The following is a 236,524-nucleotide window of genomic DNA, read 5'->3' as shown; positions in this document are numbered from 1 at the left end:
AAAGTGTTTCAATGGTAAAAGCCAAAGGAATAGAATTGGTTTCTTATCACAGAAGAAAATATACCATTGATTTATGAGCCTAGCCACCAGAAATGGTGTGGCAATTTAACCAGAGATGTAGGGCAATGCAAACATGAAGTAACCATCTTTTTTCCTCTAGGCTTTAATGAACCTTGTATTTTATTTCCATTTAAAAGAGTTGTCTTTACAGTCCATTTGTCCCCTCCTCTGCCTTCTCTCAGCTCATCCGCTTGATGAAGAGTTAGTGCCCTTACAGGACAAGGTTTCAGGTAATGTTTCAGTTTTATAGCCTCAACCTTACCATGAGCAAACATTCACAGCAACCTTTAGCCTCTCCTTTCCTGAGTTTTGCTGTTGTTAGTTTGTCACAAACAGAAGCGCACCTAGCACAGTGGAGGGGCAGGCAGAGGTGGAGGTGGGTAGGGGGATAGGGAAGTGCCTGAGAGAAGGATAATACAGCCTGTCTTTGAATCTACGGTCTGGAGATCTCTTTCATCCCATCCAGGAACAAAACCAATGTAGAGTATCTGAAAGGAAGAGGGTTGGAAGGGAAACAGAAAAGAGAGAGCACACACAATGGATCTAAACTGAACAGTAATGAAGAAACGGATGTTGGGTCTGGCCCTTGGGCCTTTGTTTTTCTCACTTCAGCTGCTGCAGCAAGTTTGTTCAAATGAATGTAGCAGTAATCATTACGTGATCAATGTAATGCTTATGAATTACTCGGACTTCCCATCAACTACTGATAATTTGAAATTAGCTGTGAAGCAAGCCTTGAAAAGGGTACAAAATGAAGTCCAGCTGAGAGGTAAGATGACAGGTGTTGGTTATTCTTCTCCTGCTGTGGTTCCTTGTGACACTTTGTGCCACAGCTTTCTACTCATCTGACCTCCAGCAAACTGCTCCTCCAGCAGGCTCTCTGCTTAACTGTTCAATTTATATAGATCTTACAGAAACAATGACCTCCCTCTGTAAAAACAGAAGTTTTGCCCACAAATGGGCAGAACCATATTTGCTTTCATGGTGTTTGGGCTGATTCTTCCTGCATGCTTTTCTGGAGATATTCACTTGGGATTTGAAATATGGGAATTGCTGAACTGGATCAGACAAGACCAGTGATCCATCTAGTGCGGAAACTGGGATGACCTTGCTTCCTCTCCTGACTGTATTAGCTTGTACTTTCTGAAAACAATTTTTGCCTTGACCCCATCTGTTTCCCACATTATGACTTGAAGTGGGAAGAATGTGCAGTCTCTCTGTTTTTTCTTCATTTAGGATCACTGCAGAAGATGCTTGTATTTATTTTTATATGTTACCTCTTCTTTCAATATCACCAATCTACTATCATTCTCTAGAATATCATGGGGAAAGGGGTTCCAGAAAAATGGTATCTATTCCCTTTCTGCCCTCTACTTGAAGACTTTGTCAATTTCATTGGAAAGTGGTCTCTCAGTTACTTCATACAGAGTCTTAAAAAATGTCTCTAATAATGGCTAACACTAAAAGTACTTTGTATTGAAAGTACTAAGGCTCAACAATAGAAGTCAACAGTCCACACTGCAAATTTTGGAGCAAATTTTACAGTTTCATCCTAAGCAGTGGGGGTTAGGTGGTACATGGACTTTCTCGCAGGTTTTTGGTGGGAGACAACCTAGAAGAAGACTGCTCAGACCTGTGTATTAGTAATTATCTGCAACTCATAATGCTGTTTACTTTTGTGTTTGCATTACAGAAGAAAATGTTACAGTCAGTGCCACTTTCCACAGCTTTACCTCATCACTCTATGTCTCACAAGGCTGTCGTACCAGCACCTGTGAAGGTGTGGAGCTCATCAAGCAAATTTATGTGAGTAGCAGGATTCTTTTAGTTGATTTCCTAAGAAGACAAGACTTGTTTCTTTCTGCATGAGTGCACGCATATGTGTCTGTGTCTTTCCTTGTTAGCTTTTGATCCTGTTGTTCAGTTTCAAACAAATTTGACAGAGAAGTGGAGTTTTCAGAGGAGGTGTTCCTGTAGGTTTTGTGGAGACAAGCAGGCAAATACTGGAGAGAGATTCTTGCTGGGGGCTGTCATTAGACATTTGGGGCAGTACCAGCAGCCTTCAGCTTCGGGACTCTTTTCCTATGCTTACTTTGTCCTCTTTTTTGCATCTGCACAGCTCTTCAAATGGCCACATAGTCAATAACAAAGCAAAACACAACCAAGAAAAAAAAACCAACAACAACCCCAAACCCTCAAACAGCCCAAGCAGAGCAGAAAAGGTCCATTTCCAACTGAATCAGACCCTGATCTGGTTCACCATTGGTTTACACAAATACACAAAGGAGATAGCTCTGTGAGGATGGGAACATGCCTGCAGAGAGATTAGGCTGGCACTGATAGCAAAGAAATGCATATGGAACTATGCCCAAAGGGCAAAGATGAAGTGCTCACTTCTCACTAGAAATCACAGAAGTCACGTGGAAGAAACTAGCTGAATGCCCTAGTGTGCAGAAAAGCTTCAGTTAGAACTGGTGCCTTACAAGAAGCTGTGTTTCAGTAGATTTTGTCATGTCTAATAACTGTTTCCTCTAAGTGAAGCTTTGTCAATCACAGTATCACAGTATCACAGTATGCTGGAGATTGGAAGGGACCTCAAAAGATCATCTAGTCCAATCCCCCTGCCAGAGCAGGAACACCTAGATAACGTTACACAGGAATGTGTCCAAATGTCTCAAATGTTCCAGTGTTCCGTCACTACTGCCTTCTCAAGTTTAAGTGGAGCCAGTTTGCACCCATTACCCCTTGTCCTATCATTGTTTGCCACTGAGTAGAGCCTGGCTCCATCCTCGTGAGTATTTATTTCCTCTTCTCTAAACTATAAAGAAGCTCCCTCAGTCTTTCCTCATAAGGGAGATGCTCCACTCCCTTAATCATCTTGGTTGCCCTGCGCTGGACTCTCTCCAGCTCCCTGTCCTTCTTGAACTGAGGGGCCCAGAACTAACACACAAGATGGGGTCTCACCAGGGCAGAGTAGAGGGGAAGGAGGACCTCTTTGACCTACTAACCACCGCCCTTCTAAGGATGCCATTGGCCTTCTTAGCCACAAGGGCACAGTGTTGGCTCATGGTCATCCTGTCGTCCACTAGGACCCCCAGGTCCCTCTCCCCTACACTGCTCTCTAGCAGGTCGTTCCCCAACCTATACTGGAACCTGGGGTTGTTCCTGCCCAGATGCAGGACTCTACACTTTCCCTTGTTATATTTCATCCCGTTATTCCCTGCCCAACTCTCCAGCCTGTCCAGGTCTCGCTGGATGGCAGCACAGCCTTCTGTTCCCAGCTTAGTGTCATCAGCAAACTTGCTGATAGTATCAATTCCCTCATCTAAATCATTGATGAATATATTAAATAATACTGGTCCCAGTACTGACCCTTGAACTGTTACAGGCCTCCAACTCTCAGCCCCATAGACTACAACTCTCTGGCTTCTCTCCTTCAGCCAGTTCGCAGTCCACCTCACTACCTGGTCATCCAGTCCACACTTCCTCAATTTAGCCGTGAATCCAATGTGAATCCAATGTGAATCCAATGTGAATCCAATGTGAATTCTCAAATCTAGCGATTTATGAGCACATGCAATAGTCTTTGATAAGAAGTCCCTCATAACACACAAAGCTACTGGTCAGGCCTCATTTGATGGTCATGGAAGGTTTTAATTTTTTTCATACAAACTTCATATGCACATAACTAATAATTTTTCTGTTACAGAGTATCCTATAATTCCAACCACTCTGTCTTCTGCAAATGCAAGCAATTCTGGTTTGTGTAATTTCATATGTGCAGTTGTAGCAATTGCAACATTTTAATCCTAACTTGCTGTCTCTCCCTTAATGAAGGTCCTATTTACAGGCACTATTCTGTCCTTTGCCTTTTCTTAGCTTTCTGTGATTCCTCCCTCTTTCACTCTAGGTTTGTTCTTTTAACCTTTCTGTAGCTCCTTTGCTACTCTGTTCTTGATTTTGCTGGCTCAATTCTTTGACTTCTCAGATCCTCAAGTTTTCTTTATTTTTCCATCCTCCTCTTTTGGCCAGTCCTCTGCTCTATCCCCACTACTGACCCTTTCTGATCCTTTGCAGAATAGTGGCACGCTTGGTTGTGTTGTCATAGGACCCGCTTGCACTTACGCCACGTATCAAATGGTCTCGTAAGTACCACCTCTTCCCCTAATATTGTGTTCTTAAAAATATCAGTTGCTGAACAAAATTGTTTTGTGTACAAAAAGCCAGCAAAGATGTTTGGGTTAGGATACATCAGACACCTCAAGGTATATAGTCAAGGCAATAAGATTTCTATGCGTAGCCAGTATGTTTGGTAGGGAGAAGAAAAACCCATTCCAAAGCACATTGATGAAATCCCATTGCTAGAAGGGAAACTTTTCTAATTGCTGACTGTAAGTTGATAAACAGCTTAAAAAACTCAACTCTTCAGCAACTGCAGCAGGAAAGAGATATTAGTTAGATGCATGTAAAAATCACAGCACTGCAGCTGTTGGGTCCTTCTGGGTGGATGTTCAGTCACTGAGAGGGGCCGGAGTTATATGTGTCAAGAGAAGATCACAAAACCCCAACCATCTTCAGTAAAGTGTGTTTAGATAGGAAGCAGTCAATTTAACCCCAGCTCCCCTGCCTGAGGAAGCATTCCTGAAGAATGAAATGTCTACTATTATATTATAAATCAACCTCTATGATTCTATTCTATACTATATTATACATTAATATGTTGATTCTCAGATACTAGGAAAAGTATAAGCTGAATCTGCAGACTTGTAGCATAAATCAGTTAAAAAAACTCATCAGTCATAACATACAAATCTGTATCATGTGAATCACCTCCCTTTTTAAACTTTGGTAACCTTTCAGTTTCACTGAGAGATACCGAGAAGATGAGGCACTTCTACCTCAAGCTTTATCTGTTTTTACCTCTATGCTTTTCTTTGAGTGGTATGACCAGAAATTAGTACAATGTTACTGGTGAATGCATGTGATTGATCTATATAAGAATAAAAAGAATAAATCTTATATATATAGGACTGTGGTAAAATACTATGCAATATGCCCTGTTTTATTCATTGTGCCTCCTAGCCTTATATTTGCTTTTCTATCTGCTGGATATGGAGCTGCCCAGAATGGTGCTGAAGTATTTTCCTCTGACTCTGACACAGATAAATCAGCATAAAATATGGGTAGGGGAAGTTTATGCAAAGCAATGAAGGACACTAACAAGCAGGCAGCTGGCTTTTGCCCATGGTGCAATACCTTCGTGAATCAGGACAAGTTCCTTACTTTACAGCACTTTAAGTGTGGGCAGGATGCTGTGGGGAGGGCACTTATGGGCAGTGGGCTGGGAGTGTGCAGAGCCTGCAGCAGCCTGGCTGCTGCCTGTGCTTGGCTGCCACTCTCTGTATTTCATCTTCGTATTTGGTTTGTCAGATGGATATTCAATGACACTGAGTGTTAACTGCAAGAGGTCCATATACACAACATGAGCTGGGATGTGACAGAGCAGCGGAAGTAACAAGCATTTAGAATTAGCCTGACTGTCTACCTCCAACTTGTTCATCATCTGTGATTCAGGGAATCACTGGGCAATTGTTAATGGGATGAAAGTTAACAAATCCAAATTCTGAAAATGTAATTCTTTCCAAATTTAACAATTCTGCACTTAGGACAGAGTAATGCCGGGCACAAGTATAAGCTGGGAGAGGAGTGGCTGGAAATCAGCCCTGCAGAACGGTGTGCTGGTCAACAGCGGGCTCAACAGGAGTCAGCAGTGGTCCCTTGCAGCCCAGAGGGCAAACTGCATCCTGGGGAGGACCAAAGATAGTATAACCAGCTGTTTAAAAGAGGTGATTATCCCGCTGTATTCAGTGTAGCTTCACCTTAAGCAGTTTGCACTTCTGGGCCCAACAATTTCAGAAGGATTTGAAGGTCCCTGAATGCATCCAGAGGAGGCCAACAAAGCTGGTGAAAGGGCGGGAAGGCATGTTCTGCGAGGAGTGGCTGAGGACTTTGGGTTTGTCTGGTTTGGAGAACAGGAGGCTGAGGGGCAACCTCATTGCTCTCTACAGCTTCCTGAGGAGGGGAGGTAGAGGGAGGTGCTGAGCTCTTGTTATTGGTATCCAGTGGTAGGAAGCATGGTAATGGTTCAAAGCTGTGCCAGGAGAGATTTAGATTGGACATTTGGAAGTGTTTCTCTACCAAGACGTTAGTCAAAACACTGGAACAAGCTTCCTAGAGAGATGGTTGATGCCCCAGGCCCATCAGTGTTTAAGAGACAACACAGTTTAGTTTTTGGTCAGCTCTGAATTAGTCAGGCAGTTGGTCTAGATGATGGTTGTAGATCCCTTCCAACTGAAACAGTCTATTCTTTTCTGTTCTAAGTTCAAACATAATAATGTCTTTTTCATTAGTGAAATACTCTCCCTGACATTACTTATTACGTCATCTGTGCCTGTTTCTGTTGCAACAAGCATAAACCCTGTAACTTGTAAGTGTACTTTACCTGGAAAATAAAGTTTTGTTACAATAATGCAAACAACTCTAATAGCCATGTCTTTTGCAGGCAAAATTGCCTGTCTTAAAGAAACACCATACAAGGCCTAAAATATTTTTAATCTAGCCTGATAAGAATGCAGCATCTAGGAAAATACTTTTATCCTTAAAAACTTATTGTCTCTGTGGATAAAAATTACCTTTTACAAATTTCCTGCCAGCAGAGGGTTGCCTTAGTTTTTCTTCCGGTTTGCTGCTGTTGTACAGCTCCTAAAATATGCCATAGTGAAACTAATAGAGTTTTCCTTTGAGTTATAGGGGTAAAGCTTTTTTGATGGCAAAAAGCTGTCACCCTTCAGCACTGCCCCAATAAAAAGATCAAATCCATCCCATGTTAATGGCAGCCAGGGAGCAGAATTGGATGTGTCCTCAAGTCTTTGGACTCCTGTCTCAGCCCTTGGGCTCAAATGGTGCATGGTACCCAAAAGGGCAGGAGAAACTGGGGGAAGTGAGAGAAGCTGCCTGGACCAGTTCAACAGGGCCTTATCGTGACCTCAAATCTTCTTGTGTTCTTGGGAAACCTTCTGTTTCAGGTTAAAATTGCTGTTAAACCAATGCAGGGCACAAGAGAAGAGGGAAATGAGGGTGCAAATCATATGTTAGCTGCTTTGGTGTGACAGGAATCTGTTCAAACTTATTCTCTTGTCTCTTCCTTCAGAGTTGAAACAGTACTGAGCCTGCCCCTGATCTCTGTAGGGAGTTTTGGACTGTCGTGTGACTACAAAGTAAACCTAACACGCCTTCTGACCCCAGCCAGGAAAGTGAATGACTTCTTCTATTATTTTTGGAAAGAATCTCAGCTACCATTCAAAACCATAACCTGGGAATCTGTTTACATTTACAAAAGGAATGAAAACTCGGAGCCATGCCTCTGGTAAGAACGGGATCTATCTCTGATGTGGCTGTTAATAAACTCCATCTCCATCCTTGGATATGGCTTTTACAAGCTGTCCTTTGAGTCCTACTCAAAGGTGCCTTACAGCTATAAGGAATGAGAGAAAGAAAACATGAATTATACCCTTTAGCTGCACTGTGTATCTGAATGTTTCATTTGGACTACTTTCCAGTACGCTCAAGCCTTGGCTTTTGCTGTGGACAGCATAGCCTGTTGTCCCTGCTGGAAATACCTGTTTATTGCATCCTTGATGTAAATAGTGTGACATGAGAGGCTCTCCATAGATGCCTTTTTAGGTCAGGTGTTATCAGTTTCTCGTTACTCTCATAGTTTCTCCACATTAAAGACTTCAATCTATGGACAGTACTGTTACTAAGAAACATTTTCAGAGTTCAAACTGTATCTTTCTTTGAACAAAATGATCTTCAGTGATTGCAGAGTTTAAGCTATGCTCTCACCAGTTTGGAGCAGAGGAGACAGTTTTCGCTTTGTGATCTGACATGTCAGCCTGTACTTGAGTCTCAAGAATGTTGGGTTTTCTGCTTGGCTAAAATCAAAGGCTGTTTTTAGTCAAACAGACTCTTTAATATACTGATATTTATCACTACTTTTCCATTATTGGCTTTTATTCAATTTTCAGCTTGGAGTGTTTCTATACTCTTTTGATTTTTTTTCTTAATTTTGGGACATGAAATACTGATTTAAGTAAAAAAACCCCAAACAAACTAGTTTCTTCTACTAATTCTACAAATGTAGCTCAAAGGCTGCCAAGAATTCATGGAAATAGCTATTATTTATCTTTCCAATTCATAACCTGAGGAACTTGCAGAATATTAAGTTAAATTTATGACTTTTCTTCAGAGTGAGGTAAGCATGTACCTACAGAATGTTTTGTATACAGAATTTGGGTGGTTTTTTTTTTGTTTCTGAATTAAGGGGAATAAAAAACAATTTCCAATTCACTGTTTGTAGATATTTTGGGTCTTTTATTGTTTGATCCTTCTTTTTTAGTCTAGATAGCAACTTAATCAGATAATGCTATGATTACCTCTCTTTGATGCTTTGAAACATCAGTGCACTTCACTTAACTCTTACTACACTTCCTATTTCTCCATGTTTGCAGCTGTAGTTGCTGAATACAGCTACACATACTTTAGCTAAATCCCTTTAATCCTGCAGGCTTCATATCTTTCAAGGAAGTCTATGCTTGTAAATTATTTACCAAGTGTTTCTTACTTGGTCTTCATTAATACTTCTGTTCAGGATCTTGGCTTCAGAATTGTTCACATTCCTTTTCTTTAATGTTGAATTAACAAAAAAATTTTAAATTTAAAATTAATTTTTTACCTCTGCCCATTTTTCATACTAATATAGTTGTAAAAATGCACCTCATTCTGCTTTAATAGAAACTGTCAGCCTGAAAGTTTATGAACTGTCTAATTTAAAAAATCAATTTTTGCTAAAGTACAAGTTATACTGCATGGGCTAATTTTCTTCCCTATATATGTATACGAATAAGTGAATAAGTGAATACCCACAGTGACAGCTAAATCAGGTTATGTCTCAACTATGGATATGTTCCTGTAAATTAATGGGAAGCAAAATATACGTAGTAGTTTATAGGACTGGGATCACAGCGATGCTAAATTAAAAGTTAAGCATTTTTAAAACAAAGGAATTTCTTTTGATTTTCTCTCTGCATTAACTTTATTTCAGACAGAATCTCTCTTCTCAGATACAAAGTGCTGAGCCAAGAATAGGATTTAGGAGTTGGCTGGTTTTGCTTAATCTTTTAGTTAGCTTTTACTTACTTGGTTGTGTTTTTTTGCTGTTCTCACTTTTCCTTTTCAGGGTTTAACTGACTAAGTACAGGGTTTTTTTGTTGCTACTTAACCTTCCTTCACTTCTCTCACAGTCATGGTACATGTGTGTTTTCTACCTCAGTTCTTTCTGCAGCTCCCTTTTACTCCTTTGAACCTTCACATGTGTCTTCTAAGATTACCACTAATGTCTTAAAACAGCAAACCTTCCTTGGTCTGCCTCACAGTCTCACTTACTGTAATTTCCCCATATCCCTGATTTCCTTTCTTAATTGTTAGTGTCTTATTACATCATTTGTACAGCCATGTTCATATACCTCTGGGTGACTTTGGTAACACTTCTAAGTCTTTCATGCCCTGTATTGATTTTCTCTCTTCTATTGCTGCAGAAAAAAAGTATTCCATACTGCCTTACAAACCCTCTTGTGTGCTGTAAACAGCCTATCTCACATTTTGGCTTATTTAGGAGAAAGTGAGGAATTAGCCATTTTCTGACGGTATCTGTGCTCCCTTGTGTCAGGTATATTAATGCACTAGATGCTGGAATCACACTCTTCTCCGAAAAACTGAAGTACAAAGAGATTTTAAGGACTCCAGAGCAGCTCCAAAAAACCGTGAAAGATCCAAACCGAAAAAGCAATGGTAAAAGAAGGGGGGAAGAGGAGACAGGGAGGGGTAGAGGGGGCTGAGGGTGCACTGTTGGTTTCCCAGGTTGATTTTTCCCAGGAAATCAAACGTGTCCCTTTATTACATTTCAGGTATAGGCTTTCCACAGAAATGATGAAGAAAACAGATACACCAATTCACAAGGATGTAAACAAAAAAAGGCACAAAGTTCCTAGATTCCTCTCTCCATCCCCATAAAATATGGGGGGAAATCCTGGTTCCAGAGAGCCTTTGGGGTGAATTATCCCATCTAGGCACAAGATTCAGAAATCCAGGAATCACAACTCCTCCAAAGAAAGGCCTTAGATACTACAAAAATGCTTAACTCCCTAACATTCCTGTGTTTGCAGCCCTGGTACATATATTGATATTGGCCTCAGTTGTGCCATCTAGGGACACTTCTTCTGGAAGTGACCCACCTAAACTAGAAAAATGGCTGAGTAAATACCTCATCTTCTCCCAGGATTAAGCACCTGGCATCAGCAGGCCAGCTGAGTGCAAGAGTAATAGGTAAGCCAATGAAACTATTACTCAAATGCCATTTAACTGAAAAAGGGTCATGTTCAGTAGCCCATATGGCATCAGAACTGCTAATGGTTATCTGAGTGGGAAAACGGTAGTGTTCTGGTGCAATCAGACAGAAAATGGTGCAGGTGTTGAGGCAACTTTTACTACTTTCCCTCAAATATCCCTGTCTTACAGCAGAGAAGCTGTAGCTCTGTGCCTGGGTCGTGGCACAGCACGGGTAATGTGCTCAGCATTGCTCTGCTGCCTTCCACTCAAGCATAGGGGAGCAGGCAAATGTCCTCTTCTTGTCTGTACTTTTCACCAATCTGTCTCCATTTTTGCCCAATCTATAGTGATCATCATGTGTGGCTCTCCAGTTGATGTCAGCACAGACCTAGGGATGGAGGAAGTGGATAAGGACATTGTTATCATCCTGATAGATCTCTTCAAGTAAAGTATCACCTTTGCTTTTCCTCTTCTCTGCAGTTTTCTGAAGGATAGAGATAATGGAAATAGAGTGGAACTGCTTGGTTGAAGTGCTCTCTCACAAAATGTTTTCCATTGCCGTCTTTCCTCATGTCTTGCTATTTATCTAAGCTGCTTAGTGTTCAATTCATGGCACATCCTCTACAACATCCCCTTTAGTGGACATAATATTTTTCTGAGGCAGTGACAGAACAGGTGGGGTTATAATGTCATCCTGTGGACTCATCAGTGCAGGAAGCCATGAGAGAACCAAAAAGTCAGAATGGTCATGAGCTGTTCATATGCGATAATGTATATTTTTCATACACTCTGCCCAACCAGACAATTATGTAAATGTGGCTTACAGTATATTTTTCTAGGCTTCATTCATTCCATTTTAAAATTATTTAAAAGAGTGGTACAACTGTGCCTTCCTCTGTATAACTTGCATTTTATAACTGTCTCTTGAACATCTTTATAACTACATAAATCTAACTTTTCAGAGGCATTTCTTAGTATACAACTGGACTTTTATGTTGTTCAATTTCATCCTTATATTACTAATTACAAAATCTTTATAGATAAAGACTGATGTAAACTGGCCTTATCAATGGTAGCCTCAAAATCTTTGACTGTATATGGGAACCAATCTAATTTCTGGCCCTAAGCCTAAGTGACACAGAACAGCTCACATCCATATGGCTAAGTTACGTGCCCAAGCTGCTTTTTGGGTATGGCTCCCATCACTGTAGCAAGTCACAGTCTGAGAGAAAGCTAGAACAAAACCATGCTCAGGATTATGCTGGCAGCTTAATAGTATGGATGATCACAAGGCAAATGTATGTGTCCATGTCTTGATCTTGCTTATTTCACTGTTGATATGGCAAAAGAACCCCTGAATTTCCAGCACCTGTGGGACTTCCCAGCCCTCTTGTCTAAAGCTGACCTTGACAGGGTAGGGCTGAGGAGCTTTGAATTAATGACTTCAGTCATTTAACCTTTGGATCCAAACTGGAGCCTGTGGTTCAAATTCTAACAGGATCTTCTTTGTCCTGTACATTTTCAACTTCACCATCCATATTTTTCAGAAATGCCTCTAAGAGCTTTAGACTTTCAGCACTTTATTCAGGTACTAGGAATACCCAGTTGCTTTTCCTGAGGCAACTGGACTCAATTCCTGTTTCTTTGCAAATGCACCATGGGGACTACATATGAAAGTGCTTTTACTTACTGATGTTGCCTGTATAATTGTTGCCTCACAGTAGGTGAGAGCAGCTAGGGGCTTCTTGGCTATGGTATGCATCCTTCTGATATACCCAGCTGCCTCAGCTCATTTTATATGCTGTCCTCCTTAAATTTGCTACATACCCCTGATTTTGCTGGGGTAACTCAAATCGTGTTCTTGTTCTTAAAACAGAAGCAAAATACAGACAATGTGTTACATGTAAACTCAAGCTGTAGAAGACAGCAGACAAGGTCACATGCTTCTGCAGGAGGCAAGTCCCTCAGACAAAGTGATGGATTTAAAGTTTCTTCAGCTCTGAGCCCTCTGGAAGCCAGAACACAAAGATAGTGTTTAAACCTCCCTCAGGGGAGGTGAGATGCTGTAGAATTATCCAGTCTGGTGGAATCTAATGAAGCTTCTTTTTCCCCTGACGAGTTCAGTCCAAGCCAGAATGAAGAGCATTTAGAAATTCTTCAGGGTGAAAAGTGCAATGTAAAAGTCAGAAGGTTCAGGGAAAGGTAGGGACAGGACTCTGGTGTCAGGATTCCACTGGCAGCCATGGATCAGAACCTGCGATGTCCAAAAATTCTGAATGAACAAATAAAAGCATGATCAAACATGAAAAATGAGAGAAGGCTCATACATTTATATATATATGTATATTTTTAATGAATCTGGCTATAGCAATGACAGATGCTGCCACTTGTCACTAGTATCTATTGCTAAATTGCTCTGTAACATATGAACCCAGTGGTGGCCAGTCTGCAAAATGCTTCCAGATGGCCTGTCAGGGTGATGAAACAAAAGATGCCTGGAAGCTAGAACCTTTTCTGCTTGTTTTAGCATAGTTTTCCTGGATTTTCCTAGCTTACTGAATTAAACAAATAAATCAATATGCTGCTTTCTGCACCTCTGATTGTTTCAGGCCCTCCCATTAAATGCTTTTAATGCAAATCCTGCTGTGATTTCTAGCAAGAAATACCAACATTAGAGGAACATGCACAGGAGTGCAGAAGAGGTCAGAAACATGTACAATAACATGAAGAAACTACAGGTTGCAGTACTGTGGATTCCAAGAAGAGATTCAGTTTTACTAAAGTCCTGCTTGAAAGAAGAGGAAATAAATAGGACAGAAACCAAACAGTTACAATAATAACAATAATTCACTGCAACCTTTGAGTTTCAAGTTGCCAGATCTTTATGATATTACCTTTTAATGTAGTTAAGCGCAAAAATCGGCATCCGGGCATGAACAACGTAGAGTTTTGTCCATGATGAAATTTAATTTTTAGAACTATTGTTTTAACCTGTTAAGTAACAGTGCTGCTGGGAACAGGAAAGTGATTCTGTCAAGGTTGCCATTGCCCCTGTGGCTGATTGTCTGTGGGGTTCTTGTGATTTGCTTTGCAGTAATATGTACTTCAGGAACAACATCTCAGCCCATTACATGCAGAATGTACTTGTCCTGACTCTGCCACCAGCTAATTACAGCTTGAATACCGTAACGACTGAAGATGCTGTTCTGGTAACTACACTATTTTATATCTGACTAATGCATTCATTTCATTCGTGTTCATGCACTAGGAAATAGAAACTAAAAATGCAGCTGTAATCATACCCCATCATGCTTCTATGCTGATATTTTCTTACATTATCACAGGATGACATTTTGTCCTGCTGTAATGACGTAAAAATGTAGTATCATAAGCAAATGTGCAGGCTCTCATATTCCTGCTTTGTGAAGTTCAACTCAAGCTTTTAATTTGGTCTGCACATGTCATGTTCACTAGGTGTAAGGGAGATCTATAGGTATATGGCCTTCTGACTCCAATTCAGAGTGACTGACAATCTTATATGTAGCTGCAAGGTATCACTGAAGGGAGATTTATAGGTGTAATCAAGATGTGCGCATGGAAAGTTCAGAACTAATAAATGTTGACTGATTTTTGTGTACAGATATGTATAAACAATGGCAACCATTGCTGTTTCTGCCCAAGGGCTTTCCAGTTAAACTTCAAATATAGGATTTGTTGTTGTTTTTCTGTAGGAAATGTGTCTTTTTTTAATTTCCTGGAAAGCAGAAACTGTGCAAATACTGTGTGTGCTTAGTGAAACTGATACCCCTGCCATCTGCCCAGAAACCAGACTCTACATGTAGAATTTCTCCCAGGGTTTGTGGCTTTGACTGCCAGCTCTGCAGTAGGCAGCCTGCACATTTTGGCTGGATTTACAGGGCTTTCAGATCCCCCAGCATGGGCTCAACACTTTCTGGGTGCCAGCTCTATGGCAGGCTGCTGGAAATTCTGGCACATCTCTTTGTCCCTGATCTGTGGCCATCTGGAAGCCCAGACTCGCTGGCGCCACACCAGATTATTTGCACAGAAAGTCCAATCCAAAGCCAGGGACTTTGGGTCCTGCTGAGCAAGCCTACTCACAATCTACAGTGTAGGATTTATTCAGTCCTTTACATGAGGATCAACATGCCACAGCTTTACATTGGCCTTTTACAAGTTTACACCACCTCCCTGTCTTCACACACCAAAAATATATTTGTTTACTTTTATTTTTCTAAGTGAGAACATTGATGTGGGTTTGCCCATCTACTTACTCAGTGTTCAGCAGATTCTGGTCTTCCGTGCTGAAGCTTTTGCCAAAAGAGACCACTACAGATATTGTAGTTTTAAGGTAGACACATGAATACTCAAATTACCATTTTTCTTTTTCTCGTGTTGTAGATGGAAGATGACTTTGTTGCTGGATATTTTAATGCAGTCTTGCTATTTGGACATATTCTGAAGAAATTTATCTCCTCCCAGAGACCAGTGTCATCTCTTAGTTTCATCAACGAATCCCGAAATATCACTTTTGAAGGTAAAAAAAAACAGTCCTGTGTAGGGTTCACTAAATTGATGAAAGGAAATAAATTTGGTTTTAAGCATTCTAACGATAATTCACTTCTACACTAAACAAGTCAAAGCCCTTCAATGAGTTTTATTCCAACCCTTTTTTCTTTTTCTATAATTTTTTTCCAAGGATGTTATCTTCAATATTAGCAGAAGCACTACATAGCAGTTGTGCAGAATCACCTCAGTGTACACAACACAGAAGAGATAGAAAGTCAAAATGACAATTATTTGAAACATTACAATTAGGAACAGACTGAGGACCAGGCTGATTTCTGGGCTTTCCTGATGCTTTGAAGTGCAAAACACATTTAAAGAATGTTGCTGCCTAATGAGGGGTAGGGGAAAGAGAGACAGAGCTTCCCAGCCAGCAGACGTGGAGGACAGGGACCAGGACCAGAAGCTGGCATCATTCTTTTGACAGAGCTGAATTCTCCATAGGGAGGCTATTTGGAGAATGAGAAGGGAGCTGGAAGAGTGAGGCACATAAGTAGGTTTTGGGGTCCATGCTTCCTCCAAAGGCAACCTGGCATTCAAGTTGTTAATTTGCAACAGTAGCATTCCTAAGCATTTCCTAAGGGTCTAGTCTTGACTTGAGGCCAGAACATATGAAATATGATTGAAGTTCAAAATGACATCCACTCAGCCTGCTTTAATGAAATAGTTTCAGCCTTTTCAAGCAGTTTACAAAGGCCTGGGTGCCTGCAGTGAGTGTAAGCCAGCTAGCAATAGGTTGGCTCTTAGTCAACGTTCTTGTTGTTCTCACAGGTTGTCTAGCACCAGTGGGCTTTTGTAGACCACAGGCTTAAAATAACAGAATTTGATTATTAGGAAAAGACAGAGGCAAGACTTAGATAAAGAAGGGACAACATTATGTCTCTGGAGGCAAGGTCCTAGCTGTAACTTCAATTCAGAGATCTGTACCAAAATGATGACTTCATGTTTATGTCCCACCTGCTTCCAGCAAGCACATTTATAGAATTTTCCCAAATTTTCCTAAAATGGCCCAACAGGTTTTAGACTTATCTTTGCTTTAACTATGGTATCCCAAACATATCAAAATACAGTTTACTAATTCCTCCTGGAGACAGCATCCTTTTTTGCTATCAGTAAACTCATCTGTTCAATTTCACTTCAAATTTGAAATGTAAGTTTTACAAACTTTTTTACTTATCCAAAATCAATCTCACACTGTAATGCCCCAGATTAGTTATAGGTTCAATTAAAAAAAAAAAAAAAGGTGTTGAACCTCCTTCATTCTTTCTTGTGCTGGAGGCTGTGAGAGCAGGGAGTCTATACAATAATTATTTTGATATTAAGAAAGTGGACCATAAAAAACTTAGCATCAGTTTTTGAGATGAGAAGGGAGAAGGGTAATTCCTGAACTAAAATAATGGTGCTGAACTTCAAGAAAAATTAAATAAGTCATCAGCAACAGCAGCAAAAAGCAATCTGAAGGTGATCAAAAAGACTCTTCTGACAGAAGAAGAGAAAAAATGAAAGCGAGACTTTCAGGAGTGGTAGGTATTGGCTAAGCTTGTGCGCTTGGTGAAATGACTGGCTCTATGAGAGCAAAATGAAGCCATGCTGAGGGACTTATGAAGTTCCACCTTAAAAATTATTTGGATGTGCTACATAGTCAATTTCTCAATCTGTATATTTGCTGACATACAGACGCAGGAAGTTAAAAGGAGAAAAAATGGTTAAAATAATATTATTAGAACCAAGCAGGTAGCTCTTAAAAGAGTAAGGGGAATGAAAAGTATATTTCCTTTCTTGCTGATAGATCCAAACTGTGCGTGGAAACAGGCAAAATGCCCCTATAAGTGAGGTTACTTGGACATTCTTGGTATGCTGAAGAAACCTGACAAATATATTTTTCTATAGCTAGAGGGACACTTTCCTCTTCAGTGCAGTCAGTTCAACACCTGTTATTGGATTTTGTAGAGAAAATGTAGTATGCTATTATGGCAGAAGAAGCGCTACTCTGAGCTGATATGTATTCTAGCATGTACATGAAGAAGATGAATACCCTGAGCATCAGAAATCCTTTTATTTATCCCATCCTTCTTGTTGCATACTTGTGTTTCTGAGAAAGCAGACCCTCTGACTAATTCCTTGTGTCTGCAGGTGTTCTGGGTCCTGTGACTCTAGATGAATTTGGAGACATTGATACAAATCTGACGCTGCTGTACACATCACAGACTGCAAATCATGTATGTATGTCCAGGGAGCAACTCTTTGACCTTATATGTGAAAGGAGAAACAAAATGCCCTGTACTATTGCATAAGAATGATGAAAATAACCACAACAGAAGCGGTGGCATGCCAAGGCATGCTGTACATGCCAGGAGGGGGTCATGAGGTGTGCTGGAGACTAACAGGGTTGATGTCGTCTGGTGTTTCAATAAGTGAAGTGCAGTTGGTGCTTTGTGGGAATGATACATTTCTTTGCAGAGAGAGGGGGTGAATGAGGAAGAATATGGCAGCTAAAAATATGGCTAAGCTGAGGAATGCACTACTGTAGCAGAAAGTGCAAGAATTATTTGAGTTTGGGCAATGCACTTATTAATGGTAGTTTGAATCAAGGGACAAAAGAAGGAGAGCACATCTGCTGACTGCATTTCTTCCCTCCCACACCCATAGTTCAAAACTCTTCTATATTTCAACACTCACAACAACGAGACACACATGGAGACTGCCAGTCCTGATTTTGTCTGGAAGAACCACAAGCTGCCCAGTGATACTCCAAGCACTGGTGAGATACCCATTAAACCTACCTCTTAGAAGACAACTCAAACAGTCCTGAGATCCACCTGCTGTGAACCCAGCACGCTACCTTCACACCTCCCCCAGCCAGTGATGGGAGGAGCTGAGGGCGGAACAGCATGTTTCCTATCCCTGCTCCAGACTCCCGTGTTCTCTGCATCCAGCTCAGTTCTAAATCTGCATTTCTGCTTAGGTGCTGCTACGAAGTCTCTTTGTAGACTCCGTACTGTACTAGTGATTGCGGGGAACACCATGGTGTGTTTTGGAAGACGTTACCCCTGAACATATTAACCTTAATTGGAAAATGGTGATGGTGTGAATTGCCTTAAAGACTGTTAAGGAAAGGCAGCAGAGTTAAGGTTATGATGAGTTATCTGATTCTGCATTGCAGCATGGTGGCTTCTGCTTGCCCCTTTATCCTTGTTGAGGAGAGTTCACAGCACTGTGCAGATTCAGGGTGCTTCTCTGGAGGGGTCTGTTAGAAGTGCTGGTGCTTTGCAAAAAGACAATGGGAAACTACACTCTGTCTACACTCAGACTTCAAATCTGAAATCCCAGAAATCACCACTTCTTCTTTTGAGTTTTTGGTGACTCCTGGATAGAATGGATGAACCCTCTAGTTATTCAGCACAACAGAGTACAACCTTGTCAGTCTGATCAGATTGAGATTATTTCCCCAATTAAACTGCTGCCACATAGTTATTGGCAGTGGAAAGGTATATGATTCAGGGTATGATCTGCAGGATAAAAATTACTGCAGTAATTTTTGCAAGGGCTAGTGCATGCTGGGTTAGCATTCACTTGAGTCATTCCCATCAGTGAAATGTCCAAAGATGCCACTGTTAAAGTTCTCTGCTAAAGGCCTCCATTAGTTTGCTGTATTGCTTACCTCTGTTAGGGAATAGGTAAAGCAATAACTGGAGAAATAAATACTCTCTGCTAAGAGTCCATTCACAGTAGGGTGGTACATGATTTCAAACATGTTTATTCCTCAGTAAAGTGAATCAGATGTCTTCAGATTAGGGTTTACCCCTCCTAAGAGAAGCAGGAGTTCATTGCCAGGGACACATGAGAAGCAGGTAGCAACACTGACAAGACTCTAGTTAGATAGCTCTGGAAAAGCAGAGGGAGTTCAGTGAAGCTTTTACTTTTCAAATCTGGTCAAATCTATAGTCTTCCTTGGTATGCCCAAGAGTTCTACTTGTGCAGAGACAGGAAATGCTGCAAAGGTCAAGGACAGGGTGTCCCTGCAGCTCCCCAGGCTATGTGTTGCCTGTTTGCACTCTTCTCAGTGTTGCTCCAGTACCCTCCTCACCCATCCCTTGGGCCCCACAACATGCCATGTTGTCAGTGGATCTTTGTATCTTTAAAACATCCCCTTGAGTGTGTCCTTGTTTGAAGCTGTTGTACAAGGGCAAAAGGAAAATGGGAATTGCCGAAAGCCAGTGTCTACAGACCATTAGCTTAACATTCTGCACTTAATGTAGGCCTGATTTTGTGGCCAAGCTATACTAAACCAAAGTAAAACCACCTCCCACAGGCACTTGATCATTTTGTTTTCACATTTTTGAAAATAAACCTTCATTTAGTGTGAGTTTAAATAAATACATTCCCCCAGAGGTCAACTTTTTACAGGCAAAGTTTAAGCAATCTCTATGCTTTGCCAAAGCCAGTCAAAACTTTCCAACCAGAAATATGCTTTTTCCTCCAGGGAGGTGAACAGACAGCAACCAGAGCCCTGCTTCTTCCTGTGTTGTAATTGAGAACAGCTGACCCAGTTCTGCTACCCTCCTTCCTCCTGGCACCCCATAAAGAAACGGTCTTCATCCACATTTTCTCATTACTTAGAAAATTTTAACCCTTGCTCTAAACATGGATAAGGTCAGCCATCATATTACACAAAGGTTTCTGGTTCCAGAGGACCCGAGAGTAGTTAATTTATGATGCACTCTCCCTTTGTATGCTGTAATACTAAAAGCCAGGTGGTGGTAGCAGAGCCTCAGGAATGGGAAATTGTGGTCCCACCACACCTCCAGGGGAAAATACAACCTGCTGATTGTTAAACAGAAAACCACGATCACACAACTTAAGTTTTAAAGAATTCGTATGAAATGCACATTCTCATACTTTGTACATTCTCATGTATCTGTCCTTTTTTTAGTGGTGACTTACTGTCATTTCTTGGTGGAGGGAAACATTCGTACTGACAGTTTCCAATGGAGCATCAGACTAATATTAAGTTGCTAAGAGACCCTCAGACTGATGCTGGGATGAACATACAGAACGAAGGTGGGGAGACATGATACACAAGACAAGAAAAATGAAAGCCAGAAAGCTGGGTCCAAATCGCAGAGGAGTTCTATAACTGAATTCTATGTCAGATGAAGACACATTGGTATACTGAAAATCCTTGCTCAGTCGCTGCCTGATTCTGAGGGCAGCTACTCTGTGTCATGTTGCTTTTTATGTATTTATCAATTTTTACACTTTATCATTTTTCTGTGTGCCTTTATTTCTGTTTCTAAGAACAGGCAGAAGTGCATTAGCCCCTAAGACCGAGTAGCTCCACACTTTTACTATCCATAACCTATATGGCAATCTGACAAAAACCAGATTTGCCTCTGTCTTCTTTCCCTGAGAGACTTGCTCAGTAGAGTAGGCACACTCTAGATGTGTGGCCACCAGATGAAGCTCTGCACTAATGGCCTGTTGCTCTTCAAAGGAACTTGCTGGCTGCTATTTTCCTTCCCAGTACAGCTGAGCTCCAAGAACTGACCCAAAACAGGCTTCAGGTTGCTTTTCCACATTTAGACAATCAAAATGACAACCTTAAATAGTCAGTTCCCAGCCTTGTCTGTCCTGCCTGCCTGCTCAGGATTAGGACACTCGTGCTCTGTGGTTTTGGGTCTAAGTCCTCAGATGCCTGAACAGCCTGATTTTCAAATTGTTTGGCACCTGGCAGCTTCCAAGGACTTTACTAGCTTTGTGCTGTCACCAGATTAATTTCCCTCTATAATGTATGAATTTTTTATTGAAGAGTACAGTCCACTCAGCAGCACTTGTCTTCCTTGTTCAGAAATTAATTCACAGTCTCCAAAGGTCTGCCTACAACTACTGTAGAATAACTTTAAACAACTGGCCCAATAAGGCCCAGTGAAATGTGGGAAATGTTAAAAGCTGTACCGTGCCAGTGACTCTGATTTCAAATGGCCAACTGCTTACCCCATCGACATCTGATTGCACAGAGAATTGTATCCAAGGTTTGCCTCCACCAGCCACTCTTATGAAGTTATTGCAAAGAGAATTTTGGCTGCTTCATTTTTTAAAATGTAGTTACTGAGAAAAGTAACCTTCTAGTTTGTTTTTAAAGAAAACACCTGGAAACTGCTGCTGGGTTGATGTGAGATTTAGTGCTGTTAAATTCACCTCCCATCTGGGTGTCCTTACAGAGAGCCCATGCCTTAGGCAGGGATTTAAGACTGCACTGCTCCAGGTTGTGCTTCATCCTGCACATGCCATCTTTAGGCAGTGCTGGAATTTACCAAAGCCTCTCAATTTGGATGTAACCAAAGAATATGCATCTCACGTACTGTGACTTGCACGTGTGTGGGTGAGCGTAATTTCTTAAGTATAATACTGGTTTTCAGCATCCTCTGTCAAGTTGTTTATTTTTCAATTTTCTTTTCGCAGGCCCACACATCTTGACTATTGCTGTTTTTACACTCACAGGAATTGTGATTCTGGTTCTGATCATCTCTTTGCTGATTCTAAGGTACCAATGCCTTTGGCCTGGAGTTTGTCCTTGAACGGTTTTCCTCCTAGGGCATTGCCTTTGATCTCTTCTGAAGAAACATTAATTAGCTTACCTGGTGGCTGCCCTCAGTGTGAACTCTTTAGTATATGCTAATCAGTGTTTGCATCCATAGTGTTGTTATGTCAGGTTAATAATCACCGGAGAAGATGCAGCAAGGATCAGAAGTTTTGCACCTGCTAAAAAGTTCTGATTCCTATACATGCACAAAAACATACAACTCAGTCCAGTCTTCAGAGTTTTTCCACTTTACTGCCCATCTTTAGCTTAGTTGGATTCATTTATGTTTCTTTAGTCTATTGGTCACATAAAAGTTCAATCTAGAAAGACGTATTTGTCTTGAGTCATTGTAGGAGTCAAAACACCATGATGTTTCGGTGGTTTCATTGCATGGATACATCCTGTCTTTCGGTTTCCTCTGACTCAGTTCAGCTCCTCTCACACCAACTTCATTAACAGCTAGAATTTAATGAGTATAACCCAATTCAGCATTATCATGATGGAAAAAGCAGAAATAGAAACCAGTGATGTGTCCTTTTGCTGGAAGAAATGCCACCCCCTTTCCAAAGCATATGGTTTTCTTTCATTCTTTAAAAAAAAACAGATCTTGCTGCAATTATTGGTCTTCTTTTTCTTATATATGTGTATGTTAAAATATATTGGAAAAGTGAAGATTTGGTTTATTAGTCAATACCACCCATGCTCCTGTTTAGAGCATTTCCCAGCAGTCATCACTGTGTTAGGATTCTCCTGCAGTCTCTCCAGTCAGTCTTGTGTTGGTTTTTTTACTAGAGGAAAGATTTGCACAAATAAGCAGAGAATTTGATGAGTACTCATTTTCCCTAAGAGAAGACAGTGTCTGCTCTGAAGTTCTGCAAAGGAGACAGCAGATTCTTTCTGCCTGTTCTGAGGGCTCTTCCCTCATTTCTGCAAAATGTGCAGAACACAGGCCACCCACAAAAAGGCAACTAATCTCAACGCTTTTGTTACCTCCTCTCCTGGCACGGTATTCACATCAGTTCTTACCATCTAGTGTTGATGGCAGGACTTTGTTTGTCTTGTGTTTGTTTGTGGGACCTCCCTTCAGAGTACATTCAATAACACGGAGGAAAAAGTACATAAAATCCAGACGGCCCTTTGTACTTTAAATTGGTCTGACATGCCTTAAGAGTCTGGCAGTTGCCTGGAAGTTTTCTGCTAAATCTGTTCCGTTATATCTATGCAATTGAATGAGTATTTAGGCTTTTCCAAAGCCAGGGGAATTAGAGCAGCCTTAAAATGGAAAACTGTAGAAAAGGCCATGGGGCTCGTGCTCAAGCTTTGCTACCCTGACACGCCATCCTTGTGTCACCCTGACACTAGAAGCTTCATGTCCTAATCTTCTGTTCTGGATAGGATATTCTGGAAGGTTATTCTGAACGAGTTTGCTCGTTTTGCAGGAAATACAGGAGAGACAATGAGCTCCGGTGGAAGAAATGGTCCCATATACCACCTGAGAAAATCTTGCCTCTGGAAACCAGTGAGACAAGTCACGTTAGTTTGAAGGTAGGAAAAGCACAATGCCCAAAGCTGGGTTGTGGTTTCTTTCTTCTAAAGACCATTGATGCTGGAGTGTTGGCATGCTCTGACTACAGTGCAGGCTATGGCTCTGGTTGAACTAGGATCTGTTAAATGTTTGGGGGTTTTAAAGTGTTTTTTTAACCCTCACTTGCTGTATTGAATTAAAAAAGGAGATTATTCCCCATCTATCACCCCCTAATACAATATATCTGTTCTGCAGCAGTAAAGTTCATTTTGTGATGGCAGAATGGGCTGGGTATGGATTTCCAGTCTCTTCCTGTTACAGATGATATCCCTGTGTGTTGTTACGCCTCTGTAACGCCCAAGAGCATGAAAGCAGCATGTGGAGGCCTAGCCAACTGTGGGAGTGGCAAGGATGTCCCATGCTTTTGTGTCATGTAGTGACCCTCCCAGAGAGGCTTATGCTTCCCTGTACAGCACACACTGACATTACTTACCTCTCAGGACCTGCCAAATGGGAAGTAGGTGATAATTGCAAGTTAATTATTCTTTATTCTCAGATCGATGACGATAAGAGACGTGACACCACCCAGAGACTGCGCCAAGGCAAATATGACAAGAAGGTAACCTGACTGCAGTGTCCACACTGTCTTCCTTGGCTTAAGAGGGCTCTTTCTGGGAAGTGGTTGTCCCTCTCCAGAAAAAATTCCACCTCCCCTGACCTTGCAAAATAGCTTGATCTTATGGAAGGAATGAGCTATTTGTTCCCTATCAGGTGCTTTGCATCTTGCTTACTGATGGGAGGCAAAATACTAGACTCCATGAACCCCTAGCCTAGTCCAGAAGGACAGAAGCAGAATGACCAGAAATCTGATGCATTTTGTTACTGAGGAGATTAACAGATTAATGGAGGACAGGCTATTTACATGGCAATTCTTGTACATCCAGTGAAGCTGTCAGCCTGAATCAGGTATACTCATATTAAGATAAAATCTGCATCATTGACAGGTCTAAATAGTTCCTGTCTGCCTGGTAAATCTTTTGAAGGGAATATAACTCAGTTACTTATTAGCTGATTAACCTGACTAACCAAAATTCCAACAGCAAAGCAGTAGGCAGGTGTTTCTGTAATATTTCTGTGTATGGACATATACTAGAAAAGAAGGATGAATTGCTGTTGTACTAAACCTATGGGTGTTTTTTTTTCCTGCTGGTATTTTTTCTTCAGGTGGTGATCTTAAAGGATCTCAAAAACAGTGATGGTAATTTCTCAGAGAAGCAAAAAATAGAACTGAACAAGGTAACTGTTGCACGTAGCAACTGGACACTGCAGGGTGGGATGGAGCCTATGAATGAAGTCATTGCTTTCCATTGTCAACAGCCATATGCGACAGCCATATGCTTTCTCATGTTTGAGGTGGATGGGTAATAAGTTCCTCAAAGGATATTGCTTGATGAACTTTCTCTTTGTGTGTGTGATCTCATCACCAGTGCAGAATCTGAATTGTATGCCAGTGAAGCTGAAGTAATTCATGCTCTGTCATATGGCCTTGCTAAATACATTTTTGCAGCTGATGCTAAAAGTCAGTGCACTCTTTTTGCTCATATCATGATGATTAGTAGTGGAATGCTGTAGTTAAATCTTATGACTGAATGCCAAGTGCAGCTCTTTAAATACAAGTAACTCTGCTAACTTGTGCATACAGACTCTTCCAACATGAGATACGAATTTGGCTGCATTACTGCATCTTTTTTTGAGAATTTTTCCTTTTTACACAACACAGCTATAGTCTGGATTCAATAAGCTCTAAAAATACCTCAAAGTAAAATAGAGTTGTCTATAAAAATGGACAAAGTGCATAATATCATGCAGTGTCATTAAATTTTTATTACTTGCTCATTTACTGACTGATTCACAATATTCTGTCACTCATAATAGCTATTGTGGTCAACTGGGAGGTTTGAGTAGGGAGCCAATAATGGAGAGAACAGTGGGCTCTGGAATTAACTTGCAGTATCCAAAAGCAGCCACTCTTATCTCCCTAATCCAGAAGGCTCTGGAATGACAGATGTCTTCAAGCACTTCACTCAGTGCCTTAGTATACACTAGTTTAAATGAAACTCATAAATCTTATCAGGCCTGTGATAAAAAGCCATGTCACAGAAGTATCATTGACCTGTGTTTCTGTACTAACAATGATTGCTTTTAAAAATAGATGCATTGTTTTTCCTCTAGCTCCTACAGATTGATTATTACAACCTGACGAAGTTCTATGGCACAGTGAAGATAGACACCATGATCTTTGGGGTGATTGAATACTGCGAAAGAGGTTCTCTGCGGGTAAAGGATTTTGCAGGTCTCCTTCCACCCCCAAATTACATAATTTCAAGTAAGGAAGAAAATCCCCATCTCCATGTCTCCGGCCCTCATGCAGCAGCCATGGACTGAGCAAATGGTGGCAGGTTTCTGACTCCAAGTTTCCTCTCCGTTGCTCAGTTCTCTCCAGCCTTCCTCAGGTGCTGCTCCTGCTGCTGTCAGTTTGATGGTTCTCAGCAGCCAAAGGATGAAGTGAGGTGCAAGCAAGAAATAGTGTAGGCAGAGCACTTCCCAAACAACAGCAACAGCCAGTATTTGTATTGTGTCCCCTAATGCAAGCATTTAGGATATTACCTTTTTTTTATTTTCCTAGCTGTAGCCATTGTCTCTGATGATGCCCTTGTGGACCCCACAGTGGCCCCAGGTGTGAAAGAATAGAGAAAAGAATATATTCCATAGTAATAAGGGTCAAAGAGTTTGAGGCTGGAATTTGGCAAATCCTGTCCATAGGGGACAACAACCCTTAATTTTTGTTTATTAAAAAAATGGTAAACTCATTACTGGCAAAAGTTATGGAAAGATTTATGGTTTATTACTACCAATATTATTTCAGTGTTAATCATTAAGTAATGGTGGCACTAGCTCTTCTGCAGGCACACATTGTTTCTACATCTGAGTTCATACAAAGACTCTCATCAGTAGCAATGGTCTCTGGAACAAACTCACAGTAAAGCAGCAGAACAACAGCTCTATCTCTAGTTCTTTTCTTGTAAACTGGCTTACTCATGGAGGTTTACTTTTAGCAATGGGAACCATAGTGGCTGGGAGAGCTGTAAATAACTGACACTTAAAGAAACAGTCTACTTAAAACTTATAAGGCCATAAGTAAATTGACAGGAAATGGACTGTGAGCACAAAGCACAGAAATTCTTCTGCCCTCCTCTTGCATTCCTTGCCCATTTCTGTCTCAGCTATTTTACTTTATTAAAGACTTGGCTTTAAGAGAAAATTCACAATTTACCTTTAATGATACAAAACACTCTTTTCTGGTTTCCCCACTTTTCTAGCTGTGCGTAAGCCTAAAATATATTTGATATCCTCTGTTTTGAGTCATCTCCTGCTGTAATGCATGTACTCCTTATAAAAAATGAAGGACTCTCTCTTTCAGTCACTGGTTGAAAGGCTGTGCAATTTAGGTACTCATATCTCATCTTGTGCTTTTTCCCTGATGTAGATTAGAACCATTCATTTCTTCTCTTGACAGGACGTTTTAAATGATAAAATCTCTTACCCTGATGGCACGTTCATGGACTGGGAATTTAAAATCTCTGTCATGTATGATATTGCCAAGGTAAGCGGGCTGCTGACAGTGCAATGTTGATCAACCTGTCCTGTCTTGCAAAACTGATCCTTTGGAGAAAGGCAGCACTCAAGGTCTTCTTTCCTCATTAGAGCTGTATGCCCTTCCACTCTTTCTTCCTCTGGGAACCGGTATAAGAGGCAGGAGGGGCCAGTGGCTCTCAAAGTGGAGGTACAAAGGGCTAAAGCTGGCTTTGGGTACTTATAAATAATCAAATAAAGTACGTCCCAAATAAATGTGACCCAAAGATCAGAGGGTTACAAGGTTACAACCTGTTTATCAGTGCCCCTGATTAGTAGGGCTTTTGCAGTCGCAAGACCTGCAAAACACACTGCTCTCTGGCTTCAGGGAAGGCATACAAAGGAAAACAGTTGTTTTTCAAATGATGGAATTATTCTGATTTGTATCTAGAAATGGGATCAACTTTTTCTAAACAGTTTATTTTACATCCTAATTTTCTCACTCACTAGAGTGAGAAATTCCAGTTTCTCACTAGAGCTATCAATTTCAGGCAGTTTAAAAGGGAAGAAATTAATCTTATACAGAAACCAAGATTGTTTTTCAGTAGCTTTCAGCACATCTTTGCATTTTATGCTTGGTAAAGGAAATTCTCTTCTACATTCAGTCTTGTATCTGTTTAGCTGGTAGGTAAGGATCCTTTATAATTCACAGGTATAATAATTAATTATACCTCTGCAGGTAATATAGAGGATTACCTCTGCTTTTTTGCTAGTGTTCAGCTGCTCTCCTCTTCCTATTGCTGGTTTGCAGTTGGACAGTCCTCTCATTTCCCTACATGCATCAGTTCAGATTTGGTCTCCACACTGAATGACTCCACTGTGTTTGCTCTAAAGAGATACTGAAAATCTTGCTCTTTATTAAAGCCCCCTTAATCCAAATTGTCACAGTTTGTTGGCCTTGTTAATGACTTTCAAGTTCAGTTAATGTTTAGCATTAAGTTTCATTTTAATAGTAGTGGTGGAGTTTCCCTTCCTTTTTAAAGCATATAAAACACCCAGAGTATTTTTAACCTTTTGCAGTTCACCTTCAGATGTTTCTATTCCTTGGTAAGTGGGTTAGACAGAGGGAAAGCCCTAAATCTGCTCTGTTTCCAATTTTCTCCTTGGTTTTGCAGTCTTTGTTCTCTTTAGGTCTTATGGCATCACGTAGCTACATGGATTTAGCTACATGTGACCAAAGAGCTCTGATGAAAGGTCTGCTAAGGATGAATTGCATAAATTGAGCCTTGCAGTTATTAGTGCATACACTGTTGTTGTGACACTATTAAATAAAGGGCTCTGCAGGATATTGTGCAAGGAATTGTAATATTTTTGCATTGTGTCAGGAAAAGGGTTCTCAGTCAGAACTAAAGCTTCAGAGCAGAGGTTACAAAAGTGTCTCAACGATTTAGAAGTACCACATTGAAAGTCATTATAGACTTTGAAAATCACATTGTTAATGATATTGATTCTTAATAAGCTCCGTGTTTTCAGGTGTGCAGGATAGTTGGAAGGAAAAAGGAAAATTTTATCAGGCACAGATATAAGACTTCTGCCTCCAGAAACTGTTAACAAGAAAGCACTGGTATAAGGAAATTGAAATCAGCTTTGCCTGCCATTTGATGCTGAAACTGATTGGGAATTCTGCTGTAGCAATCAATGTATTTCCTGGCTGATGAAAGCAGGAGCTGGAAGAAGGCACATCTGGAGGAAATAAGACCTAAGCAGGCAAAAACAGCAAAACATCCTGGATAGTGTCATCAGGGCTGCATAATAAAGCTGCTTAATCAAGAAATGTGTTCCTTTGATATAGCCTGTACACAGACTCTCTAAATTTTGGCATGGTTTAGATATGTCCAGGATAACCAATCCAACAGCATTCCCCAAAGATTGCATCTCTTGCAGGCTTCTTGTGTCTCAGACATACATCTACTGTGCCCAAACCTCTGCTGTTATCTTAGCGATCTCTTGCAGCATTTGCTGATCTGTTCCCAATTACGAGTACCCCATCTTTGGGGAGAAACCCAGCATGTCATACAGTGTATTCATGATCACGTGGGCTATGTATCCAGGATTAAAGTCTATCTAAAAGTTATCATATAAGAGGAGGAGCTATAAATGTAGGAGTCTAAGTGGAAGACAGTTCAGAGAAGAAACTAAACAGATATGACATACCTGTTCTGGCTTTCATAGAATATCGATTCTGCTTTGTATACTGAGTTAAAGGAGGAGTACTATAGGAAGAAAAACTACCAGCAGTAGACTTTAAGTAGGTGTGAACTTAGGTAGTTAAGAAGAGAGAGATGAAACAGAATAAATAGTAGCAAGAGGGTGCAAATTAGCATACCAGCTCCCATCAGTTTACACCCACTTGCTAATGTTCCTTTCCTGCTCTGCCTCAGTGCTGGCCCCTTCTCATGTATTGCACAATATCTGAGTGTCTTAGACTAAATGAGATAAATTCAGGGGTGATGAGTGAAAAGGAGCAAACTGCACACCTTTGTATGCCTGTGTGTGTAGTGAGTCAAGAGTCTGAATCTCAGGAAATATAGCTGAAAATGCATCAGCCAGTCCTCATGGTGCCCACTTCAGAGTTTAGCTCATGGATGGCTGATATATATTGACTAGTATAGGGAAAACCATAATCAGTCAGGTCAGAAGATTCTGATTGTGATTGTCTAATCTAATCTTCTGCCTTATACAGCCTTAGTGCATCATCTAACACCGCATTGACCTGTCCCTAGCTCTCTGCTTTGCAGAAGAGGATCTGCTGCAATGTTTCTGAATTAAACCTCTGGTGTATGGTAATCTTCAAAGATAATGCAGACATAAAGTGCAATTCCTCTCACACCTGTGGTTTTCACTGGATGAACATGGAGTTGGAAGCACTTTTCTTTGGTGTGATATTCTAACAAATCTGTACTAAATTTACCAAAAAAGTATTTATTGAAAAACTTCTGTGGGAGGAAATAATTTTTCCTAATTGCTTATTTGTGCTCTAATCTTACCAAAACCCAAGATGCCATGTCAGGCTTTTGTTCATTAAAAGGAAGGATTGTCTTGCATGGCATCATCCTTCTAATGATCATCCTCTCATTTTGGAAAGTATCTTAAGTAAAACAATATTTGTTTCCCTCCATGATGGGGAATTGTGATTTATGTGTATCCATTGCCATTGAAGGCCATTTAATTACTTGGACAGATATTACACTAGTACTTCACATTCTTGTTGAGTCTCCTAACAGCTGAGTGTCTCACATGTAGTCTTGCTTTCTTCCTCTTTTATCATCAATCACAGGGGATGTCTTACCTGCACTCGAGCAAAACTGAAGTCCATGGTAGACTCAAATCCACAAACTGTGTAGTAGACAATCGCATGGTAGTGAAGATCACTGATTTTGGCTGTAATTCTATTCTGCCTCCAAGAAAAGGTAAAAACAGTACCCAATTAGACTTTCTTTCATGATTTCCAACCCAGGGAATTTTCTTATATTAGAAGTCCTGTAGGGTCTAATTACATCTTGTACAGAGTAAAAAACATATATGATTTTGTTTCTTGTAGCAGCTGTCACACCAAGGCTATCTGAAAACACTGTCTTGTCTTAACACAATGAGAGAATTATTAGCAGGTAGAGAAAGAAATTAGGCAGTGTATGTGAGAAGGAAAGGAAAGATTAATTTTCAACTTATAGTTTAGAAAACAGAGAATTCACATGTGGCTGAGATACAAGAAACGTTTTCAGCATTCAAGGCCTTCATGCAAACAGCTCTCTTCAGCAGTAATGCTGAACTGGTGTGAAAAAAAAAAGAGTTAAGTGCCCCATGGCCTTGTCATTGATCAGATACATGTTACCACAGTGCTCTGTAATTTCATTTAAATATTAACACTCATGACTGATCATCCTTTAAAAAATCTGTAATGATATGCAGTAATAACCTTAATGTCTTTCATTCTTTAGGTTGGAATCTAGCAATATGTGCTTGATCAGACTGGAATAATTTTAACAACTTTTCTTTGCATTTTCTATTCATCTCATATTCGTTGGACATTTCTGTAAAATAGAGCACTCCTTCCTACTCATCTTTTCCTTCTTACTTGACCTTGAGTGAAAAGATGAGCCCATCTGAAATGACGTAATCTCAATCTGTATAGTAGACCTTGGGGTATAATGAGCACAGCATTATGCCACAACTGCTGTATATGACCTGAGAAGAAACTGTGGTTGCAACTAGGTTGAGAGAAATTTTCACATTCAGACATAAACATGCTCAGGAGTAGCAATGAGAACATAAAAAGGAGTAAGAAAAGTGCAGTGAATGTAAGTGCTCTATTCATTCTTTATTTTACAATTTTAATATTTAAATTTATATTTATTACATTGTGATGTATTTATCGTTTTTCATTGCTTGTAAGCATCCTCAAACTTTTGGGCTACTAGATTTCTTTTCCTGAAGAATTAATGTTTCACAAGAGATCTACAGATTCATCGTGGCTGGGTGTTTCAGGCTGATATCATAACATTGTATTCAGTGTCACTATGTTCAGGTCACTATTACATCACCAGCATGTCGTAACAAATTGTCATATCATGGCAGCATTCAGGTTTTGAGGTACAGTGGCAGTTGTTGCACTAGAAATACAGATTAATAATTTCTGTAGCAAGAAAGTGGTTATGAGGAGGAAATATTATGTCAGGCTCAAAAGCACTTGCAAGTTATTTCAACAGATTTATGTTATCAAGGCCGCTGGGAAATATTATAGTCTTCTCATCTGACATCTTGTATAACAAACTCTATGCATCTATACCAGTGGGCTCTGGGATTGACCTGGAAAGACTAAAAGGAAATACCACTGTAGCAAACGGATGCTCTGAGAAGGATCACTCTTTTTCAACTACTTATCTCACTTCCCTCTTTACCTTATCGCCCATTATCATCGGGATCTTCAGACCTGTGGACAGCTCCTGAGCATCTCCGTCATGCTGATGTATCTCAGAAGGGTGATGTGTACAGCTATGGGATCATTGCCCAAGAAATTATTCTACGCAGGGAGACCTTCTACACCAGACACTGCTGGGACAACAAAGGTAAATCCACAGATTTCTCCTTCATTGCAGGCTTCTGGGATGATGTAGCTGTAACTGGCCTGTTCTAAATGTTTTGTGAAAAGCACTGTCTCTGATAGCTGCTTGAACTGCTGCTTCTTTCACTATGTGGTAATTGAAGAGCTTGCTTGAAGGATCTCACTGTGGGGGCAAGCGTCCTTATTCTTCCTAGAAATCAAGTTTGCATTGAGTTTTCTTGCCCTTTCTCCTCCTTTCTCACCTTGGCTACAGCTTTACAAAAATTAACATTATAGAATGCTGTTCAGGCTTACTCTAACATTTAAAGGCCACAAAGGTTTTTCTGTTATAAACTGTGCACAACATATAATAATTCACTCATATTAGGCATTGTAAATCAGCAATGCCATCACAGAACAGCAAAAAGTCAGCAGCAGGAACAGTTGGCGTTTAAAAACCGGCAATTCAGACTTCCTTCAAAAAATTAACTTCAGTCATTTAACTTCTGTCAGAAAAAGCATCTCCTCCTGTACTGCATCCATTAAACCCCATTTTGTGAATTTTATGACAATGTTTTTGAGTGGTTAATGGCTTAGTCAATCCCAGTTCCCAGAATCCAGAACTAGGTATACTAGAACTGACATAAAAGCATGTGTGGGTTTGAGATTTTCCTGGTGACAGTTACCAACAACAAGTTTAGACATTGCCTTTACCTCTGAGTCATTCTGATAGATCCGCCTCACATTTGTTAAAACATCTAGAGCAGCAGCTGGACAGCCTAATAGCTCTTTTCCTGAATTATATTTAGGAATAACTTCTGAGGCACATTCATCATCCTGCATTATCACAACTTTGTGTTCATATTTGGAGAAACACAGTATTTCACATCACCAACTCTTTAATAGAAATGTAGACCTAAGAGATATTAGAAATGCCTGTCCCCCTTCAAGCAAACTCTTCAGGACTCCATGCTTAAGATAAAGCAGAGAAAATAAAAGTTTCTATTCCTTTTTCTTGGGAAGAGGTAGGCACAATCCTCATGAATGCAAGGACTTTACAAGTATCATAGATGGAGAAAGGAAAGAGCAATGCTCTTCCTTGCTCATTTTGACTTGCAAAGTCTTCTGATGGCTTGACTTCACGAACAAAGATTTGGGAAGGGCTTTACCCACGCTTTTGCAAGTGTGAGTAAACCCTTCAGGCCTGTGCAGTGGATTTTTTAGGTGAGGCACAGCGTGCGCGGAACTGGCCCCACCCTTTACACCTGAGGCTTATCTTCCAGGGCCTAGCGAGCTTGGATGGTGACAGCAAAGTCCTCAGATCGTGAGTTTGGTTAGAGTGTCATTCTCTTAGATGGATGGCCTTACAAGGCTAGACGAGCTCCATCTGCCCGGGTTTGAAGTTAGAGTTGTCCTTCTCCTAGGATGGTTGCCCGAAGGCTAGTGAGCCCATCCTACCCATGGACACACTTCGTCTGACCCTTCAGTTGAGACCTATCTGGCATGGGAGACCCTACCAGAGGCATATGCCACCACCAGCATAGCTTTCAACCTCACAAGGGCATGCAAGCTTTTTCCCCACAACAAGGGGGTGTCTGTGAAAGAGACTTGCAAAGTAAATTCATGACAAACTACATTCCATATTTGTTGAGCAGTTACAGTTTTCCTGTGTCACGTTAATGGTTATTAAATTAGTCTCAGACACAGTGTTTCTGGGCTCTTCTGAGATGTGGTGGCATCCTCGCTGCTCTGTGTTTGACCCTGGCTGTCACAGTCACAATCTGGTTCCTTGTTTAAACTTTGACCTGTTTCCTAACACTGCATTTTGTCATTTTAGAAAGACCATCCCTTTCAAATAGCATTAGGTTAATCCATCCAACTGAAAGAATTTTCAGCACCTCTAGATTCTTTGCTGGAGATGGTCACAGGTTATCGGTATGCTTAGTAAGACAGCAATAAACTTACTGGGCCCAAAGCCTGTTTGGTAAGTTTGGATGCAGTTAAATCTGCTTTGTAAACTTCAGTTGAAATATTAAGTTTTCCATTCAGTGAGGACATTGTTTTATCCTGAAAACTTTTTCCTTAAAAGCATTATATAAGATACATATTGCTGATCTAATAGCTTCTGGTATTATTCTTAATGTTTGATTATGCAATTTAAGTAAATGTGTTCAGCCTAGTTTCACCAGTTCATCAAATTTAATGTAACAGGAAGGAATGAGTGTTATTTTATGTTGCTGAAGTGCCTCCTCATTTAAATGTCTGGATTCATTCATTAACCAAGATAAGACGGCAAGAGGGTGGACCATACTTATTCTAACACCTTTGAATTTTTTTTGTGGAATCATCTAACTTTGGAAGACAGTAGGTCAAACTTGGCATGACTATTAATTTACAAATATCTAGGATAAAAAGAGAGAAAAGAATACCAAATTAGAATCAATAGTAATGGGCAAAGAAATGTTCATGTTGCATGTTAGATTAATTTGGTTTTTTAAGTGTCCTGCAGAAAGTCTTTCAATGACTAGACTATCAGAACTTAATCTCTGCAGGTTAGAAGACATGAAACTGGTATTTCAGGACAACTGATATAGCCAGTCCTCCAGGACTTCTTTGACAACAGCAAGGACTGTGTTCAGATTTTAAAAGAGTTGTTTTAAAAACGCTGTACCTAGATTCTGTACACCAACTTAGGCAAATTAAACTCAACATCCAGGTACTCAGCGAGATAATTTTCTCAACCAGCAAATACGTATCCACCAACTTAACATGCAATAATATTGCTATTAATGTGAGAAAAGAAGTCCCACTAACATGATGGGCATACAGAACTGGATTTCTAATGTATAGAAGTAACTAGGTCATAGTCCTCTTCACTGACTTCTCTGCAAGACAGCTGTTAGGCCAACTGGTTGCCCCACTCTTTTGCAGAAACACTTCATTCAGTGCTCAAGACTGAAATCTTGTCACATACCAGTGCTCAATTCAAGCTACCTCCTTGTTCCACTACTTTCTGCCACTGGCTAATTGCAGTGTTGCTAATAGCTGCTGTTACTTCTGCTCCCAGGTGCATGTGCAACATGGAAATTCAGCACATTCCTCTTGCATCCATGAGACTTACAAAGATTGTCTCATCTCAGCCCACAGAAGACTTTTTAGCACTCTCTCCACTCCACAGAATTTGTGAGACTCAAGCCTCATGCTCATTTTCTAGTCTGTAATTTCTCTCACACAAACCTGAAAACTACTGAATCTTTTAAAGTGGTCATGCATATTGGACATGCTTAGGCATCCCTAGCTGTTCTAGACTTGCATATACCATCATGATTACAAACCTTCCTCAAATCATTATATGCTTCCTTCAGTAAAAATGGCTCCCAAATATAATCAGATATTTTTAATAAATGTGTTTCATGCTTGTTCACAGATCTCTTTCAGTTTCTCTTCCTCAGAGGTAAAAAATTGCTTCTCTTTTTTAACTGACTCCCTCTGGAACTGTTGAGGTCTGGAGGAGAAGAACAAAGAGAGAGATTTTTGCTCTAGCTCTCACTGTGCCTAAATCGAGTTGTGCAAATGCAGTCTGCATTCTGACATGTTCAGAATCCAAATAACTTTCATAGAACAGGTTTCATGAATAAAAGTACAAATGAGCTAACAAATGCAATGTTTTTAAACCACATACATTGATAGCCTAGTTTCAAGGAAGCAGAGCATCTGTAGGACGATTTGAACTGCTCTGATGAGAGTTGTATGACTCTGCACTTTTGATCAAGTCACAATGGGCTTTTCACATTGTTTTTTACTATAGCTATACTTCATGCTGAGAGGCACACTAATAATGCCTAACGTTTATTTGGGAAGACGCCATAACCATGTCTACCGTGACCAATAAATACTCATGTACATTCCTATTCATTTTGCTTTCAGGTACCTTCAAGCCAGCCTGATTTGATCTTGTGCCATATATTTAGAAAAGCTCCAAAGTTGAAATTCACATCAAAATGAGGGAACTCTTTAAGGCTTCTATTTATACAGTGACTTGTAACACCATAGGACATTATCCACACGGAATGTCCTTCTTACATTTTTTGTTTAAAAGTTTTCCTCTTTTTCCTGTGTTAGAGAAACTTTACAGAGTGGAGAGTGGCAAAGGAGTGAAGCCTTTCCGACCAGACCTGTCATTGGAAACAGTGGGAGAAAGACAGATGGAAGTAAGCTAATAATTAACTGGGTGAAGGGCAGAAATCCTGGCCCAGCTAGAGCTCATGATCATGGGATGATGAAAGCTTTGCATATCTTATGCCAAATGCCCTAACCTCATGGGAAAAAATGGTATTCAATAGTTGTTACCAGTGAAATGAAATACAACTCGTGAGAATTATTTCACTGGAAAGAAATGGACGCTTATATGGTGCCACTCTGCTGACCCGTTTTAGATATCTTTAAGACGGGATGAATCACACCTCAAATATACCTCTCTCAACTGATTATATAGCCCCTAAGGCTTCCTGCTTGGGTGAAAATGTTTGTATGGCAGACATCATCATATTCATCAATGAACCTCATTCTTTTTGGCTGAATCATTTGTTTCAGAAAAATCCTGGACTCACGATATTGGAAATATAATTACCACATCATTTACCTCCATGTCAATAACTGTATCTGGCACTAGCTGCAAGACTGGATCCATTTACTTGCCTTTTATTGATGTACTGCAAATTCAAATTCAAGTTATGATCATGTCACTAGTCACCACAGAGTTAAATTTAAGATGCCTGCAATGAGTGTCCTAACCATTGATTCAAAGCAGTTAGTCACACATTTTAATATGTTGCCCGTCAAGAGTAACCAGAAATTCCCTAATGAACTATTGCTGTTTAGCACCATTAACCTTCTATATCCATTACTCAGATGGACTTTCCTTAAATTTTTGTTTTAAGGTGTATACACTAGTGAAGAGCTGCTGGGAAGAAGATCCAGAGAAAAGGCCAGACTTTAAGAAAATTGAGAATACTTTGGCTAAAATATTCAGGTGAGCAGCAGGAGCTCTGTTTCTTAAGATGCTCCAAACTCCTCCTAAGTAAGCTCATGTGATTATGATTCAGTGGAAAAACTGAGTGTCTTCACTTAGATCCTCTTTTATTCCTTGGCATTAAAGTAGGTGAGCACGTGCACATGTATACGTACATGGGTGTACATGAGCATCTATGCATATATTAACTGAGTGAGGGTAAGACTATCACCATACCTCAAATTGTTACATTGTGAAAGTAGCAAGCTGGATAATTAGAGATTTAAACCATTTAAGTAATTCACCCCCTGTCTCTAGTCAAGAGTTGGATAGTGACTCATGTTTTCTAAGTTTCAGGAAATGAGAGCACATAAATGTTTGGAGGATGATTAGAAAGTTTGAATGAGCTAGGTTGTGCCATACAGGAGCTTGGATGGTCCCAAATTAAGCTGACTAGAAGTGTTGGGTTGTAACTCACCAGAAATATTAATTACAGGGGTTTATTGGTATAAAGCTGTGGCATAGTAAGGGCCATAGCTGGACAAACAATGTGGAGTTATGCAGGCCTTTAACCTGGCCAATGCTGCATTGTTCCTACAGAGTTTGGTCTGAATTGATTATTTTGATGTCCAAACAATGGGCTTTTGATCGCTTCTCTGGGGATATTGCTTCCCATTTTTTTAAACTCTCCTCATCAACAAACCACAACAGTACTTGTATCATTTCACATTTTACATGGGCAGAAGGACAACTGTGCTATGCGTAACTGAGTATATCAGTTGAATAATCTTACTGCAGATGAACAGAAAGACCTGGTTCAGCTCCTAAGCCCCCATCTTACAAAAGCAGAGAGGTTGCCTCTTGCCACATGCAGTGTCTCATTCTCCCCATGGGGGAGTCTAAGATGGTGCATCCCTGACATAAAGATTTGTTTGAAATGAGAGTGGTTTTAAAGTCCAGTTGGGTACAATCTGACCCTAATCTGACTTTTCCAGTGAGCCTGGCCTCATCTACTTTCAGGCTGATCTGGCAAGTGCAGGCTGCCCAGACAAACAGAGGTTATGAGTGACTCATGTTACCATACCTTTGCTTCCAGGAGTTAGTAGGCTGGAGTCTGCAGGATCTTGTGAGTAAAACTAGCCCAGGAGCTGCTAATTGTTCCATTGAATTGCTCTGTCTTCCACACAGGCAGCCCAAAATTGTGTTAATGCTTCTGGCTGAAGTCTCCATCTAAATGTTTGACGCAATTTACTACCTACTATCTTTAGCTTCTTCTTAGCATTCAAGTTGACAGTTACTTTTTATAAACGAATGTTCACAGATTACCCAAGGTAACCTGGAGCTGACAATAATAGCAGAGATAGGTGGTTTAAGAGTTCCTTAAGAATTGCTAGCTTCAATCGAGAAACATGAATCACAGACTTTTGATTCATATATATGTATGTCCTCCAAGCAAGAAAAAGATGATGTATTTGAGGCACTGTGCATTCTAACTACATGGAAGTAAAACACTGGAGAAGTTTCCATTGCTCCTTTTTGGCCTCTTTTTTTGCCTCGCTCAACAATGTGCTTCTGTCAACCTTTCTTTTTGGCTCTTGTGTGTATCTTCGCAGTAACTACCATGGCCAGACCAATGAAAGCTACATGGATACCCTGATCCGGCGTCTACAGCTGTATTCCCGGAATCTGGAGCACCTGGTGGAGGAAAGGACAGAGCTATATAAAGCAGAGCGAGACAGAGCAGACAGGCTTAACTTCATGTTACTTCCAAGGTAACTGGCCAGGAGGATTTTGACTGTCATTTTTTTACATATATCACCTGATTCTTGGAGAGTGAGGGTTGGAATTAATATTAATCTTCCATTTCATTCCCCTCTCATCTGATCCTGGTAGGGAGGAAAGAAGAAGAAGCTGTTCTTGAAGTCTCCACAGTATAGTGGAGTTTCATGCCAAGATGGTACTGGGACCCATTACCTTCCCCAATCTCTCTTCATGCACAGGATCTCCCTTTCCAGTACAAACCTCTTTTCCACTGCCTTTCTGGGAACACATAGAGCTCTGCTCTGCTCCAGCAGAACAGACTGTAGTAGGAGTGTAGAAGGAGTGTCTCCAGTTGGAGAGCAGAAGTGCAGCCCAGTTTCAGTCTGGGGTTTAGTAATGCAGCAGAAGGGCTGAGGTGGGCTGGGCCATTCTGGGCCATACAGGGCTTCAGAGTATGATAGGACAAGTATTATTGACACAATAGTGAAACTATCCTGGTATGTCATTACTATATTTGAGGGTATTTAAGTAGTCAGGGTATTGATTTTATGACTAATCTTTTTTTTAAAAAAGTGGCTGTTCAATCCAGTTTTGGTGAAAATGGTGTGGCTGTGTAGACTATGTAATAAGAAATTTATGTTTCCTTCTACTCTTTTTATTTCCACCACTCTATTGTCTTATTGTAGATGGAACACAGCGTTGTGCAACACCTATAATTTTCTGGGACTCCTGCTATTATTCTCTTTCAATATGTCCACTAGGAACAGGTATTTTCCTGGATTTAGAAATGGAAGAAAATGAAGGTCCCTCTGAATAGATATTGACTGTCATGGAACTGAGTTTTTGTTCCATAAAATTATTATGGTATCTCATTTGAAATCAAGATGAGGTGATGTAATTATTCGGATGAAATTACTTCTCTACTGGAAAAACAGACAAATATGTCTGTTCTTACTTATTGTGTGGGTAGAATCTAGATCTACATGTCAGAATTTTCAGAATTTCAGTTTTAAATTTGACTCAATATTGCTATTCCTGACCTTACACAAGAAGCTCAGTTAACTGTGTCTCAGTTTCCTCATGGCTATTAATACACTTGAATTCTGTAAGGCTGTAGCACATTAATTAACATTTTAAGTGCTTTGAGGTTCCTGGCTGAAAGATTATGGGCATCTTAAACATACTTACAGTGGCAGTTTTCAGCAAACTGATGTTTCCTACATAGAAAGCAATTATCTGGTTGGGTTGCACGAAAAAATATCTTTAATATTAAACACTACTCATCTGTCTTCCTGCCTTCTCTGTTTACACAGGCCAGTAGTAAAGTCTTTGAAGGAAACTGGTCTGGTAGAACCAGAGCTATTTGAAGAAGTCACTATCTACTTCAGTGACATTGTTGGCTTCACCACACTCTGCAAATACAGCACCCCTATGGAGGTGGTAGATATGCTGAATGATATCTATAAGAACTTTGACCACATTCTTGACCATCATGATGTTTACAAGGTGATTAGCTCTGCACTTTTGCTCACTTAACAATCAGAGGATGCACAAATCAAATTGCATGATGTGGTAGACTTGGGAATCTCCCTTCTAAGCAAAGACGAAAGAAGCAATGTGCCTACTTATACTGAATTTTCTATACTAAGTGGTAATAGATTCACTAACTGGAATGCTGGGTACAGTTATAAACACTTATATACCAAGGAGGTTTCAGCTACTTTAAATTAATCAATCAATCTTGCTGTCCAGGGAAGAAATGTTTAATCATGAACAAGAAGATCTGATACAACCTTTCTGCTTTTAACTAAATATGTAATTTGCCATATCTGCAGGTAATGAGCTCCAATTTTGTTACCACAGGTGGAGACCATTGGTGATGCTTACATGGTGGTGAGTGGTTTACCTAACAGGAATGGCAACCGGCATGCAGTAGACATCTCCATGATGGCTCTGGACATCCTCAGCTTCATGGGATCTTTTGAACTGAGGCATCTGCCAGGTCTGCCTGTTTGGATTCGAATTGGAATTCACTCTGGTACGCAATAGTGCTAGATCAACAATGACAATGTTGTTGCCTTGGTTTACATCATACACAATTGCTTTCCTCACGAAGTGTCAGGTTGAAAACAATGTACCTGCAGGAAAAGCAACAGAAATAAATAAGCCATTGATTTGCCCCCCTGTAGTAAAATAGCCCATATCCATTCACTCATAGCTTAGTCAGTAGCTAGGAAGAGCAACTACCATTGTTCCTGGTATGATTAAGCCAGTTGTATCAAATAAGCCTTCACAGATCACTCCTCCCTGACCAAAGTGGGGAACAGTCATGGCCAGCTATGCATGTCTAGCCAAAAAATGCAAGCCTGTATTTTACACTTTTGGAAGCAAAAATTCTGTCAAGCCTACATGGGAATTAATGTTTTAATTTATCCCTATAAATACTTTTCATCAAAGGGGAATTGCAGATAGCTCAACAATCCGAAGTACTTTGGGAAATTTTATTTCCACTTGTTTCAACAACCACCTGAACACCAACTGCCAGGGGAGGAACGTATTGCTGAAAATTACTGAGGCACTGGGAAACAGCTTGAGGCATCACTATGGACCTCTCCATAATGAAGTTTATTCTTTTTTTCTCTTGCTTCAAAAACTGACAGCTAGTAACTGTGCTTTTTTTCTGCACTGAAATTGTGTTTAAATACAATTAACACTGTGCACCTGTGTACTTTTTATGCTTTTGTTGGATTATGTAAGACTAACAGAGCTGGTCTAGCTTTGGAGTAAAAGGGGAGACCACTAGACTCTTCAGAAAGTGAGGTACAGAGTATTGCTGTTGGTGAGGAATGCAGAGCTCCAGCAGGCACCGCACTGCTCTGCAACAGTGAGACACCTTCCAAACAATCTCTTGATCTACCTTTTAACATTCTCTGCATCCCATTTCTAGGTCCATGTGCAGCTGGTGTGGTTGGAATAAAAATGCCTCGTTACTGTTTGTTTGGAGATACGGTGAACACAGCTTCGCGGATGGAATCCACGGGTTTGCGTAAGTATTTCATTTTAGCTGTCAGTGTAACAGGACCAAAGGCTGTTGGTTAGTCTGTGACTGAACTGTCTGCTTTCAGCTGAAAACAATTTATTATCAGCTTGCAGAAGTTTTAAAGATGAAGAAGCTCTATTTGTTTTGATTATTAATTATTTCACTGTCGGAAGTGACAGCGGACACTTCACTAAGCATGTTCCTTGGTCATGCTTCAGTACTGGTGATGGGGAGTACATAGGCCGAATCACTGTCTGAGTTCTCCCAGAAAACATGATACTCATGTGTCTGGAATTCAGTTTTACTCTATGAAGTGTAGATTTTTAGTTTGACTGGAATTGTGTTACAACTTTGCTGTGAAAATATGAAAACTATATTTTAAATTGAAGCAATTATGTCTTCACCATTAAGGAACTGTGCCAAGAGTCAGTTTGTCTTTCTTCGACCAAATGTCTTCACACAACTATCTTTATTTAGGTAATTCCCAATAACTCTGTTCCCTTTTGGCATCTAAATACTACAGATACATTGGTCACCTGTATTTCAGAACAATAGCTGTACCAGCAATTCCTCCCTAAATACAGTGCTATATAGTGGAGTCAGAGTTTTTGTACAGCAATGTAACTGATTCTCATTTAATTTGACTCTCAGAATTTATGTTGATAATAGTTGAAGGAGTTTCTGCTATAGCACCAGTTATATACTTACACCCTATATACTTAATATGATTAGGTGGAATGTTTCCAGGTTGAGCTTTCATTGTCTCTTTAATTTTTAGCTTTAAGGATTCATGTAAGTGGTTCCACTATTAACATCCTGAAAAGAACAGACTGCCCATTCCAGTATGAAGTGAGAGGAGAAACGTACTTGAAGGTAATCTTTACCACGTCTAGTGTGAGGTGTCCCTGCTCATGGCAGGGGGGTGGAACTAGATGATCTTAGGGTCCTTTCCAACCCAAACTATTCTATGATTCTATGTAAATGCATGAACACTGAGAAAAAGGGTAGCATAAAAGCATCACATAGCTGAGACTACCCTGCAGCTTCATTAACAGCTGGGGAACAAGGTTGGGGGGATGGGGAACATCAACTGGCATCACAGTCTCTAGTGGTTGAAGACACTTCTATAAAGACAATGAAGGCAATGAAGAACTCCCTAAGTCATAAATTAAAGCAACATAAGGATGTGGAGAAGAAATGAAACATATCATGTGTAACAGAAAACTGTAGAGTGAATTAATCTGATGGAAGGGAAGCTAAATCTATTGCTAATTTCCTCATGCTCTGATAGCTGACTGTCTATCTAACAATCCATTTATTTCAGTCTGCTACACTTGGCAGATTCTGTACTTGGGAACTGGTGGCAGGCAGCACAGCTCACCTCTGTGCAGCTGCATCTCCCCCATTATTCTTCTTCTCACATCTGATTTTTATTCCTTTGCTGTAAGCATCAGTTACTGAAAACAAGCAAAGGCAAACACATCAATACGCAATACAGTATTAAGTGAATTAACAATGGGAAATTGTATTCTAATCCTGAAATGGTGCTTTCTCTTTGTCATACATTTTTAGGGCAGAGGAACAGAGATTACCTACTGGTTGACAGGTTCTGAGGACAAGAAATACAATCTCCCAACACCTCCCTCTGTGTAAGATGGTCTTTATATGTGAAAAGGGAAGAGAAATTCCCAGTTTTTGCACTTTAGCCTTCACTGTTCCTCCCTGGCATTTCTTGTTTTTTTTCATGTCACTCAACTTGCTTTCAACAGTTAGAGGCTTAACAGCGTATATGCATATAAACATGCAAACATTCTTGACGTGGGACTATGTGTGTACTGAAGGTTGGAACTAGATGATCTTAAGGTCCTTTCCAACCCTAAGTATTCTATGGTTCTATGACATATATATATATATAAGTGCTTAATGGGTTCATTTCCTTGGAAGGGAAATAACACAGGACAAGTTCTGATGTGGTAAGTGCAGAAAATACACATGGAAAGTACATGTCTCTGGGCTGCACAGGAAATACTGTGAACATCACTTCTATGGTGCATTGCATTTGTAAACTCAGAACTCTTTTTTTTTTTTTTTTAATCAATATGATCTGTTGAGATGATCAGAATTATAAAATTGCTAATTCTTCTGGAATTCAACTATTGAAAGTACCTATTAAGCTGTATCACTGTCGTCTGTGATAGTTTTGGTTTTGCTTCCTCATATAGGTTGTGACTGATAAAGTTGCCCCTTAAAATTGTCATATATGGGGTACTCCAGAAATTTATGAAGAAAATGTATGAAAAGTGGCAATTTAGTTACTGAAGGACACTTGAAGTTGAATAAGGAAAGGGCTGGTGCCAGTAATGGTGTTGAAAGCTACAATCTATTTGATTGGGAGTGAATCTAATTAATTCTTCCTTTTCATGCAAATGATCATGATTTTTTTTAAGGTCTATAATGACACTGTGCAGAGTCACGGATCTATACTATTTGGACAAATCACATGGAAATCCTGAATTCTGTTCACAAATCCAGAACCTGAATATGGTTCTGTGCACACTTTTTATCAGTAGCATGTGAATGTGATTAACATGGGATAGAGATGTTTTAAAAAACACTGGGGATCACTACAAACATGCAAATCACTGATTTTTGATTTTCCATCCTTCTGCTTCTAGGGAGAACCAGCAGCGGTTACAAGATGACCTAGCAGAGATGATAACCAATATTCTTCAGAAAAGGAAAAATGAAGGATCCAAGACACATAAGCTTTCACGGGTAGCTAGTTACCGATCAGGTACCCTGGAATACCTACAACTGGTCAGCACAGAGAATTATGACACATATATTTAAAACTGGATGTCTAGTATGACTCAAAAAGCTGCAGCAGCTCTCTGAAGGACTTCATATAAAGCCTGGAGGCTTATACTCTCAGCTAGAGGAGAAGGAAAATATCTTTTCAAGCATCCTTTCAACCAGCTGACCTGCTATCAGTAAATTAAACCTCTCTTCACTGTAATGTCGAAATTGTTGGATGACTTCAGTAAGACACATGCAACCTGATTGAGGTAAATGAAAATATCTGCATTTGAGTCTGGAAAATATTTGGTTTTGTTTGTCTTGGTTAGTTTTTTAAATGGTATAGCCTGTTCAATAATCCACTTCTGAAAATATTCATAGCAAAGCCTTAATTTGCCAAGATTTTTAGATGTTGTATTTAATTTGCAATTTCTATTTGAAGAAAGATTTGGTGTAATATATTTGAAAATATCATTAAACATGTAATACGTAAATCCTGGACATGTTGCCATTTTGCTTCTTCTGTTGGTTTCCCCTGTGTCTCACATGTTTTGTTTAATCAAGTTGACATTGTTCAAGAGACAACACTTCTGTTATTTACCTTGGGAGATTAGTCCAGAAGCTGTATGGTTTCTAAAGCTTATCTGAATCTCTTGAGCTTGCAAAATGAGACTGGAAATCTTGCAAAAACAGACACTTTCACATCTTTTCTCCATTTCTGCTTCTGCCCCCAAGCCAGAAGTGCAACAGAAATGAAGAAACCCAACTTACTGAACTTAAACCTCAGAAACTTTCAATTCAGCTTTTGGATAAAGTTTCACAACCAGGCAAAACTCAGGTTTTACTCAAGTGACTTGCTCATTAACTGACACCATGGCATTTATATTAATAAACAGCTGTAAAAAGCAACCAAAACAGGGGAGGCATGTAAAAGAAAATCAGCAATCACATGAAGAAATAACAACTAGTCACTGAAACTTTTGCAAAGGCCTTTTGGGCATTGGTGGCTTTCAAAGCAGAGCTACTTCTTTCACCACTGTCAAATATTGGTCGGTATTCAAACCATAGAACTTGGTGCAAAGTCATTCTTTTATTTTTTTGAACAGCATCTTTGTTCAAGTAAACAAAATATTTTAAAAAGATTTAAGCCAGTTGCCTTTGTTTTTTTTCTCTGTCAACATGTATTGGCTTTGTAGGAAAACACAAAAATAGAACAACCTAGGTGTAAACACACAGAAGTGCAAAAGTTCCTGGAAAAATTAAATCATGAGGTGCTGTAGGGCTTACACTTTTGCCTAATGAATGTAAATTCGTACACCGAGGAACATGATATAGACAGAAACAGCAGATAACATGTAACCAACAGCCACAGCTTTCAGATTATATGTAATCAGTTTTAAACTTGGACTGGCACTAATCATAGAACCTTAGAATCACAGACTGATTTGGGTTGGAAAGGACCTTAAGTTCCAACCCCAGACATCTCACATAGACCATGTCACCCAAAGCTATGTCCAGCCTGTCCTTTATCACTGCCAGGGATGGAGCATTCACAAGTTCCTTGGGCAACCTGCTCCAGTGCCTCACCACCCTCATAGTAAAGAACTTCCTTATATCTAACCTGAACTTCCACTGTTTCAGTTTGGATCCATCACCCCTTGTCCTACCACTACAGTCCCTAATGAAGAGTCCCTCTCCATCATCCTTATAGGCCCCCTTCAGATACTGGAAGGCTGCTATGAGGTCTCCAAGCAGCTTCTCTTCTCCAGGCTGAATAGCCCCAACTTTCTCAGCCTGTCTTCATATGAGAGGTGCTGCAGCTCCCTTATCATCCTTGTGGCTCTCCTCTGGACCTGCTCCAACAGCTCCATGTCCTTCTTACGTTGATGATACCAGAACAGCACACAATACTCCAAGTTGGGTTATAATACCATACCGTCTTCTGTCTGTATCCTAATGGAAACATTCATTGGGATGAAGATAGAGAAAAAAAAGAAGACTGGTATTCTAAAAATGGTATTAAACCTATTGACATAGGTTTAAGAATATCAGTACAGTATAGAAGTACAAAGTCTGCTATTTCCTACCTCGTTGTGCAAATCAACAGGCCTTGTCTCTATGCCTGCATTCTTGGGTGCAACTGCTGCACTACTTTGCATCAACTGGGCTGTCCTGGTTGCTGTAGCTGATACGCTCAGCAAGCATAGCTGTACGGCAGTGACAAGCGTCACTTGGACTCTTCTTGCCTGAAGAAGCCCACTACTACTATCTTAATCAGATCTGCTCTAATCTTTGAAGTGATGTAAGTAAGTCTATTCTTAAAGAGGAGCTTTACGGGTTCCATTCTTGACACCTCTGAGATACAAATTATTTTAAAGTAGATGTCTGTTGACGCTTATGGAGACAAACAGTATTTAGTTTTCAGTAGCCCTTCTCTTTCCTGCATTCTTCAGATCGTAAATTTCATACAATTCTTTGAAGATAAATAGTTTCCTTAGCAATGAGATTATGGATCTATCTTCTCGTAGGTTTGTTTTCTATGTGGTTTTGTTCCTGCACCTATCTGTCAATCATACATCACAATAAAATAATTTTTTACTATTGTCGTGGTTTAAACCCAGTCAGGTAACTTGTTCACTCACTCCCAGTGAGTGGTGCCGAGCTGACAACAATCGAGGTCCGTCCCCCCCCCTGCACCGGGGCTCTCCCCTTTCCCGCTCCCGGAGGAACGGGGAGGAGGATTGAAGAGTGCAACTCCTACGGGTTGAGACAAGAACAGTCCAGCAACCAATGTACAACACAAATCACCACCGCTACTATCAACTACAACAATGATAAGGGAAAATAACAAGGGAAGAGAATACGATACCACCGGCCAAGAAAACAAGTCCCACCCAGAAGACCATGTCCTTCCGGGTAACTCCCAGTTACCCCCCACCCCGGGCATGACGTGCTGTGGTATGGAATACCTCCCTGGCTAGGCCGGGTCAGGCGCCCCATCTCTGCTTCCTCACAGCTTCCCCTCCTCCCTGGCAGAGCATGAGCCTCACAAAGTCCTTGGTCAGGGTAAACATCACTTAGCAACAACCGAAAACATTGGCTTCACCAACACTGTCCCCAGGCTGGAAGTCAAAACACAGCACTGCACCAGCTAACACAAAGGAAAAACATGACTGCGACTGCTGAACTCAGGACAACTATTCTTTTAAAAAATTTGCTCCTGGTTTCTGTTTTGAATCTCTCTTGGACTCAATTTCTTACCATTGCATCTTGCTATCAAATATTAGATCAGAGCCCTCTACCATCAGAAATCTGTCAGAAATCATTCACCTCTCCTGTTTTGTTTTTTTTTTTTATTTTAACAGTGAAATGTTATATTAAAAACTTCATGTGAGTTCTCTGAGTGGAATGGATTTTCGTGGCACCATCACCATTCATTTCAATTTAACTCACACAAAAATAAAATTTCTGTGAATCTATAGCTTTGAAGCATGAGGTAGTGAAACTTTCCAAATACACATCAGAGCTTTGTAGTTTTGGTCATATTCAGACTCCCCCCATTTCTCCATCTCATTTTTGTCACGCACAGACTCATAGAATGGTTTGGGTTGGAAGGGATCTTAAGATCTTGTAGTTCCAAGCCCTCTCCCATGGGCAGGAACACCTATATGCCCTTGTAAAAAGTCCCTCTCCAGATTTCTTGTAGGCCCCTTTAGGCACTGGAAGCTGCTCTAAGGTCTCCCCAGATCCTTCCCTTCTCCAAGCTGAACAAACCCGACTCCCTCAGCTGGTCTTCATAGGAAAGGTGTTCTAGCCCCTGAATCATCTTCATGGGCCTCCTCTGGACTTGCTTGAGCAAGTGCTATGTTGGAGGCCTCAGAGCTGAATGCAGTACTCCAGATGGGGTCTTATGAAAGCAGAGGGGGAGAATCACCTCCCTGGACCTGCTGGCCATGCTTCTTTTAATGCAGCCTGGGATATGGTTAGCTTTACTGGGCTGCAAGTTCACATTGCTGGGTCAATTTTGAGCTTCTCATCAACTAACACCCCTTCAAGTCTGCCTTAGGGCTGCTCTCAATCCATTCTCTGCCCAGCCTGTAGTTGTGCTTGAGAATGCTCTAACCCAGGTGCAGCTGAATTTGCCTTGTTCAATTTAATGAGGTTCACACTGACCCACCTCTTGAGTCTGTCCAGGTCCCTCTGGATGGCATTCCTTCCTTCCTTCCTTCCAGTGTGTTGACTGCCCATGTTGCCAACAAAGATGTTAAGAAGTGCTGGTGCCAGTTCCAGCCCCTGAGGAACACTTGTCATTCATCCATACTCCACTCTCGTTTCCACATTGTATAGTTGTACTCTCTGCCCTGCATGTTACATGTGCCTCTAATTCCTGACCATATCCATCACTTGTACACAGAGAATCTTGTTTTAAATACTGTGGGTTGTTTTCCTGTGGTAATCCCCTAAAGAGAATTCTATGGAAAATAAAATTTTGTGTTTTACTTCACCAGCACAGTAAAACTGAGAGCAGCATGTGACAAGTGATTTTTTCATCTGGGAAAGCCTTTGGAGAATATCCTTCCAAAGCGAATACAGTATCCATTCCTGATTAGGCCTTTAAGAGTTATTTTTGACTGGGTAGGCAGTAGTGTTGTAGTGCTTTTTCCCTGGGCTTAAGGCCAAGACTTACTACTTGGCCTGAACTGGTTGGCTTGTGACCTTGCTATATGAGGATATTACAGGCACCGGCATCAAATCTGAACTATCTTTAACAATTACCGAAACACAATGGCCTAATGGTGGCTGGTTTAGTACAGTGGTAGAATATCCAACACTGGAGAGAGAAGAAAAGGCAGTATTGCACAATTGTCTGAACCAAAGGGGCAGGGGGAGACCCCAGGGAAGGTTGTCCCTATCTGTAAGCCTTTGGAAAAGGACTGTCCAGCAGCCTTTCTGCTGGGACATGTGCATTTTTTCTTCTCAAAAGCAAGCTGCTCTTCCTCTGATGCAAAATGTGCAGTTTGACAAGGCACCACCTAACTCCTCACTCCCTGTTGCTTTACAGGGGCTTTTCCTCATAAACCTTTGCCCCTTTATGGGCAATCACCCTCCACCAGCCCAGCAGCCGCCTCCTAACTGACCTGTGCCTCATGAAGATGTCCGGCACAATGGTGAGACCCAACCTCGGCCTGGAGTGAGCATCACGTCCCAGCCAGGCACTGGGGATTTTAAACAAGTGTCAGCGACAAAAAGATGTCGGAGCCCTGTGCTCGCCGTCCATCAAACGCCTCCTCCAGTGCCTTCTGCCACCATCACCGTGAGGCGACCGGGCGCAAGGGCAGCATGCAGGCCTTGCCGGCGGGGCTGCCACCGGCTACGAGATCAACGGCCGATCGGGGGCCGCCGCCACGACGCTTTGGGCGGGAAGCGCAGCGTGAAGGGCTGCCCGCGCTGCCGGCCGGTCCCGGGGCGCACCCCGGAGCCGTGAGGGAAGAAGACACAGCCCTTGACTTGGCGGGGCCACCCCCAGCACGGGGCGCCGTGGCTGGGGCGGGTGCCAGAAGAGGCGGAGGCAGCGGCGGGACCTGCCCTGAGCAAGGGAACTTGTTAAAGTCCCGCCGCCCGCGGTACTCAGAGGAGGTGCGCGGTAGCAGCAGCATGGTCCGGCTCGGTGGCGGCGTGTGCTGCTGCTGCTGGGGGCTTGTCCTGTTGTGGGCGGCGGCGGGGGGCCGAGCAGGTGAGACGGGCGGGGCGCGGGAGGGCAGTGTGGGGGGGTCTTGCCCCAAAGTCCCCTCATCGGGACGGCCGGATGGGAGGGAGACAGCGGAGTTGTCCCATGCTCCGGGGGTGCCAGGCGGCCGGGAGAGGCTGTCCCACCGGCTGAGCCTGGCCTGGGCCTCTTGCCGCGGCTCCCGAGGAGGTAGTGCAGCTCGCCCGGGCCCGCCCTGGAGGACCCGCCGGGCTCCGCGTCCCGCCTCGTCGCTGTGCCTCCTCCCCGCGGTGGATAGGGCCACCGTGCCGCCTTGCGAGGCGGCGAGGGGCCTCGTTCGTCGGCAGTGCCGGGGCCGTCAAGCTCCTCCACCCTTTGGGGAGGGCCCATGGGCTTGCTCCGAGAGCACCTCACGTCCCTCCGGCTGGGACAGGCTCGGCCGTGGTGCCTCGTGGGTGCTAAGTGCCGGTACTTTTTTTCTGCTTTCAAAACATCTTTCCGGTTCCCAGAATGGGCGAGGGAAGCCACACTAGGGATTCAACAGATGGGAGGCTGCCTTCAGCTCTCAGAGGTGCTGGTTTTTAATGTAACAGGCATGCACGGGAATCATTTAGGACGTATGCTTCGTTTTGGTGCTGTGGCCTGCAGGATGCTGTATCTTAACAGAGTTTTAATGCTAGCTTGTGGGTATAGGTTGTCATCTGTGTTTAAGAACTCATACGTATGCATGATCCAGTGTTTCCCGAGTAGATTAACTTGTGTTGAGAGTAACTAATTTACCAATATCTGGTTAGCTTTCAAAATCTAAAGGTGTTTTCTATGGTGCAAGCCCCACTTCATGCTAATTTTTTGCTCACGGCTGGGATTTTTTTTGTCATGCGTTTGCGTAATATAATAGTTTTTCATTCAAAGTTGTAAGGCTCAATTAGGATATTTCAATTCTTGTTGTAACTTAATAGTCAGATTTAGATGCAAACAAAATTTGGCAAATGGCATAACAGCGCATTTTGGTGAGCTTCGCAATTTTTGACAGAATCTCTTAAATATTAAAAATTCAGTTTCTGCTTGGTTTGTTTGAGACTTATTGCAGCTGTGGACATACCACTATGTGATAGAAAAAACATGCCAGTGAAGTCATGAACATAGAATTTTTTTTTTTTTTTTTTTTCATTTCAAAGTATGAAACAGGTTTGCCAGCAACTAGAAGGGTGGGGAAAGGAGGCACTAAAGGAGGGAATTTTTAGAGATGCTGAGCAAGTGTGGAGCATGTGAGAGTGAAGGGGCCTCTGGAAGACTGGTAAGGGTTAGTGACAGCAGCCATTGGAAGCAGAATGTCCATTAGAGAATTTCGAATACCATTTGTACCGATGGCAATAGTAGGGTTGTTGGGGACCAAATCTCATCAGGAGAATATCTTCCTCTTCTACTACTTTCAGTGAATTCTGAAGATCTTAAAGGCTGGATTCAGTGCTTATCTTTTAGGAAATTCCTAGTTCATACATTAATTGCCACAAAACAAGGAGAAATTCAGGTAACTGTTGTTTTAATGTGTCCAAAATGTTACAAGCATATAATTTTGCTGATGGTCCCACCTCATCTTGCAGATCTACTTTTCAAACTTTATCGGAGTTTGGCAAAAACTTTAGTGCTACGTTAGCAGGACTGAAGGAAGGGTCAACTGTGTATCATGCAGAAGAAATGAAAGGAAGTTTAGGTTTTAAAGTAGTTTTAGGTAATTTCTGATTCCTCACATCATAATTGCAGTACTGGTAGAAAACTACTAAGGAGCAAATAGAAATGCCTTTAGGTTATTTAGTGGAGTAAAGGTGGCCTTCAGCATTGTGAATTGTATAGATTTTTTTAATTATTATTATTTATTTGTTCATTGTTCTTCAGCATTTTGAATGCCTTGAATATTCTTCATCAGACAGTTAGGAAAGTGGTTTTAGAGAATGTTCTCTGGTAAAAATTACTTAAATTGAGAGACTGTATGATAAGCGAAGGTACTTGTGAAACTGTTATTTTTGTTTCCTTTGTGGATGATGTATAACTATTTTAGCTAATGCAGAAAACTTGCCAAGCTTTACTAGTCAAGTATCCTTGTGAGCTTGAAAACTGTACAATACTCAAACTCTTTATTTATAGTTCACATTTGAATATTGCTTCTCTCTCATGTAAGCACAAATCAGGAGATTAGGTTTCAAATAATGACCAGCCTGTTAGAGCCAAATTGGAAAATTACTTAGACCTGAAATGTCTGAGGAAATGGGATGAATTAAGGCCAATAGAATAGAAAACGCAAATAGCTTATATTCAAGCAGAACAAGAAAACTTTCACTCCTTTAATTGAACATTACTGGGTTTCATGTTAAGTTCTTGTGTGGTTTAAACTAATCTCTAAAGAAGTCCTGAAGTGCTTAACATTGGTGTTGTAATGGCTTCCAGTCATAACTGTACTTTGAAATCTTAGTTGTACTTTAGAGGTATAGAACCTTTTCTGAAGAACTGTTAAAAGAATGGTTCTAGAATTTTTAATGGGAAAACAGGACAAGCTCTATCAAATTACAAGGCTGAGCAGAAACATCATATAGTTCCTTACTCTGGTGGACCTGAAATATTTAAATGTTAAGCTGTGCATATATAATCTTTCTTGGTGAATGTTAGCGGCAGGAGAGGGTACACTGAAAACGGAAGTGCTAGGTTTTTGTGTTTTGAAGTTGCACACAACTAGTTTTTCAGTGAAAGGGTGGAGTGATAGCTTCCTTGTTTAGTGGAAAGATGGACGCTGTAAAATACATCCAAACATCTCTACAAAAAAGCTTCATACTTGAAAAGCAGATAAAAATAAGCATGTGAAATAGAGATAAAAACTAGTAGCTTAAGGAAGCCAGTATTTTTGCTATTAATAGGAAATGCTCAAATGGTTGTTTATTAGCTTATTACATGCAACCTACCCAGTGCTTCATTGCTTGTAAGTTGGCTTCTTTTTCAAACTACGGAAAAATAAGAATATTAATTCTCACTCCCAGACATTGTAGCTCTTTTGCCTGCAAGGCAAAGTGAGTTCTGTTAATTTCTGTAATTAGAAAGTCCAGTATTTTACTGTTAAGGCACATCAGGTGTTATTTTTGTAGCTACAATTTATTTAATAGATATTGGTGTCAATTATCAAGTAGTGTGTTTATTAGATAGTCTTGGGCCATCTCGGTGTATTGCTCTTTTTTTCTGCCTCATCTTCTCTGTCCATTCTGTTCTTTCATTGCAAATTACTGCTACTCACTCATGTACTCTTCATCTACTTTCCTCTTTGTTTCATCTTGCTCAGTCCTCTTACTTAGTATTTTACTTCTGCTTTTTCCATATTCTCACAAACTTGTATTTCCTCTCTCCTACTGCCACCAGATAAAAGACAAGCTCATTTTTAACATAACCTTGGAAATGCCTTTGCTAGGCCAAAAAGGCAGAAAACAGATTAGGCATTTCAGCCAAAAAAACAAGGGGACTACTACCACCTCCTAGCCGTAGCTGAAGTATCTTCATTTTTCCATTATTTAGGGTATAACCCTGGAAAAAAGCAGATACTTCTCAGTTCTTGAAGAAATCCCAGCACTCTCCCAACTGCAGTCCCTATGTTTGGATCTTTATTTGGCAGAAGCATTGATGTATCTCTAAAAACAGGCAATTTGAGGAAAGGTTCCTGTCAGTCCCTAGTGGCTGCAGAAAGGAGAAGGAACACTGGTTTAATTACCAGGCTTATTTTGTCATTGCACTTCTCCACTTCTGTCTCCCACCATACAGTGGGTATGGTGGAACTGTGTATCGCTGATGCTATGCAGTTCTTCTGGCTGGCTGGTTGCACAAAGGGGAATGGTGACTCCACTGACCTACCCTATCCCCAGGGATTTTGAGTCATTCATTGCAGTAAATAGCGTGTGCTTCAGCTTGTTATTTAGGTTATTCTAAGTGATGCTGTTTTGGAATAGCCACAGGTTATCACAGTCTTTTCTGTTCTTTAGAATCCTAATAGGCTGAAAAGCTTGGAAGCATTCTCAGCTACACATTGGGAAGTCTAACTTCAGTAATAAAAGGATGATTTAGAGATTCATGGAGACACTGTTTGATTCATACGCAAGGAGTTACCAATACAACTGCTGGGATAAGAGATGCTAGGGCGCCTGCCTCACCCGCCAAAAAAAAATGAATAAAAAATGCCAGCATTATTCAAAGGAAAGGTTCTTCGTATTGCAGGACACATACAGGATTGTTTGGAAATGTGCAGTTTTTTCTTCTGTATCTATATTTCATATCATACTTCAGTTCTGGATGGTTTTCTTGTCAACGATCGTGCAGCTACCTTAGATGAGCACAGATTAAAATTGTAACAGACTGGGTGATAACAAATGTTTTAATTACATTGTAGTGTAAGCGTGTTTTCACAGAATCATTAGGGTTGGAAGGGACCTCTGGAGATCATCTAGTTTAAGTGTACACAGATTGTAAGCTTGTAGTTTTAACTCCATCCTAGAGCATTTAACTCTATAGCAAGATAAAGATTTATCATCTAAATTTTAATAATTGCTATAAGACTATATATATGTTCTTTGAAATAAACATAGCAATTTAACTATTCAACTATTTAGAGGAGGGCAATTAGATCTGCAGAAACGGACATAAAAACTAATGGGGTGAAATAGGACAGCAAGTGAATGAGTTGGGGAAAAAAATAACAAATTAGTAATTGGAAATGGTCTTTTCCAGCATCATTGTTAAGCCACATCTATGGCAGGTATCTTGATGCTGTTCCTCGAGAGGCCTTGCTAGGTTTCTTGCAAATTATCATGTAATTTAATTATAATGTAATTTCCCCTTCTCTCCCATCCTGTTCTAGTCCTGGTTTTCTTCAGTTGATCTTGTAGTGAAATAGGGGCAGGGCAAACTCCATGGGTAATTTAAAAGTTTACTCTGACATTTGAAGATAGCTCTGCATATTCATGCTGGCAGAGCATAAACCAAAGAAACACAGCCTGCTGTGTTAGAACACCTGTGTCAGGTGGGTCTGTCTGGCATTGGGATCAACCTTCTTTTACAAAAGAAAGCACTTTTTTTTTGCTTTAGGCAGAAGAAAGTTTCTCTAACATACCTGTTTAGCCTGTGGGCACTAATAACAATACCCAGCTGTCTGGTTCCTCTTGACTACTTGCCACCTTTCCGCAGCCTAGTGAAAAGATGGGAAGAAAATAATGTTTTTTGTTTGTTCTTGTTCTTTTTACCCATTTCTCAGCTGTCTTTGTGCACTGGGCACATGATCTGTCTCTCCTCTGCCCTGCACCGGGATTTTTGCTTGGAATCAGCCTTCCCATTTACTGCTGGACAGGCTGGTTGTGTTCTGTGTTGACCCCTTGCACTGCTTCTTCTCTGGACCTCCCTTTCCTAACCTCTTTGCTTATGTAAGCTTTTAGCTTTGTAAGGTGGCCTTTGGCTCTCTTAAGAATTGACCCTTATCAGCCTGCTCTCTTTATAGATGTTTGGGTTTTTTTTCAGTCTGACTGATTCCCCTGTTTACCCTTCACTTAAAGTAGCAATTACTGTATGTATTACTAGAAACAGTTAAGGAGACAACAGAAAACTAAGATTAGAGCTGCTTGAAGAATTTTCTGTCACGTCTTAGTCCTTTAAATAGCCTTAGTACCTGGCAGATGAAAAATATGTTTTTAAACACTGTGTTCCAAGTCCCTGAAATGACTTAATCTCCAAATATATTCGTGTAAAAACTTCTATTCATAGAATGGGGAAAGAAATGCAGTTGCTTCACTACTAAAATTCTCTTCTTGCTAATGCTTTTCCTGTTCATGTGAGTAGTGTCTCTAGTACATCATGAAGATAGATATAGTGCATAGTGGTACAAAATCTAGATGGAGGCCAGTAAGAGGTGGTGTATGCCAGTGATTGGTACTGCTCAGCATCTTCCTTAGTGATCTGAGTGATGAGACAGAGTGTACCCTCTGCAGGTGTGCTGGTGATAACATCTAAGAACTGTGCTGCCATTCAGAGGGACCTCAACTGGCTGGAGAAATGGCTGACAGAACCTCATGCAGTTCAACAAAGAGAAATGCAGAGTCCTGGCCTAGGGAGGAGTAGCCTCACATATCAGTATATGTTGGGGCTGATTGATTGGAAAGCAGCTTTGCAGAAAAGGGCGTTGTGGACACCAAGCTGAATGTGAGCCAGCAATGTGCCATTATCCCAAAAAAAAAAAAGGCAACTGTCCCCTGAGCTGCATCAGGATGAGTATTGCCATCAGGTTCGGATAGATAATCCTTCTCTGCTCAGCAGTGGTAAGGCCATACCTGGAGTGCTGGGTCCAGTTCTGAGCTCCCCAATAGAAAAGACATCTAGTGGTACTGAAGAGATTGTGGCAAAGGGCTGTGATTAAGGTGATTAAGGGACTGGAGCATCTCTCACATGAGGAATGGCTGGGAGAGCTGGGACTGCTGTCTGGAGAAGAGAAGGTGCAAGGAGGAAAACTTATGAATGTCTACAGATATTTGAAGGGAGGGTGTAAAGAAAACGGAGCCAGGCTCTTTTCAGTGGTGCCCAGGGACAGGACTAGAGGGAATGGGCACAAACTGGAACTCAGAAGGTTCTCTCTGAACAGCAGGAGACACTTTTTAACTATGAGGGTGGGTGAGCGCTGGCATAGGTTGCTCAGAGTGGTTGTAAAATCTCCGTCCTCAGAAATACTTAAAAGTCATCCGGGATGAATTCTGGGCAGCTGGCTTTAGGTGATGGTCTTTGAGCAGGGGGGTTGGACAAGATGACCTCCAGAGGTCTCTTCCAACCTCAGCCATCCTCTGATACTCTGTAAGAAACAGTGTTTGCTGTTCTTGCTGGAATACTAGGAGAGAACACCTTTGTGGATGTTGAATGACACAGATTATTCAACAGTCTGGTAAAATGGATAAAAAATGCCTTAAAATAACTGGGTAACTGTTATGTCAAAAAGTGATTGGTGGAGAAAGTTTAGTTCTTGGAAAAAGTTTGGGTTTGCTTTTTGTATTCAAATGTGACATAGCTCTTCATAAAAATAGCTTCTTTATGTTATGTTTTATAGTAGTGAATAAAGTGGGGGCACTTAATTTGAAATCGAACTAGCTGCTTAATCACAAATATGTTACTTATAGCTTTTTAAAAGAGCATTAGGTATTGTGCTGCTATTACGTTGCTTTTCTTGCGGTTCCATTATCATAGCACGTGTACTAAGTATTTTGTGTAAGATCATCTAGAATTAGATCAAATTCTCTATTTTGCAGCTGTTGTGGTGTGATACACAAAATGAATCGTTGTGAGGAAGTAGTAACCAAATTGGAATTTCTTGCTATAAACTCACAGAACTAGTTGCTACACACACTGGAGAAGGGTCTGGGGAATAAAAATGTTGCAGGTTTCTCAGTAGTTTTAAGTGTTTACAAGTTTATCCCTTAAAACTTTTTAAGTAGTTCTGGGAACTTTGACTCATGATTTGTTGAATTATTTTCACTTGTAATACTGTAGTAGTGATTTGATCAGTATGAATAGAGATCTGATGTGATCAGGTCCCATTTTAGGGAAGGCTGAATTAGAGTTCTAGGGATCTGTTGTTTTTCTTTTTTATTGCTGTGTTTTTGTTGTTTTTTTTTTTTTTGTGGAAAGCATTTTGCTGTGCTCTTTCTTCTTCGGGACAGCAGGATTAAAACCCAGCTAATGAAGAATGCTTTTAACAGCAGTCCAAGAAGAACTCTTGAGCAGTCTAGTGCTCCTCCTTCCTGTTCATTTCACAGTTGAGATTGGTACTAATATGACTAGGTGATAGGGATTGTGTATCTTATAAAGGATTGCATACCTGTGGTGTTTTTGTCTTTAAACCTGTGATGCACTGAGTTTTAGTGCTCCTACTGTGTATTGCCACCTCCAGAATTAGTTGCCCAGAAAGACAGTTTAGAAAACTTTTTGTGGCCTTTTGAATCTTTAGGTGGAAAACAAAATCCACAGTAGCCCATAATCCTTTGCAGTTGCTAAGTCATGCTATCTTCTATAGTTACTTTCAATAAGATTTGTATAGATTTGCTTCTGAGCCAGGGTAAGGAAGTACTTTTCTGAATTTTCTGTCAAGACTCAGCTATGTTGGAACTCTACACTGAGAGAATTATAGATGATTTCTAAAAGAGTAACATGAGAATATTTAGCTGTAAGGTTTTGTCTTGGTAAAACTCCATTTAGTTCTCATGCCACTTTTCAGTATGTTAAAATTAGTGTTGCTCTCCACAGTAGAACTGAACTTGATGGAAAACTATCAAATTAAATTGTGACAATGTTGTCTTGATGTTTCAGTATTGTGTAGGAAATACTTACTCATGTTTGTTTGTTTCCTTTGCCTCCTTTCTTCTCCACCATAGAAATCCGCTATGCAACTGTGTACTGGAATAGAGCTGCAAAAACACTTCAGGTCAGGAATATGCTGGATAGGCATGGAGATGCTTATGGTTTCTACAACAACTCTATACAGACAACAGGTTGGGGAGTTCTGGAGATCAGAGCAGGCTATGGCGGTCAGACCTTAAGCAATGAAGATATCATGTATGCAGCTGGCTTTTTGGAAGGCTATCTCACAGCTCCGTAAGTACCTCAGGAAGCAACTTAACTTATGACACTTCCAGTGGATTTCTGTACTTGTGAGTTGTTTGTTGTTTTTCATTTCACTTAATTCCCATCCATTTAAACTAACCATACATTTTGCAGTTGTGTGCTACTCTTTTAATTAGTACCTAGTATGAAGTATAGCTTTTCATTTTGGCATCAGGATGTACCCTCTTCTCATACTGCAGGCTCTCCTAACACCTTGGTGAGATAGAGTACTGTATCAGTGTTACTGATTAAATAGCAATCACAGAATAGTGTATGTGTAAGAAAGTGCCTAAGCCCTATGTTGCTAGCAAAGGCTACAGGGCTTCCTTAAGGACCTTTTTCAGCAAACACTGTCAAGAAACTACTGGGAGCAGCTACTGAATCTTCATAGCATAAGGAATTTAGTCTCTTTTGGATAAATAAGAATAATTTAAAAAAAATACTGATAAGCCTGAAGGCAGGCTGATGTGTGTCTAGAAGGTTCACGTTATTACTGAAAGCCCTTTGGAGAGAATATGAGGAACTGAATCTCTCCCACACTGCAGATCTATGAAACTGACAGAATTTTGTACTTCTTATGAATCCAGAGCAGTTTTTTAAAGAACAAAAAAAAACCCCAAACCCCAAAACCACAACCAACCTACCAACCCATCCTTCCCCCCCTCCAAACTCTAAGCAACAACCAACCCCCAAAAATAACCCCAAACCCAAACCTTGTTTGTTCCTTGACAAAATAAGAAGACAGAATGGCTTCTTATATATTATGACATACTAACTGGTAGGATATAGATGGTGATACAGCTAAGAACATGATGCATGACTTGTTGAACAAGCTCCATCTTCTCCTCTGTCAACTTAGTCACAGGAAAAAAAATACTCCCAAATTCTGGTGCATGGCTGGGGAATAGTTGGAAGATGCTTGCTGTGGCTTCACCAGCTTTGCTTCCAGAACACTGAAATAAATACCTATAGGCTGTGTTGAACAGGTCAGCAGAGGAAGGTTTTCTGTTGAACAGTTGCTAGATATGGCTGCTGGATAAGATGATGTTAATTAGTAAGACATTTTAAGATCAGTTAAGGTTTATGGATAGCTCTGATCATATGATAATATGACTGTCTAGGAGACTTTGCTGAAGAGGAAGCTAGGTCTCTGGAGAGTGTAAAGGAACTTCACTAAAGTAATATTTGTCAATAACAAAACAGTTCTGGGAGAAAGAGTAAAGGAATGGTAAAGTTCAGAGTGTACAACCTGTACTACAGGAAGGAAAGGAAATTAAGTGCATGAGAGATCTGGATGCATGCTGTTGGATTATTTTGCAGGAGAGGTTACTGTTATGTGCTATTCAGTCAGTTTGTGTAAACTGCGTGTGGATTTTAGGGGTGCTAGGATTACATTTAGAATATTGTTAAAATTGGGTATCGGTCAGCAGACTTTTTCACAAGGTTTTACCTAGGTACTCATCTCTAAGTGGTTAAGCTTAAGCTTTGTCATACTACAAAGCACCCAATCTGTGCTAAGCCCAATTAGATAGCAGTTAATGTTCTAGTAGCAACAGCCCACACCCTGTTCCCCTTCTGCCTCCGAAGTAGATTTATAAGTCTTCCTGGCTTTAAAAAAAAACTTAAGTATATGCCCATTCCTTTAATCATGGCTTGAATGTGAAACAGTGTCTTCAGGGACTTTATCTGATCTCTTAGTTTATGCTTAGGTGTAGGGGGGGGAGATTTTCCCCTTTGTTTACTCCAGGGGTGTCAAGTGAAGATTCTCAAGTTATTCAGGTCAAGGCTTTTGCCTTCTCTAGGTGCTTACTGAGGTTGTTTCCTAGCCCTAGCTGTGTTACTGTAGGGCTACCAGCTCCAGCACTGACTAGTCCTTTCAAGAGAAGTGAATGTAACAGAAAAGGTAATGAACAGAGATTTTAAACTCTATGGATGTGAAGTTGAGGGTTTGTATCAATGTGGAAAAGTAGGCTTTGAGGCTTTTGACTTTTGAGCAAAGTGGGAAATTCAACTGTTTTAAAGGTGTTTAAGTGTGAGAGAGTTAAGATGCAAAACCAGAAGTAGCCAAAGCCTTTCTTTTCAGAGGAAACTTTTTTGAGAAAACCCACTGAGAAATCCTCTGACAGTGTGTCCTGGGTTCAGCAGTAGCAGTCATTTTTTCTCCTTCTTAGTAGCTGGTACAGTGCTATGTTTTTTGACTTTTGGCCTGGAAACAGCATTGATAACACTGATGCTTTTAGTTACTGCTCAAATGTTTAGTCTGACCAAGGACTTTCTGAGTCTCATGCCCTGCCAGGGAGGAGGGGAAGCCAGGAGGAAGCAGAGACAGGATACCTGACCCAAACTAGCCAAAGCGGTATTTCATACCACAGCACGTCATGCCCAGGATGTAAATGGGGAGTTACCTGGAAGGGCTAATTCTCTGCTCGGTCGGGCTGGGTATTATTGGTTGGTGGATGGTATTGTATGCTCTTCCCTTGTTATTTCCCTTATCATTTTGGTTCGGTTGATACACTGGAGGGAAGGGATGCCATCCAGAGGGACCTTGACACACTTGTGAGGTGGGCTGATGCCAACCTCATGAGGTTTAACCATGACAAGTGCAAGGTCCTACACCTGGGTCGGAGCAATCCCAGGCACAGCTACAGGTTGGGCAGAGAAGAGATTCAAAGCAGCCCTGCGGAGAAGGACTTGGGGGTGCTGGTTGATGAGAAAATGAACATGAGCTGCCTTCAGTGTGTGCTTGCAGCCCAGAAAGCCAACCGTATCCTGGGCTGCATCAAAAGGAGCGTGACCAGCAGGTCGAAGGAGGTGATCCTGCCCCTCTACTCTGCTCTTGCAAGACCTCGCCTGGAGTATTGTGTGCAGTTCTGGTGTCCTCAACATAAAAAGGACATGGAACTCTTGGAACAAGTCCAGAGAAGGGCCATGAGGATGATCAGGGGACTGGAGCACCTCCCGTATGAAGACAGGCTGAGGAAGTTGGAGCTGTTCAGCCTGGAGAAGAGAAGGCATAGCAGCCTTCCAGTATCTGAAGGGAGCCTATAGGGATGCTGGCGAGGGACTCTTTGTTGGGGACTGTAGTGACAGGACAAGGGGTAATGGGTTAAAACTTAAACAGGGGAAGTTTAGGTTGGATATAAGAAGGAAATTCTTTCCTGTTAGGGTGGTGAGGCACTGGAATAGGTTGCCCAGGGAAGTTGTGAATGCTCCATCCCTTGTGGTGTTCAAGGTCAGGTTGGACGAGGCCTTGGGTGATATGATTTAGCGTTAGGTGTCCCGGCCCACGGCAGGGGGTTTGGAACTAGATGATCTTAAGGTCCTTTCCAACTCTAACGATTCTATGATTCTATGATTATTATTATTGGTGGTAGCAGTAGTGGTTTCTATTATACCTCAGTTACTGGACTGTTCTTATCTCAGTCTGTGGGAGTTGCATTCTTTCGATTCTCTTCCCCATTCCTCCTGGAGTGGAGGGAGGAAAGGGGTAGGAGTGAGAGAGCGACTGCGTGATTTACGACTGAGCTTAAACCACGACACAGTGCAAACCTGAAAATGCTTACCTTCACAAAAATGACTATCAGATAATACGCATGCCATCTGAATTTGGTTTTTAGCTATGTCTTTGCCCTGTTATATATCTGTAACTGCAATGAAAGCATATTCCTCACTGGGAGTCATGAATATAAGCTTTTTCTGTCAGGTCTTGTAAAGCTATTTTGGCTAAAGATGGCTTCTCCTGAGGCTAAGAAAACATATCGAAAATGTTCCAGTTGAGGAACAGAGATTGGTTAGTGATGTACCAACCTGACCCTTGAGAAGAACCTATTACTTCAGGTTTTAACTGCAGGACCTTTGTCATTTTTTTTTATTCAGCAAACTGCAACTAATGAATCCTCTTACACAGTGTGTTTGCAATTTCCTGAACTGTGGGAGTAGTGAGAACACACTAAGTTTGCAGATGTTAAGATTGCTCTCGGAGCTCCAGTTCTCCTTTATCTTGCCTAGAGAGTCACGGAAACATAATTAACATGCAGGCAGATGTTCGTTCTTTGGGACAGTTATACAAGTCTTCTGAAGTAAAACTGAGAAACAGGGTTTCCCAATCCATAACTCTATTCCCAACAGACTGCCTGGCACATTCAGCCTGTCTTCAGGGAAGCTGTCTAGCATTTTTATCACAACTGCTCTTATGAGAAGTCTCTAAACACTCTCATTCTGCTTTTGCACACATCAGTGCCTGCAGTAGCTGCATACAGCTCAAGCTTCCTTTTTAAGGGCTGGGTAACAACAAAGAAGAGTGTAACAATGCTTTATTTGCATCAACAACCACTTAGCTACCAGAGTGAAAACTTGTGTCGCTTGCCTGTACAAGCACCAACCATCTCCAGTGGCTCAGGCAAAGCCTACCAGTGTGAAAATGTTGGGTATGCCTGATAATTAAAGTGCACTTTAGCACAGTGTTATCTGTAGCCTGAACAACTCCAGGATCTCCAGCTGTCTTGCATCTATTTGTGGTAATGACTCCATGAAGTAGAAATGACCCAGGGTGGCTCTTTGCAGAAACTGTGAAGTTGTCCTGGGAAGAGCTCTGATGTGAAGCATTAATGGGAAGGATACATTGCATGCCTCATTGCAGGCTGAAGTATAAGTTCCTGCAGAAGCTGTTTGGTGAGCAGTAGCTCCAGCTTGGCAGTGCCTGCAATTTGAAGACCTTCATGAATGCTCAGCTATCTCACTTCTTGCATTACACTTTAGACACAGCTAGGCGCCTTATCATGTAAGCAAAAGAGTGACAAAGTATCTAAGTGTACACTTTGTCCCTGGTAGGAACCAAAGCAGAATGTAAACCAAACAGATAAAAAATAGCAAAGTGTGAGACACGTGAGACTCTTTCACCTTGGATTCCTGGGGAAGGATTAATCTCAGCTCTAGCTGTATAAATCTGTGATAGAAAAAACAGTAGCTAAACTGGTCAGTCCTATTTACCAGTGACCATAGAAACACAAGCCTTTTCTAAAGTATGAGTCATCTTTCTAGTGTTAGTACCTGGTTAAGATAGTAGCTATTTGAAAACAGATAGTTAGGGGTTGGATAAATCTAATTCTAGTGTTTGTCCTGTCTGGAGATCCAGACGTTTGTTTAGCCCTATCATCCAACCGAAGATGATTGCTCTCTCTTTTTTGAGTATGAATTATCTTCTCCCATTGCAAATGGGGAAGTGTTAATGAGGCCTGATTTTACTCCGGCAATGGTAGAGCGTGTCCACATCTGTGACATTACTTTTAATCTCTTCCAGTTGGGGCATGCCAGGTGTCCAATAGCAGTATTTAAATTTGTAGCAAAGTTAATTTTCCTGTCTTCTGGCATAACCTCAGCTGACCTGAGTCTTGTCATCTTCCTCTCTAATTTGAAGAAGCAGTGCTCTGCTTTGCTGGTTTTAGACTTTGAAATCTTGTCTCAGCTTTGTAATTGCCTTGCATTTGGCTTTAGATACAGTTGCAAAGCCTTACCTTGCTATAATGACCCAATTTACTTCAGAGGAAAATAGCCTTACAAAACATGCAAGCCATGTGCACAGAAGCTTTGTTACAGCAAAAAAAATTAAACAGAGCAACTAGGGGAAAAATTCTCAATAACTTTAAGCATTTAAATAGAAAAATCAATTCCAGGAATCATCTGTCTTCTGTTAGCATATACAAGATGGAAAGCCATTAAAGAAGCCGTTTTCAGTCCACTGATTCTGGACTAACCCCATCTCCACATCCATCATCAGAGCTTAAAGATGCTACTAAAATCTACCTTGTGTTGCATAACCTTTGAGGGCAAAATGAGAGTAGAGCTGATGGTTGAGCCTGGAAGCCTGATCATCTGTCCTGGCCTAGGCAGTGATTAGAGTAGTATTCTGGGCAGTTTTTTTATCTTCCTCATCCAGTTCTCATCTCTAAAAGGCCATCTGCCAGATGGATTGTCTAGTGCTATTTGTTCCTCTTCTCTAGTACCATAAGAGCACTGACTTGTAGTATGGACTGTGTTAGGCTATAATTTCCTTCCTAAAATTACTTGGGATTTTTATTTGCTTATTATAGAGAATGTTGATCTGTCTCTTCAACTCTCTAGTCTTCAAGAAGTAGGTTGTGATCAAGAAGTAGGTTATGATCATGGCATTTTGTTCTGTGTTACATGGGAGGCAGAAAGCTCTAGAAGTAAAGTCGATACTGTAGCTGCAGTTTCAAGAAAAGTATAATGGTGTGAAGCTGCATAATGCTCCTCTCTTTTGACCCAGCACCTCCCTCCACAGACCCAATGAGCCCCAGCTTGTGCCTGCTACTGATGGTCTAGGCATCAGTTTGTCTACTAACACTGTCTTCTTGCACCAGCTCTGTTGCTTATCTGTCTACATAACCACCTAATTCAAACTGGAAACTGACAGAAGAAGAATTCACTTTTTTTTTTTTCAGGGTTAGTGTTTAGCCTGAATTTATGCAGACAGAGTTGGTTGTCAGAATGGTATCAGAGCTAAGAACCAGCAGGGTCATATGCAATCAAGTACTCAAAACACCAGCTGGGAATGGGGCAATGGACAGAAAGAGAGGGAGAAGGTGGTTAGAGAATCAGTAATTAATTTTCTAATCATCAGCAAACCATTCAGTCATCTGTGGCTGTATTCTCAAATTACAGCCTGAGGGAAACTGGGAAAAGCTTATTCTGCATCCTTCCTAGAGGAAGTTGTCTTCATGGGTTTTAATATGAGGAATTCTGTCCTCCTGGCATGTGCTTTCCTTGAGGCTGGTATCTGTTTTAGTTCTGTTTTCTTTCAGCATTTGGTAGGAGCTAATTTTACTAATGACTGATGTAGTTCTAGCAACTCCAGACCTCGGGGAAATAAATTTCTGCTGATTTCCACCTAGAATTAAGTAGTCCTCCTTTTTTGTTTGTTAAGCTTGACCCCCAGTAAGAAATGCTGGAGTTCTGTTTTGGCTTGAATCAAATGATTGCATTTCACCTAAATGGAAGGGTGATTTTAACTTCTGGGCTCCTGAGCCATTTTTGGCAGTTGGTTTCATCTTGAAATGTAAAATACTTCACTTCAACAAAATGAAGAAAAAGCCCCAACTAACCACAAAAAAAAAACAAACAAAACCCAAACAAACCTTTACAACTTTTGTTTCTATTAGTTAATAGGGGTGACATAGCTAACTGAATTCAACAACAGCAAAAGCCCCACAGAAATTTTGGTCTCCATAAGGCTGAATCTCTTTAGGGCTGGCGTGACTGGGAGTTTCTGTGGGAACATAAAAGATTAACTTATACACACTTTAAAATAGAGATATTTAGCTTAATCAGAAAGGAAGGAACATGGTTAATGGTAAGTAAAGCCTGCTAGATACCAGGCTGAAATTCTGTCTCAACTGAATGAGCAGATTATATTCTCATCACCTCTGTGTTTGGTTTGTTTTTTTGGGTTTGTTTTGGTTTTGGGGTAGTGTGGTGTTTGTGTGTTTTTTTTTGTTTTTTTTTTCCTGGTAGGATAGTTCTCCAGTAAACTATTTCTATTTCAAATCTTCTATTGCTTTGAAGATGCTTCTGTCCTACAAATACTTCCTGAATGGGAATTTAGCTATAAAGTAGTTCAATCTCATTCTTGCTTATCTTGCTATTAGCAAGGTTGTTTATTTTAAGTTAAACAATCCATTTGTGTTGCCTTTGCTGTTTTGTTGCTTTCAGCCATGCACTGAAGTAACTTCTGTGATCTGGAAAAGTTTACATTATGCACTGTGGCGTTTGTCTTTCAATGCTTATTGATCAGTGAGTTGGTAAGCAAAATGAAGGGAGATTCAAAAGAATAACTTCTGCTACTTTTATTCTTTCAGGCACATGTATGACCATGCTGCAAATATGTATCCACAGTTAATTAAGAATCCCGTCGTTCGAAGTGGAGTTCAGAATTTCATGGCGTATGTATTTAGTTATTAGAAAAGAAAATACTCAAAACTTGGGTTTGGAGTGTGACAGTTTTTAAAGGGTATTTAATCTCTTCCTTATGGGCCTAAGGAAATACATACTTCCTTTCCCTCTGCTTGAATGCTGTTAGTATAAGAAAAGGAAATATATGATGAAGGGCATAAATATCCATGCCTAATTCTGTTTCTTTCAAAGAAATGTTTAAAACCATTGCTACAGGGATGTGTAGATAATGCCAACGAATTCTGAAGGTCATGCTAATCAAAATGCTTTTTCTAAAAGCTGGTATTTTGAATGTTACACTGAACAGTGTGGTCTCCAGGTTCCTGAATCTTTTTAGCATTGTGTATCCTTTTCACCCTCCGTTAGGTTAGCATTTTGTTTATTCTACTGCTGATGTAAATTCTGTTCTAATCGCAAAGGTCCTGATTCCCTTTTCTCTTCAGCTCTGTAAACCAAAAGTAATTATTCTCAAATAATGCACTTACACTGGTGTGAAACTAGAAGTGGGAGGAGAGCTAGGTCAGGTACTGGGAAACTCAACTGTGATTACCAGTTATGTAAATCTCTTTGACTTAATGTTTTCTTCCATTACAAATACTTCTGTGAAACTTTGGTTGGTTCTGGGGACTATTTTTACCATCTTTCTCTTGTCTTGTGCTTTCCATGAGGGGTTATATATCTGACTAATTCTGTTATTGGTACACATATATAGAGTTGATTGGTTTTAGCTTATCCAAAAAGAAGAGGAAAAAAATCTTAGCAATCCGTTGCCATCGTTTTACAACTTTGTTGTCCTCCTCATGAAAGAAATGGAATAGCTACCATATCAATGTGTACAGGTTTTTTCCAGACTGACTCAGCGTGGTAGCTGTATCCCCCAAGATGCATTGTTGGATGGATAGGGGTAATACTAGGTGACCCTCTATATTTTTGGTATTGGTTATATCCTTGGCTCCTCTATCACTGGTTTACTTAATGGCAATTTTGCAATATGAGCTGGTGCGTTGTCCTTAAAGGTGTTAGCCCCGAATTCTCTGAGCATATCCATTTCCTCTGATGTACTTCCTGTGTCTTGTTACTTCTAGAAGGTTGAATCTGGCTGGTTTTATCACCCATATACTGCTGGAAGAGTCTGATTCCTTGCCAGGTTCATTCTTTCTTTTTTTACTGATGTGCATAATACTGGATGGATAAATATAGGAGGATGGAAGAGGCATGAATCTGTCCTGACTTTGTCTAACACCTGTGGTTCTTCTTTGGCCCTTTGCTCACAGCAAAGGAGAGAACTCTAGGAGATCCTTATAATGTGGGCTGCTCTTGCCCTAAGGTCTGTTCACCTCTTGTTGCCTTGTGCTCTAAATCTCGGTTATTTAGCTAGTAACCTCTTGATTGGATTTGGCACATGGGATGGTTGCGTTTGGTCTCCCACCTTTTCCTCAGAGGCATAGCAGTGGGTCTTAGGCAGTGTTTGAGCACCACCCGCCAAAAGCCTTCATAGCACTTGTACCTAGGGGAGAGAAATAGCCTCTTCAAAGGTCAGGCTCATTTTGTCTTTAAATAGGCATTTGAAAGGGAATACCTATCAAATGCTGGTTTCCCTTTGCTGACTATATGGGGATGTTAGATCTAATGTAGCAGAGCCACCCACAGAGGTGGAGTCCAACTCCTTGATACTAAAGTCTAGTAGATACACACTGCTGTAGAGTATGTTATATAGATCTGAACATTTACACCCAGAGGATATAACATATAATGTCTGCAGAGTTTCCAAAGCATGATTTGCCTCAAAACACTAGGAAGGTTGGATCATTTGTCCCTTCCCTGCATTATCAATTGTACCCTAAAACAAAAACAAGAAAACCCCAACCTGTTTGTTCCTCTGCAGGAGACAAGATCAATGGACAAGACAACAAATCAGAAATAATAAGGATGACCCATTTTGGAGGCATGCTGGCTATATTATTGCACAGCTGGATGGTCTGTACATGGGAGCCCTCGAGTGGGCTAAACTACACAAACAAACAGTAAGATTACTGCATCTCTCTTTCAGTAGTTGGGGATGGGATGTCAGAGGACAAAGATGGGAGAATGGAATTGGATATTAAAAAAAGGAGAATAATCAGAATAATTAGTAGCAAGTACCCATTCTGCATACCATTCTACAAAAACTTCCATGATTGTTCAGTTAGATAATGTGACTGAGCACTTGTCACCACAAAGTCATGACGCCACAGATCCTTTGCACTGGACTTGGAACCCGGGTGCTCATGTGCTGATTAGATTGGTGATGGCTTTTGTATCAGTGTGTGAATGTTGGAAGGACAGACAGAGTGGTTGTCATTTTAAAATTGTTATAAAGCAAATGGCCCTCTAGGTATAAAGTGTAGCTGCAACAGCATGAATCGGCATGTAGGGAGTGTGTTTCTTAAAATTCTTATTTCCAAGCATCACATTTCAAACCTTAAAAGCCTCTCTATTTTGGGGTATGTTTTACATTGTTAAATGTCTTCTCCTTTTTTGTCTTCTAAGTTTTGGTGGCTGTTGTGTGGTTTGTTTTTTTTTTTTGTGTGTGTGTGTGTGTGTGTGTTTGTTTGGTGGTGTTTGTTTGTTGTTTTTTTTTCTCCATTCAGTTAGAATTCTGTTCTGGATCATCAGCTTGTGTGTAAAAGCAGAGCTTCCTTAACTCGCATAGAGCTATAGTAATTACAATGCCGTCCTTAAGTCTAATGTCTGATAGATTTCTCAATGTGAGAGGGAGGGACTGAGTAATTGTAGTTGACCGGTTTTGTCTTGGTTAAACCATATCATTTGGAGAAGTTGGAAGTCCTAAATTGTAAACAATTGGGGTTTAGTAAAAAGCACATTTCTTTCTTCTGTAGAACTTGCTCTGGGGCTTCCCTAATGGCAGGGGGGGAAGTGTTCACAATAATGGAAAACTCCATCATGATGGGCCTGACTTAGGGAAGATAGTAAGAAACCTTGACTTTCTAGGAAAAAAAAAACAACTCATTAATTTTCTTTCACACCACCTGTATCTGAAGAGCCCTTCAAAGCTTATCAGTTTTTTTTGGCTTCTTCATAATCCTTTAACTTCAGATGGGGAAGCATAATTTGCTAGTTTGTGTCTGAGCTGTTTCTTTATAATAGGCATGCCTTACCTGCAACATGTATTCCCTGATGCTTATTTAATTGTGTATTTGATACTTAAAATCACTGACCTCTGAAGTGACTGGGTCATTTTTATTCTCTTGTGTCCTCTATTCTTGAATTATGTACAGTGGATATATTTGTTTCATTTCCCAAAAGTGCCTGGAGCAGGTGGTGGGATTTATTTTGACTCCTTATTCCGTTCATGGTTTCAGCTTTGGACATTATCACCTATGTTGAGATCCATATCTTACTCAAAGCAATAATGTCCCTTGTGTATATATTTCTGACTTGAGGTGGTGCTGCGGTTTCCTGTTTGCCAGGGCCGGAAAGTCAACACCAGTGTTTTACCTCTTGAGTAGAGTTTGAACAGCTGCTCTTGCACCTTGGTGGTTGGTTTTCCTTGGCATCAAAATGATACCCAACAGCTCTGCAAAAGAACATGCAGTTCACTTTGTTGGATACTATGCTGCTTTTCAAATACTTTGGAGACATTAGGCTACAGCAATGCTATTTGTGTACATATTTACTGCTGTTAGCATCCCCTTAGGGAAATAAACACCTTGAAGATTCTTCCTCTGAGCTTACAGGGACAATAAAATCAGGTGCAGATGCAATGTTGCTGACTAGTATTCTAGCTTTGATACACCCATTTATCTGCAAATCAACCCAGCTTCTGTAAACTGTTGGTACTTGAAAAAACTAAACGACCAACCAACACCCACCCCCCTTACCCTCTGAGAGAGGACCAACAGGATCTTCCTTATTCCTTGTGATTAAAGAACATCTACTCTCCAAAGAGGCTGTTTTCAACTTTGCCCTTGCAGTACATGTTAAAAAGGTTCTTTACTTTAATCCCTTAGATTGTTAGTAAGTGGAATGTTTGGCAAATGAATTCACTTCATAGATGATTTTTTTTTTCTTTATTTCTAAGCATTATAGTTTGGTTCAATTAATCCAGTGTTGTTCTGAACTTACATTGTGCAACAGCTGCAATAACAAGTATTTACTATTTCCATTACTCATTTCTCAACTTAAAAAAAAAAAAAAATCTCTTTACTGGAAGCTCCCACAACAAATTCTGCATGTCTTAAAAAACAAATTGCATTCCTATTACATTTTTTCCCTAGAGGTCTGAGAGTCGTGTCTTCCTTCTTTCCTTTGATGGATACTACTGTTGTTTCATGTAAAACAAAAAAAAAAATCCTTTCTGTATATGTATTGGTTTAGGACTATTATCGGTTTCTCTTTTGATCTCTATTGGTGCAGTAGTTTGGATTCATGGTGGTGATAAACATTAGAAATACTGATAATATCTCAAGTGTGGGTTGTGGTATTTTTATTTTTTTCATACACCTCCTCCCCACACAAAAAAAAAAACACAACACAAAACCCCAATCAAAACCAAACCTAAAACCAAGATGTGACAGGCTGTATTATTTTGTTGCCTGATGTTCTAACTGCTATTGGGAAAAACTGTGTGTACTTCTAAATTCAAGTGATCATCTTTTAAGTGCAGAGGGCAGTTTCTCCCAACTGCCCTAAGCTTCAAAGAAAATTAAACACTGCAGAAGAAAGGCTGAGGAGTCTTTTTCCTTAACTCCCAAAAGATCAGAGGCATGGGGAGGAAGAAGAGGGGTGAAGATAGATTTCTAAGTTCTTGCATTTCCCCACCTGCTCTACCCTCATGTTCATACATGGACAAAGTGTTCTGAACACTGAGAAGTTGTTGGTTGACAAGGGTAGACCCAAAATTGCTAAAGGGGATGGAGAAAAGGAGCTGTGTTTACAAAGCCTGGAGCGCTGGGCAAAGTTGAATAAAATTGTTTTGTTTTCAGGAGAACGGAAACAAGCTGTTTCAATAGTAAATCTGCCTTTAATTTTACACGTTGCATATGTCAGGGTTTCTTATTGGCACTATGCGTACCTTTTCAAACTTGCAAGTAGTTGGAGTTCTAAATTTAATGAATTAGTTGATACGCACTTATTTGAGGAAGACAAGTGATGAAAAGATCTGACTTTTCATTGTCTTATATGCATGGTAGTGTAAAGCTATGCCAAGTCCACAAAAAGATTCAGTGAAAGTTGGCTTATGTGCATGCAGGTCACTCTGTGAGGGTCAATTTTTTCTTTTCTCCCCTAAACTTCAGGTCTACTTCACTTGAACATTGTGGAACCATTCTGTCTGCCGCAAACTTTTTCTTTGTGCAAAGAAAATTTGGTTTTGACTCTGAACTGTTCTACAGTAGTAGTAGTAGTATATATTTTTATTTGTACATGTATGCAAATGTTTTATAGTGTACTTTTTCAAACTTTTAAAATTGCATAGAGTCTAGTTTCTTGCAGGGCTATTTTAGGTTGGTGCTTCCATTAAGACATTCATGAAGGCAATCTATGCTGTAAACTTCTGTATTTTGAATTTGATATTTACAGGTATCATTAAGAATGATGTCAAAATCTGAATAGATTTCCATGTTAAACTGTGACATTATTCCATCTGGTTTAGCAACATTTCATATCCAGTAAACAAACCCAACCCTTTTGTCAAGACAATTTCGGAAGGAGGGGCACTCAAAGAACATTAAGCCTTTTCATCTGCCTAATGCTCTACCAACGCTGTGATTAATCTTGGGCTTGTCTACACAGAGAAATTACCTTTGAATGAGGAGGTGTCAGAGTTTTAAATACTACAATGGTTTTAGGACAGCTCTGCATTTGTACTTCTTTATTTTGTATTGGGAATGCTTATGTATGGGGAAGGTACTGGAAAATACTTGTTACAGAATAACTTGTCTATTTTAATATCCTATGTAGACAAGCCTTTAGCAGGCAAGGTTTGTTCCCTCCTATCTGCTACCCTTACAGCTGATGTAACTCAAACTCAATCTGTTTTGTTTTTTTTTTTTTCTTTATGCTGTTCAGGATGGTACCCTAGAGGAGCCACACATTCTAGCAAAAGGACATTTTCCTTTTGTCATGACTATATTACCTCTCTGCTTGTCAATTTAGCTCATTCAGTCACTTTTCTTCAGGATGTAAGTTATGATGCCTACATTCCCCCCCCCCCCCAATAATTCTTGCTAGTGAGCCCTGATTAAGTCTTCATAGAAAAGATTTCTCCATGTATCCTGGAAATCAGCTGTAGTTATTTCCAAACTGGGGCTCTCAGCTTTGTGGCACATGCCTCAGGCCACTCCTGAAGTTCTCAGATTTGGCCTGCATTAGTGTCTTCCGTTTGAGTCCATAGTTTACTGAGACTCCAGAGAAGCTCTGTGCACTGTGCTTGTGTTATCTCACTGAGCATCAGACAAACACAAAACCAGGTTTATCCAAGCAAAGCAATGAATTCCTGGAAATAAACTGCAACAAAACTTGCTTGCTCCTCAAAAGGGAAGTGAAAACAGAACCCTGGTGTATGCTTAACAACCTATTTCCTCTTACTTCTGTGATACTTCTTTCTTCTGGCTGGCTTTGGGAGCTGGCAGCCCAGTCTCACCCAGTAGAGTCCTAGGAATTTGCATAGCTTTTTGCTTCTTTTTTTGAGTGGGTCTTTCCTCCAGCTCTCTGGCCACCTTTCTGTGCGTACAATTCTGATAGCTTCCTTGCTTGGCATGGAAGTTTGGCTTTAATCTAGGTTGAATGAATTTCCTAGTAGCTACTGAATTTTTTTACTTGCAGTGACTGTAAGACAGCACAGAAATGTGAAGCTTTTTAAAAATATGCAGGCAATTCCAAGTGATGCCAGAGCAATGTCGGTGTAACTACCAGTAGATGTTGCAATGAAGGCAGGTTTCACGGAGGAGAGTATGTAGTGGTAGCAAACGCATGTCACGTAGAATTTGAATGTTGCAAGGCTGGCTGAGCATTCTCGTGTGCAATCCTGTTTGCTCCTCTCCTGGTGGTACTGTACAGTAGTGCCTGTGTGAATTAGATGTTGGAAAACAGCTTCTCTTCATTGAGTGCAGCTGGATGGGGAAAAATTGTGATGAAACAGTGTTCAGGTCTCTCTCTATGGATTCCAGTGAGATAGCGGTTGTTGAGAATGGTTTGTAAATGATTTATACCACTGAGTTGCTTAAATTATGTAAAGATATATCTCTTGCTCTTTGTCAGTTGTGGCCTTTGCTGCTCCCAGTTTTGTTCCTGACAGCAAAAATATGATGAACTAAAGCAATGTAACATATATGAAAGTTGGGTTTGGATTTCTTTCTGAAACTACAGCTATTGTTAGGGCCTTCTGCAATGGACGATTTTTAGTTATGAGTGGCTTATTTCTCTCAGTTGTTTGGTAAGCATTGTGGGAAGGTTTAATTGCTTCTCTGGGAATATATGGTCTAGAGTATACATTATTTTTGTTTTTCCTATTATTCTGTCTTCTAAAACAGTAGATGGGTAACACAGAATTCAGCCTCCCATATAAAAAGTAAATGGATTTTGCGCTGTTTATTTTTTCCATTCCTTGTCTCTGCTTTGTTGGAGTTTGTAGAGAGGTCAGCTGTATGGTTTAATAATAGTGATTTATATTGCAAGCAATGTGTTTATTTACTATATGATTGTGTCCCATTCTAAAATTGCCATTTATAGCCTTAAAGTGATGTATGCTCTGACTTTTTTTCCTTAATCCTTACCTTAACTAAAGGCATGATGCAAGCAAGAACAGGAAATACTTAGAAAACAGTCTTTGAAAGTTGAGATTAGACCACACGTAAGCTCTTATTCTTGAAGAGGCAAACTAAAAGAAGGTTCTGAAGAGCATGTTGCACAACAAGCTGTGTGCAGTTAGCCCTGGCTAGTTGCAACCATAAGCGGTTTCGAAAGCATGTATTGGAGAGCCTTTTGACTGTCTTCTTTCTTTAGCTGATTTCATACTTTATTAATATTGTTAACATATCTTGCTTCTCTCCTTTGTTTTCTCCTCAGTTCTGAGGATGTCTTAAATTGCAGTCTTTATAAAAATCCAGAAACTCCCAAGAGTGCTTGTTAATGTAAGGCTCTCCAAAGGCATACATAAACACCCCCCCCCCCCCCCCCCCCCCCCCAAATCTTACTGCTTACTATTACCCCAGTATAACAGTAACAGCAGACTGATTGGTGTGCTGTTTGCAAAGACACACAGAACTTGCATAAGTTATAACTAGTGTCTCCTTTTTTTCCCCTCAGAAATGTTAGCATTGGTAATGTCACTACAAGGGCCAGACCCTTAAAGATACCTAGATGCCTAATACCACACTAATGCCCATGTGTATGTGGGCCTTGTGAGCAGGTATTTCCTAGACCATGTAAGAGCTTCCTTTGAGAGCAAAAGAAAAATTCTAACAGCTGAGACTGCCTTGATGCTTCTCTGTCTGAAAGTGCTTTTTGTGGTCTCTCTTTCCTCCCTTTCCTCAGCCACTGAGCATCTTTGATGTCCAGTTTCTGAATGCAGTTGGAGACCTGTTAGACCTCATTCCTGCATTATTTGAGTATTCTGCAAGGGGTGGACAATGCAATGTGGAGCCAGGAAGCCATGGGAAGTATCAGTGGGATATGGGTCACTGCTCTGCACTCATCAAGGTGAGCATCAAGAACTTCATCTCCAGTGACTATTGATTTACTGTGTCATGAGCCTGCATTTCTGGAGTCCTCATTGTTTCCGTTGCATGTGCATAAAGAGACTCCTGTCAAGGTGCTTTTATGCAGTTGTCACTTGTGCCTTTAACAGGATTTTGGGTCCAGTCTTGCTCATTTGTGTTCAAGGGCAGGCAAAAAATAAAACCAAACCAAACCCACAGAGATTGACAATGAAAAGCTACTAGAATTACTAGGGAATGGGGAAATACCGTGGAGAGGAGACTGGAAGAGACCAAGTTGTTCTATCTAGCCAAGTGAAGTCTGAAAGGGGGTATTGTGAATGCCTACAAATCCATTGAGCAAGTTAAGCAGGGAGGAAGAGAAGAGGATTCCTTAAACTAAAGATCAGTGCTAGCACAAGAATAAGTGGGTGCAATTGGCTGATATTTTCTGTTAACAGTGATATTCTGGAATGGCTTCCCAATGGGAGTAATGACAGAAAAAATACTTTTAAGATAAGTGTCTGATACATCTTAGTAGCAATTAAATTTTTCAATTAAAATCATCAAGGTTCTAGTCAGTATATGGAGACTCTATGTCTCCCAAAGCAACAATACTCAAATTAGGAAGCATTTGTTCAAGCATTTGCCTATCACAAGAGGTTTCTGAGCTAACAAGAAATCTTAGAAACGGGGAAATACTTTTAATAGAGCTATTATCGATAAGTATTTACCTTTTCAAATTAAATATGCTTGCATTTGCTTCTATACTTTAAAGTCACCCAGAGACATTTTCACAGATATAGCGTGTTTTAATTTAATGTTGGGTATGTTTGCAGAGGGCTGATCTGAATATATAAATACAAGTATTCAAGAGGAAACTGGGGAAACAAAGAATACCATGTGATGCAGGTGTCCCAAAACACCTTAAGCTGTTTTGTTTTGAAAAATAGCAACTAATTATTTGAAAACAACTCATGGGCAAGAATTATTTCCAGAAGTTTCAGAAATTCATTGTTAAGTACACAGTTAAAAGTGCAAGAATTTGCCCCTTCTTAAACAATACAATTAATCAAACTACTTAGAATCTGGGAAAACAACTTTTTTTATCAAGTACAAAACATGCAAAGCATAGTAGGGTCTGAAACTATTCCTCTTTCTGCTTCTTTTTCCAGGTTCTACCTGGATATGAGAATATATATTTTGCCCATTCCAGCTGGTTTACATATGCAGCCACACTGAGAATATACAAGCACTGGAACTTTAATATAGTTGATCCAGACACTAGGACTGGCCGTGTCTCATTCAGCAGTTACCCAGGTAAAGTCAAGAAAACTAAACCTATATCAATATCCAAGATATGGATATGGACCATCTTACTGTCTTGCAGATGTCTTGTCTATAAAATGGATGATACCTTAGCAAGCACTGGCTTCAATCTACCTTAAAACATTTAGCCATTGAGAGGAAGTTTATTGGCTTGAACGTGATATTGTTGTCATCGTCTTTTGTTGTTGATTAATCACCTTCAGTGCTTCGAATAATACTTGTTAAATATTCTTCCTCTGGCACAAACATGCTCCTTTGAATTCTGCTCATGTCTGCCCTCATCTCAACTGCTGAACTCCTCACCTTGCCTATAGCATTCTCATGTTTGGTAATAACAATTCTGAACACTTCTGTTTAGTGCTGTGGCATGATTCATGCTGTAATGGGATTATTAGAGAGTATCAAACAATAGCCATTTGAAATTGTATCGACTTCTTTGGTGTTGGGTTAGCAAATATTCAGTGTTGGGTTTTTTTTGTTTGGTTTCTCCCCCCACATCTGCCTCTTCCAGCTTCTCTATAAGCTGTTGCAGAGGAGTATTTTTTTAATGCTTATTTTATGTGTTATCAGTGTAGCCAGCCAGAATGTTTAAAATCTCCCTTGGGAAGATCAGGCAGCACATAATATTCTCAAGTTTCCTGGAAGAAGGTTAGAAATTGCCAGCAGTTAATGTTTCAGCGGTAAAATATTTACTCTTGCTAGGGTAGCACCAAGAAACGAATATGAAAACCCAAAACAAATCTAAGGCGGAGTTAACATTGTATAAGTTTTTGAAGGTGGAATTTCAAATTAAAAAAAAAATACCCAAACACCCAAGAATTTTCATAAACTTTTTATAGTGAAGTATGTGCTGTTGAAGACTGTCTCATTCTGATGAAATTTTATTGGCTGATAGTTTTAAAATGTGCTCTGTTGAATTACTGTGCCTGCCTTACTACAAAGGCAAGGATCCTTCATGGCAGAGAATTCTGGGACTGTGACTGAGAAATTGTTTTGAAAGGCAAAGTTGCTGTCATTTTATTTTGAAAGCAAGTATTTCTGTGGGGTTTGGACCCTCCTCAGTGACCTTCAGAAATGCAGCATGTTCTGACATCTGCAATTTTTGCTTTGAGGAAGGAGTAGAGGTATTCTGGTGAATTCCTTGAAGTGTACAGCCTCTCAAGAGCTTGGGTTATCTCCAGTTCCTTTGGAGGAGTTAAATTTACTCGTTGCAAGGAATTTTTACCAAGCCTACATAACCTGACAGAAAGGTTCCTGTCTGAGCTCTGTTCATCGCCTGAATGTACAGAAGGTTATTCTGGATCTTGTATCTTTTATCAGAAATACTGTTTATCAGAAATACTGTTGCTGTACTTCAGGAGGGCGTGTCTTGATTTAGCAACTGTTGCATGCTGCGTTGTGCTGCAGATTTAAAACTGGGTTTAACCATGAAGGGTGTTTTATTTCCTTGTTAGTGGGTGTTTGTGATGATGTCTGGGGGTTGTTCATTTTGTGGATTCTTTGTATAAGGTGAAATACAAGTCTTCTGTTTTAATGAGACTTATAAAGCACACTGTATGGGAGGATACCTGAAAATCAGCTACTACTAAGCTGAAATGGTTGGTTTCCATTTGCTATTGTACAAAATCCCAGTGGGCTTCCCTGAGTGTGAAGTCTGAAGAGATGGTTTACTTTAAAGCTTGCCTGTGCTGGGTAGGCTCTGACACAGCAATGTGGTATGGTGTACTTCTACCAAGAAAACTGAGTTAGAACTATTACGAAACATAGTTCCCATGGCTACAGTGAAGTCTGAGAGACCTGCGGTATGCAAAGCGAACTCACTGGCCACCTAATTACAAGGTACTATCACAAGCACTAGACAAGCATGACCCATTGACTACAGCAAATTGCACTAGCTGTGGGTGTAGTTCACAAGCTTGCAGTTTTCCAGAGGATGAGTAAGCTCTAAAGCACTGGCCTGGTAAGGATCTAGGGACATCAAGCATGAGGGAGGAAACTGCCAAATTCCTTTGCTCCATGTTGTGATGAGATGAAGCCTTATATTTTCACAGCATCTGCCCATAGAATATGGAGATCCTGGCCGTGATTCCACTTGATGACTGTAACTTCTCTGCATGCAGTTTCCCCCTGTTTTTCTCTCTCCTGATAGACATTAAGAGCCAGTAAGAAAGGCTAAGCTAGTAAGCTCTCATAAATAGAAACACTATCCTAATGTACATAAAGTATTGACTTTTGGAGAAAACAGACAGCATTTTTAAAAAAATGCCCTTCCAGTCCTTAGCTGACAAATGAGTAATTCAAAGATTCTTATCATTCAGTAGACTGGATATGAAATAAAACTCTTCTGTTGTACAAATGCTGTGTCAGAAAAGCTTCAAGGAGTCATTTGCCTTCTGAGAAGGAATGTGCCAACTACCTGATTTCTCCTGGGGTCACAGAGTAAAATTGTGCAGATTGTTTATTTACAGTATTTCAAATGACTGGCAACTACACTGCAAAAAATATTTGTTGTGACTCAGTGTAGAGGATCTAAGGCTATTCACTAACCATGATGCATGTCAGTACGTGCATTATGATACAACTACAGGGCCTTACACTTCCTTGCTTCTGCTGTGATTGAGCAGATAGCAGGAGAGGCAGGAATTGCAGAGCCCATCCAGGCTTCTGCAGCAGTTCCCCATGTTCCTGTCAGCATGCTGAAATGTCCACTGTTACAGCATGTCTTCTCTGATGCTTTCTCCCTGTCAGAGTAACAGTAGTGCTGCAGAAGTACAGTTAAGTGGAAATGAATAGGCGTCGTAATCTCTGCTGTTGCAGAATGATTTAGCTGCTTGCTGCTTATTTCCACACTAATCCTAATCCTCACTTGAACTCTGCTCATAGTTTTAGTTTCCTCTTCAGTTGAAAGCATCTGTGCAGAGCTGCAGGTAGGACAGCTATGTGAATCTCTGGAAAGAAAGTGTCTGAGCTGAATTCTTGGGCACCCCTGATTTCAGTGTCTCGTTTAAGCTCTGGACATAAGTACTTAATGTGGTTGGTGAATCTGTGCACAGCAGAGAGAATTTACATTGTACAGTTGCTCACAAATGTTGGGTGTCATTTGGGGAGTGTAAGAAATGTGATGACAGAGACTTCAGGTGCTGGGTTTTGCAGGACATACCTAGAAAAAGATCAGAGAGAAACCCTCCCCCCCTTCCCTCACCCCCTCCCGGAGTCACTGCTCTACACAGCTCTACTTCAAAAAAATGAGCCCAGTTAACTGATTAAATTTGCAGTTTTCCTTGGACAGCAGGGATGTTGCAGCTCCCAAGATTTACATCCATTTGGCTGCACCTCTTCTTGAACAATTAGTTGTGAACTCCAGTTAAGGAAGGGAATTTACCATTTGGACCCAAGCACTCTGGTTTGCGTAGTGACGTACTTCCTCTGGGCTGAATTGCAGTCTTGTTACTCTTGATTTCAGCTGTTAAAGGAAACAGTTGAGAAGAGCTTAATGACCACTTCTGTTTCTCTGGTCTGTTGCTTGGTTGAGACAGGTTATGGTTGAAACAGGCTATGACATGGGAACAAGATGGCACAAGTTGTCTTGATAAATTGGCTGTACATACTCTGCTAAGGCAGGAGACAGAAGTAACCTGTCCCTTGAGCTGAAGTAATGTGGTGTTAGTACAGAATCAGGAAGTGCAGTGTTATCCTTCCCCAAAGCCTGAGTAAGAGCTAGGAGGGGCAAAACATGGAAAGGGTAGTAGGCCTTTCATTCTGGGGATCAGTTTGCTCATGAGATATTGGTAGAACATTTCTTGCTTCTCTGCTTCCACCAACGTGTGTCTAAAACCTGGAGAGAAGCAGAGAAAAGTCTGGTGCGCTTTGGAAATGAGAGACCAGAGCTATAGTGTGGGATGTGTTATGTCTTAGTGCCTAGGAGAGGTCTGTAAGTGGAAGTAAGGCAGCTGGCAGGAGCACAGTATTGGCATGAGAAGCAGCTGTTCGTGAGACTAAGAAAACTAATCTAGAGAAGGGATCTTCTTTCCCATTCTCAAGTGTGTTTGCAGCCCAGAGCATTGATCCTCTCAGCTGGAGCTACTCTCATCCCTGTGAGGTGATTGGCAAAACCTCATGGCTCTGACTTCCAGCCTTGTTGTACTGACCCTTTCTGTACTTGAATGATCACAAGGGCCCCTTAAAACACCTAAAACCCTGATGTCATCTGGTTCAGAAACCAGCAGCATACCTTTTTAGGAACAGTAGCTGCCAGGAGTGTGTTACCCCGCACATACTCTTTAGTGTGCTGACTCTGGAGAACACTAACTCTGGAGAACACTGACTCAGATTTTAAAAAATATTTTGCTTTGCTTGGCTGATTAATATTGTCATGATGAATGAACCTGCGGACTCTGGAAAATTCAGTATTCCAATGGTGACTGGAAACAGAATCTAAATGGCTCAAACTCATTCTGAAGTGCTTTCAGAAGTCCTATTACTTCTGTTTATGTAGGAAGAGTCAGGTTCATTGGAGGAAGGTTGGGGGGAGGTGGAGGCGAAGAGGTTAAAAAAAAATCATTGGGAGTGGCTGATAAAAATGGGAGATGGGTTTACAGAAAAAAATAGGTGAACTGTACAGTGAGATAGCAGTTGACATATAAAAGGCATTTTCAATTACAACAGATTCTCATACATGCTTAAAAAGACAACAGTGCCACAAGAGAACATTAAATATGTGCTGATATCTCTAGGCTTCACCCAGGTGTTGTTTTCATGGATGTCTTTGTCCTGGGCAAACCTGTTGTAGGTGTTTTAACTTCCATTTGTTTAAGGAGTGCCTATGCCTTAAGTCAAAAAGGTATATGTTGGCTTGGAATAATTAGGCTAGTAATGGTGTATCATAGAGAGCACACTGTATTATAGAACATTGCAGGATAAAACTTGGTAACTACTAAGGCCCAGAAGGAAACCCTCTTGTTTTCAGCTTTGCTGAGTTTTGCAACTGAATTACAGAGTTCCAACTTAAGTTAATTCAGCATCGTTCCTTGTGTTTACACTTGCTTTGAATTGATTTTCCTCTTTTATCTCAGCTGATGATTGAAAAAGAAGAAAAAAATGTTTGACTTATTTTGAAGTAGGGCACTTGGCATTGGCACCCATGGGGGAATGGCATTCAATTCGGATCACAAGTGTTTAACGATTTAATTTCTTCCCTCTGGGTAAGCACTTGACTTTTTACACAATAGTTTATTGCTGCAGTATCCCATGTCTTTCTATAAGATAGACTGGCAGAGACAGGTTAAGAGTGTTTCTTGCCCTTACTGTTTGGAAGAACTCTGCTGTTTATGTACGTAATTTATTGACACTCTTTTTCTGTCTCCAAGAATAAAATACTAGGAACCACAAGCTGCCAGGGTACTCTGCCTGTTCCGTACTGACCTATTTTTAGAGAACAGGTGACCACAAAGCATATTTTCCTGGATCTGTTCTTATTTGAGAACTTGAGACTTAAAAGAAATCTTGCTGAAGCTGAGCCCTTAAACAGTACTTTTGCTTGAAGGAAATCTGTCTTTTGACGAAAGCCCATGAACTGGAGGCAGAGCTGAGTCATATTGCAGTCTGTCATATGTTGCTGACCTTACTTTGTTTGCAGAGTGCATTAATAAAGCTTGCTGTAGAACATTTAGTAATGGCACTCGACTACTACCCTGATGTGCAGCATTTTAGCATTTTGTACTCTTCAGACAGGGATACCATGAAAAACTCATTAGCAAGAGACCAGTTCTGGATGACTTCGTCATCAGGAGCTTAGTTAACAACAATTCTTCCCCAACCTGGCAGCCCTGTATCTGCTGGGGAATCTCAAAGTCAAGTTATTTCTGCTTTATAAATAGTCACCATGCTATCCATGGCATTACAGCTGACCTTTGCAGCTCTGTATACCACCTCTGGCTGCATGTCTGCAGCCAGATCTGCAACTGGGCCTAGGGCTTCTGTTGGCATGTAATGTGGAAGCGAATATTGCCCAGAAGATTCATCACTGTGTTGAGTCTGCAGGGCTGGTAGGCATAAAAAAAAAATCCCAATGACAGCATGTCAGAAAGAGTAGGTGAAACTCTCAAATACAGGATGTGGTTTTATGATTTAAGAGGTGCCCATTTCTTGGAGATGTTTTATGGTTAGACTGGAAAAGATTAAACTAGAAGGAAGACTTTTCTGCTTGTCTTGCTTTAATCCAGAAGGGATTAATTTAAAGGTGTATCTGTTGTCCTTGCCGAATAAAAATCTAAACCTGAAATTGGTTGATGAAAATTTCTCTGTGGAGTTGTCCTTTGATTTCCTCTGTTGTATTTTTAAAAGGAATTTCACTGTTGAAACAAACACTCACTAGGCATTTACAGTATGTAATCCTCAGCAGAAGACATAGCTTGACATATGATGGAGAAACTTCTGATGACACCAAGCTGTGTGGTTTGGTTGATATTCTGGAAGGAAGGAATGCCATCCAGAGGGACCTTGACACGCTTGTGAGATGGGCTGATGCCAATCTTATGAAGTTTAACCATGCCAAGTGCAAGGTCCTACACCTGGGTGGAAGCAATCCCAGGCACAGCTACAGGTTGGGCAGAGAAGAGATTCAAAGCAGCCCTGCGGAGAAGGACTTGGGGGTGTTGGTTGATGAGAAAATGAACATGAGCTGCTTGAAGTGTGCAGTCACAGCCCAGAAAGCCAACCATATCCTGGGCTGCACAAAAAGGAGCATGACCAGCAGGTTGAATAAGGAGGTGATCCTGCCCCTCTGCTCTGCTCTCGTGAGACCTCACTTGGAGTATTGTGTGCAGTTCTGGTGTCCTCAACATAAAAAGGACATGGAACTGTTGGAACAAGTCCAGAGAAGGGCCATGAGGATGATCAGGGGGCTGGAGCACCTCCCGTATGAAGACAGGCTGAGGAAGTTAGGTCTGTTCAGCCTGGAGAAGAGAAGGCTGCGTGGAGACCTCATAGCAGCCTTCCAGTATCTGAAGGGGGCCTGTAAAGATGCCGGGGAGGGACTCTTCATTAGGGACTGTAGTGATAGGACAAGGGGTAACAGGTTAAAACTTAAACAGGGGAAGTTTAGATTGGATATAAGAAGGAAGCTCTTTACTGTGAGGGTGGTGAGGCACTGGAATGGGTTGCCCAGGGAAGTTGTGAATGCTCCATCCCTTGTGGTGTTCAAGGCCAGGTTGGATGGAGACTTGGGCATGGTTTAGTGTGAGGTGTCCCTGCCCATGGCAGGGGGGTTGGAATTTGATGATCTTAAGGTCCTTTCCAACCCTAACTATTCTAAGTTTGGGATGAAAACATGAAGCAAATGTTCTTCACAAACAATTAGGCTGTGTTGAAAGCATGACAAATGAGAAACGGCTGACAGGTGGGCTTAAAGCACTTGCAGAAGTTGCCACCTCATCTTTAGTATTTGTACAGCTTGGTTTCAGACACACGCACATGCTGACTCATTCATACCCTCTTAGCTTGTCACTCTCTTTTTTTTCTATGAGTATATCAAAGGTTCACAAAAATAACAAATTTGTATTATTGCTGTTTAAGGCTTTTTGGTGTCCCTGGATGACTTTTACATACTAGGCAGTGGATTGGTAATGTTGCAGACTACCAACAGTGTGTTCAACCAAAGCCTCATTAAGCAAGTGGTGCCAGAATCCCTGTTAGCTTGGCAGAGGGTCCGCATTGCTAACATGATGGCAGATGATGGCAAATCTTGGGCAGAAACCTTCTCGAAGTGCAACTCAGGTGAGTACACTTTCACATGAGTCTTAGGAAACAGGACTTGTTCCCCCTTCCCTTTGTACTTTTTTCTTTCTGCAGGCAGGACAAATAATTCTCTCTTTGCTCTCATCCCTAGGGACCTACAACAATCAGTACATGGTGCTGGACCTGAAGAAGGTCAAGCTGCAGAAGAGCCTTGATGAAGGTGCATTGTACATTGTTGAGCAGATCCCAACCCTTGTGGAGTATTCTGATCAAACAAATATTCTCCGGAAAGGTAATAGTTCCTTACAGCGCTTACTGGCTTAGGAAAGCCATCTCTTTGTGTCAGCTGATGGAGAGTCATGCTTTGTAACTGGGAAGGGCTTACTGAGCACTAGCGCTGAGTTGCAAGACAGAAAGCTATGTAGCCAGGTCTATTATGTTGTATTCACTTTTTCATGCTGTGGCATAAATGTGGTGAGCATCTGTGTTTTTTAGAACCAGGGAAGTGAAATATAGGCTTTACCTTTCTTCTTTCTTTTCCTTGCCTTTTTTCCTGGTATTATTTTGCCCTGTCTTAGAGACCCATGAGGAAAAAGGTGAGGTCTCTTTGGAGTAGTACTAAATAACTGTGATGCTGTGGGCTACTTGCAATGTTTGGTGAGTGTGTCACCAGGCAAGGAGATGAGCTTTAAAATATGAGAGAAGTTCTACATTAGATTCAGCTTCTGAACTTTTCTAGAGCTCTGTTATATGATAAGTACTTGCTGTTTAAAAGGCTCCTTAGTATCAAGACTAGCAACAGCTTGTTGGAAAACAAACAAGCAGAAATCCAGGTGAAGCAAAATGCCGACTGTCAGGTTTCCTTCACAGATGTCTTATGCACGCTTTATGGCAGCATCCAAGAGCTTGAGCTCATTCCACAAATTTAAGTGCGTGTCTGGTGCTTTGTGCTCCTTCCTCTAATCACGTGCAGAGGAGGTGAATTGATGAATTGCTTTTCATCATCAAAATGGCTGGAAATACATTTATGTTAGCAGCTGTGGTTATTTTGCTCTGGAATTTTCCCCTGAGTCTGTCTCCTTGGAAAGTTCTGGCTTATTTCAGGCATTGCCACAATGCCTAAGGACACAGGAGTGTGCTGCAGTTCATGTTTCTTTATGATAAGTGAGTAGTACATTGATTTAAGCATCAGAAGTAACACATCAGAACCTGGGGTCTGAGTCTCTTCCACTGGATATGTAAATATTCCCATTGCTCTTGATATTGCCGAGATCTCTTGCTCTGATGGGCAGAGGAGGACGCAGTTTTGTTTCAGACAATTTTTGCTGTGTTCATGTAATCCTTCTCAGCCCCCTTCAGCTTTACACCATTTCTGACTTGTTTTTGTCACTGTTCACCCTGACAGGCCTAACTGGCAGGTTTCACTGGCTTATAGCAGCCCTTGGGTAAAGCCTGCCTTAGGTTGGGCGCTGCGCTGCCTGCATGGGATTTGCAGTCTTGCAGAGGCTGAGATGCAGAAGAGCTCGTGTTGGAGGAAAATTTGAATAGCTTCTTCTGTTTTTAGCGATTTAAAAAAGTTTTTCCAGGTGGGATAAGGGAGTCATCTGTATGCACTGCATTCATGTGAGACAATAGCAACCTTTTGAATTACAACTAAACCCTACTGGTATGGGAGCTGATGTATCTGTATCCGCTGGCCAGTGTGCTCATTCCTGGAGGATGCCTCTATTACGACACAGTTTGTGTACACAACCCTTTTCCTTTACATAGGTTCTAGGTCATGTAAGCAAATGACAGCAGACAGGGTGTTCCTGGCAGCTGCATGCTATGCAGGACACAGGCTGGTAAGGTCTCAGTTCAGGTGGTGTTCCAGTGTTTATGCTGCCTGTGTATCTGTCCTTCAGGGGGCTTGGTTTCTGTGTGTTTTGCTCACAGTGAGTCCCACTTGGTTTTTCTTAAGTATCTCACAGCCAGACTCCTCACGTGCTGGGCTGACATTAATACATGGAGTGCTGCATTTACCAGTATCCAGACAAATAAAGTAGTAAAACTCTAAGCCAAATCCTGGTGTGTGTCATTTGAGAAGCAACGTTTCCACTGACACCAGGAATGCTAGGAGTTTGGAGAGAATCTGAAAGTGTGCTGCTCTTGGGGCTAGCTTATGTTATGTGCTCTCTCCCTGAACACTCCTTGCTACCAGCCTTGCAAAAGAAACCCCAACAAATTAAATGTTAAGGTATAGGCATCTACTTTTTATCTCTTCCAGGACTTGCTGTACCCAGATCCTAAACTGGATGGTCTTCTGGCTCTTTATAAGCTCTTCTCCTTTCTATACTACTCTTGTTTCAGGCAGTTGTATGTCAGCTATCTAAAACTCTCTGGAGGTCTGGCTGTTAAACCTGCTCTTCAGAGTTAGCAAAACTGCAGGATTTGTACTTGCTCCTGGAAAGGTTAGGGCAGGGCTCTGCTCTGCCAATCAACCACTCTTTAACCCTCAAAGGCAGATACTGGCAAATGTGCATCTATCCCTCATCTTTCCTTATTGCAGTGTGCAACCACAACTTTCCAAACACGGATTTGTGTGTGGTCTGTGTGTGTTTGTGGGTTATCTGTCTGCCCCTGCTATGTCAGCACAGTGTATTACCCTGCTGTGGTGAGATGGGAGGCTTGGGAAAAAGCTGGGCAGTTTGGTGGAGGCGAATGATCTTTTGCTCCTCTGAGGTTGAGCAGGGAAACCTGTGCGGGAGGTTTCTCTGCGTATTCACTTCAAACTCCTGCAAGTTTCTCAGCTGTTTTGCACGATGAGTCTGCAGGGTGGAAGTCTGGGGGCAGGTTGCCTGGGTGCAGTCTCCAGTGGTGTTTATACTGGGAGTCAACCCTGGTCATCCCAGTGACTATTGCCTTATTTTCTTGTGTTCAAACCAGTTTGACGTGTTATTCCTCGACATGCTGTTAAGGCAACACAGCATGGAAAAATGGTTTATTTTTCTTTTTTGATATAAGCGAGAGCATTCAGCTTTTCTAAGTGATTAATAGCTTGGATTTTGTCTTTGGCAGGTTACTGGCCTTCATACAATATTCCTTTCCATGAAAAGATTTACAATCTTAGTGGGTATGCGGCGTATGTTGAGAAGTATGGCATGGATTTCTCTTACGAGCTTGCTCCAAGAGCAAAAATCTTCCGTCGAGACCACAGCAAGGTGACCAGTTTGGAAAGCATGAAGTACATCATGAGATACAACAGTAAGACACGTGTTTATGTACTGTGGAGCTGATTTTAATAAAGCAGTGTTACTTCTATTTCTTGGATCATAGTGGGAAGCTGCAGCCTCATGTACAGATCAGAGTTCTATTACCCTATGTGAAGAGTACACACAAAGAAAAAAGAGTAACACAGTGTCATTGTTGAGGTAGGAAACCAGGCTAAAATGACTCTTAATAGAAACAAGACTGAGTTCCTTCTAGAACAAGGGCCCTCAAGCTTGCTGTTTGACCTTTCCAGAGAGTTTCTGATAACTCCAAGAGACTCTGTGGGCTGCTGTTCCCTAATACATCTACAGCCTGTCAATCTTGAAAGCCTTAAATCCTAAGCAACAGTTAGGTCAAATCAGATGAAAATTTAGGGTAAAACTACAGGTCTTTTGGTTTTGGTGTGTGGTGTTTCATTTTTTGTTTTTGTTTGGTTTTGGTTCAGTTTATTTTTTCCTGTTCATGCAAATAATCTTTCGTAGTTAATGCTCTGCTCTGCTTTTTCCTGACAGGGGGGTTCTTAACTGCATTGCAACCATCTTAGTTAACTTCTGGCTAAGCCCATCTCTAAGTACAGATAGCTTTAGATGCTATATTTTTATTCCCAATTATAGGGAGCGTGCTGATTACTGGGCTTGGGGTTTGGGAGGCCTCTCCCAGGGTGGGGTATTGCCAATGTTTTGGCTGTGAGTAGCAGCATGTTCGTAGATGTTGAGGCTTGTCCACCTTCCCCTCTTAGTTTGCAGCTGCTACAGTGGGTGTCTGAAGGCTTTGCTTCACGCTACTTACTTTAGTCCACAACAGGAAAACAAAGGCTCTCACTGCTGCTCTTTTCCCTCCACATCTCGTCCCTGCTTTGCTTGCTCTTCTGCTTTTGTCTCTTGACAGTGTTCCCGCAAGGTTTCATCATGTGGAGTTGCAGATGTTTGTGGTTAGAGGTTGGCAGTGGTCCACTTGGGATGCAGAAACAGTTGTATGGACTTGGATTAGGAGCTTGTCTACTAATTGTCCTGTCTCCAGCACTGACTTCTAGCTGGTACCTGGGGAGAAGCATGAGAGCAATGTGATAGACCTGTGTTTCTACCAACTCACCCAGATTTTAGTGTCTTGGACACTTTGCATCAGCTTTTTGTGAGGGGACTAACTTATTTTATTTTCTTTCTTTCTTCCCTCCCCACCACATTTCTCTCCAGACTACCAGCGTGATCCTTATGCTGAGCATAATCCTTGCAACACCATTTGCTGTCGGGAAGACCTGAATCCTTCTTTTCCAGTGCCTGCAGGCTGCTACGACTCCAAGGTAGATTACCTCCGTTTTGATATCTGCTCTACATTTGCTGCAGCCTCTGTGCTCCCGTTAGACCTGTAGGATGTCTCCCTGCACTAGGACATACATGGCCAGGCCCATTGGTTTCCTCCTTTCATACTGTCCAGGTGGTCGGGCAGATCTTGAGGTCTGTGCAGAGTCCTGTCTCCTGTCCTTGACACCAGTCCTGGCACAGTGGCAGAGGACAGAGGAAACAGGGGGTGGTGTAGGAAAAGAATGATGGGAACTTGTGGTGCTTAGGAGTTAAAGCCCAAAGCCTTGCAGCAGGAGGAGCCTAAGAGAAAGCTGGAAGGAGTCATCACATCATTCCAGGAAGGTGAGTCCTCTGACTCCATTTCATGGGGGCTGTGTGGGTGCCTCCCCAGAGCCTACAGGAATGGTTTTTCAGTTGCACTTAGCTTTACCTTTACAAAAGCTTGGCTCTCTACTGAGTCACCCTGCTCCAGGGCTCCACCTCTCTGTGAAACTGTTTTGTGCACAATTTGGTAAAGATCACTTTGCTTTTGGGGGGGATGCAGGAAAATCCTCAGACCCACTGTCCTGCAGAAAGCAGCAGTTTTTCTAGGCAGCCTGTGTGGTATTTTCACTGTGAGGGGCAATACCTGAGTAAACAGCTATCCATGCCAGCCCTGTTGTGCTGGGAAGTTGTACGGTGTTGTGTCCTGTTGGTTCCAGCCTGCTGCAGTTTGGGATTATGAGTTGGTTGCTAGGATGGGCCCTGTGGAGGCTGTTTTGGCATCACCAGTGCTGTGTTTTGGCATTGCTTTATGTCCAGTCAGTTTACAGGAATGGGCTAGGGGAGGACAGGGACCCACTGAGAGAAGTAGCCCAGAGCAGAGGTAAAACCTGTCAGTTTCAAGCACTTGAGTGCAATTTTAGTGTCTCTGAGTTTGGGAAGATGGAGCAGGCTGGAGACCTCTTGGGTGGTAATAGAGGAATAGGGTGGAACCTGGGCAGCAGCATTAACTCCGTGCTGCTTTTGTCCTTTCCTGAATTACCCTGACTTGCTGCAGGGGACAGCCCAAGCACTTAACATGCAACAGAATTTATATCAGGCCATCTAGGCTGCCCACTGCACCTCCACCTCTTTTGGAGACGCAGACCCAAGAAGGATTGTCCCAAATGCAGATGTGCTGTCTCTCTCACACTGGGTAGCACGAGGGCAGGCGGGCTTGTACTTTGCTGCTGCTCTTCAGCTGGGTGCTCTCTGCCTGAAGATGCCTCTGTGCAGGTGAAGAATGCTGCCTGATCAATGCATTTCCCCTTGCTCACTTTCTTTACCTTGTTGTTATCAAGTCTCCTGGGCTATCCCTGCTCTGTGGGATGGCTGCATGTCCACCACCATTTTGCTCAAACTCCTGTCCTTTATTGCAGGTGTCAGACTTCCGCCTGGCTTCAGCGTTCACAGCCACCGCCATCAACGGCCCCCCGGTGCAGGGCGGTCTTCCTGTTTTCACCTGGAAAAGATTTAACCACACACGGCACCAGGGCCTGCCAGAATCATACAACTTCCATTTTGTCACCATGAGGCCTATCCTGTAAAACCAGCATCAATATTCCCAAGTAGTTTTGGGTTGTTTTTTTTTTTTTTAACAGAAATTTTCATTCCTGTGTGTAATAAATCAACCTGATGGCCACATCCCTGTGCCTTACGTGCCTTCCCCTGTCCTGCCTGCTAGGCACTTCATGTTGACATTGGCTGCCTTGGTGCAGCCCAACACATGTTCCGCTCTTCTGAGCTATTTGGATGGCCTGTCCTTTGACTAGGATTCATGGAGACTTTGGTGATCTGAGCCATCATCACAGCTGTTCCTAGAGCAGGAGAGAACTACAATTTGATCAGTTAAAGTGATCTATCTTTAGTAGCAACACAGGACCTGCTTCTAGGGCTGGGCCAAGCCAAGTGGCTGCTTTGGGCAGTGTTGGGCTTATCTCGGTGCTGGGTTGGTGTCTGCCTTTTGTCTGAGCAGTGCCTGTGAGATGTGCTGCAAATTCCTTCTCATTTCGAATGTCTCTAGCAGAGTCAAGGCTGTGTTCTCCATGGAAGATCAGAGTGCCTCTTGCCTACAGAGCATGGTGATCAGTGGCATTTGCAAGATTCCCTTTGTCTTGCCGAAGCAGCGTGCAAGGATCAGGCTGCAGAAGGCAGTGAAGGGATGTGCCTGGTGATTTCTGAAAGCAGACAGATCTTTTGGAAACAAGCACACACATATACACACACACACACACACACTCACTCTCCCCACCCCTGGCTGCAGCGTAGCAGCAGGGAAAGAACTATGTGTGTTGGTGGGATGGATCTCTCACTGATGGATCCAGGTGCTTGCTCAGTGACCTCTCTGTCTGCTTCATCAGCTGTGGAAGTGGAATAGTGGAATGTGATGCTGGCCCTAACAAATGGCCAGGGCTGTACATATTGCTCTTAACTACCTGTGTTTACACTGAGGAGTGTTTTGTGCTAGATGTCATATATGTAATTAAAACAAAATAAACAGCTCTTTCCTCATGGCCTAGATGGTCCAAGCTAAACTGGGCACAGCACTGCCCTGTGTTATGAAGGGGAAGAATAATCAGTGTGAGGTTTTGATCAAACCCCTGGAGTTTAGCTTGTGTGATGGGGGAGTGAGTTAGTTACTGCAGTACAGGTGAGGTTCTAGCCTGAATGGTTGGTTGTCACAGTAGGGCTAAGGGAAGAGGGAGACCAGAAGTTACAGCCGAAGCTTTTGCTGAGGATGAAAAATCCATGCAGGGACTGAAGTGATTTGCTTGCTGGAGCAGGAGATAAGTGTGAGAGGCTGGAGGGAACATCTGTGTCATGTGCAGGGGTAGGAGAGCACTGTGGGAAATGACCAATTGCTGAAGTACTCGCCATAGAGCTGCTTTTTCCTCTGCAGTACAGCTCTTTGTTGTGTAAAATTTGCTGAACAAAATTACTCAGTTGTGGTATGCAGACACACTGTATGCATATGCACTGGTGCATGGGCCACTTGCAGCTGTGCCTCTGCTAGGAGATGGATGAGGCTGGTTGCTTCGTGCCTCTTGTGAGCCACGAGAGGTGGCAGTGCTGCGCCGGTGCTTTCCGCTGGAGGTGACGGGGGAGGAGACAGCCCCAGACACACGATTTAAAATTCTGCGCTCACTTTGCTGCTACCCTGAGGTTCTCTATCAGTGACGGTGTCTCGCTTGCCCACCGCTGGGACCACAGCGACCTTCGCTTCTCTGTGAGCCCTTGCCCGTGTGGCTTGTTTTTGCCACAGGCTCTATGCACAGACCGCCTCCGTGTATTTTGCAATCCCAGCCACCCCACCCTGCCCTGTTCCAGTTGTGTGGAATGAAGGGCAGTGGAGCTCTGGGGTGAGTGGTGTCTCCCTGAGCATGAGCAGCAGCACTCAACCAAGCAGCCCCTACCTCTGTGTTAAGCTCTACGGGTTGTGTTATATGTCCCTTGTGGTGTTTGCTCGGAGCCTGCGGAGGGCAGGCTATTGTTCCTGCTGGTCTGCCATCAAGGGGCGCTCGCTCTCTGTCGGGGTGTTAGTTTTAGGAGCTCTCACTGGGACTCTGTTTGCAGCCCCAGCACCCGAGGGCAGCAGCCTTGATGCTTTTTGGCTAAGCACCAAATATGAGCTAAGGACTTTTTGTGGAGCCCTCAGGTTTTTGCAGCCTTGAGATTTCTTAAACCCCTCTACTGAGGACTGGCAGCCACAGAGCCAATGAGTGGAGCGTGTTGTACCAGGCATTAAGGAGCACGCTTAAAAGGAAGAGTGGAGCTGGGTCAGGAGGGCTGGCAGCAAGCAGAAAACCAGGAATCGGCTGCTTGAGACTGGAAACACAGAGGGGCTAGGATGGCTGTGTGCTACTCGACTGTCAGCCCCAGGCAACCCAGGACCAGTGCCGGCCTCTTCACTCAGTCTTATGTGAAAATACTAATGGAAAAGTGGTGTTTGTTTAAAAGTTGGTTCCCAGGGACCAGGAAGTTGATGATTGATTATGGTTTTGGACAGTGATCCAGGGCACACCTGGATGCTCCCCCCTGCAGGGAGCAGAGGCATGCAGCAGATGTGACATGCCCATTTGTTATGGGACATTGAAATGGGAGCTCTGCCTTTCTCCCTCCTTCAGCTTCCTACCCTGGGGCAGGAGCTCTTTTGTGCTGAAACATGGAGCTGTGGAAAAACAGAGCTCTGCTTTTAAGAGCCCTTGTCTATGAGTAAATGTTTACATCAATGGGACCTTCTGAGCCTTAGGACTCTCATCCATGTGACTGTGGCTATTTTTTTCTTGTGTTTAAGTGTGCTGTTAAAGGTCACTGCATTCCTCTTACTGTGCTGTCCTACGTGTGTCCTTTGTCAGCAGGCCAGTCTGAGCCGATCTGCCAACCACAAGCACAGCAGCTGGTTCTAGCTCCTCTCCCCAGCACAGCAGCATCAAGGACTAGAGGAGAAGGCTTTACGTATGGATGCATGGACCTGCAGGGAGGGCCAGGGAACTGACAACTTTATTTTCAGGCAACTGTATAAAGTTAAAATGTCTCTTTCAGCACCTTACTGCCCTTGGCTATAAACCTGTCTTAAGCATTTAAACTTCAGGCTTTCAGGCTTGGCTGGAGCGGGCCTTACATAGTGGGAGGATGGACTTCGGAGGCGATTGTGATGAACCTGTCTTACAACTATAGAGACCTGCTGTTCAGTCACTGGGACCTGCCTATAGCAAAAATGACGCCTCCCAGCACAACCAGCAGTTCCTCACTTCACTTTATACCAGCCCAAACTGCAACAGTGCTTGAGCACAGTGACTACACTCTATTTTATGATAAAACTAATGGTCTAAGCTCTGTGCAGTGTGTATACTCTCATTTTAAATAGGCAGTTTGAGAAACTTGGGACTTTCAAGTGTGAGTGTGTTCAGGCATCACTTCACAAAAGTATATCATCTTTGGGTCAGTGGCTGGAAGCATGTTTCAGTAAGTGCAAGAAACTAATTATTACCAGCATATATTAATTATATGTCCATGAAGTACAGGCTCAGCACTACCTCAGGGATGGCATGACAAAACTAAGCTTCAAGTACTTTGAGTCCTCTAGAATTTGGCAGCAGAGCTGGGGGCAAGGGGCAGCTTTTCCCATACTGCCTTCTGGTAAAATTGTTTACGGGGGCTCAGCTAAGTTCCACAGCTTATTTCATAGTGTTATATCTGGCTTCTACCCTTGAAAAGCAACAGCTTGGACAGCAGAGGCTTTCTTGATCCCTGCACTAAACCACCCTTTTTATTACCCCCAATTTCATTACCCTTGACTGATGCAATTAGTTCTGTGCACAACAGTCAGCCCCTGGCTTGAGAAGCATGGGCCAGTTGGGTGTGCTGAGACCATTGCTGCAGGCTCACAGCTCTAATCCTTCAGGGTGCTGTGAAAAACTGGAGTCATCATCTCTACTTTGGCCGCAGCCTCTTGCTAAAAGAATGAGCATTTTTACAGGGGGCAAAAACACAGCCCCTTGAGGGGAGAGGAGAGTAGCACCAGCAATTTGGCTTCCATTCCTCTCCCCCCACCAGCGCAACGTCAGCATCCAAGTTCCTCGATTCTATCTATCTGTGCAGGGCACATAGAATCACAGAATGGTTTGGAATAGGTTGGAAGGGACCTCAAAGCTCATCCAGTTCCAACCCCCTGCCATGAGCAGGGACACCTTCCATTAGACCAGGTTGCTCAAAGCCCTGTCCACCCTGGCCTTGAGCACTTCCATAGCCCCTTTGCTTTGCAGAATGGCCTAGAAAGTGACTTTCCAGAAACTATAGCATTGCTTTAATTTCCTCCTTCTCTGGGAAGGCAGAAAGAGCAAGGTCATGCAGTTGCCTTTTTGGAAATGACCCAGAGCCAAACCATTGCTGCCTAACGTTACTTGAGCAAGGTGGCACTGTGTCTGATGACAAAGAGCACACATTGGGCTGTTTTTGAAAGAGCGGTCTTCGGAGGTGTCTGGAACTAAGCACAGATGACTCAAAAGGTTAAAAACCCAGTAGTTGTTTATTTCAAAGTATAAATTTCAGGCTTGTCAGACAAAACCCCACTACAGTTAACACAGACACACACACTCATCTACAGTACATACAAAAATGGGGAGAGCTTGCAACTGCCCAGTTGAATTTGGACATGAAATCAGTCCTGATGTTTTGTTTTTTTTTCTTTTTTTGTATTTGCAAGTCCAGCTGCAAAACAAAAGAAATCAGATTCTGAGTTTCCTAACAAAGGATTTTGCACATTTGACTCCCAATAGCCAATAAATTACTAAAGCTGACCAGGACTCCCCAGACAGCTGTTACCCAGTTATCTAATTTACAGATATAACTTATTAAATTAATACAGCACTTCAAATATATATAAAAATGTGTGTATGTATATCTATATATAAAAGAAGAGAATGCTCAGCCTGCATAATGACAATGAGAAATAAAGATGCATTTTAACAAGTACTTAGGCTGAAAATTCATTCATTTCCTTGCTTTCAGCTATCCTTATTTTTTTCTTTCTCCCCTCAAAAGGTGTTTGGAAGGAAATACAGATTCTGGTAGCAGGGCTGGCTCAGTGTCATTCGAACTCCCCTCCCTCCAGTATTTTCACACAATGGCCACCCCTACCCAAACCAACAAATCAGGAAATAACCCCAATATGTATATTTATTGTATCAAGGTTCTAGTTAAAAAAATCCGGATTTTTTTATTATAAGGTGTTTATAAGAAGGCAGAATCACAGCTTGATTTTGTTTAGTGGTGTAGCAATACTCAAACTGGGGAATAGCTGCTTGGGGAGCAGGAACAGATTTGACCCGTCCCTACATACAATACCAATTCTAATTTGTTGGACATTCAAAGACAAACAGCATAAAAAGTCACTTCAGCTCTTCCTTTGTTACAGTACAAAATGATGCTCGGATCCTAGTACTGGGGCCCAGTTGTGCTCCCACTGAAGGCACAAGGGGCTTTGCTGTCATTTTCAAAGGAAGCAGGGTAAGACCCCTTATCTTTACAGGGAAGACACCATGGGCATTTCCAGCCTTGTGCTAAAAACCTTGGGATGGGTGAGTGTCTGGTCCTTGCGCTCAAGTGATCCAATAGACCCAATGGTGGCACAAATTATTCAAAGGAGCAAAGTTTCAGGCCACCTGCTGTTTTAAGGGCAGCTGGAACTAAATGCAGGCTGAGGGGTACCTGCTTTTGCACCTATGTTTTCCAAAGCTGCCGCTGCAGATGCAGTACCGATGCTGTATCTACAGCCTGCCCCCTTCCTAAGATGCAGTTATTTGAACCCAAGAAAGCTTTTTTTTTTAGACATACACTGGAGTAAAGGAGGCCAGTGAAGCTCTAACTAGGAAGAATGCAGTGGAAAGAAATGGCATTTTGCCATCCGCACTCTACAGAAGGGTTCCTCCCCAACCAAGAACTAAACTAACAACTCAAAATTACTTTCAACCTGGACATCTAGATGGCCTTGTTATCACAGAGAGAAAACCAAGCAAACCAAAACCAAAACAGAAACTAAATGAGGATGGAAGCACAGCTGTAGAATCAGTGCTGCATTTGCTAAAACAAAGGGTACTACATCCAAGGTGGTACTGCTGCAATGTCATGTGCCCAGTGGCAGCAGCAAAACCAAGCTCAGGAGCAACTTTGTATCAGGCTACTGAAAATAAGATGGAAAAACCTGCATGAGGTGCAAAGTAACTAAATCCAACCCTTCCACTTAAAAGCCACAGAGAGATTTTTAGGCATATTTAAAAGTAGGTTATTGGAAACCTCTAGCAATGAACATTTTATGAATGGCCCAGTCTACAAGCATGGTGTTAAAAGACCTGTATGGAACGTTCCTGGATACTTTAGTAATACTTTCAACTAAAGTCTGTTAACTGAAATAAATTATTTCTGGATGTTTGTTGTTAGCAGAAGTTCAGTTTCTCAATGGTTTCATTGTTTCTGGGAGGTAAAGAACAATAAAATAACCAGCCAACCCACAACACAGGGAAAAGTGTCACGAGTTAAGGAACTAGGCAGTACTCGTTCACCAGTGTAAGGGCAAATACTGCACCACCATGACAAAAATTTTGCAGAAGTGGCTCAGTTCATACAATCACAGAATCAACTAGGTTGGAAAAGACCTTTAAAATCATCAAGTTCGTTATTCCAGGACTGCTAAGTCCACCACGACACCATGTCACAAGGGTCTCAGCTGTAAGGTTTGTGAACACTTCCAGTGACAGTGATTCTACCACTGCCCTGGGCAGCCTGTTCCAATGCCTGACTACGGTTTTGGGGAAGAACTTTTTCCCAATATCCAGTCTAAACCCCACCCTGGTGCAGCTTGAGGCCATTTTCTCTTGTCCTATCGCTTGTTACTTGGGAGAAGAGACCAGCCACCTACTTACTGGCTCCATCCTCCTTTCAGGCAGTTGTAGACTGACAAGGTCCCCCTGAGCCTTCTCTTCTCCAGCTGATCCTCATCAGACTTGCGCTCTAGATGCCTCAACAGCTTCACTGCCCTTCTCTGGACCTGCTCCAGCAACTCAGTATCTCACTTCAGGTGAGGGGCCCAGAACTGCACACACTATTCAAGGTGCAGCCTCACCAGTGCCCAGAACAGGGGATGATCACTGTCCTGGCCCTGCTGGCTACACTATTGCTGATAGAGGCCAGGATGCTGTTGGCTCCTTGGCTGCCTGGGCACAAGCTGCACATGTTCAGCTCCATCAAAAGCACCACCAGGTCCTTTTCCAGGAGCAGCTTCCCAGCCGCTCTTCCCCAAGCCTGGGGCGTCGCATGGGGTTGTTGTGACCCAAATGCAGGACCCGGCACTTTGCCTTGTTGAACCTCATACATTTGGCCACTGCTGGGATAAACCAAAAAAGAAGTCAACTGTATTTCGCACACTTAATCTCTCTCTCTCAAAAAAAAAAAAAAATAAATCAAAAATCAACTGCACTCTGCCATATAAACCAGAAATGGATCTACTAAGCCAGAATCTGCTTTTCACCATCAGTTCAGTTGTGAACTACATCTTTAGTAAACAAAGACGAGTCTTCTTTTCTCTAGAGATACAACTCATAAAACCTTCAAACACAATAGCAGACCACCACCTCCATTGGAGGAGAGAGAAAAATTCTAAAACAGGACTCACCCCCCGCCTATCCCAAGCAAGACAAAGCCAAGAACAGTTTGGGCTGGAATCACAAATAAATGAACAGTGTAAATTCTAGGTTTTATTCTAATTTTTATTTTGATTTTCAAACTGTAAAACCTCATTGTATTGATATGGCCAATGGCCCTTTGGTACCACCTCAAAAGCATATTAAAAAATTGTCCAAGGAGGACTTGACAGCCATCAACTGGAAGGAACTGCTCTAACCTCTACTACAGAACTGGCTTTATAATGACCCAACTCTCCATAAGCAGACTAATTGCATTATTAAGTAATCCGTCCTTGAAATACGCAGACAAAACAATTGAACATAGAAAAATTCAAGGCATTGTTGATTATTGGCACCAGTATAACAGGGACAACTCTTACTCAAAGGCAAGGTTACACATCCTTCATACATGAGATTCAGCGTGAACCTTCTCCCATGATACTTCGATTCGGACAGGATTTTTGCTTGCCTAAATCAGTAAAACTGTGATACTTTAAATGCAACATTCCATACAGAGAATATTTGGAACTCACCTGACAGAAGTGACAATCCCAGCTACATGAAGGAGTGCAGTAAAATAGCACAATAACCTACAGTGCTGTTTCTTTTACTGTAAAAGCTTTTGAAGGGAACAGAACACAACCTATAATCTCACAGGATATTCCACCAGCCATGTTTTGGGATTTCATTTTTCCTGCCCTTTATTCAACCTTGCTTTACATGTAAAAACGTTGGGTTTAAGAAAGACAGCACTGAAATGAAAAAATGTCACTTTCTACAGCTTTGCTGTTATTAAAACAGTTTCCCTTCTAAATCCACTGTTTAGCTCTGCTAGGTAGGAATGAGACCGAAAAGTGCCAAAACAGAACTCTTACAGATACTCTTTTGTCCAGGTGCATTACAGTTTGGTTCTCTGAAAAGCAAGTTTTACAAGTCAGTGACAGTGGGACAGATACACCAATTTCTTTTCTTAGTTTAGAAGCATTATGAAAGCATCTATTAACATTTGCAGTTGCTCACTAGCTTTAGGTCAGTGTCCACAATAATTTCTAAACTGCTTTTGGTGTCTTAGCTTTCTGCAGAGGCAGGCAGGTGATGGGACAGAGAAGATGACTGGGAAGCCAACTTCTTAACTTTTTGTACTTTTTCCAAACTGAGTGCAAGCTCCTAGAAGCTTTTATGGTGCTGCACCACAGAGGTTTCTTCTTTGGCTGAACTGCAGCATACAGCTTTCCCAAAAGAACAGGGAAAGGCTCTGGTGGAAAATCCCATCTGTATACTCTAATATTCTTGACAGGACAAAAACAACTACTCAAGAATTAAAGTGAGGAAAGGGTTGAATGATACTGCAGATAAAAACAAATCCAGCATCAGCAGATGTTACACTTTCTCGTCTTTACAGAAATAATAATTACTGCAGGCCAGGGAAATGAGCAGCAGTAATGAAAGGCTAGAAATGTAAAGGAAAAAATAACTCCAAGCAAAAAAAAAAGAACACCACAAGGTATCTGGCTACATTTTATTTCTGAAATTATTCTTTAAGGCACAAAATAAATCTAAAAAATAGGGCTGGATGAATGAGGGGAGAAGTAGAGAAATTATCTGAGCTGGAGAGGTGTAAATGCAGTCTCTACAAATCCAGTTTCAGATCTGACCTGGGAATGCTCCCAGTGTGAGTGGGGAAGATTGTGAAAGCAGAGGAACATTCTTATTTAGGAGAGGTAGGAGGTAGTGGGTTGATTGTTTCTTTTTCCACCACCTCCACATTTACACACATACTGGTTCCCTGGCCAGACTCAAATTCCCTTCCCTCCCCTCAGAGAACTCTTTACAGTTTGTAAAATAAGACCAGACCACTTAGTCTTCCAGTAGAAAAAGTGACACCCTGAACCACCCTTTGAATCACAGCCTGCTCAGAGCGGTGGGCGACAAGAGGCAAATCTCTTCTTGCCCTCATGTTAGTGCCTTGGTAGGTATTACAGATGTGTGTGTTTTGCTTCAGACAAACTGTAATTCATTATTTTGTTCCCACTCTGAAGCAGAATCCCAGGCATGCAGGGCGTCCTTGGGTAAAAGGTAGGTATTTAGGTGGAACAGCTGTCATGGAAGGGAAAATAAAATTTTCAAATGGCCCATGACTTGAGCTATCCAGAAAAACACAGGCTCTCTTGCTGCAGGTGATACTTTTATTTTTCTTTTGGTTCCGAATGCATGTAGTGTACCACACAACTGTCTAAATAATCCTGCAGAGAGAGGACTTAAAAGTGAATTTCATGCAGAGGATCAACCCCCCAAAACTGGGGTAATTCTTGGTAGTAGGACAGGTTTAAAGGCTCCAAAGATCTCTAGCTTAACTGCTCTGGGAAGAGATCACGTCTGTGGACTGGGGGTCACAGAAGGGTCCAAAACGTCCATAGATGTCCTTAGCCCGGACCGCAAAGTAGTACTTGCTGCCAGACACAAACTGTGTAAGAGTGCATGCCATAGGTAGCGGGAGGGCCTTCACTTCCCCAATCTTCTTCCACTGGGAGGGCACAGTGGCACTTGGATCCTCATGGTAGGCATAGAGATGGTAACTGTCCACAGTGGCACAGCTCCGGTCCACCTCCATGACACTCCATGACAGCACAATACCATTCTGGCTCTGTACCCGTGCCAGCTTCAGCTGAGGCTTTTGAGGTGGAGAAGTACTGGCAGCTTCTGGGGGCAGACGCGGTGGCTGTGGTGCCTCTGGGAGCGGGGCAGGATGTACAGGGCGTGGTGGCTCCTAAGAAAGGTAACAGCAATAAGGAAAAGGTTAAAGTCTGCAGTGGTGGAAGGAGACTGATTCACCATCCCCCAGGCAACTGGAAGCAAATGAGCCTGCAGTCACCCAACCAGCACAACTCTTAGTCCTGTGTGTGGAGGCAAGAAAGCAGCAGCAAATGTTGAGAAAGGATGGGACCAAGGATGCCATAAGCTCTTAATATGCACATATAAAACCTCAGCTGTACAGAAGGTCACTGCCACAGTTATTTCCCAATATCCTCTGCTTCTCATCCAAGAGGTGATGGTCTGAACACTCTGCTCTTCTATCAAGGATGAGCAGGCAAGTTCACAACAATTTTGAGCTAATCTACATTTTAGCTACTGTTCCCACATCACCGAAAACACCTCAGGCAGTAAATTAAGCTGACAACACATCAGGCAACAAAGGCAGGCTTTTAGTCACAAAAGGCAGAATGGGTAGTGGTGCCACATGGATTTAATCACTTTCAAGTGATCATAAAAGCTCAGCCTCAGTTTCCATAATATTCTGAAGTAAGGACACAAATGTGGCTTTCCTTTTTTTTTTTTAATTTTGTTTCCCTCCCCAGTCCCCAGTCCCCCAGAAACAGTTCTAGGTCTCTCATTTATGTTAGTTAAGGAATGTGGTTACAGTAGGTACACAGTTTTGTTATTCTTCAAACCAGGGGCCTTTCAGGTTGGGTTTTTGTTGTCTTAAGTGTTCTGTGTGATATTGGCTTGATTTATTCTCATTATTTATACCTGGAGAATACATTAGGTAGAATGACCGAAAAGAACAGAAGAAAGAATAAGTGACTGCATTGCTGGCAATATATTTAAAATTTCATGACATCACAAGCGATGTGACTGCCCAACAGTAAGTATTGCAGGCAATGTATTTATTTTAGTCTCAACAACAAAACATTATGAAATGAACCAGAGTAAATTCTCAAATACTTATGAAAAGGGTTTGAGGTGATGCAGAAGTAATCACTCCCAACAGTGATAAAACTGAAATTTGGGAGTTGGCAACTTTGAGATCTTGCCTGTACCTTGTTCTCCTACCTCAGTTTTGCAAACAGCTGTGCTGAGAATCTGGTCATCCAATTTGTAGCCAAACCATGACAAAACTTTTTAGTGGCAGTTCTCCTGTACCTTAACTCCACAGCAAACAATTCATGCTATTGGTCATCTGGAGAACACTGGGGTAAGCTAACAGACTGCACAGCTTTTACCAGTCTTGGCAGAAGTTGCTGCAGGTGATAGGATCATGCTATGCACATGAGCTGGCTGCAATGTGTCTACAAAGCATTTCACTATCCTGCAGTTCACACTAAGAAGCAATCTGGAAGACATTAATGCAGAAAAAAGCCTATAAATTGCATTAAGTAATTTCAAAAGGACTACTCACAGCATGCACTTGTGGGGGCCGATGATGCACTGTAAGCTGAGGTGTTCCAGATCCAAGAGCTAGTCCATTGTTCACAACATATGCAGTTGTTTGAGGCATTCGTACTGTCATACCTATAAGCACAGTGAGTATCTTGAGTATTCAACACTTAAAATCAGCTAAACAGAACAATGGGAGACCAACTCCTTGGTTTAGTTGGATGACACCAAATTTCAAACTGACACACTCTCCTCAAACTGCCAGCAGACTGATGAAGTACTGCACAGCAACAGAATCACCTTCCATCCCCTAAAGCTGTAAATGAAAGAGAGCAAGTGCTATGTTTGCAGAGGGGACAGAATGCAATTGTGCAAACTTCTGTAGGATAAACAGCCACCAATTTCTCATCTATGAGAATTCAATCAGACAGATACACTGTTTTAGCATGACTGTTGTTCTATCTCAGGGAATTACAATTACCTGGAGAAAGATGGCCAGAAATGCCTTAAGATATAAAGTACAAATTTTACCATTATTTCTAGACAGGCATACTACTTAATTGATGTAGAAATACAAAACTATGAATTGCCAATCACTTTGGATGAGTTCTCACGATTATTCTGTCAAAGACACAGCACAGAGCTCTTAACTCCTGAAACATCTGCTACTGACAAAAAAAGACGTCTTCAATGATAATATAAACCAGTACACACCAGTAGCAGCATTTCTGAAAGCTGTATAACAAAGACAGTGAAAAATGTAGAATGGACTAGAAGATAAAAATTTAGGACAGCTAAAAGGGTTCAAGACATACATATGATTGTCTTGTTACCAGTATGTGAAACCTCTCTAACTGGCATGCCAGTATGAAGCCTTGAAATAATCTGTATACTAACTAGTCTCTCACCTACTCAGGTTAACCACCTGGCTTTCTTGCCCTGAGGTTCAGAGAACACACAGTGCTATGCAAGAACAGCCATATTCTTGTGTCTTCTGTGGCTTGTCAGACAATAGCACTGTGTAAGACACAGAAATACTCTTCAATGGAGTAACAGAACTGCCTATAACCATATCAGAGAAAAGTCCAGGTTTGTAGGAACCTCTGGAGATGACCATGCCCAACTTTCTGTTGAAAGAATGATTTTACATTAGGTAATTCAAGGTCCGGTCAAGGTGAATCTTACTTACATTCACTCAAACCTGCCTTAATTTCTGAGATTTCTAAGCAGACAACTGCAGGACAAGCATTCATTGTGTCACTGGACCATCAGGTCAGAAGCATATTACACAAGATCTTGTTGGATGACCTTGACTGAAAAACATGAATACCTAACCTCATTGAATTCTCCTAGATAAGGCCTTAAAATAGCACATTACCTATTTTATGTTCTTCAACAACATATTAATTATCTTACATGTGTAACGCTAAAGGTATTCTGGAGATACTAATACGAGTGATGTTGATTTAGTCATAATAGCTGCTCTAAAATTAGCAGTAGATTCTGACAACACCATGTATTTTGGCACAGAAGAAGAAAATACTATTAAAATTAATTAATATAAGTGAATGCACAGTTAAGGACTCAAAACTCATTCCTAACAAGTAGATCACATGTGTCTAACTTGCAACTAAGGGTAATGATAAAGAAAATGAAGTGTGGGCTGAGGCTACCTTGCCTTTTAACAGAAGATGCAGACATGCCCCTCAGAAGACAGGGCTGGTCAGAAGAACCTGAACTCAAATGCACCTGGCACAAGAGCATAAGTTTAAAAAAATATCAGCAAGTACTCTGACAAGAACCGCAATTTCCTTACACCCTGACATGTCACAGCTTAACAACTGTTAGCTCAACTTCTGTTGAGCACACCTGATTTTTCAGTCTATGGCAATGCAGCTGAGCCCAATCATAAAAGACACTTAGAATTAAATTGCTACAAACATACATGGATATTCTCCTTTCCAGAAACTGTAGTTTCAGAACAACTGATTGACTATTTCTGCACAAGCCTACATAGGTACAGTCTTACGTCGCTCAAGCCCATAGTGTTCTGATTCTGGCTTATACAAATTATGTCTGAAAAATCACTACCTGGATGTCACAAAAGTAGGCTCATACTCAGTGTACTAAAACAGGGAAAATTATATTTAACATGAACGTGTTAAAATAATCATAGTCTAGAAGCTGTGGGGAGCTGAAAAAAAGGCAGTTAAGACCTAACAGTTTGTAACACAGTAGAGACAATCATTCAACTTTAAGGTCTTTATTTATATACCACTCAGCTCAGAAAATCAGTTTCCTGCTATGGGAAGATACCAGTTACATGTTTGCAAAGTCAAGATGAACTTGCTGACATCTCTGGTCAAGGAAATTCAAGCAAGGATCAATTTCTGATACATTTGGTGAGGAATTTAATCTGTCCAGGCCTAGAGAAAATAAGAAAATTTGCTGGGCACAAGACAGATTTCTAAAGCACTACATCAGAATGCCTGATACAAATGTAACTTTTAGACAGGAAAATGGGCATGATTTACTATATACTTACATGTTTTGGTCTTATAGTGGTGCTCATCACTTTACCTTCTGCTACCTTGTAAAGCATTAGGCATGTCATTCAGAGATACTTAATTGGCAAAGGTAGAGCCCAAGATTACTTAAATCTTGTTTTTCCTCATTCACACAGCTGCAGGAGGAATGATTTCTTCATAGCCTGAGATTTTCTCAAGCCTGTAAACTGGGAAAAAACCCTAACCTCTATAATTTGGGCTAATATTGTAAAAAAAAAAACCCAAAACAAACCAACAAAAAAACAACCCCCCCAAAACCCCTAACCCAAACCCAACAACAAACCAGAAACAAAAAACCAAATCCCACATCCATCAGGTAGAACATATCAAGCTGTGTTGGGCAAAAACGTGTATGGAAGAAGGCATCCCTACCTCCAGTCTGTGGGTTGACTGGCCTTAAACTTGGGCTTGACATTATAGCTCCTCTTACAGGATTCTGAGCTGGCGGTGCAGGAAGAGTGGTATAGACCACCTGATGGTTTGCAGGGGCTCTTGGTATAGGAAGCTTTGCAGCAGTTTGAGTCAGTGACCGATGAGTTATGTTCACTGTTGTCGGAACTGGAAAAAGACAGAAAGACCACAACCTACAATGGAATTCCATGACATTAAGGTGATACACCTATTCCAGGGCACACACCTCCTTTGGAAAACTGACTCATCTGAGCTATGCAAAATAAAAACTCTCTCTGTGGAATTCTATCCGCTTTTGATAATGCAAGAAGAGGGAAAACAGCCTAAACAAACAGTAATTTTCATCTGAAATAATAATGCCAATATATATACAAATTCCAGACAGAAAAATAACACCCACCCCTCCCCCCCCACCAAAAAAAACCACCAAAGGGTCCTGAATGTAAGACAATTCCAATGCCAACCGATCTTCAACAACCATCTACAGAAAAAAAAAAAAAATAAAAAGAGGATCTATGTTTATGTTAGAAAAAAAAAAGGGGGGGGGGGGGGGCGTGGGGGGAATTACACTGCAAAATTACATTTAACTATGAATGGAATTTCAGTGTTAGTCTTGCCATTCACTCTGCCAAAAGGATTAACTGCCAAATGCAGGTGGAAGATCTAGGACAGATGTTGCTAGTGGGTTTTTCCCTCCCATTACTTCAATAATGCAACTGCTACAGGTTTCTTCTCCTTCACTTTTACAAACAACAGTATATTTAATAATTTCCATAACTGCCCTTTGCAAGATTTCTTCCTCTCCATGCAATTAAATTTGATCCTGAATGCTTTCCAAACCAACAGGACTTCATCAACCAACTTTACTTCATCAGTTTAAAAAAACAAAAGTTATGGTAAACTGACTAGAATGAAAGACTAAAACATGATTTAAACATTCTGAATATTCACCTGAAAACGTAAGCAGAAAGTAGAACACACAACAGTCTAGTTTAAGAAGAAAAGTGTCACTGCATTCGTATAATGGTGTAAAATGAAGTTACCTGTAGGTAACACATGTATGGTGGTCTGGGAAGGTCCACTCGTTGGTACTCCTGTCTGCTGCACAGGGTTTGGCTGTGAAGGCTGTAAAGGCTGCAACGGTCGAGCCACAGGCTGGGTGGATATGCTCAATCCTGTAACAGGTGTCTGCTTCTGCTTCTTGCCATCTGCTTTGAAAAACAAAGAAATTATAGAGGATAGCAAACACAAGTTAGAACATCACGGAGATTTAAAATCTCTCCTCCCCCCTCATTTACAGTTTAGCAAGGATACTTCCTAGAACGACACTGCTTTGATCATTTTGTTACGCAAACTGCAAAATTCATTCAATTCCTCTCACTTCCATCATCTCAATCTCTCCCCCCCCTCCATGTTTCATTCTATCTTCATGAAGCCTGTGTATTTCAGCATAATGAAAACTGAATTCAGTGGCAAAGTCTTTAGAAGTTTCTATTTAAAAAGAGAATAGCCTAAAACCTTTAAAAGGCATAAACACTGCTGTACTCAGTTTGTTTTTGTTTTTTTTTAAAATAACTCCCTAAATAAGGCTTATCTACCTTTGATGCTTACATCCTTTTGTATTTGCTGACTTTTTCCTTTGTTCAAGCCCTTTGTGTTGCTGTTTTGAATTTTCATGCTCTTTTATTAATATAGGGGAATCTCACACTGACACTGCTCCTCAACATGACAGTGACTTATGAGAAATGACAAATAGCATCTGTATCTGTAGTTTACTACAGCAATATTTTTTCCTGCTCTAGTTTATTTGTGGCAACAAAAATTTTCAAGTGCAAGTCAGTATGTAATCACACCTGTGCACAAGCTGAATAAAGAATTAACAAGCTTTTGCCCGCATATTTCAGATAGATTACAGTATTAGAGGGAAGTGAAAGCACCATGAAAAACAAAAATCACAATATAAGAAAGTAGCTTTTAAGGGCGTAATTCAAAACTAGATTTGCCCTAATAATATTGTACATGCAGCAGCCACTAATTTAGCGAAAATCTGCACAATTTGAAAGCAAGGAATTTATTAATATGTATTTTATGCTTGAGAAAACATATCAACAGTATATTGAAGAACACATCTAGAAATTATCAATTATGTATCTGATTTCAAATTAGGAACAGGGTCAATGGCAGTGTAGCTCAAAATGTTGGGGTTTTTCTATCAGTTGGAGATCATATTTATGGTCTCATGAAGCTGTCTTTAACACCAGCTACTAAAAGGTTGAAGTAGAAGTACCCTTCAGAAACTGCTATATGATAAATACAATTCAAGACCTCAAAAATAAAATGTAATATAAATTGCAGACCATACTCTCTTTCTGTAGACTGAACAGCTGAGCTACTTCACTAAAGCCATTTGATGAAAATATCTTATTTTCTTTTTTTCAAAGTCTATAAAAGGAGCAGTAAAGGGATGCTCATTTTGAAAACAGAAGGTGAGATATTTCCTGCTCTTTCATCAAGTAACAGGTGCTGTGATTAGATCAAGCTTCTTTTATTTTCCATGACTATGAAAGATAACCCACTCTTCAGAAAATTACTTGACTCTAAAGAGACTCCTACTGAGATGCTGTTTACTTTGAATATTCACAAACTCATGCACATTTCAACTGCCATTGAATAATTTAAGTGAATATGAAGATATTAATTGCTGATCCTATTGAAAACTTCAGTGGAAAAAGGAAAGGATGGGAAGTAGATTACATGAATAAGTTTAGAAATGTACCACTGTTAGAATTTATTCTCAACCCAAATCTTCAGCAATTTCAGCCAACAAGGACATACATCATAGTTGTATACTACCAAAATAGTGTAACTTTGTTCCTCAGTTGTGCCTAGAGAGATGTGAAGGGAAGCACGTAACAGATATCTCTCCAGGTATTAACATCTATTTAAATACCTTTAGCAAGTGACAGAATTTGGTTTACTTAGTATGTGGGTGACAGTGCTTTAAACAAAATAAGCAGGATCTGAGTGCTCCCCAGAACACTGTATGTTGCTCTTCTATGTGAATTAGCACTGAACTGATATCCCAGTATACTGTAGCAAACATCATAATGCTGGTGGTGCTTTCTATCCTGAGGTGCTGTCCCAATGAACCTAGAACAAAATAAAACTTGCCCCCCACTTTCTGTAAACAAAATGCAGTGGAAAAAATATTTAGCCAAAGGTATATACATGCATGTGATTGTGCAAAAGCTGTCAGAAGTGTACTCTTCCTCTTTGCAACCCGAATGTTATCAAAACATGTGAATTATTTCCTGAAAAACTTGGTCAAAACCCCAGAGATGTGTTTTCACTGCATGGTGAAACTCAAGCTTTTATTGGGGTTTTAGTCCATACATTTCAACTGACTCTTCACAAAGTCTAAACATAAACTAGTCTACAAGGCTGCAGACTACAGCGAGAGACTGGCCTCTGCTTTGCAGTGAAGAGAGATATACCATCCTGAAATTACCCCACTAACCTTTCTCCCTAATGAAGGACACTCAGAAGAGATGACAGTGGTAAAAACTTGATTCTCTGTTTTTCTGACACTAAGCTAAGCAATTCACAGATTCACCAAAATCCTTGCTGGAAAGGACTTCTGTTGGCCATGGTCAATCATCTTTGTGACTATCCTCCAAGTAGTTGTAGGCTACTATTACACTGTCTCTCAGATTGTTCTCTGCCAGACATGCTATGCTCTGTTGATCTCTTCTCTAGGGCACCACCATCCTGACACCATGTCTCTCAGACTGCTCTCTGCCAGACATGCTATGCTCTGTTGATCTCTTCTCTAGGGCACCACCATTCTGATGTTTACACTACATTTCTTCCTCACTGAAAGAAATGCTACTATGTGCTAATATGATTTTCTACATTTATATAATACAAATACAGAGCAGATCATGCTATTAAGGAAGTACATGCAGAAGCTGATCACATTAGCTAAAGAGATAGCTACCAAAGTTGTCTAGAGGAATCAAAATTATTGGTGACTGGACTTCAGAACAAAAGCTCAGGGGCATGTATTTAGAGACCATTCAGAACTATTTTATTAACATTTTTTTTCAGCTGCCCTGATCCCTTCTCTGAAATACTAGTGCCATTATAAGCACACATGCCCTCAGTTCTGCAAGACTTACAAGAAAAAAAAAAGTGTTCTTTTCAAAGAGGAAATGCATCCAAACTGCCAAAGATTGTAAAAACACAACTATATTTAGTCAGATTTAAATGAGAACACAGTAAACTGAAATGTATCTATGAGAATTCACCAAAATATGATAAAGAATCATAGGCAGCAACAATGCTTAAACTAAGGTAAAAGTAAAAATTTTAAACTGTTCTACAGTAAGTAAATTCCTTTTATTTAATGCCTATCAGAATTCTTTAACAACAGTCCTGTTTAACTGAAACACCAATGAATAAAATACACGAAACAGAAACAAAGGTCTATCCCTTTCTGTCATCCATGGGATGAAATAATACTTGTAGGTTGATCACCTCTGCATCTAGCAAACTATTTTTCACCTACCTTGAGAAGAGCCATCATCCTCTTCATCCAGTGTAAGATCAATGACAGCTCCTGAATCACTTCCTGTGACCTTTCCGCTCTGAAAGACAAAACTCCTTCATTTTGCAAAAGCAAATCCAGGGAACACAGGTGGAAAAGGGGTATGAATTGAACATTCAGAAGGAGAGATCTCAGAATTTTACACTCAATTAGAAAGGAACTGATGAAATAAGCAGAAGGAGGAAATTTCAGACAAATTTTCCATGACTTGAAAAACAGACAATAACCAAATGACTGTACTGTGATACCAAATACTGAAGTACTGTTAGCTTTGTAAGGAGTTAAAAAACCCTGATGACTAGCAGCATATTGTTACTTTACAGATAAATAAATAACAATTTGGTGTTACAAAGTGTCTTTCAATTATAACTGTTAACATTTTAATCCGGTTTGTGCTTTCCTCTACAGCAGTACAACCTTTTGACAGAAGAGTCACCAGAACAATGACAGCTTCATCCAATGTGCCTATGAAGAAACTGACTTCACAGTAAGAAAAAAGGAAAGCCTCATTGGAACCTGTATGCTTATAAAATGCCACCAAATGCCATCAGAAAACTCTAACTGTATTCAGCTTTTTATTTTGTTATTGTATTTTCATCCATTGTCACAAATTTTATTAATCTACGCATGAAGCCATTTATAACCACCTCTTTAGAGAATAAAGGGACCTTTTAAGCTATTGTGAAGGCTGTTATACCACACCACACCCCCACCCACCACCCCTCTGGACCATCAAGCAAAATTTATCTTCTGAATAATTGTTGTCCCCTGGCCGTTCAGACCGGAGTCCAGGTTTTTAAATATGCTTTCTAGAGAAAAAAAACTTGAATTATGTCAATTTCTAGTTCCCTAAACTTGCTGCAAAATTTAGGGATTTTTCTGTTGGTTTGTTTTGTAGAAGAGATGATCATTTATTGTTGGACTGAACTGCTCCTGATTTATGGATTAGAGTAAACCAGATTCCTTAGGACAGGAAAAGAGTTTGGAAAGCAACATAATTATCAAAATCTCTGAACAATTAACATGGAAAAAAGCATGCCCCACATGGCCTGTACAAATACCAACATGATAAATACTAGGAAGATTAGAGATTTTTCTTTGCAGTCAGATAGGGACAGATGAAAAACCCCTAAGCATTGAGATTATCTGCTCTATGACCTTTCATTTGGGTAAAACTAAGCCTTTAAGGAGATCCTAAAGACAATTCTCACACAAGCAAAGCTTTGAGAAGAGGGAAAAGAGGTACTGTATGATAACTAAATGCAAACAAAATCTGTGTTCAAATTTGGAGTCACCGAATTTGGAGTGCCTGACATGACTCTCCATTATGCATTATTAAAACCCCATTTCTTCTTAAGTTTTGATGCTGCCACTGATGAAATTTTGCTAAGAACCTACAGGATACACAATTTGAATAAGAAATACCTAACTTTTCATGTTCACAGGCAATAAACCCTCTATAGGGACTCTACTATACATAGAGAAACATCTTTCAGATTTATTAACCATGGAACTCTTCTGTCAAGTGATTTCTATTTAAAAGAACAGAGCTTCAGTTTTCTTAGTATGATGAGCTGATCTACCCACTTGAAGCTTAAGATAAAAGGCACAGTCAAATAATCAATGATTGCTTGATTAGTACAAAGTCAAGAGGAATTTCATTCCAACTTGATAATCTTCGCCGTCAGTGGTGTGTATTTTGAACTATGACCCTCTGCCAGGAGAACACAGACTGAAAAACGGAGGGAGATTTAGAAGGACCTACAAATGGAACCATTTGGAATCAGTCCTGCCAAAACCAAGTAACACTCTGTGATCAACCCATCAAAAAAATAAAACCACCCCTTTTTGTGTATCATGACTATTTTACTGGGGAACTCTCTTGGGGAAATTTTTGTTACAAGGACTTGAGAAAAATCCAGTTTGTAACAGAGGTATGTCTGAGGAAAGGCTAGAGAGAAACAACTGCTACTACTTCTGTAAAAAGAAGGGAATGGGATTCTGAGGAGACAGCCATGTCACACACCAGGAGATTCAGATGTGCTGCTTTAAGCAAAATTAGAATCCACCTAAAGAAGGCTTGCAGCACTAATGAAGGCAAAAGGAAGCCTGACATTGGACCTTCCGTCATGTATGAGCAACATTAATATTTATGTCAAAAACTAAAAAAAAAAAAAAAAAAAAGGCAACTCTTTCAGCTCCTAATATTAGATTTCAGCAAGCATTTAGGCAGAAAAAATAATGCAGAAAAGCAAAGGCAAGCCATTCTGCTCTGCTGTCAGTTTTCAGCTTTCTCAGAACACAGGAAGCCAAGAACCTGAATCTGTTTCAGCTGATCTCTGCAGAAGAGCAAGATGATGCAATCATAACACCTTTTCATCAGCACAGTCACACTAGTGAAATAATTAAAACCATTTAATGAGAATGCAAAACATATGCCAGGTGCTTTAGTCCACAAATTGCCTAGCAAGCCTGAACAGAAGGTTCAGTCACCTTAGAATATCAAAAAAGATGGAACAGAAACATAACAACCACAGTAACACAGAGTGATCTCTCTCTATGTAAAGATCATAGTTACAGAAAACCCTCAAACCAAACAAAACCACAACCACCCAAACCAGTTTCGTTTGGCAGAACTAGAGCACCAGTCTGCAAACAAACCAGAAGTGGCACTTCAATATGATTGTTTACAACAGCATTTTGGTAGTTTCTAGTAATCAAACAGAAAAAAGTTTACATTGAGATTTAAAAGAAATGTAAACTAACAAACTTTTTTTTATCCTTCTTAACAGCCCACATATCAACATATATGCCTTTAGCTCCAAGTAAGTAGAAATCCTCCAAGATACTATCATGCATGATGCCATTTTGGACCTGTTTCATCCATAGCTGATGAGCTAAATTTCTACAACCTGGAAGTAGCAGTATCATGAACTGAACTACTCTGGTAACCACAACTGCAGCTGAGCTGCCTTATTTTAAATATTTCTCTGCTGTCACATAGCAGCCAGGAGTATAACAATCCTAGCACAAAACAATGCAACAAAAAAATTAAATTAAAAATTAAAACTAACAAATTCTGCTATGAAATGTCACAGTTTTAAGGATAAACATGAAAAAAATTAGGAAGAAAGCAAGGAAAAAAACCCAAGACTTCATCTTTCCCTGAGAATTTTAATACACCCACATCTTTATTCTTCATCTGGTCAGTGAAATTCCATTTGCAATTAAGATACAACTGAACATTTTATACTGAAGTACAATGTAGATCCAGCCAAGGAAGATGCATGCAGTTCAGAATTGAAAGGTGAAACACAAGGTGATGGGGGAAGAGGACTATAAGGTATGATTAAGAACAAAAATAAAGGAGAAAAAAGGGAGCAGGAGGGAAAAAGGGAGCAGGGGAAAAGAGAACTACAAGCCAAGCATCAGCTGAGCATGCATCACCACAAGTACAGATGTATGGTGCACGTGTACTGTAATGCTACCCTGCTGTTCTCAGAGTTGCACATTTCTCCTGAAACATCCAGCCAAGCAGAAGGCACTTCACATTTACAATCTTGATCTGTTTTGAAGAGTGTGCTCATTAAAGAAAATCTTGGCAAATAGCAGGCACTCTGCTACAGCTTTTTCAGTCTGCAAAGTCACGTCTGCATTTACCAATAAATAACTCCCCCTGGGCTGTGCTTGCGTGCCAAATGCCTCAGGCAAGCATGAAGCAGCAGAATTCTAATGCCAAGCACATAGTTTGTGAATGCAGCAACGGAAAGACCCTATAAGAGGGGCAAAACCAAAACATTAAATCTTCATCTCTTTCAAACATCTGAGTGAAACCTTCTAAGTCCTGAAACAGAGCCTAAGTCATAACCTGTTCTACACTCCACTTAATCAGTTAAACATAAACGGCTTTATAGTGCATACGAAAGATAAAATACTGAAAAGTATGTGTAAAATGAATGCAATTATTCAAATTTTTGCATTTCTCTCACTTAAATTTGTATTGGAAATTGGTATTTCTAAGTCTACTAGCTACAAAATGTTTGCTGAAAAGTTATCTGAAAAGTACTGATTCTTCTTCTAACAGTTTAAAATCTTTTTTTTTTTTTTTCCATCTTGACAACTACTAGAAACAGACTTTGCTTTCACTTCTTACATATTCATATTACAGTAATTACACTTCAGGGATTTCAATTAAAGATTGGTAAAAACGACCTATATTCAGAATTTCATGCGTTTTCCACTGTATATACTATGACAATATAACATCTGCTTTCTTCGAATCCCATCCACTGAAGTATTTTTAACAAATAAAGTACTGACAAACAGATGTACTGACAAAAAAGATAAACTTATGGGGAAAAGTGCTAGGAAAAGGCAGCAATAGTACAGATTTCCTTGAAGAGGAAAAGAATTACACAGTGACTTTTTAGAACCAATGCCATATGGATATTTTAGAAATTTTTAAAACAAATAATATTCTTAAAAGTAATAAAAATCCTGGAACTTGTTAACAATGAAAAAATACGGTGAACAGGGTCACCCAAATTTGGAATCACATTTAAGACATGTAATAAACCCAATGTAAATGCTCTGTAATTAATAACTTCCTTTTGGAAGACTGCTGCTATAACCCAGATGTCATTGACCACATTATCTAATAATTAACCTATGCAAGTCAACAGTAACTTTATCGGGAGAAATCAGAAAGGAATCAGTCCTGCAATAAAATGAAGGATTGAAGAACTCTGCTGTTGAAATAATTCAGAAGCAGTTTCCTCATCTGCCTCTGGAAAAGCAGGGGCATTGAGACAGGCTATTATATTTTTATGTTTTTCCACATGCTGAGACCATTTCACAGAGATGTAAAATACACTGTAGTGGAAGAGTATCACCTTAACTTTGCTATCCAGCAACTTTTTCAGACCAGCACTGATGCAAATCAGGTTGATTCATCAATTTGTAAGTTTGAAAAGAGAGTGCAAAAGAAAAAAAAGAGATGGGGGTGGAGGGAAAAAAAAGCCATTCCAATTCCATGAGGACAACAAATACAACAAAGGAGACTGAATTTACAGGCCAAAGCACGTATGGTAGACCCAAAGTTGAGAAAAGGGAGTATCCCCCGGTATAACTGTAATTGTGAAATTTAACACAAAGAAGTAGTTACAACCTCACAGCATACATATGCCAACGGCAAACTAGTGAAGAAGACTGGAAAGCAATTTCTAGAACTCAGAGTGAGCAACCAACGCTACCTGTCACACCATTGTGTATAACAGCATGCATACACATGCCAACAGGCCACAGGTATTGTACCACATGAAAAAACAAAAGGTAGATGTTGGTATTTCAAAGGATGTTGTGATTCACAAATGATACATACGGTAAGAAAAAATAAAGTTTTGGTATTATGTAACACCACGGTTCAGTCCATCACATAGAGATAACAATGCTATTCATTATAATGCCACCTGCTTTTCATAAAAGAAAAATTCAGTACATGATAGTGGAAAATTGAGGAAAAAATGCAACAAGAAAAAAATACAGTACAAAATAAAAATTAATTCCAGGGTAGTAAAGATCTAAATTCTGAAGATTACGTGTGGCACACTGACACAGTGCAGACAACTTCATTATTCACAGTTTCTACAGTAACAAAACAGAAAAAAATCTGGGGGATTGTAAAACAAGACAATCCATGAAGCATCACATCACCACAATCATACATGATGCTCCAAGGCGTTATATAATACCAAAACCAATCTTAAAAAGTATTGGGAGTGATGTTCAAAATATGTTTGGGGAGCAGTGGAGAGGGTGGTGATGCAGTGTTTGTATGCATAATTATAAGGCCTATATCATGGTTTTAGTCATCCATATACAAACTACAGATTCCAAGCACAGTCTAAACAGCTGTGGAAATTATTTAATACATTTTTGAGCCTATTTCAGTCACTAACTGCTTCAGTACCTCACTTATCACTCCTGAAACAGCTATTTTTCCCAATGCAGTATTTTCTACAAAACTGGAGTAGTTATTCCAGCCTTGCAAAGCTGTAATGAAAATTTATTTGACCAGGTACCAAATGTATTTGTCATCTCTTACCAAGATAAAACCGGGAACGATAATGGTGTAAAGTTAGCAGTTTACCAAGTTCACAGTTTGCACAAACAAAATTTCACAGGGTTGCAATACATGCTTTGATAGTGTATGGTTACATACAGTACTCAAATACTATTCACTGTCATTTTACATATTGCATTTATGAGACTGCTGTGCTCCCCTTACCCTTAATTGATACTGTGCAACACCTTCTATAGAACAAGAACAATGCAAGCATAGAAAAAATGAATAACCAGTCTTAGTAACCCCTAAGTATTATATATAATACTCTCTCTATATATACCCTCTCATTTCTTTGGTGCTAACAGTAGACATTGGCTCTGATACCCCTGTTCTTCACTGTAAGTGGTGAGGCACAGGTTGCCCACAGAGAGTGTGGCTGCCCCATCCCTGCCAGTGTTCAAGGCCAGGTTGGACAGGGCTTGGAGAAACCTCACTTAGTGGAAGGTGTCCATGCCCATGACAGGGTGGTGGAACTAGACAACCTCTAAGGCCCCTTCCAACTCAAACCATTCTATGACTCTGTGTTGGAATCATAAATCAAGAAGGCTGAGAGACTGGCTGCCAGAAATGCTGTTTTCAGGCACTAGCAATCATAATTCCAACTAAAAGCTATAAATGAACACTTAACACAATGGTTAAAATATTTCTCTACTTCTATGATTTTGTTTTTCTTTAATCAAACAGTTAAAAAGGTAAAAGGGTATATAATAAACACATACATGCACGTGTGCACACACACATACCCCTCTTTAGTGGTTCTTGTCCTTTTAAGGTGAAACATCTACCTTGTTTCCCCAAAGCCTGACAATTTCCCAACAGTACTATGTAGGATGGCCATCTTGGATGATCAGTAAATATATTTATAATACTTTTCAGATTAGTATAATGCAGCTTTTAAAAGCTATAATCTATTCCTGCTACAATGTCATAATCAGCTAGATTGTCTCAATTTTTTTGCCCCAAATGACAAACTGGAGCCTACAAAACACATTTCCTTACTGAAATCCGCTCTCAATACCTGCAGGTGGTAGCACAGATATAGTCTCAGGGAAAGACAAATCACTTTAAAAGTCATATAAGAATGGATTTACTTGAATTTTGCTCCTTACAACAGCCACTCAATTCAGCTATGTCAAGTCCTGTCCAGAATTTTTCAGATGATTTTTTAAATTAGTTTTTTAAACTGTCCTCCTGCTAACATCTTTATAATTTAGAGTTCTGATTAGTCTCAGGTAAAGGTTCCACCTCACAGATGAAACATATTTGCATTTTAAACAGCGCAAACATAACTCCAGAGACACAAATCAAGTAGCCCATTTTACATATATAATTATGTATGTTTATTTTCAGTGACAAAAACCATGAAATGCAAGAAACATATTAATCAGTAATGCTTCAACAATATAGAATAAATAGCTGCTTATAAATTGTAAGCTGACATACCCACTTTGTTCATATTTTTTCCCAACTGACATTCACAAAGTTTGTTACACATTGCAAAGTAAAGGGATAGGAGTTATAAATGTACTTTATTAACATTTACCAGATGAGTTTCCAATAGTCAGTGGAAAAGCTTAAATTAGACTGTAGTTCAATCAAACAAATCAAGGTATCTCAGAAACAATGGGAAATGGATAGGACACTGATGTGTTTTGTTAAACTAATATAAACTGAAAAGATGAAATTTACACTGAAAGATTTGCTCCGTAAGAGGATAAGGTGCACCTGGAGCAGGGAAGAAATGATTATTCACCTGACCTGGTATTTTAATAAATATAACATAATCAATCTTGAACAGACTGACTTTATGCCAGCCATTTTTAACACATCCAACCACATTCAAATTTGTTCACTGTTATTTTATGTCACAACATAATAAAAGCTCCTTTTATAAATTCTCTCAGTACACCATACCTATATTTATATATTATATATAATATATATAAATCCTGTATCTATAACTGGGATTCATAATAAAATACTTTGAAACCACTCTGAAGATCTGGTATATAATTAAAAATGCCTTTGCCTCTGTAACAATAACATTCACGCCAAAACATTAAAAGTGCTTGTCATGTTTTCAGAAATGCAATTCTAGGATCTGAGGCACTGGAATGGCCATTGGTAAAATTACCAGGACTGAGTAACAACCCTTTAGTTTCTGTGTACACAAGAAAAAGCTTCAGTTGAGAGACAAACACAGTAAGATGCCCCCTCCCATATCCCTGTGGGCATTCCTTTTGAAACAAGAAAGAGAGGAAGGCTGAAAAAAGAGAAGCAGTCATACAGCAAAATCATATGCCCAAGCTGCTTACTGAAAACTTTCTGACCTAAACAGTATGCAACTATTGAGAAGCTATATAGTTCAGGATAACCAAAGAGATGCACCAGACTAAAACCACAACAAAGCCAAGAACACGTTCAATTTCAAAGCATCCTTCCAATACCACCAGGTACTTGACACTGTGCACAACAGAGCTCTTCTGGGGACACAGAGAAGGTGCATAGAGTGAATAACATTTACCTTCTAGATCTCCCATGCTGCCGATCACAGTACCTTACAGTGGGGATTAATTACTTAAATAGCAGTAAAACAATACAAAAATTAACATACTGTAAGATGTAATGTAAGGTACTGTGCCAACTTCATAAAAATAGAAAGTAATTAGGGTACTCCTTGAAGTAACAGCAGAGATTTCAAATTTAACAGGAAAAAGCACAGAAAACACAAGTTCTAGATTCACAGAACCAGGACCAAAGCTTCATTATGAAAAGGAGATGCAAACCTAAATATATGGTTATATTATATAAACTTCCAGTCATTCTCTACTGTTTTCACAGTCATCTCCATCAATGTAAATGGAACTTAATCAATGACATGGCAGCGATTATTTAAAAAATTAGTTTAGTTGCCTTAGTTAAGGCTAAGTGCTGTTTTTTTTTTTTTTCCCCAGTTGAAATACTCCTATTTTTATGAAAAGATCTAATTATAAAATTCGAGAGTGACAGCTGATAAATTTCTTTCAAACTGTATATGTTATACTCGGATTTTTAAAGTTAATTTCAAATTATTATTAACAATTTTGTATTAAGTTTACAGCCAAAGTCTAAATTTAAGTTTAGACAAACTGTTCTTAATCTGTTTTTAAAAAACAGAAATCTTGCTGTTTGAGGTTCACTGCTGATACTGTACTGAGGAGTGCAATTCAAATCCATGATGTCCACACAGCATAAACTGTACTGCAATGAACAGGATTAAACTGAAATGTTATCTCACAATTTTAAAAAAAAAAGGGGGGGGGGGGGAAGAAGACACTGTGCTCCCATATTACCGTACACACAGCCAAAGTTGCAAAAGCAGGAAAACATCACCCTGTTTGCCTACTTCAGTTTTTCTAGAAAGCAAAAACACGTAGGAAAGATTCATTTAACACTTTGGGTAGGAAGGGGAACAGGAGAAAAAAATTTCAGTTGGGGAAGGTTAGAATTAATTCAAATATTAACAGAAAATTTAGTTAATACTGACCCCAGCTCTTGTGAAGCAACACTTTCAGCCCAGACTAGGAATGCTCTCCCATACAAAAATAAAAAGCTAGTAATACTGCATCTAGTAGCTTTGAAGTATCAGGTTCAAACTGAAGGTACTGAGAGGACATTGTATAGTTGGTGCCAACAGAATTACAATTTAACAGTAAGAAACCAGAAATACCCAATTATGAGCTACAGAGTGAAGTTAACATTAGAAGCCAAATGATAATTGAACAGAATCAGAGACATGTCCAGATTGGCCAAAAGAGTCCCTTTTTCAATTTAAATTACCAACTAGATTTGTGTGAAAATATGAAACAATATGCTGTTACAGTAAGTTACCTAGATGCAGTTAGGACCAGAGCAGGGCATGTGGTCAGTATGACCACAGTATGCAGCAAGAGGGAACAAAAAAAGAATCATCTCCTTACAACATACTTCTCTTGTTTTTCTGGATAAATTTTCACCACAGTAGGCTGGAACAAGCAACTACCCCAGTCAAAAACAGGATTTTTTAAAATTTTTGTTTTTAAATAAGACATACCCATCATGGTGAAAATTTAGACTAGATCTCTTCAAACAATAAATTTGCCAGTCTGGCTGAATTACAAATGCTATGAATCCCTAAGATTTGAAAATCTGTGTTGCTCTAATAAAAATAAGAATAGAGTAAGTTTGCACAGTTCTCTTGTAGTTTGAGAACTGTTTCTTCTTTTTCTTCTTCCTAGCCATTATAAATGATTACTTTATTATTTTAATCTGATTTACTCCAGACTTAAGAAAATGATAATCCTGGATCCACGATTTCTTTCCTCTCATCACTGATGTCGTAAGTTAATGCTGCAACTAAGGACGTGTAGGACTGTGCAGAATTATTTTTTATATTAACAATTATATCTCATCAACCAGCTCAATCACTGTAAGACCACCAAATAAAGTGGTTGTGAACACAGTATGTGAGATGAATATATGGCACTTTCAAAACCTTTTAACCTTTAACACGATCCATCAGAAAAATGGAACACTCTGTGCTGGTCTTACAATTCAGAAAATTGATGCAATACGTATGAATAACCTACTCAAGGCCACAAAGGTAAACATCATCAGCCAAGACAAAAACTCCAAAGGTCGGGCATCAAGTCCTCTGTTCAGGCTATAACAAAGCAATAAATCTTGTTCAATATTTGAAACTCTTTCCCAGTAAAGAAGTTCTCCAAAGAATTAAGAACTTATCATTTTTATATTTCAGCTGGGATTTTTCTCTCCTATGTCCACCTCTGAGCAATGAAGACACTTCCAGTAAAGTCTTTACTGTCACAAGATATGAGTGTGGGTGTGTTTGTGTACACACACATATACAGAATTTCAAAAGAATAAAACCATTCTTATTCCATTTAGTTAATGGAAAACAGTTTTAAATGCTACACTGTGTCTTCTTCCAAAGTGGACCTAATATAATTTGTGATTTGATAACCGGTTTTCCATTTCAAAGATCTCTTGATTCATCAGAATCTCTAACAAAATAATAGCACAGAATCATGGTATAGTTTGGGTTGGAAGGGACCTTCAAAGGTCATCTAGTCCAATCTCCCTGCAAAGGCAGGGGCACAGAATAGTAGAGACAAACCATGAATTAGATTCTCAAGTGTGATTCACTAAGAATGAACAATGACCAGCCCTCCTAGTTTTTAATTTTCATCTTTCATGAAAGAGCCTTTTAAAGTACAATTCCAATTCTCTGACAAAATTCATGTCCACTATCCTGAGAATTTCTAACCTGTAAAAATCACCTATGGAAAATTTATTAATGGTATCACTTTATTATAGTGATCTAATCTAAAGAAGTTAAAACAACAATATTTGGGTAGGGTTTGGTGGAGAAGAATAGGATGTGCTTTTTGTTAATTATATACTATACTGACAAAAACTATACTGACTATACTGCAAAGACAATATGAAATGTAATGCAAGGGGTGAGAGGAAATACAAAAAACCTCTCACAAGATAAGCACATACAGAGACAACACTTCAACTCTCATTACTTGCCATTTAAGGAACAAGCCTGTCCTCAGCTCTTTTGTGAGCATTTTCCCCAGTTCATGCACAACTGAAGTGATCCCAATTTTGATACAATTTGTATCAAGTACTGTCTTTGGAGGACAGAATGACCACAATCTTAGCCAGAAATATTAAGTATGAGAAGAAAAGAAAGACCTTCAATACAAATACGTAGCTCACAGAAAAAAAAACAATTCAGAAGAATTAAAAAAAAAAAAAAAAAAAAAGCAGCACAATCCTCTGGTAGGTCCAATAACAATTTGAACAGAGAGATTGACAGTGGCCAAGCAATTTGAGGTGGTTTCATGCATATGTATGTATTTGTAGTGTATCTCCATTTCATTCGGCTTCTACTTTCTCTGTATTCTTCAGTAATCAAGTATTTGATTTGTAAGATGCTACATTAGTGCCAGCAGACACAAAAGTGTGTAATAAATACACTCTTCACAAAATATAAAAGCCATGCACTTAGTGAAGAAAGCACTACTCTTCAGCTAAGTGGAAATAAGTATCTCATTTTTTTTTCTTTTTAAATAACTCTGCCTAGCCACTTACGAGTCCCAGCTGCCACAAAGTCATACAAACTCCAAGCCCTGCTCTGTTTAAGTTTCTGTTCCATAGCTCACTTCAGGAGTGCGAACAGGATACTTCTTGCTGAACTAGACTGTAAGAAATTTCCTTAGTAGATCAAGTGAAAAACCATATCCAATAATTCTTCAATTTCAGCAATTCACTTGAAATCAGTTCCATTACAGGAGTATCAAGTCATTGGTTCTTGTTTTATCACACCCTTTATAAAGACAGGTTTGTTACAACAGCCTTGAAGGGGACTAGCAGTTAGGTTCACACTGGCCGTGTTCTTGGAGAGAAACACTTTGGAAGAACTGTGGTTCAACAGTATGGGGCTTTTGGAATTCAGAGCAGGGTGGCCCTCTGGGACTAAAGTCACAGAGGTAGCACCAGGTGGCACCACAGATTTCTTAGGAAATAGAATTTTGCTTTGTTCTAGAACAACATGGTTTATAGAAGAGGTGGATGCACCAGATAGTGGCTCTTTTATCACTTCATTTGGGATCTTACCATAAAGGTAACTGGGGGCATTATTCTCCATCACATCTGACCAAGCCCTGTAGCGAACTTCCGCAGCTCCCCAGTAGTGTCTAATAGCAGATTCAGAGCGATGGCCTGTCACTGCCATTATTTCTCTAGGCCCCAGTCCTGCTTCACACAGTAGCTGGATGGTGGTAGTTCGGAGAGAATGATTGGTGTATCGCTGAGAAAGCCTGGCTGCCACACTTATCCTGGGCATCATGGTACCTAAGTAATTCACACCCATTGGTTCTCTTTTGTACCAGACAGGCTGTTCTTGCATTTGCTCTGATGTTAACTTTAAAGGATGCAGGTAAAAGGCAGGGGGCTCTGGAGGCAACTTAGACAAATAAAGCTCCAATGAAAAAACAGGACAGTTTGGGTCCCCTGGCATATCATACATTTTACCCATTTTATGAGGATCTTCTCCATTTTTTCCTTTGCTGGGATACCTGAACATAGCATATCGACGCCCATTCTTGTCCTTCTCAACAACAAAAGCATCTGGAGCCAGATCTCTTAAAATTTCCCTCCCTCGTTTGGCAAAATGCAACTGCAAATCAAACCACACCTTGTTGACGAGTGCCAGTGGACTGTGCAATCCCAGCACACCAGATTCTTTAATCTTACGCAAGTCCTCTGCAGCTATAGGAGGATGGTGGTGAGTCTCATCCTTTCCCTGCATGCGCAGCATCTTCAGCACACTCACAAATACCATGTTTGCACTAGCAAACTCTTTGTCCTTCATTAAGCAAATCTGACGATTGTAAGGTGGCATTTTGAGATGCCGGTTTAAACCGGCACGCATTGACTTGTAGCTTGCCACACTGTAGGTATTTCCATCATGATTTCTTATTGTGTAATAAAACTCTCTTAAGATATCATTGAGTTCATTTACTGGGACCAATTCAAAGCTAGGATCCTTGCCATTTTTGGCCAGCCATTGTTTTAATAGGTTAGCTGCCCAGCCAGTCTGCTTGTGGGTGTTTTTTATGCTCTTAGCATCCTCTTCCTCTTCCTCCAAGCCAAAGAGGACATCCTCGGGGAAGTTAAAATTCGTCTGTGCTTCTTTATTTTCTGATGAAGTCTCCTCCTGTTTCAACTGCTTTTCGAAACAATTGATCAAAGTTGTACCATCAAATATGCCACAAGTATACGGCATACAGCGAACTACTTTTTGATCTGAGAGCTGTGAAGTGCGGAGTAATACATAATACTTTGCATTTTACGTAACAAAAAGCAGGTGGCATTAACTGAATTTTTCAAATGATACGGCATATCAATTCCATACTTCAATAGCCTATTAAAATGCATCAGGCCCTTCTTTATTAACCATGGCATTACACATGCTTTAACTGATTTGACTGAAAGCAAGCCTAGAAACATATGCTATAACAGAATACTGAAACCCGGACAGCATCACGTGTCTTTTTTCCCTCCTCCTTGCTCACCTTCCATTGCTAAATACCATTCTCACACACAATCTGTTTTTCCAAAATCTTTTCTAAGTTTCAGGCTCTACCAAAGAAGAAAATTTCCAAAATATACTGAAAATTAAATCTTAATCTTAAAACCATACATCTGTCGTCCCTTCTGGTATTGAATTTCCTACATCTCAAGTACTGACAAATGTTTTAATAGCTATAATCCACAGGTATCTTTGAAAAAATGAAGTTCCAAACAACCATTCGTTATGAAATGCCTTAATAAAAAGGCAGAGTGAGGCACAGTATCTTTGCCAGACTATTTCTGCAACAGGTGAAAACCAGTCTTGTCTAGTATATTTTCTTCTTGCTTTGAAATACAATTCAGATTTACCTGTACCTTGAAACAGTACTAAATGTGGAAATTTTAGCTAGAATAAATTAATTTTATTCCCCTTAACAAAATGACTTCAGGTTAACAACAATGTAGGTATGAGGTACTTTGTAAAGTATCTGTACATGCAAAGAAAATTAATGATGAATAATTTTAAATATCTTAACTTTAACCTTTAAATTTCAAAGCAAGTTCAACAAATTTTACATGAGGAATCCAGAAATACTGCAAGTTCTCCTTTACCATGAAATAGTTATTCTTGAAGAAAGCTTCCTTGCATTTTTTTTTTTTTACATACAGGAATGAAATATTAGAACTCCAATTCTTATTAGGTTCTGGATTAGGACGGAAATGAGAGCTGAAGTAATTTAGAAAATATTTGTAGCTTTAAGCTCAAGTTACTCAAGACAAAAACTGGGCAGGGTTTTCTTTTTTACGTTGGCTTGGTTTCATCAGACAGTTTTTAGTGTGCTCCTGAATTACTAACTCATCTATTTACCGAACTCCATGAAAAAAACTTCTGAGATTATCAGAAGCAGATGCTCCAAGTAATACTCTGGATCAGAAGAAGAAAATTAGAAATGGACAGAAACTAGAAATGATGTCACAAAAAAAGAAACTAAAATTGTTTCCTTATGAACAATAAAGGTAAAGAACTTTTCTCCTGTGGATTGTAACTTTAGAATTTTATATAGAAACAATCAATAACCTACCTGTGGTGTTCCCTCAGCAGTTCGCTTGTTTGCCGAAGTATCTGTTGGTGGCCTGCTTGTCTGGTTTTCTGAGGGGTCAAGAAATTGTTCATTTGCAGTATCTAATCAGTACTAAATACTGCTATCCACTACACAAATTTGGAGGCAATATTCAAAACCGTTTGATACAAAACACCTAGTACATGGCTTATTTTACAGCTCTAATTTTCAATTTTAAGTATTCAAGCTTGATTACTGCCATTTTTCAAAAGGAACAGAAGATACAGAAAAGCAAAATGGCACTTTCCAACCTAAAAGCAGTGTATGTTCCCTTCCTTGGAAGTCTGACAATGCATCCAAAACATTTTGTGAACAATTCCCTTGCCTACTGAGGACAAAGCATAACTACAAGCTCTCCTCTCTCTGTATGTAAACTGACAAGATACTAAAATGAAAAGTTCTACAATTATTCAACATTTTTTGTACAGAAAACTGACTGAACAACAGATGGTTAGACAGCAAAATACATAACTGAGACAATTTGTGCAGGGAGACCAAGTACCTTTATTAGCTCAGTCGAACGTACATCTAAACTAACAACTTAAACAGAAGTTGCTTAAATATTTTATGTAAACATTTAAATCCAAATTCTCCGTTCTCATTCCTTTTAATTTTAACCAGAGTTTATCAGCAACAGTGCTAACCCAAAGCAGTGTTTCAATTCTGGTGAGAAAACTACCAGGGTATACACTAAGGCTATTTGAACTGCATAAAATGAGACATGTTTTTTAGACACACAGGCCCTTTGGTCACTGTGCCTCACATGTCACAATCCTTTTTACATTGTGTTGTATCACTGTATTAGCTTTAGAGCTAAAAATCAATACAAGGCCTGTAACTATCCAACTCTATGGAAGGCATGTTTTAATACAGGTAATTTAGAGATGGTAAAATCAACTAAAACTAGTTCTGATGTCAAGCTCTGCTTGAGTTAATTTTAACATTCTATCCTGAAAATGAGAAACTTGCTATAATTCCAACTCAAATCTTGAGGACCCCTTAGAAAAAAAAAATTCATAGCATGCAAAATCAGAAGACCAGAGAATCATCACGGCATGGCTGAAGATGAAGAGTATTTTAAAATAGTTAATCTCTATACTGTTATTTGAACAGTATATATTAACACAATTTGAACACTGTGTTCAGAGACTTTACTTTAAATTCAATAAATGTAATACTTTGGGACTAGGTTAGTATTCAGTTGAGTTTTTCTCCCCTCAGATTTTGTTTACTTTTAAGTGTTGTGAAAATTATACTTCCATTTCTGTATGTCTTTGTTTAGATTATTTCGAGAGACTGTATTAAAAACAAGTATTGAGTTGTTTTATGGTAGGAGTGTCCGACTTCATGCTAGAAATTATATAAACAAAGCTCTTAAATAAAACAAAGCTTACAGAGCTACACTGCTGACTCCTCCTAAGGAGACACGGTTTTAAAAAATGGCTGGAAACACTTTTATGACAGATATGATTTTGATCATGACAGTTTCAACAGAAAGGCAACCCAGAAGCAGCATCTCAGTAAAATACACTAATAAATTTCCACCGGAGTGCAGTTTGGTGTTTCCCTTTTTGTCTTCCCAGTGTCAACATTCAAACATAACTTACCAACTCTGGGCGCTGTAACGGCAGGTGGTTCAGCAGGAGCTGTACTACTAAATGCAGAAAGGGGAATCTTCATCTGTAGGGGAGCTCGACTGCTGGTAGCATTATGAAGTCCTGAAGTACCCACTGTGGGCAAAGTCCTTGGGGCCTGGGCAACAGGATGTGCAGTAGAAACAGCCTGTACTGCCAATGTTGTGCCTATTGACCCAGCACTGGCTGGAGAGTTCCTTTGAATACTAGGACTGGGCATAGATGGGCTGTTATTTGGTTTAGTTGGGTTAGTTGATGCCAAAGACACTGTAGTTTTGGTAAGGCTACCAACTGTAGAAGAGCTTTGTACGGATATAAACTCAACATTGCCTGACTGCTGGTTAGTGACCAAAGTTCCTGTGTGGCCTTGCAGGAGCTGAGGCTGGGATGATACCGCCACAGGTACATGCAAGATTACAGGCAAAGACTGCAACGAGACAGACACTGACTGAGTGCTGCCACTGGGCACTTGGTTGGTGCCTACAACAGCAGCTGTGTTAGCTGTGGGAAGAACTGTTGTTGTCAAATTGCTGGTAGAGGTCACTGGAGGCTTAGGATGTCCACTGACAAGTGCTGGAGGAGCAGCAAGACTGGAAGCTGGCACTACACAAAGAAAACAAAAAAAAAAATCCCAAAACCAACAAAATGTAAGTCACTGAATCAAGTGGGAAGTTTCGCTCCAACACAGCAAATGGAAATGACTTATGATTAGTGTGGTGAGTCACCTGAAGAGGTTTTCCAGAGAAGTTGTGAATGCCCTATCATTGCAAGTGTTAAAGTAAGGCTGGGCACGACTTTGAGCAACCTGGTCTACAAAAAAGATGTCCTGGGCCGTGGCAGAAGGGCTGGACTAGACGATCTTTAATTAATGGTCACTTCCAGCCCAAATGATTCTATAAAAAACGTGGTATATTATTAACTTCTTTTTTGCCCAAAAATGCTATACTTTTTTTTCTGATGTACGCTCTGATACTCAATGGTCTAGTTAAAGACACAATTAATATTGTGCTCCTGTTTGATAAACTATATATAATAGCAAAAAAAAAAAAAGGATCTACAAAGAACTATGACACAAACATGCTCAAAGAAAGCTCAAAAAATGAATTGTAGAAAATACATGAAATATAGTGTTTTAAACACTCGTGTTAGTTATGACCAACTAACTTTGTATAGGAAGGACCTTGTACCCAGAAAATTCTACTGAAACCAAGAATGTGTGAGAGAAGACACTTTTGAGAAACAAGATTTCAGGATTAAATCACAAGAACAATACAATATAAGAACAATGCAATACAGAAAGTCAGTATATGCCTACTATGAAAAGATTCAGTGGAAAAGATTCAGTATTCAATATTAGCTAAACTATTCTTCAAACCAAGGATTAACATGAATATAATTCATAGTGGATTTGATTCTACATTCCCCATAAAATTTTAATTAGAAACTAAAATTAACTTTACTCCCTTAAGAAATGGGGCTTATGACTTCCTTTAGTTCCCCATTCAATTTCTAGTAGCAATTAGGCAGAGGGTAAGATCAGCATCTTATGATCAAGTACAAAATACTGGCCCGTGAGCCACACGTTTCACTTCTCAGCAGCTGAGAGACTGGAAGTTTTGCTGCCATACCCAGACTGCCGTTTGCTGAAGCATGTAATTTACCCACATGCTCTGGTTGACCAAATCAATACATTTTTCCCATTACTTGGTAAGCAGACTACATGAATGTAAACTGGGAATGTGATAAGGAACTTAAAATAATGATTTTTGATATTAGAAAATAAGAAGTCATAAATACCAATTTTGCTGTGTTCAGTCAGTTATTTAATGGAAAGCTAGAAAACTTTTAAGAAGAGAAGTGTGTTTGTAGTCCATAGATAGGTTCTAACCTGCATTCACAGGGGCTTGAAAAGTTGCTGGTGTGCTCTCTCCTATATTCCTCTTTGTCTCCAGCATCTGCCTCACTGTGTTGGCATTTCTAAGGAACAAAGTTTCAGTTAGCATTTCTCAGTAAGCCACAGTGGGTATAATTATGAACAGTACAGTGTAAACCCCTTATTTTACTGCTATTCTTTCCATTAAGATTTTCTAAACCCATTTATTTTATGCTTCCATGCAAATTAGCTTTGAATATTCCCCTACTAAAAAAAAAAAAAATAAATGCAGAATTATTTGTAAGTTTTCAAGTGCTTGCACTACATTTGCCTTTCATTATGAGAATTTTCCCTTCATAGAATCACAGAATGGTTTTGAGTTAAAAAGGACTTTAAGATCATCTAGTTCCAACCCTCCTGCCATGGGCAGGAACGCCTCATACTAGACCATGTTACCCAAGGCTCTGTCCAACCTGGCCTTGAACACAGCCAGGGATGGAGCATTCACAACTTCCTTAGGCAATCTGTTCCAGAGCCTCAGCACTCTCACAGTAAATAACTTGTTCCTTATATCTAACCTGAACTTCCCCGTTTTAGTTTGAACCCATCACCCCTTGTCCTATCGCTACAGTTCCTGATCAAGAGTCCCTCTCCAGCATCTTCGTAGGCCCCCTTACTGGAAGGCTGTTATGAGGTCTCCATACAGCCATCTCTTCTCCAGGCTGAACAGCACCAACTTTCTCAGCCTGCTTTCATATGGTAGGTGACCAGCCCCCTTACCATCCTCATGATCCATCCTTGAAATTAAACTTCCATTTTACCCATTATATTTTAGCTGCTGAAACAACACTCATCTCTGTTCACCTAAGAATGGATTCAAAAATGTCCATTTATGACTTCTGTGAAAGAAAACCGAATTTTACAACTGAGGAATAATGAAGGAAATGGAAGAACACTAACTAAAAAATACCGCAAGAAAAAAACAGCAAAAAACCAAACTGAAAATACAAGGATTATTCATTACATTAGGTATTTCAAGTGTTCTGCTGTAATTCTTACATGGGCACAATGATGTGTTTTGCTTACCGATATATCACATTGGTTGTGTTTGCAGTGTCACTTGCTGTTTTTGCTGAAGACACAGGTGTATTTGGTGAAGTCTACCAAAAAAAAACAAAACAAAACAAAAAAACAAACAACAAAGCGGGGGGAGGGGGGGAGGAGGGAAGGAGGAGGAAGGTGGTGGGGGAAGGAAGGGAAAGCCAGAACAAAATAACCGTAAATCAGCTTGTAAACTTATGCTTTCATTACATTTCATTATACTTCATTCATATTTGTGTGAGATAGAAATTTTCTAGAAACAACACTGCAGGAGAAGCTGACATGTTTTAAATCTCCCTAAACCTCCTTGGTCCTCTCCTACGTCCTCCCTTTTTTGCAAGTCTCTTCCTTCAGGTATTTATATGATGAGAATAAGAACTTCTGAGAAAATTAATGGACTTCTAAGCTTCCACTTCTTCACAGTAATTAACCTAAAATATTTATTCCAGACACAGACAAATGCTATTGATTGTATGGGGTGACAAACTGTACCCTTCTATCCCCAAAATCAGGGTACTGGGATTCATGCTTATTTACTTATTTACTGAAGTAAATTAGAGTTAATTACATACAGTTTAAGGTGCTTTCACACTATTAATGCCTAAAGAACCTTCTGTACAAATCAGAATTACATAACAGCTACTAAAAGGATACTCTTTTATATCACTGCTTTTAACCAAACAAAACAAACCTACTTTGTGAGGTCACATCTTTCTGCATATAAAGTTTCCTTATTTTTCAACACAAGGTTAAAGCTAAGTCAAAAATAAACAAACAAATCTAGTTCTTACTTCCTGTCTTTTCTTCAAGTCCTCCCTGGCTGCTCCAAACCGCTTTGTCAATCTAGCAATTTTAGCCTAAATGGGAAAAAGAAGAAAACAAGCAAACAAAACCGTAAGTATCCTCCCCAAGAACCATCAAAGAAGTTATACGAACTAGAAGATATATAATTAAAACATGAAGTCGAAGGCTGTATTCATACCAGGGGAAATTATTCCTCCACTGAAACACGGTACAACTATATAACTTAAGAGCAGCAAAAAGACACACGTGTACCAGTCAAGATAAAGACAAGTTACTGTCCTATTCACAACTGCACAAACAGAACCCATCCTGCAAAGGTTCATGTGATATTCTGCATGAATGAAAGCAACTGAAAGCATCTATTTCAACATCTTACGTTCCAACTGTATTGAAAAATGTAACCCCTTTAATCTTTCATATTATTTATTCTTCCCCCACTTATCCTATTCCTCCCTCTCACTGACATATGCTGTATCACATACCCTACTCTCAGGTTTGTTCTACTCTATTTGATGCTCAGGTCTCAGGTTCATTACATTCATATGCACCATTCTTACATCTTGCATTTACTTCTTGTGCTTCCCTTAATATACCATTTTGTGACCATGCTTTCTATAATTAATGCTGTCTACACTGCAGCCCTGATGGCCGACTTATTCTGGAAGCAGTAGTTGTGCCCTTGCTCTGAGCATGTACTTGTTTATGGGGTTTTTTTTAGTTTGCACAGAAGAGTTAAATTCTTTTTACAAACTCCTGAAAACACTAGGTTAACACTAGAAGAACTGAAGTTGTTTTTTCTTTAAAAAGAGCAACTTTAACATACTACAATTTCAGAACTTCTTACCTAAAAAGAGCTGGTCCATTCAGAAACCTCACCTCTTTCACATTTTTACAAAGGAACATCACAAGCTACAATTATAGCGTGCCTTTAGTTACATTTTATTTCAATTTCTGTTCTTCTACAACATAGAGGTGTTTTGGAACACCTTGTGTAATAAAACCACGTGAGCTTAGACTGCAAGTACAGTAACAGCAACACATCCGCAGCCTTATACAATGTTATTAATTTGGCACTGCAGTTAATGGCTAAAGACACTGATACACAACTACACTGAAAGCATCTCAAGTTAAAAAACGTCTGGGGTGGTGAGTGGGAAGAGTTATGTAGTACAAACTGGTCTGGCAAACTCTATACTTTTTTTTTATCTTCAAGGTAAAATGGCCTTATTGCTTTAATTTGTTATGACATAAGCTTTTAACTGTCACTTCAAAATTCTTTTACATTTGTGATGTTCCTCATGCCACCACTATCTACATAATTTCTATAAAGAATGTTAGAAACCATACTGCATTCAACACTAGCTATTTGCCTCCTTGCTAGAATGTAATTATTTAGTTTCTGGGGAAATAACATGGACAAGTAGCATGCGATGTTTCTTTGTTTCAACGCTGTACAAATCCAGTGCTACTGTCTTCTCCTACCTGCAGCTTTTCTGATTTTAAGCAAATTTCTGGTTTTATAGAGGTATAAGGTATTTAACACCTATTTGAAGAATGTCTAAATGTAACAGAAGAGTGGAAAAGCAGTTTAGTAACAGTTTGCCAGAAAGAATATTTGCTTTGGATTCTTTTTTTGATGATTAATTGGTTGCTTTCTTCTTTCTGAGTAGGAAAACAGAATTTTACAATTCAAAAGCAACATCAGTATTTGCTGCTTCCCCCCATCCTTTTCTCTCTGGGGGGTCAAAATAACTTCCCTATTGACAACTACAGGAGACTTACTATAAAATGCTGAGGACCTTAGTTTTAAATCTGACTACAGTATACAGTCCAACACACACTCACCTGTAGTTCAGTAAGCACCGTTTTATGCCTTTTGCTACATTCTACTTTCTCTATTCGTGTTTTCAGGTCCGCCAGAGTCTTGTCAAACACAGCACACTGTAAAGCAGTAAATTTTTCATCTAATAGTCTCTGGATAACCTGCAAAATTATTATATAAAGAAAGAAGAAAAATAACAATGCAATCCCAGAATTTGGGAGACTATCTATAAAAATACTTTCAATTCTTAACAAGTACCCTGCTACAAACAGAACAATGACAACAGTTGTGCCCTGCAAATCGAATAAATCTGTAGTCACTAGTAAGCATACGCCTGCACAGCTAAGAAACGTTTCTACATATATTTTGGCAAATACAACTAGTCCTTCTTTGCCATCAATTCAATAAATTAATTTAACTGCAGTACGATGTGTATAAAACCTTATACACATAAAAAGAACCTTAACAAGAGAAGATATTTTCCATAAACTGCTGTGTTTACACAAGACTGATTTTTCCTATTACTCCTCTGTTTTGAGAGGGACACTGGCACTCAAAGAACAGAAACTAATGCCATGCAACAAAACTTCATTTCTGCAATGCATTTTCCCTAGCAGAAATGCTGTGTTGGGTTTTTATCAGAAGCTAAAAAAGGAGAGAGAGACTGATTTCCATAAAGTTTACCTAATGCACTTATTTATTTGTTTTCCCCCTCCCATACCTACTGCAGTGCAAAAAAATTCCTTAGGAAACAAAACAAACATGGTTCGGTTTTCTGCATCTTACATTAATGAAGTTACAACATGCATTAGCTAACTAATGGAAGAAGGACACAAAATCTTTTCTTCAAGACCATAGGCTTCTTTACATATTAATGGTGCAAACAGGCAATTAACAGCTCTAAAAATCAGCAAGACACAATGGCGACTGCACTCTTGTTTGGAAACAGAGTGGTTTTAAAGCTAGGTACACAATAAAGTGCAGCACATAGAAACCTTTACCACACTGAAATCTCTCTAAGATGGAGTTCAAGAGTTTAAATATTTCACACATTTCAAATGTAATTCTTGCAGCATAGTTTCCAAATAATATTTAGTCTCTTACAAGTAGGGCTATATAGGACTCCATATGTATGAAGACACCTTTGTTACTTGAATTATGCCAAATTTCTCAACTTCAGAAAAAGTGTTGGAGGGGAGAGGGGGTGGGAAGCAGATGCGTTTGCCATCTCTACACCTCCATTCTACCTTTTGTAATTTTTGGTCAACATCCTGTCTGGCTGTAATTTTTACTTGGAGTTCTGCTTCATAATCTTCTGTCATATATCGACGACGTTTAGAATGAATGCTATCCATGTCCTCAGATCTGGAACGCTTTCTCCTTGACACTTCACCTGGAACAATGAGATGCAACTACTTGTGAGGAACCTTTCAAAAAATGGGTTATCTGCAGAATGCTGTGATTATTAGGAAGCTTATTTGTCCCCAGTTCAAGCTTTTTCATCCAAAACCTGTAAGAACATCTCTAGAAAACCAAGATGTTTGATGAAATCAAAGCATTACGCTGTCCCTTTGGTCTTTGTACACTGGCCTCCCTGTGAGTTCCGCTTTGTGACTCACCACCAAACTACTGCCCCAAATGTAAAATGGCTCTAATACCACTATTCCCTTCTTCAGAACTTGCCTCCAGCTCTTCCTGCTCCTATCACAACCATTCTGTAATGAAACATGGCTTCCCAGAAACAAAACAAAATCCTCTTCTGCAAAAAGAATCCTCTCCTCAGGATTCCAGATAAAATAACCTACATTTGATCCTGCCTGCATCAGCAATAAACCTTTGTCCCCACCTGCCATAAAAGTTCACCCTGCATCTCCAGTCCCTGACTGAAAATAACATTCAATCCTTTTTCTTACTTCTTGGGTAAGAAGGAAAGTAAAAATCTAACAAAAGAAAAGGCTCATATCAGAGCTATATCATAAAAGTAATTTCCATCACAGCAATGAAGCACAAAAGAGACCTCGTTAACTCCTCCACCTCCTGACACTGTATTAAGCCTATGGAAATTACAAGGAAGGGAAGTTATAGAGCATACTGTGGGTACCTGACTGCTCTCAAAACATCAAAGACCATAGCTCCCAACCCCTCCACCCCAAACCTGAGGATGATAAAGGCAGAATGAGTAGTACATCAATGAAGATTTGCTAGAAACTGAAAGAGCATGACAAATAGTTACTTTCCACTGCCGTAATTTTTTTCTTTGCTTGTATTACATATACTCTGAGTCATATTTGTAACTGTTTTCTCTTAGTCTAGATTTTTTGATGGTTAAATTTTGCTAGTTCCAGTCTGATCTGATTTTTGATATTTTTAACTGCACTAGAAAAGCATTAATGTGCTGAAAATGATTTAAAAAATCTGCATGTCAACCTAGGTTATTTTTTAAAGTTTATGAAAGCATAGGGCCCCAAAGTTTAGGTAATTTTTGTAGTACCACAGGGCGGCAATTCATAAATATTTGCAGAATGCTGAGTATTTGCAAGCACTATAAATGTCTAAGGTATGAGTTTTTAATATTTATTTTTCCCTTCATTTTCCACTATTCCATGGCATTACAGAAAAAGAGCTACATTTACACCTTTCTTTCATCCATTAGAAAAACTTGTAGAAATAGAAAAGAAAAACTAAATAGTTAGAACACTATGCCCAGACTACTGAAGACGTTTATTAGGCTCTTTCATACAACTCTTTCCTACTCCCAGTCAGTCTCTCTAGAAAAGTCTTAATTCTGAATGGCACAAGTAATTTGTAACATCAAAGAGCTACTTACATACTTAAGGGAACATGTTTAATATTCAGGTAACTTGTTCTGAAGCAGATGCTCTATCTGATCTTACTGCAGTTAAGATTCTCTTTAGAGAGCTTCAGGGTGTTCGCTACTAGAGGAAAGGCTATCTAAAGGAGGCTGTGACTTCTAGGAATTCCCAGCAAGTTCTAATGAGCTGTGTCAGCTCTTCTTGGTCAAAGGGTGCTTTGTGCTTGCATCCCAGCTGATTCCTTATGGAGACTCAAACACCCTTTCAGCAGGTTTGAGACGCACACCTGTATTACTGCTGAGCCTCAAGTGCAGCTCCCAGTGAGAAGCTAACACAGGACTTTGTACAGCAGGGTGTACAGAAAGAGGATGGTCCCTGCATTCAGTAATGGTGGTTATGTGCCACACAGTGTGTACTCCAGCAGCCACTGGAACAACTCTCACAGTAAAATCAGAGCCTCCACCTAGACTGAGCTATTTTGGGGGAAGATTAGGCTTTGCAAGTCTTGGGCTGCAGAGCTTATCTAGGGCCTCCCAGTCTGGCTGCAGTTATGGCAGAGGAAGATGAGCTTCTTGGCTACAGATGTTGCAAGAAGCGAGAAACCTGCATTGCCAAGCTAAAGGAGCTATGGGAGGCAGTCAGGGGATGGCACAGAATCAAAAATCATGAGACTGACTGGATATACTCCAAGACCTTGCAGCCTCAAGAACTGCAACCCCTAGCTGTACCAAAGAAAGTAGTCAGAGTCTGAGCTTATCCACATGGGAAATGGAGACTCCTATCTGAAAACACGAAGACAGCAGCTCCTGCTCTGCCTGTGGATGCAAAGGACAATGACAGATTTGGTTCAAGTGCCCTCGTAACAGATACGGGACTGGGAGCTGTGCCCAGTGAAAAGACTGAACGGGCTAAGCCTGAGCCATGCAGTAGCACTGCGTATTAGCAGCAAGTGACTCCCTGCCTGCAGGGGATGGAGGCCCCCATCTGCAAGGGACAGGTGACCAGTGAGAAAAGATAAAGGCACTATGTGGGTAGGAATGGCATTAGGGAAGCCAAACTCGCTTTAAGCTGAATCTGGTAAGGGATGTGAAGGGCAACAAGAGGGTTTCTACCAGCACACCAGCAGCAAAAGAAAAATCAGGGAAAATATGTTCCCCCTGCTGGATGAGACACGGGAGCAAGTGACAAAGGACACAGATAAAGCCCAGGTGCTCAATGACTTCTTTGCCTCAGACTTCAGTGATGTTTGTCTTCAGCAATGCCAGCTCCCTGAGACCAGTGGGACTGGCTGGAGCAAAGGCAGGCAACAAACTGGACGTACGCAAGTCCACCCAAGCCAGAGGGATGCACTCACCAGTGCCAAGAGACCTGCCTGAGGTGACTGCAAAGCCATTCTCAACCTCTGGAAGGTCATGGCAATAGCAGAAGGTTCCTGAGGACAGAAGTGACATTTACTTTCTTCTAATCTTCAAGAAAGGCAAGAAGGACCCAGAGAATTAGAGAAGGTCAGCCTCACCTCAATCCCTGGGAACATGATGAAGCAAGTAATTCTAGAAACTGTCTCTAAACACATTAAGGTAATGGTGATGGGGAATAGTCAGAATGGGTTTATCAAGGGGAAATCATGCTTCAACAGCCTGACAGCCTTTTATAATGAGAGAACTGGCTTGGTGGATGAGCTGACAGCAGTGGATGCTGTTTCTCTTGTCTTTAGCAATGCTTCTGACACCCAAAACATCCTCAGAGACAAACTCACAATGTATGGCCTAGATAAATGGACTGGCTCAACTGCAGCTGTGATTAGTGGCAAAAAGTCCAGTTGGAGCTCATTGCTAGTAATGTACAGCAGCAGATTAAACTGGTAACAACACTAACATCTTCATAAATGACTTAGATAATTGGACAGAAGGCATCCTCAACAATTTGCAGACGATACAAAACTGGAAGGAGTGGTTGCTATGCTAAATGGTTATGCTGCCATTCAGTGTCACCTTGACAAGCTGGAAGAATAGACAAACAGGAACCTCATTAAGTTGCAAAGTCCTAGAGCTGGGTAGGAATAACCCATGTACTAGTACAGGCTGGGAACTGACTGCCTGGAAAACTGCTTTGCAGAAAAGGCCCTTGTGTCTCCATGTATACCAAGTTGAATGTGAGCCAGCAATGCGCACTGCTGGCAAAGAAAGCCAGTAAGATCCCTGGCTGAGTAAGGAAAAGTATCGTCAGCAGGTCAAGGGAGGTAATTATTCCACTCTAAACAGTGCTATGAGACTAAATTGAGTCCTGTGTGCAATTCCGGGCTTCTAAATACCAGAAAGATGTGAGCATACTGGAGCTCAGCGTAGGGCCACCAAGAAGTTTTATGGACATGCACATGAGGAAATGATAGCTGGCATTGTTCAACTGGAGAAGGCAGTTAGGGAAGATTTTATAATGTGTGTAAATTACCTGATGGGTGGAGAGTGAAAAAAGACAGACCAAGACTCTTAGTACCTGTGAAAGGATGAGAGAAATGGATGCAAACTGAAATACAGGAAATTCCATTCGAACGTATGAAAACATTTTTACTGTGAGAGCGGTCAAACACTGGAAGGGGAACTCCTTTGGAGTTACCATCTGTGGAGATACTCAAAACCTGCCCGGACTGCTCTACTTGACCTGGCTTTGAGTGGAGGGTCTGGAGTAGATAATCTTTCAAACCTCAATGATTCTGTGCTTTTAACACGAGCCAGCAGCAAAGAATAATAGCTTTAACATTGCGTACTTCTCTCAGTGTGTTTCTCCTCTTCTTTGTGGGCCTCCTCTTCTTTATCTTCCTTACTTTCCTTTCCTGTCTCCTTTTCCACCTCTTCTACAAATGGAAGACAAAACCACATGTATTAATTATGCTGACTTACAAAAGTCTCATAGAGTCCTATTTTGACTAGTGAACTTAGATTACTTCTGAAAAATCACGCTGGGAAAGGTGAAATAAGTATGACACAGGGAATGCAGAAATAAAAAAAACAGAACACTGTTCTTCAGAGCAAAAATTTGAACTACCACACAATGAAACAGTCCATTTTTAATGCAGTTAAAGTACTCAATAAATGGTTTCAGTTTATTTTTTGCCTGGGAAAAACGTATTAAAAATTCAGTAACAAAATACCAATATGCTCTATTTACAATTGGCAATTTTACCAATTAACCTTATGGTAGAACAGGCTGAGATTCTTCGTTTCTTAATAAATTAGAATTTTTATTTAAAGTGTTTTTCCTAATACAAAGTGTCACAATTTAAGACTAGTCATTTAAAAACATACAGTTTAGGAAATTCTGAGAGGAAGAAATATCAGAAGTTATCACCCCCAAGTCCACACAGGCTGAAATGAAAATTGCTAACTCTTCATGAAAACTTGACTATATGTTCCATGAATTTCCATTATGTGTTTCATACATACAGTATTTGTTACCTTCTGTGCTTGCTAGATAAAAATAAAACTAGAACTTTTAAGATGACATTAAAATCTACCCAGAATGTAACAAGTCAGCACTGTTATGCACAGCTTGATCTGTACAGTTTCCTGTTTTCATTTTGTTATTCACAAAGATATGCTTGATATTCTCAACACTGTATTTTGTTTCTATAATGAAGAACTTTATTTTTTTTTTTACATTTACACAAGTCACCTACGAAATCAGAAAAAAAGGTGGCAGAAACCCCTAAACTGAAATAATAGTATTTTTCATTTTGTTAATTTTATGCAAGAAATAATCATAGAATAGCTGGAAAGGACCTTAAGATTATCTAGCTCCAAGCCCCCCTGCTATGGGCAGGGACACCTCACACTAAACCATGTCACACAAGACTCTGTCCAACCTGGCCTTAAACACTGCCAGGGATGGAGCATTTACAGCTTCCTTGGGCAACCTGTTCCAGTGTCTCCCTACCCTCACAGTAAAGAACGCCTTCCTTATATCTAACCTGAACTTCCCCTGTTTAAGTTTGAACCCATAACCCCTTGTCTTATCACTACCACTGCAGTTCCTCATGACGAGTCCCTCTCCAGCAACCTTGTAGGCCCCCCTTTTAGATACTGTAAGGTCTCCATGCAGCCATCACCTCCTCAGGCTGAACAGCCCCAGCTTTCTCAGCCTGTCTTCATAAGGGAGGTGTTCCAGCCCTGTTACCATCCTCATGGCCCTCCTCTGGACTTGCTCCAACAGATCGATGTCCTTCTTACGTTGAGGACACCAGAACTGCACACACCACTTCAAGTAGGGTCTCACAAGAGAAGAAAGGCAGGATCACCTCCTTCGACCTTCATACCACATACATACTTCAAAAGCGATCTGATTTAGTTTTAAGCTAATAAAAGTGGCGTAGTGCCTATATAACCTGCTTTTTAAAACTTATAAACAAGCTTCCTCTATTTAATTGCTATCAATAAAATAGGAGTTACCTAAGAATCTAAAGGAGAGCCATTAAATTCAAGAGCTCTTTTTTCACAATTCACAGATTTTAATATTCAACTGAAGGATACAAATATTCCATGGAAAGATACTAAAAAACCACGTTGCAAGTTTTGAAGCTGAGCTTTTTGAGTTTTACGCAGTAATACATAGTAATTTCAGAGAGGAAGAAGTCTCTTCCTTGTACATTTTCATCATTCTGACCAAATTTAGCTCATTTAACTAGAAGTAGTTTATACATGATACACAGCTACACCTCTCTAGTCAAGAAGGTTTGACCCACAATTTGGAGATAATTTCACAATTGGCTATCAGCAGATTTTTCACTAATAAGCAGTGCTCAACATAAGAAGGACATGGGTCTGTTGGAGCAAGTCCAGAGGAGGACCATGAGGATGATAAGGGGGCTGGGAACACCTCCCGTATGAAGACGGGCTGAGAAAGTTTGGGCTGTTCAGCCTGGAGAAGAGAAGCTGCGTGGAGACCTCATACCAGTCTTCCAGTATCTGAGGGGGTCTACGGGGATGCTGGAGAAGGACTGTTTATCAAGGACTGCAGTGATAGCACAAGGGGTGATGGGTTCAAACTAAAACAGGGGAATTTCAGGTTAGATATAAGGAAGAAGTTCTTTATTGTGAGAGTGCTGAGACATTGGAACAGGCTGCTCAAAGATGTGGTAAACGCTCCACCCCTGGCCGTGTTCAAGGCCAGGCTGGACAGAGCCTTGGGCAACATGGTCTAGTGTGAGGAGTCCTTGCCCATGGCAAGAGGGCTAAAACTCAAGGTCCTTTCCAAACCATTCTATGATCTCGTTATACTGATGGTATAGACAGGAAGAAGCAATGAACGCAATCCTTAAAAAAATAATAATAATTTGATTATATAATTAAGTTACTACTGTATTTATAATTCAGTTATCTTAAGTCACACAATTTGTTGTGGATCTGAGTTTTCTACTGTTTGCCTGTCACTGAACAATTGAAAATACCTTTTAATAATTTCTACAGCTGCAAGCACTGATACCTGCTAAGTGACTGACTAGATGCATATTTAGATGTCAGTTCTGCCAAAATATACATGTAAATGGAAATAAAAATAATGAGTAAGCCTAAGAGCTTCTGAACAGTATCTTCAAGTTACTCTGAACTGCACAGTCATGCTCTTACTATTCCATAGTCTTGTAACTGCAAGGTTTTCCTTATAGCCTGCCTAGAACAGAAGTGTGCCCAATTTCTAGTTTGCAAAATCCAGTGGATCAAAAAGGCAGCAGTTGTGTCCTTGCCACTTTAAAGAAACATCTTTCCACCAATGGGAGAATGAGCGGAATATACAGCTCCCATTTGCAGATATTAGAGACCTCCTTAATCTTCTATTGGATGAAGAAAACTTAAATTCTTTTAGGCTTTCCAGTATAAGGCTTGTTTCTCAAATGCTGAAGTATTTTTTTGCAGCAACTCCCTGGAAGCCCTCAATTTTCCCTTTTTGAAGCAAAAACCAGAAATAAGAATATGACTGCAGAAAAGTGGTTTCATTGGTGCCATTTAAGCCTAACATTTTCCTGTTTATGAATTCAAGAACTTTGACCACTAATTTTGTCACAACACAGGAACAAAGGTTCACGTTTAGCTGTTCATCTGCCATTCACTTGCTCTGAAGATCTCTTCAAACACTACTTTCTAGAAGACAAGCTGTAGTTTTTTAAATGTTAACTGCTTTATTTATTCTTAGAAGGTTGTAGTTGGGTGTGTTGCTTGACTTCAGACTCCATTAATAAAGATCAGTAACAAGTAAGCTCTCTTTCAAATTATCCCTGGAGGGCATGAAAAGCCATTGCTGTGGAGAAGCCTAGAATCAAGGTGTCCAGAATGCACTCAAAGTGCTAGCAATTCTGAGAGAGACTTCAGATCTGCTTTTGGCAGACACACTCAGCTGGTCAAATTTGAGAGCATAAAGATTAAGAGACAAAGCATAGCAACAGCTACACCAGGTAAAACCAACAGTTCACTTAATCCAGGATTCTATCGCCAACACTTTCATGTCAACCGTAGATGATCAAGTAAGGAAGAACAGAATGAGAAAAAACACATTTACACAGTCTCAGAAAAATTCCTCCACTTTCTGAAAAATTGCTGGTGGAAGACCTCCAGAGCCATAGGGTTTCTGTGAGTGATAGCCCCCCCAAAAATCCCTCTTCCGCACAACACAAATGTAGGTAAACTTCTAGCAGTCACTGTTGCTAGCAAGGAGCTCCATAATTCTCCAGATGGAGAACCATCTTTTCCATGCTTTGATCCTAACTCTCACTTTTTCCCTTTCCTCCATTTGGTATGTGAGGCTCTTCTAGAAGAAAAGACAGCAAATATCCATTTCCCCTACCACTTACCGTAGACAGATCTTTGCCACATCTCTCCCTCCATCTCGTCTTTCAGGCTGAAAGATCCTATTCTAAAATACAGTCCCATCTTTGACTAGAAGTTCTCTCTTTGATATGGTATGAGTCAGAAAATAAAAAAGCTGTAGGAGCACATGAGTAGAATGGACAAAGAGGGGATAAACTTCAGTCCTGCACAGACAAAAAACCCAAGCCCCACAGTGCAAGGAAATAGGGCCATCTAGAGGCTATATTCAAAATAATAACAAATAGAAATTTTCAAAATGGAGATAAAGAAGCCTGTGATTTCCAGCAACAGAATGAAGATTCCCTCTCTACCCACAAATCTGCAGTTACTGAACAGGTACAGAATTGAGCATCATGGCTCAGTGCTCATCATCTCAAGTATTGGTAAATGAATGCAGCACACGAAACAAGAGGAATTACTAGTCTACACACAACTGCAAAATTAGGATTTTGTTTGGATTAGAGAAATGATGGGATAGCTGAAATGACTACAGAATTCCAGACAATGAACACAGTCTCTTTACGAAAGACAGGGTGGAAAGGGTGAGGAGCATTTGTGCTTTATGCAGATGAGCACCCTGAGCTTTGCCAGGGGACAGGTGATGAGACAGCTGAGTGCTTGTTGGCAAGGAGAAGGAGGTAAAGCAACACAGGCAATGTTGCGCAAGTCACTCAACTTGATCAAGGAGAAGAAGTCAATAGAGTCATCTTACAATACTGCAGGCCTTAGGACTGACTCGTGCGTACTTTAACTGGAAGTGCTGTGTGATTTGGCACAATCCAGGGGGTTTCTGGAGTGTACAGAAGGTATTTTCTTGACACAGGCAACTGATGCGTCAAGACGCTCTGGATTTATTATTCACAAACAAGGAAGAATTCATCTGGAATGTGAAGGTCAAGAGGTCACCAAGGTTCACCTGCAGCAACCATGAGACTGTGGAATTAAAAATCCTGCAGTAAGTCAGCCGGACAAATATCATAACAGTCCTCCCTCTCATGGCAGCAGGTTTTACCTACTGACCTAGTTCAAGGTCTACCTGGTAGTTTCTCAAAGAGGGCTCCCCTGAAAAGCAAAAGGAGCCAGAAGAGCTCGTTGCTCTTTAAGGACAGCTTCCTCAAAGCCAAGAGTACTGTTCATTTTGTTGTGCAGAATGTAGAGGCAGCATGGAAGAAAGCCAGCATGGGGGAAGAAGGACCTCCTGACTGTTCCAATGTAAAAAAGAAATACGCAGGAGGAGGAACTAAGAGGACTGCAGGGACATAGTCCAGTTGTGCAGTAATGGAATAAGAAAAGCTGAAGCTTAACTGGAATTGAAACCAGTGAGGAATGTGAAGGGCAAGCAGGGCTTCTGTAACTACAATGGCAGCAGAAGGAAAACTAATGAAAATTGTGGGGCCACTGCTCTTTGGAACAGGCAACCTAATGAGTGAGGACATGGAAAATGCTGTGATACTCAACTTTTCTGACTCCATTTCTCACTGGCAAGTTTCCGTTGGTTTCTGAGAGCCGAGGGAAAGACTGGCAAAGTTTGCAGAAACAAAGTGCTATATCAACAAGATATAGCTAGGGCACACTCAAACCAGGTGGATACAGAGAAGTCCACGTGTACAGATTAGATGTACCCAAGAGTGCCGAGGGAGTTAGGCACTGCCGGTATTGTGAAGCCCCTGTCTTCCATCTTCATGGCAACCAAGGGAAGCTCCCAATGACTATAAAAAAGGAAACACCACAGCCATTTTCAAGACAGTCAAGAAGGATGATTAGGAGGAACTAAGGCTGGTTGGCCCCAACTGACATCTTGGGGAAGTTTGGAAAAACTCCTCATAGGAAGCCACTGTCAGGCACACAAAGGAGAGGAAGGTGACTGGAAACAGGCTGGATTTAGTAAAGACAAATCACATCTGACAGACATGGTGATAAAGAGGTTTAAATAGTGTACAGTCCATTGTGTACAAGGGGGTCTGTACATGGGGTTGGAGACCCACTGTGTACAAGGGGGTCTGGCAGTCTGGTCTGTTGGAATCTCGCTTACTCAAGTCAAAAAGTACTGCCTGTTCAAGCACGCACAGCAAAGGGTCATCAATCACACTTACTGTGCAACACCAGGACGTGAGTAACTGATAAGGTGAAGAAATACGACTTAGCTCCAGACAGAACTGGCCTTGCAGTTTGAACACTAAGCAGACCCCTAGAGAGCATGCATAATGGCAAAATTTAAAAAGTTCAAGCTGAGGAAAACTCACTAACTTCATCATGAGACCCTCACCCAATGAACACCAGGAGATACTGCACACACGTCAAGGACATTTTGGCTCATTATAATACATTATAATATGAAGCGGGGATAGGTCATGAATATGTATAGGTGTATTGAGCAACCTAATGCCTATGTATAGCTTTAGAGGATAAATGTAGAGGAAAATGATGCTGAGGCACGCATGCTTTGGAGAAGCTATCCCCATGCACCTCAGCACTGAATAAATGCATACCTACTTTACAACTTTAACGAGTTGTGGAGTTTGTCTGCGTATCGATGGTAGCTTCTTACGACTGGCTCAAACCATCAGTGGTATATAGTCCAACTAGTGGCTTAGCACTAGAGGCAGTTCTCAGGGATCCATACTGGACTGATGCAATTTACTGTATTTACTAGGAGCAGGAGGTCACACTTAGCAGGTTTGCAGAGAAAACTGGGAGGAATGGTAAATACTCTGTGAGGCATAGCTGAAGTTCAGAGGCACAGCAGCAGGCTGGGAAATTGGGCTAACACAAAGTGCAGCAATTAGAAATGCCAAGTCCTGCATCTGGGATAGAATAATTCTGTGCAACAGGACAGAGTGGGGGTTGACTGGCTACAACAATACTCTGGAGAAAAGGCCTTAACTCCTGGTGGAAAACAATCTGAACATGATTCAGAAATGTGAATTAAGTTCAATAGCATTTCAGGGTGTAAGAAATGCGTCCAGCAGGACAAGGGAAGCGATTCTCTTGTTCACCACGTGAGAAACCCCCATCTGGAGCACTATGTCCAGTTATTAGATCCCAAATACTAGAAAGGCACTGACAAAACCATAGTAGATCCAGCGAATGGTCACCAGAAAGGTCGAGGAAGTGAAGTACATGCTATATAAGGAGCAGATGACAGAACTGGCTTTGCTCAGCCTTAACAGGTGAAGACTAACTGGAGACTGTACTGCGGCCTTCTGTCACATAATAGGAATTCAGAGAAAATGAAGCCACTACTCTTTAAAGGTGCACAGCAATAGGACAGGAAGCAACAGACTGTAAAGGACATTGTTCAGTTTAACACCAAAAAAAGGACAAAAATCTTTGACTAACTACATGAAAAGACTGATGTACCATGTTCCTACACTTAATGATTTCAAATGTTAATGAGTTAGCATAGCCATCAAATAAGTTAGATAAAATTCCTTGTGAGTTAAATGAATAAAAGCTATATGGCATAAAACTCATACATGACTGTGTTCCTAATGAAATCTTTCCAATGCTGTCGTGGGTGGAAAAAAAGAAATTTGAAACAAATGGCACTTGTGACATTCCTGGATTATCAACATGTTTTCACTGTTACTATTTACTTACACATTAAAGAAAGTTCAGATCCTTTCTAAACCTCAACAACAGCTCATGAACTTCTCAGAAATCTTTCTGTTCTGTATCTGGCAACTACTCATCTTTCCTCGTTTCACCTACCACCTCACCCCAGTTCTCAGAATATGAGAAAAAAAACAACTAAAAACCCAACAAACCAAATAAACAAACCAGATCTCGATGATGACAGTGTTTCTGTGTTATGTGCATTTTTTTTTTCTGGGCCCCAAATTTTATCCTTGAAACCTGTGAGACTGTCACACACAACTGGCAGGTAAGACTGCTTTTTTGATTGAGAAATGTATCAGAAGTGTGTCATTCTAAGAAATGAACAAAATCCCAGGCTTGAATTAAAACTACCAGTTTAGAAAATTCTTACCTGGAAGACTTGACTTATTTGGTAGTATCGCTTCAGCACATTCCTCCTTCTCATCACAGGGATCCTCTTCATCAGACAATACTAAGAAAGCCTCTTTTGGCAGACTTTCACTGCTTTCCTGCTTGGATGGTGAACCTAAGCAGCTGTCTATTTTCTCTTCTAAATCTGTGACTGCATCATCCGCTGGAAGCAGAGGACTTTTAGAAAAACAGCCCAGTTCGTCTTCAGCAGGGGCTAGTTTTTCCAAAATTGGAATAATTTCATCTGTTTCCATAGAGTCAGTATTGTCCAAGATACTGTCACTTGGCTCATCTGCTGTTTTCTGAACAGTCGTTTCTGGAAGACCTGTAGCGCCGTCTTGTGCGTCCTTTGCTTCCTGGTCAGCTTCCATACTGCTAGAGATGGCTTCTTCTCCAACAGCATCTTCAACAGTTACTTCTTCAGTGCTCTTTTCCTCACTAGATGAATTGGAAGTAATACTTAAGTCATGTGTTTCTACCTTATTTTCCAAAGAGTCACTAATACCACAGACTGATTTACTTTCACCTTCCAATGGGATATCGCTCTCTCTTTGGTCCAAATGATCTTTTGTATTATTTTTTTCATGGAAGTCATCTTTATTGCTACCAAGAACTCCATTTTCAGCCTCACAAGCTAAAGCAGTGTCAGTATCTTTACCTTGCTCAGGAGTAACATTCTCTGGAGACTGTGCTAGAGGTTTGGGTTGTATGCCACTGACTACATTGCCTGCCCTACTTTCAGGGCTTTTGGCTTCGCTAGTTTCATCAGAAGCTGTTTTTCCTTCTTCAGAATTAACACATAAGTCCACTATGCCATTAACTTCCCTCTTGTCCTCCATACAGTCTGTATTGCTTAAAGGGGAATTTAAATCAGAATCTCCATTCTCATGCTTTCCATTTAACAGTTTAACTTCAGTTGTCTTCAACAGCTCCTCTTTAACCTTATAGACAGCTTCAAGTTGTTGTCGATCACTTACTCTCATTGTTTTTCGTGCTTTAAAGACTTTTTTCTGACGCTCATCTGTGTTATCCATCTTGACCCTTAAAAAAATTCAGAAAGAACTGTGAACGTAACATATTACCACCATATTAGCATTCTTAAAAAAGACTGCAGCATTTGGCATGTTTTAAAGAAAGACGGTATCTACAGCAAACTGTATCTACAAAACCAAACACCTAACAACACACTTAAATTTTATTTGTCCTCAGAAGATGCGAATACAAGTTTCTACAACCATGCAGCTGCTTGCTCACACTCACCTCTACAATGCTGCCCCCCCCCCCCCCCCCCCCATATGGGATGAGGAAGAGAGAACTGGGAAAGGTAAAACTTATGTGTTGAGATAAAAACAGTTCAATAATTGAAATAAAAATATTTTATCAACAACAATAACAATAGGAAAAAGAGACAGAGAAATAAAACTCAAGTCAGACAAGCAATACAGCTGCTCACCCCTTACTTCAGATGCCCAGCCTGTCCTGGAACAGCAACTGATCACAATCAGCCCCTCCCACCCAACTCTCTCCAGTTTATATACTGTGTACAATGTCCTGTGGTATGGAATACCCCTTTGGCTAGTTTGGGTCAGCTGTCCTGGCTGTGCTCTGTCCCTGCTTCTTGTGCCCCTCCTCAGTGGCAGAGCATGGGGAATTGCAAAGTCCCTGACTTAACAGTAAGCACTACTTAGCAACAACTAAAACACCAGTGTGTTACCAACTTTATTCTCAGACTAAAGCTAAAACACAGCACTGCACCAGCTACTAAGGAAAAAATTAACTCTATCCCAGCTGAAAGCAGGATAGTATGCTGCACACACATGCATATGTGAAGATTACTCGGATCAAATATCTACAATATTACATAGTAATATTCTGACTACAAGTTTTACACCAGTGGTCTATTACAGTAGTATTACAGCAAAACCAGGTAATGAGATTTTCCAGCTAAAAATAGCAGCCCCTCTTCTTGTAATAAAGCAAGAAAAATTCTTGGTCCATCAGTTTACATTTATTTTCTCTTTCTAAAACTGTGTAATTTCATGAGACTCAAATAAATTTAATAACTTGGGTTAAAGACAAGATTTTTCTATCAACTAACTTTTAAGAAAACTTCAATATATTGAACGAATTTTTGAATGTGTTAAGATACCTTTTTTCTTCTCTATAGATAAAACAGACCTTCATCCTTTGTATTTATACAACGGTTAACTGAACTTGGGTTTTTATAGCACTTTAATTCAAGGCCATTTGTGCTCATGAAAAAGAGGTTTTGTAGCTCCTTTCCAAAAAACTTCCTTTTTCAAAGAAAACTGGCAGTATTGCCCTCAATATAATTTTATTCATTCCACCCACCCGTGCAAATATTAAGAAAAATAAGAACATTAATATATAAAAAATTTAAGAAAATAGTGTTTGAAAATTTACTTCATCAAATCAATAAATTGAGTTAAATATTTTTGTTGAAATACAACATAATCCTATCTGTTTCTATTAAATGAATTAACTAAACAAACCCATAGGGATTTTTAAATTCTACTTCCTACCATGTGGTCTTGTTTTAGATATGATAATATTGTTCAAAAGCAGAAAGCAGTTAAGGAGCTTGCTATATCCTAAATGAAACTCATCAACCAAGATCTTGAATCAGCTCTATGCTAATCAACTTAGCTCTGCTAAAGCTACACCACCATCATATGTTACTCCCCTCTAAGATATGGCTTAAGTTTCTGAAAACTTTTGGAAGTTCACTTGGGTAACAGTAGTTAAAAGATGCTACAGTGTACAAAAAAAGAAAGAAAATAAATTAGGAGTTTTATTTTTTCCAGAAGCATTAGATAAGCAAATGGTTCTACCACTGATACAGGAGAATTATTACACAAAGGACACATTTTAAATAGTTCTTTTTGCATCTTCCCCCGATCCATTTCTATTCACAAAGCTGAGAAATTCATTAATAAACTGCATTTTGTCTTTTCAGGAGGGGGGTGTGTATGTATATACATACATATATACACACACACAAGACTATTGCCAACACTAGGTCAAATCAGCAATGCTTTTATGCAAGTAACTCACCAAATTCACAAAAGAGCCATTCCGCAGCATTAAAGTACTTAGACCCTCTTTGTAACCATACTTGCCTACAAGTTTCATTTAGGCAGCCATAAAACTGGCCTTCTCTTCATCAGCTGACAGTTGTTGAGCTCCCTCAGCGCCCCACTGCAGGTCACGTGCTTTAGGTTCCTATCACTTCCTAGTTTACTTTGGGTAGTTTGTTCATAACGGAAATTATTTAACATTCATGCACTGCCCACCCACAATATTCTAGGATAAGACATGAATATATATTCTAGGGTACAATAAGAATTTGAATATCAAGACCAACTCTAAACCATACATTTATGACAGACTGTATTTTACAATTATAAAGCTTCTTATACTTAGCACAGCCTGACAAAAATATGGGCAATATAGAAAGCAATATAAGAAAAAAATATTTTTCCCCTATTCCCATTTCCTGTTAATGTGAGATTCCCTTCTTTATCTCAGTTCTCTTCTGCACAACAATCTGGAATCCTCATATTTCAGTAACTGATGGTGCTTAAATGACTCTTTAACTCTCACCACAGGAACAGACGAACAAATCTTTACAAATAGTTGCATCAGCTCTATTTACAGACTCTCAATAATACCATTTAGACATGTATTTCTGCCAGACTGAACTAGATTTTTTGAACAGGATTGTCTATTACTGCATTGCCACTAGTGGGAGCAAAATATAACATCTATAGAAACACTGATCTGAAACATCACTTTACTTGATTTTTGAAAATATTCGCATCACATAACCATTTCCAGTCAGATGAAAGATGAACTCCAAGTGAGCTCTTCACATCTCTCCAGAGTTCTCTTCGTGCTAAATACAGTATCTTCATATTTGTCCAGAAAAGAATAAGTTTCACATAATAACTCTAGCCCTGAAGTTAGGAGAAATGTACGAAAAACTCTAATAACGCACATGCAGTTTTTGAAATCATCTCTCTTCTTTTTTCCCAAGAACTCAGGCATGTTTCTTCACATTATAAAAGCATGTATCAGACTGTCATGTGAGTACTGATCATCATACTCATATCCCATGCATATAATCCCCTACAACCAATGTGCAATGCTGTTACCGACATATATATTGTACAGCCGGGGGAGGGGGTGTGAGGGTGGGGGTAAGAAAAGTCTTTGCTAACCTTGAAAAATTCCAGAAGCTCCTAAGAGATGAGCAGCTAATGATAGTCTTCTGTTAATGCAGTACAAGGATAGAAGGCCTCTGTATCAAAATTAAGGCAGACAAGTAGTTTGCTCTCCTGGACTACAATGCTTTATTTTATAAGCATTACCCAGAATTTAAATGTTCTTCTTTTACAACATTCCCAATCCTAATCTTCCTATGACCAAAAGTTACACTCACAGATTAATAAAATGTTCAGACAACTTAAAATAATTCGTCAGTGCATCACCTGAGTAATCATAAAATGTAACTTAAAAAAATTCGTATTTTCTGTTCTAGTTTTCTTAATCATCAAAGCAGTCTTTATTTTTAACATAAAATACAGCAAATAGAGTAAAAGGAACAGCACCTTTTTTAAAAAAATTGCTAAGAACAGTAGTCTTAAAAAAGAACACATCAGAATACTTTTATAATGATGCAGTTTTTTCTTAAAAACATACTGAATGACGAAGCTTGAATTTCAATGTTTCAAAATTGTATTTACTTAGTATGTTAGGATATTATCCAAAATGTAGTTAAAAAACCAAGCTCTAACATGGTTCAACAGTTAACCTTTACAAGAAAAAAAGGCCTCTTGTAGAATTCCATTGTTAGATGGTTGAGTAACTTGTACGTATTTTCAGCTCAATTCCACATCATCTGCAGCCAAAGAATATCCAATAAAAGCTCCAAAAAATACAAGCATAGATGAGATTAAAAGATGAATGCTAAACACTGGTTAACAGCTAGGCATGTATCACTGGAGAGCAGCCTTAAAGTGTTTCCAGCCATACCCACAAGGGAGCACACCACAGCCAAGTAACAGATCTGCGAGAAGAAACAACTAAATCGGTAACCAGTCCAGACAGGTTTGGTCATATCCATGCAAGACAATCAGCAGGCATCTGACAAATACTGCCTCCCAGTCTTTCAAATGGGTGAGAAGGTTGCCCTTCAAAAAGCAACTACAGAGGTTACGTGAATTCACTATTGCACAAATAAATAATTTAAAACTAGTAGTGTTTTAAATAAAGAAACATTGGTAGTCTCCCTTTACACCTTGCCACATAAAGTTTAGCTATGTTTGCTCTGCACTTCCCTCATGTGGTGCTTGGGTATCTTCAGTTTTTACCTGGTGTATGACAGAGTCACGGAGAAGGAAATGAGTAACTGAAGCAGCAAACCAATGGATGGGCATCTTTTATTTCAAAGAAAAGGATATATACAAAACAGCACAAAATGCCTCTTGCATGTAGAGTTAAGTGTGTAAGGGTTAAACACTGTAAATAAGGTGGTAGGTTTTGGGTTGCCTGTTTTTATTTCTTTTTTTTTAAGCACAATTATCAATTTTGAACCACCACCACACATGAACATTGTATATAGTTGTTTAGATATCATTTATGAAAATTCCGTTTCATTTTTAGCATGAAAGTCGTATATACTTCACCACAAGATACAAATCACCATTAGGCACTTCCCTCCATTTAATATTTTAAGATTTCATTCTCATAACCAGATGTGTGCTAGATGGCAAATTCAAACTGTGCCACTGCATCCAGGAATATGCAAAGGACTCCTCTCACAGCCAGTTAAAAATCCTTCCCTCTATTTCCTGATTTTCAATTATTTTTAATTATTATTACTCTGTAGAGAGATTACAGCTGTAAAGCAACAAAGGAAGGTATTAGTTTAGCTGCTATGGATTAGCCTATAATCAAGTGCTCATGAACAGCCCAGGAGCTGCTCAAAACATTAGCCAATCAGCAGGCAGCTGCCTGAATCCTGCCTGGTAACAGGCAGCAGCCAATTAGAAGGTCATGGAAACATGGAAGGGGGGTGGTGCCGGGGGAACTGCAGTCTAAACAATGGTGTACAGTGGGGTTTGCAGAATATCACCGGTCTAGAATAGCATTGGCAAAGGGTTCCTGGAATGCACAGAGCGATAGACAAAAGCGCCACAACCATACAATATTTGCCAAAGCACAAGAACTACATGGCGGAAGTTAAAGCCTTTGATTATGAAAATCAGTGTTCCAACATGCAAGCGTAGTGTAGCCAAATCAAGGAAAGCAAGGCAGCAAATGGGCAAGAGTATTTTGGTCTAGATGGAGAGTCCCAGGAGATTAAAGTAGTGAACAGAACCTACCTTACATATAAAGCAGTCTCCTGTTGAAATAATGTGCCAGTAATTTGTTTTTCTGCCACTAATGCAAGATTCCACCAGCCTACTGAGAATCATATACAACTATGCCTTTATTTTAGAATGTATTAAGGAGATAAAGTCTCGTAAGTGCAAACAGTATTTCTTTTAGCACACCACCACAGATGATTTGAGTTTCCCTTCCTTTTAGGCTAAAATGATGTTAGTGTTGGCTGAACAAAGTGAAAAAATGTGCCATTTTCAAAGAAAAGATTAATGTCACCATGAGAACACTGCACAGCGGGGGAACAGGCTCCAGCCCCGTACTCGACTGGCTGGAAGGAGCAGTACACGGCAGCCAATCAGACAACAGCTCCTTAAATTCTACCCAGCAACAAACCCCCAGGAGACCATTGGCTAGAAGGCAGTCAGGGCATGAATATGAACATGGGCCGCAGAGCACAGGCAAGCGGGGCTTGGGTTAAAACTAAAGATTTTCCGAAGAGCTGGTAAATTATGTAAGAAAAAGGGTTTTCAGTCTGAGGCCTGAAGCTGCACAAAAGCACTAACCCGCTACTAATGTGCGCAGGCGGTGCACAGCCACAGTATGGATTTAGTGTTCAACCTGCAGAAGCATTTTTAGGCAATTTTGACTACTGAATTTCTGTGATGTTCAATCAAAGAAACTGCTGATATCCAACATGGGTTCAAGTATGGCAGCTTGTATGCTCTCTTTAAACACCATGCAGTGCCCACACACTTCTGGTGACCCAAGAGAAGCACCAAAATCAGTGCTTTTCCATGAGTGCAGTATGACTTCTGCCATGAAAGTAGAGGCCATTCTCCTACACCTTTTCAAGCTGTCTTCTGAACAACCATTTTGATAAAACATTAAGTCCACATGTGGACTTACACCTACAAAACCACCCAAATATATTGTTACAGGCTTGGTAAACTTTGAGAAAATTCAGAGTACAGTTCCAAATAGTCTGCATGGTCTTGCATACTGTACTTGATCGACAACTTCATGTACAAACTTGAACCATGCTCTCATCTTCCACTTTGGCATCACAGCAAATTAAACAGTTGTCCTGTGTCTTCTCTAGAATCAGAGAAATATACTGCCTTTGATTTTAGCTCATGAACCTGTTTCTCATACTAAATCGGCAATTTTAGAGTTCTTTTCTTAGGAGGCTGCTACGCCTTGTGGGATAAATTGATTCCTTGTGGGGAATAAAAGACCCTCGTCAGGCCCATTTACACAACTAAGATCTTTCTGCTGCTGGTGGTTTTGCAGAATTGTCCTTAGATGGTTCATCAGTTTATGCCTGGTAACTACTACATATAAAGTAGATACTTTTGAAGATGGGAGACTAGAAAACAAGCAAGAGACAACTATTAAAATACATACTGGTTAGCCCTACACAAACAACTGAAGAGCCTTACAAACACCCCGTCGCTAAAGACCTGAAGCTTCAGCTAATTCTCCAAGAATGAGTTTTGCCTTTTTCTGTAAACTAAATTTTAACAGCTACTTAGGTCATTAAAGTAGAACTCAGCCAGGACAATAGTGGTAGATGCTGTTTCCTTACTTCCCACAAGTACAGATTTCACCTTTTATCAACAACTCAAAATACAAGCTTTCAATTCAGCTGCGAGAGCTCCAAACACTAAACAAGTACTGCTGTTTGAAATAGCTGTAAAAAAGCTGAATTCTGCTGTAGAAAGTTGATTGTTTTTAACAAGTTAAAGCATTAAGCATGTCTGTTTCTGATACATAGGAAAAAAAAAAAAAAAAAAAAATCAGTGAAATTTTATGTAAAGCTGAATTTGTGCATTTTAAGATACATTTGTGGAATATTTTTATGATACATGGCTTAAATGCTATACTGCAGTTCCACCTTTGGCACAAATTAACAGTTACCATTATCCTTAAACATGAGGCGGTACTAATAATTTCACAGAAGTGGACACTAACTGCCACAACATCTACAATTAAAAACTTCTCCAACTTCTAATATTCCAAACTTAAAACCTGAATAACCCAAATGAACTGTTCATGTATGTGCAGACCAAAAAATATGAAACTCGGGGGGGGGGGGGGGAGGAATCCTTAAAAAAGGCAAGATATTCTGTTCATGCTTAGGCTTCTCCATGCATTAGAAAATACAGTAATTTTTCCTTTTACAGATAAAAGGTCAAGTGAAAATTCAACAGGCTACATCTGTAAGAACTTATTACTAATGTAAAGATACCTTTATAAGTCTGTTTGATAAAATGCAGAATACCACTGATATATTTACCCTTAATATTCTGTAAAGTATTTCCTAAACTAATTCTCATATATTACAAATGCAACTAACTGTCGTAATGCAACTTCAGCCTTCAGACACAGCTTGGCAGCAAGAGGCTTCGGAGGTGTCTGATGGTAACAGTAATCCCCCGAGGTCACTTCTCAAATACCAGAAGAAACAGAAGTGAAAACTCACAACAAACAAGGTGATGCTGGAATAAAAAGTCATGACGTGTTTGTCATGCACACGAGTGCCTTTTAGAAGGCTGCTGGGTTTTTTTGTTGTTTTTTTTTCCTCCAAAGATTACATTTCCTCAGTAATAAAAAAGCAACAATTTAAAACAGAACTAAAATAGCAGTTGATAAGTTGGCTGTGGGAACCTGCTGTTACAAAGTACTGTAAGTATTTCCTCCGAGAAGATAACCTCTCAGGAGTAGCAGTGTCCCTACTGCCTTGGTTGCTTGCTCCTTGCGGATACCAGTACCTTCCACACACAGAATTCCGTCACTGCTGCACTCCCACCACCCGCATGACCTCGGGTTGAAGGAGGCAAGTCTTCAATAGGGGAAGGAACCAGCTATTTCATAATTTCATCTAACCGAAGCCTGGTAGTGACTTTAAGCATCTTTAGATTTTGGAGGCATGAAGCCTGTTTTCCACATGAAGCGATGAATTTTCTTTCTGTGAATGCCAGCGGGTGAAGGAGAGAACTCTTGTCGCCATCTTGCCCCCTCACGAGAGCCTGGGCCGGCAGGGCCGAACCTGAGGGCACGGTGGGAAATTAGGCGCTCGGGATTGGCTGCGAGAGATCCCCTTTCCACAGATCAATACGCAACCGCGGGCCGGAGCAAACCCGCCCGGCAGCCTCCTAAAAATAGAGCGGGAGCTCTGCATGCCACCGAGGCGGGCCGCGATGGAGCTCCTCTCGTGATGACGGAAGCACCAATGAGGCACGGCACGGCGCTCAGGTCCTCCTCCTCCTCCCGCGGCAGGCGAGGAGGGCCAGGGAAGAGCCACTCCAAAACACGAGGAATGAAGGGACAGCCAGTCGTCAAGTTCTGTGCCAACACCAGAAGTGTCACGTGGAGGTGTGGCACACTAAGTAAGGTTTTCGTATGTTTTGCTGCGGTTTTTTTCTTTAATGGAAAAAATAATTTCTTAATTCTCTTTTCAGAACAGAGTATGATAATCTTTCTTGCCTTTATTTCTAAGCAAGCAGGAACAGAAACCGTCCTTCTTACTCTGTTTAATATCCCATTTAGTTTGGTGATATGAAAACTGAGTCATCCACAACATCTGCAACAGATATCATGGAATCCTCATTAAATGTGGACTCTATACCTGAAGTTACAGGTTTCTCTGGCTCCCAGGTTATCCGTTACTAAGTCACATCTCACTAGAGACGCACCCATACAATTTGTGAAGTCAAACTAAAACCAGTGCAGTATCTGGAAAGGTGAACAAGATGAACCAAGAAAAGAAACTCTGTGCATAAGTAAAGCATCTTTAGAGTAAAAATTAACTTACAAAATGGGGTAGGTAAAGCACACAATTTAAAAATGATTATGTAAATACATGTTCTATTACAAATAACTTAAGCAATGATCTGCTTGTACAGCATTTACCATTTTCAACCTACAAAACTGAGTATCACCTATGCAACTTTGATTTGCAGTACCTACTGAACTGATGGCATTAACTATTCTGACTGCAGCAGAAGCAAGAGATTTCCACACCTTTCTATCCAAATCTGCCCCCTGGTTTCTGTTTTAAGGAACTGGTTAAAGGCAGGTAAAGTAAAGCCAATTTAATGAGATGGATGAGAACAGCACCCAATGCATATGGAGCACCTAGAGTTGCCTATTTCAGAGCTTCAACAACCTGTAAAGCACCCTCTGAAACGTAAGGTATAAATAAGCACCTCTGGTATGTGACAATTTATTGTTGCAATTAAATAAGGAGAGAAGGAAGAAAAGTGTGGCCATGGACAACAACTGATAGCTTTTGAATGACACAAAACAATCTCAAAAACTAACCAGAAATCCCAATAGGAAGGTTAAAGTGAAGAAAAACAAAAATCTGAATGTAAGAAATCTTCAAAATAACATCAGAAAAAAAAAAAACAAGCAAGCAAAACCAAAACCCACAAAAACCTTATTGTAAAAGCTACAACGTATTGAACCTTCTATTAGAACTATCAGTTACAAACTGCTTCTTTAGGAAAGGTAGCTTACTCCACAGTCTTTAGTTAGCTACCTGTAATAAATTTTACTAGCAACTGTGCCCCCCTGCTTAAAAGTTATTCATTAATCAGAGACTATTTATTTTCCAAAACCCACAAAAGTGTTGGGGAAGGATGTGAACTGAAAAACAAATGTAACAACCTAACATTCTATCTATTACAAGATACCAGAGAAAAAAATAAATGAGTTTCTAGTGCTGGTAACCCACTGCATTAATATGCTAAGACCCATAGATAATGCAGGTAATGCATGTTTTCACAATGATACGCAGTCACTTTCTAATAAATTTCTATGGCAGTCAGTTTCTTACCACGCCAAGCAAACAATCAAGTAAGATTTATTTACCCTAACAAAAGTGTACACTGGCAGATTAAATACTCTTGGGTCAATGGGCAGACAATTATTTATCTTGATTTGCTGCTAAGCAAAGATTTGTCACGTTGCAAACTCATAAAGGCTTGTTTTAAGAAAAATTACCTGAGGTATTACTGAAACTGCACTTTAAACATTTCATAATCAAACATGTAAGCAACTATATAGCATAGATGGTTCTTCTACTTAAGCATGCTTAGAACAGGCTGCAGACACAGACTGCCAGATGTAAATTAAGTCTTTGCTAAACTGACCAATGAACTGGAAGCAGACAGTGGGCAAACACATGATGGTTTCTTTATGTAGTTCCAATCATGGAAATAAGCATTAAGAAGAACAGAACTAGTTTTGAAAGAGGTTTTGATGAAAAAAGTAAAATAGTACTGAAATAGTATCAACTCTTGCTGTATTCTACCTTTCTAGAACTTTCCATGTATTCCCCTTTTTCTCATTATACTTGCTGCATAGTCACTGGATTTGCAATCTTGCTATAGTCCATTTGCACAAGTTTTGAGACCAAATGCAACATCTTAAGATTCAACCGTATAATTCTCTTTTCTCACTAGTATTTTCTTGTTGCACTTTTAAAATTCAATGCAAGTAGGAATAAATTTTGAAATAATGTCACACTAATTCTAAGTTGCACAGTTGTATTTATCTGCATTAGGAACAAAGCCCAAGTAATTGTTCTAGAAATTTCTGGGGTGCTGATTTCCACATGATGCTAACATGCTCGTGTCAACTCATGATATAAAAAAAAATTAAAAAGTTTATTCCTCCTATCAATGTTTTTGAATGGACATTAATAACAGAATTGCACCCACTCCACATACAGCATGCTGATACTGGATTACACAGGACAGTCATGTTTACATATGAAGGATGAAATAAAGTGTGAACATGATACAAGCACTGATGAGGTTGCATGTGAATTCAAATAAACCTTTTCAATTAACCAAGCAAATACCAAACCAAGCAAGTAAACGAAGTCTCAGCCAGATCAGTTGGCTGATGTTATTAATTGTGCAGCTGCTTTTAACACTTAAGTCAGCAGAAGACAGAGGACAGAAGAGGGAACAAGAGAACAGCTTCAGACTAGTGTATTGCATAGCACTCTTTCAATACCAGCTTACATTACCTGTACAGCTACAGCACTGAGTTGTATCAGGGAAGCCTACCCTCCAGATACGTGTTTAGTAGGATCAGTGCTTTGTTGAACTCAGCTGCTTGAACTGGCTGACAAAACAATTAGGGGAACATCACGGCTTCAGCACTAGAACATGCAATACAAGAGCCCTGGGTTTTGGAGGGGTAAATGTATGAGTGAATGACTTGCTGTAATGTAGAGACAGACCTTTCAGAGGTTGACAAAGCACTGCAGGTATCCCATAAAGTCATCATCATTTGGTTATTCAGGCTTTTTTAGGGACAGGGCAAGCAGGCTGTTCCCACAAATATATTTGTTATCTTCAAGTGTATGTCTTCCTAATTATTTTTAAATGCTTGTAACTATTACTCTGACACAAAACAACTAGGTGCAAGAGTATTAATTACATAGTATATACGTAGTTATTTCTTGAAACCTTCAAAAATACTGTAAAGTAGCAGAATAAGCATCATACTTAACTCCTGGGTTTGGACTGTACTAAATTATACAGTGGTGGAAGGACTGTGAGGGCACAGCGATTTTTGGAGAGAGTATTAACAAAAAAAAAGAGACAAAATTTGCCTCTGCTCTATGGACAGTACCAAGCTCCTAATACAATCTTTCATTTACATATTTCCAGACTTGTGTACTCAATTACAGATAAAATATGTTGACTGTACTCAGTATTATGAATTCAATACCAAGAGTATTAGTACAGAAAACATGAAAAGCCATAGTATCCCATCCTTTAAAAACATTTCAGCAAACATCCTGCAGTATGTGCTAACATTTTGCTCTCTATTAAGAAAAAAAAATATTTGTGGGAGTTCATATATATCAGACTGGTTACAATCACAGACTGGTTTGGATTGGAAGCGACCTTGAAGTTCATCCAGTTCCAAGCCCCCTGCCATAAGCAGGGATACCTTCCACTAGACCAGGTTGCTCATACTAAGCTTTTTGCTAACTAACCTGATGGTAATCAAGTATGTTTTGTAATAACATTACTTTGTTAGTTTAAATTGGATGACAAACTCAATTCCATAACAGTCTCAAACTTTCCTGGTCATATGAAGCCAGGGTTACATGCATTTGAGCTGCATAACTTTTCTGCAGAAATTCTGTACTCACTCATTATTTGGATTGTCCATTAATTTAGTGACTTGGTGTCTATTTTAAACATACCAGGAAAATTAATTCAGGAAGAGTCTGTTTATAACCCACAGCTAGTTTGCATGGGTCTACTTAATATTCAGGTATCCCAATCAAACACACAGTGTCATCATCACAAAGATGAGTACAGCATCAACTAAAAAATTCAGACTGCTGAGAAAAATCAATGTCTAGTGTGCCAGTGTATCCTTAAGGGAATTTATCTATTGAAGCTTGAAATGGCTTAGCCTAAAACTAATTACATCTTACATAAACATGATTTGCAAAATTCATGTGCCTGCATATGATAATCAAAGAGAATAGCCATTTGTGACAAGGACCAACAAGGGATCACAGATTATCCCGAAAGAAAATTTCTGATCTTTAAGAGAGGTCGACAGCATTAAAATATTTCCTCCTGAACTATTTTGCTGCAAAGACAGAAAAAAATCAGACTGATGTCCCTGGCCCTATTCTTTCCTGAGAGAAAACAAACAAACTAAAAAACAATTTGAGAAACCATATTAGGAAAAAAATTGACAGAATAACCCTCCCCCAACATTAGTTCTGCTTGGCATATACAAGCAGTTGGGGTTTTTACTCATCTAAACCTCTTCACTAAGTACTAAAAGCAATTTACAAGTAATCATGTGTGGTTTTTAACTACATAGTACAGTATGACTTCACAGTAAAAACAAACACTAAATGTGCCTTCCTGTGCAGCTTATCAGTATTTAGTATCTAGGGATTAAAATTACTTCTAGAGTTTATTACTTACAAGATAATTTGAAAATGCACAGAACAAAGAAGCTAACCTAAGCAAGCTATAACATAGCTGTGCTAAGTTGCCAAAAGTCACCTATAAATACAGTAATTTAAATTTGATGTAGCTTTCCTGCCTCAGGAAAACTAGTAACCAATGCCCAATCTGAACATCTGGGGACACATGCCTTAAACAATAAAACATAAAAGTAGGTAAGTTTTGAGCACAGCGTTCCAAAGATACCTACTGGGAAGTGGTCTGGATTAGATGACTCTCTCCTTTGCGGGTTGCCTGCAATCACACCTGTCTTCAACCCAGATATCAAATACTGATCTTGAACAAAGCATGCAGGAATTCATGCATATTTATAAGACTGAAATAATTTTCAGTAAATATTCTATGTATGATCACTGATAGTGCAAGGAATACCAAGCTTAACAGGATGTTACAAATTCTTCAAGTTGCATGATATACTTCAGATACAAACAGATAAAGACAGTGGGTGTAATATCCAAGGGCAAAGCAGAAGTAATGAAAAGAGAGGACAGGTGTCAATTTGTTTTTATTTAGGAACACCTACATAACAATGTAGACAAACAGCATGTCAAATAAACATGATGCATGTCTTTGTTTTATGGGTAAGGTACACTGCAAGGCTTGAAGATCACATTCTAGAAGGAGGTGGTAATTTTCAGAAGTCCAGACACTGTGAGACTAAGACTTCAAAGTCCCTGACAAAAACATAGCACTTCTTTGGTGGTGGTGTTTTGGTTTTTTTTTGGTGTTGCTTTTTACTTCAAAGAATTTAAGTGAAAACATCAGGATAAACTTGAAGTACAACACAATGCAATGTGTTCTGGATTCACTTCCTCATACCTACAGAAACTGTTAAAAGGAGCACTGTTAAAATTTCCACAAGTTCTGACTCTGCTTTCACAGGTTTTAACCTTCACATCCCATTTACTCACCTTTGTCTTCCGTCTACAAAATTTCATTTCAGAAGATCATCGAAAGAGTTCATACATTACACACTTCAAAATATGTTTGCACTAAGTGAAGGTGAGAAGAAATGAAGCTATTGCCAGTGGGGTTTGTAGAACTTCTCTAAGAACACATACAACAGTTGCATAAATGTACAGCAGGGAGCATTGCAAAGGTCACAGAGGATATTAGGGCTGATGCAAAAGAAAAAAAAAATCCAACAAAGCATTAAATGAAATTAATTGTCAGATATAATGGAATACTTTTTCCTCCCTGTTTTGCTACTATAGGCTATGGTACAACTAATCCAGCATAATCCTGTCTCAAATTCTGAAGACAAGTCAAGGAACAGAAATAGAAGAGCTTATCGCTAATATAATAAAAAATAAAATAGCAAAACAATTGCTAGAAAGTGTTGTTTACCACTGAGAGAACATCAATTTGCAAAGTCAGTTTTACTGCCAGGTTGTTGTTTCCCATCCCTGACAATGGTAGTTTGCAGATTTACCAGAATGAAGAAAAAATAGTAATTGAATTTCATGACCTTCTTTAGACACCTTCAGACAGACTCGCTGTTCATCTGTGGCCACCAGAGACCACCGCAGTTGCTAAGCAACATCTCTTAGTTTCATCTCATTTTAACATTTGACATTTGGGAATATTCATTGGAATCTAATGCTCTTTTAATAACCCTATCTCACTCCTTTCCCAAAGATCTAAAATGCCCTGATTGCGTAACATCAGATACCAAACGAAAAAGTGAGCTATTCTCAACTACTTTATGAAATGCTATCAAGTAGATTTTTCAGAGACCAGTGAGTGCTTTTTCTTTACATACAGGAAAGTACCCATACAATTCTGGTTTGACGATCCTCTCTCATAAAGACTTTTTCTCCCAACTGTGTGAATTAAGCCATCAAAAAAACCCTATCCTGTCATACCACATCAACAAAACAGACACTGAGAATGAACAGATAAGTTTGTGTACAGAAACTGCATGACCAATTTTATGTCTGTTATGACCTTTCTTTTTCCTGGTATTCTGTATTATGAGGCATATGTGAACTGTAGTCTTCAAGGAAAGAAATGTTTAAGAGACAATTCTAGATAACCCTCTGAAAACACCAGTCTGAGAACAATACACATTGCTTCAAAAAGAGACATAATGGCTCTCTGAAAGAGCAAGGACTTCAGTTTTTCCCCTTCTATGAGTATATAAAACCCACTGCTGTTACACTCTCAGCTCCTGAACTCTCTCATGGGAAGGTAGTGTCACCCGGCAGACCAATTCCATGGCCTTATTTCCCCAAATATTCTTAAGCATCTCCAGGGAAAAAGAAATTCCATGATTCTAAAAGATGATACAGCTAGATTGCCCATCTCCAGCTGGAAGTGTAATTCCCAAATGCCTTGACAAGGGTAAGGCTGGATGATGTGCTGCATGCATTATTTATTTTCTTCACCAATCTGACGAGAGGTTTTGATGGGATGTTTGTAACTATTCTAACACTGTCTCTGGTCAAGATACAATCCACTCTAAAAAATTTTTGCATGATGGTACTTTTTCAGAGGACTTCTGAAGTCTGGCATATAGCTTCATCAAGCTGCACAAGTCCAACAAATCTTAAGCGTGCTTTTGGCAAACTTTCATTAAAGAGCTTTCCAATAGTCATTTTTTTTCTGGCAAATTCATATTGACACAAGTCCCTTTGAAGACTGGATTTCTGTGATCAGTAAACCATAAAGATCATAGAAATAATTTAAGGAAATCTGGTTAGTTAAAAAGGTGATACCACTTGGATTAACCTTTCAATCACCGGTCTCTACGAACAAGATAAACACAAGCTACTTAGCAGCTAGAGTATCTTCTGTGTTGCAGGGTGACCAAACATCAACTGTAGCAAAACCCTAATACTAGGAATTTGAAATACTTTCGAGTTACAGCTTCTTGTTAATATTACAGAGGAATGCGGACTTCTGAACATAAGAAAATGAAATCAAAATATGTAGTGTGAAGGTATTTCTTCTGCATGGCAAGAAAGAGCCCATTTTTTTGTGTTTTCTCAATTTCTTTGAGAAAGGTCCTTGAAGAAGAAAGTAGAAAAAAGTTATTTGTAAAATGTTCTCTTGACAGTCGTGTTGAACACAGCAGACTGCAGGTCTTCTCAGGCCAGGTTTCAGAGGACAGGAATACAAAATAAAAAAGAAGACAGAGATGTTTGACTTGATAAATGAAGACCTCTGCCTATTAGAAAAAGAAGCTACAGACCTCTAGTGAAATCAACTTACACTTCCAGAAGTACTTCCTATGTCTTAAGAGGCTCTTCACTAATGACCTTGATGATGCTTGAGATTATGCAGGATGCAGAAGGCATTCCTGGCTTTAAACTTCACATCTAGGATGATTCTCTTTCTTTTTTTCTTTTTAAAGACAGCTATGATGAGCCCCAGTTTGCAGACACTCAACATCATCAACAGTGCATGTGTCCTGGTTTCATCTGGGATAAGTGTTAAGCATGACAGCATGGTAGCTGACAGTGAACTTGTGGACAGAAGTCAGCCAGGAACATTTTCTTGGTGCCAACTGGTAAAATTGTAGGTAATAGCCTAGTGAACCAGAGAAATACAGATATGATCATCTTATGACCCATGCCTCTTCCTGCTCAGAAAGAGTGGATCTAGAGCCATCTCCAATGCCAGTGTTGCGTTCTTAAGTGGAAAGGATGGAAGTAAAATCAAAACGTATTTCTTCCAGTAATGAGGTGATTGTTTTGCTTGCTACTGCAAATCTTTAAAAATAAGAAAACTTTACAAATTCATGAACCATTGATAGCCTGCAGAAAACATTATACTAGCATTCACTGTAGCATACAATACCAAAAAAAAGGAGCTGCAAGTTTAGTTGAACCAATAGAGTATTTGACAGGGATTTTGCCCAGTTGACAAGTGCTTTTGAGCCTGCACCCAAAAACTAATGGCCAGTGAGACTGACAGCACTTTCAGTAGCAGTTAATACGTGGTCTGTAAAACACTTCTCCAAACTGCTGTCTAAAGAGCTCAAAATAGCTTTACAAAAGCATCCTCAATTTTACCATTGTGGTAGGGCAAAAAGCAGTTGTGAAGCAACAGTCCAGGAGCATCATCATTGCAAACGCAAAAGTACATGAAGAATTTATATGGCTATTTTGGACTTCTTGCCTTCCTAAACCCCATATGAAGTTATACAGAGAAAAGTGCATCTGCACAGGGTCACTCAGACAGAATGATCACCTACAATAAACTTTTTTTTCTTGTTGTGAATGCTTCCCAAATGGCACTCAGAGTTAGATGCCATCAAAGATTTTGAATGAAGAGTATAATTACAATACCTAGCAGTCTTTCATTTTTGCCTGGAAGAAGCCTTCATCCTAAAGATGATTTTTTTTCTAAGAATAATACTGAGTAAGGGCTCTGCTCATATAGGATGAGTAGCAGGCTTTTCCACTTCTGTATGGATTTCCTTATCAAAGTTGTTTTCTTGGTGGATTTTGTACTGTATAGTTTGATAGAGACAACACACCCTCTCCCACAAAGTATCTTTCTGTACTACATCAGAACTGGAGGTAAACCCACACTTTCTGATGGACAGTATTAGGATATTCTCTACAAAATGCTAGTAATAGAAAGAAACAGATTCTGCTTAGCATGTTTTAGCAAAATCCTCACATGACATTGATAGAAAACTGCTTTGTTGCCTGTTACTCGGAATTCAGTTAACTTTCTCACTTTCTGTAACAGAGTAGCTGAAAACAGGGACAATTCCTTCTGCATCCTTTTTGCTGGGGCTGCATATTTTTTGCTTTACAGCAAGATCCAAATTTAGTTCTTCCTGATTCTTTTTATCATGTAGAGCAGAATTTGAGACAGGAGTCCTCTGACTGTAGGATGCTGGGTTTCTTAGTTCAGGCAGCCTTTTTAACCTGAAGACTTATGCAAACTGTGCTTGAAATATTGACTTAGAAACACAGAATCATAGAATAGTTAGGGTTGGAAAGGACCTTAAGATCATCTAGTTCCAACCCCCCTGCCATGGGCAGGGACACCTCACACTAAACCATGCCACCCAAGGCTCTGTCCAACCTCACCCTGAACACCGCAAGGGATGAAGCATTCACAACTTCCCTGGGCAACCCATTCCAGTGCCTCTCCACTCTCACAGTAAAGAACTTCCTCCTTATTTCCAATCTAAACTTCCCTTTTTTAAGTTTTAACCCCTTACCCCTTGTCCCATCACTACAGTCCCTAATGAAGAGTCCCTCCCCAGCATCCTTACAGGCTCCCTTCAGATACTGGAAGGCTGCTATGAGGTCTCCATGCCACCTTCTCTTCTCCAGGCTGAACAGACCCAACTTTCTCAGCCTTCATACGGGAGGTGCTCCAGCCCCTGATCTTCCTCGTGGCCCTTCTCTGGACTAGTTCCAACAGTTCCATGTCGTTTTTATGTTGAGGACACCAGAACTGCACACAATACTCCAAGTGACGTCTCACAAGAGCAGAGTAGAGGGGCAGGTTCACCTCCTTCGACCTGGTCACACTCCTTTTGATGCAGCCCAGGATACCGTTGGCTTTCTGGGCTGCGAGTGCACACAGCTGGCTCATGTTAAGTTTCTCATTGACCAACACCCCCAAGTCCTCCTCCACAGGGCTGCTCTGAATCTATTCTCAGCTCAACCTGTAGGTCTGCCTGGGATTGCTCCGACCCAAGTGTAAGACCTTACACTTGGCATGGTTAAACTTCATGAGGTTGGCATCAGTCCACTTCACAAGCATGTCAAGGTCCCTCTGGATGGCATTCCTTCCCTCCAGCGTATCAATCGAGCCACACAGCTTGGTGTCACTGGCAAGCTTGCTGAGGGCACACTCAATCCCACTGTCCATGTCAGCGATGAAGATGCTGAACAAGACCAGTCCCAACAGTGATCCCTGAGGGACACCATTCATCACTGGTCTCCAGCCGGACATTGAGCCTTTGACCACAATTCTTTGTGTATGTTCATGCAGCCAGTTCTTTATTCACCAAGTGGTCCATCCCTCAAATTGATGTCTCTCCAGTTTAGAGACAAGGATGTTGTGTGGGACAGTGTCGAACACTTTGCACAAGTCCAGGTAGATAACATCAACGGCTCTACCCCTGTCCATCAGTTCTGTAGCCCCATCATAGAAGGCCACCAAATCGGTCAGGCAGGATTTCCCTTAGTGAAGCCATGCTGGCTGTCACCAACTACCTGGTTGTTTTTATGTGCCTTAGCATGCCTTCCAGAAGAATCTGCTCCAAGATTTTGCCAGGCACAGAGGCTAGACTGACTGGTTGCAGTTCCCCCGGTCATCCATTTTCCCCTTCTTGAAAATGGGGGTTATATTTCACTTTATCCAGTTGTTGGGAACTTCACCTGACTGCCATGATTTTTCAAATATGATGGACGTGGCTTAGCAGCTTCATTCGCCAGCTCCTTCAGGACCCGCAGACAGATTTCATCCGGTCCCATCCACTTGTGCACATTCAGGTTCTTAAGACGGTGTCAAACCCGATCCTCTCATGCAGTGGGCCTAAGGTCTTCATTCTCAGAGTCCCTGCATCTGCCTTCCAAGACTTGCGTGGTGTGATTGGAGAATTTGCCAGTGAAGACCAAGGCAAAGAAGTCATTAAGAACCTCAGCCTTCTCTAAATCCAGGGTAGCCAGTTCTCCTGACAGCTTCTGGAAAGGGCCCACGTTGTCCCTAGTCTGTCTTTTATTCACAATGTACTAACAGAATCCCTTCCTGTTATATTTCATATCCCTAGACAAGTTTAATTCTAACTGGGCCTTAGCTTTCCTAACGTGGTCCCCTAGTTTCTCGGACAACATCTCTCTATTCTGCCCAGGCTGCCTGTCCTTGCTTCCACCTTTTATAAGTCTCTTTTTTGTCTCTAAGTTTCCTCAGCAGCTCCTTATCCATCCATGGAGGTCTCCTGGCCGTCCTGCTGCACTTCCATCTAGTCGGGACGCAACACTCCTGAGCTTGTAGCAGGTGATCCTTGAATATCAACGAACAGCCTTAGGTCCCCCTGCCCTCTAGGGCTATATCCTATGTGTCATGGTTTAAGCTCAGCCAGCAACCCAGAACCACGCAGCCTCTCTCTCACTCCCCCTCTTCCTCCCCTCGCTCCCAGAAGGATGGGGAGGCGAATTGAAAGAATGTAACTCCCACAGCTTGAAATAAGAACAGTCCAGTACCTAAGGTATAACACAAAACCACTACTACCACCAATAATAATAAAAGGGAAATAACAAGGGAAAAGAACACAAACACTCACCACCCGACGACCGATACCCAGCCCGACCCAAGCTGTGATGTACCCTTCTGGGTAACTGCCCCCAGTTTATATACTGGGCACAATATGTTGTGGTATGTATATGAAGGGGGACTATAGGGATGCTGGGAAGGGACTAATCATTAGAGACTGTAGTGAAAGAACAAGGGGTAACAGTTTAAAATATAAACAGGGGAAGTTCAGACTGGACACAAGGAAGAAATTCTTTCCTGTTAGGGTGGTGAGGCACTGGAATGGGTTGCCCAGGAAGTTGTGAATGCTCCATCCCTTGCAGTGTTCAAGGCCAGGTTGGACAGAGCCTTGGGTGCCATGGTTTAGTGGGAGGTGTCCCTGCCCATGGCAGGGGGTTTGGAACTAGATGATCTTAAGGTCCTTTCCAACCCTAACTATTCTATGATTCTAATTCTACATGAATACCTCTTTCGCTAGTTTGAGTCAGGTGTCCTGTCTCTGCTTCCTCCCAGCTCCCCCTACTCCCTGGCACAGCATAAGACTTAGAAAGTCCTAGGTCAAAGTAAACATTACTAGCAACAACTAAAAACACTGGTGTTATCAGCATTGTTCCCAGGCTGAAAGTCAAAAACACAGCACTGCACCAGCTGCTAAGAAGGAGAAAAATGACTGCTGCTGCTGAACCCAAGACAGTATCCACCCCATGTTGTTCCATACCATTCATGTCATGCTCAGGTCCCATATACCATCACTCGTCTCATATATTACGCATCCACACACACAAAGAGAGAGATATCATTCCTTAGTGCATGGACCAATTCCTATAAAGCTGCTGAGTTCACCTGGTCCATGATCTTGGGCTCCAACTCTTGTAACAGTCTTTCAGAGCAGAAGAGATGGCGTGCAGTGCTGGACTGTTGCCTGCTGATGGCACTGTGGAACTCATCTGGTCACTGCTGAGCTCCTCTGGTTTCATCATTCTTTGTTGGGATGATGGTCAGAAGGAAGTCAGGGCCAGTCGCTGGTGAACTGAAGACATCTAGGTGGTAGGCTATAAACGTGCTACATAGCAGGCAACAGCATACAGTTGAGTTCACTGGCTGTTTTCCCTTAAAATCAAATCCCCTTGAGGTACACATGGGACTTCCCCATCATCTCGCATTACCCACCCACTATATGTGCGTCCCTGAGCAAAAACAATCCCATGAGTGGCTTTGACTTTACCTGAAGCAGGAATAACTCAGACTGTCTTCCCCAGCAAATTCTTTATGTGCACCACAGGAGCTTTATCCCCTTCTACGGTATGTAAAAGTTCTGACTGGGCTGGGCCAGCCCTGTTGGCAGATCCTCTGGTGTTGACCAACGAGGTGGCTTTTGGTAAGTGTGTATCCCAATGTTTGAAAGTCCCACCACCCATTGCTCTCAGTGTAATTTTTAACTGCCCATTGTACCGTTTGATTTTCCCAGAGGCTGGTGCATGGTCGGGGATGTGATATACCCACTCAATGCCATGCTCTTTGGCCCAAGTGTCTATAAGGTTCTTCCAGAAATGAGTCCCATTGTCTGACTCATTTCTCTCTGGGGTGCAGTGTCACCACAAAATCTGTTCCTCAAGGCCCAGGATAGTGTTCTGGGCAGTGGTGTGGGGCACAGCCTATGTTTCCAGCCATCTGGTGGTTGCTTCCACCATGGTAAGCACATGGCACTTACCTTGGCAGGTTGGTGGGAGTGTGATATAGTCAATCTGCCAGGGCTCCCCATATTTGTACTTCAGCCATCGTCCTCCATATCAAAGAGGCTTTAAATGATTGGCTTGCTTAACTGCAGCACCTATTTCACAGTTGTGAATAAGCTGGGCAATAGAGTCCGTTGTTAGGTCCACCCCTCAATCACGAGCCCATCTATATGTTGCATCTCTGCCCTGATGGCCTGAGGTGTCATGGGCCCACTGGGCCAAAAATAATTCACCCTTATGCTGCCAATCAAATACCATCTGAGCCACTTCAATCTTAGCAGCTTTATCCACGTGTTGGTTGTTCTGGTGTTCCTCAGTGGCCCGACTCTTGGGTACATGAGCACCTACATGGTGTACCTTCACCACCAGGTTCTGCACCCAGGCAGTGATATCTTGCTACAGTGCAGCAGTGAGATGGGTTTATCTTTGCGTTGCCAGTTGCTCTGCTTCCATTGCTGCAACCACCCCCACAGGGCATTTGCCACCATCCATGAGTCAATATAGAGATAAAGTACTGGCCACTTTTCTCCTTCAGCAATGTCCAAGGCCAGCTGGATGGCTTTCACCTCGGCAAACTGACTCAATTCACTCTCTCCTTTAGCAGTTTCTGCAACTTGTTGTAGGGGATTCCAAACAGCTGCCTTCCGTCTCTGATGCCTTCCCACAATACAGCAGGACCCATCAGCAAACAAGGCATATTGCTTTTCACTTTCTGACAGTTTATTATATGGTGGGGCCTGTTCAGCACAAATCACCTCCTCCTCTGGTGACATTCCAAAATCTTTGCCCTCTGGCCAGTCCATGATAACTTCTGGAATTCTTGGACGACTGGGATTTCCTATTCAAGCTCGCTGTGTAATTAGTGCAGCCCACTTACTCCATGTAGCATCAGTTGCATGATGTGTAGAGGAGACCCTGCCTTTGGACATCAAGCCCAGCACAGGCAACCTGGGTGCCAGGAGGAGCTGTGCTTCAGTGCCAATCACTTCTGAAGCAGCTCGAACCCCTTCATAGGCTGCCAGTATCTCTTTTTCAGTTGGGTTACAGGGAGCCTCAGATCCTCTGTATCCTCAAGTCCAGAGGCCGAAGGGTCGACCTCAATTCTCCCCTGGAGCTTTCTGCCAGAGGCTCCAGGTAGGACTATTCTCCCCGGTTGCGGTGTAGAGTACATGTTTTACATGTGGCCGGGCCCTGACTGCTCCAAGGGCTACTGCATGAACTACCTCGCGTTTAATTTGCTCAAAGGCTTGTTGCTGCTCAAGGCCCCATTTAAATCATTCTTCTTCCAGGTCACATGATAGAGAGGGCTTACAATCAAACTTGGGATCCCAAATTTGGGATGTGCATTCTCCGAAACCCCACTGCACCCAAGAAAGCTTGCGTTTCTTTCTTATTAGTTGGTGGAGGTATTTCTGTTATCTTGTTGATCACATCTGTGGGGATCTGGCAATGTTCATCTTGCCATTTTATTCCCCAAAAATGGAATCTCCTGTGCAGGTCCCTTGACTTTATCCCGTTTTATGGCAAAACCGGCTTTTAGCAGGATTTGGATTATTTTCCTCCCTTTCTCAAAAACTTCTTCCATTGTATCACCCCACACGATAATGTCATCAATGTACTGCAAGTGTTCTGGAGCTTGCCCCTGTTCCTGTGCAGTCTGATCAGTCCATGGCACATGGTAGGGCTCTGTTTCCACCCCTGGGGCAGTTGGTACCAAGTGTACTGGATGCCCCTCCAAGTAAAAGCGAACTGTGGTCTGCACTCTGCTCCCAAAGGAATTGAGAAAAATGCATTGGCAATATCAGTCGTGGCATACCACTTGGCTGCCTTTGACTCCAGTTCATACTGAAGTTCTAGCACGTCTGGTACGGCAGCACTCAATGGCGGTCTGACTTAATTCAGGCGATGATAGTCTACTGTTAGTCTCCACTCTTCACTAGATTTTTACACTGGCCATATGGGGTTATTAAAGGGTGATCAGGTCCTACTGATTGCTCCGTGGCTCTCCAGTCTACGGATGACCTTATGGATGGGAATCAAGAGTCTCGGTTGGCACGATACTGCCACCATTGCACTGTTGTGGTCACAACTGGCACTTCTTGTTCTTCAACCTTCAGCAATCCCACAACAGAAGGATCCTCTTCTTCTTCCTCTTATTCACATAATAATAACTCCTGATCAGATGCTGTCCTGTGTAGTAAGTGCGTTGTTTCTTCATCTTTCTTCACTATACAGGTTGCTTTTCGTGCCTCTTTTTTGCTTTCCCCCTTGCGTACAGGGGCAACCAATATTGGCACGACTGGCTCCTCTGGTTTAGCTGCACTGATTATCACTGTGGTTGGAGTGGCTGCAGTATCTGTTGTCAGGGTTGGTGGAGCCACAGTGCTTGGGGTTTGAGTAGCACCAGCAGCTGTGCTGTCTGTTGCTGTCAGGGTTTGGGTAGCTGCTGTACTTGTCACTGGGGCTGGTGTAGCTGCTGTCCTTGGAACTGGATTAGCTGTGTTGTCTGTTGTACTCAAGAGTTTGCGTAGCTGCTGTACTTGTCACTGAGGCTGGTGTAGCTGCTGGGCTTGGAGCTGGTGTAGCTGTGCTGTCGCAGTCGGAGTTTGAGTAGCTGCTGTACTTGTTGCTGGGGTTGGTATAGTTGCTATACTTGGAGTAGCTGCGTTATCTGTTGTAGTCAGTCTGAGTAGCTGCTGCACCTGTCACTAGGGTTGGTGTAGCTGCTGTATTTGGAGTTGGAGTAGCTGTGTTGTTTGTTGCATTGCCATCAGATCCAGAGACATTTTTTTTCCCTTTGAAGGTGCTGGATAGTGTTGAACAGGGCTCTGTATGGACAGGCCAAGCCCCAGCACGTTGCCAATGATTTGTCCCTCTCTGGTATGACCACACCTCATTTAAGTGTTTTACTAATTTTTCTGGATTTTGCATGTGTTCAGTGCAGAAGTTCCAAAGCACTGGAGGGGCCCACTGGCCTAGATACTTGCCCATACTATCCCACACACCCTGCCACTCACGACTGTCCAGCCTTGGGGAAAATCTCTTGGTCCTCCTATATCATCATTTAACCTCAGACAAGGCCCATACCCGAATTTGCTTAACTTTCGAGATCAGACGAAATGGTCATGGTAAAACACACCCTGTATGTGTGCCAATATGGTGATCCCCATCACAATCAGCAGGTCTCAAGGGTACCCAAAGGCCATCCGAAACCTTCAGAACTCTCAAATGATGCTGTAAATAGTCTGTTGGTAGGGGCTGGGAAGGTAAAGGAATGTCTCTTTCATAGGTTGACCACCCGAGGATGGGAAAAAAGATGTGTAATTGCTAAACACTTCTATTATATACCTGCCAAGGTATAGAGGTGATGACCAAACTGGGAACGCAAGTCAGGCCAGTTTCATGATCAACCAATCTATTGTATTACAAGTCATTACCATAAAGTACAGTGAAACAAGAACCTTAGCCCAAGCCCCCCAGCTGATAAACACTAAAACAGCAAATACCAGCTGTAAGTAAGGTACGACATGCTAGAACTCCAAGATCAACAGCAACAACTTTGAGAGCCAATAAATCAGCATTGTGACGAGTGACTATTAATATGAAACAATGAATGCTTATGACAAATAGTCAGATCTGTATTTATCTCAACCCTTTGTGCCCCACGTTGGGCCCCATAAAGAACTGTCATGGATTAAGCCCAGCCAGCAACCAAGAACACAGAGCCGCTCGCTCACTCCCTCTCTTCCTCCCCCTGCTTCTGGAGGGATGGGGAGGAGAATCAAAAGAATGTAACTCCCACGGGTTGAGATAAGAACACTCCAGTAGCCAAGGTATAACACAAACCACTACTGCTACCACCAGTAATAATAACGATAAGGGAAATAATAAGAGAAGAGAATACAAATGCTCACCACCCGACAACTGATACCCAGCCTGACCCAAGGAGTGATGTAGCCCTTCTGGCTAACTGCCCCCAGTTTATAGACTGGGTATGACGTGCTGTGGTATGGAATACCTCTCTGGCTAGTTTGGGTCAGGTGTCCTGTCTCTGCTTCCTCCCAGCTTCCCCTACTCCCTGGCAGAGCACGAGACTTAGAAAGTCCTTGGTCAGAGTAAACATTACTTAGCAACAACTAAAACCATCAGTGTTATCCATGTTGTTCCCACGCTGAAAGTCAAAACCACAGCACTGCACCAGCTACTAAGACTGAGAAAAATGACTGCTACTGCTGAACCCAGGACACCATGGAACTTTACTAAGCAGGCTCCTGAAAAGGCCAAAGTCTGCTCTCTTGAAGTGCAGGCCAGTGAGCTTGCTGCATGCTCTTCTCACTGTCCTGAAGATCTTGAACTTGACCATCTCATGATCACTAATTCACAAGGGGCCTCCTAGACACCTCTTCTTTGTTCACTGGAGATCCTTTGTTACAGTCAGTGTGTTCAGCCTATGACTAGAGTACCAGATTCTAAACCATGAGATCTAAAACTAGCCATCAGAGTTCTTTCTCAACTGAGATGCAACTGGGCTGACATTGCTGGCATGACACAGCTCTGGTTCACTTTGAAACTGTGAAAGATGATTGAAGTTGATAGGAAAAGTGAGAAATGCTCTTTAGAGCTTCTTATTCCATCTCAGAATCCTGTTAGTCACTGCCTTACTGCCTTAGCAGCTTCCAAAGACCCAAATAACTATTTCAGTCAGCTTAAGTTCTTGCATCTTCTCATTATTATCCAGTCGAGAACTTAAAAAACAGGGTCTGCCAGCACCTCTTGGAAGATATTCCTTAAAAAGGCTGAAAAAAATCCTGCTCTGTCTGAAGCCTTTAGAGGGCCTGAGACTTCCCCAAGAAGAAAAGAAATAAAATCTATGTGACTAAATATAAGAAAAGACAAAATCTGGTTTGCTTCTCCATTTGTGGCTTTGTGTTCTGCACTGTATTTGAAAAAGCTGAAGAAATGAAAAGAGAGACAGACCTAAGAGAGAAAGCATTTCAAATGAAGTTAGACTTGAAAACAGAAGGGTGTTTATTCAGTCAGACTAAACGACAGAGTGAGGAAAAAACACCTCATATTACTCCACAACTTCCACACATTTATAGATCTTTCTCATTGTTATTCTACATGAACATAGCATTCTGTAAAGCCAACATAGTAAGAATACTTTCCAAATTCAATACAAGAGATTAGACTTCAACCCCCTTCAAACCAAAAACTCTGAAAACAAAAATTAGGTAATACCCTCGGAAGCAAAAAATTAATTTTTCTCTGTCTTTGTAAAAAACACTCTTTCCTCAAAACTATAAAATAATTCTGTTCTACAGTTATTGCTCATATTTACAGGATTGTTGACAGTGAAGTAAAGGATCAATATGCCTTTTTGCAGTGACAAATCCTACACCCATATTCCTCAGTTCCTCATTTCCACCCTATGCTATTTCTACTGTGTTGGCAAAACAGTTCGTAAAACACTGCGCAGTGAGCAATGGAACCAGTTTCCCTTCAAGCAGCCCTTCAGACCAGTCCTTCTATCCAGCTCCTTGCTTTACCAACATCATGAAGAGGATGGCAAAGGCTAGGACCAAATAGCTAAAACCAGGAAGGTACAAGGGCTGCTTAAGCAGGTTGATGTAAAAATGTTGAAATCACAGCTCTGATTATTTCCAACTCATTTTCAATCTACTTAAGCCACAGCTATTGGTGGCTTATGTACTTTACCACCACATGATGGGGAGTTTGTGCGCAGTGTGTGTCTACCTGTATGTGAAATTCCTCAAGCTATGCTGTTTACATGTGTTTCTATCATGTATGACTACATACTCAGAACTGCGAACTCAAGTTCTCCCTCCCTCTACACACAGCTATGCACCCTCCTTTCCCCATGCTCACTAGCAAATAAAAAAAAAAAACAAAACAAAAACAAAAACAAGAAACCAAACGAAAAATATCCATTCCCAAAAAATCCCCAAAGCTCAACAATCAAACAAAACCAAACCCCAAATCACCACACTTTTAGCTCATTAGAGCAATTTCATTGCCATAGAGATGTCTGAGCTGTTCAACATTATGAGATACTTAGTTATAAACCAAAAACAGCAAAAGATTTGTCTTCAAGTGTCACTGTAAACCAGAAAAATACTAAAGGGTATTCTGTAAAAGGAACTATTTTGTTCATCAGACTTCTTTCCTTTCTAGAAGTCCGAATTCCCAGAAAGATAATCAATAACCAATCAAATCATAGAGGCAGTTTCACCAAAAATTGAATTAAAATGCTCAGATTCTTCCACTATAGGCTGTTCTGGCCACTGCTCTCTACTTTTGAAGGTCTGGCTTTTCAGCTGCTCTGTTCAAGATTTCTTCAAATGTGAGGTTCCATAGGAGGGGCTTTAATTTCTCACAAAGATCTGCTTAGTTCAATCTTTCAGATTATTCAGGCAGTGAAGGTGAGATGAAACAGACAGCATACATACCGAATTCAGGTCTGAGTAGTTTCTGATACATTCTACCAATATCTGTCAGTCTGAAGGAGTGTGTGAAAATTTACACAAGGTCCAGGCACAGTGAAGGCCTCAGGCCTGGAGATTCTAAAGTCTCCATACTGCAAGAGCAGAACTTACTAGCAAAGATACACCAGTCTGTAAAAGCAGAGAAGCACAAAATGTAAAAAAAGGAGAGAACAAAACAGAGGTCTTCATGACAAGAATGTAATAGCAACAAATTCTCTATGCCTTGCTGGACAACTGGAGTTTCAGTGCAATGTATGCCTGTTTGCTGGCAGGACAACACACATGTATCCCTATGGATAAATATTACTTTAGCAGAAAAAGTCATCAAATTACTCTTCCTCATAATCACATGGAATTGCAGGGGGTATGGGTGTTACCACAAAAGTCAGTTTTGCAAAGGTGAATGCTTGCCAGCAGTGGCTGTATGTTCAACATACCCATGCATATTCACAGCTTTTGGAGTAAACTACTTACATATTAATGAGATTTCCAGGAGCTAATTATAATATCTGCATTCTAATTACATATACGCTTTCTTGCTGAGTGTGTGTCTCTGGTGCTCATCGATTGTCTTCCTCACTATGTTTACTGAATGAACTCAGTGCTTGTGCATGCTCCCAAGGTCCTAATGCTGAGTCAGCAGTTGGTATGTCCTTGCTTTTGTTCTGTTCCAGTCTCGCTCCTCATTGGGAACCACTCTGCTAGCCATCTTGAAGGCTAGCATCCTTGGTCTTATTTACTGTCTCCTTAGTTATCAGTCCCACGATGTTCCTTCCCGTGTCAGCCAAACATTCCTTTCTCTGTGTTTGCAAGTTAGAACAGTTTGCTCTATTCTACTATGTGACTTTAAAGCCACACACACTATCGTTAGTTTAAACCTATAATTTAAGCCTACATGGGGACAACCCCCAAATAAAACTTTGGGATTACTCTAATGATCATTTTCTAGCCACAGTACCTGTGTGCTTGTGTATGTGTGTATGCATATGCACAATGACAAATCACGAGGACGTGGCATTATCTTTAGCACAACATAGTGTGACCTGGAGAGTAAAGTGCAAGACTGATGCTGAAGATGATCTTGTTTCTGTTTCAGTTCCACTACTGATCAGCAACTTTGCCCTGTCAAATCAGCATTATCACCTGCCCTTTTCTTGAGTGAAAAGTGAGATTCAGGGATGAGTCTTTCTCTGTAAAATCTACTGTCAGAAGTCAGGAATTGTGATAAAGTGTTCCACAAGAGTCTTGCCTCTTGCATTTTCTTAGGAAAAAAGCTTCAGCCTGTCAGCAGGTACTGAGAGGAGACTCAGTAACACATGTAAGTAAATACAAAGGTAAATAAATTTATTTTAAAAGACAACTTTTATCTAGTTTATGCTTTAAGAAGACAATACATTTCAAGTTCACAATGGATATGGAACACATTTCATAACCTTAAAATCTATACCACACAAAATCATTGCTTTTTAAGTAAAATAAAGAATGGGAGAAAGATTTTAGTAGATCTGAAAATACATACAATTTTGGAACAAACCCACCTACAAAGCTTGTCTTGTAAGAGAGAAAAGGTAAGATTAGATGAATGACAAATTATAAATTCCTAAGAGCTGGCATCATTTTCTGTGAAGCTTAACATTGAATCTGAGTATCTTTGGATCAATTCTTGATCCATTATAACACAGTGTAGGGCATATTTTACTAAGGGACTTCCCTATTCAGAATGTTATTCTGATACTGAATTCATTTTGAAGAGTGAAAGTTTTGATTAATAAATTCACTGCTTCTAAGAATATTCCACAAGTTACAAGTTCATTCTAAATGCCACTGTTTGTGTCACCTTTTTTTCACAAGGATATTGAAATAAACATGACAAAAAGCCCCAAATAACCAAAGCAAAAATAACTATTTCAGTGCTTCAGCATCTTTGCTGAGGATCAGAATGCTTCTCCTATGAAAAGTTTCAAAAAAAGATAAATCAAAAAAAATTCAGACACTGCTTCTTGAATTCATCTGTTGTACCAAATCATTCAAATTTATGAGAGCACGGAACAGAAAGTGGTGTATCTTGATGGGGAAAAACAGATTGACTTGTGCTCCATTATCCAAACACGTGCATCTTAGTTTAAGCAAAGTACAATGCCATGCTTTACCTGAAGAGTTCTGAAGTGCTCAGACCTTCCAACTTTAAGGACAACAGGATACAGAGGTTACAATAAACTGTGGTAAATGTGAAAGTTCAAGGAACTTTGGAACACACAGGATTAAGATTCAGTAGCCCAAGCACAGGCAACTAGTACTGTTTTTGATGCTCTGGAATCTGCATAAAGCTAGCACACAAGATGTAGAGAAGACCAGCACCCTTCTGGAAACACAGCTGAGATGCAAGTCACATCCTAGAGCATCTAAAATGGCTCTACATGACCGTGCTTGTGAAGTGGATCCTATCCTTGAAAGCTAACTCATGCTAAACTCCAGAAGTGTAGGAAGCTCACAGCAAACACCTCCTTCGTGTCTCCAAGCTACTAACAAATGGTCTGGCTGCTGCAGAGGAAGTCTCTTGGGTACCACCTAAGGCATATAATAAAACTAGTATTTTGCGGTACACTTTTAAGGGAATCAAACTCCTAAAATGTCATTTTCTTCATATGTTTAATACATCAAAAGCAAAGATCAATTCAAAGTGATCCTTGCGCTTCACAAAAGGGCACAGATTCCATGGTCTGTAACTAGCTCAGTAACAGTTACAAATTAATGAAAATTCCACACTGTACATAAAAGAAGGCTTATCTGACCTCTGAAAATGGCTGAGGTAAAGAGCTCTTGAGTGAATTGGTATCTTTTCTAGATTGATTTTTTTTTTTCTTCACTCAAATAAGAAGCCTGGCCAAGCTTTGCAGAGAAGCAACTAATAACAAACATGGATTCTCGTATGCAAAGCTCACCATTACAGTTTTGTTCCATCTAATTTAAAATGCTGATACTCAGAAGAGCTTAGAGAAAGATTCAGAAGAGCTTATAGAAAGATTCTGTATTAAAATCTTGCAAGTATCAAGGTCCCCCACCTTTCCAAAACAGAGTTAAGAGAAATTTCATTATGTTTCTAATGGACATTAAGAGAGTTAATAATTTCACCTCCTGAAGACCTTGAGCAGCCACTTATCTAGAATACTGTACTCTCAACTATGTATTTCCAATTATATAAAACATGTTTAACCTGATGATTGTTCTCCCAAACAAGTGATTTGATGCACAGTAGTGAAGAGATTTATGAAATAAAACACCTGCTTGACAGGCAGCAGAAAATAAGCTACATCTTTTAATCTTTTGTAAAATACATAACATTGTCGTGTTCTCCCAGAACACAGGAGTCTTAAATAGGAAGACTGAAACCCAGCTATAAGTTACCCTCAGTCTGAAAATGCTTTATTATCAAAACCTCTCTATTCCATGGAACTCAACTTTACTGCAAATCAAGAAGCAATTGAGAAAGCTATAAAGCTTAGAATGTATCTGTTTAATTTGGTGTCCAAAAAAACGTTCTCACTCCCACAAATGGTACCCAGATGCAAAAGCTTAGTGAAATCTCTTGACATCATATTCAGACTACAGTATGTTTGTATGCAAGTCTCTGACTAGTCAAATGGCACAGTATAATGCAGAAGTCTCCTGGGAAACTGATGATGCCATTTTATGCATTTGGACCTTCATGGTTAGAGATACCCTATAATTTAAGAATTGCACATGGTTGCTGGGGTTTTGGGTAAAGTTAGTCCACTTATGCTAAATTTTCAAAGCAATGTGCTCCACATCTTGATATACTACTATTGTGAGTTCAGGTTCACAGTGCCCACAGATTTCAGTACTTGTGCAGACACTCTGTCTGGATCAGCCTTCTCGATGATGGTGACAGTGGTGTTGGACACCCAAATGGTTTCTTCTCAAAACCCAAACAATTTTAAGTACTGATCACCAAAGTGTTTCCACATTCCTCTACGGAAGGTCAGCCACAACCAGGGACTAGTGAGTGAGTGATACATGCTGCTTTCATTAACAGACTTGAGATTTAGAAAACAAAAAGCAAAGCACCAAATGCAAAACACTAAAATAACATCTAAACCAAAAAGTAAACTGTGCTGAGAGAACAAAAGCTAGTCAGATTTTGCATACAAGCAAAAGAACACTGTAGCTACTAAGGGGTAAATAATGTTAACTTTTCCCAGATCAAGTATCAGCCAGTTTATCAGGTTTGCATTCATTAAAGTGCATTATTTATTCTGTAGTCTGTTGTTCCAATATCCTTGTTAAATGAAAGCTAGTTCTTTGTTAGAAACAGTAACTCCTCTTTAGAGGATGGAAGCAAAGCCTTCCCCCTAAAAGAAGCTCACGTCCTATACTGAGTTACAAATAATCACAGCATGTCCAAACCAATAGTCTGCATCATCTACTTCAAGTGGCACTAAAGCTACATTTTAGCATTTTTACTTTGATATGATAGCTGGATTTTCTATACCAAGTGAACAGGTTTGGGTTTGGTTTTGCAATGCCTCTTCTCCATTATCGAGTTCACTGATCATTTCCTAGTCTGAAGAATACAAGCTACTTACAAAATTTGTCTTATGCTGTCAAGCAATGCTTCCTGGAACACACATGCAGCTCTTTTGCTAGCATGCATACTAGATTTATCCCAGCCAATGAAAGAAAGCAGACGCAATTCTACAGTTTTCTCACTTTGAGAACTAGCTCATGAGACATCAGTTTCATTCTCCCTGCTGCTGTGAAGTATGTAATACTTGCTATCAAGACAGTTCAGCACAAAATCCTGGGCTGCAACACATTCAGAATTCTCCGTCCATCACATCTTACAACAGCAAATCCATGTGTGACAGATATTCATAATTTCCCCTTCTTGGTCCCATAATGAAACTAAGTGCATGCACTAGAAATTGCTGATGCTCTACCTCAATCAGAGCTGGAAAACTTCATAACTGTTTTCAGTAACATACTCATTGTTTGCAGCACCAATTAGCAGATCTTTCCCTAGTAAACTTCAGTTCTATTCAGAACAGCTAAACAAGGCTTTCACCCTTCTTTCTGTGAGGCTGCTGATGAAGAACACAAAGGACCTTTTCCCCTCTCACCCCAACACACACACATACATATTTCAGGCCTATATCACAATACCACTGATAGCTATACTTGTCACTGATCATAGTGCCACTGAAGTTCTAGAACAAGGCAATACAAAAGTTGTACTATTTACAGCTTTAAATATTGTTCTTTTCCTTAAAAACCAACAAAACAAAACAAAAACAAACAAAAACCCCACAGAAAACCCCAAACAAACAAAACAAAAAAACCCAACCCAAACCACAAACAAAGCAGATTTAAGTGCAAAAGGAAAGTATCACATAAGGTGAAATTTTAGGGCAGGTCTAACCACAAAGTAATAGAAAGATCCACAACAGAAGAGAAATACAATTGTAAATAAAAAAATATAAAAATCACTGACTACACAAAGATAACATTTTACCCAGTACGACTAAATATTATTAGGTATTTTACTTTTTTTGACTCCAACTTGACTCTATAACTGTTCCACTTAACAGTTTTGCTGCATGGAGATTAAGCCTTGCCTACTCTCCTCTCAGAAAAGAGGGGATGGGAGGAAACAGCAAAAGTATCCAGAATCACTGCAATTATGTCTGGTCAATAATACCAAACGCCTAGAATTAAGGAAGACTTTGTAAAGCATGACAACAAAAGAACCATTTCTAGTCTCATCAGACCATTAAAAGGCTTTAACTGTTCATCTGCTGAAACCAGAAAGGCACTTCCTTGGCTAATACAAAATTGGCTAACTTTCTTGACCTCATAATCTAAATATCTTATCTGGCTAAGAGCCACAAGATGACATGGTCCAGAAGACCTAGACGACTTTTGTGGGGTCTCACCACATCAGTATAAGGCTGGGCATGGTTTGGATTAATACGTAAGAAGCTCCAAGCCAAACTAGTGATAAAGGTCCCCACTAGGTAACTGTCCCCACTAGGTAACTGTATCCCATAATCAGAGATACAGATTACATGGAAGACTTAATTCCAGCATTATTCCATGTAACCCAGCTGCAGAGTTGACAGACGGCAAGTAATACATCAGCTGTTCCAAATCCATATACCATCTAAGTGCAACAGGTTGGCCATTCTTTTACTTTGAAGCCTGTCTTCAAATCAAGATGAGATGTCTTTCTGTAAAGGCAAAACATACAGAAAATTCACTCCTTGCTTTTAAAAATATTAGCTGGTCTGCCTCCAGCTTCCCCCACCCTGACTGGAGAGCCTATCTGAGTAGTCATTTCTGCTTTCCAAAGGAACACAGAATCCTAGAATGGTTAGGGTTGGAAAGGATCTTAAGATCATCCAGTTCCACTCCCCCTGCCATGTGCAGGGATGTCTCACACAAGACCATTTCGTCCAAGGTTCTCTCCAATGTGACCTTGAGCACTGCCAGGGACAGAGCACTGACCACTTCTTTGGACAACCTGTTTCAGTGCCTCACTACCCTCACAGTAAAGAGCTTCTTCTTTATATCTAACCTGAACATACCCTGCTTATCCCTTGGTCCTGTTGCTACAGTACCTGATCAAGAGTCCCTCTCCAGTATCTTTGTAGGCCCCCTTCAGATACTGGAAGGCTGTTATGAGGTCTCCCCATGCAGCTTCAACAGAATTACTGCTTTATTTATTTATTTATTATTTTACTTTTTATTTTTTTTCTTTTAAAACTCAAGACTGGGCTGCATAAGCAAAACCAGCCTGTCCATCAAAGGAAATGATTACTCCACTCTGGTGCCTGTGAAGCTACAGATGAAATATGGTACATCCACTTCCAGGACTCGGGTCCAGTGGAGAGCCACCAAGACAGTTAAGGGCTGGAGAACATGACAGATGAACTGAAATTACTGAACTGAATTTGCTAAGTGAGGAGAACTAATTGCTCTCTTTAACAACCTACTTGGCATTCATAGAGAAGACAAAGCCATACTATTTTCAGAGATGCACAGCACACTGACAAGCTTTGCAGCAAAGTAAATTCCAGAGCGATACAGAGAGAAGTTCTTCACCACAAAGTTTATTTAGAGTGGTTGTGGAATCTCCACACTTGCCAATTTTTGAACCTCACCTTGACAAACCTTGGAGCAACCTAGTCCAATTTTGAAGTTACCATCCTTTGAAGAAGTCAGAGTAGATGACCTCTGTAAGTCCCTTCCTACCTAACTTACTGGTTTAACTTCTACATTATTTTAAATAATTTTAAATTATTTTAAATCATTTTGTTCTTGAGCCAGACTAATTTTTGTGCCTTTTCCCAGACACCTTCCTAATTTTTCAGTATCGTAAAAAAACGTTATGGACAACAGGGCTGTAACCTGTGCTAAAACAGAATCCACATTATCAGTATAGCCCAGGCAGATTAGTAGGAGTGAAGCATATGATATCATTACTCTTTCTCTGCATTCAAGAATTTCAACCCCTCTACATTAACTTTTTATTTGGGACCTTTTTTTGTCTCCATCATCCCTACTTAATTCCAGGGTTGGGGTTCCTGGTAAGCAGATATATTCTATATATTCTATAGCATTCTATATATTCTATAGCATTTCAAATATAAGGTATTTACACCAAGCACCCTTGTTCGAAACCAAGTAACATTAAGATTTTATTTAATAAAGTCTTACTTCTGTTAAACCAGATCAGCATTAATTCTAATAATATTCTTTTACATTTACTGACTTCCTCAGGTGCCCCTCCATTATTTATCCCCAAGACTGATGAGAGAATAAATAGCTATTTGGGTCATCCTACTTGACGTTTCTTAAGTAAGCCTTCGAGGTCTTCTGGAATTCACAATGTATTTCCCTTATAGGGAAAGACACCTCAGAAAATAAATATTCTCAGCCAATTCTTTCAGAACTCTTGGGTGCAAATTACAAAGACCTGTTCATAGCCTTTGTTAAGAAAGGTCTATCATGCACTCTTTAGTATCTTCCTTGTAACTTCTAGATTTTAAGTACCGAAATCACCTGCAAGATATTATAACATAGTCTCACTTTATTTAAAAAAAAAATCCAAAACTTCTCTTTCACTTTGAATCATGTTATTGTTAAAAATTGAGAAATTCTTTTTAAGAGTAATACAGGTGACTAGTCATGGTTTTCTCTCAGCAACATTTTTTTCATCACTTTTCTAATTTTCATGCCTTTCCTACTCTTCCTTGTACTTACACTTTACAAAAAAGGAGGAAGGGGTCCTGAACTGCTTCATTCACTCTGCAATGAAAGCAAGACAGATTCTAATCCATAAAGGCAGAATTTGCCCTTTATGGACCAGCTTTATATAGTTTTTAATGGTGATTTCTAATGTCATTTATTTGGGGAAAATCTAACATAAATATATATATATATATTTAAATAGTTTCTCACACACACACTCCCCCACATAACATTTTTGTAGTTTTTTTACTCTGGACATGTATATAGACCAAACTTCTAAATGAAAAGCAGAACTGTATCCTGTATTAAATCTTAAGTTACTACTAAAACAAACTTAATAAAGGTACCAAAATAAATTAGATAATTACAAAAAAGACTCACTTGGCCCAAGTTGGTGGCATGCAGAATTTTACTCTGCCATATCAGTACTTAAGTATACCTTTATTATCATTAAATTTTAAATTTCCCCTCCCCAATACAACCAGTAATAGTTCTCTTTCCTGCTCTACTTACATCTTTTCTGTTAGCCTTAATTCACAGTCCATTTCAGAATGGCTTCAACACTTTCAGACCCTACTACTGCCATTTTAAACATAAATAATCTGTTTATTTTGCTCATCTACCTTTTTAGCTTTATTCTCTTTGATTAATCTATTTTTTCCTTCAACCAGGCAAGGCCCACCTACTGCCAGTTTCACATGCCTACCTTGAGCTGCTGCCTGCCTTTTAAGTAACCATTTCCTTGAACTGTTCATGCATCTCGAATTATCTCTCTGTCTCTAGCTCAGAGACTTCTCAGATCCAGCCACTTTCTTTTACCATCTCCCCCATCCTGTCAAAATTTTGATTTGTAAAACAAAAACAACTCACCCATGTTTGTGCAGAATTAGCACATCTGCCTCATGCAGTCATTTCATGCACTACATGCATAGCCACAATGCAGTATATTATGTAATTAGCAATACTGTAATTTAAAATTTGCTGCTTTAAGGCAAGTTTATCGTCTTCTGAGGGGGGAGATGCGACAAAAGCCATATTCTGATCCGTTTCCCTATTTACAAATACACCTTTTCAATCTTACATAAATGCACTTGAGAATGCGCATTTCTGCTAAAAGACACATGGCCAACAGTTCAACGTCCAATAATTAACAGCTTTCCCATCTCAAAAAGAAGAGAATTCAAACTACAATCAAATGATGATGTTTCTTCATAACACCATGATGCCAAAAAGAACACCAGTGGTGGATTCAACCTTCTTAACTCGGTACCCTTATCAGGGATAAGTTCACAGTACTGCTAAGCATCAACTGGTGTCACTATAGAGACAGTAACAGTAACAAACGAGTACAGGTTTGGGTTTGAACCAAACAAACACAGTGTCATTAGCAGCAAAAATTACATACTCATATTTCTACTCATATTTCTGATACTTCTAAAGTGATCAGTTTTACTGAAGTAAACAATAACTATTAATGTTCCTCTTAACAACAGCAACCCCAAAACAATTACAGCAAGAACAAACAACTTCCAGGCCCCCCAGAAAACACATATTTGAATTTATTTCATGGCATTATGCCAAAGTGGGGATGGACACCTCAGTGGAAAAATAACTTCAAAGGCCTCTAAAATATTAATGCAGAACACAAGTTGCTTCTCTTACCTGGTGAGAAGGTGTCACGTGCAAAATGAGCTTCCTCCTGTGAGTAAGCCACTGACATGTAGCTCATTTGCATAAGTATCACAAGCTACAAGTAGACTTCCAGGTCGGCCATCTTGATACTAAGATCTTGTTTTGTTTACATAACAGCATGAGTACTATTTTTTAGCCAGCCTGAGCTATGCTGTCGTACATCTCTGCTAGTAGCCTGCATCTGCTTGTTAAAGCCTGCTGGAACTCCCACTTCTCCACACAAGTGGCTGAAGGTGCCAGGAGTGCCCCTGCAGCTCACTGAGCATGCCACAGCCTCCAAGGAAACGCTGCAACTGCAAGTGCCTCCAGTCGGACTCTTTGTACTGCCTTCTGTGCTGCCAACTATTAGCACTGCAGCAACTATGTGCAGTGAAGTACCTCCCACATACCACACAGTAGTACCAACAAGCATAAATTTATTACAGCACAGCATAGCACAAGACAGCACACTACAAAGGAAAGAAAGAAGAAAGCTTGAATTTCCTCACAGGATTTTCACTTACTAGCAATCTAATTATTTTGTGCATCTTTTCATTTTCATCAGCATGACTCTAACAGTCCAGAAACCAGAGTGCTCCTGCAATCCACACACAGAAGTCCATGACACATGTTAGGTGCTGCCGATGCGCAGCCAGACTGCAGTTACAGCTAGCTGGCGCCAGTGAAAATTTACATAAAGGGGCCTCATTTCAGGAATCAATTGCAGCAGAATATTGCTAAGCAAAACCTCTCCCTGCCAGACTACTACGGGTTCTAGAATACACCGTAATAGTTACTTGCTTACTAATAATCCAGATCCGGGCCAGAAGTCAGCTGCTGCTCTTACTGTTCATACAAGCGAAAATTAAAGAGTCTCTGCAAAAGAAATTCCACTTTGAAGCCTGTTCCTAGTAGGATGTGTTACTGCACTAGTCACAGCAATTTTGGTGAGCCCTCTGTAGTAATGGAAATAGCATTAAAAAACGGGTATGTGCGATGCTCAGCAACCAGCTTTTCTTAAACTGATACTTCCATTATTTTGCAACTTACCAATAACCAATACCAGCTACAGGTAAACTAGACCCATTTTTAATCTAACGCTGATGGGTAACATGTATGGCCATTTAATTTGCTGCTTCCCCTTCACATTCATTTATTTTCTTCGTTAGATGAAACAAAGCAAAAAATCAGGGCCATGGACTTCTACCTTCTTTAGGTAAAAGGTACAGTGCCAAGTAGAGGCAGGAGCTTGGATTTCAGCCTCACTCTGATGTCAAATAGGTAATTTCTTCATTCTAATTTTTTCCAGTCAGAGTCCAAATACATTAACAAATATACTTACACGTTATAAATACATATGTTCGTATGATATGTTAATGTACTTACAGAAATTACCTAAGTGCTTAGTCTCAAAAAACAACAAAACCTAGGCTTTGCTTACTATTACGTGTGCATATGTAAAGGATGAATCATTCACCAGTACCTTTTTCACCTCATTTGCTGCCTTATAAGAAATTTTTACAACATGCAACAAATCAGTGCAAATAAATGTACTAGTTATTATACTAATTGTAAACATGAATTTGTGAAACCTTGAATAAAATCGCATTAAAGCCACAGAAATGTCTGACATCTAGCAAAACACTGCTGCAGCTGCAGCTTGGCACCATTTAGCGGTAAGTGATGGGAGACTGATGCCTGTAGGCTCCTGCAAGGCAAACACAGGGCCTCAGGACCATAAGCGCCTGCTTTTCACCACAGGCCTCTTCTAGTTCTCTACACTGTTCTCTTCAGAATGCCAAGTGTCAAGCCTATACATAGTCAAATCATACCTCCCCTTTTCCCACTGTGAGTGAAATTTGCTGTAAGGCTGGTTCTAGGTTATTTGAATATAACAGAATTTGCTCGTCTGTAATGTCAAAAAGATACTGATTTTTTGTCTGAAAGTATTTAAAAATTGATCCTCAGCTGTTGTATCCAAAAGCCTAAAGTGATGTTTAAGGGAAAAACAATTATTTTCCCAGAATGACTGTCACATTAAAATGACAACCATTAAGTCTACAACTGCTCTGGTATTGCATACATTGCGTCACATGTATCTTTTATTTAGTTTCAGGCAGATGCGTGTTATGTTAGCACATTTAACCACTGTGCAGAATACATCTTCCAGTGATGCTGTTGTCATTTACAGAATGAAACATCAGATGAACAGCCTCTGAGCTTAAAAATGAAGGGCACCAATGCTGCTTTAAAAGCAGCAGACAAAACCCCCACCAAAAAAAAAACAACACTGTGTTTCCTACATAAAGGCATACCTCCTCCCCACCTCCACACCCTTGTGCACAAATACCAGAATAACAATATGATTTCTCAACACAGAAAAACGGATACTGCAAAATAAGAGCCTTTCACGTGGATCATGTTCCATCCTCGGCTCCATTCCTCTCAGGAAAGTCCAGGCCAGAGCTTCCAGATACCCCCACGAGCGAGCTCTCCATCTGCCGTCTTAACCAGAGGGCTTGCTAAGCCGCACACAGCTGCAGCTGCCCAGCTCACCCTGAGGACTAGCACAGGGATCACTTCAGCTGCGGTTATGGGGTATTTGGATGGGGGGGTAAGGGGGGGTGGTGGTTTTGTAGTGGTGTTTTTGTGGGGGGTAGGTGGTGTAGTTGGTTTTGTAGTGGTGTTTTTGGGGGGGGGTAGGTGGTGTAGTTAGAGTCTTCAGAAGGTAGAATAAGCAGTAGCATACTCCCATTAAATTCCCAGTAACTGTCATTACATACAATGTCTTCCTGCCTACCCCATTTGAGCATTGTGTCAGTGCTTTGCCTTCTCCAATCCAGGGAACAGGACTCTTACGCCAACACATGCACAATTTTTTAGTCTTTCATCAGAAGTGCCTTTCAAGAGCAGATGTTACAGTCAGACACAGTATGGCCAGTGGTGTTTGAAATAATTACCATTAGCTGTATGGTTTCAGTTGGTACATAACAATGACAACATCCTCAAATGTAAGTTGAGTCATCTCAGAAAGGTATGGAAAAGGCTGCCACAGTGACGTCCGCAATTCACATGCAATTCTAGGTAGGAAAGCATTTGATGGATAAAGTTCGTCTAAAATGAAATAAACCAAACTACCTATAATGAAATGTCTCACCAGTAGCTTGATTAAAAAGAATAATTAAAAAGAGGAAGAAAAGGAAAAAAACCCACACCTACCAGAGCAGAACAGATTAAAGCCCCTTGGCCTTCTGTAGGCAACACACACACATCCAAAACACAAAACACCCCCTTTCTCCAAAGCATGAAACACAACAAAAAAATTACATAAGAGCCAGAGCTTTGTAGCTCCCAAGTTTTTCTCACATTGGTCTTTGAAAGACACACAAAATAATGTTCATTTCTGAAGTAGGGAACAGACTTACCAACCCATTACCGTAGCCAGTGTGGTTTATTTCGATAGCTTTACAGCAGGAGCATGTATCAACAGAAGGAGCAGGGAAGGCAGGAAAGGGAAGGGGGGAAGGACTGGCACAAGTTCTATCTGCGTTTCTACTGTAGGAAAGGGACAGAGTGTAAAATGAACTTCCAGGCAGTAAGTTTAACCGTGCACTCCCGGCCTGTCCTTTAGAAAGGGAAAAGGACAGTTTTGACTCCCTGTCAGCTTAAGAAAGAACCATATTTTTCTCAAACTTCCATGAATAATTTTGTTATTTACTAAACAAATACTGAAAACCCAAGGATCTTAACCTGCAGATCAAGATGATGCGGAAATCAGCCATTTGCCTTATGTGCAATTCCTCTGAAGACAGAAAATTTATAGCTAAAAATAAAGATCCAATTTAACTGTTTAATAATAGTTATAATGTGATTAAGTATTTAAGATTCCAAACAGTTCCAAGTGCTTGGTAATAATTTATTTCTACCACCTAAAGAACCAAACAAGTCAGCTGTTCAAAAGTGATTTGCATGCATTGCGCAGGATTGCATTAATTCAGCAGTCCATTCCAGTTCGTTTCAAATCCTGCCTGAGATTGCTCGCTCCCAAAATACCTACCAAAAGAGAAGATGCAGCTGTGCAAATTTAGACAATTCTGAGTTTTAAGGGAAACATAAAAAATAACCAAGCCATGTTAGAATGGTTCCAAGCAAATATGATTTAGTAACGAAAAACTGGCCAAATACTTGGAGCACAAATCAAAACAAACTAGAACAATCCTCTTATGATCGGATACACGATTTAGCAGAAAAAAAAGTGAATCTTGTGAATCTATACAGTCCTTCAGAACAAACTAATGAAGTAATATTGGGTGTCTCACTTTGAAAGCCTGTGTGAGACTGCTAACCCATTTGTAATGCATTTACTTCTGAAAACTTACCCTTCCAGTTCACTTTTAAGCAGTATAAAGCTAATTGTTCTAGAATGCAGCAGCTCTCAGAAGTGGAAAAAATGCAGACACAGGAACATTGAGCAGAGTCTGACAATGCATCTCAACATTAAAAATGTATAGCAGTCAATTCAGTTGAAGTCATTAATTATACACAACTATTTCTAATTCAAATCATGAGCATCTAATTTATGTATTTAATAAAAACTCCCCCTTTTGCCCCCTCTACTGAAGTGCCTTGTCTCTATGCAGGTAAATCTGTATTTTTAATTTTCGTTTTGACTGACGAACAAGTTATTAACACCATGGGAGGGAAGACAGAAAAGATCACGCTGTCAGCCTCCAGTACTACTGTAGAGTGTACTTGGACTTCTGGAAACAGGGATGCGTTTCATACACAGCACTGGTTTCAAAACCTACTAGACTTCATGCATTCCAACACCCACTTCAGGAAAGAAAAAAGAAACCCAAACCACACCACCCACCTCATACAGCAAAATGCTGCAGCTCCCTTCTGGGCCAGCCATTTTGTTCAACATCTTTTGAAAATGGCCTGTTAAAGAGGAAAGTAAACCAAAACCAGAGGGAAGGGAAGACACTGACAAGAGCTTTCCTCTGAACTCTGGCAATCTCCCTGTGACTTTTCTGTAATAGGGGAGGTAAGGTTACCCAGCTCACAAAAAAAAAACCCATGGGCAACAAATGGTACAAAAAAAGGCTGTATGAAAGCCACAGTGTGAATATACAGTATTTTACTCAAACATGATACATGTGAAGAACTACTCTTTACAGTAAATGTCAAAAAATAAGCTATTTTGCTTTTCATGTACCCAGTAAAGAGAGGATTAAAAAAAAACAAAAGAACTTGACAATTTTTAAGCCTGCTGTTCTACAACATCTTCATGTGATCCTGAAAAACAAAAAAGGCAAAAGCAAAACAAAACAATAACAAACCACCACCCCCCCAAGCCACAACAATCAAAAATACACAAAAACCCCAAACAAAACAAAACCCCAAACAAACAAAACGGCCCAAACCAACAAGAACAAATCACCACAGAACATGTTGGGTACAGTATGTTTTCGACATAAAATTTCATCCCCTTCAGTGAACACAGAGTAGGAGTTCAGTGATATTGTAAAAAGTGTTTCTGCATGCTTTGAACGATATGAGTTAGTAACATCTATAATTAATCAATAACTGACCAAAAACCACACCAACACAAACCTCAGTAATCACTGTAAGACTGGTGTCAGGATGACATAAGAGTAAGTATTTTGCAGAAAACCAGAAAGATTACTGTTCGGGGGATGGGAAGGAAATCTCATTACATTATCAATCTGCATTCATCAGATGGAAGTGAGCGTATGGCAGAAGTTCACGGTTTTTTCAAAACAAATGCATGGAAGTAAAATTTGTTGTCGAAGTTTTCAGACATTATAAAGTGCCCAAATTAAATGTTCTCAGGACCTTAAGTATCCTGCCCAATAAAGAAAGCCCACTATGAATTAAAATCTGACACTAACGAGAATTCCACTAGCAATAAAGCAAATTATGTGCTACTTACCTACCTGCATTTCCTCATAACCTGGGACCACACACTGTCATTATTTCTGTCACTGATCTTTTATCCTAATGCAGGAAAACCCCATGACTAATTACAACTCACAGCTCGCTCAAGTCAGAAGTCAACCTGGGTTAACATCCCCTATTTTACCGATTTTTTTTATAGTTCTTCATATTAAACACACATAATAAACATGGACAAACCTCATCTCCTGAGAACCTGATCTGCCTAGAATACTTCATTTCTTTAAAAGTAGTGTATTATCATTAACTATAGAAGATCATTTATGGGAACAGGTAATTTAAAAACTAACTTAACAGTGAAGTGCTTGGCTATAGCGTATGCTAAAAGCACCAAAATAATTGTGAAAAAATACTGAGGAACGACTAAACTATCACGTGTTTAGCACCAATTTTCACATCCTTAGCACTAAGTTCAGCTCCAGACAGGAAAATAACTATGAGCTACATCCTGGTGAGTTAACCAGCTCTGCTGCTCCTTACATGTTTCTGGAGAACCTGAAGTAACTCCTTATTTAACTACTCTCAAATTAACTCCTATCCATCTTAAGATCCCATAAAGACCTTAACTAGCATTTCAGACAAACACAAACCAAGAAAATAAGTCATGAGAAAAAATGTCTTCTTTCTCCCCTTCCCCAATGAAAAAAACACTGAGCACTACTTTTCTCCCACTTTCATGTCCCTAGACCCGGACACCTATTAACTACTTTTTAATGAGTGTTGAACGACAGCTAGGTCACCAACCAGTAATATACGCAAGAAAAGACCAGGCCATGTTTAAACCACTAGCACATTTTGAAACTCGAGATGTCAATTAAGCTATTAAAAAAAATAAAAAAAATACTTTGAAACTTTACATTATATCATTTGTAGCAGCTCTGCAGAATTTACACAAGTGTTATATTTGAGTAGCAAATAACTGTTACCTGTAGAATAGCTAACATTTACATTACCATTGGAATCCAGTGTATTTATGCAGGTTTTGTAATTCTTACCTACCGCTGGAAAAAGTTACATGTTGAAAACAGGATGATCAAATGTAAATTTAACCACTTGATTACAAAGATGTAACAATGATTATAAACTGTTTATATTTTAGTTAAAGAATGTGGCAAGCTATTGAGAAAGGGCAGCATAAAGTGAGAGCTCTTTTGACCTGGTAAGGGAAGAGCCAAACTGAAATAATTTGATTGGCAAAACAGATGGCATGACCTTCGACCTCTCCAATGCCACCCAGTGTACTCTCTGAGAAAGGCTAGAGGTCTATGAATTACTTCAGTGATGGGGGGAGGGAAAACAAAAACACACACCCCACCTCACCCCCCAAAAAAAACACAACAAAAAAAAACACAAAACCCCACCAAAAAAAAAATCCTGTTGACAATAAAAGACATCATTTTATGCAGCTTGTAATACCTCATTTTGTTTAAACAAACTTTGAAATTCTTTCTCAGCAAAACAGAGCTGGTGCTTACCTCTGTTACCTCTAAGATCTGGCGCATGTGATACCAACAGCTCTACTCATTTGCATACAGCCAGGCTAAACTGCTGCAATGAAGAGCACTTCGCCAGCCATTTTGAAACTGCACTGTCTCAGCTGCACTGAAAATGTGATTTAAGATGGCTGCAGTTCTTGCCAGACAACTCAGCAGTGGATAAAACATTTGTATAGCAAAGCACCTCCCTCTTTGCCACACTGCAACAAACTGCACAGGCTGGGGGGGGGAGGAATGGTTTCTTGACAGGCAGGAAAGTGTTAACACACAGCTGCAACACTGCACCTACTCAGAGCACCACTGGTAAAGAGAAAACTGAGAAAAATCTCCTGTCACAGAGAGGCCGCCCTGCTAGGTCTGTGATCCAGGCAGGAATTGTACTGCATACTTCATATCCCTGCCGACTCCAAGCAGTTCAGAATCCATGTCATATATTAACAGCCACAGAAACAGAGCCAGATCATGCATAGAACTGACAAACTTCAGGGAATACTTCAAGAGTAGCCTCATTTCAGTCTTAAAAAAAAATTAAAAAATCTAAAACCTGTAAGAAACTGATCTGGCCCTTTTTACAGCACCACCTGTTTTAAAACACTCTGTATTAGTTGCCCAATAACAGTTTACTTGGGGGGGGGGGGGGGGGGGGGGGGAAGATAAATTTTTAAGACAGCTAGCAAAAGCCCAAGAATATTCCAGAACGTGTCTGTAGAAATCAAGTATCTAATTATTTATGAATTATGTTGAGTATTTTTTTTTGAAGACAGCATATCTAGAATCCCTTCAGGAATTTGCTGTGAAGGGAACAGAGGGATTGTCAAACAAATACACAATCTTAATGCATTCAGAACTGAATATGATACAGGTTTCTCTCTAGTTTCTGTCCATTAACATAAATCACGCGTTCCTGTCCAGGAAACAGTAGGTAGTTCTGGAGGGAGCTCCTCTGAACCTGCCTCACTTTATCATGTGCACCTCTTTAACAAAATCCAAACCCAGCTAATTTTAAAATGAAAGAACTGCAGCAGTATATGGGGCAATCCTGAAGGAAATTAAATGTTGAATTATTCCTACCCTTCTACCAAAAACTAGTCTTTGTGATCCAAAATGAGATCAACACAGTAAGCTCCCCTCCCCCCACAACTGGAGAAAATGTGCCCTCCACATACTTCTTTTATGAAAAATGTCTGAACTTACATAACTGCATGTCTGCTGCCAGCTGTAGCTGGTTATTTCAGGACTGATTAATCATGCTAGCAGTAGTTGTCTGATGTATACATCAGCACCACTGTTACTATTTCAAATTTATAAAGCGTTGCTATACATCACCTGGCTTTTCCTTTTGTCCTTCTATTGACATGATTTGCAACACAAGCAGCACATGCCACAAACGTATAAACAACAACATTGATTATTACTGTCTTTGGTAATACTGTACAGAATCAGAAGATGAAATTAAAATAAGCTTGAAGTTCAGATATCCAAAATACAAGTCTCTAAAACAAATTTGTGAAGACTGGAAAACAACTTTATTACAATTAGTTTAAAATTACCCACTACACTGAAGCTTTTCTTCACAAAGGCCCATTACTAAATCAAATTTATAATGAATTTGAAAGCAGTTTTTTTCTGTTAGTGAGTTACAACTCCATGTTGCTTACTCTAAATTTTCATATATAGAACACCTTCAGTTTACAGGGATTTACAGTAATTTAGCATTATTTAAAAATTCAAATGTAGTACTTAATTTGTATGACAAATATACATAGACTTTGATTTCCACAGTAGTGATGCTTTAAACAGAAGAGAGTTCTATATTTAGCACACCTACAAAATTCCTACATCAAAAGGTGAATTCTGACATGCAGTCCTAGAAGTTCTACAGAAACTTAAGGAGGTTCTAATCTGGAACCCAAGACCTGCACTGGTACAACACTACATTCTCTAACATTCAGTCTTTGAGCTTGATATATGGAAACTCAATGACTTAAATAGGTTTGAATTGAGAATACTTTGAGAACACTTTCAGCAAACCAGAGAAAACAAACCCATGTGACAATCCAGCTGCTGCAGTCAGTCGTCTTGTCAAAAAGCTTCATGAATATGCAGTGGTACTGATTTCTTAACCCAAACTGCAAAAAATGTAACTGAGTGGTAAGAAACCATATATATATATTCACTCAACAGTTCACTTCCATATAGTTCAGTTAACAAATAGAGTGTTAATAGGTTAAAAAATATTAACCAAACCCATTTTAAAATAAACCCTGATGTTTAATTAAACAGAAAATTAAGACTGAAATAACTCATCTGAGAATGCTTAGGTCCAGGAAATACATATTAGTGTGGGGCTACAACTTCTTGTTTCTAGTTACAGTGGCACCTACACAGGTCCTCTAAACACCAAAAATAAGTAAGAAAATTGGTAATTTTAAAGGGAGTCACAATGGAATTTAAGCATAATCTGCTATGTTTAGATTTCTATTAAAGTCATAACAAAAACTCCAAACAACCTTAACTCTGCCCCCTTCTAATGACATGCTAACATGTTGCAGTAGCATCTCAGCAAGTTCAATTATTCTAGTCATAAGTTGAATTTTAAAATAGTCCATTTTCTAACCTTCTCATGAATATCAAAAAAGAAACTCAAGAGAATAGTACCCTGTCATTTCTCCAATTGTTGTCTGTATAAATAATATCACCCCCCACCCCCCTCTTAAATATTACACTGAGTCAGACTTTATACTGGGGCTATATATAGGAAGTCATGGGGAGGCAGAAAATTCTGGACTTTCAGACAGGTTTTTATGTCATTTCATACAACAAGGGCAGCAGAAAAGCAGCCAAAGCATAAATAATTTTTCACTCAAATCATGAACTTAAGAAACCAGTCTGCTACATATCATCCCCATTTCCTTTTCGGCAAACCACATCCCATCCACTTTTCTCATTTGCCCTGTTCTATTTGTTTCTTTGCTTTAGGTTGTTTTTTTGTTTGTTTTTGGTGTGTTGGTTTTGGTTTTTTTTTTTTTTTTTTTTTTTTTTTGGGGGGGGGTGTTGGTTATTTTGTATGTTAGTTAATAAGTGAACAAAACAGTTCTTACACTGATCAAATTCATGGGAGAGACTACTATTCTTTGTATGCATCTGAAGTCTTAATAGACCAAGTACAGAAACCTCCCTTTACTCCTACTATATTTACACAGGCCAGCAGGCTGACTTCAAGAAACATCTCAACTTTCATTTAGGACTGCAAGGACTTCAAAGATAAAAACAAACCACTGGAGAAAAGAGCAAGCCCATGATGATCATGAGATAAGGAACATTAGAGTCCAGAAAGTCAAAATCTGCACAACATCTGATGACTTCTCATGATTTGAAGCCACTTGATGGTAGGACCAATGAAAGAAAGTTTTCAGTGTTTGGACTGAAGTTGGCAAGCATGTATTTCCATATGCTAGTTAGCTACTAAACACATTTTGAGAAGACTTACAAAGTAGGAGAATACAACATCTTTTTAAAATGACTTCTGGAAACTGCAGTAAATTGGAGACAAAGACAGAACTTTTGTGTCAGGGTTTGGTGTGATGTGTTTTTTTGTGTCTGTTTGTGGTTGGGTTTTTTTTGTTTTTTTTTTGGGGGAGGTTTTTTTTTTGGGGGGGGGGGTGTCCCCCTCCCCTCCCATAATTTCTTTACACTATTTTGAAATGGAGGATAATGCTTAGACAGCACAAAATGATGGAGCAAATATACAAGTTATTTTAACGGCTAGCTGACATATTCACAGCCATTCATAAAAAACGGTGCTTTGAATTTACTTCAGAGCAATTTCAGAAATTGGATCTAAAAGAGAAAACCAATTTTCCTGTTCTAAAAGTATGTAACTTATGTGCAGCAAACACGCTCTATTAGTTTACGTAAATATCTTAGAAATTATTAAAACGCTTTGCACACAAACATTTGATTTACTAAGATCTCTTATGATCTGATGTTTGTTCCTAGAAGAAATAAAAGCTGGTAACTCATGAGTAGAGTTTTTAGTCACCCATAACACTCACAGCTCAAAATAAAACATCTTAAGGTGTGCAGTGCATTGTTAGTTTGTTTGGCTTTGTTTGTTTTTTTTTTTTTAAGTTATTTATAAATCCCAAAGGAACATAAAGGGCATTTATACAATATATGTACAAACACAGAGTGTTCTGAATTCCTTCACAGTGATATGGTGGAAGCTGACATACAGCCGAGGATCAGAAATTTATTTAATACCACATAGTTACTATTACACTTTCAGTTACACCACCAAGGAATTGTTACCAAAAACCAAAAAAGGAAGGGAGGGGGAGCAGATCTGCTATTAAATACACTGGTGATTGAGAAAAGTATACATCAATGGTACTGAACAAGGTAATGAGTGAGCAATGGAAGTAATGAAACCACATTTCCTGCAGAATTATTGTCTTGCTACTTCTTAATCAGAGTAACCTCACATTATCATTGGTGCTTTACGACGCAGGGCAAGTGAGTGCATACACACGTCCAATCTGAACGTTGCATGTTGCTGTAACAGCTTCCATACTGCTTTGACAGACAATACCCATGTCCTGACTTGCAGCAAGTTACCCTCCCAAAACAATGTGTAACTGCCAGGTTCCCTCCCTGGGAACAATGGTAGCTTCTTCTCACCCCAGATGCTTGTTTTCACAAAATTCGAAGGAATTAATTCTCTTTGACACTTACTACTGTTACATTTACTGAAAACCAACAAGTATTTCAAGAATTACTATGGATAGAGCAATTGACAAACAATGTTCAGATAAAATTGTACTACTATGCTAGAACTGAGCAGATTTCGGATAAAACTTGTGGGGTTGTGATACAATTAAACATTTTTGCCATATACTGTTTTGCAGTTTTCTGCTTAAGCAAAAGAAGTTGTTAAACACATTTGTTTTAGTGGAATTCCTAAGTGCCATTTAATAACTTTGATCATGCATTTTTTGTTTCATGCAGGCATTTATTTTTCACTAACAGCATTTTTTTTTTATTACTAACATAACATCTAATGAAAATACAAAACACGAAGCCACATAAACCTCAACTGTAGTTGAAATTCTGTTCTCAACCTTGTGTTTTTTTTTTTTTTTCCATATATATGGACACAAATAGTTAGGACAGAGATAAGAACTACAACATTAACCAAAATCAGAATATGCAACTAAAGACAAAAAACCCCAACCAAAACAGACTCCCATTTCTAAATCACAATTCAGTTGTATGCACCCTAAAAAGCTAGAGTTATGCTTTGGTTTAATTCAAACTTTACCATTCTGAAAAGAAAAAACCAACAAAACAACAAAAAAACCCAAACCCCCAACAAAACCACTGATGCATTCTGAAGATTCAGTTTCTGGATAACCAGTATCATATCAGTACTTTGTATTTCTAAAATTGATCAAAGTCACTTTTATATGCTGATCTGTAGACTAATACTGAACTTTAATGATCAGACGGTTCCAGAGACTTAAGCTTTCTACATAGGAACTCATGGATTTTCTGATCCCCGTTGCTACATAAATAGGGAAGGGGAAAAAAAAAAACTAAGGAAAAAACCTAGACAAACAAAAAAGGCAAGACACCTAAAGACACTATGAATGATACACATAATCTTTTCAGGTAAATAAAAATTAAGATTCCACATCATCATGCAAAATTTTGCTTTTGAAAAAATATCCAGAACTCAAAGGCTATGCTCCAGATCCTCGACTAAAAATCTCAAATCTAGACTTCAGTCACCTTTGGGATCACACGCCAGGCTTTAATATCTAAACCAAGACTGAGGAATTTTAAAGTATTACTCAGTTCACAGGTAAACTTTATTCAAAGAGTAAGGCATTCTGCAACTGTCCAACTTAACAAAAATAGCTGATTACAGGGATGACTTTAAAGAATCACGTTCTCTCTGCTTGTCAAAAATAAAATCAAGGTTTTTACACAACAATCCTTCTTAATCTTCATCCTGTATTTGGCTGGGTAAGTAACTGCTGTTTGACAAACAGTTTTGTAGAATATGGTAGAAACAGAGTGTTTTTTTCATATAATACAGCATGTGGTACAAGGAGTATAACTGAAATAGAGTCACAAATATACATCATGAAAGCATCATTTGTGTTGGCCAGTTTATGAGCTCCCAAATTTTTTTTTTTGTGTGCAGGTACACCTCTCAGAGTAATGTCACATGCTGAGGAAAAGTAGAGTCCAACCATAGTTTTTACTGAAAAATATTAACACCATGGATATCACTGAATTTAAGAGAAATATTACATAAAAATATTTGGGAGGAAGAAAAACCCAAACAAACCCCTCACATTCACATAATAGTTTTACAACTTGTACCTGATTTTCCTCAGCTAGTACCCCTTATGAAAACTGTGATGTACATCTGTGCCACTGCAGTAATTTCCAAAATAAACTCACAAGCACATAATTAGCCCACAGTATAGAAAAACACCATGTAGAGAATAAATTAAAAAAAAAAATTATGCATTCAACTTGCAAACTATTTAAGTAAGAGCAACTGGTAAAGTATCTTTTGGCCTTACTATCTGCATTACATGAATAACCTTGTGATTTTTGCCATAAATATAATTTCTTACAGTAAGCCTACATAAGCCTAATCAATGATTATACTATTAAAAGCATCTAGATGGGGAGGAATTTCCTTTTATTTTTGTTTGTTTGTTTTGGAAAATGGAGTTCTGGTTAGTCAACAACTTCACTGAGGAAATACCGTCTGTATGTAACAGGAAAAAGTGCCTCCTCCCAAAAATCTCAAACGCAGTGAAGATGAGGATTTAGTAACTAATTAGGGATCAGTTACTAAAATAAGACCTTTTAAAATTGCTTAACCTGTAAACTGTTTGTTTACTGCAGATTCTGTGAATCAGTGTCTAAAACTGACCTATCTTTATTCATAGGCTGTTCAGTCTCTTGGCTAGCAAGATCACCTCCCATGCTGGGGGGAAAGTGTATGTCTATGATACTATACTATATGGTACTATATGATACCACATTTCATATCTTTATGCCCCAAATGGAAGCATTACTAAAGGAGCTTTTACAGGAAACTAATTTACTACAGTTAATATTGATCTTCTAAATACGTGAAACAGGTATAACAATACAAGCTAAAGCAGGAGGCTTCAGCAAATACAGCAGAAGATAGCATGTATGAGTATCTACTGGGATTAGCATCTTGAAAACTGACTTTGTAATGGATAGAAAAGGAAAACTAAGAGATCCCTCAATAAGAGCATCAATTTGACTGTTTTAATTGATGTATGTAATTATTGCATCCTTGTATTAATCGATTATGTTAGGATCAGTTTAGAGCCTTCACAACATTCAAGATGGCCTTGTTAAAATAATTCATACAGAAAAATACCACACTGTTCCACATTATCACAGGAAGTATCAGTTCAGCACGGCTGTATTTGGTAGCAAGGTTGCAGCTGATAAAAAGCCTTTACTCCAAGCAGTGTAATAAGCATACTAAACTAAGAACGTAACAATGAGAACACAAAGATCTCCTGAGATTCTTTGAAAGAGAACACACAATGAACAGTTATCTACAGCGACAAAACAAGTTTTTCTGTATTTTAATTATTTGACATTTATTGAAAAGTGTATTGCTCTCCAAAATTGTCAGTACAGTTCCTCTCTGAATTATATAAAGATAAGAACTTGATACTTCTGGAGCATAGAAAATAACTGCCAAATCTGAGGAATAAATAGTGGGTGTAGTTGCCACAATTCCTGAATTGCGCAAGTGCTCATGCAATCATTAGTGAATTCATTTTATGATGGACCTGACAACTACCATTAGCCCCACTTCAGAAATCTGAAAAATGATAAATTACCTGCTCAAGATCACGTATCGAATAGCAGTGGGGCTTGTGTAATATTTGAGGTCATAATCCCCTTCATACCTTCCTGTAGGACTGCACAAACCAGTACCTAATCAGAAAAACATACTTCCTTCTTACACTGGTATCTGCTGCTTGCTGTCTAGATGCACAAGTGTTATTTTTCTGTGACTGCATGAAGGATGCAGTTTTAAGCTCACTGACCGTTACCTAGATTAGTTGAGATATTCACCCCTTTATTTTAAGATAATATTTTTCCCCATCAGCAATTCCGTTCAATTTTCCCGCCCAACAAGTCCCTCTGTGTTAAGGGTCACACCGAAATGACAATATGTAGATGTATTTCAAGATTACTAGTATGCAACAAAATATTCTAATGCAGGCATTTCCACTGGGTACCTGTCAGAGGTTAGGAAATCCAGTAAGCCGCATATACATGAAGAACTGCTACACTTCCAGCAGGTTACCATGTGACATCAGCATTAAAGTGTGAAATGCTTAACCACGAATACAGTCTCCATATTGTGAATAATTAAATTCAAAGAAAATGTGCCTTCTTTACACTGATATACTACTTAATCTGTTAACATTTGCCATTTTGTTTGACATGGGCCTTCACGACAACCTGGAGTTGCCACTCTGGCCTTGTTTACTGATGATATCACGTAAATAAGGCACAACTAGGCCCTTTTTCTCCACTGAAACAACCTAATTTCTAGTAAACTAATATGCCCACACACTTCTGAAACTTTAAATTCATCAGTGTGTTATTGATCGCCATAAGAAAAAAACACAACAACCAATTTTCTCCTCATTGCTCCTACCGCGACACTCAACATCCACAGCTGCTGCATTTGTGAGGATACCCACTGACTGTGTGCAGTGCCACTCAGCTCATGTCATTCCCAACTGGGAGAGTAGGAAACACACTTGAGGCGCCAGGCAGGCACACACCACTGTCCCACCCAAACACCCGCCCAGTGACGTATGGGAGGCGCCGGCGCCTGCACCTCACCTCACTCACGCCACCCATACACAGAACAGAATGCAATCAAACAACTGCCCAAGTGTTGCCCAGCTCTTTTCACCTTCACGACGCAGCAGCGCGCCCCAGCCTTACCCTGCCCCACGCCAGACTCACCTGTAACCGCTGCCGCCGCACCGACCCCTCCACACGTGAGGAGGCGAAAGCAAGCACCACCCCACACCCAGCGTCCCACCTGCTGCCACTTCTGCGCGAAAACCACACCGCGCATGCGCGCCGCCGCCTGCACTGGAGCCGCGTCACGTGCTCCCATGCAGCACCCGCGTAGCTGCGCCGCGCTTGTGAGTCAGTGTGGCCGTCCGCTGCGGCGCGTGTGCAAAGCTGCAGCCCCGGAGCATGCGCACTAGTGCCGCCGCCGCCGCTGCCGCTGCCGCCGCCGCGCGGGGCAACGCTCCACACAGAGCGTTGCAGCTGCCCGGCCGCTCACACCGCGAAAAGGACGCGCCGTACCTGCGCCCCTGTGTGCCGCCGCACCTTCTGCCTCAGCGCTACGCGGGCGCCGTCGCCGCTCCCGCCTCCCTCGGTGCTGCCGCCGGAGATTCAAATCGGATCCCACTGCAGGAACCAACACGGCCAAACGCCGTCGCACGCGCCGGGCCGTTATGCAAATAAGCCGCGTGTCCCCTCCCCTCTCCCCGCTGACCCCGCCCCCTCTGTGGCACAGGGGCCGGTAGTGGGGACTGCCTCGGAGCCGGCCAATCGCAGGGCCAGCCGTCTTGGCAGCATGCAAATAAGCTTCGAGTTATTTAAATGAGCGGGTGGCTCCGCCCCTTGGCGGGCAGTGAAGGGTGGTTACTGCTGATAACGCGTCGGGCCTGAGGTGCAGCCGTCTCTGCCAGAGGGCGCTGTGGAGGCGTCGGGGGCAGCCGGCCATGCGTCATTCCTTCCCGCCTTTCCTGTCGTCCTTGCCTTGTCCTTCCTTCTCTCCCTGCCCTTCCTCAGCTTCCCACCACAGGAGCTGAGGGCTGTGTGCCTCTGGAGCGTCTCTGGCCCGAGGTCTGCTGGGTACCTCTGAAAATAACCTACTTTATAAGGTTCTTGCAGCTCTCCTCTTATCCATGTTCTGGGCTGTGTGCAGGTAGTCTTAAGCTTTCTCCGTGACAGGCTGCATGTGGCCAAAACACAGAGGTTTGGGGTTTTATTAACCAGCTTTGGATTTGAAGAGTGACAAGAAGCCGAAGGCTACCACGAGCTGCACTTTTAAGTGGCTCTAAGGCGCACAGCTTACCTTGGGTGAGGCGCAGGTCCAAACCGCAATGGCTATTTCCCACAACCCATTTCTGCCTCAGAGGTGCAGATGGGGAGAAAGCCACAGGACCCACTTTAATCTGAGCCAGAACTTGGCGCTCTTTGTATCAGAGCCAAAGGCAGGAATGCCGATTGCCGACAGCTGCTCTGTCCAATGAATTGAGGCATGGGTCAGGTCTAGCAGAGCCCAGCAGCTGTATCTCAGGTACACAAGAAGATAAAAGTGCACAGAAGGATATGTGTAGAGTTTTGGGCAGAAACACTGTTATACTGCCTGTGCTAATTTAGTGCTGAGATTGAAGTATCAGACACCTACCAGCCTGGCTGTGGCGAATCCTGTTCCCTCCTTGTTAAGAGAAATGAAGTTCATACTCTTCCTGCTGAAAGTGTGAGAAATGTCGTTCTCATTTATCTACTTAAAGAGTAAGCTAAATATGATTTTTTTGTCCATTGCATACAGACCAGGTTGACCATCAGGACGTTCTATTCTTGTAGTTTGTGGAACGGTACCTACGAGACAGCCATTTTAAGAGTCCTGTCAGATGTGCTTGGCCGATTGAGTGGCAATGTTTTAAGATGCTGCCATCCCCAGTGGTTTGCCTGACCTCCTTGCAATGTGCTTCCATTGCACAGGCAAGATGGAAGAAGGAAATGTATACATGTGCCCATAAATTTCTGCAAATGCATCTGCAAGAGTGCCTTAAGCAGGGGTGCAAGCCTAGGAACTGCTGAAATTTGAACATACATCTTGCTCTGCCATCTTTGCTACAGGCATGACAATTTCTAAGAGAAAGTGTGACAGACACCTGCAACAGTTATTTCTTAGCTAGCTTTACTGAGCTGCAGTGCAATAGCAGAATCTTTTGTCTTGGAAAAAGGGAGGCTTGAGTTTTAGTCGAGTCTTCTAAGCTTTTGCATACAGTCCGAGGACAAGGCATTTCAGAAAGAAAAAAATAGAATTATCCAGAAGTGAGCAGTTCCTAGCCATGCCCTTTGTTTAAATTGAAATTTCACTGCTGAAGAATGCTTTTGCAAAGTCCATGCACATGCATCCTTTGAGAGTCAATCAGGAATTAATGCTTTGTGGCTAAAAGATGCGTGTTTTCAGAAGACTGGGTAATATTACAACCATTTATTTGGATAACAATTGATGTTATTCCAGACAATTTATTATGGAACACAGTATTTTGTCCATTGCAGTGCATTTTGTGTACCTAAAGGGAGAATCAAGAAGGTTTTGTCAACCTAAAAAATACACGGTTTGTCAAGTGTGCCTTTAGGCATGAATTTGCTGCTTGTAGCTTGACTTTTTTTTCTTACAAGTAAATAAAAAATATAGAAATGCATCAAGAAATTAATTATTCAAAAAATCTTGGATCTCTGAAGAAAAAATAGTACCAAAAATCTGAGTGCCTCAAAAAAACCCAAACAAACAGACTCACCCCATCCTATTTTCAGGCTTAATATCTGTCTCCATTTGGTGACAGAGTACAGTTTCATCACTAACTATGGGGATCCACTGTCTACTACTAAAAGAGAGAGGATGCTGTTGATTGTGACTATCCCCCGACTCGAGAAGTGTTTTTAAGTTTATTCATAGTGTTCTTTCAAATTCTGAAGAATCCAGCTGTGCAGAGTTCATATGTTGTTCACAGGGACAGAAACAGAAATCTCTGAAGGAAGTTCATAGAGCCAGTTCTGTAATGAAACATCAAAACATGAAAGTTGCCATTAATCTCACACTTAAATAGCATGGGAAAGTTTCTGCTATGCTCAGTAGTCAAATGGCTATTTCTGCAGAATTATTCATAAATATTTCAAATGCTGTTTAGAAAGGTTTTGGTTTGTTGTTTTTTTTTTTTCTTGTTTGTTTTGTTTGTTTTTTTTTTCATTCTCAGTAAGTTAAGCACTTGAAATGTGACAGGAAACAAATGCATTCAGAGTTTTAGATTGAACTGCATAGAAATTTAACTCAGAGTATGAATTCTTCTTGCAAAGACAGAATTCGATCCTGTTCTTCATTAAAGCTTTACAAAAAGTTAAAGCTTTATAATGAAGTTGCTAAGCCACTGTCCATCATATTTGAAAACTCATGGCGGTCAGGTGAAGTTCCCGACAACTGGAAAAAAGGTAATCCCCATTTTCAAGAAGGGGAAAACAGATGACCCAGGGAACTACAGACTAGTCAGTCTCACCTCTGTGCCTGGCAAAATCTTGGAGCAGATTCTCCTGGAAGGCATGTGTCCTGGGTTCAGCAGTAGCAGGCATGTTTCTCCTTCTTGGTAGCTGGTGCAGTGCAGTGTTTTGACTTTCGGCCTGGGAACAGAACTGATAGCGATGTTTTGGTTTGGCCAAGGACTTTGTGAGCCTCATGCTCTGCCAGAGAGGAGGGGAAGCTGGGAGGAAGCAGAGACAGGACACCTGACCCAAACTGACCAAAGAGGTATTCCATACCACAGCACGTCATGCCCAGGATGTAACTGGGAGTTAGCCGGAAGGACTGGGAGACTGCAGGGTTGGAGGAGGTATCGGTCAGAGCTTGGTCGGGCTGGGGGGGCAAGTTATCGGTCGGCTGGTGGTGAGATGATGTATTCTCTTCCCTTGTTATTTCCTTTATCATTATTATCATTGGTGGTAGCAGTAGTGATTTGTGTTATACCTTAGTTACTAAACTGTTCTTATCTCAACCCGTGGGAGTTGCATTCTTTTTGATTCTCCTCTCCATCCCTCTGGGAGTAGGGGGAGGGAAAGAAGGGGGGGAGTGAGTGAACGAGTTACCTGACTGGGTTTAAACCACGACAGTTCTTTTTGGCGCCCAACGTGGGGCACGAAGGGTTGAGATAACGACAGATTTGACTGGATTAATAGTCACTGGTCACAATGCTGATTTATTGGCTCTCAGAGTTGTTCCTGTTGATCTCACAGCTTCAGAATGTTGTAACTTACTTAGAGCCGGTATTTGCTGTGTTGGTGTTTATCAGGTGTGGGGCCTGGGCTAAGGTTCTTGTCTCACTGTGCTTTATGGCAATGGCTTGTAATACGGGCGGGCTCCAGCAGCAGGGTGGGATGGACGTGGCCGTGGACTTGTACCTGCCAGTCCGGCTGCTCTTCACCGTCCTGGCCCTCACCCTCGCCTCCATCTTCGTGAGGCTGCGGGGAGCCGAGGGGGAGCGGCCCCGGGAGCCGGCGGCTGCTGAAGCGGCCCGGGAGAGCTGCTCCGGGGACCAAGCGGCGGCGGGAGCGGGGCCGGAGGCCGCGAGGGGACGGCTGCCGGTGGAGGAGGTCGGGGCGGTCGAGGAGAGGAAGGAGGCGGCTGCCGAGCAGCGGGAGAAGGCGGCGGAGGAGCCGAGCCCCGCGGAGGAGCCCAGCCCTGCGGCCGAGCAGAGCCCCGCGGCCGAGCCGAGCCCCGCGACGGCCGAGAGCATTCCCCGGAAGCCGCCCGCCGAGCCCCAGGAGGATGCAGGAGACCACGCAGCATTTCCCAGCAAGGTAGAGGAGGAAGAGCTGGACTCATTTTCTAAGAGAAGCTGGCGGTGGGAGAGCCGGCAAGCACAGCAGCTACACCAGTGACAAGTACAGCAGCATCAACTGAGAGTTCTGAAGGTTTTGAATGGCCTTTGGGTACCCTTGGGACCTGCCTGCTGATTGTGATGGGGATCAGCATGTTGGCACACACACAGACTGTGTTCTACCCACAACCATTTTGTCTGATCTCAGAAGTTAAGCAGAGTCAGTTTTGGGTCTTGTCTGGGGTTAGACGAGGATATAGGGGGACCAAGAGATTTTCCCCAAGGCTGGACAGTCATGAGTGGCAGGGTGTGTGGGACAGTATGGGCAAGTATCTAGTCTGCTGGGCCCCTCCAGTGCTTTGGAAGCATCGGAGATGGAAGGCAGCTGTATGGAGTCCCCAGCAACAAGCTGCAGAAACTGCTGAAGGGGACAGTGAATTATTTTAAGCCTGGTGGGCCCATGGCACTTCAGGCCATCAGAGCAGAGATGCAACATAGAGATGGACTCATGATCGAGGGGTGGACTTAGCAATGGACACTATTGCCCAGGTTATTCACGAGTGTGAACACTGCACACAGTCTCTCCTGCTCTGAAAGACTGTTACAAGTGATGGAGCCTGGCATCATGGACCAGATGGACGCAGCAGCTTTATAGCTACTGGTCCATGCACTTAGATAAGAGTGATGGTATATTGAAAATGTGGGATCTGAGCATGACGTGAATGGTATGGAATAAGGGGTGGATAATGTCCTGGGTTCAGCAGTAGCAGGCATGTTTCTCCTTCTTGGTAGCTGGTGCAGTGCAGTGTTTTGACTTTCGGCCTGGGAACAGAACTGATAGCAATGTTTTGGTTTGTCCAAGGACTTTGTGAACCTCATGCTCTGCCAGAGAGGAGGGGAAGCTGGGAGGAAGCAGAGACAGGACACCTGACCCAAACTGACCAAAGAGGTATTCCATACCACAGCACGTCATGCCCAGGATGTAACTGGGAGTTAGCCGGAAGGACTGGGAGACTGCAGGGTTGGAGGAGGTATCGGTCAGAGCTTGGTCGGGCTGGGGGGGCAAGTTATCGGTCGGCTGGTGGTGAGATGATGTATTCTCTTCCCTTGTTATTTCCTTTATCATTATTATCATTGGTGGTAGCAGTAGTGATTTGTGTTATACCTTAGTTACTAAACTGTTCTTATCTCAACCCGTGGGAGTTGCATTCTTTTTGATTCTCCTCTCCATCCCCCTGGGAGTAGGGGGAGGGAAAGAAGGGGGGGAGTGAGTGAACGAGTTACCTGACTGGGTTTAAACCACAACAGCATGCTAAGGCACATGGAAAACAACAAGGTGCTTGGTCACAGCCAGCATGGCTTCACTAAGGGGAAATCATGTATGATCAATTTGGTGGTGTTCTATGATGGGGCTACAGAACTGATGGACAGGGGCAGAGCAGTTAATGTCATCTATCTGGACTTGTGCAAAGTGTTCAACGCTGTCCCACGCAACATCCTTGTCTTGGAGAGACATCAATTTGATAGGTGGACCACTCGGTGGATAAAGAACTGGCTGGATGGCCACGCACAAAGAGTTGTGGTCAATGGTTCAATGTCTGGCTGGAGGCCAGTAATGAGTGGTGTCCCTCAGGGATCGGTGTTGGGACCGGTCTTGTTCAACATCTTTGTTGCTGACATGGACAGTGGGATTGAGTGCTTCCTCAGCTAGTTTGCCAATGACAACGAGCTATGTGGTTCGGTTGATATGCTGGAGGGAAGGAATGTCATCCAGAGGGACCTCGACACTCTTGTGATGCAGGCTGATGCCAGCCTTGTGAAGTTTAACCATGAAAAGTGCAGGGTCCTACACCTGGGTCAGAGCAATCCCAGGCACAGCTACAGGACTGGCAAAGAACAGATTCAGAGCAGCCCTGCGGAGAAAGACTTGGGGGTGTTGGTCAATGAGAAACTTAACATGAGCCGCCAATGTGCGCTCACAGCCCAGAAAGCCAACCGTATCTTGGGCTGCATCAAAAGGAGCGTGACCAGCAGGTTGAAGGAGGTGATCCTGCCCCTGTACTCTGTTCTCGTGAGACCTCATTTGGAGTATTGTGTGCAGTTCTGGTGTCCTCAACATAAAAAGGACATGGAACTGTTGGAACAAGTCCAAAAGAGGGCTACAAGGATGATCAGGGGACTGGAGCACTTCCCGTACAAAGATAGGCTGAGAAAGTTGGGGCTGTTCAGCCTGGAGAAGAGAAGGCTGCGTGGCGACCTCATAGCAGCCTTCCAGTATCTGAAGAGGGCCTATGAGGATGCTGGGGAGGGACTCTTCGTTAGGGACTTAGTGATAGGACAAGGGGTAAGGGGTTAAATCTTAAACAGGGGAAGTTTAGATTGGATATAAGGAGGAAGTTCTTTACTGTGAGGGTGGTGAGGCACTGGAATGGGTTTCCCAGGGAAGTTGTGAATGCTCCATCCCTTGTGGTGTTCAAGGCCAGGTTGGACAGATCCATGGATGATACAGTTTAGTGTGAGGTGTCCCTGCCCATAGCAGGGGGTTTGGAACTAGATAATCTTAAGGTCTTTTCCAACCCTAGCTATTCTATGATTCTGTGTCACTCAAGGCTTTGTCCACCCTGGCCTTGAACACTGACAGGGATGGAGCATTCACCACTGCTTTGGGCAGCCTGTTCCAGTGCATCACCACCCTCATAGTAAAAAAGTTTATAAAAAAGTGTTTTGTGTATAACAGAAAATTTCTTCTTGATGTTCTCAATTCTCCACTGAACATAGGGCTTAAAGTGTGTTATAATATTTCATTTTCTTATTTCCAGATACTTACATAGAACAGCTCTCAACCTATGCATGACATAGTGGTAGTAAGCTGACATGATCCTTCTTTCTGTATGTCAAATTGTGTTTGTTAGAAAAATGAAGCTTAACACCTTGAATATTTGCCAAATATTAATTCTCTCCATATGATTTAACAATTGCTAATTGAGGCATTAAAGATTCACAAATGGGAATGATGAAAAGGAAAAAGGAAAGTGATGCACAAAAGAGGTATAGTTCTCTGTGTGAAAATGTACTTTTTATATACAGAAAAATACTAACTTTTAATGAAAACAAAATACGATCATAAGAAATTGTTAGCAATAGGAAAAAAAAGAAAATAATTTTATTTGTACCTTTTAAATCATTGCTGGAAAATGTGTATGCTAATGGATTACACTTTTGAGCCAGTAAGATTTACGCTGCTTTTTCTTGATAATTGACTAGATTAATAAATATTTCTTGCATAGAAATAACCTAATAGGATGAAATTATTACAACTTCTCTGATTATAAACAATTCTGACACAGGACGAAAGAAACACCGTAATACCAGAAAGTTAATTTCATGAACAGAAATATTTCTGGAAAGAAAAAAAAAAAAACACATATCCCTATCAGACAACGTAAGTCTGTGATTTAATGACTAATCTGAGACTTCAAGAATTTCATTAGGAATATTTAAAATGTCACAGGAAAAGGAATTGCACTATACTTTCCTGGTGAAGAAAAACAGAGAAGATTTTTTTAAATTCCTTTGTCATAGAAGGGCACTTTTTTTCTAAATACAGAAACTTAAAAGCACAGCCAGCAGGAAGAAATCAATGAAAATACGTTAAGATATTTCTTAAAACTTTTTAAAAACATAAATTTAACAACGTACAAATAACACAAACATAGTAAATGTAACCAAGATACTTGAGAAAATTTTGCTATAATGAATTAAAGTGGTTTAAGGCATTTATGTTAGTTTCCACTGTAGATTAAGTACCTTCCTGTAATGTGACTTATGTAAAATCTGCTAATATTGTCCATTACCTTTAAGGGTAATAAGAGGATTTGAGGGAATTTCCTAAATCTACTGTATTCCTCTCTGATTTCATAATAGTTTTATAAAATAAACTGTATTAATCATGAAGTAATTATTCTGCTGTTCAGCTGATTTGTGATCAAACTTACTCTGTGGTGACTTTGCTGTATTGACTGATTTATTTACTGAGCAGACATGTTTAGATTACACATCTACCAGTCATTTTTTCCTCTTAAGTTGTCCTCTCCCTTTCTTACGTTCCACCTCTACCATAACAAGCTAGATAATGACTTCATTTCTGGTTTTAATAAGAAAAGTGAATTTTTGTACAATAAAGATTAGTATAGTTCAGTGTTAAGTGCAAAGTTCCATGATGAAGTAGTGACAAAAACATGTTTTTATAGCTTGTTAAATTTGTTTCTACTACACTAAACTATCAGTATTTTGAGATAAAACCAAGTATCTGTACTGTGAACTCTTGTGCTTAACATCTAGCTAAAGTGTCTATCAGACTTCAAGAGAAAAAGTAATTCTAACAAAATGTGACCTAACTGACAAGTGGAGTCTGTTAAATGAAGGTCCTTTTACAAAGGATCTAAATTTAATTAATTCTAAGCACTGATCAAGAATCTGTTTGTTGGAAGAACTTGTCTCCCATTGTCCCACTTAGTCTTTGATATGAGAAAGTTGTGAAACCTAGTTGTAAAAACAGCAGCTGATATACTTGAGAACCTTACAAGTATAAAAGCTTTTTTTGCTTTAGCTACTTTTCTTGTGGTTTATTTTGAATCGCTACAAGTATTCATGTGATGGTGGCCGTGGAACAATATGGTTGTCATCAAGCTGTTGACTATGAAACTTACTTCCTGAACACGGTTGTCTTTCCGTTACTTAACAGACAATTGTTCTAGAAGTAACTTGGTTTGGAAGATGCCTTCCTCTCACCCTCCCCCAAAATGCAAAGTAATACTGTGGTAGCATTGTTACTACAGTAGAGGCTGAGAAATCAGTGCTCAGTTTTAACTCCCGCAGTAATTCTTAGATGCAATGTGCTTGACCTCCAGATTACACAGGTAAAGTTTTAGGGACACGTGTCTCATTCAGTTTTATCCAATACATTTAGAAAATTATGAAGAAATGTAAAGAATATTTCATACATTCCCTCCCTGGAAACATGTTTTGACCTGTTAGAAGAAATCTATTTGAGCATCACTCTGGAATGTAATGAATATGGGATGAACTATGCAGATCATCTGAAATGCGTGGGCTGATTTTTATGTAGTCGTGTTACTTAGTTTAAATGGATGAACCTATTTGACCTTTTTGAATGTTTAGAAATGGAAATGCCTACTTTAAAAGAAAAATTTCTATACTGTTTAAAAAGGGGTACCCTCAGAGTGAATCAGTTTCTTTTCTCAGTTTCTCTTCCTCAGCTCTAACCTTGTGCTTTTTTTCAATGCAATAACTGTGTTAGATCTTTCTAGAAAGTGGATGACTCATGCTTGTTTTATTTATTTATTACTGTTGGGTTTTTACTATTGTATTTTCTGCTTGGGTTGAATTTTCTCCACATTGACTTAAAGTGAAAATGAAGGGCAACTTAAGCATCACTATATTTATACCAAAAAAAAAGGGAACCTTCTAAAAGTTTGGGTTTTGTCAGTGTTAAGTTGCATTTTATTTTTGCTAAAAGTCATTGTCTTGCCTTTAAAGCTTTTTCCTCATTGAAGTTTCATCTGGTACTTTTTGCCATGTTCTGAGTACTTTCTCATGACCACCTCCTGTATGTTCTTTTTATTAATGTGCTAAAACAAGATCAATACCTCTTGCAGAAATAGAGCTTAGAAAATATCAAACAATTCTACCAATACTGAGGCAGGCAACTAGCTAAAACACATTATATTTACTGATCCTGTTTAAAGTCATTCACAAATGGAGAACTCGGCATCTATCCATTGGCAGTCACCACCATCTTAATAATGTATTTAATTTCCATGACTTAGCAGAGTAATTTTAGACGATTTTCCAGATGTTGGTGGACTTCAGAAAGTGAGAAACGAGCTCTTTTATTTTCATAGGAAGGCAGGAAGCAAGCAAGCAAGCAGGCAAGCAAACTAGGTTGCCTCTTCTTCCCCTTTCACCTAGGAGGCATGGTCCACAAAATTTGAATGACAGAGGCACTAATGAGAAGACCTCAGAATCTGCCTAGCAGTCTAACATATACACATTAGACAATCATACTCCTCTACCACTGTTACAGAGCCCTCTCACAGAGACATTCCCTATGATACAGGGACCTGAAATCACTTCTCCGCTCCCAGTTTTGTGTGACATGCATCTGTTCTATATCAGCCATATCCTGCATCTATGAAGGCTGTGAAGAGTGGATGGATACCTGCCACATAAGAAGAGGAAAAATTAAAAGGAAGGGGACTAGTTGATTACAACAAATAATAGGGTTAGTGTCACAAACAAAACAGGCATGAGTTTGAGAAAATTGATTTAATTTATTACCAGCTAAAAAGATTTGCATTGTGGGAAACAAAATTAAAACAACACCTCCCCCTTTTTCCCAGGCTCAAATTCCCCAATATTCTCTGACCTTGGAATTCACAGGGTTGTTTCTCATGTTTTTTCCTTGCTCCTACAGTGTTTACCCTTTCATAAGTATTTTTTTCCCAGAGATGCCACCAGGTTGGCTGATGGGCTTAGCTGTATCCTGCAGTGGGTCCGTTGCAGAGCTGACTAGAACTAGCTGTGTCTGGCACAGGGCAGTCCCTGACTTCTTCTCAGAGGCTGCCCCTGCAGTCCCCCTGCTACCAAAACTTTGCCAGCTACACGCAATACATTTCTCCCCTTGCCTTTGTGAAACACATTTTTTGTCATCAAAATATAAATTCATCACACATCCTCCACAAACTTCACTGACATCAACAAAAAATTCCCCACATCAGAATCATCACAAACTGACAATGGTGAACAATATACACACACACAAAAACTCCACCACTTGTCCCTTCACCACAACAAAAGTTCCCAACACCATTATCAAAGCTCCCCCAAACAATTCCACTACCTGGAAATGTCCAGACCAAGTTTTGCCTCTCCCAGTTACTGTCATCTAAAATTCTGTGAGCCCCATGGTAGACACCAAAATGGACTGTGGTGGCCTAGCCTTGTCTTTCAGCCAGCTGCCCACCCAGACACCCACTGTCTCCCTCTTCAACAGGACAGGTGGGAAAAGTAGGACGGACAAGCTTTGAATAGTCATCTGAAGACAGTGAAATCTCTTACCAGTTACTGCCACTGGCAAAACAGGCTCAACTTGGGAAACATTAACATAATTTATTGCCAATAGATTTGAGTAGTTAGAAATAAAAACAAAAATTAAAACACCACCTTCCCCTCTCCTCTGTCACAAACCAGTAAGAGCCCAGAGTTCCAATAGTGTAATAAATCACGTATTTTCCTTTATTCTTTGATTTTTTTATAAAAAGGCTGAAATATTAGTTACTTTTACCACAAGATCCTACTGGTTGTTGTTTTGTTTGTGGTTTTCTGCTATAGTCTTGAAAGTTGACATTTTAATGTTTTCTTGATGTAGCTGACCATATAAATCAAAATTATTAATTATTAACAAAACTATCTTGGTTTCTTCATTAGGATGGAGTAAAGACAAGTTTCTAAGGAAGTTCCTCTTGTGGCAAAAATATCACTCTTGAAGCCAGAGAAAGAGGAATAGATTATGCAGAAAATTCATAGATACATGGAAGAAGTTATGCTGTCTCTCAACAGCATATTCTAAATGTTTGTAACATCTTCAAGCAAATTCACTCTTCATTTTGCATTTCACATTACCGCAACTTTCAGATACCAATAATTCTTTAGTATTTAATCTGAAAGAGAAAAAAATATTATATTAATAATACTGCTAACAAAATGTCAACACTACTAAAAATACATTCAGGTGAAAATTCAGACATTTTTAAACACTCATTGTGTGACCTCAGTTTATCCTGGTCTTGTATCTCTAAAGAAAAAAAACAGAGATACGTTCTAACTGGAGTTAAATAGTGCCACCCTCATGATACTAGTGCTGAGTTGCCTGAAATGAGATGAATACATCAATTTAAGTGTATCTGATGGTAACACTGTCAGCCACCAAAATGCAACTTTTTGTGTGATGGATGACAGAAAAGTAAATATTTCTCAACGCTTAAATAACACACTTTCCACACAGTATTTCATTAACAGACCCAGCCAATAGAAATAATTGTCAGAACTATCACTTGAATATTTGATACATTTTGAAAGAACACATGCATTAAAACCTGCTTAACTTGGGAAATTTAACAAAGTGTCAGTTTTTTCTTTACATCCTCTCCACAATCACTCTTCCATTCTTGTCCCTAAAACTTGACCCACAAAAATGTGGCATTGCATTGAAATCTGGTCGGGAGACTCACTGTCAGGGGACAAAGCTCTGAATAAAAGGCATGAAACCCTCAGGTGAAGAGTCAGTTCCTTTCAAATTACTGAGGGTGTTAAGTGCATTTCTCACCAGCCTTCTATGTAGTTCTGCCTTTTGTACTGCTCTCATGCTAATATCCAGCCTATTCACTCCCGAGATGTGTCCACAGGGCATGTGATGTTTCCATCTCACCTCTTCAAGCAGCTCCAGGCTCTGGTATTTCTTTTGCTTTATCCTTTCCCAGCCTTTCTGTGGCTCTCACTTCTCCCTGAGATGTGAAACTGTTCAGGGCTTCTCTAATCAGTTGGGAAAAGAGCAGGTTTACTCACAGTTTTGGTCACCCAACAGTAAAACCAATGAGGAACTACATAGCTACCAGCTGGCAAGCCTACAAGCTACTGCATTGGAGCAACAGCAGAAAACCAAAATTGTTCTATATATATATCCATCATAACTGTGAGAAATGGAATTACTATGCAATAAAACCCCAAAGGAGGTGATGCTATTTATCCAGGAAAGCCATCTACCTGTTGTAAAGGCATAAAAGGTTTGTCTTGTATCAGGTTCTGCTTGGACGAGTAATTTACTTCTGCTTTGCAGTTTTTTCTCTTTTTAGTGGCCTTGCTCCCTCTAATTTTAAAGGGCCTTCTTCCAGTTACTCAAAAGTAATATCCCATTTGATAAAAGAAGGCTTTTCCATTATGCAAATCTGCTAAGGATTAATGCTATGGTTTTACTTACCAGTTACTTGCTGGTTCACTAGTAGAATGGTAAGAGTGATTCCTTAGAACAGGAAACCTAATGTTTCTAGGGTTTCGTTTTCCGCTCAAATGGATCCCTTCATAATGGCTCCTCTCTGGCTGTGCAAACACACACTGTTCAACTCCTTTAGACACCTTCAGAGGACGCATGCATGGTGTGTATGGAAGTAAAACAAAACGCGTTTGCTCATCAGCTGAACCATGACCACATTGGAGCTTGTGAAGTGCATTGAATGCACTGCTTGCCTGAATTCCTGGTTCTGCTTTTATGAACAACATTTTTTCCTATATTGATTTTTTGGAGCCGTGGAGCAGCCAGTGGCCCTGCAAGTGTGTAAGGCAGAGCTGGGAGCCCTGCCTGGGCTTGGTGCCTCCGGCCAAAAGTCTGAGGGGAGGGCAGCCTGCGGTACCCTGCAGCTGGCGACCAGGCCAGGAAGTGCGGGAAGTGCCGGGGCCTCCCGGAGAGGGGCTGCCATTGCATGGCCAGGGACCGGGCGTGGGGAGCCGTCACCGTGGCAACGCGCTTGAGGTAAGCAGTGTTGCCTAGAAACCGGCTCTCCGGGCACGAGGAACCTCTAGAGAGTTCGCAGCACTGCCGTTGGGGCTGGGGGAGGGGAACGGAGCTATCGTGGGGGAGGGGAAGAAACGAGAACCTGCCTTGAAAACGGGCCCGAAGCCGGCAAACGGAAGGCTGAGGGTGGGCTGAGGCGGGAGAGGCCCATCGGCTGGCGGCAGGGAGGCCTGGCGCCCTGGGACCTGGCAGAGGCCGTTCCTGGGTAGGGCTCCCCGCCACATGCACCACTCACCCTGCAGATCAGGTGTGTGCTCCCCTCGTCGCTCCTGTAGGGGAGTGCACGCAGAGCAAGGCGAAGAGTGTGAAAACGTTACAGAACATCCTTGCCCCAATTTTGGTTTTGGTGGAGACACATCTTGAGGAGCTCATTGAGTGTATCATTCTTATGGAGTGGAGTTGCTTTCTAAAATGATGTTTCTGGGGCAGTACTTTTCTGTTTTTCAGTAGCATTAGTAGAGCAAAGAGTCAAAACACAGTTCCTTAAAATAGAATGTGTTTATGGAGACTTGCTGAGATCTACACTTTACATCCCAACAAAAGAGGTCGCAAGTGAGAGGGGTCCAGAGTGAAGAGTGGGGTTGATTGAAGAATAAGGTGGATTGAAGAATGGGGTTGATTGAAGAATTGGGTTGTAAATAAGTAACCTCAAGAACATTAGGCTTTGTTAGCAAGTATAGAGAAAACAAAATTACTAAAATAAGCTTTGCCAGAACCACCTGGTGGTTACTGATATGAAAATGATCCTAAACCAAAGTGATGAAGAAATAACCACCGGGGGTCCAAAAGCCCACTACCACATTTTTGTATGCATACAGGAGGCATTCTCTAAGAAGTATGATGTAATGTATGTAATCTAATGAATATGTATGTTTAAGGGCAATATAATCACAGCCTGGTTGATGCCTGGGAGAGACACGTTTGGAGGAGCTATTCCCCATGTCTCCCGGTGCCGCAATAAAGAATGCCTGCTTGTCAACTTAAAACTTTGTTGGCGAGTTCCTGGCATTTTCTCCAAAATCAATTTGGCACCTCAGATGGGACCCTCTCTGCTCGGCTGCAGGGCCCGCTGAGGACAGGGCGCCCTAGGGACATCAGGAGTTTTTCCAGGAGGGACCCCTCAACTCATTTGGATCACTGCGGGAGCAGACAAGGACCATCTCATAAAAGGTATTCTTTTCTTTTATATAGTCTGTAAGATGCAGGGGGCATCTCGGTTTGGTAAATTGGTTTGGTAAGCGTATGCATGGTTTGGAAGCCTTCCTTAAATCGAGATAGGAAATCTCGTGGGTAAAGGCGTATACCCGGCTGCTAGCGCCTGTTTGGTGTACACCCACAAGAAGCAGAGGGTACCTTGTGGTTTGGGTCCTGCAAGACACAGTGGGTGTCTTGTAGAAAAGGTTTGGGGTTTTACCGGTATACAATCACAAGAAGCAGGGGGCATCTTGTCCTGCAAGCACAGTGGGTGTCTTGTAGAAAAGGTTTTGGTTTTACCGGTATACAATCACAGAAGCAGAGAGCATCTTGTGGTTTGGGTCCTGCAAGACGCAGTGGGTGTCTTGTAGAAAAGGTTTTGGATTTTACTGGTATTTGACTTATGTTGTGGCTTGTTACAGTTATGATTTTGGTCTTGTGAGTTTGGTATTGGTGACAGACTGTTATAAATGCGTTATTAATTGTTGTCTCTGTTTCAAGTGTTGTAACTGTGTGGAGTGTCTATTTTGTGGTTTGTTATAGTGATGATTTTGGTCTTGTGATTTTGGTATTGGTGACAGACTGTTATAACTGTTAATTGTTGTTCTTTTGATACAGTTCTAGTCTCTGTCTCAAGTGTAACTGCGTGGAGCGTGTCTGTGGTATCCCATGTGTATCACAGTATGCTTGTAACTGCGTGGAATGTGTCCAGGCGGGCTTTGAATGTCTCCAGGGAAGGAGACTCCACAACCTCCCTGGGCAGCCTGTTCCAGTGTTGTCACCCTCACTGAGAAGAAGTTCCTTCTCAAGTTTAAGTGGAACCTCTTGTGTTCCAGTTTGCACCCATTACCCCTTGTCCTATCATTGTTTGCCACTGAGTAGAGCCTGGCTCCATCCTCGTGACACTCCCCCTTTATATATTTATAGACACTTATAAGGTCACCCCTCAGTCTAAACTATAAAGACCCAGCTCCCTTCTTTCCTCATAAGGGAGATGCTCCACTCCCTTAATCATCTTGGTTGCCCTGCGCTGGACTCTCTCCAGCAGCTCCCTGTCCTTCTTGAACTGAGGGGCCCAGAACTGGACACAATATTCCAGATGGGGTCTCACCAGGGCAGAGTAGAGGGGCAGGAGGACCTCTCTCGACCTACTAACCACCCCCCCTTCTAATACACCCCAGGATGCCATTGGCTGCCTTGGCCACAAGGGCACAGTGTTGGCTCATGGTCATCCTGTCGTCCACTAGGACCCCCAGGTCCCTCTCCCCTACACTCCTATACTGGAACCTGGGGTTGTTCCTGCCCAGATGCAGGACTCTACACTTTCCCTTGTTATATTTCATCCCGTTATTCCCTGCCCAACTCTCCAGCCTGTCCAGGTCTCGCTGGATGGCAGCACAGCCTTCTGCGTGTCAGCCACTCCTCCCAGCTTAGTGTCATCAGCAAACTTGCTGATAGTACACTCAATTCCCTCATGTGTATATTAAATAATACCGGTCCCAGTACTGACCCTTGAGGCACTCCACTAATGTGTGTGAATGCAAGATTGATAATGGGAAATTGGCAGAGTGAAAAAGAGTACTTTAGGGTGCATTTTTGGCACATTGGAAAGAACTGGGAGGGTTTCCTGGGGGCTCAGTAAATAAGAAAACGTTGGTGAAATATGGTAACCAATGCTGGCCATTGTATACGCTGGGGGATCAGGAGAAATGGCCTAAAAATGGAACTCTGAATTATAATACATTGTTACAATTGATGTTGTTTTTGAGGCGGCAGGGAAAACGGGCTGAAGTGATGTATGCAGATACATTTTTCACTTGTAAGAAACCACCCAGAGTGGCAGACAGAATGTGAAATTAATACAGCTCTGCCAGGTCCCTAATTTTGGCTTTGGAAAAGGACAGGAAAAAACAGAAAGCTAAGCTGGAGAGATGCTGTTCAGCCTGTGATATTGGGAGAATGATGTTTAAAGTTAAACAAACAAACAAACAAAAAACCCAGAGTAATCAGGATGATAGGTTGGGGGATTATGTATCACAGGTACTTCTGAGAGGAGCACTCTTGGCATCTGCCCTATCTGTTATTGATAAGGAGGAAGAGGTTGCTGTCACTGGCAACAGAGCAGAAGGACTTGAGAATGTTAAAGAAGTGTGGAGAGTGTATCGGAATCTTAAACATGTAGAGAAGAAAGAGCTGAGTCATGCTATAGGCACGGCTACAGTGGCTGCTTTGGGACAAGTAGAAACTGGTGGAGGGACTAATGTGAGAGGATGAGGCAGAGGGAGAGGAGGAATAACAGGCAGAGTTGAGAAACTGAATTCTGTGGGATGGGATCAGTGTGCATACTGTAAGGGGTTTGGATGTTGGAAGTGAGACTGCCCTGGGGGGAGTGCCATGGGGTGGCTCCGGTGACTGAATTGGAACTAGACTGACAAGGGACCTGGGAAATCTACCCTAGCAGATCCACTGATTACATTAAAACGAGGAACTAGAGGAAATAAGTGGAATTTTTAAGTGGATACAGGAGCAACTTATTCGACATTAAATCAGAAGAAAATAATTTGTTACAGATGTGGGAGCTACTGGCCACCAAGAAAAAAAAAAAAAAAAGGAAACAAAACCAAAGAAAAGCAATCTTTCTGAAACCTTTAGAGTATAAATTGGGAAAACAAATAGGAATGCATAAATTTTTATACATGCCAAATCCTCCAAAAATCTTTATTAGGGCGAGAAGCAACATTTAAAGAAGGCAAAATGGAATTAAGAGTCAAAAACTATCAAGTAATTGAAGTTTTGAGTTTAATTCAACAGAAGAGCAAACAGGAGGACCTTTCTGAAATAGAAGTAACCCTTAATCAGGTGTATCTGGGAGTATGGGCATCTGAAGTTCCAGGTAAGGCAAAAAAATGCTTTGCCTGTTAAAGTAGAAATAAAAGGGGGAGCTGCCCAATTAGAATTAAACAATATCCCTTAAAATTGGAGGATCGAAAGGGAAACAAAGAATTTTTAAAAAATGTGGATTATTAATTGAATGTGAATTAGAATATAATACTCCTATCTTGCCATTAAAGAAATCCAGTGGGAAAAATTACAGAGTAGTTCAAGATCTCAGAGCAATCAACAAAATTGTGGAGGATATTCATCCAGTAGTACCTAATCTGTATACTTTATTGACTAAATTGAAAACTAACCAGGAGTGGTTTAATGTTCTGGACTTAAAGGATGCATTTTTCTGTCTGCCCCTGGCCAAAGAAAGTCAACATTTATTTGCTTTTGAATGGGAAAACCCTGAAACAGGAAGAAGGACAGCTCACCCGCTCACCCGGAGGGTGTTACCTCAGGGATTTAAAAACATTCTGACCATTTTTGGAAATCAGTTGGCACTAGAATTAGAATTCTGGGAAGCACCCACCCAGACAGGAACTTTACTACAGTATGTGGATGACCTGTTAATTGCTACCAAAACTGAGAAAGAATGTGTTCAATGGATTGTAGAAGTGTTAAACTTTCTGGGGCTAAATGGATACCGGGTATCTAAATTGAAGGCTCAACTAATTCGAACTCAAGTATCTTATTTAGGATGCAAAATAACAGGAGGACAACCAGAACTTGGAGCAGCTAAGAAGGAAGCAATCTGCCAAACACTGTGACCATCCACAGTTAAAGATATCCGGACATTTCTGGGAATGACAGGATGGTGTCAACTCTGGATCCATGATTATGGTGTTCTGGTAAGACCCTTATATGAGCTGCTAAAAGAAAATCCAACCTTTCTAAAATGGACAGATCAAGCTGAAGAAGCGTTTCAAAGTTTAAAGACAGAACTCATGAGGACTCCAGCTCTGGGGCTCCTGGACATAACTAAACACTTTTGGCTATATTCCTATGAGAAACAGCAAACTGCCTTGGGGGTTTTGGCTCAAAGATTGGGATCTTATAGAAGAGCAGTGGCCTATTTTTCAGAACAACTGGATGAACCAAGTAAAGGCTGCCCTGGATGCCTGAGAGCAGCGGCAGCAGTTATCTTAAACATCCAAGAGGCCTGAAAATTTACACTGGGACAAAAGATCACCGTGTTAGTATCACATGCAGTACAAAAATGTACACATTGGCTATTGCCATCACGTTTCTTGAAGTGTGATCACCAATGTTGTGAATCCAGCATCTTTCCTTCAGGAAACCCCTACTGAACTGTTGACTCACGATTGCTTGGCCACTATAGAGACAGTATATTTGAGCTAACCAGATTCTGAAGGAGGAGCCTCTGAAGGGTGCAGATTCCTGGTTCACTGATGGCAGCAGCTTTGTTAAAGATGGTTAACGATGCCATAACTACAACTTCAAAGATAATAGAAGCTAAACCTTTACCCCCTAACACCTCAGCACAAAAGGCAGAAATAATAGCCTTGACTAGAGCCTTGGAGTCGGCAAAGGACAAGCAGATAAACATATGGACTGATTCCAAATATGCCTTTGGTGTAGTTCATGCACATGGAGCAATTTGGAAAGAAGGAGGACTTTTTAAATACCCATGGAAGACAAATTAAACATGCAGCAGAAATTCTATGATTGTTAGAAGCTGTACAATTACCCAATGAAGGGGCTATCGTACATTGTAAAGGACATCAAAGAGGTAACTGATCAAGAGATTGGAAATAATGTGGCTGATCGTGAGGCTAAACAGGCAGCAGAAACAGAAAGGGTTGAGGTGATGTCCTTAATTCCTGACAGTAAACTGGTAATTGAGCAAAATAAACCTAGGTACTCTAAAGAAGATACAAAACTAACTGAAGACTTGGAAGGACAGGAAAATGAAAAGGGTTGGATAAAAATACCTGATGGGCAAACAGTGATCCCCTATAATCAATTATGGAAGTTGATACAAGAAGAACATAACACACTGGGGAAGTAATGCCTTGTATAAACATTTAAACAAACAGATCATAGGAAGAAATTTCTGTACCATAGTGCAATTAGTGACAAAAGAATGTCAACTGTGTCTGAAAAATAACCCTAAGACTGAAAACATGAATCAGGTAGGGACAATTGGAAAAGTGAATTATCTGGGACAACAGTGGCAAATAGATTTTTCTGAATTACCTAGAAAAGGAGGTTATTGATATTTGTTGGTATTAACAGATACTTTTTCAGGGTGGCCAGAATCATTCCCTTGTGGAATAAATAATGCAAGACGAGTAATTAAAACATTATTAAACGATATAATACCTTGTTTTGGAGTACCGGAAGCAATTTCTTCCAACCGAGGCTTACACTTTAGCGCAAAATAGTTATAAGAAATAAGCAAAAAATTAGGAATTGATTGGCAACTACATGTTTCATACAGGCCTCAGGCCAGTGGGCGAGTAGAAAAGATGGTTCATCTGATCAAACAACAGATTGGTAAAATATGTCAGGAAATGAATTAATATTGGTACCAAGGTTTACCACTGGCTCTATTAAGAATTCGAACTAAACCTTGGTCGGAAGAAGCAGCTAGACCATGTAAAATTTTATATGGAAGACCATATCAGTCCCAGTTTAAAGGAGAAAGTCTTCTGGAAGTGGGAGAAGGCTATCTCTGAGAGTTTCTGGTCAATCTGGGAAAACAATTAGAAGAAATATGAGAACACTGGGGACAAGAGTGAGAAGCATGAATTACCCGACTCACCCTTTTAGATCCAGAGACTGGGTCTATGTTAAGAATTTTTCAGGAGATTCTCTACAGGAGAAATAGAGCGGACTGTACGAGATAATATTGACCACCTTTACAGCAGTGAAGATACAGGAACAACCTGCTTGGATACATTATTCAAGAACCAGAAACACATCAGAACAGAGAAAAAGTATGGCATGTTGAGTCTTCAGGACCCACACATACGAGACTACATCGATCATAATTTGAACTTGTATAATAATAGGTATAGAAGCATGGAATCAAAATCTGTATCTGAGACTGATACAAAATGTTACTAATGTCTTAAACAGGAGTGATTGTTGGGTCTGTACTCAGCTACCTAAATCAGGAGAGAGACTGGGTATTCCTTTAATTGGCCTCCCTATCCCCTTTAACACAAATTGGAATAGATTATGGAGAGATGCTCTTTACGCCTACAAGGGCCATACAAATTTACAGGTTTTAAGGATACAAGCCTCAAATATGTCAGAAGTTAAATGTGTAACCACTAACAAAACTCTTAATCAAGGCAACATGTCAGTAGGAAATTACCCATATTGCAGCTGGGCAATGTAAATATCTCAGCTGCAATTGAGGAAATGGGAAATTGAACTGCTGATGCTATTCTAGCATTGCAAGAAGAAATAACTAGCCTGTCTACAGTAGTGCTCCAAAATCAAATGTCATAAGATACACTGTTAGCATCCCAAGGAGGAGTTTGTTCTGTAATCAATGATAGATGTTGTTCCTACATAGATCAAAGTGGAAGAATTACTACTGATCTAAAGGAAATGTGGAAACAAGTTAAAATATTTCATGAGGTGGCGCAGGACAACACCTCGTGGGGATTTGAGGAAATTTGGGAAAAATTAACATCACGGGTACCCAGTCTCTCCTGGTTGACACAGTTGTTTTTTACTGTATTTGTAATAATTGGCATGGTTGTAATTACATGCATAATGGTCCAATGCTCCTTTTGGTGTTGCAAACAAACCATGATGAACTATGATGAATGGAAGAGAATCAAAATTAAACATCAAATAGAAACAGGGAGATACTTCAGAAAACTTTAAATAAAAATGAAATAACTCAGTTCCAAAAGAATTTGCAATAGGACAAGAAAAAGTGGGGATTGAAGAGTGGGGTTGATTGAAAAATAAGGTGGATTGAAGAATGGGGTTGATTGAAGAATTGGGTTGTAAATAAGTAACCTCAAGAACATTAGGCTTTGTTAGCAAGTATAGAGAAAGCAAAATTACTAAGATAAGCTTTGCCAGAACCACCTGGTGGTTACTGATATGAAAATGATCCTAAACCAAAGTGATGAAGAAATAACCACCGGGGGTCCAAAAGCCCACAACCACATTTTTGTATGCATACAGGAGGCGTTCTCTAAGAAGTATGATGTAATGTATGTAATCTAATGAATATGTATGTTTAAGGGCAATATAATCACAGCCTGGTTGATGCCTGGGAGAGACACGTTTGGAGGAGCTATTCCCCATGTCTCCTGGTGCCGCAATAAAGAATACCTGCTTGTCAACTTAAAACTTTGTTGGGAGTTCCTGGAGTTTTCTCCGAATCAAGAGGAAGCTAATGGAGACAACCAGACAATCTGTATAATGACAGTTAATTTTCTTTATTTTTTTTTCTGTTTACTAGATTTTCTGAAAATTTGCAGCTTGCTCCTGCTGACCAAGGAGAGAGGCAAGGATGCAAAGTACAGAATTACAAGGGTAAATATTTATTCATGCATGTGAGGTGTCCCAGCCAAATTGAGGTACCCTTGCTCTTGACACCTGAAGTGTCAGCTAGAACACGATTTGACTAATCACTAACACAACACCAGCCATTTCTAATCATAGTAAAACTTTGCAAAGCAACTGTATTTCTGCAGCATTCTGGCTGCTTGTCTATTGATTCAGACATAGGTCTTGCCACAGTTACTTATCTATGATGCCAGATGATGCTGGGAAAGTTTCAAAGACGTGTTAGAGTGGCTAGGATGTTGGTGTTATCTTGGCTGTTCTTTTATCCTTCATGGACAGAACTAAGCTTTCAATACCCAGTGGCCTTTTTCCACAGCTGGGCTGTCCTATTAGTCCTTGCAATGAGCTGATGTCCATTGGTTGTTCTCTTGAGAACGAACAATACCAAAGTCTCCAGTAAAATTCCACTACCTAATTACATTGCAGGATGTAATGTGGACTAATATACATTGACAAAGTTAACACATGTTAATACTATAAAGATTGCCTCATAGAATAGTTAGGGAAGGGAATTTGCATAATGTAGACAACAGATAAGAATGGTAAGGTGTTATACACAGACTTAATGATGGCTTCTGCATTGACTGATTCCTCAGGAAAGACATCTGGTGGTTATGATGAACATGTAAAGCTTCACTGAATATGAATCAACAAAAAGTTAAATAGAAAAATGTAAGGAGACATACAAAATTGGAAGAAAAATTACAGTAGTAGAATACTAACTTGTCTATCTACATCTCTGTTTTCTCTCATATGAAATAGTTTTCAGGTTATGACACTTCTATCTCAAACAGGTATATGACTACAGAAATTTGAGTTCAGAGATGTCTGAAAACATTGATTAGAACAAAAATGAGAAGGTTAGAATGTTTTGTTTAGAAAGTAGCAAGTGAGAACAGCCATAAAAGCTATGAAAATACTGAGTGGCACAGCCATTTCATACTGACTGTCCATTTGTCCTTTCAAAAAACATGTTGAGGGCATGTTGTGAAAACTGAAAGACGTGCACTGTGAATGAAGTAACCTGCAGCAGTCAGGAAGCCTGTTGGGATTGTAGTCTCTATATTAGACCTGTCTGGTGCAACCATGCTCTGTTCAATGTGAAAGAAATTGTTCCAGTATGACATGTTCCATTACTACTGCATCTTTACTCAAACCTGAGCATATGCAGTTTCTACATCACATAATAGAAGCCAGGTCTTCAGGTTCCTAAGATGTGCACAATGTAAGCAATGTGTTCTTGCATCAAAAGAAGCGCATCCAGCATGTCCAGGGAGGTGATTCTGGCCCTCTGCTCTGGTCTGGTGAGACCCCACTGGAGTACTGCGTTCAGCTCTGGGGCTCTCACTGTAAGACAGACGTGGACCTGTTGGAGCAGGTTCAGGGAAAGGCCACAAAAATAATCAGAAGGCTGGAGCACCTCTCCTATGAAGACAGGCTAAGAGAGTTGGGCTTGTTCAGCTTGGGGAAGAGAAGGCTCCAAGGATTCCTTACTGCAACTTTTCAATACTGAAAGGGGGCTTATAAGAAAGATGGGGACGCACTATAGCTACAGGACAAGGGATGATGGTTTTAAAGTAAAAAGATAGTAGATTCACAATAGAAATAAGGAAGACATTTTTTACTGTGAGGGTGGTTGTCATGGTTTAAGCCTACCCAGTAACTCAGAACCATGCAGCTGCTTGCTCACTCCCCTCCCTTCTTTCCCCCTCTTCCCTGCCCCCGCTTCCGGTGTGTTATCAGGCTAAAGTCGAAACCACAGCACTGCACCAGCTACTAAGAAGGAGAAAAACGACTGCTGCTGCTCAACCCAGGACAGTGATGAAACACTGGAACAGATTTCCCAAAGAGGTAGTAGATGCCCCATCCCTAGAAAATGCAAGGCCAGGCTGGATGTGCTTCTGAGCAACCTGATCTAGTTGAAGATGTCCCTGCTTATTGCCAGGGGTTGGACTAGATGACTTTTCAAGGTCCTTTCCAACCCAAACCATTCTATGATTCTATGATTATTGATTATCTATTCTAAGATAAATAAAATTGTATCTGCTTTTGATCATCTTGAGTTTCATTCTACTTTAGGCATTAAACCTGAGTCTTGCGTCCACAAGAGAAAACAGTTACGAGCTTTTCCCATTACTATCAAACTGTGCAATGGGAAAGAATTTTCTAATTTTTTTTTGCTAAAATTCTTACATGACAATCTGAATTCCTGGTACTAGACTTATTCTACAGGTCTTCTGTTTAACATTTTAGAATTGCCATTTTAGTATAAACTTTCCTACTATCTGTGAAGTGGGTATGTTACTAAGGAGAAGCTGACTAGCAGCTACATGCTAGAAGCATATTCACTGCCATGGTGCTAAAAGTAAATTTATGAAGTCCCAGATTTAGTGCCCCCTCTCCCCCGAGTTCCTTTGCTGCAAAAAAGCACAAACTATCCCAAATTCTTCAGACATCAGAATTTTTCTGTAAAGTACAAATCACTGTGGCTATATGTTCTTTCTATGATTCATGAGCACACTTTATAGCATTTCCAAACCATAGAATTTTATTCCTGGTTTCTAGTTGATGTGATAAACTTCCCTGTCCTTCTGTCTCCCTGTTTATCACTACCACCAACACCAGTTGGTCAAATTATGGTCTGCTGTTTTAGAAAAGAATGTATGCTATTCTTCGTAAGATAAATGGAAGAGAATAATTCCATCTGTAAAGAGACCTTATTTTACATTCACCTTGAATTTAAACTGAAAACACATTTAATACCAAGCACAGAACAGTAATATTATCACTCAGTTGTGCATTGAAAGCACCATACTTATTTCATATATCCAACTTTTGCATGTGCCCTCTTTTAATATTTAACAGTGCTACACAGTTACATATGAAGGCATGGGTTTCATCTGATCCTGACTTTACTATGTGTATTGATATGCTGATTTGTAAATATACAATTCTGATTTTGGAAATGATGTCATAAGCTTCAGGATACTAAGAAAGCAGTCCTGTAGATCTTTACACTGTTATCTGACATTTGCACTAACAATTAAACATTTTAGGAATAAACAGTCAATGGATTAAATCCCTGATTCGGGGAACTTCAGGCTTACTGAACAGCTTCTTGTCTCATTTTACATCACCAGCAGGGCAGTGCTGCTGCCTCCTCTCACTCCAGCATCCAAGATCACACTTATCAGCTCAGCGTGGCATGTGGTGAAGAAGAAGTGTGAGAGGGCCTGTAATGATAGGCTGTGGCCATGGTACATGTCTCCCAGTGTGCTGTTTTTCCCAAAAGCACATTCCCCAGCTGCAGCCTGTGATGTGACTATCAAGGGGAACTCAGCGTGGGACAAAGCACATCAGATCTTCTGTTTTGAAACATGGGGTTTATTGCAGCTGGTCTTTAGAAGCTGGGAAGCCTGTGCTTGAGGAGCACAGTCAGCTACAGGGGGCTTCAACTACAGCTGCCATGCTGTGCAACAAGACAATTACCAATCATGCACTAGTTCCTGAGCATCCTAGGCTGGGTTGCTATACTCTAGGAATTAAAAGCTGTTCTTACTATTTGGCTGCAAAATTAATTGGTCCTTTCTTAGAGATACATAACTACAGTAACCACCTTTCTTTCTGTGAAAAGCAACAGTCTGCTCTGTTTATACTAATAAATTATTTCATTGTATTTTTTGGAAGCACAAAGGTGTTGGACCCATTTTTGTGGCCAAACACCAGTGTAGAAATATTTCTTATTTTCTCTTTCAGTTTGAAGATGGAATGTAACTTGCGTGCATCTTCAGTAAAGTGACAGATGGAAGTAATACTAGAATTAAACTGATTAAAAGTAAGATCCAAAGGGGAAAACAGCCTATTATAGTATTTTATAAAGATGTGTTACAACAACTGTTGTATTTACTGTAAATCTCTTCAGAAAAAAAATACAGAAATAGGATTTAATAATTCTCAATTCTGCAATTGAAGAAAAAGGCTAATTTTCTGTAATCTTTTCCTGCCAAGCATATTTCATGTATGAGTTTTTCAGTTACCCACAGATTCTTCTTTCTAGTTATTAAAAAAAAACCCAAACAAACAAGAAAAGTGCTCTTGTGGGAGAGAAGGGAAACTTTCAGAAAGTGAAATGAAGTTTCAAGCTTTTTCATGCAATGGTTGCACTTAAATACTCTATTTTGAAAGTACAGCCTTGATATTTGGTTAAAAAATTCATAATACAAGGACTGCAATTACACTGAAATTATAGCATAGTTATACCAGTAATTTTTTATCCTACAATTACCACTGATTCACATAACCACAAAGAACATGGCTGGGAATAATCACAGTGCGAATGCAATGGTTCCTGTGAATACAGTGTCTGAGATACATACACATACACGTAAACATATACATATATGAACTTCTGTGTCTGTACGTGTATGTGGAATTCAGATGTAGAATGTACATGTGTTGCATAAAATGGGAATAACTGGAATACTGGTAAAGTTACTTCATATTTGTATTGGTATCAATTAATCATTGAAAAACATGACTTCACTGTAACCGGGGATCAACTGGACTGAAACTACACTGTAATTAACCACTGTGTGATTATGTTGATAGCACATATGCTTAAACCCCAAAACATTTAACTCTCTATTGCACGTAATTTTAAAAATTGACATAGTGACTTTATTCTAATCTCAGTTACTTGTAATTGTTTATAATTGTTGAAATGCCATGTGGCATGTGTTGGAATGCCACATTTTTTAAAAAAATTAATCATTGGGTTATTTGAATATGATGAAATGATTCCAAACTTGGTTTTGAGGCTTTTATAATTCAAAAATAGATAAGATGTAGAATTTTACATGTGTAATATTACTTTCATGTAAGAAACGCTGAGAAGTCACTACAGTTTGAAGCTATTAGACTAAGATATTATTTAATGTTCCACATTTTTACTGGCCTGTTTTGCATTAGCTCTGACAAGAAATTGTTGGAAACATTTACATTTTTAAAATGTACTAACACTTTCACAATAGGCCATAAGGAATGCTTATAATCTAAAGAGTAAGGAAGATGTGAAGGAGATAAAAAACAAAGGTAGAGCAAAATAGTAGCAGTGATTTTTTTTGGCTCCATGATTTCTGTCTCGGTTTTTCAGTTTTGAGGTGCAGCTTTGTCTCTGCTTTATATGGCAGAAAACCAGAAGGGACTGTTTGCACAAAACACAAAGAGAACGAGAGGCTGTGAAGGACCTTTGGAGGCAGGAAAGTGCAGTGTTGATGATAGAAGGAAGTGAGAGCCATACAGGAAGCAGGCCGACAGAGAGTCATGAGAATTAAGAACAAAGAGTACTGTGCAATGACATCATCGGTGAGCCTACTGAAATTACTTCTGTGACTTTGTCTGCCAACAATAAACTCTGGTGGATTCCTTACAGGAAAATGTTTAGCCATTTCCTTAGCTCATATAAAAACTGAGTGATGGTGAGGAGGAAAATCACTGCATGGAAACTATGTCACTGTTGAAACTATGTTGAAACTATGAAACTATGATAAGGTGTGAAATAATGATTTTTTTTCTGACAGCAAGGATAAACTACAGCTGAAAACAGAATGAGGAGAAATTTGCATTGGACTTATTTGCCAGTCTCCTTGCCATTCTACTTCCTCATATCTGGTAATTGAAGTAGAAATGTGTGGCTAAGTAAGTCAAGACAAGTATTCAGGATGCTTTTGCAACATCATCTCTGTTGTGAAATCCCACTGGTCATGATAGTTCAGTTTTAACAGCACATGCCTCTAACTTCCTTTCTTTAGAGGCAAGAAAGCTGACACAACCTTGCACACTGTATGCTCGCCTGCATTATATTAATGCATCTGTAAGCCGAAGGTTATACATTCCAATCTCTTCCACCAGCTGCATGTCTGCATAGCAGTATGGGAAGGTAGTATTAAATGATGCTGTCATTAGCGACTTCTTAAGAAGACTCACTTTGTAAGCTACCAAGCTTAGTCAGGCACTTAACTGCTAAGCCTGTGTACTATTATGCTCACCTTACCTGCATGCAATAAAGTCAGGTTAATATACCTATGAAAACATGTGTCTTTGAAGTACCTGAACCAAGCAAGGCTTAGTAATATTTATGACCATTATTCAACTATATATATACATATTAATCTGTGTACAGACCTGCATGTTCCTAAGTGGACTGTCCAGTAAGTGTCTCACATTCATGCAGTAATAATTATTGCATGGGTGGGTCTGTTTTATGATGGCATACATAAATACGTAATGCTATTGGTATGAGCATTGTAGGCACCTGAGGAATGTTAACAATGAATGTGCAACAACTCATTTCCTCCACAGATTAATGATTACAGCACATAACTTCTAATGCAGGAAAACTCTTATTCTGAAATGGAACCATGCTTGAGGTGGAATGGTGCAGGACTATCTCTCAATCACTCCCTCTTTTAAAATACTTAAAGGTCCTTTTTTAACCAAACTTACTGAAATGAAAAGCACGGGAAGAAAAAATTTATTTTCTCATTGAAACAAATGGGGTTTTCTTGGCAGTGTCCTGTACATGCTAGCAGGTGAGAACTGATTAACTTGAAACCCAACATAAAATCCTTAAATATGAACAACTCAGTTTTATAAATATCCAGCATCAAGAGGCAGAGAAGAGGGAAACTGGAATGCAAAGACAGAAGACAAAATTGCACCATGTTTATGCTGGGGTATCCTACTGGCCGATGGCTGGATGTTACATTTGCCCCCTGATCTTAGAGAAACAGATGACAAGATACTGTAGATTTTGAGACTGCTGTACTGCAGACAACAAAGAGTGTAAGTAGAACGTGAGATCTGTTTAAGAATCAAGCAGTATAGCGACGCAATCTGTACCTGTACCTGCATCCAAGTCACTCTCTAGAAATACTTTTGGGGGCAAGCCAGCAGCTTCCTCTTGATACTAAAAATATATTTGTTCTATCTTCTTCCAAAGAGGTGCTTTGCAAGAATTACTTGATTTGGTTTTCCCATGAAAAACAAACAAAAAAGAAGATACATTGAATTTATTGAATGTATATGACACATTAAAAATAAAACAAAACAAACCCAAACAAAAACAAAGAAACAAGTCCTGAAAGGCAGAAGTAGTAATGATACCTAGGATCTAACATCAACAGACTCCTCTTAAATTAACACGGCTAACAAAGGAAAGACTTGGAAATAAAATAGCCACAAAATGAAAATAGAGTGGTGTTTATTCTTCACCCTAGAATCCACTTATTCTTTATAAAGAAAGCCAAAGGAAAACTAGTAAGTCAAGAGGACTCACACAGTTCCTGGAAATGGCCATATACCCATTGCCAGATTACATCAAGATGAGAAGGAATGACCCCATTGCATCTGAATACTGACACAGAAAAGACCTATGAAACCTTCCTGATGGTTTCTTGCTTCGCACAGCAGCACTGACAAATATATCCAACAAGCTGGCACTGAACCAGCTCACCTGTTTTAGTGCTGCCCATCTGACAGCCCATCCTATAATTTTATGGTAATGTGTGGCCCAGAAGTAGAGATCTAGATGCTACAGATACTCCTGGAAATTCAATGAAAACCCAGCCTGAAACTGGCACACAGAGCTCATCTAGCTCATAATTACCTGCTGTGTTATCATGACTTTACAGAGAGCGCTAAGCTGCCTCATTCCTCATAGTGTTTGAGCACTGCCACACTGAACAATTAGCCTTTCTCTGCATCCTCAGGTTCTATCTGCACATTTTTATGCATGAAAAGCTGTGGGTATCAAAGAATTATATTTTCAACAGGCTGATTCCCAGGGAGACATCCTGCAACCTTTGACTGTGGGGAAACAGGAAAAATACAGGGGGGGAAAAGAAACCAAACACCACAGGAAAAAGAAAATTGCTTACAGTCTTTTGTTTACCTTTCACATTTTAGAATGCAAACTGTCAAAAGCATATCTCCTTGAATGCATTATAATGCACTCACTGCAATTTTTGATAATTTACTTATATCTAGTTATATCTTTGCCATGTGTGTTAAACTTTGGTGAATACTTCCCTAGGTAAATGCTACCTTTTCTAAGCTGCCCACAGTGTTCTTTCTAATTCAGGTTGGAGTCTTTGACCTTGTGTCCTGGGTTCAGCTGTAAACAGTTACTTTTCTCCTTCCTAGTAGCTGGTGCAGTGGCTGTGTTTTGGCTTTAGTCTAGGAACAACGCTGATAACACACGGATATTTTAGTTGTTGCTAAGTAGTGCTTACCCCAATCGAGGATTTTTCAGTCTCATGTTCTGTGAGGAGAGGCACAAGAAGTCGGGCGGAAGCAGAGGCAGGACACCTGACCCAAACTTCCATACTGCAGCACATCAAGTCCAGTATATAAACTGGGGGGAGTCACCCGGAAGGCCCAGATCGATGCTCGGGTCGGGCTGGGTATCGGTTGGTGGGTGATGAGGTATTGCACTGTCCATCACTTGTGTTTATTGTTTTCCCCTTCCCTTTTCAGTTTTATATTCTCTCCTCTTGTTATTTCCCTTATTATTAATGGTAGATTATACTTTAGTTATGGGACTGCTCTTATCTCAACCTGTGGGGTTTACACTCTTTCGTTTCTCCTCCCCATCCTGCCCAGAGCTGGGGGGAGGAAGAAATGGGGGAGTGAACGAACAGCTATGTAGTGCTGAGTTACCAGCAGGGCTTAAACCACAACACCTTGCAAACAGCATATTTCCAAAAAGACCACTGACTTTTGAAGGAAGCCATTCTGGTATCTGAAACACCTATGAAATAACATCTTCCTCCCGGACAGCCTGAGCATGCAATTTCAGACGCGGCTGTACATTCCTCAGATGCTTTCCAAGTCAATACCAACTCTGTATAGGCTTAAAGGTCACATAGAAAAGAGCTGCAAGTGAAAAAAAACCAACTTTTTCAGGTGCACTTCAAACTGGGAATAGGAATTGTCGAAAAGTTACATAGAAAAGTAGATTTCACTTGCTGGTGCCTGGCCTGGTATTTGGACAATAAAGATTTATGTGTTTTGGTTTTTTTTATTTCCACTTGCATGCTGCACTCCTAATAGATAGAGGCTGTCATCTGCTGAGTACCTGATAAAGCTCCAAGGAAAAGAGAGGGATGAAGGACAAACTTGCTGAGCTTCTATCTGCATCTTAGCAAAATGACTAGAAAGCTGACAATTGAAGACAACAGGTATTTCACAGATTTCTAATTGGAATTCATTCAGCCTGTATCAGTCCTAATGTTTAGAAAAGTTTTTCTAAAACTGTTAAACATTCTTAATATGAAATTATCTTCTTCTCTTTGTTACTTCTCGTGCTATTCCAGTGAACATGAAATAATTACTCTGATCCTTTTTCTTCAATAGATCTTCTTCTGATCCTATTCTTCAATATTTCAATTGTAACCATACTTCCCCTCACTCTTCACTAGATGAAACAAGTCCAGTTATTCTAACCATGGGTTAAGTTTTCTAGATTTCTTACAATCTTTGTCTTTTCTTCAGCTGATGGGTATTTGCTTGGACTGTAGTGCCCATATCTGGACATATTATACTTATTTATAGATAAGATTTTAGCAAGCTTTTGACTTGTTACAGAGTGAAAGGAAATTTTGTCATTGTTCCCTATTCACTTTAAATTATTATTATGTTGAATAATTTTTTTTTAAATGATATAAAATCCTTCTTAGGAATTTTATTGGGAGTTCACTGATGTACAGTTTCCCCTGATTACATTGATTTACGTAGTATTTTTAAATCGTTTCTTCAGTTTCCTTGGTATAAATACCACTGTTCAAACTTCATCTCTGATCAAAACCATCGGATGAACATGCAGAAACTGTGCATATCCATCCTCACAGGTGTGGTCTGTTAGCCTTGGCTGGATGCCAGGTATCTACTAAAGCTGCTCTATTACTCCCCTCCTTAGCTGAAGAGCAGGGAGAAAATACAACAAAAGGCTCTTTGGTCAAGAAAAGGACAGGGAGAACATTCACCTATTACCGTAATGGGTGAAACAGACTTGACTTGGGAAATTATTTTAATTTACTGCAAATAAAAAGTCACAGTAGAATAATGAGAAATGAAAACAAATATTAAAACACCTTCCTCCAACTCCTCTTTTCTTCCTGGGCCCAACTTCATTCTGGGCTCCTTCACCTCCTCTCCTGAGTGTCACAGTGGGATGGCAAATGGGTGTTGTGGTCACTTCATCACATGTTGCCTTTCTGCTGCTTCCTCTTCACACTCTTCCCCTGCTCCAGCATGGGGTCCCTCCCACAGGATTCAGTCCTCCATAAACTTCTCCAACACGGGTCTTTCACACAGGCTGCAGTTCTTCACAAACTGCTTCAGCACGTGTCCCTTCCACAAGGCGCAGTCCCTCAGGAACAGACTGCTCCAGCATGGTGGGGTCACACGTCCTGCTGGAAGGCCTGCTCCAGTGTGTCTTCCTCTCCACAGGATTACAGGTCCTGCCAGGAACCTGCTCCAGTGCGGGCTTCCCACAGGGTCACAGCCTCTTTCGGGCATTCACCTGCTCTGGCGTGGGGTCCTCAATGGGCTGCAGGTGGAGATGTGCTCCACGGTGGACCTCCACGGGCTGCAAGGGAATTTCTGCTCTGATGCCTGGAGCTCCTCTTCCCTCTCGTTCTGCACTGACTTTGGTGTCTGCAGGACTGTTTCTCTCACATATTCTCACTTCTCCCTTTCAACTACTGTTATGCAGTATTTGCCTCCCCACCCTCACGCCCCACCCGC

The 236,524-nt window shown here is 40.4% G+C and overlaps 3 protein-coding genes and 3 long non-coding RNA genes across 15 annotated transcripts; 5 read left to right on the top strand and 1 right to left on the bottom strand.

Moving 5' to 3' along the window:
- Positions 1-568: 568 nt before the first annotated feature.
- On the top strand, positions 569-45,687 carry GUCY2C (guanylate cyclase 2C). Its single transcript, XM_062624170.1, has 26 exons — positions 569-1,866; positions 4,138-4,205; positions 7,271-7,486; positions 9,848-9,969; positions 10,854-10,950; positions 13,601-13,715; positions 14,926-15,061; positions 17,224-17,309; positions 17,740-17,851; positions 21,553-21,634; positions 23,113-23,218; positions 23,755-23,817; positions 24,423-24,494; positions 25,431-25,535; positions 26,776-26,862; positions 30,169-30,301; positions 31,820-31,957; positions 36,055-36,143; positions 36,873-36,964; positions 38,557-38,715; positions 40,018-40,210; positions 40,568-40,742; positions 41,652-41,750; positions 42,523-42,617; positions 43,317-43,393; positions 44,420-45,687. The coding sequence occupies exons 2-26, from the start codon at positions 4,198-4,200 to the stop codon at positions 44,592-44,594; spliced, it is 2,832 nt and encodes a 943-aa protein (XP_062480154.1). The 5' UTR covers positions 569-1,866; positions 4,138-4,197; the 3' UTR covers positions 44,595-45,687.
- A 4,428-nt stretch (positions 45,688-50,115) lies between these two features.
- Positions 50,116-90,850, top strand: PLBD1 (phospholipase B domain containing 1). Its single transcript, XM_062624174.1, has 11 exons — positions 50,116-50,274; positions 58,680-58,899; positions 66,783-66,866; positions 68,762-68,900; positions 75,412-75,576; positions 76,748-76,892; positions 84,474-84,674; positions 84,787-84,927; positions 87,693-87,878; positions 89,078-89,184; positions 90,586-90,850. The coding sequence occupies exons 1-11, from the start codon at positions 50,196-50,198 to the stop codon at positions 90,751-90,753; spliced, it is 1,635 nt and encodes a 544-aa protein (XP_062480158.1). The 5' UTR covers positions 50,116-50,195; the 3' UTR covers positions 90,754-90,850.
- Positions 90,851-98,448: 7,598 nt separating this feature from the next.
- On the bottom strand, positions 98,449-203,288 carry ATF7IP (activating transcription factor 7 interacting protein). Of its 10 annotated transcripts, none has more exons than XM_062624167.1 (14): positions 146,380-147,440; positions 138,305-138,391; positions 133,975-134,120; positions 132,751-132,888; positions 130,893-130,958; positions 130,087-130,160; positions 129,016-129,104; positions 127,101-127,730; positions 125,455-125,522; positions 110,086-110,164; positions 106,562-106,729; positions 105,480-105,665; positions 102,563-102,675; positions 98,449-101,152 (listed from the first exon to the last, which is right to left on the bottom strand). In XM_062624167.1, the coding sequence occupies exons 1-14, from the start codon at positions 147,431-147,433 to the stop codon at positions 100,736-100,738; spliced, it is 3,315 nt and encodes a 1,104-aa protein (XP_062480151.1). In that variant the 5' UTR covers positions 147,434-147,440; the 3' UTR covers positions 98,449-100,735. The 10 variants fall into 10 exon arrangements, 3 of the variants coding, with proteins under 3 accessions (XP_062480151.1, XP_062480152.1, XP_062480150.1); XM_062624168.1 differs by having other exon boundaries at positions 106,562-106,726; XR_009965890.1 differs by lacking the exons at positions 98,449-101,152; positions 102,563-102,675; positions 105,480-105,665; positions 106,562-106,729; positions 110,086-110,164 and adding exons at positions 117,565-120,812; positions 120,897-124,112; positions 203,126-203,288.
- On the top strand, positions 189,701-197,275 carry LOC134166496 (uncharacterized). Its single transcript, XR_009965902.1, has 2 exons — positions 189,701-191,030; positions 196,915-197,275. It is a non-coding gene; the product is annotated as an uncharacterized LOC134166496 (long non-coding RNA).
- An 18,005-nt stretch (positions 203,289-221,293) lies between the features above and the next one.
- LOC134166494 (uncharacterized) lies at positions 221,294-224,500 on the top strand. The gene is made up of 2 exons (XR_009965900.1): positions 221,294-222,006; positions 222,438-224,500. It is a non-coding gene; the product is annotated as an uncharacterized LOC134166494 (long non-coding RNA).
- Positions 224,501-224,782: 282 nt separating this feature from the next.
- Positions 224,783-225,507, top strand: LOC134166497 (uncharacterized). Its single transcript, XR_009965903.1, has 2 exons — positions 224,783-225,074; positions 225,111-225,507. It is a non-coding gene; the product is annotated as an uncharacterized LOC134166497 (long non-coding RNA).
- The last annotated feature ends 11,017 nt before the right edge of the window (positions 225,508-236,524 follow it).

Source organism: Pezoporus occidentalis, unplaced genomic scaffold (assembly GCF_034315485.1).
Source record: "Pezoporus occidentalis ecotype Australia unplaced genomic scaffold, CSIRO_AGI_Poc_V1 ctg263, whole genome shotgun sequence".
NCBI classification, from domain to species: Eukaryota; Metazoa; Chordata; class Aves; order Psittaciformes; family Psittacidae; genus Pezoporus; species Pezoporus occidentalis.
The sequence above is the reverse complement of the archived record's forward strand: the minus strand, read 5'-3'. Positions and strand labels throughout refer to the sequence as shown.

What these genes read in the sequence shown, in the direction of transcription:
- GUCY2C (XM_062624170.1), top strand. An exon ending in TATTCTGCCTCCAAGAAAAG is followed by an intron (nt 30,302 to 31,819) that starts GTAAAAACAGTA and finishes CGGGATCTTCAG; the next exon opens with ACCTGTGGACAGCTCCTGAG. An exon ending in ACCATCATGATGTTTACAAG is followed by an intron (nt 40,211 to 40,567) that starts GTGATTAGCTCT and finishes TTGTTACCACAG; the next exon opens with GTGGAGACCATTGGTGATGC.
- ATF7IP (XM_062624166.1), bottom strand. Translation starts at nt 147,433, where the DNA reads ATGGATAACACAGATGAGCGTCAGAAAAAAGTCTTTAAAGCACGAAAA. An exon ending in GGAGAAACACACTGAGAGAA is followed by an intron (nt 134,121 to 138,304) that starts GTACGCAATGTT and finishes TCATTGTTCCAG; the next exon opens with GTGAAGTGTCAAGGAGAAAG. An exon ending in CGTTACAGCGCCCAGAGTTG is followed by an intron (nt 125,523 to 127,100) that starts GTAAGTTATGTT and finishes TTGACCCCTCAG; the next exon opens with AAAACCAGACAAGCAGGCCA.
- PLBD1 (XM_062624174.1), top strand. Translation starts at nt 50,196, where the DNA reads ATGGTCCGGCTCGGTGGCGGCGTGTGCTGCTGCTGCTGGGGGCTTGTC. An exon ending in GGCGGCGGGGGGCCGAGCAG is followed by an intron (nt 50,275 to 58,679) that starts GTGAGACGGGCG and finishes TCTCCACCATAG; the next exon opens with AAATCCGCTATGCAACTGTG. An exon ending in ACTGCTCTGCACTCATCAAG is followed by an intron (nt 75,577 to 76,747) that starts GTGAGCATCAAG and finishes TTCTTTTTCCAG; the next exon opens with GTTCTACCTGGATATGAGAA.